Consider the following 288,358-nt stretch of genomic DNA (forward strand, 5'->3'; position numbering starts at 1 on the left):
CGTTCTCATTCCCTCACTCTCATGCCATTACTAAGACGTTTAATCTGGATTTCAGCATGCGATCAATTTATCATAACTGCTAAACACATTCCCGGATCCAAAAATCAAATTGCTGATTCACTCTCTCGTTTTATGTTTCAGAAATTCAGAGCGCTGGCTCCGGAGGCAGACCCTTCACCAACCCCAGTACCTCTATATTCGCAACTCATATTCCCATAACTCATCCCCTAAAACCTCTCCTTGATGCGTCAATTGACTCTATCCTCCAAGCAGTTTCACCCAGAACTATCCATTCATATCTAACAGCGTGGAAATGTTTCAAAGCTTTTCACCTCTCCTATAACCTGCCATTTCCCGATTTTTCTCTCCTCACAATTACTTTATTTATTTCCTACCTTAATTCCGTGAAAAACCTCCAAGTAGGGTCTATTAAAGGTTACTTAAGTAGCGTTCAATTTTTTCATAAACTAATCTACGGCTTCCCCTCCCCCAAAATAAATTCTCAAACTTCTCTTCTAATCAAAGGAATTCAGCGCTCTCGACCATCAAACCCGGATTCCATACAACCTATAACTTTAGACATCCTTACAAACTGCATCCAAAATCTCCACACAGGGTACCATTCGATCCATACCGCTCGTACCCTAGATGCCATGTTTTTATTGGCTTTTTTCGGTTTTCTAAGATGCTCAGAAATCGCAATAACCTCTAAATTCAACCCCAAACTTGGATTTGTCCATACTCGATAGCGGAACTATCGCTTACTTCATTAAACAAAGTATAACGGCCAAGAAAGGAAAGGCCACTACATTTACATTTTTAATCTCCCTTCTCCAATTCAACCTTATCAGGCTCTCTTTTCTTATGTCCAACAGGTTTTTAAGTCATGTGGTTTACTCAATTAATTATAAGCTCTCCTTCCCAATGCAGTAGTCACCGCTCCTTTGGTCTCAGTAAGGGCCTTCCAGCCGTCGTTTCAAATCTCCTTGCCTATTCAGCATCGGACAGGGCTCTCCCTTCCGGTGCAGCAGGGCCGCAGCTCCCTTCGGTCGCAGTGTGAGCCTTCCATCTGTCGGTTTGAGTTGCGCTGCATGCTTAATCAGTGTCGGACGGGGCTCCCCTTCCGGTGCAGCAGACCCGTCGGCTCCCTTCGGTTGCAGAGTTAATCCTCAGTCTGTCGTTTTCAGTTACGATGCATACTCAGTGGTGGACAGGAGATCTCCCTCCCAGTGCAGCAGAGCCGGCAGCTTCCTTCGGTCGCAGTGAGAGCCCTCCATCAGACGCGTCAAACAGTGCCTCGTACTCAGCCGCAAGAGGGGCTCTCCCTTCCAGTGCAGCAGAGCCGAAGCTCCCGTCAGACGCAGCGAGAGTTCCTCCATCAGTCGCGTCTCCTTGCTCATTCAGCATCGGACAGGGCTCTCCCTCCCGGTGCAGCAGAGCCGCCCGGGCCCGGAGCCCTCCCCCAGGACAGCACGCCAAAATATTCTTACTATTTGTTAACAGATTAGATGTAAGGGTGAACTTGTAAGCTGATAATATGTATTATCATTGCTATTTTTATGTTATTTAAAACTAAACTTTATTATTCATATTAGTAGTAAATATTAAGAATATAATATTAATAATACAGCTTTTAATTAAAAAAAAATTAAATTTATTGAAATTATTATTATTTTTAATATTAACCGTATTGAACATTTAATTTAATGTGGTTCGAAAAAAAAAAAAAAAAAAACTTTGATGTGAATTGAAACTCAACTGAATGAACTAAAATTATATCTGAGCCATCTTTTTGGACCTGAGTTAATGTGAATGGGGTTCCTTCCATTCTGTTTACTTTTTGGCCACTTAAAGGGATACTCCACCCCAAAATGAAAATTTTGTCATTAATCACTTACCCCCATGTCATTCCAAACCTGTAAAAGTTCCATTTGTCTTCAGAACACAATTTAAGATATTTTGGATGAAAACTGGGAGGCCTGTGACTGTCCCATAGACTCCCAAGTAAGTTACACTGTCAAGGTCCAGAAAAGTATGAAGTGATGAGAATACTTTTTGGAAGTGAAGAAAACAATTCCTTTGTCAACAGTCTCAACAGTGATATGGAGAGACACAGAGGAGACTGTTGACAAAGGAATTGTTGAATTAAGTTGTTCTTTTTGTTTTCTTCACTTACAAAAAGTATTGTCATTGCTTCATAACGTTACGGTTGAAGCACTGATGGCAGATGAACTATTGTAATGATGTCTTTCATACTTTTATGGACCTTGACACTGTACAGTAACTTACTTGGAAGTCTATGGGACAGTCACAGGCCTCCTGGTTTTCATCCAAATTATCTTAAATTGTGTTCCAAAGACGAACAAAGCTTTTACGGGTTTGGAATGACATGGGGGTAAGTGATTAATGACAAAATTTTCATTTTGGGATGGTGTATCCATCATGTTCAGCCTGACAGCAGCAACTTTGACAACGAGCCCCAAAAGTGGCCTAACCAGATTCTGTCTGTTCTGTTCGCTGTGGGAGCCATGCTGGGTTACGGCATCCTCACCAGGATCATTACGATCAAGCGTGAGCAGCCACAGCTGAAGAACTCAGGTCGTGATGATGGAGATGAAGACCATCTGCACCATTACGCTTTAACACTTTTAGAGAAGCTGTAAATATTACATGAATTTGTTGCAGTGAGCTGATATGCTGTCCTGCAGACTTAACATACTGTCAAGCTATATTAACGTTTCCAACGCAATGCAGAAATCACACAGAGTGAACTTGTCAGACTTTTTATCTTAAACCAACCATCTAGGAGCTCTTTGACCCAGGGGCATGTCTAGAGCAATTTAAATTGGGTGGCCAGTCTGGGGCACTGGCTCAAAAGAGGGTGGCTGGGGGTGGGGGGGTATGGTTTGCGGCACGATGTATGTTAAAATACATTGTGTATACACTCACTCGTTTAAACAAAGAGTGACAGGTTTTTTAGTGGTAATGAGCACTCTTTGCAAGCTTTCTAGTCTATGATCCATTTAAAATGTAGAACTTTGTTTTTCAGCCACACACACACGTTGCAAAAATTCGGGAATGACATCTGCATATTTATGTGGGATTCACTCTCGAAGTAGCAGTGATTGACACAATGATGACCAAAGCAATAGACAGGAGAAAATATGTGAAAATGGGCATTAAGACTAGAGCACCCTCACAAATTTTAGAAGCACCCTCAGTGATTATTTCTGGAACCTGGTTAATACGCTTTTATTGCAAAACTATATACAAAAACAACAAAATACAAAATGCACTTAATAAAACAATTGAATAAATGCATATTTATAAGTTAAGCACTTAACTAAAATGAGTAGGCTATTAATAAAATAAATAACTAGAGAAGGCTGACTATAATCAGCTTGCTTCCATTTAATGAGATAAGCCTACTCCTCATTTGAATTAGAAAAAAAGAGCGCTTCTAGTCTTCAGTGATGCAAGAACGTTTGAGCATACACGTAATCTCTGAGCAAAAGCAGAGCCAATTCATAAAAGAACAATGTATGAAAGCACACATCCAGTTTTGTGTGAGTGAAGGAAATCCACTTGCAAGGATCACTTAACATTATGCGCTCTCGATATCTGTCAAATATCACGCTATAGAAACCGCCTAAAATTAGGTATAAAGAGGAGAAGAAAGCAGCCCTAGGCAGCTACACATACCAGGATCCGCCACTGCCAGATGCAGTTAGAAATTTACTAAAAACAAGTCTATTGCAAGACATCTGGGGGGGGCCAGACAAATTTCTGGGGGGGCCGGTGCCATCCCTGGCCACCACGTAGACATGCCTCTGCTTTGACCACTCCAGCCACAGAGCTTTATAAATCAGCCAGATTTTAAAGCTCTCCTGAGAACTGCTGAGGACAACTTTCATGCCAAACATTGCAGTTACAGTACGTCAGAGTCTGTGGCCATTGTACAGCTGTGCTTCTCCATCCCAGTCACCGGAAACTACACTGGGGTTGTCCATTTTGTTTCCTTCTCAAGGAGGTTTCCACTTTTACTGTCAGTCACTAAAATCATGACATGATTCCACATTTATTGCACAAAGTTTGTTTGGTACAAATGCTGCTGTTCATCTTCTGTATTTTGTTAGTCTATAAATAATAAAAAGGAATCAACATGAGTTTACTTTGAAGCAGTATTTAACAGTTATAACGACTTCAGTTTAAAGTCCATTTTCTTTTCTTTTTTTCTGGAATCTTTCAGCATTAAGAACAGGTCATCAGTGTTTCCAGTATCATAGGATGAAGAGGGTTGTTTACACAGCTTGCGTGTATTTAACTTTATTATTGTTCTATAAGCTTCAGATATATCTTAATCAAAATTCGTTTTGGTAGACTTGTTCCAATTATGCTGCTGTGTGGTGTCAAGGTCAACATTTAGTTAAAAATTTTGAGAAGTCTGTGTTTTATATGCAACGTTAGCGTGTTTCAGATGTCAGTAGAAAGACTCAACATTGCGACCACAGTGGTGGGTCAACCAAGGTCACTCTCAGTTTGGTTGAAGCAATCAATGGCAAAGCTGTTTTACTAAACTATTTTTGTCATGATTATGAAGTTGCGTTGGATCTTAAACTAAGTGGCATGTGTTTTAAAGAAAGATTCAAATATTTCAAGTTTGTTAGGGTTCAAATTATAAAATGAGATAATGGCCTATTTACAAGTTAGTCAAAGCGTGTATTTTGGCGCCAAACAAAAGCGAGTGCTGAGGAGGTAACCATAGCAACAGTGAGCTAACAGGAACGGTTTCCCTTAGTTGATGCTAAGTTGACTGTTGAAAAAATTTTAAAATATGTTAAATTGGGTTGTTTGGGATGGTTGGAAAAAAAAGGAAAATTACCCCATGATTTACTCACCCTCAAGCCATAGGTGTATATGACTTTCTTCTTTCAGACAAATACAATCGGAGTTATATTAAAAAAAATGTCCTGGCTCTTCCAAGCTTTATAATGGCAGTGAATGGGTGTTATTTTTCAGTAGTCCAAAAGAAGTCCAATATAGCGCATCCATCCATCATAAAAAGTGCTCCACATGGCTCCGAGGGGTTAATAAAGGCCTCCTGAAGTGAATCGATGAAAACTTTCGAATCAAAAAACTTTATAAACCATAATCTCTAGTTTCAGCTATCTGTCATATGCATGTACATGAGAGAGTGGCGTTCCGGCCGCTGATGTAGGTGTAGCATAAGGTCCGGTGAGAATATGCTTGTTTAGCAAAAGCTTAGCAAAGTTTCCTTGGCTTTTGGTGAAGTCCTCTGACATTTTCCTTTACAAATCCTTGTTTTGACCGGTGTTTTGTTTTGCTCTCTCCTCTGCGATTCCGCATTCGTCACTTCTCACCGGAGCTTATGCTACACCTACGTCATCCGCTGGAACACCACTCTCTCGTGAACATGCATGTGAATAACGTGCACACGACTAGAGGAAACTAGAGATTGCTGTTTATAAAGTTTTAAATATAGATATTTTTCTTACACAAACGCATTGATTAGCTTCAGAATGCCTTTATTAACCCTCCGAAGCCATGTGGAGCATTTTTAATGATGGATGGCTGCACTTTATCGGACTTCTATTGGACTATTGAATCTCAACACCCATTCACTACCATTATAAAGCTTGGAAGAGCTAGGAGATTTTTAAATATAATTCCGACTGTATTCCTCTGAAAGAAGAAAGTCATATACACCTAGGATGATTTGAGGGTGAATAAATGTCATTTACCAATTTAAAACACAAGTAAGTAAATAAGTAAGCGAGTTAACTAAATAAGACAAAAAAATTGAGCTTCAACGGATTTTGCTCTCAAAATTATCCGAACTTTCTCATAGCTTTATTTTGTGCTCAGGGCGTCGTCTATATGTTTCATTCACAAAAACCAAACTCGGTAGATTTATTTTTAGTTTTCCTAAACAAAAACTGTCAAAGATAGCCTATTTTCATTTTCGCGGTGAATTTCGACCTGAGAGGAGCTCAGCACGGTAAGACTCAGCGGGAGAGAGCTGCAGTAAATGCTTGTAAGTTGATTGACAAGTGTCGTTATCTCTCCCCCTGCAGTCGCCCGCAGCTCAGCTTCTGTTTCTCATTGGGATCGAAAGTGTTGAGCGCCGCAGAGTCTCAGAGGAGCCGCAGACTCACCCGCTCAGGGACGTTCAGGGAAAACCGGTCAGCGGTTTATGTGATGTTTTGAAGCTCTCAGACGCTTTGAGCTGCTCGAGTCTTTGGAAAACGGGAATTTAACAGGATTATATTCTATACGGTTTATTAAACAATATCTGCTGGACTTGGTTCAAGAGGATGGAAATGCTGAAAATTGTACCAAGCCTGCTTGTCCTTTATACTGCTTTTGGCCACTTCTCCGAATCGTCGGAATTTAAAGGTGGGCTTTTTTTTTTTTTTTTTTTTTTTTGAATCACAAAAAAATGTAAAATGTAGACTTATATAAACTCTTGATTTGTATATATGTTGTTGTTGTTTAATGGTCCTTCTTTGTCATGATGGCATGTTCAGAAACAAAAGTTAATTTCTTCATTATTGCACAAAGTGTTTGCATGTAATTATTAAAATAACAATAATAATTTGCACAAATAATTGGCTGAATGATGTCAGTGTCCTTCCAAGGACAAGCGTTTACATATTTTGGTAGAATTATAAAGAAGATAAATAAAAGACGGAAGGTAAAATGTCCTTTATCTGGAGAAATAGAGCAAACTTAAGTTTAGTTTGTGGCTTGCACGGTAAAATTAACATATTTTACTGGAGTCATAAATGCTAAGAAATGTAAATTACATAAAATTACATAAAACCCCATGTTTGTTCAACAGAATCCCCTAAAGTTGTCCCAACTAGTCAAACATTTCTATGAACAAAGAATTTCAAATTGAACAATATGTTGAAAATTTAAGGGTTTGATTTCAATTGAATAACCTAAAGTTGATATATATAATATATATATATCCCCTAAATTTCTAATTTCTAATTATTATTTCCCCTAAGGTCAAGAACTCAGTAGAGCTTGGTAGAAGCCAACAATCACCATGTTATGTTATATAATAATTTATCTACATATTTAAATCTATTATAGCCTAAGTAATTTTTCAATTTTTTTCAATTTTTTTCCATTTTTTTCCTTTTTTTTTTTTTTTTTTTTTTTTTTTTTTTTTACAAATTAACATTAGGTAATGTATTTTGAACAAAAACATGAACAAACATAACACATAATCACCTCGGGTGTGCATTATTTTCTAAAAATTCAACAGCCTTTCATCAGTTATTCCTTACACATTAACTCAAAGTTTAAAATTCATAATCTTGAAAAGCTCTTTCATCTTGAAAAATAATTAACATTAATCCTGGATTTGAAAACAGTTTTCGTTTCAAAACACTCTTTGCAAGCATTTTCTCAAAGTTTCTCATTCATACAATGATACAGTCATCTTACTGCACATGTGTTATCTGTGTATTTGACGTGTCCTCTCTTTCAGTGATTAATGTATTGGAGCTCCATGATGCACGTCAGACAGCTGCAGCTATAGAGAATCTGTCTGGAGCTCTGCAGACGGTCAGAGATCTGTACATCACCTCCACCTTCATGCTGCCACCCAAACTCGGCGGCGTTTTGTTCGGTGTCTATGATAAGGAGGACAACAAGAAATACCTGGAGGTTGCTGCTGTAGGCAAGATCAACAAATGTAGGCTAAATGCTTTTTGGTCTTATTATATATTTGCAAACATTTTCCCAAATGCAATATGTGTAGGTTATAGTTTAAGTAGGTCTTTGCTTATGATTGCTGTCTTTGGAAAGTTCACTTCTCCTTTCTCTCCTCAGTACTGGTGCGATACTTGCTCTCTGATGGAAAAGTTAATGCTGTCAATTTACAAAACCCAGTCCTCGCTGAGGGAGGCACCCAATCACTTATACTCAGAATGAGTGGACTTAGAAGCAGTCAAATAAACCTAGAGCTTTATGTAAACTGCCGTTTGGTGGACTCTGCTCAGGGCCTCCCTTCATTTGTCGGACTTCCATCAAAGACAGAATCTGTGGATGTTCGCACCGGACAGAAGTCTTATGCCAGGATACAGGTGATTCATTTAGGTCAACAATTAATGAACATTGTTTGCCCAACTGTACAGCAAATTTAAAGGGACAGTTAATTGTTTCCTTCATATATGTATATGTTTAAGGGCTCAGTAGAGTCTGTTAAACTGGCTCTCGGAGGCTCTCTAGCAACAGCTGGTCTCCTCATTGACTGTCCATTCCAAGGAGATGCAGCTATCAACAATGCAGGCAAGCACATTTCTTACAGCATAAGAGGGACCTGTAATGTATTTATTCTGCATTTGTCATGTCATCATACTGACCTCTTGTGGCAATGAATAAATACCACAGATATTATTCCTACAATCAATTCATGAATTTTGAATGAATGAATGAGGGATATCTTGAAATGTAGAGAATGTCATACACACTACCATTCAAAAGTTTGGGGTCAGTAAGATTTTGCGATACTTTTATTAAGCAAGGATGCTTTAAATTGGTCAAAAGTTACAGAAAGACATTTATAATGTTGCAAAATATTTCAATTTCAAATAAATAAAGTTCTTTTGAACTTTCTATTTAATCCTGGAAAAAAAGTGCCACAGTTTTCACAAAAATATGAAGCAGCACAACAACTGTTTACAAAATTGATAATAATAAATGTTTCTTGAGCAGCAAATCAGCATATTACACTGATTTCTGAAGGATCATGTGACACTGAATGATGCTGAAAATTCGGCTTTGATCACAGCAATAAATTACATTTTACAATATATTAAAATAATAATTAAAAAACACTGAACATCTTACCAACCCCAGGCTTTTGATCAGTAGTATAAATATATAAATTTGTTTTTGAACTAGAAATATTTGATAAATTGTGACTGTTGTTTCTTTACAGTAGGCAGTGACATTAACGCCATCCTGGGTAAATATCAACAATGATTCAATCATATGTGAATGAGCTATCAGAACTGATTTATATCCATGCTTTTAATGCTGATATGGCCAGGTGATCACACCAAAGCTCTGATCGGACAGCTGATCATCTTTAACCAGATCATGGGAGCGCTGAGAGAGGATATCAGAGAACAGGTATGAGAAAGCCATAGAGGAATGAATGAATGGGGATGAATGAAGGAACCTGCTTGGATGTCTTCAGCAGCCCTTTAACTGAATATTAGATTATGTGGCTCACAGGAATAGTTTTCACAAAGCCAGTCTACAAATCACGTTGACTCTGCATATTAAGCTTGAATTGGAGGATATATTTTATTACAGACTTCTGTTTTTAATTGGGAACATGCATTTTCTAAAATTAAATTCTTTTCTACTTTTCAGACTAAAGAGATGTCTCTCATCAGAAACACCATTCTTGAATGTCAAGTGTGTGGTAAGGGATGGAGAAAGAGCTTGAACAGACAGGAGATGGCAGGTTATGGTAAACATGTCTGAAGATTGTTGTGGTATAGAGGTAATGTGTATGTGTCTCTCTCTGTTTATCAGGATTCCATGAGCCTCAGTCCCGATGTCATCCTACCCCTGCTATAATGGCGTGAGCTGCATGGAGAGCATGATGTTCCCAGGATATCAGTGTGGCCCCTGTCCAGATGGCATGACTGGAAATGGAACACACTGCCAGGACATTGACGAGGTTCCTGCAGATAGCATATTATTTTATTATTATTATTATTATTAGTGTTTGTTTGGTAAGGAAATGATTAATTTTTTTATTTGATTAGTGATGATGTTGTGATGAATTATTCTTTAGCATACTTTTAAAACTTTAGCATACTTTTAAAAAGACTACTTATTATATAGAATATACTTACATGCAAGTTGATTGTAATGTGTTTAGACACTCTGTTGCCTGTTAACTGCAATTGAATTATACTATATTATATAAAATGCAATTAGCTGAATTTTAGAGTGCATTTTTGACCCACTTAAGTAGGACTTAAATACTTCTTTATATGTAATTTCATATTTTTTTATATTTTCTTTGATATGTGGTTTAAGTGCACTGCTGTATGTACTGACAAGCATTTATGAAAAAACAAAATATACTTTAATGTATTTTATTGTAATTGTATTTCATGTATTTAAATATGTTTGTAATTACACATTTATAACAATGAAGTTGCAATTTAGTAGGTTAAAAATATAACTATAAATGTAATATTGAACATTACCATTAAAATTATAATCAGGTACTTTACGTGTGCTTTAGTTTGTTAGTCAACACAATAAAATAAGTGTATTTATTTAAATCACAACAACAGATTAGTAAACATTTAAAATGTACTTTAAAGTAAAATTTGATTTGAAATTATTATGAAGGTAACTTTTTTGATGTGTCAAGAAACAAAAGTGGAATGCTTTCTTTTCATAGGGATCGTTCAAGTGTGGCCAGTGTAAAGCAGGATTTGTGGGTCATCAGACTGCAGGCTGTTGTGTACGGAGGACGTGTGAAACTCTGGGCTATAAGCCCTGTGATGTGAATGCACACTGTGTGATGGGCCACAACAGTGACATTTCCTGTGTGGTGAGAATCTAAAAACTCTAAAAACTTCATAGTAAATCCAGACAATTTACCCACCTGAAAATATTGAATCCAAAATCATTCATTTGTATTTAAAGCACATGCAGCTCTTAACTGAGACAACAAATTCTTTAATGTTTTGGAGTACATCTTTGCTTCTTTCAAAAACTAAAAAAGAACGACCAGTAATTGTCCAAATAGCTCTCTCCATTTTATGTCTTGTAGTGTAACATCGGCTGGGCAGGTAGTGGGAACATCTGTGGTCCAGACTCAGACATTGATGGTTACCCTGATGGGCCTCTTCCATGCATTGACAACGACAAACACTGCAAAGCGGTACATACTCAGTTTTGAAGAGGGAATTCATTAAGAATGAATTGCATGTTACAGCATAAAAATGATCCAAATAGCACCTGTTAAATTGGATTGCAAGTAGGTTTTTATGCATTAAAAAAGGGTCATGACTGTTTACAGAATTTGCCCCATTTTAGCCCTTTGAATGGTTTTCTGCTTAACTTATAACCGTTTTCCGTCAGCAAAACATAAATACTTTAATTTCTGTTTTGGATTTTGGTATAATATGTATATAAAATGTATTATCCCTTGGATAAAAATAATAAATTAAATAATAATTTGAATATCCCTGTGCAGGACAACTGTGCAAATACCCCAAACTCTGGTCAAGAGGACACAGATGGAGATGGGATTGGTGATCAGTGTGACGAGGATGCAGATGGAGATGGAATTAAAAATGTTGAGGTTACTGATCAAGTGATGAAGAATTGTAAAAATACTTGAAGAACAAGCATTCGGTGCCAAATTGTTTTCAATTGGGGGGATACTTGAAAATGTCTTTTTTATTATTTAGGAATCAATTGTCCATGGGGCAGATTCTAAGCAGTTTAGCTATTTTAATTTTGCATGTATCCAGGACAACTGTCGTCTAGTACCTAATAAGGACCAGCAGAACTCTGACACAGACTCCTATGGCGATGCTTGTGATAACTGCCCAAACGTTCCCAATGGAGATCAGCTTGATACTGATGGCAATGGCAAGGGAGACATATGTGACAATGATATTGATGGAGATGGTCAGTCACATTCACTTTTAACTGTTCTGTGTTTTTACGGCATTGTATCACATTATTTGTTCTCACCACTTAATTTTTTTACAGGCATCCCTAACGTGTTGGATAACTGTCCTAACATACCCAACCCCATGCAGACAGACCGAGATGGAGATGGTGTGGGCGACGCATGTGACAGCTGTCCTGAGGTCAACGATCCATTGCAGGTTAGACAAGGAGAGCTATATAAAGCTGAAAGGAAGGGAAGAGGGGGTACTTTTAAGGATAAAGCTGAAGGTCCTTCATACAGGTTGAGATTTTTTTTTTTTTTAAAAAAGGCAATAAGAGATACAAGCTGAGATAGTGGGGTCATCATGGAATCATGTAAAAGGGGCAGTCGTGACCTTATGGTTAGAGAGTCGGATTTTAACCCAAAGGTCGCGAGTTCGAGTCTCAGTACCAGCAGGGATTGTAGGTGGGAGGAGTGAATGTATAGTGTTCTCTTCCACCCTCAATACCACGACTGGGATGGGACCCTTAAGCAAGGCACCGAACCCCCAACTGCTCCCACGGCGCTGCAGCAAAAATGGCTGCCCACTGCTCCGGGTGTGTGTTCATGGTGTGTGTTTGTTCACTACTCATTGCTGTGTATACAGTATGCACTTGGATGGGTTAAATGCAGACGTATGCAGAGCACAATACTTGGCTTCACGTCATTTTCACTTTTAAAACTGTGTATCATCTGTGTAGGAGTCATAATAGAAGTAGCTGTAATGAGCTACTTCTTTTATGAGATAGTGCCCAGTGAGGTTGTGTATATCAAGAAAAGCAGAGGTCCAACCACTGAACCTTGTGGCACCCCAATAACCTAGATGTTATCAAATTAAGTATAAGTTCCACAAAGCGTCTACTTAAGCAAACTTTGGTCATATTCCTCTAAATATGAAGCCTCAAAACAAATCATTCTTGATTGACCCATCACTAGTTCAGAAATGTTTAATTTGATAACTACAGATGCAGTAACTCATGTTTGGGTTAACTGCTGTTTTTTAGCTAACAAGAGGTGAGCACTTGAATGACATCAGTTATATGTATCAAGTACAAGATTTCTTCCATAATTATTATTAAAAGGCATATATGTAATAAAGTTGCCTGGATTTTGTGAACAATAATGGCGCTTGAGTCAGTCGAGGCTAAGAGACAGGTACTCTAGCCACACTGCTTTTCAAATATGAATTGAATGATTCATTTCCATATTTTGCTGTTTTTGCAGTCAGATATGGACAACGATTTGGTGGGAGATGTATGTGATACAAACAAGGACATGTAAGTACTTGTGTAGATGAATGCTTATTTTACACAAGAACAGGTATAGTGATTTTCACTGTTCTCTTAAAATGTTATACTTGATTTAAGTTAGTTTCCTTTTATATCAGTTCCATTATTCTTTTTGCAGTGAGATTCATTACTCAGTAAAATCTGCTTGTCATTCATTCTATAAAGCTCTAGTGAAAAAGATTCTCTGTGTGTAGGGATGGTGATGGATATCAGGACACGCGGGATAACTGCCCTGAAGTGCCCAACAGTTCTCAGCTGGACTCAGATAATGATGGCATCGGGGACGAGTGTGATAATGATGATGATAATGATGGAATTCCAGATATCCTTCCTCCCGGCCCAGATAACTGCAGACTTGTTCTCAACCCCAGTCAAAAAGATACTGATGGTGTGATTCTTAATTCTGTGTTTTGGAAAAACATACTAGCATACTACTAAAAGTAATATCACTGGCTTCTGGAGATAATAAAGTTTGAGTTTTTACACAAAAATTTATTTAAAATAAAAGGTTTATTTCTGAGATGATATCTGGACCATACATAATGTGTGCTGTTTCGCAGACTTGTTATTTAAAAAAAAAATGTATGCAGTAACCAGTATACTAGTATTATTTTCCAAAGACACATTACATGTGTTACATATAGTGTGTGCTTATTGTCTTACTGATGCAATTTAGAAACAAACATGTTTGTTTTGTACCTTTTCTCACATCAGCCAATGGAGTTGGTGACATGTGTGAGACAGACTTTGACAATGATAAGGTGACTGACTTGTTGGATGCGTGCCCTGAAAGTGCAGAGGTCACTATGACAGATTTCAGGGCGTTCCAGACAGTCATTCTCGACCCAGAAGGAGATGTTCAGATCGACCCCAATTGGGTGGTACTAAATAAGGTGATCATTAAACACAAATGATCATTTACAGTAATTATAATTTTACGCTTTTATTTTATCAGCTAGTTTCTGAGCTTTTACTATATTTTTGTGCACTCTGTAGAAAAAGTCTGAAGAATTATAAAACAGCTTTTGTGGGTTTTTTTTAGGGAACAGAGATTGTGCAGACCATGAACAGCGACCCTGGTTTGGCTGTGGGTACGTTTGTAAACACATTTTAATAGAGACTTTGCATTTGCATGTGTGATTTTTACATTTACATCTTTTCCAACAGGCTGGCAGACATCTCTGTGTCTCAACGGCTGTATTAACCTCTTTTTTCTTTATTTAGGCTACACAGCATTTAATGGTGTTGATTTTGAGGGTACAATCCATGTGAACACGGACACTGATGACGATTACGTGGGCTTCATCTTTGGCTATCAGGACTCTTCCAGCTTCTATGTGGTGATGTGGAAACAGACAGAACAGACATACTGGCAGAATTTACCTTTCAAAGCCTCAGCTCAGCCTGGACTACAGCTTAAGGTAAGAGTAACTCAAAATACAAATTAAAATGAAGGCTGTCAATTGATTAAAATATGTACCTGAATTATACACATGATATACAGGTTCATCTAAATTAAATGTGAATATTTGCTAAGAAAAGCAAAGCAAGGAAAGAACATTACTGTGACAGATGAATAAAACATTGAATAAAGGAAAAGTACAAAGTGTAGCACTTTTTAATAATGAGGAACAGGAATGTGGAGGAAAAAGAAGGGGAATTGGGATTGGGTCATAATATATTTAAAATATAATTTATTGCTGTGATCAAAGCATCATTTCTCCAGTCTTCAGTGTCACATGATCCTTCAGAAACCATTCTAAAATGCTGATTTGATCCTCAAGAAACATTTCTTATTAGTAGTTTCATTGTGCCGTCTCACTCTTCCAGGCAGTGAAGTCTCGTACAGGTCCTGGTGAGTATCTGCGTAATGCCCTTTGGCACACAGGAGACACACCAGGTGAAGTTACTTTGCTCTGGAAGGACCCAAGAAATGTGGGCTGGAAGGACAGAACATCCTATCGCTGGCACCTCACTCACCGTCCACAGGTGGGCTACATACGGTGAGAGCTAATCTGACTTTAAACTTTAAAAGATACACAAAACAAGTACTGTATATCTGTTACTACTAAATCTTGGAAAAAACATCAGACTGGATGCTCTATATCTATGGTGTAGATTAAGATTGTATGAAGGTAAAGCACTGGTGGCAGATTCAGGAGTCCTGATAGACACAACTATGAGAGGAGGGCGGCTGGGCGTCTTCTGCTTCTCTCAGGAGAACGTCATATGGTCTAATCTTGGCTATAGATGCGATGGTAAGTAGCATGATTTGAAAAGTATCTGAGGGTCAATTTGACAGTTGTTTTTGTGTGCAGCTCAAATTCAGTGTTTGGGTGTCTCAGATTGACTCACTTTTTGTATATTGTACAGATTCCATCCCAGATGACTTTATTCTGTACCAGAAGCAGATGAATGTGAGGACATAGTTTCTTGAGATGTGGAGATGCTTATGTCTACATGTATGCTTGTGTATATGTGTGTTTGGAGTGGTAGGAAGAGATGATGATTGAAATTAGTTTTTTTTTTTTTTTTATCTTGTGAAATTCTAAATCAAAATTATAAACTACAGTGCACAAGTTTGCATTGTGCACCAACATGAGTATTATGGTGTGGTATAGGAAAATTTTTACTCAACAAACCCTTAAATACAAAGCTAATGGAATAAATGTTCTAAAGATTTAAAAGCAAATAAGCGATTAATAAGGTTGTAAAATAATGCAGGCAATAAAAATGACTAAACAAGTTGACGGTGAATTTGACAGCTTGCAAACATTGTTAATAAAAATGTGTTCACAGACGTTTGTCCATGAAAAATATGCAGAGTTGTGTTTCATTGTAAACCCCCATAATGTCCTGATTCGGTGATTCAGCATGGTTTTCCCGTCCTGTTCCTTACAAAGCCTTTTTCATTCAAAGAGACTGATTGTGAAGTTTTGTTCATTTCAGTACCATGGACAGGGCTCTACATATTTGCCATGCAGTGTGCTGCAAGAGCTTACTGAAGGAAATAAATAAGGCCGTTTACAAAAATGCTTTAGCAAAGACATAAACCATTTGGTGATTAGAAATGGTGTGGGATTAGGAGCCGCAGCAATATAAGCAAATAAATTTGATTTGTGAATCAACAGATTATCTTGTTTAAATTTCATATACAACATTCTAACAAGCAACTTGTTACTTGCAAATACTTCAGCTGGACCCACAAATATTACACAAACTGTGACAGTGTATAGACCTACATTTAATTTCTATGGCCCTTTAATATGTAGCATATAAAGATGCGAACATTAAATTCTAATGTCTGAGGCACATACATGCAAAACACTTGCAGTTGCAAAGGCATTGTTCCAACACTCTCTGGTATCTTCACTGCATGCTATTCGCTACAATGTGATTTGACTGACTCTGCAGCATTGTGCAGTGCAAAGCATAAAATCAACAATAGAGAAACTTGCATAAAATGATCACAAAGGTCGAATGAGCTTAATAGGATATTGGATTATGAGGGACATTTTTCTCCATCTAGTCTACATAAACATATTACTATATTCTAACTGGGTTGCCTCTGACTGAGATCACATGGTTTCATGGTTCTAATATCACTGAGTCAGGAACCCAAAGAAAACTGACAAGGTTAGGGACATAATGTTTCTTTTTTCTGATTATGATTAAATGTATGGCTTTAATAAAATACAAAATTCAACAAAACATTGGAGAGCAAGTTTTGGCTATTTGGAGATTGTCATTTTAATGTTTCAAATAACTAAGCATCTAGGTTCTCTTATAGTTATTCAATACTAGCATTCATAAAAGTGAAGTTTTATATTATTTATGTATTTCCTATTATTATATTATTATAGGCACTACAATAGCATAGTTATCGATACACATACTATAGTGGCCTTGGTGATATAATGTAATTTTAATGTCTTTTTTTCTCCTCTCTCACTCGTTTACTCGTTCAATCATGCTTTCACTTTTGGTCAAACAGGCTTCAATTGGATAAATTCCAGTGATAGAAGCTTCTCTAAAAGAGTGTCCCAGATTTCAAAATAAACTTTAGATTATAAAATATGTTCCTTTACCCAATGAAGTGTGCGGTTTGCACTAATTCATCCTATAACTATATGCCATTAAAAACACAAATTCTCTTCTGTTGGTTTGTAAGTGGTGAAATCTTTTTCCTTTACATAATTGGCCAAGGGAAGGAAATTATCCAATAGTTTGGACAGAGAGCAAGTTTCAAAGGGCCAAAATCAGCAGATCAAACAGAGGGCAACCTGAAACTTCAGCAGGTTTTCAAAAACATAATCCGACGTTTTCTCATACAGTTTCAATAATAAGAGATGGTCATGTTATTTGATGTCAGTTGTAATTTCTCATTTTTAGAGCAGAGAAAGTAGGGTCTTCTACCAGCGGAGTTCAAATCAAAGTAGACAGCCATAGACTTTTAGACTTTCTTACATTTGACCACTAGAGGGCAGCATACAACTGAATGTAAAATACAACACCGCAGAAAACAACAAATCTTTTTCGGAGTTTGTTTGCTGCTTTGAGATTGCAAATTCAGTGGTCACAATTGTGTCACTATTTAGGTCTGCCATCGTGCAAACTAAGGTTCAGTCAGTGTTTAATACCCCTGTACTTTACATATGTGTTAGTATGTTAGCACATCAAGATAAGTGTAGACCTACTGCTTTTAATTTGACATAATAAAGTGCACTTTTCACCCTACTTTATGTCCCCCCCCCTCTCTCTCTCTCTCTCTCTCCTCATATCACACACCCTCTCTCTCTCTCATGCACACTCATCTCTCCCTTCCATCCTGTCGATCCATCACCACCAGGAGGTAAAATGGCTTGAAATTTGGTCCAAATTTGGACCAAAAAGACAACAGAAGAGAGACAGAGGTTTTATTCACAGCCCTTTCAGTGTTTAACATTGCGCAAATATTAATTTTTATGTGTTGATTCCTCGGTCATAAATCCTTATTATGCCAAAGGGAAGCAATGAGGTCAAAATGTCCACTCTGAGAAAAAACATCACCCTCATCCAAATCACTCCTTCTGTGCAACACTTTTTTGAATTTGCTAAGCTGTTTTGTAATCAAAGGCAGCACTTATTTAATAAAAAAATATATTCAAAAGATTTTTTTTTTTTCTGTTTGAACATATTTTAAAATGTAATTTATTCCTGTGATGCAAAGTTGAATTTTCAGCATCATTAATCCAGTCTTCAGTGTCACATGATCCTTCAGAAATCATTCAAGAATTTGAATTTGAAATCAGTTTTTTTTTTTTTTTTTTTTTGTGAATGGTGTGATACATTTATTTCAAGATTCGTTCACTAACAGAAAGTTATAAATAATTTAATGAATGAATTAAAGGTTTGTTTGTATGCCATTTGAGAATTTATTATAAAGTCAAATGGAAGTAAAGAATTTTAGGTGTGATTTAACCATCCAGATGCTTTTTGCGGCCGCTGTATTTCAGTTTGAATCCGGAGCATGTGCTGTGTGTGTACAGAGCTGTTGTGTGCAGGGAACAGGATGATATTAGCGATGCGTCACGTGTCGTGAGGAGGAGCTTCTGCTGAACACAGTGTGATGTGCAGCACAGAGGACCAGAATACAAACTCCTCCTGCTGTCAGCACACCGGCTGGAGCCTCTCATACTAATGCTTATGTGCTCAAGTGCGTCTTTGCATAGTCTATATAGATTTTCGAATTGTTTTCTTGTAACCAGCCCAAACATGCTCGAACTTCATCAGCTGTTTGTGCAAAGTGCATAAAGCGGACTACGAGGGATGGAACTGCATGGTCATGAAAGTTTGATATGGTGTACATCCTCCCACTCAAGTTTATTCGCGTCCAAATGAGGACACTTCACGAGCAGCATTTCTGGATAATGGACTTATTTAAACAGGAACGACATCAAGGACTTTGTTTGTAACTGGAGCAGACACAGAGAAGAGATCCTGTTGGATGCGCTCAAGTTAACTCTGTTGTCCGATTTTTCGTTAAAGGAAGGATTTAATGCGAACATTAATGCGTTCGAGCGCGCGCGTGTGTGTGATGTGCGGGACGCAGTGAAGCCGCAGGGTTGAACTGATGCGCGCCGCCGAACAGGTGAGCAGAAAACTCCCCTCATGGGACACGACCATGGTAACCTAAAGAGTACAGTCACTATTCTTAAAATAAATAAATAAAAAAAACAATAAGTTAAAATGGAATCCCAATTAAGGTACTTGCATACTTAAAACAGATTTTTGTAGTTAGTAAAGTTGTCACTGCAGTTAAACTGGTTATTTGATATTAGGCACTGTCAAGAAAGAAAAAGAAAGAAAAAGAAAAATTCTGACTAAAACTTATTGTGCAACTCTGGAGTAAATTATATATATATATATATATATATATATATATATATATATATATATATATATATATATATATATATATATTGTGCTGTTGTAGGGTTTTGATGAAATATGTTTACTAATGGTTCTGATGAGTTAAATGGGTCAGATTTTGCCCTGATATTTCAAGAAACTCAGTTGATATAATGAGTAAAATAATAAGATTACTACAACGTTGTTACAGCACTAATCTATGAAAAAAAAACAAAAAAACAAACAAACAAACAAACAAAAAAAAAACCTTCTGAGACCACGGGTGAAAATGCTTCTATTTTTACAATTTAATTCAATTTGCATTACACATTATACAATTTGAGTGAGAAGATAAACATTTCAAAGTATTTGGTTTATCACTTTCATGTTGTTCCAAACCGTCTGACTTTCTTCTGTGGAGGAATTTTAGTAATGTGCGGTTCACACTTTTTTTTAAGTGCATTTAAAATTAATGTGGACTCTCAGTATTTCAAGCTCCAAAACAGACACAAAGACAAAATAAAATGATCTAGTTGCAAACATTAGCAAATTTAGTTAATATACAACTTTTTAAAAATAGCTATTTGAACAGACTGAAATTTAAGTCACTATATAATGATGATATTCACCTCCAATGAACTCTATCTGCTATGACTGGATCAGTGTCATCAGTGAGTCAAACGGATCAGTTGGATGTGTAAACAAATTATTCAGAACAATTTTGTTACTTGTCATTGAATTCATTGATTCATTGAAAAGAACGGTCTCAAGATATTACTTCTCCATAAAATATTATAAACACACTGAGAATATCAAAGGGCAAGTATCATGAATTAAATTTCTTTAAGATTCTAAATGTTTAAATTTAAACATTTAAATCATTTTGTCACATAAAACTATTGTATGACTTTAGAAGTCTCAGAATATAATGTTGTATACATCACTTTTTGCAAACCTTTATGAAATTTTTATGCAGATTATTATTATTTTTTTTATTTTTATTTGAACAAGCCAGTATATAACTTTTTTTTTTCAGTGTTCCACAGATAAAAAGAAAGGTTTGAAACAACATGAGGCAGAATAAATGATGACAGAATTTGAATTTGCATTAACCAATGTTAACTAATGGAACTTTATAGTAAGTGATAGTAAGTGATCATTTTTGGGTGAACTATTCCAGTTAACATGGTAAATGCGACAAACTGACTTATTTAACAGAGAGAAATAGTGACACAGATAATCTTTAATATATTTGTCATTGTTTTACATGTTGATAAGTAATTACTTACAAGTAGCATATATCTTTGACAAAAAGAAGAAAAAAAAGGAATAGGTTCATATATTTTTCTCCTCAGCAAAATAGTTCAACAAATACATACATCTATGAGTGAGTGTATGAATGAATAAATAAATAAGTTTTTAGAACCATTACTGTATAATTATAAATGGACATTACCAATATAAATGTTGCAAAAAAGTTTTAATTGTTAGTTTATTTGTGTTACACAAAAAATTACATTCTCTTTATTTCTATGAATTTACATTTATTGACTATCATTTAATGTTGTCACTTATTTATTATAATGCTCTAAATACAATCTTCTCAGGAACTCCTCCATGCTCCTCATCAGCCCAGTCTTGACCTTCCAGATTTCGAACAGTGAGGCACAAGCACTTTAGTTTTGAGCCACATCAACGCACACAACTGGTCTCTTCAGCACCTCAGTGGACTCATGGGTACTGTACTGTCACTCTCTCCGGGTCCTCGAAAACCTGGTTATTATGATGACCGGCCCAGTTCTCTAAGCCATTACCCGAGCCTGAGCAGCCGCTCGCTGAACCCTCAAAAGGACCGCAACCTCAAACGCGGCCACTCCATCTTCCTCCCCGCACTCACCTGGAAACGCCTGGTGGCCTCCACCAAGAAGCGAGGGGAGTCCAAAAAAGCCTATCCTGGAGGTCAAGGGGCCGTCGGGGCTCCTCTCAACAACAATAACATCTACCAGAAGGATCCAGTCTTGCACCTCAACCGTGAAAATGTGAAGAAGTCTCTCTCCTGCGCCAATCTCACTAGCTACGATGGTCCTGCGGGTCTGGGCCTGGGCGTTGGGCTTGGTGTGGGATACGGGAAACCGCAGCAGATTTCCTCTGTTAAGAAGATCGCATCTACATGCACCTCCTCACCAAAGCGTGTGATCGTCCAGGCCTCGACTAGCGAGCTGCTCCGCTGCCTGGGTGAGTTTCTGTGTGGCCGCTGCTATCGGCTCAAGCACCTTTCCCCCGCTGATCCGGTCCTGTGGCTGCGTGCTGTGGACCGCTCACTCTTGCTCCAGGGCTGGCAGGACCAGGCCTTCGTGACGCCGGCCAACGTGGTGTTTGTGTACATGCTGTGCCGTGATGTGGTGGATGGCGACGTGGTGTCTTCAGAGCATGAGCTCCAAGCAATTCTCCTAACCTGCCTGTACCTGTCGTATTCCTACATGGGGAACGAGATCTCATACCCGCTCAAGCCCTTTCTGGTGGAGGCGGCTAAAGAGGCATTCTGGGACCGTTGCCTGGCCATTATCGACATCACTAGTGCCAAGATGCTGCGGATCAACGCAGACCCACACTTCTTCACGCAGGTCTTTGCCGATCTGAAGAGTGAAGGAGGTTGTGCTTTGCAGGACTACGCTAGAGTTCTGGATCGGTGAAAAGAAGGATAAGGCGAATCATCTTTGTAAATGTGACAGCGTCAACATCTCACACCGTCATTCCATCATTCTGGCCCCACATATGCCTTGTCACATAACATTATGAGCCTTGTTTTTGACCATTCTGCAAGAAACAGAAGCAACATATTTCTGCTGAAAAGATCAGCTTAGACCTGTGAGAATGTCCAGGCTGGTATATGTTGGTTTGGTGCTGGTCTAGCTGTTGCATTCCATTACACAACATTTTTTCTTTATAGTGAAAAAAAGGTTCTTTAGATTTTTAAATGTTCTCACACTAAGAAAAACAGCTCTTTTCAGAATTGTGCACTGAAAGGTTCTTTGGGCAACCAAAAATGGTTCGTCTTTGTCAGGGGTGTTTAATCCTGCTCCTTGAGGGCCAGTGTCCTGTAGATTTTAGCTCCAACCAGCTCTAACACACTTGTCTGGAAGTTTCTAGTGAGTCTGCTGACTTTGATTTGCTGTTTCAGACATTTGGAGCTAAATTCTGCAGGACAGTGGTCCACCAGGAATAGGTTTGGACACCCCTGTTCTGTGGCATCGCTGCAAAAACACCTTTTTTTAAAAGTGTATAGTGGAAAAAGGGTTCTTCAGGTTATGAAAATGTTATTTATATTGAGAAACAATGCTTCTTTTATAAATAGTTCACTAAAAGGTTGCTTGTGTGCACAAAGGGCGTTCCAAACTTTGCTTTTTCTTATTCAGTTCCCCTATCTTAAAAATTAAATATAGTCATAATTTAAGGATCAACATCAAAAGGAAGAGAGAGATTGTCAATCTGCATAGAAGTTTGTTAGTTATGCTGTTGTCAAACCAACCTTTTTCAAAAATAGTTACGATTCCTTTACTAAACATTTCGGTTCCTCTACGTTTATGACATCTAGTTTGTGAGAAACTGCAACAGAAACCATCCAACGAAGAGCATGTTAGTTTGAGTGTGTGTGAGTGTGTGTGTGTGTGTGTGTGTGTGTGTGTGTGTGTGTGTGTGTGTGTGTGTGTGTGTGTGTGATGGGCGAATCAAACAGTGAGCATCAACAGCTGTTGGTTATCATGTTGTCCTACCTTTATTTCATGTGCTGGAAGTTGGGGCACCAGCTGCAATGGCTTTAACAAGATTAACAGATTAGTGTCACACACACACACACATACGGTTGTCAATGTGTATAGGTTGATTGACTAACCCATGTAGGCCAAATACACTAGTGTATGTTCTGTCCTGCATGTCTTGGCGTCTGTGTAGCAATAGAGTGTCATATTTAGAAAGATTTAGATTTCAGAAAATCTGTGTCAAATTTGAAAGAGTCTATAAGAATGCATCCTTTCTCTTCAGATAATGAAGGAAACAAACAAAGAGGCCTGATTCTCTGAACACTCTCAGATCACTGTTGTTTACTTGTGAAATCATTTTCTTTGAAATATAATATTTATGATAAAATTGACCCTATTTACTTTCCTAAAACACACACCTGGTTGTATTGTGCACTGTTCATCAGTGCACATTACTCCCAAGTCTGTAGTTTGTAACTATCCATCAAAACCTGCATCGCCTCTGAAAAATGATAAAACATGTAATAGATAAAACATGCATACTGACAGTCACGCATGCACATGCAGACACAACAGATGCCCTCTTCTCTGGGTCAGGGTTTCAGGTGTCAGCGCTCAGGCAGAAGAGCAGGGACAGCAGCATGTGGCACGGCAAGCACTCGTTAATCTTATTGTGGCTTTTTAAGGCAGAGCCATGGGCGCCATACTCCAGCTCCCCCGCAAAAGCTGACTTTAAACGCATACACACACTTAGGAGCACACATGTTCGCTCAAACGACCTGGAACCACTACGCATACATTTTTAGGCTAGTAATCGCAAATGCACTGATACGCATATGCATGCACCTTCTTCCACACGCTAAAGCGATAATCTGCTTTTGATCCTTGCCAGCAATTGGGTGGAGTGCCACAATAACAAAATGCCATTCAGATCAGACGAGATTTCTCTTGCTGAAACTAACAGAAAAGGCACATCTTGTGTTATGACTGTGCACTACGCAGATGTTACATAAACACATAAAAACAGGACTGTGAAGTATTTGCTTAACAAGTACTTGCTTAATATTTTTTTTTTTTTTTTTTGGAAGGATTGAAGGAATAACCAAGTTTTCACTTATTTTAAAAGCGTTTACCTTTGTGAAAAAGAAGTGCGTTTAATTTTAATTGAATGCGCACTTGTAGTGTACTTTAAATCTTAAAAGTGTTTTTAACATATACTATTATAAAAATGGCACTTAAGTTTAGGCAACACTTTCATGACTGTTTCTTAGCACACTTAAGTATATTTTTTAAAAGGACACTATGTAATATGTCAAATTAAAAGTTTTACTTTAAAGTACATTTTAAAGAATGTTTTAATAATCTCTTGTCATGCTTTAAAGAAAGACTTAATTTGATGTGTTGACTAACATGCTAAAGCATGTGGAGTCTATTATTCTGTTATTCAATATTACATTTAAAGTTATTATATCTTAAATGCAATAAATTGCATCTTCATCATTAAAAATGTGTAAATTACAAATATATTTAAATACATGACAAATAATAAATTTCATGTTATTGTCCGTATAATTTACAATTCTAAAAATGGTTAGTGTAAATGTACTGCAAAATGTGGTGACATTTATGAAACTCATGTATTTAAACATATTTGTTATATTAAACTATAATACAGTTTCATTTAGTATGGTAAAGTGTACTTTACTCCATGAAATTCAGACGGGAAAGTCTTGACTTTCAGGCATATATATGCTAACGTTCCCCAATAAACTGCATGGCAGAATAGCTTTTAGCAGATATACAAATTTAAAATGCACAGCCTTTCCCTTCCAAGAAAACAAGAAATAAACATGGATGACTCACCTGGTCTATTTTTTTTTTTTTTCAATCTAACGCTCTCTAGAATGAGATAGTCCCAGCTAAAACCACATACTTCAGACTATAATCTAAACCAAATGCCATCTGTATTTTTAAAAAAGAACAACCCTTTGATATGTCCTGCCATCACTTACTGTTTCAACAGGATGTCAATAAAAAAAGAATATCCATGTATATCCAACTTTTTATAAGAGATTTATCTTATTTGTATGGCATAATACTACAGGAAGACACCAATATCTAAAGAACACATTTTAAAATAAGACCACGTACAATCAGAGTGGCTTTCCTCGATTTTGTAGCAGGCTTAATAGCAGACTGCTTAGTCGTACTCCAAAACTTTACTTTGCTAAACAGCAGGGAAGACAGTTGCATAAAGGAAGTACATATAAAGAGAATCGGTGTGTTTATAGATTTCAATTTCAGCCTCTAGTTGTTTCCATTTCAGCCTCAGGGGAGAATGTTATTTACAGGAACTTGTGGCCACAGACAAGCGATTGGCAACCTATACGGTGTAAATATCCCTCCTGATTCACTTGTGATTCCCCCATCCTTCTCGCCTTTCACAAACACATCACTTGTTTTCCTTGCCTCGGTTAAAGTGATTTAGTTTGGCCTTATTGTGTACAGAGAGTGCTGACAGAACACTGTTGTTGCATAGCTATCGTGCGCAGCCTTAGCAATGGGCTTGTGTGACGTGAACTAGTCTGCTGTGTTTCTATCTAGGACTGTTTGTACTAACACCCTCCTGTCTGGCTCGCCATCGTGTGCTGCCGCTGCAACTGTTTCTTCATTGGTTCTCACCCATGTGTACTAGATTTCTCTGGAATATTTGCTGCCTTCAAGTCCTTTGGGAAGTTCCTACTTCTAAGTTTATAAATTGTATTTATGACATGATGTACGTTCAAGTGATTTAGGTTGGAATGAAGTTGGGCAATTTTCTTGATTTCACTTCCTGACAATATAAAGGAAGTGTAACATGTAACTCATTAGCTTTATCTCTAATCCCCATCAGCTTATAAAAAAGGTATACACACTAAATTGTATACAGTTTCTAAATGATAAATTCATTGACACAGCCTCTACTCAGAAATAAATTATGACATTGTAGTGCATTCATCTCATAATTATGAAATGTTTTGAAGGCAGCAAGTATTCTAGTTTCCATACATGCTCTGAACTTGTGATGAATGATGATACATATTCCGATGTGAAACATTTGTGCCTTGATCTGGATAGAAACTCTTGACCGATACTGAATATTGCTTTGGTTAAAGCACACTTATAAACACAAGACAGCAACCCAAGGAAAGCCATCACTCAAAAAAGGATTGATTATAGAGACTAGAATAATCATAACTCATGAGCCATTTTCCACTCCCATCAATGCTACTGTTTTGATAATTTCTTCTGTTGCCAGTCAATCAAATGGACCTGAAACCATGTGCAAAAACCTTTCAAGGATGCGCTTGCACAAACGTCCTTGTTACACCTCAAACGCTTCATTGATTGCTGTATGTGGAGATTTTTAATGTGACAAAACAAGCACACAGAGACCTCAAATCCCTATGGATTTTCCAACAAAAAAAACTTGTGTCCTTAAACAGACATGAACTTCTGGAAGGGACAACTGGCATGTGGTTTTCAAGTTTTAGACTACTGAATTAAGACAATACAACATGTCGATGGACACTCAGGATCTGGATGTTAAGTAGTCTCTGTTGAACACTGCGAGTTGCCGTTACTCTATGAGTTACAGCTACTAAGATTTATTAGTGTTTTCAATGCTGCTAAATGTATGTAGAATACAAAAGGAATGCCGTGTAGAGTCTGGATACAGAAACATATCCAATTTGGTGTAAATATGTTGCTTGTATCAATATGAAATGGCTGAAAAAATGCATGTATATCATTCAGGAATTGCTACTGTGGTGGTGTACATGTCAATTTGACACTTTTTTTTTAAATGAATTGTTTTTTTTTCTGTTTGTATTTTATTTTAAGGTTAAAAGGAAATTCCATAATGTTTTGTTTGTGTTTTTATTTTAATTCTAATTATTATTTGTACTGAAAAAGATCCTATCAGCTCATCCCAGGTTCGGGGAATCGTATGTTAGCAGTATTAGAATGTTAATTTCAGACTTCTGTTTGCGTTGTGGTGTTTGATGTGGTTTCAGTGACAGCTTCTTCTGTGCACTTTGGCCAATTATACTGGGTACCTTTACTCTGAATATTAACTGAAAAAAAAAAAAAAATACTAAGATAAGTCATTTTGTCAGATAGATGGTGACTCTAATTCAGCACAAATGGTATTCTGGCTTTGCCAGACATCAGTTCTTTTCTACCATCTATCAGCTTTATTTGACATCTTTAAACAGATGAACAATATGCTGTGCCACAAAGACCTTTGACGGAGGCCTTTCTGAGAGCAAGCCAATCTGGATTATTTTGGACTGAGCTCATTAATTGGGCACAAAACCTCTCTCGACTGCAGTAATGTACTGTAGCTCCTGAACTCTCTTTCTGAAACCACCATCAGTCTTGGTGAAGCTTCTGAAACCTCTCCTCTTATCGGCACAATACAGTTCAGGGAGTAATGAACTTTTCCCTCTGGAAGTAAATAATACACATGCATTTATTGTAGCTATTGAAAACTTGAAATATATAAAAAAAAAAAAATAAATAAATAAAAAAAAAATGAAGTGTGACTTTTGAGGGTGGAATTTCCTTTTTTTAATTTTGATTATAATTATTTAATAAAGTATTCCAATGATATGTCTGTGCTTTGTTACTGATCTTATGAAACAAATTGTTACAAATCTCATGAAAGAAATTCTTTGATGAAATAATTTTCTATTTCATCATAAAATTGTATTTTGCATAAAGAAAATGAAGCCTATTTTTAGGACCATTTTTTTTTTAATCATGATATTATTGTCATGTCAATAAAGCTCATTTCTCAATTAAATACTATTTATAAATATTAAATAGTAAATAAACTATTATACATTATGGTAAAGTATTATGTGTAAGATATTTATTGCTTTCATTGTGGGATATTTATTAGTTTATGCTTATTTACAGTTTTTCTCAATTTCTCCAAACTCAGGTTACTTTTTAAAAACAGTTTCCACAGTGATCTGAACACGTTATAATTAACCCTAAACAGACTGTGTTTTCATTCATTTCTCACAAATTACAAATCATGCAAATAATTTTATCAAAAACTGCGAACAAAACTCTCAAATGTTTTCGTAATAGTTAAAACAACCAACAAATATTTTAAAAATCAAACACACACACACACACACACACACACACACACACACACACACACACACACACACACACACACACACACACAAAAACAAAAAAACAGTTGTAGCTCCTTTTATTGGTTTTATACAAATCACAAACATTTACAAACATATACAAGCACAACAAACAAAACTCTGTAATTTGTCGTATCATCAAATGCATACGGTAGGCTATATTGTAAGTTGGTCTCAAATTAATAACTGCTTAATAAGAAAAGGAAAGCAAATTTTCTAATTGTTTACACATTTATCCCAATTGCTTTAACTATAAAGGGGAAAATATACAAAGAACAAGAAAAAATATGCAAAAAGCGGGGGTCCGATGCACTTTACCTTTGTGCATCTACAACTGAATAGGTTTTATAATAGAGAACAAACCTATAGATTTGATGTTATTTACGTCATCCAAAATCCTTTAAAGCAATGGAAATACAATAAAAAACAAGCACATAAATAGCTGTAATGTGGTAATGAGAATCTGGGGTTTTTATGTGCTAAATCATCATGAAAATGTCACAACACTTACTAACCAACTAAATAAATAAGCATATGCCCTGTTTTCTTCATGCTAAATGTCTTGACTTTTTTAAAAATGTACTTTTAGCTTTGAGGTTGATGACATTGTTGATGTTAACAGTTTTTGCTTGAACATAAGCATTTCTCTTGTTTTGGTTGGTAGGCACATTTAGCAGTGGTGTTCATAAACAGGCTCATAAATTCTACACAGTAACAAATCTGTGCACCTGTTGGGTTTGTTTATTGTCCTTAAGTTCACTCTCCTCAGCATGTGCGAGATACACACCCCTATTGTGCTCCTGTTACATATGATATACAGAGGCCAGCCCAGCTGTCTGTGCAGTGAGTGTGTGCTGCCGTAAATCTCATCTGAGAATGAAACTGCCTCCGTTCACAGGAGCACAGCCGGCCCAGCGCTGCAGATGCTTATATGTGCAGAGAGCTGCTCTGAATCAAAGCACGTCCCTCAGCTATCAGCTGCTCGTTCACATATTCACTTCTGCGATGCTGCAGAGGCCCACTGCCTTCTGATGGGACTGAAAGTGCACTCCAACAGGACCGGGCCGCAGCACTGATGCAGTCTCACAATGATTACTGCTCATTCAGAGTTGCACATTTGAACAAACCTCTGACTCTGATTATTAAACTGCGATACAAACTTGAAGACATCCTCAAATCATGAGTTTTGCAAAATCCAGAATTCCACCCAGAACACCCTAGCAACCATTCAGAACATCCTAGCAACGACCCAGAACACCCTAGCAACCACACAGAACACCCTAACAACCACTCATAACATCTTAGCAACCAACCAGAACACTCTAACCACCACTTTTAGCTAGTTTGGGACTGGTAACATCCCTAGACCCGAACGCCATTGCAACCCTTTATTATTGTGTAAGTTCAACACTCTCTGTTTTCTACTTGGCTTTTAACTTAACATTTTCTAACTCATAAGAGTATTACATATGTGTTACTGTATGCTTGTTTTTCAGATTTTATTGAGAGTTGAAGAGAATAAAAGCATTCACACTTCAAAGTCGAGGTTATAGCACTAAAAACTTCATCTATAGCTGTCAAAAACAGACTAGGCCATGTGTTCAACTGCTTTATTTTCATCAAGAGACTAACAGACCAGAAGAAAAGGGTAAAAATGAAACCAAAATCATTACAGTATTTGTATTTTAAAAATTATTACATCACTTCTGAGAATAAGAGGTATTGAACTTGAACAAAACAGAATCCAACAAAACTCCGTATTGCTGGAGTTCACATACAAACTCCATAAACTGGATTGTTTATAATAAGTGGCCATGGCAACCTGTCAATAACGTGCTCAGTGAACAGTGAGAAGCAGCTTTCCAAACATAAATCTTAAAGTTCTTTCTACTGTGGTTTATTTAAATCACACAACATTACGAGTCTTCGGTTGCTGTTAGTGGTGTCACTAGAATCTTTTTACTGGGGCACGAGCAGATCATGAAGGCTTAAGGCCACACAGACAACACAGGATGCTGCTTCTCATTTAGAGCAGATGGAATGTGAATTGCAGTGCTGTCAAGCTGTTTATTCAACAGCGGGTCATATCCGAATGGATTTCAGGTGAAATGAACAGTGATGTTTTATAAAGTGAATAAACAACATCTAATTGGACATTTAGTTCCCCTATCTCATGTTTAGTCACAAACATCTGATAACTGGAGAAAAGGAACTGATTCTGGCTGCTCTGCTTCACTGCTCCAGTTCACCACATAAAAAGATAATACAGTTAAACATTATCTCAGTATTTTACTTTATAGGTCTTTAGATCAAAAGGTTTTTACATTCATTAGAAACATTCAGTCAAGTGTTCCCAAACTTTCCACAAAACTATAGGTGCTTCCCAAATCTCATACTTATACACTATTCAATGATGTTTTGTAGTATAAATAGTGCTAGTAGTGTGTTCACACTGAAAATTCTAAAAAGAAAAAGTGCACTTTAAATACCCTTATGATGCACTTAAATAAGTGTGGAATGATGGACACTTCATGCACTCAACTGTCGCAGCTTCAGGTATGTGGTGAAGGGGGAGGGGCTATCAGACTCTGATTATGAATGACAAAATAACCGCATATAATTCATACACTACATGCTTAAGTACACAGTGCATTAGTTCCTAGTGTATAAGTGCATAGTGTATAGTGTGTCATTTGGGGCACAGCTTATGACGAAAGTACAAAAAAGTCAATGTTGTCGACTATTAAAAAGTTTGGGGTCAGTAAGATTTTTTTATATTTTTGAAAAAAGTCTCTTCTGCTTACCAAGGCTGCATTTATTGGATCAAAAATACAGTAAAAACAGTAATATTGTTAAATATTATTGCAATTTCACATCAGTTTTCTATTGTAAAATATTTTAAAATGTAATTTATTGCTGTGATCAAGGCTGAATTTTCAGCATCATAACTCCAGTCTTCAGTGTCACATGATCCTCCAGAAGTCATTCTAATATACTAATTTGCTGACAAACAAATACGCATCTTTCTTTCTTTCTTTCTTTCTTTCTTTCTTTCTTTCTTTCTTTCTTTCTTTTCAGGATTCTAGAATGTTTAAACGAATAGCATTTATTTTAAATAAAAAAAATAATTCTCATTTAATTTAATATATATTGAAGACACTTATTGGAACCAACTTGCACGCATTAGCTGAGGTCACATTAAAAGAAATGTTCTCAAACGCTCTCGTCATGGTTTGAAAGTGCAGCAAATTGTTTCCGTGTTGCCCTGCAGCTCTTGATTAGTCGACTTTTGTCTTAATGGGTTGAACATGCATGCGACTCCCTCACACCACAGCTATCTGCTACATGTGACCTGTGCTCAATACATACTGTATGAGATCCAACAGCACACAGTCCTTATTCAGAGATTTGAAGGAGAGACTGTTGCCATATTTTACTATTTTATTATATTTGTTCTTTTTCAGTAATGTAAACACATAAGATATTTACAGTTTTCAGCGAAAAAGTGAATGGGTGCTTGGCCGTGCAAAACTCATCATCACAATTATAGGGTGATGTTGATGTTTGCCAGGGTGTCTAAACCAAAATCATTTCATTTGTTGGGTGCATTTTAATTTTTTAAAAGAACAAGGATCGTGTATAACAGAAGACTTCTTGCCATAAGCGATGTCAAGTCTCACAGCTGGGTGTAAATCTCCATGTCAGTCCACCAGGACAACAAAGAATCTTTTATAGATTAGAACGGTGCCCTGTCATTCAGCGAGCCAATGATTGGACGAGCTGTCACATAGACAAATGGCTGACTGGAGGGGTCACTGTGGAAAACGGACGATTGTTGTAAGTTTTGATCAAGTGTGAGTGATCAGAGAGTTCATCTCTGCAGCTTCATTGTGAAATGGATGAGCCTCGCTCCAATCTGCCAAGTAACATGAGCAAAAGAAATGACACGGAAAGAAGATTAGAATTCCTACCTGAGAGACAAAATAGAGAACAAATAGTTAAATTTCACAATGACAAAGAAATAGCAAGTAACACATTGAATTAAATGTGAAATTTAGTAGAAAGATTGAAATAGAATTTTCTAGTGATATTTTTTTTTGGAAGGACAGGAAGCAATAAGCTCTGTGAACAAAGCATAGAGCATTTTTCCATAAAACTCTGTTGTTTGCGTTGACATTTGTGAACCGGATACATGCACTAGGTCAAGATGTCAAACTTCAAAAACAAAACCCCACGTGCCAGATGAAACCGGTGACCCAGTCAGCTTCAAACCTGATTCATAATTACATTAGCTATCAGAGAAACTCAGTTTGCTGCCATGTGGTGGGGTTGAAGGCAGGTGTTGTTGCCGGGGGAATAGTTATTTTTGCCTGTGACTCAGTTTGCTCTAGAAACATGACTAATGAGATTGAGGAAAACAAACTTGGTCACAGATTGGCTTTGTTGCAGAGCTTACTGACCTAAAAAGCTACCAAGATGCTTCGCTTTATTTTCAGATTTTGATATTTCCTGATGGACATTGTTTCTGGGTACTTTTTAAAACTAAAATGCTTTTCTACCCTCAAATGTTCTTCAGCGGTTCTTTTGAGCACCTTAGTTTCAGCAAAGGACTATTCTTTTGCCGTAAGCGGTTCTTGATTTGGCTATATGGTTTTATGGATTCTGGATTCAAGATTCAAGATTTTTATTCGTCACATACACGATTATATAGAGAATATATAACCAGCAGTGAAATGTGAGTCAGGTCCGCTCCATGGACAGTGCGATTATTAAAGAATACAACACAGAGGAAAATATACATAAGTATAGGTATGAAAGAATGAAATAAAAGTAAACAATAAAAATATAAGAATTATATATATATATATATATATAAATGTATACTGTAGAATTAAATATAGAATAGAAAATAATGTGCATGAAAGTATGCTGTAGTCTTAAATATTAAGATACACAGGAATGTACGAGTTGCGAATGTGCAAACAGGTTGTGACACTGTCAATATGTCAATATGAGCTAGAGAATGATGATATCTTAAATCTTACTGACTTTAAGTGAATATGTGCCTTGGTGTGAAGATTCTTTTTAGAGCGTTACCAGAAAGGCTGGTTAACATATAACCATTTGAGAAAATTTAGGAGCACATGATGTCAGCCTGTGGGACATACTTAAGTTAAACTCCATTTTACGCCAAGTCTCATCAGTTTTTATACACATCAGGTACACATACGGAAGACATATTACCATGATGCAGTGTACGTGGGCTGGGCACAGAAATGTTAGTGGATCTGGAAAAGTGGTAGCAGGTAGATTATTGTGTTTACAAACTACAAATAAACTGGCATACCATGAAATGTAACAAAATAAAAGCTATCCCTCAGTCGGCAGTGCGGGAACACTGAGCAGTCTGTGGGAAGGAGGATGGCTGGAAATGTATTTAAATACAAAATTCCTGGAGGGACAAGCTCACTCCAACAATGTGTGGCTAGTCGCCACGCCCTTTTCAGAGCTTTTTGAAAATACAAAAAGGCACTCTCACAATTATATCTTCTGCCATGCTGCCAACTGCCTGCTCAACATCGGACCTTAAATATGGCAAAATCATTTACTATGGTGAGGAACTAAGCATATGGTGATTTTTCTCCTAAGTAGCTTTAAGTATTGAGTGAAATACTGTAAATACACTCCCTCAATCAGGCCTATATTTGTTACAAACTACATTTTATTTGTTTCCACACCTGCAAAATACCTGGCTTCAAATTACAGGAAATGCACACTCCAAGTAATTAAATCCTTACGCATTATTATTAAAATACATTAGATGTTATGAGGCTGGTTTTGAAATACTGCCCTAAGTCTCTGTCTGCCACCTACGGATGACCAGGACTTGAAAGTGAAAAGACCGTTACTAGGGTGGTTGGAGTCCTTGATGATTTTAACAGCTCTGCTTTTGCAGCGTTTAAGGTAGATGTCCTGCAGAGAGGGGAGAGCAGACCCTGAGATGCTCTCTGCCAAGCGCACAACTCTCTGCAGAGCTTTGCAGTCATGACTGGAGCTGTTCCCATACCACACTGATATACACTGAGTCAATACACTTTCTATGGTCCCTGAAATTTTTCAGGATTGCTAGTGAGTCCCTGAATTTTCTTAGCTGTTGCAGATGGTACAGTCTTTGCCTGGCTTTATTAACCTGTATTTGAATGTGGGTAGTCCAAGTCATGTCCTCGGAGATGTTTACACCTAGGTACTTGAATCTGTGCACCCTCTCCACAGGGGTCCCACTGATCATAAGAGGAGTATAGGGCTGCTGCTGTCAACAATCAGCTCTTTAGTTTTACTCACATTCATAGAGAGACAATTGTCCTGGCACCATGATGTAAGTTTCTCTACCTCGTCCAGGTATGCGGTCTCATTATTGTTGCAAATGAGGCCCAGAACCACAGTATCATCAGCAAATTTGATAATAGAAGTGGAGCTGTGGGAAGACACAAAGTCATGTGTGTAGAGAGAGTAGAGCAGGGGACTCAGGACACAGCCCTGTGGGGCTCCTAGGTTCAGGGTGATGGAGCTGGAGATGAATTGGCCTACTTTCACCACTTGAGGTCTGCCGGTGAGAAAGTCTTGAATCCAGTCGCAGAGTGAAGAGGTCTATGAGTTTAGAAGCAAGCTTGATGGGGATTTTAGTATTGAAAGCTGAGCTATAGTCGATAAATAGCAGCCATACATAGTTCCCATTATTGCTGTTAATGTGCGTGAGAGAAGATTGCAGGATGTGAGAGATGGCATCTTCAGTGGATCTATTGGGGTGATAGGCAAACTAAAGAGGGTCTAAAGTATCCGGATGGAGGAGCAAATGTAGTTTTTTACCAGTCCCTTATAGGTTTTTATGAGTTTTGATGTGAGGGCAACTGGACGACAGTCATTCAGGAAAGAGGGGTCATTGTTCTTAGGCACAGGGATGATGACAGATTTTTTAAAGGAGGTGGGAACAACCGGGTATTTCATTAAAGATGGATGTAAACAAACCAGCGAGTTGATCAGCGCAGGACCTCACAACACGGCCAGAAATCCCATCAGGTCCGGCTGCTTTCCCGACGTTCACTCGCTTTAGAGCCCTCCGAACCTCGTCCTCCGGCACGGTGATTACATGATTATCGCTGCACTGACTGCTGCTTCCTGACGCGCTGATCAGCAGACTCGCGCTGCTTAGATTGCTTTCAAAGCGGCCGTAGAAAGAGTTTAGCTCATCAGCCAGCGACGGATCTGCTCTCACCTCTGCAGAGGATTTATTTCTATCGCTGATGTGTCAGGAGTCATTGAGCTGAAAATGAGACTCTATTCATTCCCTGCAACAGAGTTTGGTGGCTCTTACTACGTGTAGGAGAGCATAGCACAATGCTTTGTACTCGTTCATGTTCCCCGACAAAAGACCGGTGTTGTGTGTGTTTGTTTACTGCAGCACGGATTGTTCTGTCCACCCACGGTTTCTGATTTGAGAATGTCCTTATAGTTATTGTTTCAGTTGCTTGCTCGGCTAGTGTGTTTACAAAGCTTAATGCTACATCTGTGAACTTGCTGACGTCAGATGAACTTGCCCGAAACATGTCCCAGTCTACGTCATCAAGAGCCGCCTGTAGTATGGCTTCAGAGATGTTTGTTGATGTACCCGCTGAGCACATCGTGAAGCTTAGACAAAGCCAAGCCGGTGTCTGCTTGTGGTGGGATGTAAACAGCAGTAACGATGATCGTTGAAAACTCCCGGGGCAGATTGAATGGGCGTCAAATAATGAATAGATGTTCCAGATGAGGCGAGCCAGCCCGATCTCATGGCAATTTGTACATATTTTACGAGGTTGCTAATTCGTACGAATTCGTATGACCACACTTTTTGCCAAATCGATGTATTTTACGAGTTGCACAATTCGTATGAATTTGTACGAATTACCTACACCTAACCCCGCCCCTAAACCTACCTGACACTGGGGTTTAGACAAATCGTATAAAAATCGTATAAAAGTGAGGTTGTACAAATTCGTACGAATTAGCCACCTCGTAAAATAGGTATGAATTGGTTGTGAGATAGCGTTGGGTGAGCAGGAGTGTAACAGAGTGGAGATATTCCTGGGGTCACACCATTTCTTGTTAATCATGAAATACACTCCTCCACCTTTGGATCCGTCAAAAACAGATTAGTTATTAGATGGTGTTACAGCAGAGTCTGGGACCGAGGTCGTGAGCCATGTTTCAGGCAAACAAAGGATGTTACAGTCCCTTACTGTATGTCCTGTTGGAAACGTCTATTTTATTTTCTGTTGGATGGAGTTTGTTTTGTTATAATGAGAGTTGGAGTTGGTGAGCAAAATGCACGGTAGAGGAGGACTGTTAGCTCTTTTCCTCAGTCTGTTGCGAATCCCAGCACGTTTCCCGCAGTGTTTCTTGATCCGTCGCCTCGGATGGTTATTCAAGTAACCAGTGTCTACAATTTGTAACATATTGTAGACACTGTTTATCCTGTACTTACTGCTTATTGCACTTCTGGTTAGATGCTAACTGTATTTCATTGCCTTGTACCTTACAATAAAGTTGAATCTAATCTAATCTAATCTAATCTAATCTAATCTAATCTAATTTTATCTTACAATAAAGTTGAATCTAATCTAATCTAATCTAATCAAGTGGCCATTTTTCATCTCTGGGTTCCAGAGAATCTCAGATGGCCACGTTGGGTTAGAGGATAAAGTGTCCTGAAACAGGTCAGTGAAGTGTTGTCCAATGTCCAAAAGTGTTCCATTGTTGTAAATGATCAGTGCAGATGTTATGTGTGTTAAAAGTGAGTAAAAAAGTAAATAAAAGCACAATCTAAGCAGAGCGACCCGGACGACGTCCGAACTCGTGGCGCCATCTTGGTTTAGACCAAGAACCATATACTTTACATTGGTTTTTTACATGAATGTCTTGAATATCGGGTTCTTTAAAGCACTAATTTAAAAACCTTAAAAAAGGTCTTGTTGAAGTTCCTTTTTAACATCAGGCTTTTGTTTCCAATAGGAACATGTTTTTTTTTAAATGTGACGTAAGTGACGTGTAGCCAAGTATCGTGTCTCATACTTGTGACGTTTCATGTCAAATACCCAAAAGTAAACTGACAACTCGAGTAAAAGGTGTGAAAAAAAAATAAAAAAATCTTAGATATGCAATAACCAGTGATGCTCATGACACATTGAGACAGAAACAGAGTTCAACGTCAGCAGACAGACAGGTGCGTGCAAAGAAGTGTCAAAAATAGTCAAAATCACAAAGACCAGAAAAAAAAGAAAAAAAGAAAACACAGGGGTGTCAGAATAGATGAAAGATGCTCACAGCAGGGGAGTGGAAGCAGGAAATAGAAAATAGAGTGACAGTAAGGCAACCTGTCACTACTGAGAATCTTCAGACGCACACACACACACACACACACACACACACACACACACACACACACACGGTTTAATTTAACGGGCTCTTCATAGGCATAATGATTTTTATACTCTCCTAATAATATTGTATATCCCCTAACCTTTAACATAATCCTCACAGAAACCTTTTGGCACTTCAAAAAGTATGTTTTCAAGCCGCTCATAAGGTTTATGAGGCCATTGTAGTACCAAAGTCATTATATACTACTGTGTTCTCACCACATACAACAAACAAACAATTACTGCATGTGGCATTTAATAAAACAATATCATATGATTTGATTACAGTTTAGTTGCTGTTTTCAAATACAGCATTTGACAGATATTAATAGGCATTAAAATCACTCCTCTGTTTATATATTACAACTACAATGCAGTAATAATATTGTTAGGTTTAACCTGAGGTCTTGGTTAAATACTCCTGCACTCTCAGAAAAAAAAAAAAGTACAAAAGTTTTCACTTGGGTGGTACAAAAAAGGTACAAAAGCTAAAAGGTACATCTTTGAGCCTCATTTACCCCTCCAAGGTACATATTAGCATATTAATACATATGTAAAGGTGCATATTTGCACTTTAGAAGTATATAATGTATTAGTACCCTTTGAAAGGCACTGCCCCAGTGACAGCACTAACACGTGAAAATACTCTTGGTTGCATCTCCACAGTTCAAATGTACACCCTGAGAAAAAAATACAATCATATAGAACATAAAAACAAAATCAACATATGTTATGAAAAGTGCAAAGGCCATATCGATATAACGTTCTTTCTGAAATGTTGATAAATCATAAAATAGCATTATTACATGATCACCCACAATTCAAAATACATGACACAACGCTTTAGGGCTATTTCATGTGCAAAATTAAAAATAGAGGAGGGACAGCAGAATAACAGCGGATCAGCACAATCATTAATGCTGCATATCTTCATTTCAAGCACATGATAAACACACTAGCATTAACTGGTTTAGACGTTCCTTCTGTTTAACACAGGGAGTGCTGCAGAGATGACATTCTTTATAGACCAAAACATGTAAAATACTTGTATTTTAGCTCTTCTGGTTCCATCGTACTGAAGTCAGCGGGTGTTTTGAATGGGTTTTTGGTTAAATGGCTGAAATTTGGTCTGTGGTGAACACAAGCTCAAAATATTTTCATGTTTTATTCATGTTCTTAACAAGTGTATAAAGCCTCATTCAGGCTGTCAGTACAAATCCGATTTCTGTATATCTGATTGATTTAAATTATTGACTGTCCACACTGTGCGTATCGCAACTTTTCAGATCTGATTTGTGTGTCCCGTGGCATTCTTTCATTTTACTGAATATCTGCTTTGGTTTCTATGGTAACAACATTGTATTGTTCTACAGTAAAAAAAATTTTTAGTTTGCAACTTTGCAACAACACAATCTTGCTTCTACAAAGACTTTCAGCATGTTTTCCACAAACAACGTCTGGCGTGTTTACGTTTTACGTGGCGTGAGAAAGTGACCCAGGCAAAAAAGCTGATCTGAGCGGTCAGACTGAAATGGATTTCCAGGAATGCGATTTGAATAGGATTTCAAACCACATGTGAATGTAGCTTGAAAGGCCTAATGGGACAACAGAGGTTGTCTACAGCCTCATTGTGTTTATAATCACAAACTATTCTAACTCAAACTTTCAAAGAAAATGTTTTAAAATAAAGACTATGGTGAAGATCATTTATAGCCTATATTTAATTTTTAATTTCTGGCGATTCTATAAAGGCCTCAACATCTATAAAAATTGTGTTAACTTGTGCGTAAGAATTATAAACTTCTGTTGGCCACAAAGCTTATTTTCTGCAATAATCCAAAAGCCAATGGAAAAATCGAGGAAGCCCGGGTGATACAAACTTCTAGTTTGGCCTACAAAAATACATCACTGCCACATGCTATTTAATTACAACAAAGTGCATTGCTTCAGATTGAGAAAATAATAAATTTTGTTCCACTTATGTACAAACATATCCAATCCTGTTTGAAATCTCAGGAACTTACAGTCCCGTCATGACTGATTGGCTAAATACTATTTTATGTCCTAAGTCTTGTCTTTACTGATGGGGCAGCAGTAAGGTGAATCCGGTTCGACTCTTCTTGAAGTCTGCGATGGTCTGGCCAGGTTTGTTCTCGATGGTGATACTCTTAGGTTTCCCGCTCATGTGTACCTGGACTCCTGTAGAGCACACTTTGACGGGCAGTGGAGTATTCTTCACTCTGGAATAAACACATGACATAATTACTCCAGATTCTAACCAATGCTGAATACATCCCAAAAATAGCCTGTGACAGCTCTCTCAGCTCCCTGTGGCGTATAAAAAGCAGTCAAAGCTGTACATTCAATTGTGGTTTTGCTGTTTTTAGTGGTTCATAATGAAACTCAATGAGTTTTTAATATAATATTATATCTTAACAATATAGTGGTTCATAATGAAACTCAATAATGTAACATTTTAATTCACTTTTTAAACCATGCTGGTTGATTTTTTGACTGTACAATTTGTTTTGCACAAAACTGACCAAATAATGCATGTGATACAAATAAAAAGACAGAAAAACAAGGCTAAAGTATCTGTATGGTATCCAATTATAGCTAAAATGCTGTTTTAAGCACATTCAGGAATTTTCAGTCTATTATATAAGTGGTCCAGAGACGGAAAAGTGGGGCTCAAAAAGTCCCATTTGATGGAGTCAAAAATAATGTTCTATGTAGGACAGAATAGATGAGAAGGGACACCTCTGCTGTCTGATCTTGTCCCTGTTCCCTAAATGCAAAGTCTTCTCGCTTCCTCTGAGTGTTTAACGTGATCACCAACTCTCAGAGTGAGAGCACAACCATGCCACACAAAGCCTCTTTCATTTAGTTGTCTATAAAACACAAATGCAATGCTACATAAATGCACATCTTAAAATTGTTCATTGATAAGGGGCCATATAGAATTTTTTGTTCACTTATTTTATTTATAATGTCCTGTTTCTGTACCCATGTTGAATTATTTTTTTTTTTTTTTAGAAACAGGTTGTTTCTGTAATCTTTTGTAAGTAAGTGACCTCTAAAAATCGTTGCATAATGCTCTACTTTGAAATGTTGTTCAATTTCTTGATTTTTCAAGTTATTTTATAAATCTATAAGTTAGGAGAGGCAATGATATATTGTGAATTTGGACACAGCTGATAGGTTTGATATCATACACTACCGTTCAAAAGTTTGAGGTCGGTAAGATTTTTTAAATACTTTTAAAAGAAGTCTCATGCTTACCAAGACTAAATACAATAAAATACGAAATACGATATTATGAGGAAATAAATACAGTAAAACAGCAATATAGTGAAATATTATTACAATTTAAAATATTTGTTTTCTGTTTAAATATGTTTTAAAATAGAGTTTATTCCTGTGATCAAAAAATAAATAAATAAATAAATCTATTACGCTGACTTGCTGCTCAAGAAGCATTTATTACTATTATCATCAGTGTTGAAAACAGTTGTGCTGCTTCATAATTTTGCGAAAACTGTGATACATTTAATTTTTTTTTTCAAGATTTTTTATGAACAAAAAGTTCATAAAGAACAGCAGTTATTTAAATCTGAAAACTTTTGTAACATTTTACATGTCTTTACTGTTGTTACATTTGATCACTTTTATCCATCATTCTTGATTAAAAGTATTAATAACTCAAAATTTGGAGCAGTATTGTACATTTATTTTTTATTTATTATTTTTTTTTGCAGCTTACATTTTGCAAATCAAAAAATAAATAAATAAATCAAGAAAAAAATCCTGTTTTTCCACGATAAAAATAGATTCTATTTAGTTTTTAAAATATACAGTATATCATCTCTGGGTTGCACCATCTACAATAAAACAGGATGATCTTTTTCCCTCTTTCAGGTTTTCTCTTTCCATCCCACCCCATACAATGCAGATAAGCACTCATGCTTTCCTCATAAGCCCTTCAACAGGTGGACGGCAGTCCGCCATGAAAACAGCCTTCCGTGGGTCACGCAACTCCTCAGTTCTGTTGTTCTCTTTCCACTCAGCTGTTCCCATCAGGGCTCCAAGCCACCAACACACTGACCTTCTTCTGATTCACCAACTCACCAGAAGAAGGCCAGAGGAACCTGACACTGGAGGACATTAACTACTCCTGGTCAAGATTTAAGGTTAAAAAAAAAAACAGTTAACCCTGAAAAAACAGTGTCATCATTCTATCATGAACTCTTTGCATGCAAACGGCTGCACAAAGAGTTTTACAAAAACGTGACGATGTTGAATAAATAATTGATGAACAGAATTTAAATTTTTAAGTGAACTTTGGTTACAATTACTGTAGACCAGTTGGATAAGTTGCGCAGTGGTTTTCGCAAATCCTCTAAGAACTTCGGGAGGTGTGCGATTCCTCAAAGGTGCAGGCGTGTGGTTGAATTGACCTGTTTTTTTGTTTTTTATTCAGGGACATGGCGCCCCAACCAAAGAGAACATGCTGCAGTAGAGCTACATTATTTATTGCCATGGAAACCATACGACAGAACTGGGACGCAGTAGCAACTTCGTACAGTTCTTGCGAGCCCTTAAGACTGAATCTTCTTTCATTCATTCAGCGTTTGTATGACTGCTATGAGTGTACATCTCCATGTCCATTACTGTGAATCATTGACAACTCTGTTTTGGGCCATGCCTGAAAAACACACTTCATTACACATTCTGGATCTGCTATTCCTGCAAGCCCGTTCCTGAGAGTGGAAACCAACTCAAGAAAACAAATGCAAACATGGCAGTCTGCTTCCCCGGGGCTCGGCTGTCACTGCGCATACTTTTTGTTTATCATTACACCCTGAGTTTGGGCCCCTGTGGGCTGCGTGTGTTTGTTTGCAGTCTCCTCCTAATGGCCTGTTGAGTACATCACCAGCTAAAGAGGCGAAAGCACTTCTTCTAACAGTGTCCCCATGAAGAAACAATGTTAAATTTTGCATTACCTTATTAAAAATCTTTTTGTCCTTCTGATGATGAAATTATTGAGCAAAATTAGCAATATCATATCCGAGATTCTCAGTCTCTCAGTGAAAACATGTCAAAAAAACACGAAGACACTGTGATTTTGTTTCTCATACACTATAAAAGTATTTTTTTATAGTGCATAAATAAATAAAAAATATATTATTTGAATATTATAGAATATTATACAAAAATATTATATTATAGAAATATTATAAAAAATATTATTTCAATTTCATGCTTAAATCAATGTTACTAGCCGTTTGTCTAAATATTTGTGAAATTTGTTAGCAATTTTGGAGTAAAAATAGTTTCAAGCTAAATCTTTTTTTTTTTTTTTTTTTTTTTTTTTTTTTAAGAGTATTTTTGTTTTGGTGGCTTAATGTGAGAAATATTTAATATACATGAACAAACATGGAGTTTCGGAGAAAAAAGGCATATTAGATCAAATTTTGATGCTAATTTGTCTATTATGATCAAAACTGTTAGATGTGTGAGTCATGTCAGCTTTTTATTAATAGAGTAAATATGTGCAGGCTTACAACTGACTTTGCAAATTTGTAAGCCAAATTCTTTTAGTAGTTTAATGTAGCTATTACTATCAGTTTTACAGATTATTAATAAAACTAAGTCATCTGAGGTCAGTGAAAACTCTCTTCCACTTTCCCTCTGCCACTTTCACTCAGTTTCATCTTGAACTAAACAGACTTCTGCATCTCTGCTGCTTTTAAAATAATTTCACCTCGGGCATTCATCCATAACTCCCAGACAACGTCACTTCTTTCGCCCTCTCAGAAACTGTCAGCCGTTTCCCTGAAGGCAATGTCTCTCAGGACAGGAGCTGAGAATGCACATCTGTCAACAAGCAGACAGAAGTGACAAACTCTCTCAGAGAGACAAAAGGTGAAAGCAGAGATACAGAAACATGGCAGGAGAAGATATGAGATTGATAGAGAGAGAATGCAAGGGCAGGAAATAATTACAGCTGACAGAAAGTGCAGAAATAAGAAATGAATGTTTCTTTAATAACAGTAATACATCAGATTGAAATGAAGGGAAATGTAAGAGTAGTTTGATCTCAAGTCCTTGATAAGTTCAAAATCACATTATTTTAGCGACATATACACTAATGTTCAACTGATTTGAAATGTTTTTGAAAAAAGTATCTTATGCTCACAAAGGCTGTATTTATTTGATCAAAAATACATTAAAACAGCAATATTTTGAAATATCATTAATAATCATTTTCTATTTCAATATATATTCAAATGTAATTTATTCCTGTGATCAAAGCTGAATTTTCAGCATCATTACTCCAATCAGTAATTCAGAAATAATTTAATTGGCTGTTTAACATTTTTGTGGAAACAGTGATACTTTTTTTTTCATTTGATGAATAGAAAATTCAGTCTTTACTGTCAGTTTCTATAAATTTAATGTTTTTTTTTTTTTTTATAAAAGTACTATTTTTTTTTAATAACAGTAGTATCCACTGTTAAATAGGTCATGACAGAATATTCATATATTCATTTTTATTTAACTATCCAAGTCAATTACAACCTGAACTCTACAGTACTGTGTATACAACTTATGTAATCATGAAAATACATGCGTAGTTCATGTCTACTTCAGACAGGTCTACTTGCTATGCCAAAATTGTGTGGAATAACCTACTCTGTAATCATAATTATTGTAGGGAGAGAATACCAAACAGTCACATAAACAGGCTTGTGTTTTTCTGTAATACAGCTCTTTATGGACAAACTAAATGCCTTTGGGGCCCTAAAACAAACCACAGCAGTCATAAGACACCAGGAGGGACCATTAAGAGTCCACAGATTGAAGCCCATTTAAAACACACTCAGCCCCATACGCAGAATAACTGCTAAGTTTTGTTGAACTATAGCATCTCAATCTCTCTCTCTCTCTCTCTCTCTCACACACACACACACACACACACACACACAGACACACACACACACACTCCTCCACTACTCCCCATCATCTCTCCTGCAATCCTAATTAGCACTTCCTCAGCTGCTTGGCAACTATCTTCGAGGCAACAGCAGCATCTGCGTCCCACAGAGGTGTGGAGGAACAGGCTGTTTCACTAAGTGTGAGTAGGGGGAAATCGGGATAAACTGCTGGGCCAAAACACATGCTGAACCTATATTTGATGTGACAAATTACAACTTTACCAGCTCCAAAAAATATTTAAAGGAATAGCTCATCCGGTAATGAAAATCATGTCATCATTTGACATTGTGAGTAACGGACTCAATATAAATCATAATTCAGTGATATATATATTTATATATTCATACTTGCTGCATCATCATGAGACAGTCATTTGGTGTCACTGACATCATAGCTGGTGGAAAACATCTTGAGAATTTGAAAAAGCGGAAATGAGAATGAAATTTGCGAGTTCCAGCAAAGAGGAAGGTTTTCAGCGCATAAGGACTTAAAGAGCAGGTCAGATGGGTTTTTGAAAAATCTCTCTTTTGCAGTTTATAACGTAGCTATCCTTAAATGAAAACAATTTGCAAAGTTGTTAATCAAAAAAGTGCATGATAAATAAAGATATTGTCTCTCAAAAGAGAGAGTCGGTTCTGAATCGCCGTAACGAGTCGTTATTTTATTTTCGACTCTTTTGCCTGTTACGAACGGTTGATCTGTCACTAATCTTGGGCTATTAGTTTATCATGTCGTTGGCTCAAGGGTAATCTTCTTAAGCCTTTTGGTGCTTGTAACAAGCTCTCTGAACCATGACCTGTAAGAACTAACAAGTACGATTGAGTACGATTGATACGTTAGGTGTACATTTTCAATTGAGTGCTCAAAATATAATTTTTTTGTGCCCAATATGTGATGTATACCTAGTGCAGCTTTAGGTTTCCAGGTAAAGCACAATATTACTGTCTTAATGAAGTAGTTCTAAAAATTCGCAGTGAACCTAAGAATATGTCGATTATTGTTCTAATTACTTTGTTTAATAATAAAGAATGTAGTGTAGCACAAAGACTTATAATAATTGTGAAACTGCTGTTTATTGTGCTGCACTGGCAGTTACAGGGTTAATGCGGGAGAGATGAGTGATTTCGGCTGGTGCTCCTGTGATACAAACTGTTCTGCGTTTCTGATTAAAAGTTAAGCCCAAGCGTCTTTTGTCTGTCGTTCTTAAAAACATTACAGTAGACATATTTTGGTTTACAAACTGTATTGTTTAATCAGTTAGTCACGTTAGCACTCGGCTAACGTATCCACCTAGTGTTCACAGTTTAGCAGCTAAACTTTAGCTGTGGGCACGATTCGCTTGCATAAGTTTTTTTGTATTTTATGTCATTATAAGAACGGATTGATTATATTATTGTTTTATGTAAAGGTGCTTTGTCAATGGTAGCGCTGGCTAACTGGCTCAAGGACTCATCTCTGTGCCAATCACAACAGGTTTGGCCAGCTGACCAATCAGAGCAGAGTAGGCTTGAGCAAGGGAGGGGCTTGCTCCGAACTTGCTTGAACACGAATCATTTCCTAATCATTGGCAAATGACTCTAACATTAAATGTATATTCTGAAGAAAGTTACAATGTTTTCTGACCTTAGATGCATTTAAACCTGATGTAGGGGACTCCAATACAATATTGGGACACTTTAAAATACCATCTGACCTGCTCTTTAAATTTCAGTCTGTTCCTCATATAAAACTTATCAAATGGCTTATATACAGTAATACACAAGTCACATGGTGTTCTTTTGTGGAAGGTTTTTTCCACAGAATAATAAAGGGTGGTGTTTTTTATCTCAATTTTAAATTTTTTTTTTCAATATTCCATGCTTATATATTTTAATTTTAAATTAAGATCTCACAATTCTGTTTTTCTACCACTGAATAAAAAGTAAAAAAGGCAACTGGGACTTTTTATCTCACAATCCTGAGTTTATATCTCATAATTCTGAGTTTATATCCTTATTATGAGTTTTTATCTCAATTCTGAGTTAATATCTCACAATTCTGAGTTTATATCTCGCAATTCTGAGTTTATATCTCATAATTCTGAGTTGATATCTCAATTCTGAATTTACAGTTTATCTCACAATTCTGATTTTATATCTCACAATTCTGATTGTATATTTTTTTGTTAATTTTTGTTTTTTTTTTTTATTGTTTATTTAATTTGTTTTTTAAATTCTTATTTTTTGATATCTGAATTCTGAATTTACAGTATATCTCACAATTCTGATTTTATATCTCACAATTCTGATTGTATATCTCCCAATTCTGAGTTTATATCTCATAATTCTGAGATTATATATTGCAATTCTGAATTTATATTTCTCCAATTTTGGGTTTATATCTCTATTCTGAGAGTTGAATTATATCTCACTATTCGAGTTTATATCTCATATTCTTAGTTTATATCTCTATTCTGAGTTATACTATCTCATAATTCTGAGTTTATATCTCACAATTCTGAGTTTATATTTCACAATTTTGGGTTTATATCTCTATTCTGAGTTTATATCTCTATTCTGAGCTTATATCTCAATTCTTAGTTTATATCTCTATTCTGAGTTTATATCTCACAATTCTGAGTTTATATCTCTATTCTGATCTTATATTTCAATTCTGAGTTTATATCTCTATTCTGAGTTTTTTATCTCATTTCTGAGTATATATCTCATAATTATGAGTTTATATCTCTATTCTGAGCTTATATCTCAATACTGAGTAATTCTCACAATTCTGAAGTTATCATAATTCTGAGTTTAATTTCACATATCTCTATTCTGAGCTTATATCTCAATACTGAGTTTATATCTCGCCATTCTGAATATATGTCTCACAATTCTGTTGTTTTTTTTGTTTGTTTGTTTTGTTTGCCACGGATAAAAAGTAATTGCCACTTTTTATCTCACAATTTTAAGTTAAACAAATGTCTAAATTGTGAGAAAAGTCACAATCACCCCAATTATTATTATTATTATTATTATTATTATTATTATTATTATTATTATTATTCTGTGTTGGAAATGGGCTTTCATAGACTTCTCTTATTATACTTTTTTAAAAGTTTAACAACTTCTGATCAAAGTATGCTTCATTGCAAGGGAAAAAGCAGCATTAACAATCACCAATGGAAATCATACAGAACGACAGGAGGAAGAGTTAATAATGACCACTTTCAGTTTTTTCGCCCCATCATAATGCGTTCATACTACTGCTGCACTACAGACTTTCTCATCATCATTAAGTGCAAAGCTTTGTTACTATGTGGAATTATAGTCCTACACTGATGGATTTTGAAATCTATTGAATAAACTTGCGGATGGAATTTATTCCAAACATTTTAAGATATTTAATAAATCTTGGTGGATGGTTATGTATCAGTTATATAATCATATAGTTCATCACATAGATTACTTCTAGCCTGGTTAATTCTCAGTGACACTAAATGTACAGCTTGGGAAGGTAGTATGAGATAAGCTGCTCATCAACTGAGCCTGAGAAGATAGTTCCCTTATTGATACACAAAATCACACGAGTTGAGGATTATGCAACAGGCTCTTCCTTCCTATTTGAGGACAACACACACACACACATACACACCCACACACACACACACTCAACAGGGATGATGTCACATATGGCAACAATAGTGCTGAACATAGCAAAACATCTATACTACCATTCAAAAGTTTGGGGGCAGAAAGTTTTTTTTTTTTTTTTTATTATTATTATTACTTTTCAGCAAAGATGCAAAATTTATCTAAAGTAAGAGTAAAGACATTTATAATGCTGTTCTTTTGAACTTTATATTTTTTTTTTTTTTTTTTGATTATTATTATTTATCTTGGTTTGGTTTTATTTTTTTATATAATAATAATCAAAAATGTTTCTTGAGTGGCAAATCAGCATATTACATTGATTTCTGAAGGATCATGTGACAGTAAAGATTGGAGTAATGATGCTGAAAATTCAGCTTTACATCACAAGAATAAATTACACTTTACAATATATTAAAATATAAAACACTTCAGCTTGGTGAGCAGAAGAAACTTCTGTCAAAAACATTACCCCACACTTTTGAATGGAAGGTTGCCGTTTTTTGGTGGTGTGTTTTGTTTTTTATTATGATAAAAAAAGTTTTTATGTGTTTTTGATTGTCTTGAAATCCATAATTCATAATTTGCAGTAGAATGGATTAATTAAACCTGAGATATGCTTTGAAGCCTTTATCACCTCCTGCCAATAGTTCTGTTAACTGTTATGATAGAATGAACAGATCAACAAATGCCAACTATATGCATTATAATGCTTATACATTCATGGTTATACCTTATTACAGAACAAACTCAGAAATGTGAGGGAATAACTAGGCCATTAATATAATGTAAGGCAATTATTACCAAATGACTCATGAGATTGTGCAGTTCATTTTAATGTGTATTTGAAGTAATTAGTCAGGCAGATTAATGTGATTTCCAAAATCTAAGTACAGACTTGCATTTCAGCTATTTTGTCCATTAACTTTCCTTAAACTGAATTACTGTATGTACATAACTTGCATTTCTGATTTATCTAACATTTTTGAAAATCAAGAAAAATGATCGGTAATTGGCGACACTATGACACTATTTATATCTGGACTATATTACTGAAAAATGATCGGTCAGATGAACTGGTCGACGACCAATATATTAATATTTAATATTTTTTTTTAAAATTGATCTATTCAGGTGAAATTAAATACAAAACTGGTCATTTTTTGGAGAAACAATCAAGCTCTGCTAACACACTTTAGAATTTATTCCATCATTGCCTTTTGTCAAGCCATCCCCAGCACACACACACACACACACACACACACACACACACACACACACACACACACACACACACACACACACACACACACACACACTCACAGACACACACACACAGCTGTCTCAACAGATGGCCAAAGAGGGGTTTAAACTACCCAACACACACACAAACACACGGACTGGCACTGCCTTTCCACAAACAAACACACATGACCCAGTCATAATGTCTGTGTGAGTCAGGTGAGGGTGAATGACCCATGGGAAAGGTCACAGAGTTTCAAGACAGGCATGACAGAAATGAATCACTGTTTGAATTGAGATACAGACATTTCTGATCAATAAGAGCTCTCAGCATGCATGCAAAGAGAATGTGGAATCTAAAGTCATTAAATATTTACAAAACTATATCTAAGATCATAAGAGTGGTTTGATCAGATTGGAAAAATGAGAATAATACTCTTATGTGCGTGAATAACAGCGCAAACTCACTTTTTGACCAAACAATTTGTGAAAACAAATTTATTTTAAATGACACATGAAAGAAATTATATAAGCACTAAAAATGTATGGCTAACAATTTAGTGGATGATGTTGATAGAACATGTGATTCTTTAGAGCTCTGTGAACTTGACTTCACACATCCATTTAAAATCACCCTGAGACCAGCTTCGCAAAAGCTTTGCTACAGTTCATGCATATTTTATGCACCAATTCGACTATATAACTCCTATAGGTCATAGCAATTTTAATTGATTTTTTGTTGAAAAGTTCGTGTTTATTGATATTTTTTGTTATATTCATTTTTATATTAAATATCATATAATCATTATTAAGTAGTCTGGGGGAATATCTGGAGCAGGAGTTGAATCTCATATCACCCAATGATTACATTAACATGTGAAATTTAGCTAATCATGAGATGTCTCTGTAATTACAAAAATGATGTTACTCACCGTGCATTACTACTGTTTAAAGCCTTCATGTTTATTTGTCAGTTTTTACAAATGATTTGAACGTATAACAGAATTAAGTACCTAAACCCACTACAATATTGTACATTACAGAGATGTTGGTCTGAAATTCTGATTATAAATTATAAAATTTCACATTAAAAAGAAAATGCTACAGTAAAAAAAAAAAAAAGAGTCTGTAAATTCCACAGTAAAAACCTCTTAAATGGTTCACTCTCCAAATTTTAAATGGCAATGTGCATTACATGTAAAATTACTGTAAATACCATTAATGTGTGGATTTCTGAAGTAAAAACTATAAATTATCATATAATTTATGGTGAAAGGACATTTGCCTATATACTATACCGACATATACTGTATATTTATTTAATTCATAATTTTGTTATCAGTAATGTACATTAGGGTTTTTAGTGTTACATTCTCTGTTATTTAGTGAATTTTTACAGACTATCATCATGTGGATTCCTGTTCTGGATTTCTTATATTATCATGGTGGCTATAAGTAAATTTTAAGGTGCAAAACAATAAACTGAACAGGATATTTTTACAGTTTAGACACAATGTCAATAATCTTAAGTCTTTAAAAAAGATGTACAACTTCACCACTAATTCTCTGTATAACATTCTTTTGCAATTCCAAACATATTATTATTATAGAAAATTGATTCACAGACAGAACCTGCAGAGTTTTATGCCATGTCTGCCCTAATTTTGGGGGAAATCTTGTTAGATATTGGTTAAGACTTTGTTCGTTTGGAAGAATGTTGTTTCAGGACCAACAAGACATTCTGATCCAGGAACATGCCCTACTTGGCAAAGTACAGTCACCTTCTGTTTAGGTTACTTTTACATCTGTTTAACTGAAATACCTCACATATGCTTCAAAACAGTCCCTCTTGTCTTCATATTTGTGCATAACATCCTCATCTTCATGACCTTTATGAAACAGAACAAATCAATCTAGTTTTTGCAATGAAAGTGGTGCTGGGTCTCCACTGTGTGGATCGAGTGAATTGCACGTTTGTGCTTTGTCATCAACCCCCACCCACCCCACCATGCTCACACACTATTTGCCTTCCTCCACACTTCCTCAGGCCCCTGTGACGTCTCCTTTTGATGATTTCGTAAAGGGGGCATGACCCTACACATTGACTCACAGATGGCAGCAAAATGGCTTTAAAGCAGACCTCCAGAAGAAGTGTTAGTTTCCCGAATTACCTTTCTGAAAGAGCTTCTTGGCACTCTGTAAGGCTAATGTTGCTAAAGCTACCATTGTCTGTCTGTTTTCACTGATGCTGCCTTCACGTGCTACCAGAATGAATGTAACTAAAAATGTGGGAGTTAAAATTGCATATGAAAGCAATGTGAAGTCGACCACTGGAATTAGTCGAGCTCATAATCACAAGTGGGGCTTATAAAGTTTGGATGGCACCATGATTTATTTTTATCATCTCCCGTCTGTGTAATTCATAAAGTGCATTTTTTTATGCACAGTACAATCAGATGACTGACTTTTAAACCGAGTGTGTTTTCTGTAAAGATAACAAGCTTGTAATAATAGTGGAGTGTTTATTTGCTAAGGCTAGCACCGGTATTGCCGGAGCTTGAGCTCTTGAAGCTCCGCCCTCTTCCCCGGAGCACCAGCTCATTTGCATTTAAAGGGAAAGAGGAAAACCAAGCTTTTTGGCTCATATCCTAAAACAAGCTATAAAAATATTATCTGTAAGGTATTTTAAGCTAAAACTTCACACACACACACTCTGGGGACATCAGAGACTTATTTATCATCTTGTAAAAAGGGGCATAATAGGTCCCCCTTAAATCTTGAAATTATACAATCTATTTTAAATAAAAAACAGCTATTCATGCAACGTGTGTGTAGAATCTTTGTTTGGATCCTGATTAAAATGCAGTGGTTTTCTCTAAATTCAAATGGCTACAGATACATTCAAGGCTAGTTTGTCTGTTATAGAGCAAATAAAAAATAATTTGCTTTAAAAAAAAATTGATTAAAAAAAATGTAATCTGAATCTGCCATGAAAAATCATGATTGGTGCACCACTGATTAAAATACTAAATAAAAGGCCTCAAATTGGAAGTACAATCTGGGCTGTCTTTTTCTACCAATTCTTCAAAAGGTAGATCTTGTCTTTCACAACGGCCGAGGTTAGGGATCTTGGGCTTAAAAATGTTGGTGAACACTGCCATAAAGCAACACATTTCCTGGCCTCTGACAATAACCTTTTAAACTGTTAAACTTTAAACCTTTTAAACTTATGAAAATATTTGAATTAGAAGCTAATTTATATTCCAAATGAAATGTTTCATTGTTCTCCAGGCAAAAATCTTAGGTCTGATCATTTAAATTAGCACAAATAGTGAGGGATTAACCAAATAACGTGTATGAATGTACATCTTAATCATTAGTCATATTATTATATTTACATTATATACAAATCAAAGTAAAAGCATTTTAACAAGTATGATGAATAGCTAATTAATATTAGCCATACTATTTATGAGGTTTCTTCTCAAGAGAATATGATATTATGAATCATTATGATATTAGAGATTTTACTCACCATTTCTTTTCTTTTTTTTTTGACCACAAGGTATCGGAGTAAACTCGAATCAACACTGAACTTCTTTGAACTGAATCACTGCATTGCTGCCTTTTGTAGAACTGCTTACAGCTGAAATGACCTCGTTTCAAATGGAGGAACTTCACACTGTTATTGATCTGATCTGAACTGACTTGAACTAAATAATGACACTGTTGTCTTTTAAAGCTGCTTTGCAATAGAATCTGAATTGTCCCCATAGTTGAGTTTCCATAACTGATTCTGCGACTTTCCTGTTTATCTTATATTGTATAAAGCACTATTTTTGTACCACATGCCTCCCAAAAAATATCAAAATTAATTTTAATTCTTTTTTTTTGTGTGTTCATCATAGAAGCTGTGTATACAGGTAGCTTCTGTATGAATTGTAGTGTTAATGTAATTTTGAATAAATGATCAGATCTGGACAAAAGACAAGCTTTATGTGACTGACCCTAATACTAAGGGCTACAGGCCTGTTTAAATCCCCAACATGAACAATACTAATAGTTATGCTTGCCTTAGTAGCAGAAATATTTGCACAGTCCCTGAGAAATGTGCAAGTTGGGGGTTATTAGCAGGGACTCTTACCGTGTAAAGTGGTCTGTGAGGCTGCCCACCATCTCCCCTACACGGTCCTGATTTGGGTTGAGTTGACCCCTCTGTAGGTGCACCAGAAAGTCATCCTGAGAGGCAGTATGTAGCGCCACCATCTGGTCACTGCCACTTGTTACGCTCACACCAACCACCTGTGGGATTGAAGAGAGTGTAAAACAGCAATGCAAACACATGAAAACATGTTAACACATTACATGGCATGAGTTGATGCACAATGAAGTCAAAGCATTTGCGTCCAATAAATCCATCATTCCTGAGTCCAACATATCCATTTTTCCACCAACCAATGGCATTCAGTCAACCCCTGCCTTTGCAATCTCAGAGTAGATGCTAATTGATAGTTCACAGTGCTATTGTTTTTTGGCACATGTTTGACTCGGTAATCTTGAGAATGCTGGACATAATCGTGAACGAATGACTGGATTGTTGCAGTTAGTCAAAGACTGTGACCAATCGAAGTTGTGCGTCAGTAAAATATGTGTGTGCCTGGCTGGTACGCATGACTCTGAGATTAGAAACAGTGCTGGGGATGCTGTTTGCATGAGCATGCACACCCATGTGCCTTTATCTTCTTCAATATGTGTGTATTTCGCTTTACAAAACCTTAAAATCATGGCCTAAACATTTAAAGTATGCAGTCTCTTCTAGGAAAAATATTGATGACGCATCCTGCACTGCACACATTTTTATCCAGTTCAGTGCTTTCTAAAAAATAGATGTCCTTCACTTAATATCACCAGCAGTCAACTTGTGAGTGTCGTTTTAATATTTACAGAGGCAAGAGAAAGGATGTGATCCTATAGATATTGGTTGTTTTTCTGTATTAATTGGTCATAAAATGTCATCTGATCTTCATTAAAGTCACATGTATAGACAAACAAGACAATGTGCTTGAGCTAACTGTAAACAAACAATTAAAATCTTGTCTTTATTGAACACATCCTATTAAATATTCACCGTGCTGTGGAAAAAGTAAGTGAACTTAAGTTGTTAATATATGAATGATCCACAACACAAGTTGTTCACGAGTCCCTTGCTTGTCGCTATTCTTTAGAAAAAAACATCCAGGTCCTGCACTTTCTTTGGTTTTCCAGCATATTCTGCATACTTGAACCTTTTATAACAATGACGGTATGACATTTTATTAGCAACTAATGCAAAAAACAAACCAATTCCATTGGGTTCACATACTTTTTCTCACCACTGTATATACTATTACAGTATTTATTAATCAAAATATTTTTATTTCAGTTTTAGTAATTTCCGTATTTCTACTTATTTCAGAAAAGCTGCCAAAGAAACATTTCTAACATTTTTTTTTTTTAAGTTTCATCTAACATTTCATTATTTGATTTAAGCTTTATTCAAATGACCAAAAACTATTTTTAATAGTTTTTTTTTAGTTAACAATAACAACACTGTGAACAAACCACATGTTCAGAACTAGCTTATTACTGTTTGCAATATTGCAATTTAATTGCAATAAATACAATTTATTTATTTTTTTTACCAAATACATGTAAAATGTCTTGATATTTGGCTAATCAAACAAGAAAGTCAAGAAAGAGCATTTAAAAATAACAGAACATTATTTCTTGTTGAGTCACAACATCAATTTGAGAGTACTGCATTATCGGATACAGTACTCGTTTTATGACTACATAAAATAATACTTGCATATTGTACTAAAGCCTATTGGCTATTAAAAAAAACAAGCCTTCAATATGTCCTGCCTAAACAAATATCAAGGGGTCTTTAAGGTTCATTAAAGGCCAGTGTGTTTGTGTACATGAATGTGAATGGTTATGAACAGCAGGTGCGTCACCGCTGTGCCTGAAAGAAAGAGAGTGATTAGGCAGCATTAAGCCTCTTTACTCCCACTTGGATGGATACACATTAGCACACACAGACATGCGTGCATATACACACACACACACACACACACATGCGCGCACACGTGCAGGTTAATCGTTCTGTGCCCTGCGGTACAGTACATGCTGTTGATCTTGCTGTATGAGATTTTGAGAAATGAGGGTGGACCAGGAAAATACTGCACTGTGTTCCAATCAAACAGATACACATATATCTGAGTATACTAAAGCATTTTATAAAAAGCATTTTCAAATAAATAAATAAATAACACCTAAATAGCATTTATGCAGACAATTCCAAACAGAATTTCAAACCACAACTATAAGGTTATAAGGTTATAGTAGTAAGTGTGAATGGATGTAAGGTTGCCCTTTCTGTTTCTGCTGCTCTAGAATATCAGCTGACGTGATCAGCCTCTGTGCTGCACAGAGCCGTAATGCGTCAGTCTGTGGTGAAATGAGATTAAAACCACAATGTACTGGGCTGTCATAAAACAATATCCTTGTCTGGGACTGCCGGAACCCATCCAGTGTGGTCTGGCTTGACCCGAGGTGCTTGTGAAAGTTCAAGCACCTCAGGTATATATACACATATTCTTGCTTTAAAAAATTGCAGCCTAATTTAGGTCCATTAGGTCCATTTGAAATAAAATAAATTTAAAATAAATAAAATATTTCAGCTAGCTGCCATGGGAACATTTTTTATTTTCCTTTATTTTCTAATAAATTTAAATAAAAAAAGAAATAAGTTAAAATAAATAATGTTTAAATAACTGACAAAAACTCAAAAATAAATTACTAAAACTATTTAAAAAAAAAAAAAACTGAAAATCGAAAATATAAAAATAAAAGTAAAATATAATCTAATTCAAAATATTAGACTATAATACTCATATAACTACAATAATTCTTATATTATAGTAGAATAATTTTATTATTAATTATAGTACAATCATTTTAATAGGATTTGTTGTATTACCTTTAATTTACCCTGGCCTTAAAACATAAAAAAATCAAAATCAAAACTACCACAGTTGCATCAATATACTAAATTGCATGTGGTTGTTTGATCGATACATCACATTATTTATTGAGAATAATTAGTGAGAATAATTAGAATTAAAAAATAATTTATAAAGTGAAAAGTCCAAATGCATTACATTCATATGCTTTATTGTCTTTAAAATAATGTAACAATGCAAATAATGATAATGCTCTTTAAAATATGCTTTATGCATTTCTTAGAATTTGGAAATATGATTTATATTTTTGTGAGACTGACTTGGCATACAAACTGCTATATATATATATATATATATATATATATACGATTATATATATATATATATATATATATATATATATATATATATATATTTTTTTTTTTTTTTTTTTTTTTTTTTTTTGTTCTTGAGCTATATTCAGATCTTTAAACATCATAATGACAGCTGTAGCATGAAAATTATGTACTGAAGAGTTACATATTTGGTGAGATTCAGAGCTATACTGCAGTTTGTTCTGCCCAGTCGCTTATCTCTACGTCTCTCTCTGAGACGTCTGGTCTTGCTTTCGCTAGAGACGTGTGAAACATACAGATATGGTTAAAATTGCAGGTTTAATGTGTGTGTATATGTGATTGTGAAGGGGAGCTCAGACTGCAGTGCTGCAGAGTGTGTCCAAATCCCTCTCTCACTGTATCGCATCTGAGAACATAGACAGAATGTAGGTCAGACACCTCACACACAGACTGTTCTGGTCACTGAATTCACTTCGACGCAGCCAGAAGTTTGTGAATTACCCTAATTAAACCATCTGACGTGGCTGGTCATATGGAGTATTAGTGCAGTCATCTAATAAGAGAGACCAGTTAGTAGTTGTAGACAAAAATCCATTAGCTAAAGACAAGGGACACGCGCTACGGATGGCAAATCCAAAAGAGCCAGGAGACAGCGAGACTGCAGCAGACAGATGCACTGACCCACATTGCACAGTTACATAAAACAAAAACAAACACAGACAATGACAGACACCAAGACGTGTCTGCTTTCTTTTTAAGGCTTCACACTCATAAAAATAAAGGTTCTTAATTGGCATTTATGGTTCATTCATGGAAATACTTTCCATAAAACATTTCTATTGTACAAAATGTTCTTTATAGTGGAAAAGGGTTCCTTAGATCTTTAAAGTGTTCTTCACACACACACGCACGCACACACACACACACACACACACACACACACACACACACACACACACACACACAATTGTTCTTTTAAAGGAAAAGTTCACCCATTAATAAAATATGCTAAAAATGTTCTCACCCTCAGGCCATCCAAGATGTAGATGAGTTTGTTTCTTATTGGGAACAGATTTGTATAAATGTATCATTACATTACTTGCTCACCAGTAGATCCTCTGCAGTGAATGGGTGCCGTCAGAATGAAACATCACAATAACCCACAAGTAATCCACACAACTCCAGTCCACCAATTAACATATTGTGACGTGAAAAGCTGTGTGTTTGTAAGAAATAAATCAAAATATGAGTCCATATCTATAATAACACTTACACTAGTGAAAAAGTCCAACCCTGTTGTCCTCTCACATCAAAATCCACCCACATATTAGTTTAGAACTGTTTTCACTTGCAAACAGTGCTTGCTTTTGTGCATATTTCTCTCCTGATTCAGACAAGTCACACGTGTTTTGCTAGAGAAAGCAATATTATTGATAGAGGATTTTAGCCGGAAGCAACAGTTTGAAGTTAAAGACGTCTTAATGATGGATTTGTTTCTTACAAACATGCAGCTTTTTGCTTCATGACACATTAATTGATGGACTGGAGTGGTGTGGATTACTTGTGGAAAATTATGATGTTTTTATCAGCTGTTTGAACTCTCATTCTGACGGCACCCATTCACTGCAGAGGATCCACTGGTGAGGAAGTGATGTGATGCTACATTTGTCCATATCTGTTCTATATCTAATCTATATGCTAGATGGTCTGAGGGTGAGTACATTTTCAGCATTTATTTCATTTTTAGGTGAGCTATTCTTTTAGGAACTAACCACTGAAAGGATCTTTGAGGATGAGGATCCAAAAATGGTTCTTCCATTAAATCGCTGGGTGACTGGGTGTTCATGTGCATGAAATACTTACTGAATCAAGCGGTATTCGTTTTTGCACTTTAAAGTGTTTTTTAGGTTCCAGCCTGTAGATATGCTTGTCTGTGATGAGTAGAGCTCTGTCCTTTGTGTTGTTGAACCAGTTTAGCTGGAGAAAAGAGAGATCAGGAGAGAGAGAAAGCAGAAATGAGCTAAACTAGCTTCCTCTGTCTGAGCTTGACTGCAATAATAAGTAATAAAGATATTCAGGGCTTGTTGAAATTCATGAGCAACCTTCGCATCAGCGCTGTTGGTATGTTTATGTGCTGCTTCCCTATTGTACTGCAGGTTCATGCCTTTAAAAATAGCTTGTGAAGTTGGGTTGAGTCTCGCTGGGAAGGGAAGATAAACTGGACCACTGGTAGCAGCATCAATAGCTGCAGCGGTATGATAGAGAGTGTGTTTTACAGTCTTTGCTCAAGGCAGTCAAACACTGAGCACTCGGCTGTGCTTGTGATCTCCACGTTGGCTACGGTCAGAGGTGCTCACGAGTGAGAAAATGAGAAAGTGAATGAGACTCGGTGACTTGGAGTTTGGTGAATAAGAGAGTATGTCTGTGTGTGTGTGTGTGTGTGTGTGTGTGTGTGTGTGTGTGTGGGGGGTTGTGAGTGAAAGAGAGAGAGAGAGAGAAAGAGAGAGAGAGAGAGAGAGACTATATTTTCATATTTTTACCCTATAATAAGTATGTTACTTTTTTACTTTTTTATTTTTTTTTTTTTTTTTTCTATACATTATTTAATCTTATTTTATTTAGCATTTTTTATTATTTTTCTTGTTAAAAGTACTTATTTACTTATTTGTAACATTTATCACATAGTACTTATTTGTAACACTCATACTCTTATTGTACATTAGTATTGTATGTTATATTATTAGTTAATATTGTTTGTTTACTCCATTTGCACTATTGTTATTTTGTTTTATTTGCTAATATTGTTTGATTATTTTATTTACACAATTTATTTTACTGTATTTGATAACGTTGCTTGTTTACTCCATTCACACTGCTGCAATTTTACTACATTTGTTAATATAGTTTTTTACTTCATTCACATTGTTGTTTTATTTGATTTGATAACATTGCTTGTTGACTACAGTACATTCACAATGTTGTAATTTTACTTTAATTGTTAATATAGTTTACTTCATTCAGAGTATTATTGTTTTATTTAATTTGATAATATTGCTTGTTTACACCATTCACACATTTTTTTATAATATTGCTTGTTTATTTCATACACATTGTTGTAATTTTATATTATGTGATGATATTGTTTGTTTACACCATTCATGCTATTATTTTATTTGTTAATATTGTTTGTTTTCTACATTTACACCATTGTTATTTTATTTAATTTGTTAATATTGTTTGTTTACTCCATTCTCACTATTGTAATTTTACTTTGTTAACTTGTTTAATTATTTTCTGTTTGCTTTATCACAGTTTACTCCATTTGTGCTATTGTTATTTTACAGGATTTCTTAATTTAACTATCCTCCGCAAATGCTTCGGCGATACAAATGCATAATGTTTGTCATTTATTAACAGTGAAATTGAAAAGTAAAAAGCTTACCATCCTGACAGAGCATGAAAAGAGGATCTGGCTGTACTGGTCTTTGTTCTTCAGCTCTTTAGTGATGCGCACAAAGTTGGTGCTCGTCAGAGGAGAGTCTTTTGCCTGCAGTGGAGAGACACATTACTGGATTTATGATTCTGAGAAGCTTAGTCACAAGCAACACAAACAACAAGCACACTTATGCTTCCATGGCTTCCTTGATATCAATTCAAATCAATGCATGACGGATTTAAAAACACAGTCATCACCATCATCAGCCTACTCCACTAATGCATCAAACAGACACGACACCTTATCTGCAACGACAGATTCTCAACAGCGCTTCATAAATAAGCTTTTGATTCATTAAGATGATCTGAAAACTTCAAAGGTCTTTGAAAGCTCATCTGTTATAGCCGATATAAACTGTGACGACAGGAAGGAGCATTCATCATGCATCTTGTGAGCTCTAAAAATGTGTGTTGTGAAATACAGAAGCCACAATAAGTCTCATGCTGCTGAGGAAAAATTCTACAGGATTATTAGAAAGAAAAGAAAGCTCTTCTTCGACTACTGTATTGAGCACATGGACTCGCTCTTCATTTCGCACCACTGGAGTGAGAATTATTTGGAGCCACAGGGCTCTCAACTTTAGTTCAAGAGAGATTTTGTTAAGCTTATCCTTGAAAAAGCAAAGAAAAAAAAATAGTACATACTATAATATTTCCTTTTGTGTTCTCCAGAAGAAAGAAAGCTTTGGAACAACATTAGCGTGAGTACACTTTTTTCGGTGAAATGTCTATTTAACCAGAAAGAGCCCTTTGGTTAATCACATTCACCAGACAGTAGAACAGTTTGGTTAGTGAACCAGAATCAAACCAGCATTATCAGCATAAATATGCCAGGACTAGCATCTGATCAAAGCAGTGAAATCAGGGCATGAGGATGGTCTTGAGTATGGCTGTTACCTTCTCAGATATAGCAAGAGACGTCTCTCACCCAAAAAAACACCATGTAAATTTAACACCTTCACCTGCAGCAGCCATGTGCCAACGACGCATATGAGACTGCATCAGTTGATTTACACTGATTTGTGTAATGTGTAATGAATTTAAAAGCATAAGGCTGGAAACAAACACAAAGGTGGGGTCTGTGAGGGTCAAAATACGCTAATGTTTGATTATACAGCAACAAGAATTAGATGCAATCTGTTGACCTGTTTTTGAGTCACCAATAGTCATATGCATGGTTTCAACAGCTCAGAGTGTCAATGCTGATTGTTTTTGCACAACAACAAGAGATTGGTTTGGACAAAATGATGACTAAATCATAAAGTGGGATTTAATGATAATGGGCTTAATGTTTTGATGTCAAGATGCTCATGCAAGCTTTTAGTGAAATCCCCAGGATAATTATATATATACTACAGAGACATACAGGGAAGAAATAAAAACAAGACTACATTGCCACAAACTAAGATTTATTGCCCATGACTTAATCTGTTCCCTTATTTTATGCCACATTATACTAATCTCTTCCCTCTTTGCCACGATCGCCAAATTAAAGTGACCACGATTTAATTAAAACAAGGAAACTAATTAATAAAACATGACCATGAATTACTAAATCACGGGATGGAATGTTTTTTTTGGCCATAGTTTTTATTTTTGCACATTATGTACAACTATAATAAAATTACTGCTTTCTCACAGAGAAAAGTTGGTGAATATAAAACGTAACTGTACTTCAGCAAAAACTAATTTACAAATGACATTAATTAATTTCGTTCAATGGGAGAAAACAGATTTTCTTCCCATTTGAATATACTTGAACATGAATTCCAATTTATAGCACATTTGTGGTAATTTCATAAAGTTTTTTTTTTTCATCATGATTTTCATCATTTTTGGAGTTTGTAAGCTCACATTTGTTATATGGAAAACAGCAGCGTGAACATTCTTCGAAACATCTTCTGTGTTGCGCAAAAGTCATGGTTTGACATGATGGTATAAAATAAAATAAAATAAAATAAAATAAAATAAAATAAAATAAAATAAAATAAAATAAAATAAAATAAAATACAAAGTGCATTCAAAGGGAAAGTTCTAAATGAGTAACCTAATGAAAAACTCACATTGGCCAAGTAGTCTCTCTCCCAGGCACGGCTGTAGCCCCAGTCCACTCTCTCCCCGCTCAGAGCTGACAGAGCAGCTACTTTTGCCCTCACCTCCGCCATGTCAGACGGTGGGATGTTCTTAATTAGCTGCCGGGCCCACCATCTAAGAGAGAGGCAGTGACAGCATGAGAGGAAGGCCAAACGATTAAAGAAAAAGACATGATAACATCATGAAGATGAAGTCATGGTAATACCGGCGGTAGAGGTGTTGTGTGATTCTGTGGAACTGCACCAGGGCTGCAGGCGGTGTCGGCCACTCCACACTCTTCCCATAGTCGGCCATGTTTCGAACGTTGGTGAAACGTCTCTCCACTTCCCAGAAGTGAGCTTTCACCTTATAGCATTTATAATATGCCATTATGGTATAGATTGCCCTTAATTTCCTACATCGCATACGTGCTAATGCACCTCTCCAAACCTGCAAAAAAAAACACAAATACAGGTTGAATGAATGTGAGGGAAACCCGCTGAAGACACTAAGCACTGTCCCTGTGATGTGGCTGGTGAAACATATTCTGCTGCAAAATCTAAACTGCCCAGGCATTATGGACATTAAAGTACCTTAAATAATATCTACTTTTGGCCAAATTCTAAGACAGCATTGCATGTGCATATACTAACGTTCAAAAGTTTGGGGTTGGTTACATTTGAAATGTTTTTGAAAGAAGTCTCTTGTTTTCACAAATGCTGCATTTATTTGACCAAAAATGCAGTAAAAAAAGCAATGTTGTGAAGTATTTATAAAATTATAAATTACAGTTTTATATTCTAATATATTATGAAATGTAATTTATTCCTGATGTTATTCCTGAATTTTCAGCATCATTGACTTTATTGTCAAGTTTGATTAATTTAATGTGTCTTTGCTAGATAAAAATATTAATTTATGAAAAAAACCTTCAAAAGTATGTATAATTTAAAAGAAAATTATAATTTATATCTAAATATAAAATAGGCCCATTCTATGTAATTTATTCTGAAATAGTTCCATCTAATTTAAAATACACAAATTTACTTTTTAAATAGATAATATTGTGTGAGCACAAATTTACATTTTCTCCAAAACCAAATTATCTGATAGAATGATGCAGGCAGTGGACACAGAGGCAGCTCCATATTGTTGGGGACAGTGTTATTATAATGTACTGTTTAGCATTGATAAGAAAATGCAAATTGGGTTTGGGAGTATTGAAATGTGACAAATGTACAGTTTCTCAAATGAACAACTATGAAAGATATGACAGCTGATAGAGTGAAGTTTACAAGGTTTTGGTTTTTGGTGTGGTGGGATGAGTTATTGGATAAATGTGTGAGTGAGTGATCAAATGATTCAGTGAATAAATGTGTGAGTGATTAAATGATTCAGTGAATAAGTGACTGAACCACTGATGTCACATGGACCATTTTAACGATGTCCTCACTACGTTTCTGTGCCTTGACTGTAGTAGTTCCCTTGCTGTCTATGGAGGGTCAGAGAGCTCTTGGATTTCATCAAAAATATCTTAATTTGTTTTCACGAAGATGAACGAAGATCCTTCGGGTTTGGAATGACATGAGGGTGAGTAATTAATGACGGAATTTATTTTTTGGGGGGTGAACTATCCCTTAAGTGATCAAATGATTCAGTGAATAAGTGAATGAATGATTTAATGATTTAGTGAATAAATGAGTAAATGATCGAATGACTCAGTGAACAATCGAGCGAGTGAGTGTATTATTAAAATATTCAGTGAATAAGTGAGTGAGTGACCTATTGATTTAGTGAATAAACGAGTGAGTGAATGATCAGATGATTCAATGAATCATGACTGAGTTACTGAATATTTAAGTGAGTGCCTAAGAGAAGGATCCAATGAATCAGTGAATAATTGAGTGAATGAGTGAGCAAGCCTGTGAAGGATCGAATTATTCAGTGAATAAATGAGTGAGTGATCAAATGATTCAGTGAATGAGTGAGTGAGTGAGTGTTTGGTTGATAAAATTATTTGGTTAATGAGTGAGTGAGTGAGTGAGTGAGTGAATGATTCAGTTAATGAGTGAGTGAGTGAGTGAGTGAGTGAGTGAGTGAGTGGTGTAAGAACGTGTCCATCGCAGAGAAATCAGATCAAATGATCCAGTTGATACATAAGTCAGTGAATGAATGATCAAACGATTCAGTGAATAAATGTGTGAGCGAGTCCGTGAAACGTACAGGTGGACATAAAAAAGGCATCTGCTGGGTCGTCTCATCTGCTATGCAGGACTGAGTTTTGACTAAGCTAGCCTTTAGTTTAAATCAGGCAGCATTAAGTGGGACAGAAGTGAAATCAGGGCAACTCACACTGCAGATGAATAATTGAATGCAACAACAATAATCCACCACTCATAATCATTATCACAATCACTGTTATTAATGTCACATACAGCCTACACACCAGATGAATGAGTGGGAAAACCTAGAAATAATGAGCAGAGCTATATTTACATCCATATCTTCATGTATGAGCCCACTATAATCATTCAAAGCAGATTTGAATCAACATGTACAAAACACACAAATAAATATTGGTTTATAACATTCATGAGTGCAAATAAATATTGCTTTACACATATACAGGTATATTTATATCGGCTTTGAATAGGAATGGGTTTCCCATAAACAATAAAACACGTAGATGAGGATGTAAATATAGATTTATGCTCTCTGCAAGATCAAATGTATGAGGTTATAAAGATCGACTGAAGTGGAGGTGCAGAGGGAGCTGCTGTCTACATTTTTATGATCCCAATCCACTGTCATGTCACCTCTGAACACATTAAAAAAAACTGAAGAAGTCAAGAATGATTAAGTGAGACAGCCACAGAGAGCAAGAAAACATCCAGGCATAACAATGTTGAGAGACCTAAAGCGCCTCAGGAAACAGATAGAGAGGGAAAAGTGAAAAGATGGTGTCTGTCACCTTCTGTAAGAAGAGCACTAGTATGGGGATGAGCGCGGATCTCTCTTGCTCCAGCGTGAAGAGCGTGCGAGGGGTTCTCACGAATAGCTTGGTGTGGCCGTACGCTACATCATCCTCAAAGCCGTGTTGGTTCACGATGGCCTCCACAGCCTCCTGGTCAGAGCCCATCAGGTGATTAGGCCAGGTGTATTCACAGGTCATCTTGTACCTGAGCATGAAGGTAGCAGTCAGAATTTACTCGTGGGCAGTGCATTTAGCACCTGATTTTTATTGCTGGTGCCTAGTGAATTAGATGCACTTTTTTATGAAATAGCACATGCTTTGTGGTGGCGTTGTTTAGTCAATCTTTATAGAAGTACTCATTTAATACATGATTGTAATATTTTTTTTTTTTGGTTTACTAACTATCAGCACTAAATCAACACTAAACCAATGCATCTAAACCAATGGTTCTTAATCAGGGCCCGGGACCCAGTAGGGGGCCTCAGCATAATTCCAAGGAGATGCAAAATGGCTTAAAATTATTTAAAATAAGACAAAATATGCTTTAAATAATAACAATATGCTAAAAACCTGTCATTTTATTTAAAAACCATGGTTCATACATTTTTGGAAAACCTGGATAAATGAGGAAACTTTAAAAGTGCAATTTCTAGATTTGGAGTCATGGGAACTTATTAAATATTAATAAGTGATGGAAACTTCTAGAATGAATATACATTTTTCTAGTTATGTCAAGATCTAAAATATTTTATCAGGTAGATAAATTGTAGATAAATTGTGATTTTGGCATTTTTAGTCTTTTTTAATATTGACATTATTTTATATTTTAATCTTATTTTCAACTATGATAAACCTATTATAACCCTGGTAGAAATTGTGGAGAATATTTAAATTGGGAGCAAAAAAAAATAATTATAAAAATCTTTCACAAACTACAGGAAAATTTAGTTTTTGAAACTTCTGAAATTGGGGAATTTAAGCATTTATATAAATTATTTAATTATATTATTGTAATAACACTCTATAAAATGAAAGTTTGAAACCAGTTTTGGTATTACAGCAGAAATATTATGGGGCCCTCTAAATATTGTCTTGGACAGTAAGAAATCAAAATTTTTGATTTGAACTGGTGAATTTCAATCTGTATAAAAGTTGCATGTGTGACTTCTCACCTCTGCAGAAAGCGTGCATAAGGCTGTCTGTAGGCAAATCCAGCTCGACGCACACGCACATTCTCCAGCAGTCCCAGGTACGCCACTTGGTGCTGACAGCGTCCGTCATCAAACAGCATGGAAGACTTCACTTCATTTGGCTTTATACACCGCACATAGTATGGCTCCTGTATGAAAAATGTAATCTCACATCATTTGCAGAATTTGCAAAATAAAACCATTTCCCAAAGGTCTTAAAGGTACGTTATTTAACTGCAGCTGACCAAGAAGTTAGTTTAATAGCCAATGACAAAGATTTAATAAAAGCAACATAAAATTATATGGTTATGGTTCAAAGTTGGTAGTTATACTAATAATAACACAGAAGGCCTACTATTACAATAATAGAAAGTATAGTTATAAGTAACTATATAGTTAGACTTTTTCTCCCCAACCTTTCCTGGAAGTGTAAAGCTCACTTCATCAAGATTGCACCGTGGTACACTGATTATGACAATTCCTAGAACTGTGAGTTTTCTACATGAATAGAGAGCTCACCGTTCCCCTTCTCTACTACACAACAACCTCCTTATGTCATTCTATCTATCTATCTATCTATCTATCTATCTATCTATCTATCTATCTATCTATCTATCTATCTATCTATCTATCTATCTATCTATCTGTCTATCTATCCATCCATCCATCCATCCATCCATCCATCCATCCATCGTGTCTGTCTATCTATCAATCTATCTATTTTTTTATTAGTTATTCAGAGATATTGTTATAGACTATGTGTTTCATGTGATAACATCTAAATGAACTTGTGAAATGAACTAAATCAAGCTGTCTACTACATTGCAAAAGTAATTTTGAGGTTCATATCAGGTAGAAGCTTTTTGAGGTAACGGCCGCACATATTCTTTTTTTTTAGTAATTTTGAGGTTAGAGAGCATGTGAAATGGGGTGGATGGGGTGAGCGGTCAGATGAGGTACAGGTGTCCCCACAGGACCAGAAGGAGGGCAGCCAGTCCTTTACTGTCACATAAAAAAGCAGAAGCTGCCACGGATGCAGCCCCACTTTACTACACACACACACACACACACACACACATGCAGCCCGGCAGACACAGAAACTATCATGAATGCACTGGGTCATCCCAAAATAACAGCACCAAATGTCACAGATTCTTAGAGGAGAGGAGAGGAGAGGGAGAGGACGTCTGATGGATGTCTGGAGAGGAGAGGAGAGGAGAGGAGAGGGAGAGGAGAGGAGAGGAGAGGAGAGGAGAGGAGAGCCACCCATGACTCCACACTAATGCAGGATTTAGCAGGTGTTCCTCTACTGTTAACTGCTTTATCAAATACAGACAGTATCCATTAGAGGGATTACTTTTTTCAGCACGTCTACATAAGAGATTACTTGAGCTATTCTGAGAGACACCTATTTCATCTTTTCACAGTGGACATTATTAAAGCGGTAGTTGGGTAGATTAAGGCCAGATTAAATTCATGCTTAATTCTACACATATGCTCTTGCAGACATAATGTACCACAATGGCCCCTATCTACACCAATTCGTGAGATTTTAAAATTGTGAACACAATGGGCTCAGCTGACTTAGAAATTTTGTATAAATTAACCGAAATCATAAGATAAGGATGTGCATGAAAAATAAATGACAAAATAAGATGAATGAAGGGTTTAAGTGGAATCTAAATAGTGATCCCAATTATTTTTTCAACACTTAAAGTGTACTTAAAAACCACACACATACACACACACGCGCGCACACACACACACTCATACACACACACACACACACACACACACACACACACACACACACACACACACACACACACACACACACACACACACCATTATATAACATTCATCAAGCCAAGTGGTATTTATTCAAAAGAAAGACACATTTCTGATCTCCATACATCCACTAAAAATACCCTGACACTAGTTGGTTAAAAGTTGTTGTAATAATGGCTCAAAAAGTGAAATTATTTTTGAAGAAAAGCTCCAGCAGCATTTATGTGCAGACGCCATCTGGTTTGACATTTTATTAAATGCAATGACATTTATACATATTTAAGTGTGGCTTAAGTGTCCGAATGTTTTTTGGGGTCACTGCATGACATTTGAAGTAATCATTTCTTACCTTACAGGCCAGTTTGTCCACTAGAGCAATAATAGAGTTTTTGAAGAGTGTAGCTGCAGTTAGAGGTCGTTTGGTCACCTCTGTAATACTCATTTTCCCATCAGGCCACATTTCTTTGAGGACGGGGTCAGAACTACATGAAAAGATTAGAAAAGAGGGTGATAAACAGTTGACCAAAAATATTACATTGATTATTTCAATGAAAGAAACGTTGAAGTCTCCAAACTACTACCTGTTGTACATCAGTCGCTTGAAATCCTGGAAAAGTGGGTCCTTGTTCTTATCAAGAAAACCCTCAACTGAGTACCTGAAAGGAAAATGAAAGGAGAAATCAGTACAAGGCTTGACATAAAGAAAGAAATTACATTAATTGACTGACTCAGTGGTTAAAGCACTCAGCGAACAGTCCTTCATACTTGATTCAAGTCAAACACGTACAGATGACTCGCACAGCATGCAGGTAAACCTGCACCTGGGCCATTATCCTAACAGCATGACATGAACAAAAATGTTTCAGACTGCTACTTCAGAAAGAAAGGTCTTAAAAAGATAATTAGACACATTCTGCTTTGCCCTTTTTGCCATTTTCATGGACGGGAGAGTAGACAAGGACAGGAAATGATGTGGAAAAGTACTGGAGGTACCATGATGGCATCAGATGGTAATACAATAAGTAGACAAGGACAGGAAATGATGTGGAAAAGTACTGGAGGTACCATGATGGCATCAGATGCTAATACAATGGCATACAAACTTGGATATATATATAATATTATCTCTCTAATATATCTATACAAATAATATATAAAGATAAATACCCCACCACCAGCAATTGTCCTAATACTTGAGAAACTTGGCCAGGAAACCCAGAATACCACAACCAGCAATCCTAAAACAAAACGCTGTGCCAGGAAACCAGAAACAACAAACAGCTGTTGACTTTGATTTGTTTTTTTGGTTAAGTTTGGTTTGATTTGGTTGGGGTAGATTGTTTGTTGTGGTCAGGTACAAAATCAAAGCAGCCTTGAGTTCATAGAGTTCTGTGGACCGGATTAGCAGATGAGCCAAACCAACAATCAGACCCACACACATAGACATGTGTTCATTCAGTCAAGTAGAAAAGAACACTGCATAATACATGCAGTAAGCGCACATTATTTGCTTACACATTTCCAAACACATGCACATTTATTCACACTCACAGTCAAACATGTGCACGGCCACATGGCTGTGAAAAAGCAATATCACTGGGGTAAAAGCAGTTCTGAGAGGAGAGATGCTGCCCCGTAGCCCTTCTGCAGTAGGCCGGGCGAATTCCTGAAAACAGGGTGAGAGTCGGGGTAAAACAGCAAGCCTGAGGGTTTCCGAGGGAGCAATCTGTGCATATACAAACCATGTCAAAGAGTAAGAATTATCAAAGTCACAGTGGTATAGAACTACGCTAATTTGATAACAGCTAAAAATACTAGCTTACAAATGCATCTGTTTCATTTTTGGCGCTTGTATGGTGAGGTATGATGCTGCTTATTTTGGAGAGTCAAATGGTCATATGATAAATGTGAGATGAGTTTGTGGAACAAATGATAGAAGAGAAACAGGAAGTATGTTCAGCTCACTGCAGACTAAATACTTCTGATTTACTGTTGAAATGAAAGGACACTTCACATATCTATTTTTAAATGCGTGTTATAGATCCTGCTGTGATCAATTCATCCATGTAGGCCTATATGTATCTTTTTATTTTATTTCGACCATGTAATGTTAAATCAATAAGTCATAACTAGACCTTCCAGAGAAATCAACAGACTTCTCTCTGAACATACTGTATGTTGGAATTCTCTAATCATTTAGTCTCTTTAAACTCTGCCCCAGCAAGCTTGCGTTCATCTTGAGTCCACTTTTGAGCTTAAAACCCACATCTCAAATTCCAATCAACAACCAATGCATAGAACCAAGTCCCTGCCCCAGGTTTTTTCTTTTTTGATAATCTGTTACACTCAGATGCACAATATGGAAGAAAAAAAGGTCACTTCTTCCATTTCATCGCAAAACTGCAAGTCTCAAACAGTAATACTGTATGCTACATTGTTTTTCTAGCTATCATGTTTGCATAAAATTTATAATTGTATTTTGTATAAAGTTTCTAAAATAAGCCATAATTATGATTAAGATATATATATATATTTTTTTAGAGATGACATTTAGTTTGACATTTTCTTTTTCCTGAACTTTGGCTATTTCTTAGTTTGATGTTTTTTTTGTTTTTTTCTTTTTATTGTATTTTAATTGTTTTAAAGTTTAAATACTTGATTTGTCAATTTTTGGCCTTTTCAATTCAATCATGGCCAGATTGGACTAATTAATTTGTTTCTTTTAAGTTAAATCATTGCCACATTTGACTAATTTGTTCCTTCATTTTAGTTAAATCGTGGCCATGTTGCACTAACTAGTTATAGTTTAGTCGTGGCCACGTCTGACTAATTAGTACCCTTACTTATAGTTTAATTGTGGCCATGTTGCACTAATAACTTCCTTCGATTTAGTTCAATCGTAGACACGTTGAACTGATTTGTTTACTTATTTTAGTTCAATTGTGGCCACATCGCACAAATTTGTTCTATCGTTTTAGTTAAATCGTGGCCATGTTGTACTAATTAGTTCTCTTAAAGGTACACTAAGCAGTTTTTAAAAAAACGCTTTTGACCACTGTGTCGAACCGAGTCCCAAATAACACTCGCAGCCAATCAGCAGTAAGGTGCGTGTCTAGTAATGATAGGGAAAAGAGAGCACTCAGTGAGTGCAGACAGATGCTAGCTTATCGACTATAGATAGCAAGTAAAAAAACAAAGATGGCAAATAAAAGAAGAGGAAAATTTCAGAGGAACAAAACATTAAAAAGAAGGGTTACGATCAGGCAAGAGGTAGGACTCGGAAAGAGCAGCTTCCGCGTGGAAAATATCAGAGCAGCTTCCTAAATCAGATGCAAGTTGCTTTGGGTTTCTTTTAAGTGAGCGATTTTTTTGCTTTTTCACACAAATTTTCTGTGTCGGCTTTTGCTTGAATGTGTTGTGGACAGCAGGCATAGCAGATTCCGCCATTGACGCTGCCAGGTTTGTGCACGTACGTGAGGGGCGGTGTTATCGTCCTGTTTGGGTATGGTGGGTTTTTTTTTACATTGATTTTATTTTTAGTTAAATTCACACACTTGTTTTAGTTTGGCCGCAAAGCTGTGTTATCTTTTGGTTTTCATGAAAAAAAACACAGCTGTCATAAACTGCATGGTGACACAAAAGGTGATCCAAATGCTGTGTGTTGTGCATAGACAGCAGGCAAATGGGCTTAGTCCACACATACACGGGGTATTTTTATAAAGTTTTTTTTCCTCTTCCAGAACATGCAAACACCTATTGACGCTGCCAAGCCAGGTTTGACGGATAATCTCAACCAGCCGCCAATCAGAAAGCACGAAAGATAACAGCGCTGGCCTCCTGAGGGGCGGTGTTATCACCCTGGCAGGTCGTTTTCAAAATGTTTCTGTTTCAGTGACCTGGTGTTGCAATTTGCGTGTGGGGCATAGAAAAGCTGCGGTTTTGAAAAATAACCGGGTTGTGTGGACAAGGCTGCTATAGGGTGAGGGTAGACCAGGTGTGGGGTTTGATGAGACCAGGCCGAGGCATTATCAAAATAGGGGCGAGGTCCTGTTGGGGTATGGTGGGTTTGTTTTGGTGTGAGTTGTGATTAAATCAGTGTGAGTTGTGATTTTGTTTATTGTTATTTAATATATTGTATTAATTTTTTATTTTGGCATGCGATCAGTTTTTGAGCCTAAGGGCGATCAGTTTTTAAAAGAATGACTAGTGATTGTTTGTTTGTTTTATCAAAGCAAATAAAAAAACTGTAATGCCTTTTGTGATTGCCTATTTATCTTTACATTTGCATAATCAACCTTGAATTAATCAAATTATTGTACACATGCTCTTTATTTGCTTTATGCATAAGAACTGCAGTTTCTGCATTAATAAATTCTGATTTGTTCCTCACTTTTAACATAGGAATTTAGGATAAATTTTTGGTATGCACCAAAAAAATAAAATAAATAAAATTTGTTTTTAGGATAAATTTTTGGTAATTTACAAGATGAAGACCAGGGTTATTTTAATTTGAATAATTTCCTTTTTTTTTTTTTTGAGTGGATAAAATGTACATTTTAAGGTAATTTGAATCAAATATCTCTGATAGCATTTGACTGGTCACAAGTTTTGTTTTATTCTGACATGAATGTAAAAATATTCCAAAGGATTTATCAGTTTATTTTATTCTAAAGAAAAAAAATATTCTGCATTTTTTTTAACATTTTTTTTTTCTTTCTTTCTTTTTGTGTGTTTTTTGTGTGTGTGTTATAGTTTTATATAGATGTGTATAATATAGTGTTTTTTAATTATTTACTGCTAAATATTCTGTTTGTTTTGGTCACATTTTGAAAGTTTTATTTTTTGTTTGTTGTCTTAAATGTGTCAATTTGTTTTTAAGAGTTGTCTTAAATGTGTCAATTTGTTTTTAAGAATTGAATGGCAGATCATGGTGGTACAATGACTCAGATTCAGCTACACTTGTTTCAGAAAGAATATTGGAAATTAAATTTTTATTTAGTTATTTTTTTTTTTCACTCAATGAATTTGAGGACTTTGAAACACTCACGTAACGTCTCCTGCGTAGTGTCGGATACGGAAATCTCGATTGAACTCCATGGTCTTGTCAGCGGGACAGAGCTGAGAGAAAAGGGGGAAAAAAAGGGGAAAAGCGTTTGGGTTTCAGTGCTCATGACTTCAACAGGTATCAGACTGCATGTTTTTGTTTCTGTGTGCATGTAATGTGAATGAACACTGCCCCCCTCTGACCCTACTGCTAAACTGAATTCAGCCAACTACAAGTCTGGTCAAATGAGGTTGCAGTTTTGTTCCATAATTCATGGAAGGCCTAAAAATGTCCTCTTATGTGATGTGATCGGAGGACTGCTGAGGTAAAAAGGAATGGGTGCTCTTCTGAGTGCTTACTTTCCGGGAGGTGTAGTGAGGGTGCTGGCCCAGCTTTTTGTTCATGCTGTCCAGGCAGACAGTATCTGTGACTTTCCCTGCAGTGAGACAGGCTTCATCCAGGATGGAGATGATGCCCTTATGAGGCTGCTCCACTAAATCCACTATGATCTGATTGTTAAAGTATTCGATCTAAAAGAAAGAAAAGTCCAATTTAGAGAAAGGGTGCATGGATTTTATTACAGGTTCAATATGGAATATTTGTGTGTATTATGCTCACATGTTGCCATGTGATACCCTCTCTCTGGTACTCGTCCTGCTCCTGTCGTAGGATAAGCTCAATGAAGAGCTGCTGTAGCTTCTCGTTGCAGTAGTTAATGCAAAACTGCTCAAAGCTGCAGACATGAAATGGGTACGAAAAAACCAACCACTAAAACCAGTCAAAAAAAGTCCCATGTATATGAAGAATTTTAATGCCAAACAATAACTACTCAATTCTTAAATGGCACTGACCTGTTGTTGTCAAAGATCTCAAAGCCATAGATGTCCAGCACACCTATAACAGTGTTTTTACCATGCAGGGCGGGATTGTAGTCCTTCACTTCAATCACACTATTGATACGACCCACTATCCACGCAAATAATCTCTCATATAAAGCCTAAAAATGAAAGTTGTGCCTTAATGATAACAACTAAACATGTCATATGAACATATAATACAGCAAAGACATATTTAAAGTGGTCATACCAACATTTATCATTTCAAGTTCACTTAGAAAATTTTTTTGCACCAAAAAACAGTTCCAAATTGTACATTTCCACACTCCCCCGACACCGAACTGAATTTATTGATGTAATTGTAGTTTGTGTTAATGTATTCATCCCTTTGATGTCACAAAGTTTCCTAATGAGCTGTTTCTGCAAGTATATAGTCTTTCAAATGAAGAGCGGCTTACATAGCACATTGAACTGGTATATTATATAATGATGAAAGAAAATTGGATGTTTCATATGATCCCTCTAAGAATCTTTGCGTAATTAGAAAAACTAGATGATGGATGAGCTACAAACAAGGAAAACTCTTTGCAGTTACCTTGGCAAAAGCGTCTCTTCCATAGCTAGCTTCCTGCTCGGTGTCCCTTTTCAATGACCTCACCACCTCCAGTAGCCACTGTACGGTACAGCAGTGTTTTCCTGGCATTCTCAGCCTCTGTGGACGTCAGCTCAGATATGTGCTTCACTGTATCTTCTCCGACAATTATGACATGTTCACCATCATTTGTAAACTGAAGGCTACCCTGAAACAATAACATGGCAAGGCATTTAACCCAGTGGTTCTCAACTAGGGGAACATTCAGTTATTGGATTTTTTTTTTTAATTATCTATTATTTTAATTATTTTACTATACTGGGCCCTCATATATTGCATTGGACAATCTTAAAGAAAAGAAAAAATAGAACCAGTGCTTTAAACATCAATTTAACACAGCACTGACCACAAACAGACAGAAAAACAGAAGCAAATATCAGCAAATAATCTTCCAGAGCATTCAGTGTGGGACTGACCAGGTGTAGGATGGTACTGAGGATCTTGTAGATGGAGCTGATCTCTTCAGCAGTGAAGCCGATCACTTTTAGTGCCGCCATCACAGCTTTGTGGCATAAGGAGTCATTATTGGACGCCTGTGACAATGATTTGGAATGACACAGAGAAACAGAAAAAAGAGAGAGAGACTAAAGACACATAAAAACATTGATGGTACATTTCGTATAGTAATATGTGGTTCATTCAGTCTCGAATGGTTAGTCTGTGAAAGGCTGTGTGTTCAGAAACTGTAATATACTCATAGGATAAGTACGGACAAGTGTGACGGAGGCTCCTTGACTGGTGTAGGCATATTCTGCAGGATCTCTCTGCAGATACAAAGACTTCAGCAATTCATCAGATCCTCCCCGTAACACCTGCATAAAACAGAACATATAAATGTTGAACTATGTGAATTGTTTGTTAAAAACTGAATAACAATTCTTGCAGCATTTGGTACTCCTGAAGTAATGTCGCCATAACCGATTCGGAAGATCTGACCTGATAAAATGAGTGGAAATTTCTCTCTCCCTCCTGCTGCTGGACAACTCGTGACTGTGAGTACAGAAAAATATCGGTGTTATTTGTTATTTTTTCGGTATTATACAGTTGGCCTATTGATATGACTCTCAATCCACCCTAATAAACTCTAAAAATACAATTGAAAGCCAGCCAGAAGTGAAGGTATTATGGTATCTGTGTTACACTTAACCTCCCAAAAGAGAACAATTCACATAAACACCACAAAACTAAGCAGTTTTATTTTTATAAATATTATTTTAGGAATGTTTTGACAGCTCTATGTCAGTATTTTAAGTCTTTTCACGTATTCTCAGAGTGGAAATAATACGTGTGATGGGGGGGTAAGCACCTTCTCTTTAATTTTTTTTAAATAATATTTATTAACATTTCTGCAGAGCACTGATGGCTTTTTATTGCAAATGTAATATAACAAAAATATAATTTAAGAACAAAAGCAGATTAACTATGAGTGCTTTCAGTTGTTATGTCTCATCTTGCAAAAAATGTGCTAGGGACATTTCGCCAGCATTCATTATAAACATGTTATTTCTTTATTACTTCACTTAAATTGAAAATCGAAAATAAAATATTTAATAAAATTAAAGAGTTATTCGTTCTTTGTAAAAATGTAATGTTTTTGTTTTAGTGCTAACGTTTTGAGAACATAATTAAAGGCCAGATAAAAACCATTCCTTATTCCTTATTAGCTTGGGATCATATCGGACGGTAGAAAACATCTTAGAACTGTCATTATTGAGCACTTATTACAAACTTATAAAAATAACAAGCATATCACAAAACTGTCCCCATTTAAAATAATAATAACAATATAATTGTTTGGATGCCATATTTGGATATAGCAGTTCGATTTTCATTTATATGTCATGTTTGTGATGCATTTTAATTTGTACTGATACGATCATGAAGGTCTCACCTTCTCCAGCAGGTAGTTGTTGATGTGTCCTCCTGTGGGGTCTCCGTTAAAGTTGAAGTTGATGTCCATGTATTTGCCGAAGCGGCTGGAGTTATCATTGCGGTTGGTCTTTGCATTTCCAAAGGCTTCTAACACACAGTTGGATTTCAGGAGCACATTCTTCACACTGCGTTAGGATGCAAATACAGTGAAAGTAAAAAAAAAATAATGTATAAACAGACGTGTGTTTTTTTCAGGGTACACGTATATGGAACGCAATAAGAAACTCAACATCATACTGCCATCTAACAATAGAAGATGTTCAGGTTCATCCCCAAATAAACTCCATTAAACATGAACATTTGACATTTTCTTTTCAAACATTTCATTTTCATACAAATCAGTTTTTACTATACTATTGAGAAATAAATGCAATAAATGCTTTTATATAAATAAATAAAAATTAGCTGTCAGTATCTCCAGGAAACTGACCTCTCGACCTCTGCCCTCTGGCTAGGGTTGGTGATCGCTGCAATGTACTGCATAATGTACTTGCTTGCCTCAGTCTTGCCTGCTCCACTCTCACCTGAAACACAAGGAGATTTGTGTGAACCTGCCTAATCCAGACAGTAAAGTCTTTGTTTATCAGTTTTATTCTTCCCTAATCAGAGGCGGTTCATCACAGAGTATAACGTCACCGCTGCTCCTAACAGTTTTACAGATGCGATAAAAACAGCATGGAAGTAGTATGGAGGAAATGAAAGCAAAAATAAGATTTCACATAGGCCTCGCTTTTGTATATATTCTTGGCTTGATTAAATAGGTTTTGGCTTGATTTTGATCAAAATGATGTTACACCTGTTTGTTCTTCGATTCTACTTAAAGTTTAACAGGGCATAATATTTTAAGATGAACACATACCGGACTGAAGCAGCTTACCTTTAGTTTATTACCCATACTTCATTCTTTAAAAATCATGTTAAATCATGTCTCATATATGATCCATCAGGCTTTTGAGGATCTCTCAGTCATCATTTTATTGCACTGAATTATGTTTTTGGCCTCCATAATAAAAACTAAAGAGCTTTGTTCATTTAAATCTAAGCATTTGAATCTCATATTACTAAGACACATTAAAATCTCATTGATTTACATTACAAGCTATCAGCATTTCATCTTACGTTTAGGCCATTTAAATATCATCAACTGCACCAAAATGCATTTGTCCCCCTCTTTGAATATGAGCTCCATATTCTCACTATATCACATTATATGAGCCATAAAAACCTGATGTATAAACAAATACATTTTTTAAATATTTTATCTAAAGGTTCAGTAGATTTTTCCGACTTTCATTTGATATGTCAGGCTTAAATATTAGCTATTTTCATTGTGCATTTTCTTTCTGGTTATCCAGTTTGATTATCGTGTTGTTGATCATTGTGCAACTGTTGTTTTATTCAGCAGTGACTGTGTGTTTAGCAGCTGCTGTACCTGAAATGACGATGCATGTGTCTTTGGCTCGCCTCTTCATGGCTTTATAAGCAGCGTCTGCGACAGCATACAGGTGAGGTGGATTCTCATACAGTTCTCTGCCCCTGTAGTCCTCAATGACCTCCTTCCCATAGATATCCATCTGTTTGTATGGATTGACTGACACCACTACTTCTCCAATGAATGTGTAGATACGGCCTTTCTCAAACCTGAAAACAACAAACAATACTGTGAACGATGTCAAGTTGAACAGCAGAAACTGCTTTAACAAGACTCGTTGTTTCCATCATAGTGCTGGTTTGCTTTAGTTCCTGATAAATGAACAGACACAAAGAACAAACGATGTATGTATTGAGTATTACTGTAAGGTGGGATTCAGTTAATCATAAATCATACTTGGAGGTTTAAGATGAAGTTAGGGATAGCTACATCCTGAATTTGTGTCAACATTAATATAATAAAACACCACAAACAGCATCCCTTTTTACTCCATCAAATATCATAATACAATTGGAGATGAATTTAAATTTAAACAAGGGGAAGCAAGTGTCATAATGACGTTCATTTTGGTATATGTGCCACTGTATGTTTCTCAATGTCATACGCCCGTATTAAGCAGGAAGTGATACAGGGCTGGGAAGTGAGAACAGGAAGTGCAGTGGGGCTCAAGATGACTCACTTTCTGAATTTCAATCAGCATAACATATAGTGTAATCTTAGTAAAACAAACATATCCACTAACACGCTATCTCTTCCTGCTGTACAGCTAAAATACATAGACATCTGTAACGAAGTTAAAATGCATTAGTCATTATAGCCGATAAATTCTTCACAGTCTTTCAAAACAAGAACGTTCACATTAATGTCTACACATAATTCATAATATTTAAGGATTTAATTTGTAGGGTGCTTTCCCTCAGCATATTGTGAGCTTAGTAGTGTTTTGATGTACTGTATGAATGTGCGGTACAGTCACATGAGGCCTGGTCATACCTCAGCTGATAAAATGCACAGAATGGTCAAGAAGTTATTATTTTTTTTTTTTTTCATGAGGTTTCAGAGGCGTAAGAATCTGTGGCAGACAAAACAAGCTTGCAGTGAAACTTCAAACACTTTTTAACATCACACTCATAAAGAGTCTTGTGAAAAGGTCATCTGATTCAACCCGGTTCAACTGATGACATCACAGATGTGGGACTTGGGTGCATATGCTGAATGTTAAAGGAAAGGAGAACTAGAAACCTTTAAAATCATCATCAGAACTGCTAAGGCTGGATATGATCATCCGTGGCAAGACATGATAAGATGTAAATTTTTGTCTCTTAGGCTGTTGATGTCAGCCACTTAAATTGATATTTCAGCTATGAGCGGGAAAGTCAAAAGTGAAATGACACATTGTTTCCCTTCCACTTTTTTTTTTTTCTGAAAATGTGTCATTTTCTCGTCACGGCATTTGTCTACTGAGAAGGGAGTGGTCAAAATCAAAAAAGCACCATAGACGTAAAGCGAGACTTTAAATTCTCGCTTTTGAAAGTGAAACAGATTTCACAAGCAAGTTCTACGTATAAAATAGATTTTTTTTAATCAAAGCTCTCAAACTGAGTTTAAGCTTAACTCAACATCAACACCAAGTATCCTCTTTGAAGCCCATATTCACTGCTGTCTTGTCAGGTTATTTGTAATAGTACATAATGTCCATTGAATCTTTTTACACACCACCACTTGGTGAAAACTGTTCTCTCTTACCTTAACCTCAAGTTCTCCATAAACTGCTCCATGGTCACCTCGTCTAGAAGCACAAAGTCTGACTTTCCGAACTCCAGGCCCTCCAGCTCCGCCATCCCTGCGGGAGTCTATCTGACGGATGAATGGATGGAGAGAAAAGTAGAAGGTGACGAGAAAGACACAGAAACCCAGCACTGACTGCCGTCCTCTCGAAGCCGGTAAAGGAGACGAATGTGGAGTGGGTGTGGCCTACATCTTGGTTGTTGCATGATCCGAGGCTGTGCTGAGTGAAGTCACTGATGACTGTGGTCTGCAGGCTCCAGCATGTCATCCTGTTCAAGAGAACCTCTGCATATGTATGTGCGTATTTTTGTACAAATGTAGAAGGAACTATCTTTAAATAAGAGTATTTTGCATCTTGCTGAGCTACCACAGGCCCTGAAAGCAGCCACAGCGAAACATTAATTAACCTTCTGTCGTGCTAACTAAACTTTATTTTAACTTTTTTTTTTTCAACACTTTTTCAACATTTATAGCCTTCCCCATATTTGTTGTGCCATTTGCAGAATGCAAATGAACTATAAAGCCAAAACACAGTTTGGCTTTTTAAATGTACAATATTGTTTAGTCAAACTAAAATTGCGTATTTAATAAAATAAGCTATAAGTGATCATTATCTTATAAGAGGAGAAATGGCATTTCCTAAAGCCCACCCTTTTCCTCTGGTCCTGCAGTCATGGGGGAGAGTCGATCATAGACTCCTGTCAAGATCAAGATCTTTCACATAGTCTGAGTTTATGCTGCCCACACACACTAATCTAGGATCTGTTCCATTCTTGCAAAACCTACTCACAACCATAAACAACAGGACCAAACAAGATACAGACAGACAGGAAAAGCCGCACAGCATGCCATTTATGGAGAAATAAAAGGGGTGCCGGAACAATTGTGATACCAGTCAGCAAAGATACTATCAGTTAAATACTATGGAACAGTCCAACTGAACATGTTGTTTCTGGTCAATCACAGTATTGCAAATTGCATGCTATTAAATACATGTAAAACTACAAATTCTCTTCATTTCAACTTCATTTACTGCTCTAAAGCCATAAGGTTATGTCATTATGTCTGCTGATTCAAGACTATTCCACTTTTACACGTTAAACAGGTATTGACAATAAAAAGAAAGAATGTTTTAGGTAATGACTAACACCTTATTCAGTTCCTTGTAGAGAATGTTTGTGGTATTACAATATTTTGAAGAACATGGGAAATTGGAGAATGAGCTGATATGAGTCAGTAGTCACTGTAATTTTATAACTAATGTACAACTAATACAAACTTCACAGATAACTGAATACAGATTAACATTCAATGCCATTTGATTACAATTACTACTTGTCCACATTACAGTAATACCTAAAAATAATTCACATCCCAAAAAAGAATCGTTCTGATAGCTTAAAAAAAAAAAAAAAAATGTTAGCACAACCAATGAATCATAATGACCACTGTGGAAATTCTTAAATAGCAAACCACAGCTAAATAAAAAAAAAAATTAGAGAAATTTTAGTATGACAGAAATCTGTATCTGATAGAAATACTCAAATTAATTCAATGTTAAATCAAAAACAGCGTTTCATAAATCTACAGGAAAAACAAAAGCACTCTGCACATTAGTGTATTTCTCACATTCTGTCATTTTTAACACAAAAGCCTGGGTTCGTTTCATTTTTTCTAACAGAGAGGTGCTCAGCCCCTAAATCAACCACAGGACCTGCCTCACTTCCTGTAGAATGCAGAAAAAGACACTTCCTCATCAAGTCTCCATGGTAATGAACGAGAGTCTTGACAAATCAGCAATGCAGGAAAAGACTGAACATCGACTGAAGTGCAAATACTGAAAAATATATCAGACAGGTGAACAACAGCTAAAATAAGTTATTTGGATATACTGATTTTCTTTGTCATATGAGACAAAAATTACAAAGCATTCACAGTGATTGTTGCAAAGTGTTCAAGAGTGAGTACAAATGAAATAGATGTGTTTAGGCCAGGGGTGTCCAAACCTCCAACCCTAATTAAACACCTGAACCAGCTATTCAAGGTGTTCAGACTCACTGGTTGAACCTATACTCTGTATAAAGTTTGCCCTTTAGGAGCAGAATTGGACTTCCCAGTTTAGGCAAATAGCATTGTCAGCATAGTGTCCTGTCCCTTTCTTAAAGCAGAGGTAATCACAAGGTGTCTGACCAATTTTATTTAAGTTCTGTGTTTTACAGTGGATGATAACTTGATGTGATCAGTCCGTGCCATAAGACAGAGTATTGATGTACTGGATTTAGTCATTTCTTAAAGCGTGGCTTTAATGTATTTTTAATGAATTTATCAACAGAACCAGAAAAAAGAGGAGATCTTATTTTAGGGAGTTTTTGTTTAGATGTCTGAACTTCATTAGATGGTGTCAAATACTGCTGATCAGAACTTGATGCTTCTTGGTTTACTCTGCTTTGATCTTTGTGTTGTAACCGAGAGGCGCTGTGTGCCCTGCCACGTGGTGTAGAGGATTTAGTCGGCTTGCGACCTCTTTCCTGTTGTACTTCTTGCTGCAACTGAGAGTCCTTTCGGGAATGTGAGGCAGAGGAGCTACTAACAGGAGTAGTGTCCACAGCATCAGGACTTTGTCCTAAGTCTATGTTCTCCTCTCTGGCCCTTGTTTTTGATCTTGGCAAAGACCTGCTGCGTCGCAGAATGTTCTTTGGAAAGTGTCCTGGCGGAGCATTTTCAACCTCCCGTCCAAGAAGCTTTTCCTTCGCTTCATAACTGTCTTTAGAGGACCCCACCACTTTAAAAATGTCACTTTCCTGCCTAATTAAAACACTGTAGATCTTTTGGAATGAGTAAGCGTTCTGGAAAATGTGTCTCTGCTGACTGGAGTCAAGCTTTTTCAGGTCTATTTCATGCGTACGTAGAGATGAGCTTATCTCTTGCATGAATTTAGACATTTTTTTAGCTGCTTCCTCACAGGCTCCTCCCAAGACTTTAACCTTAACAAACCCTGAATCATCTTCATGATTAATCTTAGTGTGGTAATCTGATTCTATTTTTTCAATAAACGATTCCTTAAAGTACATTACGTATTTAAACACATCTGGATCCACATGAAAGGAATCCTCAGTTTTCCGTTTGGGAGATGAGAGATTCCGCTTCTGAATGCTTGTGCTGGAATTCTCATAGCTCCTGGTGGGACTGCTGAAGGAACTTTCTGTGTTTGAACTCACATCCAGTGGAGAGGCAGCCTGCATGAGTGCCTGCTTGTCTGGGGATCTTGAGTTTATTCCAGAAGATGGGTTTCTGCCCGCAGCATACATTGAGTGGCCATTGGTGTGACTGTGCCTCGATGTGGAATGAGATCTAGATTCATAGTCACTGGAGCCAGCTCTCATGACAGACTCAGATGAGTAGCCATTAGAGTATAGCGAATGTGTTCTTCTTTGAGGGTGAATTTCTTGAGCCAGAAGATGCATGAGTTTGGGGTGGATGCGTTTTAAGTTAAGAAAGGTTCCCTGCAAATGCAGCTGTCCCAGGCTGGTCTCTGACACCTGGAAGCCATGGCCATGAAGAATGTTTCGGATCTCTCTCTGACTGGAGAACATCTTCACATTGAGGAATGCTTCAGCTGGCATGTCCAACTGAGAAGTGAGAAAACAAAAACAACTGAAATAACATTATATGAGTATAAGCATGTTATGGAAATATCTTTTTCATGCCTCACTTTTAGGCTGTTATTTATTTAGTTTGTGCAGTGCTGGTCTTTTTTAATCACTATATGATTTAAACGTTACGGTAATATCTGGATTCAACATTTGTGGAATACTTAATGCTTAATATGTATGTAATTACAGTTTCAGATTTGGACATCATGCGGTGTGTGTGGTGGGTAATGACGTGTACTGACATATTAGTCTTGACAAAACAAAGCAATGAAGTCATTAATTCAAAATTAGAAATTCTCCATGACGAAATGTAACTTTCAGTTTGTGTCAATACACATCCGTAATCAAAACGTTCTGATACGTCTTTGAAAGTAAAAGAAATTGCACACATTCCTGTTCAGCCAGGCAAGCTGTCTTGTGACCCCTATCAGTGCTTTAAAAACTTAATCTAAAATGTCAATATTTGGAGAATTATTACTGATTTATTTTCATTAGTTTGCATAAGCTATGAGTAAACTATATTTATCTTGTTTAAGTTTTCCTGTAAGTAAATCAAGCATCTGGAAAATCATCAGATGTGTGTTATAGTTTTTCTGACGGCTAGATGGAGCCAGAGCATTACTTTCAGAAATCATTTCTTAGCAGTCAACCAAAATTTGGATTCAATTTAACATAATTGTTCTTACTACCAGTTTAATGTGTTTTGTTTTTCAGCCTTCAGTCGTTTAGACTTGTTAATTGATTTTATTTTATTTCTTATAGTTTATAGTTATGTTTATATATCTTCTGTAAATTCTTGTGTAAATACTTTTATCTTTTGCGGTTTTATCTTCTGGGACCCACAGAAGATAAATATTCAAATTAAATAAGATGTTAGGAAAATGGTAATTATTAAAAATGTGCAGTGACTGGATTATGGGAGGAATGCTGCATACTAAAGTTGTAAATCACATAATTCTGTGTGATTCAGTGACGTTAACCAATGAAATGTCTTACTTTAGGCTGATGCATCTTTTTAACATCCAGTGGGTAAAACTGACTATCCAGTTCCAAAACATGATTATGTTCCAAGACCCCTGGTACTAAGATATTGAATAAAAATAAAATAAATAAATAAATAAAAAACAAATATTAGTCATGCAATATGATTTTATAGTAAGATATACTTAAAGAACAACATAGTATCATACCTTCTTCTTTTTCAAAAACAACATAAGCCTGGCCTTTGTTGGAGGTGGGATAAATCACTATTAAAACCTCTCCACCTTTGTTACTGGGCCTCAAAAAGTGCATGGTTAATTTGTCAATCATTTCATTATTGGAGTAGTTGTCTGGAAGTCCATTCACTTCAATAACCATTTCCTTCGTGTCCATCTTAACACTGAAACAATAAATAGTGGGAGGAAGTTACAAATGATAAGTTTTTACAACACAAAATGAATTTTTTTCTTTTTTTTTCTTCTTAGTCTTCCTAGAGCCAGTATGTCTGTTGACCACATTATGCCTGAAGCTTACACAGCTACCTAACGAGAAAAAAATGTTTGACTGAATGAGACTCTGTGTACACCTAGTAAAAATGTTGAAAAGTGGCTTAAATGCTATGCCTGAAAGTGAAAGACACACCTCCTCCTCATCATATCAGGTGTAAAAAACAAGGAAACCAAAAAAATTAATATAAACAGTATAATGAACAATATATATACAGTATCTGAATAAAAAACAACAACTATATATATATATATATATATATAGAGAGAGAGAGAGAGAGAGAGAGAGAGAAATACATGTAAAAAAAAATATTGCATTTGTACAGAAATTAATAAAAAAAAAATGAGTAATTTAGATAAAAAAAAAAAAAAAAAAAAACAACACAACCTCTTATTTACATAAGGTCATTCGTTCATTTAATCATCCATTTAATTAAATATATTACAGTTTTGGACTATTATATTTTTTCTAAAAATGCAAGCAAACAAACCAGAACGAACAAAACTGAAAAGAGCGAGAGACGAATCGGAGAGCAGAGTTAAGAATCGGGTTTGGTTGTTGCCCAAAATGTGCGTAAATCGGAAAATAGAGTTTCTGATGACTAAAACAGACAGTTGCTGGATATCTTTGAAACTTCCTCACTGACGCACCAAGCACAGAAAACTTGCGTTACAATTGGCGTTCCACTATGAATCAGGTACCCTATACAATGTAATTTAAACGATAAATGTACAGCGATTGTTGAAGAATTTTACGCTTAGAACTTTGCAAAAACGTACCTGTTGAGGATTATATAAATGCGTTCGCCAGGTGGAGATACTGCAGCAAACAAACACGACAGCCCTTGTTTTTTAAGTGAAAGTGAAAGTGAAACTGCGTAGTCTCTCCACGGAAACCAAGGGGGGCGTGTCAGCGTGCACTGGATAAAAAAATATTGATCTGAAAAATATTATCTCCATTAATGATCTATAATAGGCCTACTTATGCAGAACATACAGCAAATCGCGATTAAGACCCCAATTCAGTAAATACAATTAACCACCATCAATAGCACAACAAAAGATTAGCTATTTAAAATATTTCTATATCCAAAGCTATTTACAAACGAGTAACACCACAAGCATTTAATCACATCACAACCATGTTGTATGTTTCTATGAGCTGTGTTTGAAATGTTAAATGTAATGCTAAAATTCACTGTCAGTTTGTTTTGTAATCAGCTTTTTTTAGTTAAGTTCAGCCAACATTTAGTTTGTCTAACAAACTCTAAGGTGGATTTTTACAGTGTTGTAAATATTTGTGGCTGAACATTCACCAGTCACATGGGAAGATTACTGGGTAGCCACAATCTTATTGTATGTATAAATACTCCTCCCTTAAAATGGCTCAAAAGTGACACCGGGCATCATAAGGAAAGAATAATGATGACTGAAGGTATCTATTTAGAGATAAAGCAATAATAATGATTTATTGTTATAAATGCTGTGGAGAAATATGGCTGTTACCCTTTCATAGGGCATACAGACATTCCTCCATGTATTTACTTCTGATTATTACTGTTAATGCTTAAATAAATGAAACATTATTTTGAAAACTGCCTTGTCATGTCTGTAATATTCTGAGACATATCAATGTTCCAGCCAATGACAAAGTGACCATAAACATCTCTAGTCAGGTCAAAGAACAACACTGAGATCAAAGTTGATTCTAACACAACAACAAACTTTAAGAACTTTCAGCTGCACTGAAGAATCTAAGAACAGTTAATCATTAATTCCTTTTACAGCTGCATCTGAAATGTGTGTATAGTTTCCTCTGAAACAACAGCTAAAAGTAACCAAATTCAGTGATAAAAAGGCGTGTTTTTTTTTTTGCTTTTCCAAAAGATGCAATATGTTTGTACTGTAACATATTAACATTTGCCACCATGGCCACCAGAAAAAATCTCTCAGCAGAAACTGACTTGAAGACAGAGAAAAGGTGAGAGAACATTAAGAGTCGTTCCTTCTTTTTTTTTAAAGTAATAAACGGATTGATTCACCATGAAATAAATATCAGCTGCATATCATGTAATATGTAATACATTCAGCTTTGAATTATGATTCAGGTTGGGATTGTATCTGAATATTGTTTCTATATATTGTGCTTCTACCTTTGAATTGTAAAAAAATATCCCTTAAGACAAAAGAGGGAGGTTTGGGTGGAAGGAAGTGATTTAGTGAAACCGTGTTTGTGTTTAGTCTGATTCAGAGAGAATCTCCTAAATATAGACGTGTGTCTCTGAAGAGTACTGCTTCGATGTGTGACCCACCTATGTTGAGTGAGAAAGACTCTGTTGTTGATGTAAGGTGAGGACAGTTTAGAGGATTAAATAAGTTAAAACTTGATCACACACATATATACATGAAAATATAAATTGAATAAATATGCACTGAACAGCATATTTTGTACACTAATATTAAGTTAAAATGGTTATTCAGGTTAGAGTTTGATATAAATAGTGACATTATAGCCTGTTTTATCCTTTATACTGACTTGAAGAATTTGTTAAGAAGGAAAAGATTTAGTGACAAACCATGAAACCATGTTGTGTTAGTCTGACTCAGAGAGAATGTCCTGAATGGAGCTGTTTGTCTATGAAGAGTGAAGCATCAATGGGTGACCCACCTGAAATAAACGAAACAGACTCTCTGGCTGATGTAAGGTGAGTACAGTTGAGGATTACATCCTGTAATCAGATTTTATTACCTGAGCTGGAGGAGTTTGACACTGGTAGGTTCCCATCTGGTGCTAGTTGTGTCAGATTCACATGCACATTTAGCAGAAGTTTAATCCTACTAAAGTGCAAGCATAAGTGTCATGAGTAAAGTTTATCCAACATTTGAGCGCTAGTGGATTTTGAATGTAACTTCCATCCATCCATCCATCCATCCACCCTTACAAATTTACACTCACACTTACAGAAAAATTTAGTCTTTTTTTTCACCCTAACTGATGAAGTGCATAGCTTTTCATTTCTGAATCAACCATGTTGGAAGACAAGCCCATGAATATTCCAGGATGACAATGACAAGATCTTGGCCAAAAATTTATGCAACTCATGATTGAAATAAATGTTGTGATGAATAATATTGGTTAATCAATGCCACAATAAATGCACAATATAATTAAAGCTAAAAGTCCAACAAATTATTAGACTGTGTTATTTATGTATGTATGTATTTATTTATTTATTTATTTATTTAGGACATGCAGTGTAAAGTTGACTCTAGCACATCCCAAAGACATTCAATGTCTTATTTGCTCAATTAAATCCACACAATGACTTTATTTATTTATTTATTTATGCCAAGCAGTATATACATATATACATATACATATATACATATGAATTGTAAGTATACTTCAAGTAATACTGAATACCAGCATTCATGTCATATAAATGTTTATGTATTAATATAAGTTACAATGATTATTCTGGATAGATTTTTTCTTAAAAAATGTCATCATGGCCTGTTTTTTTTCCCCCTTTAACTGTGGAACTTGTAAAGAACATTTTTTAAACTGTATGTGTGTTAGTCTGATTCAGGGAAGGCCTCCTGAACCCAGCTGTTTGTCCTATGAAAGAGTAAAGCATCAATGGGTGACCCACCTGAAATAAATGAGACAGACTCTCCTGTTGATCTGAGGTGATGACAGTTTAGAGCAGGGTGGTCCAATCCTGCTCCTAGGGGTCCGCCTTCCTGTAGAAGTTAGCTTCACACCCCTAATAGCATTGCAGTAGTTCAAAGCTTTGGGCATGGTGCTAGGAACACTAGCATTAATCCCAGGGGATTCCCAGGAAATACATGAAACTAATAAAATTTATTTCTAGAATGCAGTGTAAAAACACTTTGGATAAAAGTGTCTGCCAAATGTGTATATGTAATTAAATACACCTGAACCAATTAATTAAGGACCTTACAATTTCTTGAAACATCCAGCAAGGTTGGAGTTCCCTTCCAGGAGCAGGATTGGACACCCCAAATTAGATATTTAAGTAGGTTTTTGGTTGTGTTATAACAACTAGATTATCAAATGTTTCAATTTATTTACCCTAAATATATATATATATATATATATATATATAATATATATATATATATATATATATATATATATATAATATATATATATATATATATATATATATATGGTTGCTCTTAAACTTATATTGTTGAACTTATTTCAACAACCAACAGAAATGAACAGGATGTATCACTGTCGGAATCAAACTCCACTGGACAGAAGCAGTTGGACTCGATTTTTAAGGTTGGAGTGTTTTTTTTGTGTGTCTCTCTATCCGAACATCATAGAACAGTGTTTTTTAACCCGTTCCTATAGCCCCCCCAACACTGCACATTTTGCATGTCTCCTTTGTCTGATACACCCATTTCAGGTTTTTGGAGTCTCTACTAATGAGCTGATGACTTGAAGCAGGTTTGTTTAAGGAGATGTGTCAAATGTGCAGTGTTGGGGGTCTCCAAGAACATGGTTAAGAACAAACTGACAGGGGGTAGAACACTAATCTTTTCAGGGGTGTCCAATCCTGCTCCTGGATGGCCACTGTTCTGCAGAGTTCAGTTCCAACCCAAAATTAAACTCATCTGAACCAGCTAATCAAGGTCTTACTAGGCATACTAGAAACTTCCAGGCAGGTGTGTTGAGGCAAGTTGGAGCTAAACGCTGCAGGACACCGGCCCTCCAGCACTGAGTTTGAACACCCGTGAATTTGTTTATTGTGTATTCATTGTCCTCTGTGTCCTGCTGACTTTTGTACATTTTCAATTATACTGATTTGCCCACATATAAGTCCAGGCTTAATTTAACTTTTAGGAAGGGTTTGAAGGGGTTTTTTTTTTTGAAAGTTTGAAATTGTTTAATGAACCCTGGCTTATTTGAGGCTGCTTATTTGTCAACTAAGTTATCGATTTAATATTGATACTGAGGTATTAGATTCTGGTATTGTACTGAAGCCAAAATTGTGGTATTGAGCCATCCCTACAAGGTCGTTATGTTCCATTGGGTCTTTAGAGTGGATGGAGATAAAAAAAAGTGATGTAACATGGCAAGTATGGTGTCCCATACTCAGAATCTGTGCTCTGCATTTAACCCATCCAAGTGCACACCACACAGTAGTGGACCCACACCTAGAGCAGTGGGCAGCCATGTTTGCTGCAGCACCTGGGGAGCAATCAGGGATTCAGTGCCTTGCTCAATGGCACCTCAGTTGTGGTATTGAGGCTGGAAGAGAGCACTGTTCACTCACTCCTCCAACCTACAATTCCTACCGGTACTAAGAGTTGAGCCCATAATCTTTGGGTTACAAGTCAAATTCTCTAACCATTAAACTATGACTACCCTTAAAAAACAACAACCAAAAAGCAAAGCATCTGTGTCCAGTGGACAGAGGCCCAGGTACTTAATTAAACTAGCATTGGGACACTTTGGATTGCTGGGTTCAGTAAAGATGCAAATGTAATTTTCTTTACATGGATCTTTTGGGTCTTGGTCTCCCTATTATGAGACAGAGTTTTGTTTAAACAACATCTAGTCAGTTTGTGTACAAACACCTGTGGTCGACTATGTGCCTCGAGGATGTGTAAAAGGATCGAAGCACCTTATTGATATCTTCTGGCTCATGCATGTCGTAATTGAAGATTTTTGCTGTTTGAGGCTTTACAGAAGTTTTTACAGAAATGTTCATTGTTTGAATACTTTTCTGTCAACACCAATTTCAGGAGCTTGAACACAAAATAATCTTTCTGACAAAGAAAGAGCTGAAGAGGATCAAAGGAGTTCTGAGCCCACATTATTCTGCAATCTCTGAGAGAGAGGAGGAGGAGGTGGATGAAGGTGAAAGCAGAGTCAGACAAGGGCTCCTGCAGATCACCCTGAATGTCCTGAGGAGGATGAACAAGACAAACCTTGCTAACATACTACAGACCAGTAAGAGCTCTGAGTCATATTACCATGACGTAAATGTACAAATAATTTTGAAGATTTTAGGATTTAAAGAATCGACCACTATGAATGAAATACAAAAGCTGTTTATACATAGCTGTTGATAAGAGGAGAGTCTAAAACAGTAAAATCAGCTGTTTTAATAATTTTTCTTATACAATTAGAAAGGACTTTTTAAGTATTTAAGTAAGTTTTATCAAGCTGACTAGTCTAATCCACTGACAATTTACATATTACATGGAAATTAGGATTTTCCACACTGATCCATGCATTTATTTATTGTTTGTGAATAACATTTATTTTGATTCCCATTTTCCTCTGCTCCTTAGGACTTGCCCCTTTTAATGTGAAACAGCACAAATCCAGACTAAAGGAGAAATTTCAGACAATTCATGAAGGAATGTCAAATAAAGGCAGCTCCGCATCTCTGAATGATATCTACACAGAGCTGTACATCACAGAGGGAGGTAGTGGAGAGGTCAATAATGAACATGAGGTGAGACAGATTGAGACACAATACAAGAGATCAGAGTCACAGGAAACACCAATCAAATGCAATGACATATTTAGGCCTTTACCTAGACAAAACAAATCCATCAGAACTGTGCTGACTAAAGGAGTAGCCGGAATTGGAAAAACAGTTTCAGTGCAGAAGTTTGTTCTGGACTGGGCTGAAGGAAAAGCAAATCAGGATCTCCACTTCATTTTTCCATTTCCTTTTAGGGAGCTAAATTTAATAAAGGAGAGCAATCTCAGTTTGATTAACCTGATTCATCATTTTTTCACTCATACAAATAAATTGAGATCAACAAACATTGATGACTTCACAGTCCTATTTATCTTTGATGGCCTGGATGAGTGTCGACTTCCTTTGGATTTCCAGAACAATGATATTTTGTGTGATGTGACAGAATCAGCCTCATTGGATGTGCTGCTGACAAACCTCATCAAGGGGAATCTGCTTCCTTCTGCTCTCCTCTGGATCACCTCTCGACCAGCAGCAGCCACTCAGATCCCTCCTAATGTGATGTTAATCTTAAACAGGCTAGAAGTAATATCCTGTCACTGGGAAAACTGGCTTTTCAACAGCTGGAAAAAGGGAACCTGATCTTCTACGAGCAGGACCTGAGAGAGTGTGGCATTGATGTCAGAGATGCATCATTGTATTCAGGAGTTTGTACCCAAATCTTCAGAGAGGAGTTTGGGCTATACCTAGGGAAGGTGTACAGCTTTGTACATCTGAGCATCCAGGAGTTTCTTGCTGCTTTATATGTGTTTCTTTGCTCTTTTAAACAAACAGGATTTGTTAGAATGTTCAGATCATCTTTGACCAATTTACTTAAGAGTGAAGTTGACAAGGCTTTACAGAGTGAAAATGGTCACCTTGATCTCTTCCTTAGATTCCTTTTGGGTCTCTCATTGGAGTCTAATCACACTCTCTTACAAGGTCTAGTGAAAAAGACAAGAATCAGATCTCACAGTGAACAGGAAATAGTTGAGTACATTAAGATGAAGATCAGGGAGAATTCCTCTTCAGAGAAATCCATCAATCTGTTCCACTGTCTGAATGAACTGAATGATGATTCTCTAGTGCAGGAAGTCCAAATATACCTGAGCACAACTGGTGACAGTCAACTCTCTGGGGTTAAAACTGTCTCCTTCTCAGTGGTCAGCTCTGGTGTTTGTGCTGCTGACCTCAGAAGAGAAGCTGGATGATTTTAAACTGAGTAAATATCATAAATCAGAGGAATGTCTTCTGAGTCTGCTGCCAGTAATAAAAGCATCTACAAAAGCTGAGTGAGTATTTACAGTGTTGAATATTGTACTGCAGTGATAATAATGTTTTACAAATGGTCAAGAGCAGTGATTCTTCATCCAGGTCCTGGGGGACCCCGATCTGCACATTTTGTATGTCTCCCTTATTTGACACACTCATGCTGCATCCCAATGTGCCTACTTATACTACACCCTTAAAGTATGTATTCTTTTGGTGGAGAAAAAGTACACACTTTGAGTGTGTAGTAGAAAAGAGTGTCCAAGAAATTGGGACATACTATCACATCATACAATTGCATCTTTAACGGACTGCTCTGTCGCATAGTTACCACACCCTGTCACTGTAAACTGGCCTGTCAATCATCTTGTCACAATTAACATCCTCCACATTTCATTTAACTTAACTTCCTACCATATTGGAGAGAAAAGAAGAGCACTTTGACCTGCCAGCCGTGGGTCTTTATGCAGAGAACTCTGCTCATATTTTTGTGTAATGATGCATTTAAAAGTTAACAACCAAACAGATGTTTATAAAAGTTCACTCACATTTTTGCAGATGAAATATGACACAGGTAACATTAAATATTTTTACCAGGTCAAATGTTGATTATTAGTAACTCAAACACCTTTACCTAAACCTCTCTACTTAACAGTCAATTGTGCACATCTGCCATTTTTTAACGCTTTTTATTTGTGTTTGTAGTTCTGAACCAAATCCTATGCTAACATACTATGCTTTGGGATACACTTATTCTAATCTCACATACTATTTAGGATGGATAGTATGAAGATTGGGATGCAGGGTCAGTTCAGTTCATGGAGCTCCCTCCTAATGAGCTGATGATCTCAGTCAGGTGTGTTGAACAAGGGAAACATGCAAAATGTGCAGATCAGGGGGGCCGAGACACATTTTCCAAAAAAAAATAAAAAATAAAATAAAATAAAATAAAACATTCTAAATTATGTTAAAATTAAGCCGTAACAATAAACCTGGACATCAGTTTAAACTTTGTATATGCATTTTTTTTTTTTGTTTGTACTCAAATTTTAAAATAATTTTTAGCTTATTTCTTTTTATACTGCTATGGTGCTATGTGCATTTTAATTACTTTCACAATTGTCCAATTTACCTTATATACTCCCATTTTGTGCAATCTTAGTGGGTCCAGTATAAGTAAATGGGATAAGTTGCATTAATTGATAATGGGTTTCTTTAAGATAATGTTTATTTTTTTATTTTTTTTTATTTTACAAATTGGTAAAAGTTTTTTTTCTTTCTTTTTTAAATATTAGATATCAAATCTTAATCTGCTGATTCAGATGATACCATGTCATCAGTCATACATTAATTGAATTACAAATCAAAACACAACCCTGTTTTTTTAATCAACTAAAACATTTATCACACCAATAGTGTTCATAGATAAACTATCAAGAGTGAAAGAAATCTTTAATATTTTTAAAAATGGAACATAGAATGGGGTTTAAATTCATAAGTAACTGAGTCAAACTTTTTAATATTTAAAAAATGTATATTGATAAAATTTGTTTACTGTTTTACAATTTTTATACTGTTTACATTTATATGAGTTTAAAAGGTGCTTATGTTATAATTTCCAGTCTGAGACGCTGTAATCTCATGGAGAAAAGCTGTTCAGCTCTGGCCCTCAGATCTCAGCTCAAATAGCTCCAATTTGAATGAGCTGACCCTGAGTTACAACAATTTGCTGGATTCAGGAGTGAAGCTTGCTCTCAGTTGGACTAATGAATCATCAGTGTAAACTGAAGACTTTACAGTAAGAAATAATGAAACCATTTTAAAAGAGAATACACTCAGTGTTCACTGTATTAGATATACAGGTCCTTCTCAAAAAATTAGCATATTGTGAAAAAGTTCATTATTTTCCATAATGTAATGATAAAAATTAAACTTTCATATATTTTAGATTCATTGCACACCAACTGAAATATTTCAGGTCTTTATTGTTTTAAATATAACCGATGATTTTGGCATACAGTTCATGAAAACCCAAAATTCCTATCTCAAAAAATTAGCATATTTCATCCGACCATAACAGAAAAGGTCGTTTTTAATACAAAAAAAGTCAACCTTCAAATAATTATGTTCAGTTATGCACTCAATACTTGGTCGGGAATCCTTTGCAGAAATGACGCTTCAATGCGGCGTGGCATGGAGGCAATCAGCATGTGGCACTGTCAGTTTTCCTTCCTTCTTGGATCTGTTTTCTCCAGATTGTCTGGTTACTACCTGTAAAGATATCTTGCGTCTCATCAACTTTCTCTTCACAATAGCCCACGATTCTCTATGGGGTTCCGGTCAGGAGAGTTGGCAGGCCAATTGAGCACAGTAATACCATGGTCAGTAAAAACCATTTACCAGTGGTTTTGGCACTGTGAGCAGGGCCAGGTCGTGCTGAAAAACGAAATCTTCATCTCCATAAAGCTTTTCAGCAGATGGAAGCATGAAGGGCTCCAAAATCCTCCTGATAGCTAGCTGCATTGACCCTGCCCTGATAAAACACAGTGGACCCAACACCAGCATCTGACATGGCACCCCAGACCATCACTGACTGTGGGTACTTGACACTGGACTTCAGGCATTTGGCATTTCCTTCTCCCCAGTCTTCCTCCAGACTCTGGCACCTTGATTTCCGAATGACATGCAAAATTTGCTTTCATCCGAAAAAAGTACTTCTGCCACTGTTTCTGGTTCAAAAGCACACGCCTGTGCACGGTGGCTCTGGATGTTTCCACTGCTTCCGCAGGTCCCCCAAGGTCTGGAATCGGTCATTCTCCACAATCTTCCTCAGGGTCCGGTCACCTCTTCTCGTTGTGCGGCGTTTTTTGCCACACTTTTTCCTTCCCACAGACTTCCCACTGAGGTGCCTTGATACAGCACTCTGGGAACAGCCTATTCGTTCAGAAATTTCTTTCTATGGTCTTACCCCTCTCGCTTGAGGGTGTCAATGATGGCCTTCTGGGTTAACCTCTTACCATGATTGCGGTTTTGAGTAATGAACCAGGCTTGGGAGTTTTTAAAAGCCTCAGGAATCTTTTGCAGGTGTTTAGAGTTAATTAGTTGATTCAGATGATTAGGTTAATAGCTCGTTTAGAGAACCTTTTCATGATATGCTAATTTTTTGAGATAGGAATTTTGGGTTTTCATGAGCTGTATGCCAAAATCATCAGTATTAAAACAATAAAAGACCTGAAATATTTCAGTTGGTGTGCAATGAATCTAAAATATATGAAAGTTTAATTTTTATCATTACATTATGGAAAATAATGAACTTTTTCACAATATGCTAATTTTTTGAGAAGGACCTGTACATGTACTTCTGCTTGCTAATGCATGTCACACAAGCACTGTACCAAGCAGTACATGAAGTATTAAATGAAAATTGTTTCTGTTGCTACTAGAAAAGTCTGTGTATTTGATCATCAGTTATAAAGAATGCAAAAATAATGCACACATTATTATGGGAAGCATAAAGTTTCACAGTCACTGGATCTCAGTAGTCAGATCAGGTCTTCAGATTTGATTAGTTAGGCAGCATTCCATAAGTGCTTTTATATAGTCCAGCAGAAATAGAAATTTGAAAGAAAGACTGTCAGTCTGTGCAGTAGTGGTGGGGATTTTTCAGTTGTTTTTCAGTTTGCTCAATCATTACAGATAATTCCATTTTACCAGTTGAAGATGAGGAGTTTTTCCCTCATGTCTGCAGGTTGGAATACTGCAGTATTGGAGAAAAAGGTTGTTCTGCTCTGGCTTCAGCTCTGAGATCAAACCCGTCACACCTGAAAGAACTGATCTGAAACTATAATAAACTAGGAAACTCAGGAGTGAGACCTACTTCTGATCTACTGCAGAATCCATCCACACTGTAAAACTGAAGCAAATGCTGTGAGTATTGTTATTTAGTCTATTTGTTGTTGAATTGTTTAAGTGGTTGAAATGTTAAATTCAAAATGTTCTATCCTTTGTATTCATTTATTAATACATGTTTACACAAGTTCTTTCTTCCATCACCTAACCATGTTGAATCTGGCTATTTTTTTTAAAGATAAAAAGGAAAAAAAAAAATATGTATAGTATAAAATAAAGTAATACTGAATTTTGATGGTTAAGGACTAAGCCACATCAACATGTGTCACATTGTCTGGATGCTGAGCAGGCACTGAACTGGAAAAATGTATTAACCTGTTGAAAGCATGTTTGCCAATGATGCCGACATTTTTTTGCGAAGAGGCAGAGGGCTTTTCTTCATGTTGTGTTCTTAAGCATGTCTGTTTGCACTCAGGCAGGACCTCACAGCCTCGTTTATTGTGGCAGAGATATTCTATATTCTTTCTCTCAAAATTTCATTTGTACAAAAAAAGTAATCTTACTGCCACAATTTTATTTAAACTTCAGAATTCTCATCACACAAACCCATAGATAAAATGAGTAATGAAAACCCATTAATTTTATCCTATATCTATAGTATTGATGTAGATATATCCTATATCTTTATATGTATTGATGTTAATAATTGTACTGCAAACATTATCTAACAACCGAGAATAAGTAAGGGATAATGTACATTCCAGCCGGTTGTTATCTCAGAATAAATCCCGACAGGGTGATCAGGACCCCAACGTGAAGCGGAGGGGTCTTTGTATCAACCACGAAACATGGGTTATTCAGAAGATAACAACTGGCTGGAGGGACATTATCCTGCTTATTACCTGGCTAAAAATATTTGCTTTTTACCATATATGTTGAAAATAATGCTGAAGTCTTCCCTTGTAACACCTGCTGCGTTAAGTGTATTTTTCAGTCCACAAGATGGCACCCAGACAGTCAACGATAGATGGATGACTCGTTAAGCATATAAGTAGTACTGGTCAAGATAACTCATAGTTACCGGATGAGCGGTGTGTTATTCAATTTGGTGGTTGTTATCTGGGAATACCATCCACCCTGGATGGCATGATTGACCAATCAGAATCAAAATATTCCACGAGAACTGTGTAATGACTATACCAAATATCTTAAAACTTATCAATAATATAACAACAAATGATTAAAATAATAATAACAAAACTAAAAATAAACAAATAACAACTTTAACTTGTCTGTGCTGGCAAGTGATCATGGTACAAATATGATAATTCACATCTAGGGGGGTGCATGTAAAATGGTGAATTAGTTCTTAAATAGATTATTCATTATTAGTTTTAAATACCACTGCCATTCAAAACGGTGTCACTTACAGCGATCACATCAGTGGATTCTTTAACGGCCCGATACTTTAAGTTTGGCAGGGGTTAATGCAAGCACAGACATCGGAAATTAAACATTTCCTAGGAGTGAATGTAATATCTGTTCACGTGTTCAGTGCTGGCTCCTTTTATCTTCAATAGTTAATAAACTGTCATCCTGCAACAGCTCTGATCCATTCAATCTAGTTCTGAGAGGAGGTTTAAAGTCAAATAGTAAAGTTTTAATAAAATATATAAATTAAATATATGTACATTTATAATATACATAAATATAGATGCATTATTATCTATTATGATTATTAACCACACCCACAACACAAACACACAACACACTACACACACACACACCAAGCACACAAAACATTCACACACAATAATTTATTGTACTAAAAAAGAATCAATATAATAAATATGTGGGTTTTTTCCTCCTTTTTCACTACACAGGCTGTGTAACTGTAGTTTTGGAGAGGAAGGTTGTTTGTTCTTGCTATTATTAGCTCGTGAGATCACAACCCCTCACACCTGAGAGAACTGGATTTGAATGATAACTATCCAGGGAAATCAGTGAAATGAAGCGTTCTTTCTGATCTACTAGCAGTCATCCACTCCTGTCAACTTAAGACACTGGGGTTGAGTCATATTAATTTTAAACACAAGTGAACATCTTTAGCTTCATTATGTTCTTTTGTAATTACATGTTTTTTAAGATAGGCTCAGCCTTTGCCATTGGCATAAGGCAATTGTTGATTCTTGTAATAGGAATTTTAAATGGTTGATTGACCTGTAATAGGAAATTTGTCACTTGTAAATGGGAATTTTGAGGCCAAAATGGACTAGAGCAGCAAGTTATGACCTTTCGATTTAATTTTCAACCATTTTAAAAAACATACGACTGCTAAAAACCCTCTAAATATAACTGCTAAAAAAAATTGTATGCCCATGCTAACACGACACTAGTCCTACTGGGATTCTGTTATGTCTGTTTTCTCTCCTGAGTTTTTTTGTATTTCCTCAGGATGTGTAACCTGTAGTATTGGAGAGGAAAGGTTGTGCTGCTCTGACTTTCAGCTCTGAAATCAAATCCCTCACACCCTGAGAGAACTGGATCTAAGCTATAATAACCTAGGAGACTCAGGAGTGAAGCTGCTTCTACTGATCTGTACTGCAGGATGCCTCAATGTAAACTGGAGACTTACAGTTGAGTTTATTTTAGCATATTTTTTTAAAGATATTACTTTCTCTCGTTATTCTATGTTTTGTTTATATAATAAAGATTATTTAAAATGCATTAATGTCAATTTGATGGTTAAGACTACACAGTTATCTGACCTGGAAACCCAACATAAAACCAAGTAGTAGTACTAGTGCATGCCAGGATTGGGACTGAGTTGGGAGACAACTTAAATGTCTGCAGTTTCTTTTTGTGAGGAGCTGAAGTTTACTTTAATTGAAAGAGTCCAAACTCTATATTTACTAATCCAAAATCGTAACATCTACATATATATTCTTCTGTGTGAGGTGTTTAAATTCTTCTCTCTGCAGGCTGTAATAACTGCAGTATTGGAGAGGAAGGTTGTTCTTTCTCTGGCTTCAGCTCTGAGATCAAACCCGTCACACGTGAAAGAAACTGGATCTTGGCGCTGAATAAACTACGAGGATTCAGGAGTGAAAGCTGCTAGCTGATCTAGTGGAGATTCACAGTGTAAACTGAAAAAACTACTGTGAGTGTATATCTCAATATGAAATTGATATATGTGACATAATGTTATCACAAGTTTGTTGAATGTCACAGTGCAGGGCTCCAGAAATTGGGGCATACTTTCGCACTGCACCAGTGCAGTGTCACATACAAAGTTGGCAACGTTTTGTATGGCAAACGTTTTGTTATCGCATTTGTATGGCATGCCAAAAACATTAAATGCGCAAATGCTCATAAAAAAGTGTACAAAAAAAACAAAAAAACTTCCATTAGAACCATGCAGCACATTATTTACCAGTTCAATCGTAATAGAAGAATGCAATCAGTTCTGGTTCTAGAAGTAATGAAACACTCTAAAATCTTCTTTTTTTTTTTTTTAGTTATTGTTTTTTATTGTATTACATTGGTTGCAATGCGTTAAAGCAGTTTAAGTTTTCCTTCGTTAAGTACCTTAAGACACACAAAACATTTTTGTCCATTTTTTAAAAAAATACTTTTCTTTGCTTTAAATAAAAGTTGTAATGTTGTGATTCCACCAGACAACCACTGATGTTTTTTTTTTTTTCATTTATGTATAGCAATACAGATCATGCAACGACCATTATAAAATGGTCTTTCAAGGTCCAGTCGGAGGAATTCAATTCACCCAAAAACTATGTTACAAATACATTTGTATAATGATTTAAATAGTAACTTTTGAAGTCAGATTAAACAACGCTGACAGTCACAAGAGAATGGAAAACAGTAGAAACATTGTGCCAGTAATTACAAGGCTATTCCAGTCTATCACAGCAATCACTGTGCTATTGAAATGTGGTATACATATTGACATGCTATTATATACTGATTTTTCCTCAGGACAAAAAAACTAGTAGAAAATAAATAAATAAATAAATAATAGCTGTGTTCCACAATTATTATCTTAGCATATATTATTAAATTTAAGCACAAGGGGTTATGGGTATTCTCACATTTTACAGTAATTTACATTACAAGAGAAAATGACCCACAACCTGCACTCGACTTGACATTATCATTATAATTGGCAACCAATCTTAAAAAAAAGGCACACAAAAGCTGTCACTGGAGCTGTAACCTCTGAAATTGGTAAGGTTAATATGTATTTTAGATACTAAAATGTACCATTAAGGTATCAATATGCACCCTTTAGGGGTACGTAAGGTACAGTAATATAGTGTTGCAATTATAATTATAAATGTCAAGTCAGTGCATTTTCTGAAAGTGTACATGGAACACATAGATTTACCTGACAAATTAATGTCTGAGCTTATTTCAGGATTTTTTTTTTTTCTATATCCTCTTGCGGTTGGAAAAATATCCAATATTGAAGAACAAGGTTGTGCAGCTTCTGTTTCTTCAGCTCTGAAATTAAACCCATCACAACAGACACCTGAGAGAACTGGATCTTGGCAATAATTATCTAGGAGTCTTAGGAGTGAAGTTCTCTCGTCATCTACTGGGGGATCCAAAAATGTAAACTTGAGATCAATTGCAGCGTGAGTATCATTTCTCTTCTCTCTCTCTTAACCAATGCTCGATGTTTTAACCTATGGATGTGTTTGGGTTTTAATGACTTCAAAATTTTAAGATCATTTTAAATGTTATTTAATATGAATTAAACTTGGATTCTATTAGCTTTAATAACCACTTAAAACGTATGTCTACATGCATGGTTTAAAAGCTATACGCAAACTGTACTTTGCCTGAACACACACTATTTTACAATATCAATGTCCCAAATAGGAGTCTATCTTTCCTTCTCTCTGCAGGTTGTATAACTGCCGTATTGAAGAGAAAGGTTGTGCCATCTGACCTTCACAGCTCTGAGATCAAACCCCTCACACCTGAGAGTACTGAATCTGAGCATGTAATTAAACCAAGTGGTTTCAGAAAATGAAGCTTTTAAGTAACTTTAGGACAGGATCCACGCTAAGAACCTGGAGAAACTAGAGTAAGTTTTGTACTTTTAATACTTTACAACAGTTAGTTCTTGTCCTCAAATTTTGATGAGTTTTCCAGTAGGTTCCCCATTTTAAAGAATAGTCCCCTCTCTGTTAGCATTAAAACAAGGGAAGTTTTTTTACCTTTAAATAATAATAATTATTATTATGTTGGGTAAATGAATATTTATTTTTGGGTGCACTATACCTTTACAACGTGTCATCAATCCCTCACAGGACGGGTCACAGTCACTTCTGAACAGGGAAACAAAGTAGTCATCATTGCGGAAATTAGTAATGACATGGTCGGTTGGGGGGGAGTCTGTGAATATAGTAGGAAAGCAGCAACAGAGCAGACGAAAAACACATGTGAAGACAGAGACCAACACTACATCTTTTGGATTTAAGAACAATGGTAGTAGTCGAAATTAAGTTCCTGAGATGTAACATTTCCCATTTAGAATTAAGTTTTACTGTTTAAGGATACATGTGAAAGAGACAATGATGCATCTATGTCTTTTTTGACATGATCTCCTAATATTGACCATAAATGTGTAAAGTTAAATATTGGTTCTTTAATCCACACGTTTGTTTGTACTGTATATGAGGCTCACCTCTAACAACCAACCTACAAATGGACAAACCCAATAACAAGAGCTGCTATTGGACAAACACCAGCACTTGACCAGCGTAAAGTAAACACATCTGAATGTTAGAAACTGGCCCAAAAATTGGATAGAAAACCAGAATTTTTTTTTATAGACAAACTAAAACAACCTGAATTTAATACATAAACATATATAAAAATCACCCAATAGCGGACAAGGAAAATCAAAAATCAAGCATTTAACCATATGACCGTCACATGCACATTTGAGCTTCCATTACCATATTTGATGTGCTCCTTTGTCTGTGCATTCATCAATGTTTATATGTAAATGGAATGCTAAATTAAATATGTTCATCGAAAGCAGTAAGTTTTTGAACTTGGATTAAAACACTTGATTCATATGGATTTGAAAGTTTGTGGAACAAGGCACTGGAGGACTTTCTTGTGGTGAAACAGAATAATTTGCTACATGAACAAACTATACATGAAAAATATGTAATCACCTGCATTTTGTTTCTCTGTTTTCATACCTTTGTTTGTTTGTTTTTGTAAATTAGGTAATACTTAAGTTCGAAATATTTTGGATAGTCAATGCTGGATAGTATATAAGCCTTTGAGGTAAAATTCACTTTTAGTCCATAAGGCAAACAGTGAGATAAGACATTAAAATGTGCAAACAAGGCAGAGCATATATAGATATAATTTATGCTTAAGTTCAATATGACCATTGTTGTCATAATTTCTTTTTCTTCTTCCAACCATGAGAAATGTTACCTCTACTGTCCTTCTCCTGGTTTTCCATTTTTTGCCAAAAGGAAAATGTCGAGCGAATTTTAATAACTGACAGTATAAAAGTATATTTTTTAAATAATAAATGTATATACACATGTGACCTGTTGCGTTGGCTTCACTGCCATTTCACAAATCCACCATAGGATAGTACAATACAGATTGAATGCATTTATATATACATTTTATTGCACCATTAGTAAGCTGCCCTGGTACTTTTTGCCTACCGTTTCATGAATACTGTGAACTCATATACCGAGGAAAAAAAAAAGTGCTAAAATTGTTATTCTAACTTTCAGAGACCGGAGTAATAAGAGACAAATCCAGCACGTGGTATACAGTAGTCAACATTTGAAGTGGATCAAAACCTTTCATTAAAGTTGCCCTAAAACCAAACCAATACCCATTCTTGTCTAAGGACAACTTTGATGAACTTTTTTTGATCCACTTCAAATGTTGATTACTGCATACAGTACAACCTAGGTTCACCATATGCATCATCATATGCAGTTATACACTGTTACCCTGGACACCATAGCTGTAGTGTTCATCTTGTTGTGAGGTTGATTGTCTTTTGCATTTTTTCCCCATTAGCAGCATGCTTTAAGATAATGTAAGATAAATATAAAGATAAGATAAAGACAAGTAAAATCTAAAAAAAAAAATTATTTGTTGGTGAGAAGCATGTAACACATGGGATGGACTATGTACATTATTCCTTCCTAGTTGGATCAGTTTGGCTCAACGGGATTAAAAGCCACCTTGCTAAATACTACTTTTAATTGGCAGGAGCTCGGAGTTCATTACAAGCAAGTAAAGATGAAACAAATTAATGTCCAATTACTTATGCAGTAAATAATCAGTTAATAAGCAGGATAATTATATCAGCCAGAATAGATTTGCTATACACAGCACGTTTGACAATTAGGTCTCATGATATCTACATGCTTGCAAGAAACAATAAGGGGGAAAAAAAAGACAATAGCTTCTTTAAATGATTTTCTCTCTCTTTATTTAGCTGAACATTTATTAATTATGTAATACAATTTATTAAAAAACAGCTTTCACCTCTGGGTTTTAACACTTCTCAGCATTTAGACAACAAAAATTCACCGAAAAGAACGTTATATGTCAATCTCCCCAGTATGTATATTCACTGCTGTCCTAATATCTTTGACCTTGCTCAAAATGAACACTTGGTAATCCAAAACACAACCAGCAACAGCAAGTGTTTCCTCCCTGTAAAGGACAGAAGACAAATAAGATTAACATTTTACATAAGAAAATAATGTATTCCCATAAGATTTATAGACCGCTAGTTGAAATGTTTTGAAGATTATATAACCATGCTGGAAGGTCACCACAGCAGGGCCTTCAAAACCACCTCAAAATCAATCTAGCAGACATTTTCAGGAAAGGACAGAGTCACAATGACTCAACCTTGCTGGTAGCCTGCAACAACCGGCTTTGGTTTTTAGAAAAGCTTCAATAAAATTGGTTTAATAAGTGTGTTGGGGTTGAAATATAGGTATGAATTGTTTGTTTGCCAAACTTACTTCCTTCTTGTAACAGAAAACTCATCACAACGATGGCATCAAACCTCATGACCCAATACATAACATAAAGGGTGGCCTATAAATGCTCTCTCTGAAGGCTTCAAGGAATTTCCATTTTGCTGTAACAAGAAAGACCATTTCCCTGTAAGTTTCATCACAAGGCCAAGGATTTCATTGTGCGCATTTGAGACCTTCCAGCACAGTGTTTTAAAGCATTAATTGTCTGAGGTTTCTATAACCATACTGTCAGAAGGTAACAGCAGGCCTCAACCACCTCAATGTACCATCTAGCAGACACAAACAGGAAAGGACAGAGTCCACTTCACACTCTCAGCCTCGCTGAACGGCCTGCCAGACTAACTCCATGCTTTCCTAATCATTTAATATCGCCGACCAAAATGCGACAAAAAACTAAATTAACCGGACACAATCACTTTTTGAATACAGATAAAAATTACAAAAACGTTTAATTTTTACGACCACAGCTCGTATTACACGTGGACCCTTGTGACCACGTGCGCTTTTAAAATTTGTTTTAAAACTACTCGGCTTTATTATGATAAAATTAACAACAAAAAAAGGCATTATAATACCAAATCTAAAAGTTGTTTTTTTTTTCCCCACTGTTATAAGCAGACAATAATTTAAACTTTGCCACTACATAGAAACTTAAAATCTCTCCATACTGCACTATACGCCTACTGCATAACCATTTACCATATCAACATTAAAGATGAAACATAAATAAATATAACCTTTTGTTATATTTTACGCACTGAACTGAGTTGAAGACTCACCTCCCAAAGGAGACACGAGACCAGAAGACACCGCTTGCACAGCAGTCCTCGGAGCGACAGAGAAAGATCCGGTAAATCGCGGCAGGCAGGTCCTTTTCTTCTTCTTTCTACTTTTTGATGCCAGGTAGCAATACAGGTTTTGGCGCTTTTACACTGCCACCCCTGGACAGGAGTTTGAGGCGAGCAGAAGAAATAAATATTATTCGTCAGTATTTTGAAATTATGTTATATAGAAAACTGTTAGCTCTGAGATAATGCAAAAATTTGCCACTATCATTCTAGACCGTTGTTAAAAAGTTTTCATAGTTTTTTTTCCTTACATTTTATGTTTCCAAAAGGTAAAACCGAAAACCAAGAAGGCGATCCAATTTCCTGAGTGTAGTGTGAATATATCAAAAAGCGTCCCAATAGGACGGACTGCGCGTATGCGTACATTAGTTTATTCATACGAAGGCGACTCTCTTACCTTAAGTTGCATTGCCTCTCATTGTCATAACAGCCTACCTTTATGAGTGTTCACTTCTATATTAATTTGAAATGTATGTGCCATTTGGACAGGCTACATTTAGCAGCACAAGTACACGTGGAATTCTTGTGCAGTTTCTCAGTACGTCAACTTATATGCAGAAAAGTGAGAAGTAAACATTCTCAAAAAAAAGTGCAAGAAAGAAAGAGAAACGCAATTATGTTGACTTTCATTATTATGATGATTTGATTAGGACCCTAGAAATAACAACTTTTCTTATCTATTTTGTCAATAAAATTGCTTAATTTTTTATCACTTAGACATTTCAAGAAAGCTTGAAAGGGTTTCATAAATCATTTGTGAAACTGCAATATATGATTTGACTTTCAAATACTAATAAGTTACAGACCTACCAAATTGTAACATTGGTTTACACTGCCATTTTACAGAATGATAATCTGGCTTCTCTTAGGACGCAATTAATTTCAAATTATTAAATTATGTTATAGCTTTATTTAATCTTTGGCCAGCTCTGATTTCATTAAGTTTTTTTAAAGCTTTTTTCTCACTATATTACAGGTGAGTAGCATTTTAATATATTGTATTATAAATAATAATGTTTTTGAAAACTATAGTTTTAGGCAAGGCTTTCTACAATACTGTTGAGTAGTCCTATTTACAAAATGCTGTCATTTAATGCATTTCCAGTGAAGTCCGACTTTAAATGTTTTGTCCTAAGCCTAAGCTCTTCCTGAGTCAACCTTTAACGATATAAACAAATATATATATATATAGATATATATTATATATATAATATGATATATATATATATATATATATATGTATGTATGTATGTATAAACAGTGTGATGGAAAATCCTGTCGTTTCCAATTCTTACACTAGAGGGTAGCACTAAGTACTGTTGATCATTGTGACGTCTCACAGGAAAAAAAAAAAACACAGGTAAAAAAAAAAAAAAAACCAGTTAGTAGTTACCTCTAATGTACAATTTTACCTTTCTTTCTTTCCTTTTTTTATTGTATCACATTGTTTGCATGCATTTATATTAGTTTATTCCTTCGATATTTATTATTATTATTATTATTATTATATTATTTATTTTTTTTTTTGTGACATTATGGGACAAGGGAGTGAGTAGAGACCTGAAACCAAAACCATTGGGCTAATATTCAATCTTTCATCCCCAGGATTGGCCAATATAGGAGGTGGCCAGGAGACAGGAGATATCTGTGGCCTTCTCGTCTCTGTACACACAGAACTGTCCTTGTTTGCCAACTTATTCTACAAATGGCTATGCAAATGTATCATTCAGTATAGCTTGTTTATAGTAATAACAGTCAGCAACAATGGTCTAATGTTTTTGCGATCTGAAACATGAGGACGAGTTTTTACTTTCAGGTTTACAGTGGGGCTTTAAATCAGACGACACAGAGAGCCGACATCACAATTGAGTGGATGGCCAGGCACACAGCACTGTGGGGGGGCGGCGAACAGGTCTAAAAACGGGATGAGCTAAGAAACGACATCAGTGTTTGGTGTCATGAAAAGTGAGGGGGGCTCTTGAGGCATGTTGGACCAAACAGCTTCCTCTGTGCCACTTGCAGGTGTTCACTTTTTCAGTCCCTTGTTCAAATAATTTAATGTTTTGGGAAATTTGGATCTGTCAGTTTGTTTTTTGTCACAACATTTTTTTGTTGCTGTATAGGTACCGAATATGAAGTCCGGTCTTTTGTCCTCTTCTATAAATTTCTCTCTTATATTTGAACTATAGTTCTCAACTGGTTTGCAATCAAGATCCATACATTGGGACATTAAATTGGGTGCAACAAAGCACCAAAGTAAACAAATATGACCTTTAATATCAAACGTTTATCAACAAGTTTAAGTAAAAATTTATTCTTTGCCACAATATGCAACAAAACTATACGTAACATGTGATGAGTTAAGTGTCTAATTTTATTTGCTATTTTATCCATGTTTGTTCTAATGAATGACAACTTCATATATTTTTTATGCATCAAAAATATTTATTTTCAAGTCAAAAACCTTCCATGCAAAGTAAAAAAGAAAAAAAATATTTATTATAAAGATATACCATACTAATATTTTCCCCCATCAGCCATAAGCCAAAATTACTATATATATAATGTTTAAATGTTTAAAAAAATGTATTTATTATTTATTTATTTTTTGCTTTGCTTTTTACAACATAATTTCACCATAAACAGATTCTTAATATAATATGAACCATATAAAAATAAGAATTTTTCAGCTAAGATGAAACTAAAAACTTTTTGTTAGTCCAATGTTTTAGGTTCAAATAATAAAGACAGCTTTGAAAAAATCATAATGTTTTTTGTGTGTGTGCGTGGTGGGGAGGGTTGGTTGGGAGAGGTATTGCAGTTTTATAAACATAATTTTTGATTAGATAGTTCTTGGTCCTCCCTCTCCCTCTGCCATCCATTAAGAGTAGTAATCCATCTAAAGGAATTCTGTATAAAGTGCACAGTTCAACAGTTCTGTAATGCATCACAATGACGCACATCACAAACAGTTTAGGACTTACGCCTTGAGCACTGCACTGGCCTTGAGGTCAGACCTCACTTTCCCAGAACAAACAGATGCTGCTTTAATACTTCAGGTTATATGATGCACAACATACACTCGTTTACACTGAGATTCATAATAGCATGTTTACCTCTGAGAATAAAATGCAGTTGCTTTAGCGTGGAGTTGCAACAAGCAGAGCTTTGAATGATGTTTTTGTTTGAGTGTTGCAAGCTCTCATCAGCTGAAGGTGGGGGAGGAACACAGCGCTACACAGCATGAAGGGCAAGACGACGAACATATATGGTGATTTAGGGGAAAGTGATTCATTGAAGAACTTTCACTGAAATTACAGTGCACTCTGTACAAAAAATACTGCAGTACACAGTGAAATGAAACAAGACAGTACAGAAATAGCATCATAGTGATACATATATGAACATTTGCGACCCAACTAGTCCACAACTTTGTTTGAATCGGCTAGTGCAATGTTGCAATATAACACCTGGGGATAAGTTGACCTCAATGTAAATTTTTCCACTGATACACTGAGGAGAGCACAGACTCCAGCACAGAGAGGTGTGTTCGAGTGATAGTTGTGTGCGCAGCTGCTTGTGTAACAGGAGAACACTGGGAAGATCTTGAAACACTTAGATCAACGGTTTAAGGTTTGACGTACAATCAGGGTTCATAAGATTAGAGTCAGCTGACCTTATCTGAAAATTTAAGATTAAACATAGGCAAAGACAACAACACAGGTCTCATAGCATAGTGTCATAGCAGGCCACACACACAAGAGAAACTTGAGTCAAGTTCATCCTGCACCTAGTAGGGTTTGCATTTCACACTCTTCTCTTTCCTGCTGGTTGTTACTAGCTGATAATAAATGTTTGTCTTTCACAGCTTCAGGTTTATAGTGGGTGTTGTGTTCTGTTTGCAGTGTTCACACAAAAATGAACATTCTGTCATCATTTACTCACTAAACTTTGTATGACTTAAATTTCTTAGAATACAGATAAGATATTTTGAAGAGTGTTTAAAACTGCTGTTGTCTCTATACAACAGACAAAAACATCACTGAGTTTCATTGTATAGACAAAAAACGAACATTTTTCAATATATCTTTTATATGTACGCGTACGCCGTACAGGTTTGGATCAGCGTAGTGATTTTCAGTTTTTCAATTTTGGTGAAAATGAAGTACACTTTAGCATAATTCAGCAAAAACAGACATTATTAATGGAATAATACACTTTAAAAGTATATACTTAAATGCAACTGAAGAAACCTAACTGTATGTCAGTTGAAATTAAATAAAAATGTATTTTTAAAATTGTATTCATATTAAATGCATATACTTTAGAGTTATTTTTTTTTTTTTTAGTCTTAAGTAGGACTTTTATAATTCTATTGTCGATGAAGTGTGGGCCTAATGCTGAATACATTTATGGTAGAAAATTAGAACTCACTGACATTTCTATTGAAACTGTATGCCATGTATTTTTTTAAATCAATTTGTAATTAAACATTTTGTAATACTGAAGTGGTAATTTAGCACATTTAAAATGTAAAATAAATTGAAAATATAATATTGAATAACACAATACAGCTAAAAATATAATCAAGTACTTATATGCTTTAATATGTTCAATACAACAAAGTAATATCATATTATTTCCAAGTAAAGTTTTATTATTTTTTTTTTTATTACAAGTGCAAACATTCAATACAATTAAATTGCACTTTTTTAGAGTTTCACAAATTTTTCAGTGAGAGAAAAGAGGCCCCGTAATCCCACATTTCCTTTATAGATCTAAAAAAAATGTCCCAGACTATGCTCAGATTTGACAAGATATGAAAGCCTGTAATTCATTCAACATTTTTCACATTATCTGACCTTTTTTTAAACTCCACATTCTTACCGTAAGTCAACAATTGTGTCTTTTTAGGTCTTCTGAGGAATTTTAAAAAGAAAAATCTGGGATGAAATGATATGCTGAGAACTTCATTTAGTCACCTGAACTGTGAAAGCACAACCTCTGAGAAATAAATTTTCCATCAGGCCATGCTGAGCTGCACTGTGCAGTTAATGCATGAACAATGTTTTGGTTTGCCTGTGTTAATATAATATACCAAAGGTGATCACTGGACTGCATGAATGGCGTCATGGAGGAGTTGATATTTGCAGTGTCATCCTCCCTGGCTTGTTAGTCATGCAGTAATACCCACTCCATTTCTTCTGCTAATGGGCCTGATGACTCAGGTCTCATGTACTGCCGCGGAGGCTGCTGATGTTCTGCTCAAGTGTGACAGTATCAATATCCTCCTAATCCTTCCTGCCTTCCATTTTTTCAAGCCATCTTATTTCCGCTCCTTAGAACCATCGCTTATCCCATCTTTTTCTCAGGCTTATTCTCCTCCCTCCAGCCTCCTCCCCATCTGTAGGTCAGCTGACTGGATAAATCCAGGTTATTTGTAGAGGCCCGATCCCAGTGTAATGGAATTATCACATGACACACTGTTACCGTGATACAGCATGTGTGTGCTGCCCGACTACCAGGTGAACTGACCGTCTGGGCTTCTCAGACATGACATGGAGGGTTAAATGGACAGTACAGACAGGGATAGATCATTCTTTGGTCATTCAAGAACATTATAGCCTTAATGCAGTATTATTGTATGCATGTTATGAGGGGCATTTTGTCAATGGATCCTATACTTTTTGTGTCATTTTCAAAACATTCCCCCATCTTCTATTGGTCAGAAGAAACAAGTAGTCCTGCCCCAAAGTCAATGTCTCTGCATCGAGTTGGTCGATTTACAGTTACTGAATTTCGGAAAGGAATCAACCTTCAGATAGCTTAATTAGAGCTATTTTTGTTTCTGGCTCTGACCATTTAAATAGGACAAGAGAAAATACAAAGTGAAACAAACTGTCCGGGAAATAAATTACTTCCCAATTCGTGAAATGGATTACAGAAAACAATGTTTATAATTAATAATCAGTTTCAAATATATCGTCTGGAGCCATGGGTATTAATTTTGTGTTCCTAGATATGCTTATTTGACTCTCAGAGTGACCGGTAGCCATTGACTTGCATTTTATAAATCACCAAAGACTTTGGGTTGAGCTAGAAATCTTCTTTCTGTTCTATTATAGGAAAAAAAGTAATCTACATCTTGGATGGCCTGAGAAAGAAAGAAATTAAGCTAAAATTAACAGCCAATTTTCATCCTTAAGGTGGACGTAAGTGTTGAAGTACACTACAAGTGCTTATTTACTACAATTAAGCACACTTCTTTTTCACATGGAAGTGTGGTTTCCACAGATCAGAATGTTCTGTCCATCGATGCTTTAAAGGAGGTGGTTGTTGCAATCGCTACTGGGTTAGAGAATATTAGAGTATTTCTCCGTGGGACAGAATGTTGTGAGAGTTAATGAAGTATGACTATCATGTTATCAGTGATGAACATTTGCCTCAGAACAGGAATCCTCTGCTGTGCTTTGATAAGTGAATATTATAATATTTACAATATAATATAATTATAATATAATTGCTTTTGCTCTTAAAGGGGTCATATGATGTTGTTTAAAAGAACATTATTTTTGTGTATTTGGTGTAATTAAATGTGTTTTATGCGGTTTTAGCGGTTTAAGGTTAAAAAAACAACTGTACATTATTGTTTTTTATTTTTTCTTTATTGAGTGGTTTTTTTTTTAGATTGTTTGTCTGTATGGAAAGGTGTGTTTTGTTTGGTTGGCTATCTAGTGCTTTGTTATTGGCCGAATGACTCAAGCGTGTGACGGAAATGTTATGCCCCTTAACATACTGTGATGCTGTGTCCCGGCATGATGAGACTCAGTCCAGCTGCTCTGCTCGTGCAGATCCCATCATCGGTTCTCTTTTAGCAGTTCAGTCAATGTACTGTTATGAGTAACTGAATAACACAGGATATTGGTTTATTTGGAGTCAGAGGGAGTGTCAGGCACGTTTATAAACCAAATAACTTAAGTAATTTGTGGATTAGTGGGTACTGGAGACGAGAACCGTTTCAAATAATTCAGTTTGATTTAGTGAACTGGTTCGACCGGTTCACTAAGAAGATCCGGTTAAATAGAAAGATTAGTTTGCATTCCGGACATCACTAGACGAGACAAAAACCAATAAAAAAACCCATTACAAACAAGCCGTTTGTTGCATCCAATGGGGACATAATTACTGATAATAATGACTTATACTGTCTTTTTATCATCGCATCACACCGTGTAAATATCTGCATTTGTGATCAGAGAAACAACAAGCCTATTCTACACTGCTTAAAACCTGTGTTTGAATCATCATTGGCAAATTATTTAAATATAAAAAACGTAACGTTACTTACAGGCCGTGAGTCAGAAGCGCCAGACTGTCCTTGCAAAATTTGAACTGCCCAACTTTATAGAAACAGCCATTGTGCCACAGACGTATTGTCGGCTACTGGTTCAGGAAACAGTCCTCATCCTCGATAAAATGCGCAGCACACATCTGAATATTTGGGTTGAACTGTTCTGGAACAGGGGTTCAGAGCAGGGGTGAGTGCGGACTGGAATTGAGAACCGCTGCTCTACACTGCACAAAAATCGAATGAATCATCAGTGGCAAATCCTTTACATATGTAAACATACTTACAGACTGTGAGTCAGTACAGCTCCAGCATTGTAGTCTTCTCTCCCAGGATCTGGACACAATCCTCCATAAAATTCGCTTGCTGCACACTAAATATTTTGGGTTGAAATGTTTCTGGAACAGTGTTGTAAATACAACTTAACCACTGATTTGTAGTTGTGTTCTCTTTTGGAAGGCCAAAGAAAGTATTTTCGCTTTCACACAACGAAACTGTGTCTTCCACAACATAGCGCCGGCAGCAACAGCAAGAATCAAAGTTACACCTTCTTTTTTTGCCTGAACATCTGGGTGGTGTTATGCAAATCTTCCCACATCGTGACATAGACATGTGGGGGCGTGTTAGAACGAGCCATTTTTGGGGTGTGTGGTTGACTGTTAACTTTTATAAAGAATATATCTTTGGGTTTGAGACTTTAGTCTGTGCAACTTTACAGATCTTCTTTGTGGACCAAGAGCTTGTAACACTCCAAAGAGAAAGGAAAACTTGAAATCGCATCACATGACCCCTTTAATACTCACCTCATGCTTCTTGTGATTCACTGTATAATCCAAAATCTCCTTCCAGGCAAACATAGTAGGAGGGTTTTTGCATTTAAAGTGATATGTTCCCTAGTTTAATTTAAAGCTCTTTATCAATGTGTTAAAGTCAGATTAGATAGAAAACAGGCTTACTTTCAACCACACACTTAAATAAGATGTTTTGTGTCATCTCAGCAGCTTAAAAAACATGCAATTTGCAAATTAGCACTTTTAATTTCAATTATTTTAGAAGAAAATTGTGTGAGAGATGTTTTGGTTATGCTAAAAAACCGCTGATTCTATAGTGTTCTTGGTAGATACCAGGGAGATTTTTATATTTTCATTTGATGCAGATAATTCTGTAGCTATATACTTCAGATTACATACTACTATACTTCAATTAGGGACCACTTCCATCAAGTTATATTTACAATTATATTGCATACAGTTAGTGTTGGCGTTATGGTTATGTTCTGGCCAACACTCCACATGCCTGTCCATGCAGCCATGCTTGGACAGAGCGGGGAGAGCAGCAAGACAAACCTCCCGGGCTACAGAACAGATTGCATTATATGCATACATAATTACATTTCACAATTTACATGAGCTGTAAACGAAACGTGATAGAGAATGCTTCAAATGAAGAGACTGTAAAGAAAGAAAAAAATTAGTTTGGATTTACAGGTTCAGTTGGTGGAGTTGGGGTTGGAGGAGGGAGTTTTTGCAAGCAGCAACGCGATGGAAGAGACGCTGAAGAATGGGAATTTAAATAGACCACATGTGATAGGTGTCAAAACTGGATTGGTACACGTCAGGAACAGCTGACTGTCAGCTGATGCAAGCTTGACTAACGTGGCCTGACTGAACTAACGCGATGCTGAATTTTATAAAAGATTTAGAGAGTATTAAGATGCTTGCTTATTTAGTTCATGATTTTTCTTTCTATTTAGAGGCCTGCCATGAGTTAAAGCAGCTTTAATTTCAGTCAGGTGGCTGTCTGGCTGTATCTGTTTCAGTACAACCTGTATCAAGTCCCCTGCCAGATTGTCTCCTCACATCTGCATCACAATTACTGCACAGTGGATGAAGCTATAATTCTGCGGAGCAATTGAAGCACAGCCATGAAAAAAAAAATAAAAAATAAAAATGTTTTCTACATTGCTAATAGTAAGAAATATTTCTAAAGAATTTAGTTTGAGTGACGAATGGAGCTCAAACGTAGTTCAGGCAGACCACGGCATGACTGCAGCATCAGCTGAGGCTCTGCTCAATTAAATAAGATATATATAAGTTTCATCCGTACTCATACTTGCCTTAGTCTGTTGCACAGACAAACAGTACTTTCAGTTTAAAGCGTTTTGTTTCATGTAATTTTTTTTTCATGGTTTTAATTATAGTTTAATAACCCTGCACACAACCTGTTGTCTGTTTTCTAATTCAGACACATAACTAGCCTTTAACATTGAAACCACTCCACACAGCACATTTAAGACTGCTAGACATGATCTACCAGACAAAGTCACTGTCATTGAGGGGCATGTCAGATATAAGAGTTTACCCTACAGACTAATCTATTTTGATCTCATTATGTCGGTGCTCCTACCCCTGCGTTCAGTTGCATGTTCTGAATAATCTTAGCATTTCTTTCTCAGCACTTTGATGAAAGTTCAGTGCATTCATTCCTTAAAACTGGCATTATGTAAATAGCAATTATCATACACAGACAAAAATAAAGAAACATTTCATCATAATAAATGTGGCCATCTTTATAGTGGCCTCAGCTGACTATATTAAGATTTATGAAGGACATAAAGATCACAATGCAATCAAAGTATTATAGGCATTCAGTTTCCACTGGCTTTATATTGCATAATAGTCACAACCTTTCCAATTTTTTTCACGTTACTTTAATCGATTATCCCCTTAACATTTTTATTTTTTTTTTTTGTTTTTTTAAATATTTGCTTTCATTTGCATTGGTAACATCTGATCTGTTTTGTATTTTAAAGGTGAAGTTGAGTGAAAAATTAACATTCTCAAAAATATCTTATTTTACATTCCACAGAAAGTCATATAAGTGGAACATGAAGGTGCGTAAATGATCTATTTTGAGTGAACTATCCCTTTAATTGATTTTTTTTTACATCTCAATCCATGAATGCCAATTTTTAAGAAGCCATATTAGATAAACAAAACAAAAAAAAAAAATCCTAAAACCACAAAACAAATTCTACTAGTGCATTTTAAAACCAGAAAGAAAGAATATATACCCCTTGTGAACGGCTTCTTAGTGGTCAGTTTGAATGAGTCCGGAGACACCGCTTACTTTCAACCCTCTGCGCAAGAGCACAAAGGGAGATTCAGGTTAAGTGGGTATCGAGTCACAGCCGCTAAATCCATTTTGCTGGAACCTTCCACATGAGACAGCAGGTGAGCTGCCGGTAACCATGGTAACCAGACTAGGGGACTTTCCATTTGCCTGCAAGTCCCAGTCGCTCAAGCCATTCATACACAAACAGATCTACAGCAAGTTCAGCAGGGGGTTGTTGTCTGGACCAGATGGATTATATCCAACCTGCTGTACAGATGGGACATTTATGGACAAAACAAGTCTTGTCAGTAGGGGCAACATATACAGACCTTACAGCACATAGCAGGAACATTTATCAAATGTAACTTTCAAAGGAGGAATATGCATATGAGCTTCATTCTAAGGAAGCAATCAAATATGTATCTTTAGATGTTTCTTGAAATGGAAATGGTTGGGAGGAACAATAAAAGTGATCTGATTGGTTATGCAATTTGAAGACAGAGTTTACAGATGGTTGCTACAATAAGCACTTCTGAGGAAGAACTAGTTGCTGGATTTATAATTTGTGATGTTTATTACATTAATAAGTGAAGTGACATGCACACACACACACACACACACACACACACACTCACACACACACACACACACATATATTCAGCATCGCGTTAGTTCAGTCAGGTCATGTTAGTCACGCTTGCATCAGCTGACAGTCAGCTGTTCCTGACGTGTACCAATCCAGTGTTGACACCTATCACATGCGGTCTATTTAAATTCCCATTCTTCAGAGTCTCTTCCGTCGCATCGCTGCTTGCAAATTAACTCCCTTCTCCAACCCCAACTCCACCAACTGAACCTGTAATCCAATCTAACTTTGTTCTTTCTTAACAGTCTCTTCATTGGAAGCAGTCTCTATCACATTTCGTTTACAACTCATGTACAGGTCCTTCTCAAAAAATTAGCATATTGTGAAAAAGTTCATTATTTTCCATAATGTAATGATAAAAATTAAACTTTCATATAGTTTAGATTCATTGCACACCCCAACTGAAATATTTCAGGTCTTTTATTGTTTTAATACTGATGATTTTGGCATACAGCTCATGAAAACCCAAAATTCCTATCTCAAAAAATTAGCATATCATGAAAAGGTTCTCTAAACGAGCTATTAACCTAATCATCTGAATCAAATAATTAACTCTAAACACCTGCAAAAGATTCCTGAGGCTTTTAAAAACTCCCAGCCTGGTTCATTACTCAAAACCGCAATCATGGGTAAGACTGCCGACCTGACTGCTGTCCAGAAGGCCATCATTGACACCCTCAAGCGAGAGGGTAAGAAACAGAAAGAAATTTCTGAACGAATAGGCTGTTCCCAGAGTGCTGTATCAAGGGCACCTCAGTGGGAAGTCTGTGTGGGAAGGGAAAAAGTGTGGCAAAAAACGCTGCACAACGAGAAGAGGTGACCGGACCCTGAGGAAGATTGTGGAGAAGGACCGATTCCAAACCTTGGGGGACCTGCGGAAGCAGTGGACTGAGTCTGGAGTAGAAACATCCAGAGCCACCGTGCAGGCGTGTGCTTTTGAACCAGAAACAGCGGCAGAAGAAGCCTGACCTGGGCTACAGAGAAGCAGCACTGGACTGTTGCTCAGTGGTCCAAAGTACTTTTTTCGGATGAAAGCAAATTTTGCATGTCATTCGGAAATCAAGGTGCCAGAGTCTGGAGGAAGACTGGGGAGAAGGAAATGCCAAAATGCCTGAAGTCCAGTGTCAAGTACCCACAGTCAGTGATGGTCTGGGGTGCCATGTCAGCTGCTGGTGTTGGTCCACTGTGTTTTTATCAAGGGCAGGGTCAATGCAGCTAGCTATCAGGAGATTTTGGAGCACATCATGCTTCCATCTGCTGAAAAGCTTTTATGGAGATGAAGATTTCGTTTTTCAGCACGACCTGGCACCTGCTCACAGTGCCAAAACCACTGGTAAATGGTTTACTGACCATGGTATTACTGTACTCAATTGGCCTGCCAACTCTCCTGACCTGAACCCCATAGAGAATCTGTGGGATATTGTGAAGAGAAAGTTGAGAGACGCAAGACCCAACACTCTGGATGAGCTTAAGGCCGCTATCGAAGCATCCTGGGCCTCCATAACACCTCAGCAGTGCCACAGGCTGATTGCCTCCATGCCACGCCGCATTGAAGCAGTCATTTCTGCAAAAGGATTCCCGACCCAGTATTGAGTGCATAACTGAACATAATTATTTGAAGGTTGACTTTTTTTTGTAATTAAAAACACTTTTCTTTTATTGGTCGGATGAAATATGCAAATTTTTTTGAGATAGGAATTTTGGGTTTTCATTAGCTGTATGCCAAAATCATCAGTATTAAAACAATAAAAGACCTGAAATATTTCTGTTGGTGTGCAATGAATCTAAAATATATGAAAGTTTAATTTTTATCATCACATTATGGAAAATAATGAACTTTTTCACAATATGCTAATTTTTTGAGAAGGACCTGTAATTGTGTATTGTAATTATGTATGCATATAATGGTTCTGTTCTGTACCTCAGGGGGGGTTGTCTTGCTGCTCTCCCTGCTCTGTCCATGCATGGCTGCATGGACAGGTGTGCAGAGTGTTGGCCAAAACAAAACCATACCGCCAACACCAACTGTATGCAATATAATTGTCATAAATATACTTGACAGGAAGTGGTCCTGATTGAAATAAGTATCAAGTCAAATATAACCTTGAACACACCTGTATATTATGCCAAAGTTATGTTCAAATTCATGCTTGTCATGATTGTGTCAGAATATATACATTTTAGCTAAGACTAGCTGTGTGAAACTTACATGACCACCCATGTCCAATCTGATATCTGAATGAAATGCACAAACACAAGTTAACCTTATTAATAATTCTGGCAAACTTTTGCCTGGATAAAAAGAGCATTGGAGCGTCTGTAGTGAGTTGTAGCTTGAAAAGAGGGAACGCACCACCATTTCTGTGCTCTTATTTTTTTCTTCATTAAAAACCATTGTAACTCCTGGAAGTTGCGTAACTGTCAGTGTGATTCTAGCTTGTGATTTTCAGTTTGCAAAAGTGATTTTCCTGTTGCACGTGCAATATGCATCAGACGGTCAGTGAACGGGACTGTGGGAGGCCCATTGGATTGACATGAAGCTGAGAGTCACTTCCTTCCTATCTGGGGTGTGTTTCCCAAAATCATCGTTAGCTAACTATGGTAGTTAGTTCCACTGAAATTTATTGACAACGACGGAATCAGACTTTGTAATTTAATGATAAAGTAATAAATGAATAAATTAGTAAACTTAAAGATTGAGAAGTCTGCTTTTCTAAGACTATTTGAGCTCATCCAGAATCAGTAAATGAACCAAGGTAGTGCTCATAGAGATGACAGAAGAATGTAACAGACTGTGAACATCTCTAAATCTCATTCCTCCACCTCATGACAGCACTGATTTCAGGTTTCAACAGGATTGAACAAGGGCTCTCCAGATGACGGGTTCTCACAGAAACAGCTTTGAAAACCTCAAAGGGAAAAAACTGACCTGTTGTGTCAGGAATGAATGTTGGAAATAACACATGCCATTAAAAATAAGCAGCGAGAAGCATTCACAACACCAGCTGTCTAAAGACCCCTCCACGGGTGGCAAGCTATTATTAGTATTAAATATATAAGAAAATGAAATGGATCACCAGATCGGTTCTCCTAATGCACGTCCGCAAATTGCTCCCCCACAGAGACATCTATTTTAGCAGAGTAAATACACTGAGTATCATAATAGCATATAATTTAAGGTAATAAAAACACTAATAATAAAGAGAATAGACAATAAATTGGAAATAAAAATATAGTGGGAAAAAGAAAAAATGTCAGTAAACAGAATTGTGAATGTGCATATGTGCAATCTACAGATGAAAGTTTTGATGAGTTATTTACTTAACTTACATAACTTTTATTCTCTCTGTTGCCACAGCTGCCATGTTGTGGAGACGCTGTGTGTTTCGTTGTGAAAGTGAAGCTTCTTTGTTTGGCCTTCCAAAGAGAGGACACGACTAGAAATTAGTGGTTTAAGTTGTATTTCAAACACTGTTCCAGAACAGTTCAACCCAAATATTCAGATGTGCGCTGTGCATTTTATGGAGTATGAGAACTGTTTCCTGAACCAGTAGCCTACAATATGTCTGTGGCACAACAGCTGTTTCTATAAAGTTGGGCAGTTCAAACTTTGCAAGGACAGTCTGGTGATTCTGACTCACAGCCTGTAAGTACGTTTTTTTTATATTTAAATAATTTTCCAATGATTATAGAAATACGAGTTTTTGAGCAGTAGAGTAGGCTTATTGTTTGTTGTTTATCTGATCACAAATGCAGACATGGTTTTATTTTTACGCAGCGCGATACACAACTCAAACGTGTAAAAAGACAGTATAAGTCATTATAATCAGTAATTATGTCCCCACTGGATGCAACAAATGCCTCGTTTTGTGGGTTTTTATTGGTTTTGTCTCATCTAGTGATGTCCGGATCGTGAACAAATCTTTCTATTTAACCGGATCTTCTTAGTGAACCGGTCAAACCAGTTCACCAAATCTATCTGAATTGTTTGAAATGGTTCGCGTCTCCAGTACGCACTAATACACAAATAACTTAAGTTAAACGGTTTATAAACGTGCCTTACAACACCCTCTGACTCTCTAAATAAACCAATATCACAATATTCTTTGACTGAACTGCTAAAAGAGAACCGATGATGAGATGTGCATGAGCAGGGCAGCTGGACTGAGTCTCATCCTGCTGGGAGATGGCATCACAGTATGTTAAGGGGCGTAACATTTCCGTCACACGCTTGAGGCATTCGGCCAATCACAACGCACTGATAAACGATGAACTTTGTAAAAATCTATGCGTTTCAGAAAGGCAGGGCATAGAAGAGAAACAATAATGTACATTATGTGTAAAATGTGTTTTTTTAACCTTATACCAGATAAATACATTACACCAAATACGCAAAAATAATGTTCCTTTTTAGCAAACATTGTATGACCCCTTTAAATTCAGTAAGCCTATAAAATCCACATCTATGGTTTGCCACAAAATGTCAAATATGACATGTTGAAATGTATTTCAAAAATAGGTCTTCAAGGCCTTGGAGTCTGGAGAAGCACTCTCATGTGAAATTTAAGTGTCTGGCTTAAATGAGGTGGCAGGGTGGATCTTTTGAATATTGCAAATTTAACCTCTAGTTGCTAGGCAACTATATATTCCATCCATCCTAACCTTACATAAAATGCATTAGTTAATGCTCACTCTTTCATTCAGGCAAAGTTTTCACTATAAGGATAAAATGATAGGTGTTTAAAGTGTAATAAATAATTGTTTAAAAAATAATAATACTAAATGAGAGTAAGAATCCACCATATGTTTGGACCAAAAAGATGGAACAGATTTTTACAATGGTGAAAACAGTTTTACAATGGTAAGATGTGATTAATGTACAGTAATGATATTGATACGCACATTCATGAGATCAGATTAAATCTTCTTTATAGGTCATTATGTGGCGTCCAGATGCTGGTTGTGATCTGTCCTCTAGAACATGATATTCTGTATCTCTTGAATCCCCTCAGTTGATGCAGTCTGTTCATTCAGGAATAACATGCATCATGGGATCTCCTCGTCATTCATTCATACCCTTCTGTTACTTCATTCATTCTTCTGAAGGAGCTTCAAGACATGTAAAAGTCTATTCACAGTGTGTAAATGCTCCCATAACACTAAAGGTAATGTAGCTTTGTTTAAGCCTTGTTATAGTTTCCGTTTTTTTAGATTGTAATTTCACTTTTTCTGAATGAAGATTTTATGTCACTATTAATCTGATGGGATCTCAATGAAGATGGAATAAGCCTGTGTAATCCCATTGACGGAGACTCTGTAATTCCCCCAGCCACTTTACCCATCTGTTTAGCTGTCCAGATGGAGATCTAAAAGGATATAGAGCCTATATGAGTGTACAATACACTGTAAAAAATAAGTGTAATTTTAACTGTAAAATTTTGTAAAAACGCTAAAAAACTGTTAATAGGTTACCAGTAAGTTCCCGTACTATATACGGGGAAAAACTGTAAAAGATCTAACCAGACATTTCATGTAATTTTACAGTAAAATACTGTTAATTGTACAGTTTTTAGAAGTAAAAAAGAACAAATCAATGTATAATTTACAATCAAAAACTGTAAACTGATATTCCCAGAATTCCCTGTGTGACGCCTCCACATTTGAAAGTATTTTGTTTAAATAATCATGTTTTTTAATAGTTTTTTGTTATCAGTTATGTACATTTGGGCTTCATGTTACATCTTCTGTTGTTTAATGTAAGTTTATTGAATTGTTTAAGTATCGTGTGTCACCATGATGGTGTTTTGCGTTTGCATGAATGACTCTGTGCACCTTCTATATATTAATATAAACTTACTTGTGATTGAGCTTTGATTCTTCATGTGGCTTTCTCTTTTACCACCTGCATTATTATGGTGGTTGTCAGTATGTAAAAGGTACAAAACAGATTTAATAGCAGTGTGCGTTGTTGAATTTACTGGTTTACATTAAAATTTTCTTGTTTGTAAATAACAGTTTTATATTGTAAAATGTACAGTTTTTGGCCGTAATTGTGTTTACAGTTTTTCTGTATTTTTTACAAAAGTATTCTGGCAACCACAGCTGCCAAAATTATTTTGTAAAAACTACAGACTTTTTTTTACAGTGTACTTTTAGATACTTAAAGGAACAGTTCAACCAAAAATACAAATTTGTTTACAATTTACACACCCTCATGCCATTCAAGATATAGATTAGTTTGATTCTTCATCGGAACAGATTAGATTAGAAATTTAACATTATATCAATTGCTTACCAATGCTTATAAACAATGCTTGATCTGGGCATATTTCTCTCCTGATTCAGACAAGACAACGTTTTAACTGGAGAAAGCAATATTATGTATGTTTAAAGTTAAAAACTCCTTGACGATGCACTCATTTCTTACAAACATGCAGCTTTTGCTTCACAAGATGTTAATTAATTGACTGTATTGTGTGGATTACTTGTGGATTATTATGATGTTTTTTATCAGCTGTTTGGACTCTCATTTTGATGGCACCCTTTCACTGCAGAGCATCCATTGGTGAGAAAGTGATGAAATGCTTGAAGAAGGATTTCCTTGAAGAAGCAAATTTACATCTTGTACGGTCTGAAAGTGAGAAAATATTCAGCAATTTCTCATTTCTGAGTGAACTATTCTTTTAAGCAACGCTTAAAATTATAATTTGTAATTGTTGAAATGTAATATTTTTGGTATTGTTTATTTATTTATTGAAATGTAAATTAAATCCTAACACTTTTTTTTATGTGCAGCATTTTGGGGCCTTTAAACCAGACTGTATTTCTGTGCTGTGTGTGTTTTATAAATATTAGTGTGTGTATTATTAAAATAGATTATAAATCATCTGACCATAAATGTGGTGTTTTTGTGTGAGTGTAAGAGCACTCTGAAGTCCACTGGAAAATCTCCTGCTGCTGCAGTAGAATGTAGTCACAGCCGGCTCCAAGCGCTGCATCTCACAAACACATTTACTGTAGCCTAGTAAAAATATCACACAGACACCACTGACTGACACAGCAAATGCCACAGCACAGCCTTCTGTAATGTAAACCTCTACACTGCATGTTGGTAAATGTTATTGCGTATTAAGGTTCAACAAACACTCTCAGAACAGATCAAAAACAACCTAACCATAAGATTTTAAAACTTGAATCCTTTGCAATTAACTGAATGCTCTTGATGCAGAAGTTGAATGTTTCAAGCTAATGTTATGAAGCTACGAGAATACTTTCTGTGCGAAAAAAAATTAAATAAAAATGCATATGTATTCCTCTGATTGTAAACAAGGCACAGCGCATTTCATGCATCTCTGCCCCTATAAAACTCCACTGAATCTCACTGCTCCAACTTCCTATTAGCAGATAGATGTATAAAGCATCAGCTACTAGTACTTCTAGGCCACCTCAACTATGCCATCCAGATAATCCTTCTTGTCAAACCCTCTGTCAAAAGCAGCAGCCATCCCTTCTCTCCACGTCAGAGTCACATTAGATGACGCATGCAAAATGGAAATGCACCTCTGGCAACAATTCCTCTCATCCTGGAATGGCATTTATTTTTCTATAATGACTATATCACTCATCCTGATGACATCCAACTATACACTGATACAGCACACTCAGTAGGCTTCGGCGGGTTATTATGGTGGGATGCTGGTTTACCTACAAATGGCCTCCAGGCTTCAATTTCCTCAATTCACAGTCAGGCACGTTCTCCTTCGCACTTCATGAATATACCTCATAATCATATCAGCCATCCTTTGGGGGCACGAATGGTCTAGAAAATCAATACTCATCCACTCAGACAATGCAGCAGTAGTCGAAAATATAAACAAATGGCAGATCACATTCAGCAGTTATCATGCAATTCATGCACAGGCTGACTATGATATCCACTCAACAACAATTCCTCCTCTGAGCAGCTCACATATCTGGACACCTTCATCTCAGAGCCGACTCATTGTCTCGTCTCTCTTTTCAGAAATGCACACTCTTGGCCCCAGAATCTGACATTCATCCTTCTTCTGTCCCACCATTTTCGACAACCATCACACTTTCAACATTCTTGACTGGCTGGAACTGTTTCAAAGCTTAACGCGCTTTTTCATCAACCGATGTGCTGTCCCTTGCAACTTCATATCTTATGCTCATTGCTTCCTAAAGATCCACATGTGCTCTGTCTAAATCTACTCATTAGGGATCAACTTCTTCTATAAACTAACCACTGGCAACAATTGCCCTGCTATCTCTCATTCTCACACATCCATGCTTATTAAAGACTTACGAAAACAAGAACCTGCCTTAACCACTAACCACCGACCTACTTAGCCTCTGCATCCTCTCTACACAATCAGGCTATCTAACTCCTAAGACCGATCGAACCTTAGAGTCCATGTTCTCGCTCAGATTCTTCGGCTTCCTATGATGCTGAGAATTCGCTCCAACTTCATCTACATTCAATCCTTCCATCCATCCCTGTATCTCAGGCATTACTATCTACTCCTCAGATACTCTCATCTTCACCCTTCGAAGAAGCAAAAACGATCAATTAGGAACATCGTTTCCTATTTACATCTTTCATCTAAACTCCTTTCTCAGTCCATTCAAACCTATTTCTGAATATGTCTGCTCAAGATACACAGGCCGACCATCTCCCAAAGATCCTCTCTTTCTTACAGAAACTGGAAAAGTGGCCACAAGATTCTGGTTTAACAAGAACTTCTATCAAATCCTCTGTATCTCCGGCAAATATCCAGAACTTTATTTAGTCCATTACTTTTGCATTGGAGAAGCAACCTCAGCATCCAGATGCAGAAATTTCTGACGAGACTATTAGAATCCCCATTGTTTATTACCTGACTTGTTGGTTTATAGCATGTGCAATATGAAACAGCATATGGGATCCCCATTACTGAACATTTTTGGATGGGATCCCTTCTGCTACAGTAAAAGACAATGCAAGAGTCTCCCACACTGATGAGTCTGTAGTAAATATGCATTAACTCAATAAGCTGCAGAAGAGATTACAGTTCAACTAATGAGCTTTATTCAGCTAAAACAGAGTAGATCTTACAGATGCAAACATTCATTGGCACACAAGGCCCTTCCTGTGAATATCAGGATAAGAGAGCTCATGTGACTCTTTACAGTCGGTATAGTTAATAGCACAAGGAATGCGCTGAGAAGAAGCTCACATGACCATGAGTACAGGAGTGGCAGTGCTCGTTCAATGCATATGGTAACAGGCTTTTCTCATGTAATGTATGTGTGCATGGAATGAGGTTTTTGGTGTTTGAGTATAGCAATAATGTGTTATGCATACATTTTATATAAATACCTGTAGATGTCCTTTCAAAATCAAGCTGTTTTTGATAGTGACCTTCAAGGTCATCTTATACCTTACTGAGTTGAGTGTTTCAATGCAGACTCTAAAACTGTGCATGTGAAAGGTGATAGAGTTTGCAGGATTCAGGAAGGGCGACCCATGGATATAGGACAGGATTTCACCCATCCACCAACTGGACTGCTGACTGTTCCAGAGGTGTAACAGAGAGATAACTTGAAGAGAAAGGATATACATCTACCTAATGGAGAAGAGTAAGGGTACTGTATATTGTGTGACAGACTTGGTGTTGAAAACAGCTGTGTGAGTGTTATATAATGGAAGTTGTGTGAGTGTTATATAATGGAAGAAAGGGGTTAACTGATAATTACTGTCTTCATTTACTCACCTTCATGTTGTTTCCAAACCTGTCTGACTTTCTTTCTTATGCTGAGCACACACACACACACACACACACACTTAATTTAAACAATGTTGGCAACTAAAACAGGGTCCCATTGATTTCTTTTGTATGAACAAAAATCTGTGGAAATCAATAGGAACCGAAACAGTCCGGTTACCAACATTCTTTAAAATACCTTTTTATGTTGCCTTTCTTAAAACATGCAGGCCTTATTGTGTATGATTCATCAATACATTCTGTACATATCTGCAACACTTCATAGGGCTTTAAAGCATTTGATGACACATTTCTCTCGAATGCAGCAAGTTATTTTTAACTTGTTTTTAAACTTGATTTTTAATTTAACACAAACTGAAGATGTTACTTGAGTTGCAAGTATATGTAAATGCGTTTAATCAGTAAACCAGAACACTAAATTGACTTACTCCCAATAACATGACAATCTGTAAAGCTGCAGTGATTGGGTAGGACTAGGTTATCTGTAAATATACCTCAGTATACCTCAGGGTCATCAAAGCCAGAAGAGAAAGCAAGACTCATACTGACTGCGACACTTTATAAAAGACAGTCACATATCCTTCAAAGGGTCTGAGGCTTTTCCGACAGAGGCCTGGCTGCCCTTACCAAAAAGTAGTATACTTCAAGTTTATTTTATTAAGTATACTTAAGTAAAGTTCAAGTATATTTAGACTTTTTGTAAGTATAAGTCAAGTATACTTAAATGTCATTTTAAGTATATTTCTGAGAAGTACATAAAGCCCATTTCTGAGAAGTAAACTAAAAGTAAACTAAAAGCATACTTTCCTATTTTTAGTTTAAAAGAAGTATACTAATAGCACACTTGAATAAACTTCTTTTTGTAAGGGTGGTCATATCAGCTGTGTCTGAACAGCATGCTGCTATACAAATACTTTATTCAACGTGCTTGTGAACATGGTTAAATCTCTTTTTCCTTCTATCATGTGAGACTGGAAACAGGAGGGGGTCTCTCTGCATTTTCAATGTCTGAGCTTGTTTCTGATTCGACCTGGCCTGGAGAGCAGATTAAGTTTCAACAGCACTGAGTAGGGTTTTATTGTGCTTTGCACCATAGGACTCCAAATATTGTTGTAGGCCTGGGAAAACAAGACATTGCATAGCAAGAATGCTCTGAAAACAATGTCTTGATCTTTATATGCATTTGAGTAAGTGTATCTGTCCTAACAACATTGTCTTTATGTAACACAGAGCCTTCAAGATGAGATGCTGTAGCCTGAAGAATGAAAACAAACACTCCCTTTTACAAATGTCGTCTTTTATCATCTAAAGCCCCAGTATTAATGACAGCTTGGCTGAGAGAGTGAAAGTTGTCTGTTGCGTCAGTTGAACGTCAACAGGCTATTTTTAACAAGGGTTTGAAAGATCACCACTGTAATTTGGTGAGTGGAATGTGAGCAGTAGAAATAAGTGGTATTTTAAACATCCTCACAGTATTTTATCTTTGAAAGTGGTATTGTGTGAAACTGATTTTACCCGCCTTTGAAAAGCATTAAAGCAACGTTCCCTGCTTGAGGCCTTTTTATGCACAGACATGCACAATGCCTGCGAGGAGAGAATAGTGACGCATCAGACAGCATGCTTTAAATGAATGAAGCGTCTTTTACCAACCACTTTACTTCTGTAATGTAACATATTTCCTTGTAAAACAAAAAAAAAAAAAAAGATTTTTGATTTGATTGTACGTTTTGATTTAACATTTAAATGTATTAAAGTAAAACATCATTACAAATGTAATTACAAATAAATTTAAATGCATGAAGTGCAAGTTTCAATAGCAATGTCTTTAAAGTATATTTTAGTTTTCTGTCTTTATCCTGTCTTCATAAATTTAATCTGTAATCATTTTTATTTCATTGCAATTAAAATTGGTGTCTCGGAAAACAGTGCACTCAATTCACACTTACATATATTCTTTTAAAGTATATTATTTCCATAATAAGTACTCTTATTAGAAGTATGCTGACATGTACTTTTTCACAAGGGATGTAATTTCTTTTTTGATGAAAAATAATGAAGATGGAATGACTTGCACCAATGAACTGCACATAGTAAGATCAGAAACACATTATTAAGACAATAAATGGGATCACATTTATTTAATTTTAACTTTACATGACCTACATCTCTACCTAGGTTTATGTTGAGAAATCAAAGCCAATCATCAGCTACCAATCAGTAAGAACAGACATGAGAAGCTCATTTTGCCTGAAGGAAAAAACATCCTCCTGCTCTCACATGAACAGCCAGGCTCTGGACATGCTGGATAAACTCTGTATTGTTCCTTTATCTGAGGAATCTTTGGGCGGTGGCAAAAGAGTAGCGTGTCCGAACAAAAAAAAAGAAGGCTCTGCAAATGAACATTCCAGAATGAGAGGGAAGAGAAGATAAATGAAGTTACATTGTAAACAGACAAAAAAGAACAATGATGACAGTGCAAGAAATCACAGAGCTAATACAAGCAGAACAAAAAAATAGAGGTGTCAACAACACCTGTGTCATAGTCATAATCATTAACTTTATTAACCCAGTGTTATCACCTTTTATCTACTTTAAACAAATTAAAAATCTTTAAAAACACTTTAGCACACTTTTCAAAATGCATACTTGACGTTTATTTTTTTTAAAAGAATATACTTAAGTGTGAACTGAATGTAATGTTTTCAGACAGTCAATTGCATGTTAATTGGATTTAAATAAAATGTATTACAGTTTATTGTTTATTTGGATCCCCATTGGCTTCCTGTCATGGTTGGTTTTGGGTTTTGTTTGTGTTCTTGTCTTTTATTCTGTATTCATGCCCACTGTCATGCTTCCTGTTTGTCATGTTCTTCCCTTGCTCCTCATGTACTGTCGGTGCATTCCAAATGGGATATATCGCCCCCCGAATGGCACTTTGGAGTGAAAACAATCATGACCGCCATATGGACACTTCAGGCCCCCATGATCCTTTGCACAGTGAATTTGTTTGGCGTCACAGAGTTCGACTTCACCGATAAATGTATGCATTTTTTCTATACTGTAAAATATATATACAGTATATATATATATATACTACACACAGCACCCCATATTGACAGAAAAACACAGAATTGTTGACATTTTTGCAGGGCACTGTATTTCCCTTGTAGCCTCGGATGTGATGCTCATGACACCCAAAAAACACTGGAGTGGTGTCCATAAAGACTGGAGACTCGCACGTGTCAGCCATGATGAGTCAAGACTCTGGAGTGGCAACTGTGACGTGGAGAGTCCTCTGGTTTAGCATCCATCTTGACTGAAGACTAAGGGCTCTACAGTGGTAGGGGGTCTGAGGGTCTCTGAGGGGGTCCCACTTTCAGTCCCTGTTACCGCGATGGTCATTTTGTGTGTTTGGGCTGCAAACTGCTCTCCAATCCAGAGCCCATTCAATCCTCAGATCTCAGTCCAGTTTTGGTGCCAGCCTGTGAGTTTCTTGCCTATACTGCTTTGACCACAGTGATCACACAGTCAGGGGCATGTTTACATGGTGGCCAGGGGTGGCACCGGCCCCCACAGAAATCTGGTTGGCCACCCCAGGTGCCCCCCCATCTTGCGATTGGATTGTTTCTATTTAATTTTGTACTGCATCTGGTAGTGGCGGATCCTGGCATGGGCAATATAAACATAGGACCACTTTCTTCCATTCTATATACTTACGTTTTTAGGTGGTTTTATATACTGTAAAGTTATCTTAATGACAAATGTCAGTAGCGCATCCATGTAACGCGTGAGCAAGAATCTCTTCACTCGCAACTGGATTTCCTTCACTCACACAAAACTGGATGTGTGCTTTTAAATAGACTGTGTTCTCTTATGAATCAGCTCTGCTCTCACACAGATATTGTGTGTGCACACTCAAACTTGGTTCTTGCATCATTGAAGACTAGAAGGGCTTTTTTTTTAATTCAGGTGATGACTAGGCTTATCCCACTAAATGGAAGCAAGCTGATTATAGTCAGCCTTCTCTAGTTATTTTATTATTTAATACTTATTTGAGTTAAGTGCTTATTTTAAATATGAATTTATTAGATTATTTTATTTAGTGCATTTTTATTTTGTTTTTGTATATAATTATACAATACAAGCATATCAACCAGGCCCAGTTCCAGAAATAAATCACTGAGGGTGCTTCTGAAATTAGAGAGGGTGCTTGAGTCTTAATGCACATTTTCACATATTTTTGTCCCATCCATTGCTATAGTTATCAGTATTTCAATCACTGCTATGTTGAGAGTGATCCCATCCACAATGATATTTGTCCTCCCCATTTGATTTTCAACATAATCCAGTTTGATAAGAAATCCATCAAATTCCTCCTTTGGGCCTGTTGAGGAAGTAGGAAGTGAGTCTGTGCATGAGACAAATCAAGTGACTGGTCTGGGTTCAAGTTAATCATTATTTTCTATGGTGACAGTATGATGAGCTTAACTTGTTTTACTCTTATAAAATTATGTTAAGAAATGGGACCAGAATCACACAATTCACTCACGCAAGTCTCAGATGTGTCATTACTAGTTTTGCAGCACAGTCATGAGAATGTATTTCGGTCTACCCATGGGAAGCTCTGGGTCAAGTAAACAGGAAGATGCATCTGTTATTGGTCTTCACAGGATAATGTGATTACTGATATGGCCCTCCACAAACCAAAAGATATTATGGTGAACCTAAAGTGAACTTGTCTCTATGCCGTTATTAGAACTGTGGGCAGAGTGAAATGAATGCAGACTGCTGTAGGTCCCTATAAACTGTCCAGTAAATAACTCCTACTAGATTACATTTTAGACGCTACAAAATCCTTAAAACAACCAAAAAAATAGGCCTTGATGTGCCTATATTTGAATGTACAAAATTTTCCGCGAGAGAGTAACAATTTATGTGTTTCAGTGGAAGATTATTAACGGCAGAATTAATCTGTTTTGAGTAATCAGCAGACAAAAAACACAGTACAAGTACAATCGTTATGCAAATGCCTTTATTATACACTTACAGTTCACTTAGTGTGACATTAGATAAGATCAGTTATTTCCCGCAACCTTACAGAGGGTTTTAAAAGAGCAATAAATGGGTGCATTTTTGTAAAGACGACGGATCGTCTTTTTAAAGATGCTGTTTCACCCGTGCGTTTCTGGATGCAGTCATTACCTGGGGCAGGTGATGGTCATGATCACGGCTCATGTGGCTGGGCAAATACACTAAGCATCCCCCCACTGGGCATCCCCCCTAGTTCAGCAGCATCTGCTTCATTACAGTGAAGGTAGCCGATGCTCCTGTCTTGCGTGCGAAGATCGCAGTCCTACTGGCGAAGGATGCGATAGAGTCGGTCCCTCCAGCCGATATGAGGACGGGGTTTTAAACAGCCCTTACTTCATTGTACCCAAGAAAGGTGGTGGGTTAAGGCGGTGAGTTGTCCCTGTCCCCCCGTCTCTTCACGAAAGTCGTGTTACGGCAGCTCTTGTTCCCCTCAGAGGGCAGGATGTTTCGCATCATCCTCAACTATGTCGATGATTGGCTTATACTAGCTCAGTCTTGTGATCATTTGTGCGAGCACAGGGACCTGGTGCTCCGGCACCTCAGCCTGTTGGGTCTTGGGGTCAACTGGGAAAAGTTGCAGAGGATCTCTTTCCTCAGTATGGAGTTGGACTCGGTTGAACAGACAGCAACCCGCCACACAGGGGAACAACGCTTGAATTCATTTCAAGGGCAGGACGGTGTTCCCACTGAAAGTATTTCAGAGGCTCCTGGGGCATATGGCAGCTGCAGCGGCACTTACACTGCTAGGGCTATTGCATATGAGACCGCTTCAGCACTGGCTTCATGGCCGAATCCCAGGGTGGGTGTGGAAGCGCGGCACTCACCAAGTCAAAGTTACACCAGCCTATCGCCAAACCCTCACACCGTGGTCAGATCTTATGAGCCCAGTCTCATAAAAATACGTTTCTTTACTCTGGGTACGTTTCTGCAAGACCGTTTTTACGTACCTCACTGCACGCTTCGCTACAGTTTCAAAGAGAAATGTCCACTGAGTGGCGCTAAAACACAGGTTTAAAACGTGAACCCTGGCACGTTTTGATTACGTTAATCTAGTACCTCACTGCACGCTTCGCTACAGTTTTGCTTCTGGGTACGTTATTGCGGCAGTTTAGAATTCAAATATCCGGGGACCGTCGCTAAAAGTTATGCCCTACACCCAACCCAACCCTAAACCTACCCGATAATGTTAAACCAAATGCAAAAACTGATATAAAAAACACATTTGTTGATGTCGTTTCAACTCAATTATATGCAGATTTGTACTGCTTTGTCGAACCGTGGTTACGTGGGATTCGAACCGGAGCTCCTCGCCTCCAAACTCCGGTCTCCGTGAGCTACTGAACAAACCTTCCGCATTTGAAGACCAATAGATATGAAGCTGGATATGTGCAATGTTATTGTTCAAAAGCATCATTTTTCAAATATCCCAGCATATTAATATTGTTTTGAAGTCACAACATGATATTCTTCAAATAATTCTGTGAAAATTACACTTTATTAATTGAAACTCTGTAAATTAGTTTGAAAAGGAATAAAAGGTGTCAGAGTTTTACTGCCTCTAGTGTTCATTTCTTTTGGAAACTGCAGTGATACATACTTAAATTAAAATTAAATTAAATTAAATATTATGCATTTAGCAGACGCTTTTATCCAAAGCGACTTACTTACAGTGCATTCAGGCTATCAATTTTTACCTATCAATGTGTTCCCAGGGAATCGAACTCCCCCAACCTTGTGCTTGTTAACACAATGCTCTACACCACTTGAGCTACAGGCAGCATTATTGGTATGTATTTTGCTTCTCACATAAATATGCAACCAGGTCCCATTTATGCCATGAGATAACCGGGTAGGATCTTACAGTAGGTGGCCAACCAAAATAACTAGAAATAACATACATTAGATGGCCAATAAAATGCCGTGTTAACTGCAAGTCAGTCGCATGTTAAAGTCGTTCACGAAACTACTGCCAAGTGGCGCAAAGGGAGTTTGCAAACTGACTCCAATTATATATAATTTTTTTTTGTAAACGGAGGTCAAATTACAAAATAAACCAAAAATAACTTTATAATATTATAATACTTTCTAACATCCTTAAATCATTAGAAAATGTATTTAAAATTTATCTTTAGAAAGTTATTTCAAAATGTGAGATAGTCGTACTAGGTCTGCAGCCTAATGCAAGAAAAGAATAACAAAAGTAACTTACACAAAGTCCCTTTCTTGCATGTTATGGTTATTATAAAAATCATTATGAAAGCATTAAAAAAACTACACAATTTTCTTATGTTGTATTAAGGGGCTTTCATTTCGATCTACAGGCTAATGAAAGTTGAGTGGACCTTGGCGTTGGTCCACTGTACAAGCAACATATCGATGTGTACAAGATGTGTTTATGAGACTTTATTCGCATCGCAATTTTCTCTGACTCACACCCATAAAAATTAATTAATAAATATATAATGAAAAAAAAAAACTTGAACAAAATAAAGTTGTGAGAATAATAGGCTCTAAACCTGCGACATGAAAAAACTAGAAATCGTTGTATGCAAAAAATGGGATATTAGACTTGGGAAAATATAGATTAAGGAGGCGTGGCCAATTCTGACCATAAAAAAAAGACATGTAAAAAGCACTGAAGAAGGGTTGGCTTATTGTCGCATCTCGTTATAAGAACTAGGCCTATTATAAACACATTATTTTGGCTATACTGTGACACTATAGTCACATTTAATGTCAACAATATTATGAAAGGCTTGCAGAACTTACATTTAAAATATGTTATTATTTATTTCAGCAGGTCACCACAGATTTCTCCTCTTTAAAAAATTTATTTCCACGTATCAGAAGCCATGACATGCCTGAATATGTACACGAAATAAGAAATGTATAACTTTTATCGTTCCTTTGTATTAATTAAAAACATGTTTAATAATAAAAAAAATAAAAAAATAAAAAAATCCATTTAAAAAAAAAAAATAAATAAAAAAGTTTATTTACAGAAACTGGCCTGTGGGAGATTGGGGGGGAAACCTTATATTATATAATATATATATTATATTATATATATAATAAAATAAAAAAATAAAAAAAAAATAACAAACAAACCAACCAAAAATTTTTTAAATTTTTTAAAAAAAACCCCTTTTTCACACATTCTTCCTCCCTATTGTACTGCAGGTTCATGCCTTTAAAAATAGCTTGTGAAGTTGGGTTGAGTCTCGCTGGGAAGGGAAGATAAACTGGAGACCACTGGTAGCAAGCATCATAAGCTGCATCGGTATGAGAGAGAGTGTGTTTTTACATCTTTGCCAATGCAGTCAAACACGGAGCACTCGGCTGTGCTGTGATCTCCACGTGTGGCTAGTTCATAGGTGGGTGCTCACGAGTGAAAAATGATAAAGGTGGATGATACTCGGTGACTTGGAGTTTGGTGAATAAGAGAGTATGTCTCTGGTTTGGTTTGTGTGTGTGTGTGTTTGTGTGTGTGTGGTGTGTGTGTGTGAGAGAGAAAAGAGAGAGGGATAGAGACTGAGATGAAGAGAGAGAGAGAGACTATATTTTCATATTTTTACCCTATAATAAGTATGTTACTTATTTACTTTATTATTATTTTTTCTAGGTTCCCTCTACATTATTTAATCTTATTTTATTTAGCATTTTTTATTATTTTTCTTGTTAAAAGTACTTATTTACTTATTTGTAACATTTATCACATAGTACTTATTTGTAACACTCATACTCCTTAATTGTACAGTAGTGTAGTATGTTATATTATTAGTTAAATATTGTTTGTTTACACTTCTTTGCACTATTGGTATTTTTGTTTTATTTTGCTACTGTTGTTTGATTTATTTTATTACACCCACAATTTATTTTGACTGTATTTGATAACGTTGCTTTGTTACCCCTACCTCCATTCACACTGCTTGCAAATTTTACTACATTTGTTAATATAGTTTTTTACTTCATTCACATTGATGTTTTATTTGATTTGATAACATTGCTTGTTGACTACAGTACATTCACAATGTTGTAATTTTACTACATTTGTTAATACAGTTTACTTCATTCAGAGTATTATTGTTTTATTTAATTTGATAATATTGCTTGTTTACACCATTCACACTTATAATTTTTTATTTTTTTATAATATTGCTTGTTTATTTCATACACATTGTTGTAATTTTATATTATGTGAGATATTTTTGTTTTACACCATTCCATGCTATTATTTTGAATTTGTTAATTTGTTTTGTTTTCTACTTTACACCATTTGTGTATTTTTATTTAATTTGTTAATATGTTTGTTTACCTCCCTTCTCCCTATTGTCATTTTTACCGTTGTTAACTTGTTTAAAAATTTAGTTTCTGTTTGCTTTATCACAGTTTTTCTCCATTTGTGCTATTGTATTTTACAGTATTTTCTTACTTTAACTTCCTCCGCAAATGCTTCGCGTGCGATACAAAGCATAATGTTGTCATTTATTAACAGTGAAATTGAAAAGTAAAAAGCTTACCCTCCTGACAGAAGCATGGAAAAGAGGATCTTGCCTGTACCTGGTCTTTGTTCTTCGCTCTTGAGTGAATGCCTCACAAAGTTGGTGCTCGTCATAGGAGAGGTCTTTTGCCTGCAGTGGAGAGACACATTACTGGATTATGATTCTGAGGATCTTAGTCACAAGCAACACAAACAACAGCACACTTTGCTTCCATGGCTTCCTTGATATATAATTCAAAAATCAATGCACTGATTTAAAAACACACAGTGCGCATCATCAGCGCCTACTCCCATAGTAAAAATCAAACGAACTGGGCGCGCTACATCTGCAACGACGAGAATTCTCACGGAGGCTTCAATAACTAAGCTTATTGATTCATTTAGATGATCTGAGAAGCTTCAAAAGGTCTTTGAAAAGCTCATCTGTTATGGCGGTATTATAAACTGTGGCTGACAGGAAGGAGCGTTCATCATGCCATCTTGCGAGCTCTACAAATGTGTGTTTGTGAAATACAGAAGCCCCAATAAGTCTCATGCTGCTGCGGAAAAATTTCTTACAGGATTATATCAAGAAAAGAAAAGCTCTTTGTGAGACTAACTGTATTGATTCACATGGACTCGCTCTTCCTTTCGCCCCACTGGAGGGAGAATTCTTTGGAGCCACAGGCTCTCCAACTTTAGTTCAAGAGAGATTTTGTTAAGCTTATCCTTGAAAAAGCGAAGAAAAAAAAAATAGTACATACTATGTAAATATTTCCTTTTTTTGTGTTCTCACGAAGAAGAAAGCTTTGGAACAACGATAGCGTGAGTACTTTTTTTTCGTGAATTGTCCTATTTAACTAGAAAGAGGCCTTTTAGTTAATCACCATTCCGCCGGACCGGTGAACATTTTTGGGTTGAGTAGACCATAGTCAAACCAGCATTATCAGCATAAATATGCCAGGACTAGCATCTGATCAAAGCAGTGAAATCAGGCATGCCAGGTGGTTGATATTGAGTATGGCTATTTACCTTCTCATGATATAACACGAGACGTCTCTCACTTAAACAAAAACACCATGCCAGGTTAAACAACCTGCACCTGGCAGCAGCCATGTGCCAACGACGAATATGAGACTGCGTCAGATTGATTGTACACTGGTATTGTGTAATGTGTGTGTAAGTTTAAAAGGCATAAGGCTGGAACCAAACACAAAGGTGGGGTCTGTGAGGGTTCCAAAATACGCTAATGTTTGATTCTACAGCAACAAGAATTAGAGCCATTCTGTTGACCTGTTTTGATTCACCAGCCGTCATATGCATTGTTTCAGCAGCTTCAGAGTGTCAATGCCTGATTGTTGTTTGCCACACTAACAAAGAGATTGGTTTGGACAAAAGGATGACGAAATCATAAAGTGGGATTTAATGATAATTGGCTTAATGTTTTGATGTTAAAAATCAAGATGCGCATGCAAGCTTTTAGTGAAATCCCCAGGATAATTATATATATACTACAGAGACATACAGGAGGGAAATAAAAACAAGACTACATGGCCACAAACTAAGATTTATTGCCCATGACTTAATCTGTTCCCTTATTTTATGCCACATTATCTCTTCCCTCATTGCCACAATTGGCAAATTAAAGTGGCCACAATTTAATTAAAACAAGGAAACTAATTAATAAAACATGACCATGAATTACTAATCACGGATGGATGTTTTTTTTTGGCCATAGTTTTTATTTTTGCACATTATGTACAACTATAATAAAATTACTGCTTTCTCACAGAGAAAAGTTGTGAATCATAAACGTAAACTGAGCTTCATTCAAAAACTAATTTACAAATACTTAATTAATTTCGTTCAATGGGAGAAAACAGATTTTCTTCCAATTTGATATACTTGAACATGAATTCCCAAATTTATATCGCATTTTGTGGTAATTTCATAAAGTTTTTTTTTTTTTTATGTGATTTTTCCATCATTTTTGGGTTTGTAGCTCACACATTTGTTATATGGAGAAAACAGCAGTAGACATTCTTGAAACATCTTCTGTGTTCTTGCCAAAGTCATGGTTTGACGCGATGAGAACAAAATAAAAAATAAACAAAATAAAATAAAATAAATAAAATAAAAATAAAATAAAATAAAATAAAATAAAAATAAAAAAAAATAAAATAAAAATAAAATAAAATACAAAGAGGCACTTTAAAGGGAAAGTTATAAATGAGTAACCTAATGAAAAAAACTCACATTGGCCAGAGTCACCTCTCTCCAGTTTGCATTTAGCGCTTTAGTCACTCTCCCAGCTCAGAGCTGACAGAGGCGGCTACTTGCCTCCGCCTCCGCCCATATCCCAGGCGGTGGGATGTTCTTGAGTAGCTGCCGGGCCCACCATCTAAGAGGCGGTGACAGCATGAGAGGAATTTAGCTCGATTAAAGAAAAAGACATGATAACATCATGAAGATGAAGTCATGGGTACGGCGGTAGAGGTGTTGTGTGATTCTGTGGAACTGCACCAGGGCTGCAGGCGGTGTCGGTACCTCCACTACGCGTGGCCATGTTTTGAGCGTTGGTGGAGGCGTCTCCACTTCCCAGAAGTGAGCTTTCACCTGCTTGCATTGCATAATATGCCATTATGGGTATAGGTTGCCCTTAATTTCCTACGTACGCGCGCGTGCTAATGCACCTCTCAAACCTGCAAAAAAAACACAAATACAGGTTGAATAAATGTGAGGAAACTAAGCAGAAGACGCTAAGCACTGTCCTGGCAGATGTGTACCATTGGCTTATATTCTGCTGCAAAAATCTAAACTGCCCAGGCATTATGGACATTAAAAGTACGCCAAATAATATCTACTTTTGGCCAAATTCTAAGACAGCGTTGCGTAATGCATATACTATGCGTTCAAAGTTTGGGGGTTGGTTACATTTGAAATGTTTTTTGAAAGAAGTCTCTTGTTTTCTAAATGCTGCATTTGTTGACCAAAAATGCAGTAAAAAAAAACAATGTTGTGAAGTATTTATCAAAATTGCATAGTACAGTTTTTATATTCTAATATATTATGAAATGTAATGGTATTCTGATGTTATTTCCTGAATTTTCAGCATCATTGACTTTATTGTCAAGTTTGATTAATTTAATGTGTCTTTGCTAGATAAAAATATTAATTTATGAAAAAAACCTTCAAAAGTATGTATAATTTAAAAAGAAAATTATAATTTATATCTAAATATAAAATAGGCCCATTCTATTTAATTTATTCTGAAATAGTTCGATCTAATTTAAAATACACAAATTTACTTTTTTTCTCAATAATATTGTGTGAGCAACCAAATTAGTCACAAATTATGTTCCATTTCTGATAGAATGATGCAGGCAGTGGACACAGAGGCAGCTCCATATTGTTGGGGACAGTGTTATTATAATGTACTGTTTAGCATTGATAAGAAAATGCAAATTGTTTGGGAGTATTGAAATGTGACAAATGTACAGTTTCTCAAATGAACAACTATGAAAGATATGACAGCTGATAGAGTGAAGTTTACAAGGTGTACAACGAGTGAATGGCAGAATGAGTTATTGGATAAATGTGTGAGTGAGTGATCAAATGATTCAGTGAATAAATGTGTGAGTGATTAAATGATTCAGTGAATAAGTGACTGAACCACTGATGTCACATGGACCATTTTAATGATGTCCTCACTACGTTTCTGTGCCTTGACTGTAGTAGTTCCCTTTGCTGTCTATGGAGGGTCAGAGAGCTCTTTGGATTTCATCAAAAAATATCTTAATTTGTTTTCACTGTAAGATGAACGTAAGATCCTTCGGGTTTGTAATGACATGAGGGTGAGTAATTAATGACGGAATTTATTTATTTGGGGGGGAGTGAACTATCCCTTAAGTGATCAAATGATTCAGTGAATAAGTGAATGAATGATTTAATGATTGAAGGAATAAATGAGTAAATGATCCAGATGACTCAGTGAACAATCGAGCGAAAGTGAGTGTATTATTAAAATATCTAGTGAATAAGGTAGTGAGTGATACTATTGATTTAGTGAATAAACGAAAGTGAGTGAAATGGGATCAGATGATCCAATGAATCATGACTGAGTTACTGAATATTGAAAGTGAGTGCCTAAGAGAAGGGATCCAATGAATCCAGTGAATGGTTGAGTGAATGAGTGAGCAAGCCTGTGAAGGATCGAATTATTCAGTGAATAAATGAGTGAGTGATCAAATGATTCAGTGAATGAGTGAGTGAGTGAGTGAGTGAATGATCAAATGATTCAGTGAATGAGTGAGTGAGTGAGTGAGTGAGTGAATGATTCAGTTAATGAGTGAGTGAGTGAGTGAGTGAGTGAGTGAGTGAGTGAGTGAGTGAGTGAGTGAGTGAGTGATCAAATGATCCAGTTGATACATAAGTCAGTGAATGAATGATCAAACGATTCAGTGAATAAATGTGTAGAGCGGAACCGCGGGAAACGCATATAGTGGACATAAAAAAAGGCATCTGCTGGTCGTTCCCATCTGCTATGCAGGACTGAGTTTTGACTAAGCTAGCCTTTTAGTTTAAATTTTTGTTTTTTTTTTTTTTTCAGGCAGCATTAAGTGGGACAGAAGTGAAATCAGGGCAACTCACACTGCAGATGAATAATTGAATGCAACCAACAATAATCCACCACTCATAATCATTATCACAATCACTGTTATTAATGTCACATACAGCCTACACACCAGATGAATGAGTGGGAAAACCTAACTCAAATGAGCAGAGCTATATTTAAATCCATATCTTCATGGTATGAGCCCACTATAATCATTTCAAAGTAGATTTGAATCAACATGTACCAAAACACACAAATAAATATTGGTTTATAACATTCATGAGTGCAAATAAATATTGCTTTACACATATACAGGTATATTTATATCGGCTTTGAATAGGAATGGGTTCCCATAAACAATAAAACACGTAGATGAGGATGTAAATATAGATTTATGCTCTCTGCAAGATCAAATGTATGAGGTTATAAAGATCGACTGAAGTGGAGGTGCAGAGGAGCTGCTGTCTACATTTTTATGATCCCAATCCACTGTCATGTCACCTCTGAACACATTAAAAAAACTGAAGAAGTCAAGAATGATTAAGTGAGACAGCCACAGAGAGCAAGAAAACATCCAGGGATAACAATGTTGAGAGACCTAAAGCGCCTCAGGAAACAGATAGAGAGGGAAAAGTGAAAAGATGGTGTCTGTCACCTTCTGTAAGAAGAGCACTAGTATGGGGATGAGCGCGGATCTCTCTTGCTCCAGCGTGAAGAGCGTGCGAGGGGTTCTCACGAATAGCTTGGTGTGGCCGTACGCTACATCATCCTCAAAGCCGTGTTGGTTCACGATGGCCTCCACAGCCTCCCTGGTCAGAGCCCATCAGGTGATTAGGCCAGGTGTATTCACAGGTCATCTTGTACCTGAGCATGAAGGTAGCAGTCAGAATTTACTGCGTGGCCAGTGCATTTAGCACCTGATTTTTATTGCTGGTGCCTAGTGAATTAGATGCACTTTTTTATGAAATAGCACATGCTTTGTGGTGGCGTTGTTTAGTCAATCTTTATAGAAGTACTCATTTAATACATGATTGTAATATTTTTTTTTTTTTGGTTTACTAACTATCAGCACTAAATCAACACTAAACCAATGCATCTAAACCAATGGTTCTTAATCAGGGCCCGGGACCCAGTAGGGGGCCTCAGCATAATTCCAAGGAGATGCAAAATGGGCTTAAAATTATTTAAAATAAGACAAAATATGCTTTAAATAATAACAATATGCTAAAAACCTGTCATTTTATTTAAAAACCATGGTTCACACATTTTTGGAAAACCTGGATAAATGAGGAAACTTTAAAAGTGCAATTTCTAGTGCATGGGAACTTATTAAATATTAATAAGTGATGGAAACTTCTAGAATGAATATACATTTTTCTAGTTATGTCAAGATCTAAAATATTTTATCAGGTAGATAAATTGTAGATAAATTGTGATTTTGGCATTTTTAGTCTTTTTTAATATTGACATTATTTTATATTTTTAATCTTATTTTCAACTATGATAAACCTAGTATAACCCTGGAGAAATTGTGGAGATATTTACATTGAGGAGCAAAAAAAAATAATTATAAAATCTTGTCACAACTACAGGAAATTTAGTTCTTGAAACTTCTGAAATTAGGGGGAGTTTAAGCATTGATATAAATTATTTAATTATATTATTGTAATAACACTCTATAAAATGAAAGTTTGAAACCAGTTTTGGTATTACAGCAGAAATATTATGGGGCCCTCTAAATATTGTTCGTGGACAGTAAGAAATCAAAATTTTTGATTTGAACTGGGGAATTTCAAATCTGTATAAAAGAAGTGCATGTGTGAACGTCTCACCTCTGCAGAAAGCGTGCATAAGGCGTGTCTGTAATGGCAAATCCAGCTCGCGCACACAATTCTCCAGCGTCCCAGGGACCCACTTGGTGCTGACAGCGGCCGTCATCAAACAGCATGGAAGACGTCACTTCAATTTATTTTTATGCACCGCACATAGTATGGCTCCTGTATGAAAAATTTAATCTCACATCTATATGCAGAATGTTGCAAAGTAAAACCATTTCCCAAAGGTCTTAAAGGTACGTTAGTTGAACTGCAGATGACCAAGCAGTTAGTTTAATAGCCTATGACAAAGATTGAATAAAAGCAACATAAAATTATATGGTTATGGTTCAAAGTTGTAGTTGTACTCATGAATCACACAGAAGGCCAACTATTACAATAATAGAAGTATAGTTATAAGATTATACAAGTTAGTTTAGACTTTTTCTCCCCAACCTTTTCCTGGAAGTGTAAAGCTCACTTCAACAAGATTGCACCCTCGTGGTACACGGATTATGATAATTCTAAGAACTGTGAGTTTTCCTACATGAATAGAGAGCTCACTGTTCCCCTTCTCTACTACACAACAACCTCCTTATGTCATTCGATCTATCTGATCTATATATCTATCTATCTATCTATCTATCTATCTATCTATCTATCTTCATCTAATCTATCGATCTGTCTATCTATCCATCCATCCATCCATCCATCCATCATCTGATCCATCGTGTCTGTCTATCTATCAATCTATCTATTTTTTTATTAGTTATTCAGAGATATTGTTATAGACTATGTGTTTCATGTGATAACATCTAAATGAACTTGTGAAATGAACTAAATCAAGCTGTCTACATTGCAAAAGTAATTTTGAGGTTCATATCAGGTAGAAGCTTTTTGAGGTAACGGCCACACATATTCTTTTTTTTTTTTATTGTATAGAGAGCATGTGAAGTCAGGATGGATGGGGTGAGCGGTCAGATGAGGTACAGGTGTCCCCACAGGACCAGAAGGAGGGCAGCCAGTCCTTTACTGTCACATAAAAAAGCAGAAGCTGCCTCGGATGCAGCCCCACTTTACTACACACACACACACACACACACGCAGCCCGGCAGACACAGAAACTATCATGAATGCACTGGGTCATCCCAAAATAACAGCACCAAATGTCACAGATTCTTAGAGGAGAGGAGAGGAGAGGAGGGAGAGGGAGAGGGAGAGGAGAGGAGAGGAGAGGAGAGGAGAGGAGAGGAGTGGAGGAGAGGAGGAGAGGAGAGGAGAGGAGAGCCACCCACATGACTCCACACTAATGCAGGATTTAGCAGGTGTTCCTCTACTGTTAACTGCTTTAATCAAATACAGACAGTATCCATTAGAGGGATTACTTTTTTCAGCACGTCTACATAAGAGATTACTTGAGCTATTCTGAGAGACACCTATTTCATCTTTTCACAGTGGACATTATTAAAGCGGTAGTTGGGTAGATTAAGGCCAGATTAAATTCATGCTTAATTCTACACATATGCTCTTGCAGACATAATGTACCACAATGGCCCCTATCTACACCAATTCGTGAGATTTTAAAATTGTGAACACAATGGGCTCAGCTGACTTAGAAATTTTGTATAAATTAACCGAAATCATAAGATAAGGATGTGCATGAAAAAAGAGGACAAAATAAGATGAATTGAAGGTTATTAAGTGTGAATGGCTCAAATAGTGTCCCAATTATTTTTGTCAAACACTCAAAGGTACTTCAAAAACACACCACATTAACACGCGCCCAACGACACCACACACACACACACACAACCACCACACACACCACCATTATATAACATTCATCAAGCCCAAGTGGTAGTTATTCAAACGAAAGACACATTTCTGATCTCCATACATCCAGCTAAAAATAGCCCTGCACAATGAGTTGGTTTTAAAAGTTTGTTGTAATAATTGGTTCACAAAGTGAACTTATTTTTGAAGAAAAGCTCTCAGCAGCAGCTTTATGTGCATCCTCGCCATCGGGTTTGACAATTTTAAACAAATGACAATGCAATGACCTTTATCCATATTTAGAAGTTTGGCGTTAAGTGTCCGAATGTTTTTTGTGGGTTCACTGCCATTACATTTGAAGTGGAAGAGGTGGCGAGGGTGTTTCGGATCTTCCCCACACGTAACAGGGCGCAGATTGTTGTCCACTAGAGCAATAATAGAGTTTGTTTGAATATATGTAGCCAGGCAGTTTAGGAGGGCCGTTTGGTCACGGGACCTTGTAAATACCTCATTTTCCCCCATCAGGCCACATTGCGTTGAGGACTTGGGTCCATAACTGACATGACACAGATTATATAAAGGATGGGGATAAATAGTTGAACAAACCTAGTACAGATTATTATTTCATGAAAGAAACTTGAAAGTCTCCAAACATACTACCTGTTTTACATCAGCGCTTTGAAATCTGGAAAGTGGGCCTGTTCTTATGGAACACCCACTCAAACTGAGTACCGTGAAGGAAAATGAAAGGAGAAATCATACAGCTTGACATAGGAGAAAGCAAATACATTAATTGACGCACCTCAGTGGTTAAAGCACTCTCACGCAGCGAACCAGTCCTTCATACTGGATTCAAGTCAAACAACGTACAGATGACTCCACACATGCAGTTAAACTGCACCTTGGGCCATTATCCTACAGCATGACATGAACAAAAATGTTTCAGACTGCTACTTCAGAAAGAAAGGTCTTAAAAAGATAATTAGACACATTCTGCTTTGCCCTTTTTGCCATTTCATGGACGGGAGAGTAGACAAGGACAGGAAATGATGTGGAAAAGTACTGGAGGTACCATGATGGCATCAGATGGTAATACAATATAATACAATAATATATATATATAAATTGACCCCAAAATTCTGAATTGTACTTATACTTCAACAAACTTGGACAATGAATACAAATAATAGCAAGAATACCACACCAGCAATCCTAAGTATGAGAAACTGTGCCAGGAAACCAGAAACAACAAACAGCTATTCACTGTGATTTGTTGATTACGTAAAGTTTGAAATGCTTGAGAGCGAGTATTGCGTGTGCTGGCCAGGTACAAAATCAAAGCAGCCTTGAGTTCATAGAGTTCTGTGGACCGGATTAGCAGATGAGCCAAACCAACAATCAGACCCACACACATAGACATGTGTTTCATTAATCAGATCAAGTGAGAAAACAACACTGCATTAATACATGCCAGTAAGCCACATTATTTGCTTACACCATTTCCAAACACATGCACCCTTTCTATTCACACTCACAGTCAAACATGTGCCGGCCACGAATGGCTTGTGAAAAAGCAATATCACTGGGGTAAAAGCAGTTCCTGATAGGAGAGATGCTGCCCCATAGACCCTCTGCTGTAGGGCCTGAGCGAATTCCTAAAAACAGGGGGTGAGACAGTTGGGGTAAAACAGCAAGCCTGGAGGGTTTCCGAGGGAGCAATCTGTGCCTATACAAACCAATTTCAAAGAGTAAGAAATTCCCAAAGTCACAGTGGTATAGACACTACGCTAATTTGATAACAGCTAACAATACAAGCTTACAAAATGCATCGGTTTCATTTCTTTTTTAGTGCTTCTGTGCAGGCATTATACTGCTTTATTTGTTGGAGAGTCAAATGTCTCATATGATAATTTGGGAGATGAGTTTTGTGGGAACAAATGATAGAAGAGAAACAGGAAGTATGTTCAGCTCACTGCAGACTAATACTTCTTATTTCCTTGTTTTGAAATGAAAGGACCCCCTTCACATATCTATTTTTAAAATGGCGTGTTTATAGATCCTGCGGTGACAATTCATTCCATGTAGCCTATATTTATCTTTTTTTATTTTATTATTTCGCCCATTTAATTTGAATCATACGTCAAAAACTAGACCTTTTCCAGGAAATCAACCAGACTTCGCTCTGAACATCCTGTATGTGTGGAATTCTCTACTCCATTTAGTCTCTTTGAACTCTGGCCCCGCCAGCTTGCGTTCATCTTGAGTCCACTTTTGAGCATTAAAAAAACCACGTCTCAAAATTCACAACTCATCAAAACCAATGCCTAGAGACAAAACAAATCCCAAAGGCCCTGCCCCCAGGGTTTTTTTCATTTTTTGGGATAATCTGTTACACCTGTTCAAGCGCCCACAATATGGAAGAAAAAAAAAAAATGGGGCACTTCTTCCTTTTCAATTCAATCGCAAAAAAAAAAATGCCAAGTTTCTCAACCAGTATTTTACTGTATGTGGATACATTTTTTTTTTTCTAGCTTATCATGTTTGGCATAAAAATTATAATTGTATTTTGGTATTTTAAGTTTCTAAAATAAGCCATAAATTTGGATTAAGGAGCTCTATATTATATTTTGTTTAGGAGATGTGACACTTTTAAGTGTGGGACATTTTCTGTGTTCCTGAAAAACTTGGGTATTTTCTTCAGGTGTGTGATGGTGTTCTTGTTGATTAATATCTCTCAACATGCATCGTGTACCTTGTAAAAACAGGTGTCCACCCCCCAAAAATCCGTAACTTGATTGGCCAAATTTGGGGCCTTTCAAATTCAACTCATGCCAGATGGGGGGGATAATTAATATTTGTTTTCCTTTTGACGTGAAAAAAATCATGGCCACATTTTGGGGGACTAATTTGTTCATTCATTTTTTGTTATAATCCGTGGCACATTGTTGTTGCACAAAACGAAGTTCAAGTTTAAGTCGTTGGGCACACGGGTCGTGATTTAAGTAGTTATACCGTTACTTATAGTTTAATTGTTGGGGCCATGTGTTGCAACTAATAAATTTCCTTCCAATTTAGTTTCAAATCGAGGGGGGGGGGACACGTTTGATAATGATTTGTTTACGTATTTTTTAGTTCCATTTGTTGTGGCCCACCAGCGCACCAAAATTTGTTTTCTATAGTTTTATGTTACAAAATCTGGGCCCATTTTGTACTAATTAGTTCTCTTAAAGGTACACTAAGCAGTTTTTTAAAAAAAAACGCTTTTGACCACTGTGTCGAGAAAACCGAGTCCCAAATAACACTCGAGTAGCCAATCAGCAGTAAGGTTGCGGTCTAGTAATGATAGGGAAAAGAGAGAGCACTCAGTGAGTGCAGACAGATGCTAGCTTATCGACTCATAGATAGCAAGTAAAAAAACAAAGATGGCAAAATAAAAGAAGAGGAAAATTTCAGAGGAAAAGCAAAAAACATTAAAAAAAAGAAGGGTTACTTATCAGGCAAGAGGTAGGACTCTCGCAGTAAAATATCAGAGCAGCTTCCAGGCAGTGGAAGAGAACTTTAAGGAGCGGAGAAATTTGGCCCTAGAATCAGATGCAGTAGTTTGGCTTTTGTTTCTTTTTTTGATAAGTGAGTTAACATTGATTTTTGGCTTTTGCTTTTTTCATACACAAATTTTCTGTGTCGGCTTTTGCTTGAATGTTGTTGCCGTGTGATACAGCCCGTGCAAGAAGCTTTTCCCAGATTCCGCCATGGAAACGCTTGCCAGGTTTGTGCACCGTTACGTTGAGGGGCGGTTGTTATCAACAATAGGGGCGGAGGGTCCTGTTTGGGGGTATGGTGGGTTTTGTATTTGGTGTGAGATTGTGGACATAAATCAGTGTGAGTTGTGATTAAATCAAATGTTCTCAATATATTACAATAATCTTATATTTTGAAACATTGATTATGCTGACTTAAAACATGTATAATTGTAATGAAAGCATGCGATCAGTTTTTAAAAGAATGACTAGTGATTGTTTGTTTGTTTTATCAAAGCAAATAAAAAAACTGTAATGCCTTTTGTGATTGCCTATTTATCTTTACATTTGCATAATCAACCTTGAATTAATCAAATTAGTTTCTTACACATGCTCTTTATTTGCTTTATGCATAAGAACTGCAGTTTCTGCATTAATAAATTCTGATTTGTTCCTCACTTTTAACATAGGAATTTAGGATAAATTTTTGGTATGCACCAAAAAAATAAAATAAATAAAATAAAATAAAAAATTAAGCCAGGGTTATTTTAATTTGAATAAAATGTACATTTTAAGGTAATTTGAATCAAATATCTCTGATAGCATTTGACTGGTCACAAGTTTTGTTTTATTCTGACATGAATGTAAAAATATTCCAAAGGATTTATCAGTTTATTTTATTCTAAAGAAAAAAAATATTCTGCATTTTTTTTAACATTTTTTTTTTCTTTCTATTTATGTATGCTTTGTGGGTGGATGATCCAGTTAAATCCAGATGGATAAAATCAAGTCCTTAATTATTTACTGCTAAATATTCTGTTTGTTTTGGTCACATTTTGAAAGTTTTATTTTTTGTTTGTTGTCTTAAATGTTGTCAAATTTGTTTTTACAAGAATTGGTTTTTTTTTTTTTGATACTGCAGATCCATGGTGCGTACCAATGGACTCAAAGATTCAGCTACACTTGTTTCAGAAAGAATATTGGAAATTAAATTTTTATTTAGTTATTTTTTTTTTTCACTCATCAAACGAAGGACTTTGAAACACTCACGTAACGTCTCCTGCGTAGTGTCGGATACGGAAATCTCGATTGAACTCCATGGTCTTGTCATCGGGACAAGAGCTGAGAGAAGTAAAGGGGAAAAAAAAGGGAAAAAGCTGTCGGGTTTCTCTATGCTCAAGTGACTTCCAACAGGTATTCAGACTGCATGTTTTTGTTTCTGTGATGCAGTGTAAATGTGCATGAACACTGCCCCCCTCTGACCCGACTGCTGTAAACTGGAATTCAGCCAACTACAAAGTTCAGTCTGGAAATGAGGTTGCAGTTTTGTTTCCATAATTCCTGGACAGGGCCTCGAAATGTCCTCTTGCGTGATGTGATCGGAGTGACTGCTGAGGTAAAAAAGGAATGGGTGCTCTTCTGAGTGCATTACTTTCCGGGAGGTGAGTGAGGGTGCTGGCCCAGCTTTTTGTTTCATGCTGTCCAGGGCCAGAGCGGAAAAGGGGTATCCGTGGCTTTCCCCCAAGTGATACAGCTTATCAGCCAGGATGGAGATTATGCCCTTATGAGGCTGCTCCACCAAAGCCACTATGATCTGATTTGTTAACGTATTCGGGATCTAAAAGAAAGAAAAAAGTCCAATTTAGAGAAAGGGTGCAATGGATTTTTATTACAGGTTCAGGGATGCAATATTTGTGTAGTATTATGCTCAAGCATGTTGCCATGTGATACCTCGCTCTGGTACTTCTCCGCCCTGCTCCTGTCGTAGGATACGCTCAATGAAGAGCTGCTGTGTAGCCTTCTCGTTGCAGTAGTTAATGCTAAACGCTCAAAAGCGGCCGACATGAAATGGGTACGCGAAAAAACCCAACCACATTAAAACCATCCAAAAAGTCCCATTGTATATGAGATTTTTAATGCCAAACAATAACTAAACGGGTACTCATTTCTTAAATGGCACTGACCTGTTGGTTGTCAAAGATCTCACCGCCAGAGATGTCCAAGCACAACCTAACAGATGTTTTTTACCATGAGGCGGGATGGTAGTCCTTCACCTTCAATCACACTAATATGATACGACGAGACCCACTATCCACGCAAATAATCTCTCATATAAAGCCTAAAAATGAAAGTTGTGCCTTAATGATAACAACTAAACATGTCATATGAACATATAATACAGCAAAGACATATTTAAAGTGGTCATACCAACATTTATCATTTCAAGTTCACTTAGAAATTTTTTTGCACCAAAAACAGTTCCAAATTGTACATTTCCACACTCCCCCGACACCGAACTGAATTTATTGATGTAATTGTAGTTTGTGTTAATGTATTCATCCCTTTGATGTCACAAAGTTTCCTAATGAGCTGTTTCTGCAAGTATAGTCTTTCAAATGAAGAGCGGCTTACATAGCACATTGAACTGGTATATTATATAATGATGAAAGAAAATTGGATGTTTCATATGACCCCTCTAAGAATCTTTGCGTAATTAGAAAAACTAGATGATGGATGAGCTACAAACAAGGAAAACTCTTTGCAGTTACCTTGGCAAAAGCGTCTCTTCCATAGCTAGCTTCCTTCTCGTTGTGTCCCTTTTCAATGACCTCACCACCTCCAGTAGCCACTGTACGGTACAGCAGTGTTTTCCTGGCATTCTCAGCCTCTGTGGACGTCAGCTCAGATATGTGCTTCACTGTATCTTCTCCGACAATTATGACATGTTCACCATCATTTGTAAACTGAAGGCTACCCTGAAACAATAACATGGCAAGGCATTTAACCCAGTGGTTCTCAACTAGGGGAACATTCAGTTATTGGATTTTTTTTTTTAATTATCTATTATTTTAATTATTTTACTATACTGGGCCCTCATATAATATATTGCATTGGACTAAAGAAAAGAAAGAAAAAATAGAACCAGTGCTTTAAACATCAATTTAACACAGCACTGACCACAAACAGACAGAAAAAACAGAAGCAAATATCCAGAAAAACAGTTCCAGAGCATTCAGTGTGGGACTGACCAGGTGTAGGATGGTACTGAGGATCTTGTAGATGGAGCTGATCTCTTCAGCAGTGAAGCCGATCACTTTTAGTGCCGCCATCACAGCTTTGTGGCATAAGGAGTCATTATTGGACGCCTGTGACGATGATTTGGAATGACAGAGAAACAGAAAAAGAGAGAGACTAAGACACATAAAAACATTGATGGTACATTTCGTATAGTAATATGTGGTTCATTCAGTCTCGAATGGTTAGTCTGTGAAAGGCTGTGTGTTCAGAAACTGTAATATACTCATAGGATAAGTAACGTACAAGTGTGACGGAGGCTCCTTGACTGGTGTAGGCATATTCTGCAGGATCTCTCTGCAGATACAAAGACTTCAGCAATTCATCAGATCCTCCCCGTAACACCTGCATAAACAGAACATATAAATGTTGAACTATGTGAATTGTTTGTTAAAAACTGAATAACAATTCTTGCAGCATTTGGTACTCCTGTATATCCTGTTAGGAGGTTCTGAAGTTATGAAATGATTGGATGTTTGTATATTTCTCTTTCTGCTGGACAACTCGTGACTGTGAGTACAGAAAAATATCGGTGTTATTTGTTATTTTTCCGGTATTATACAGTTGGCCTATTGATATGACTCTCAATCCACCCTAATAAACTCTAAAAATACAATTGAAAGCCAGCCAGAAGTGAAGGTATTATGGTATCTGTGTTACACTTAACCTCCCAAAAGAGAACAATTCACATAAACACCACAAAACTAAGCAGTTTTATTTTTATAAATATTATTTTAGGAATGTTTTGACAGCTCTATGTCAGTATTTTAAGTCTTTTCACGTATTCTCAGAGTGGAAATAATACGTGTGATGGGGTAAGCACCTTCTCTTTAATTTTTTTTAAATAATATTTATTAACATTTCTGCAGAGCACTGATGGCTTTTTATTGCAAATGTAATATAACAAAAATATAATTTAAGAACAAAAGCAGATTACCTATGAGTCTTTCAGTTTTTGTCTCATCTTGCAAAAAATGTGCTAGGTACATTTCGCCAGCATTCCATATAAACATGTGATTTACTTTCGTTATTCCTACTTCACTTAAAACGAAGAAAAAAAAAACATCCGCAACAACTTAAAAAAAAATAATTCAGAAAGCACAAAGCATTCTTCCCGATTTAACAATAATGTTTTAGTGCTACGTTTTGAGCCATACATCCTTCACGGCCAATAAAAACTTCCTTATTCCTTAGTGCTTTGGGATCATATCAGGAACGGTAAAAACATCCTTAAACTCTGTCATTAATTGAGCACTTTATTACAAATTTTTGTTTTTTTTTTTTTTACTTATAAAAATAACAAGCATATCACAAACCTGTCCCATTTACAATAATATCACATATAATTGTTTGGATGCCATATTGGATATAGCAGTGGTCGATTTTCATTTATATGTCATGTTTGTGATGCATTTTAATTTGTACTCGCATACGATCCATGCAAGTCTCCACCTTCTCCAGCAGGTAAGTTAGTGTGATCCGTTGTCCTCACTGTGGGTCTCCGTTAAAGTTGAAGTTGAATGTCCAATGTAGTTTGCCTGAAGCGCTGGAGTTTATCATTGCGGTTAAGTGTCTTTGCATTTCCCAAAGGCTTCTAAACACACAGTTTGATTTCGTGAGCATCATTCTTCAACACTGCGTTAGGGATGTCAAATACAGTGAAAGTAAAAAAAAAATAATGGTATAAACAGACTTGCTGGTTTTTTTTCCAGGTTATCACTGTATTGTAAAACGCAATAAGCAAACTCAACATCAGACCCTTGCCATCTAACAATAGAAGGATGTTCCGGTTCATCCCCAAATAAACCTCCCATTAAACCATGACATTTGACCATTTTCTTTTCAAACATTTCATTTTCAATACAAATCAGTGTTGTACTATACCTATTGAGCAATAAATAGCTCCATAAATGCTTTTAAACTATAAATAAATAAAAATTAGCTTGTCCAGTATCTCCAGGAAACTGACCGTCTCGAGCCTCTGCCCTCTGGCTAGGGTTGGTTATCCGCTGCAATGGTACTGCATAATGTCCTTGCTTGCCTCAGTCCTTTTGCCTGCTCCACTCTCACCTGAAACACAAAGGAGATTTGGTGTGAACCGCCTAATCCAGACAGTAAAGTCTTTGAGTTTATATCAGTTTTTAATTCTTCCCTAATCAGAGGCGGTTTCATCACAGAGAATAACGTCACCCACCCGCTGCTCCTAACAGTTTTTTTTACAGATGCGAGGAGAAAACACGCATGGCAAGTAGTATGGAGGAAATGAAAGCAAAATAAGATTTCACATAGGCACTTCGCTTTTTGTAATATTATTCCTTGGCTTGATTAAATAGGTTTTGGCTTGATTTTGATCAAAATGATGTTACACCTGTTTTGTTCTTCTTCGATTCTACTTAAAAGTTTAACAGGGCATAATTTTTTAAGATTGAACACAGAATACCGGACTGAAGCAGCTTACCTTTAGTTTATTACCCATACACTCATTCTTTAAAAATCATGGTTAAATCATGTCCCTCATATAGGATCCATCAGGCTTTTGAGGATCTCTCAGTTCATCAGTGTTTATTGCACTGAATTATGTTTTTTTGGGTGGCCTTCCATAATAAAAAACGTAAGAGCGTTTCCGTTCATTTAAATCTAAGCATTTTGAATCTCATATTTCTAAGACACATTAAAATCTCATTGAATTTTACATTACAAGCTATCGCATTTCATCTTAACGTTTAGGCCAGTTAAATATGGCATCAACTGACAAAATATGAAGCGTGGTGCACGAGGGGGCCCAAAATGGCATTTTTTCCCCCTCTTTGAATATGCGCTCCATATTCTCACGATATCCTTTGATTTATCCATAACAACCCTGATGTAATAGACAAATACATTTTTTAATATATTAATCTAAATGTTCAGTAGAGGTTTTTTCCGACGTTCATTTGAATATGTCAGGTCTTAAATAGGTTGACGGGCGGTGTTAGGTGTTCCATTGGTGTGCAGGTTTGTCTTTCTGGTTAGGTCCGTTTTGATTATCGTGTTGTTGATCATTAGTGCGCAACTGTGTGTGTTTTATATCAGCATGACTGTGTGTTTTAGCAAGCTGCTGTACCTGCAATGACATGCCTGTGTCTTTTTTGGCTCGCCTCGCTTCAGGGGGGGCTTGCTTTATACGCATCGTCGTGCGACAGCATACATAGTGAGTGTTGGATTCTCAATACAGTTCTCTTCTCTGGCCCCTGTAATCCTCAATGACCCTCCTTCCCATAGATATCCATCTGTGTTGTAATGGATTGACTGACACCACTACTTCTCCAAATGAATGTGTAGATACGCCTTCTCAAACCTGAAAACAACAACACAATACTGTGAACGATGGTCAAGTGTGACAGGCAAGAAACTAGCATTTAAAAAAACAAGACTCGTTGTTTCCATCATAGTGCTTGTTTGCTTTCAAGTTCCCTGATAAAATGAACAGAACAACCAAAGAACAAACGATGTATGTATTGAGTATTACTGTTAAGGTTGGATTTCCGTTAATCATAAATCAATACTTTGGAGGGTTTAGATGAAGTTATGGATAAAGCTACATCCTGAATTTGTGGTCAACATTAATATATAACAACACCCAAACAGCTCCTTTTTTTACCTCCATCAGAATATCATAATACAGATTGGAGAGGAATTTAAATGTTAACAAGGGGAAGCAAGTGTCATAATGAACGTTCATTTTGGTATATGTTCCACTGGTATGTTTCTCAATGTCTACCGCCCTATTAAGGCAGGGAAGTGATACAGTGCTGGGAAGTTGAGAACATGAAGTGCCATGGGGCTCAAGATGACTCACCTTTCTGAATTTCAATTCAGCATAACATATAGTGTACTCTTAGTAAAACAAACATATCCACTAAACCACCTATCTCCTTCCTGCTTACAGCTAAAATACATAGACATCTGTAACGAAGTTACAATGCATTAGTCATTATAGCCGATAAAAAAATTTATTCCCCTTCACAAGTCTTTCAAAAACGAGAACGTTCACATTACTGTCTAACACATAAATTCAAATATTTAAGGATTTAATTTGTAGGGTGCTTTCCCCTCAGCATAGTTGTGAGCTTAGTAGATGTTTTGATGTACTGTATGAATGTGCGGTAACAGTCCACATGAGGCCTGGTCATACCTCAGCTGATAAAATGCACAGAATGGTCAAGAAGTTATTATTTTTTTTTTTTTCATGAGGTTTCAGAGGCGTAAGAATCTGTGGCAGACAAAACAAGCTTGCAGTGAAATGCTCAAACACTTTTTAACATCTCACACTCATAAGAGTCTTGTGAAAAGGTCATCTGATTCAACCCGAGTTCAACTGATGACATCACAGATTGTGGGACTATGGTTGCATATGCTGAATGTTAAAGGAAAGGAGAACTAGAAACCTTTAAAAATCATCATCAGAACTGCTAAGGCTGATTATGATCATCCGTGGCAAGACATGATCAGATAAAAAAAACTTTTTTTTTTTGTCTCTTAGGCTGTTGATTCAGCCCCAACTTAAATTGATATTTCACTATGAGCGGAAAGTCAAAACGTGAAATGACACATTTGTTCCCTTCCACTTTTTTTTTTTTCTGAAAATGGTCCATTTTTCTCGTCACGGCATTTGTCTACTGAGAAGGGAGTGGCAAAATCAAAAAAGCCCATAGGACGTAAAGCGAGACTTTAAATTCTCGGCTTTGGAAGTGGAAAACAGATTGCACAAGCAAAGTTCTACGTATAAAATAGATTTTTTTTAATCCAACGCTATCAAAATGAGGTTTTTAAGCTTTAACTCAACAGCAACTACCAAGTATCCGTCTTTGAAAGCCCATATTCACGGCCTGTCTTGTCAGGTTATTTGTAATAAGGTACATAATGTCCATTGAATCTTTTTTACACACCAACCACCTGGTGACAACCTGTCTCTCTTACTTAAAATCAAGTTCTCCATAAACTGCGCCATGGTCACCTCGTCTAGAAGCACAAAGTCTGACTTTCCGAACTTCCAGGCCCTCCAGCTGCCGCCATCCCTGCGGGAGTTCCTATCCGACGGATGAATGGATGGAGGAGAAAATTAGAAGGTGACGAGAAAGACACAGAAACCCAGCACCTGACTGCCGCCTCACTCTCGAAGCCGGTAACGGATACGAATGTGGGTGGGGGTGGCCTACATCTTTGGTGTTGAATGATCCCGAGCTGTGCTGAGTAGCAGTCACTGATGACTGTGGTCCTGCAGGCTCCAGCAGGTCATCCTGTTCAAGAGAACCTCTGCATATGTATGTGGCGTATTTTTTGTACACAATGTAGAAGGAACTATCTTTAAATAAGAGTATTTTGCATCTTGCTGAGCTACCACAGGCCCTGAAAGCAGCCACAGCGAAACATTAATTAACCTTCTGTCGTGCTAACTAAACTTTATTTTAACTTTTTCAACATTTATAGCCTTCCCCATATTTGTTGTGCCATTTGCAGAATGCAAATGAACTATAAAGCCAAAACACAGTTTGGCTTTTTAAATGTACAATATTGTTTAGTCAAACTAAAATTGCGTATTTAATAAAATAAGCTATAAGTGATCATTTATCTTATAAGAGGAGAAATGGCATTTCCTAAAGCCCACCCTTTTCCTCTGGTCCTGCAGTCATGGGGGAGAGTCGATCATAGACTCCTGTCAGCAGATAAGATCTTTCACACTAGTCTGAGTTTGTGCTGCCCACACACACTAATCTAGGATCTGTTCCATTCTTGCAAAACCTACTCACAACATAAAACAACAGGACCAAAAACAGATACAGACAGACAGGAAAAAGCCGCACAGGCATGCCATTTTATGGAGAAATAAAAGGGGTGCCGGAACAATTGTGATACCAGTCAGCAAAGATACTATCAGTTAAATACTATGGAACAGTCCAACTGAACATGTTGTTTCTGGTCAATCTACAGTATTGCAAATTGCATGCTATTAAATACATGTAAACTACTAAAATTCTCATTTCATTTCAACTTCATTTAACTGCTCTAAAGCCATAAGGTTATGGTTATGCGTCATGATGGTCTGCTGATTCAAGACTATTCCACTTTTACACGTTAAACAGGTATTGACATAAAAAGAAAGAATGTTTTTAGGTAATGACTAACACCTTATTCAGTTCCCGTGTAGAGAATGTTTTGTGGTATTACAATATTTTTGAAGAACATGGGAAATTGGGAGAAGAGCTGATGATGAGTCAGTAGTCATGTAATTTATAACTAATGTACAACTAATACAAACTTCACAGATAAATGAATACAGATTAACATTCAATGGCCATTTGATTACAATTACGACATTGTCCACATTACAGTAATACCCTAAAATAAATTCACATCCCAAAAAGAATCGTTTTTTTAGGTTGATATATAAAAAAAAAAGGTTAGCACAACCCAATGAATCATAATGACCACTGTGGAAATTCTCTTAAATAGCAAGACCACAGCTAAATAAAAAAAAAAATCTAGAAGAAATTTTAGTATGACAGAAATCTGTATCTGATAGAAATACTCAAATTATTTCAATGTTAAATCAAAAACAGCGTTTCAGGAAATCTACAGCAAAAAAACAAAAGCACTCTGCACATTAGTGTATTTCTCACATTCTGTCATTTTTTAACACAAAAGCCTGCATTTTGTGGTCTGGGTTCGTTTCATTTTTTCTAACAGAGAGGTGCTCAGCCCCTAAATCAACGACATGACTTGCTTCATGTAGAATGCAGAAAAAGACACTTCCTCATCAAGTCTCCATGGTAATGAACGAGAGTCTTTGACAAATCAGCAATGCAGGAAAAGACTGAACATCGACTGAAGTGCAAATACTGAAAAATATTATCATGGACAGGTGAACAACAGCTAAAATAAGTTATTTGGATATACTGATTTTCTTTGTCATATCGAGACAAAAATTACAAAGCATTCACAGTGATTGTTGCAAAGTGTTCAAGAGTGAGTACAAATGAAATAGATGTGTTTAGGCCAGGGGTGTCCAAACCTCCAACCCTAATTAAACACCTGAACCAGTATTCAAGGTGTTCAGACTCACTGGGTTGAACCATATATACTCTGTATAAAGTTTGCACCTTTAGGGAGCAGAATTGGACTTCTCCCAGCTTTTAGGCAAATAGCATTGTCAGCATAGTGGCCTTGTCCCTTTCTTAAAGGCAGAGGTAATCACAAGGTGTTCGGACCAATTTTATTTAAGTTCTGTGCTTTTACAGTGGATGATAACGTTGATTGTGATCAGTCCGTGCCATAAGACCGAGTATTTGATGGTACTAGGGATTTTAGTCATTTCTAAAGCGGTGGCTTTAATGTATTTTTTAATGAATTTTTTATCAAACGGAACCAGAAAAAAGAGGAGATCTTATTTTAGGGAGTTTTTGTTTAGATGTCCTGAACTTCATTAGATGGTGTCAAATACTGTGATCAAGAACTTGAGGCGTGATGCTCTTGGTTTACTCTGCTTTGATCTTTGGGTGTCACGTTGTAACCGAGTGAGGCGCTGTGTGCCCTGCCACGTGTGTGTAGAGGATTTAGTCGGCTTGCCGGACCTACTTTCCTGTTGTAGCTTCTTGCTGCAACTGAGAGTTCCTTTCGGGAATGTGAGGCAGAGGAGCTACTAACAGGAGTAGTGTCCACAGCATCAGGACTTTGTCCTAAGTCTAGAGTTCTCCTCTCTGGCCCTTGTTTTTGATCTTGGCAAAGACCTGCTGCGTCGCAGAATGTTCTTTGGAAAGTGTCCTGGCGGAGAGCATTTTCAACCTCCCCGTCCAAGAAGCTTTTCCTTCGCTTCAGAACTGTCTTTAGAGGACCCACACCCACCACTTTAAAAATGTCACTTTCCTGCCTTAATTAAAACACTGTATATCTTTTGGATGAGGAGTAAGCGTTCTGGAAACATGTGTCTCTGCTGACTGGAGTCAAGCTTTTTCAGGTCTATTTCATGCGTACGTAGAGATGCGCTTATCTCTTGCATGAATTTAGGACATTTTTTTAGCTGCGTTCCTCACAGGCTCCTCCCAAGACTTTATAACCTTAACAAACCCTGAATCATCTTCATGATTAATCTTAGTGTGGTAATCTGATTCTATTTTTTCAATAAACGATTCCTTAAGTACATTACGTATTTAACACACATCTGGATCCACATGAAAGGAATCCTCAGTTTTCCGTTTGGGAGATGAGAGATTCCGCTTCTGAATGCTTGTGCTGGAATTCTCATAGCTCCTGGTGGGACTTGCTGGAAGGAACTTTCTGTGTTTGAACTCACATCCAGTGGAGAGGCAGCCTGCATGAGTGCCTGATTGTCTGGGGATCTTGAGTTTATTCCAGAAGATTGGGTTTCTGCCGCAAAGCATAAATTGCAAGTGGCCTTTGGTGTGACTGTGCCTCGATGTGGAATGAGATCTAGATTCATAGTCACTGGAGCCAGCTTCATGACAGGGACTCAGATGAGTAGCCATTAGAGTATAGCGAATGTGTTCTTCTTTGAGGGTGGAATTTCTTGAGCCAGAAGATGCATGAGTTTTGGGGTCCCCCCCCCCCCACGTGGATGCGTTTGTAAGTTAAGAAAGGTTCCCTGCAAATGCAGCTGTCCCAGGCTGGTCTCTGACACCTGGAAGCCATGGCCATGAAGAATGTTTCGGATCTCTCTCTGACTGGAGAACATCTTCACATTGAGGAATGCTTCAGCTGGCATGTCCAACTGAGAAAAAAAAAATAACATTATATGAGTATAAGCATGTTATGGAAATATCTTTTTCATGCCTCACTTTTAGGCTGTTATTTATTTAGTTTGTGCAGTGCTGGTCTTTTTTAATCACAGAATATGATTTAAAACGTTACGGTAATATCTGGATTCAACATTTGTGGAATACTTAATGCTTTAATATGTATGGTAATTTATACAGTTTCAGATTTGGACATCATGCGTGTGTGTGTGGTGGGGTAATGACGTTTACTGACATATTAGTCTTGACAAAACAAAGCAATGAAGTCATTAATTCAAAAATTAGAAAAATCTCCATGACGAAATGTAAAAACTTTCAGTTTTGGTGTCAATACACATCCGTAATCAAAACGTTCTGATACGTCTTTGAAAGTAAAAGAAATTGCACACTCCTGTTCAGCCAGGCAAAGCTGTCAGGAGTGTGACCCCTATCAGTGCTTTAAAAACTTAATCTAAAATGTCAATATTTGGAGAATTATTACTGATTATTTCATTAGTTTGCATAAGCTATTGAGTAAACTGATATTTATCTTGTTTAAGTTTTCCTGTAAGTAAATCAAGCATCTGGAAAATCATCAGATGTGTGTTATAGTTTTTCTGACGGCTAGATGGAGCCAGAGCATTACTTTCAGAAATCATTTCTTAGCAGTCAACCAAAATTTGGATTCAATTTAACATAATTGTTCTTACTACCAGTTTAATGTGTTTGTTTTTCAGCCTTCAGTCGGTTTAGCGACTTGTTAATTGATTTTATTTTATTCTTATAGTTTTATAGTTATGTTTATATATCTCTTCTGTAAATTCTTGTGTAAATACTTTTATCTTTGCGGTTTTATCTTCTGGGACCCACAGAAGATAAATATTCAAATTAAATAAGATGTTAGGAAAAATGGTAATTATTAAAAATGTGCAGTGACTGGATTATGGGAGGAATGCTGCATACTAAAGTTGTAAATCACATAATTCTGTGTGATTCAGTGACGTTAACCAATGAAATGTCTTACTTTAGGCTGATGCATCTTTTTAACATCCAGTGGTTCAAAACTGACTATCCAGTTCCAAAACATGATTATGATTCACACCGACCCCTGGTACTAAGATATTGAATAATAATAAATTAAATAAATTAATTAATAAAAAAATATTATTAGTGATGTATTATTTTTTTGTAGGATATACTTAAAGACAACAAATAGTATCATACCTTCTTCTTTTTCAAAAACAAATAAGCCTGGCCTTTGTTGGAGGTGGGATAAATCACTATTAAAAATGTGTGTGCTCTCCACCTTTGTTACTGGGACTCAAAAAGTGCATTGGTTAATTTGTCAATCATTGTCATTATTGGAGTAGTTGTCTGGAAAGTCCAGCTTCCACTTCAATAACCATTTCCTTCGTGTCCATCCTTAACACTGAAACAATAAATAGTGGGAGGAAGTTACAAATGATAAGTTTTTACAACACAAAATGAATTTTTTTCTTTTTTTTTCTTCTTAGTCTTCCTAGAGCCAGTATGTCTGTTGACCACATTATGCCTGAAGCTTACACAGCTACCTATCGAGGAGAAAATGTTTTTCTGAATGAATGAGACTCTGTGTACACCTAGTAAAAATGTTGAAAAGTGGCTTAAATGCTATGCCTGAAAGTGAAAGACACACCTCCTCCTCATCATATCAGGTGAAAAAACAAGGAAACCAAAAAATTAATAAACAGTATAATGAACAATATATATACAGTATGAATAAAAACAACAACTATATATATATATATATATAGAGAGAGAGAGAGAGAGAGAGAGAGAGAGAGAAATAGATGGATAAAAAAAATATTGCATATTTGTACAGAAATTAATAAAAAACAACTGAGTAATTTAGATAAAAAAAAAAAAAAAAAACAACAACAACCTCTTATTACATAAGGTCATTCGTTCATTTAATCATCCATTTAATTAAATATATTACAGTTTTGGACCTATATATTTTTTCTAAAATGCAAGCAAACAAACCAGAACGAACAAAACTGAAAGAGCGAGAGACGAAATCGGAGAGCAGAGTTAAGAATCGGGTTTGGTTGTTGCCCAAAATGTGCGTAAATCGGAAAATAGAGTTTCTGATGACTAAAACAGACAGTTGCTGGATATCTTTGAAACTTCCTCACTGACGCACCAAGCACAGAAAACTTGCGTTACAATTGGCGTTCCACTATGAATCAGGTACCCTATACAATGTAATTTAACGATAAATGTACAGCGATTGTTGAAGAATTTTACGCTTAGAACTTTGCAAAAACGTACCTGTTGAGGATTATATAAATGCGTTCGCCAGGGTGAGATACTGCAGCAAACAAACACGACAGCCCTTCGTTTTTAAGTGAAAGTGAAAGTGAAACTGCGTAGTCCTCCACGGAAACAAGGGGGCGTGTCAGCGTGCACTGGATAAAAAAATATTGATCTGAAAAATATTATCTCCATTAAATGATCTATAATAGGCCTACTTATGCAGAACATACAGCAAATCGCGATAAGACCCCAATTCAGTAAATACAATTAACCACCATCAATAGCACAACAAAAGATTAGCTATTTAAAATATTTCTATATCCAAAGCTATTTACAAACGAGTAACACCACAAGCATTTAATCACATCACAACCATGTTGTATGTTTCTATGAGCTGTGTTTGAAATGTTAAATGTAATGCTAAAATTCACTGTCAGTTTGTTTTGTAATCAGCTTTTTTAGTTAAGTTCAGCCAACATTTAGTTTGTCTAACAAACTCTAAGGTGGATTTTTACAGTGTTGTAAATATTTGTGGCTGAACATTCACCAGTCACATGGGAAGATTACTGGGGTAGCCACAATCTTATTGTATGTATAAATACTCCTCCCTTAAAATCGCTCAAAAGTGACACCGGGCATCATAAGGAAAGAATAATGATGACTGAAGGTATCTATTTAGAGATAAAGCAATAATAATGATTTATTGTTATAAATGCTGTGGAGAAATATGGCTGTTACCCTTTCATAGGGCATACAGACATTCCTCCATGTATTTACTTCTGATTATTACTGTTAATGCTTAAATAAATGAAACATTATTTTGAAAACCTGCCTTGTCATGTCTGTAATATTCTGAGACATATCAATGTTCCAGCCAATGGACAAAGTGACCATAAACATCTCTAGTCAGGTCAAAAGAACAACACTGAGATCAAAGTTGATTCTAACACAACAACAACACTTTAAGAACTTTCAGCTGCACTGAAGAATCTAAGAACAGTTAATCATTAATTCCTTTTACAGTTGCATCTGAAATGTGTGTTATAGTTTCCTCTGAAAACAACAGCTAAAAAAGTAACCAAATTCAGTGATAAAAACAGGCGTGGTTTTTTTTTTTTGCTTTTCCAAAAGATGCAATATGTTTGTACTGTAACATATTAACATTTGCCACCATGGCCACCAGAAAAAAATCTCTCAGCAGAAACTGACTTGAAGACAGAGAAAAGGTGAGAGAACATTAAGAGTCGTTCCTTCTTTTTTTTTAAAGTAATAAACGGATTGATTCACCATGAAATAAATATCAGCTGCATATCATGTAATATGTAATACATTCAGCTTGGAATTATGATTCAGGTTGGGATTGTATCTGAATATTGTTTCTATATATTGTGCTTCTTTACCTTTGAATTGTAAAAAAATATCCCTTAAGACAAAAGAGGGAGGTTTGGGTGGAAGGAAGTGATTTAGTGAAACCGTGTTTGTGTTTAGTCTGATTCAGAGAGAATCTCCTAAATATAGACGTGTGTCTCTGAAGAGTACTGCTTCGATGTGTGACCCACCTATGTTGAGTGAGAAAGACTCTGTGTTGTTGATGTAAGGTGAGGACAGTTTAGAGGATTAAATAAGTTAAAACTTGATCACACACATATATACATGAAAAATATAAATTGAATAAATATGCACTGAACAGCATATTTTGTACACTAATATTAAGTAAAATGGTTTTCAGGTTAGAGTTTGATATCAAATAGTGACATTATAGCCTGTTTTATCCTTTATACTGACTTGAAGAATTTGTTAAGAAGGAAAAGATTTAGTGACAAACCATGAAACCATGTTGTGTTAGTCTGACTCAGAGAGAATGTCCTGAATGGAGCTGTTTGTCTATGAAGAGTGAAGCATCAATGGGTGACCCACCTGAAATAAACGAAAAACAGGACTCTCTGGCTGATGTAAGGTGAGTACAGTTGAGGATTACACTCCTGTAATCAGATTTTATTACCTGAGCTGGAGGAGTTTGACACTGGTAGGTTCCCATCTGGTGCTAGTTGTGTCAGATTCACATGCACATTTAGCAGAAGTTTAATCCTACTAAAGTGCAAGCATAAGTGTCATGAGTAAAGTTTATCCAACATTTGAGGCTAGTGGATTTTGAATGTAACTTCCATCCATCCATCCATCCACCCTTACACATTTACACTCACACTTACAGAAAAATTTAGTCTTTTTTTCACCCTAACTGATGAAGTGCATAGCTTTTCATTTCTGAATCAACCATGTTGGAAGACAAGCCCATGAATATTCCAGGATGACAATGACAAGATCTTGGCCAAAAATTTATGCAACTCATGATTGAAATAAATGTTGTGATGAATAATATTGGTTAATCAATGCCACAATAAATGCACAATATAATTAAAGCTAAAAGTCCAACAAATTATTAGACTGTGTTATTTATGTATGTATGTATTTATTTATTTATTTATTTATTTAGGACATGCAGTGTAAAGTTGACTCTAGCACATCCCAAAGACATTCAATGTCTTATTTTGCTCAATTAAATCCACACAATGACTTTATTTATTTATTTATTATGCCAAGCAGTATATACATATATACATATACATATATACATATGAATTGTAAGTATACTTCAAGTAATACTGAATACCAGCATTCATGTCATATAAATGTTTATGTATTAATATAAGTTACAATGATTATTCTGGATAGATTTTTTCTTAAAAATGTCATCATGGCCTGTTTTTTTCCCCCTTTAACTGTGGAACTTGTAAAGAACATTTTTAAACTGATGTGTGTTAGTCTGATTCAGGGAAGGCCTCCTGAACCCAGCTGTTTGTCTATGAAGAGTAAAGCATCAATGGGTGACCCACCTGAAATAAATGAGACAGACTCTCCTGTTGATCTGAGGTGATGACAGTTTAGAGCAGGGTGGTCCAATCCTGCTCCTAGGGGTCCGCCTTCCTGTAGAAGTTAGCTTCACCCCTAATAGCATTGCAGTAGTTCAAAGCTTTGGGCATGGTGCTAGGAACACTAGCATTAATCCCAGGGGATTCCCAGGAAATACATGAACTAATAAAATTTATTTCTAGAATGCAGTGTAAAACACTTTGGATAAAAGTGTCTGCCAAATGTGTATATGTAATTAAATACACCTGAACCAATTAATTAAGGACCTTACAATTTCTTGAAACATCCAGCAAGGTTGGAGTTCCCTTCCAGGAGCAGGATTGGACACCCCAAATTAGATATTTTAAGTAGGTTTTTTGGTTGTGTTTATAACAACTAGATTATCAAATGTTTCAATTTATTTACCCTAAATATATATATATATATATATATATATATATATATATATATATATATATATATATATATATATATATATATATATAGTATATATATATATATATGGTTGCTCTTAAACTTATATTGTTGAACTTATTTCAACAACCAACAGAAATGAACAGGATGTATCACTGTCGGAATCAAACTCCACTGGACAGAAGCAGTTGGACTCGATTTTTAAGGTTGGAGTGTTTTTGTGTGTCTCTCTATCCGAACATCATAGAACAGTGTTTTTTAACCCCGTTCCTATAGCCCCCCAACACTGCACATTTTGCATGTCTCCTTTGTCTGATACACCCATTTCAGGTTTTGGAGTCTCTACTAATGAGCTGATGACTTGAAGCAGGTTTGTTTAAGGAGATGTGTCAAATGTGCAGTGTTGGGGGTCTCCAAGAACATGGTTAAGAACAACTGACCTAGAACACTAATCTTTTCAGGGGTGTCCAATCCTGCTCCTGGATGGCCACTGTTCTGCAGAGTTCAGTTCCAACCCAAATTAAACTCATCTGAACCAGCTAATCAAGGTCTTACTAGGCATACTAGAAACTTCCAGGCAGGTGTGTTGAGGCAAGTTGGAGCTAAACGCTGCAGGACACCGGCCCTCCAGCACTGAGTTTGAACATCAACGTGAATTTGTTTATTGTGTATTCATTGTCCTCTGTGTCCTGCTGACTTTTGTACATTTTCAATTATACTGATTTGCCCACATATAAGTCCAGGCTTAAAGCAACTTTTAGGAAGGGGTTTTTTTTTTTTTTTTTGAAAGTTTGAAATTGTTTAATGAACCCTGGCTTATTTGAGGCTGCTTATTTGTCAACTAAGTTATCGATTTAATATTGATACTGAGGTATTAGATTCTGGTATTGTACTGAAGCCAAAATTGTGGTATCGAGCCATCCCTACAAGGTCGTTATGTTCCATTGGGTCTTTAGAGTGGATGGAGATAAAAAAAAGTGATGTAACATGGCAAGTATGGTGTCCCATACTCAGAATCTGTGCTCTGCATTTAACCCATCCAAGTGCACACACACAGTAGTGAACCCACACCTAGAGCAGTGGGCAGCCATGTTTGCTGCAGCACCTGGGGAGCAATCAGGGATTCAGTGCCTTGCTCAATGGCACCTCAGTTGTGGTATTGAGGCTGGAAGAGAGCACTGTTCACTCACTCCTCCAACCTACAATTCCTACCGGTACTAAGAGTTGAGCCCATAATCTTTGGGTTACAAGTCAAATTCTCTAACCATTAAACTATGACTACCCTTAAAAAACAACAACCAAAAAGCAAAGCATCTGTGTCCAGTGGACAGAGGCCCAGGTACTTAATTAAACTAGCATTGGGACACTTTGGATTGCTGGGTTCAGTAAAGATGCAAATGTAATTTTCTTTACATGGATCTTTTGGGTCTTGGTCTCCCTATTATGAGACAGAGTTTTGTTTAAACAACATCTAGTCAGTTTGTGTACAACACCTGTGGTCGACTATGTGCCTCGAGGATGTGTAAAAGGATCGAAGCACCTTATTGATATCTTCTGGCTCATGCATGTCGTAATTGAAGATTTTGCTGTTTGAGGCTTTACAGAAGTTTTTACAGAAATGTTCATTGTTTGAATACTTTCTGTCAACACCAATTTCAGGAGCTTGAACACAAAATAATCTTTCTGACAAAGAAAGAGCTGAAGAGGATCAAAGGAGTTCTGAGCCCACATTATTCTGCAATCTCTGAGAGAGAGGAGGAGGAGGTGGATGAAGGTGAAAGCAGAGTCAGACAAGGGCTCCTGCAGATCACCCTGAATGTCCTGAGGAGGATGAACAAGACAAACCTTGCTAACATACTACAGACCAGTAAGAGCTCTGAGTCATATTACCATGACGTAAATGTACAAATAATTTTGAAGATTTTAGGATTTTAAAGAATCGACCACTATGAATGAAATACAAAAGCTGTTTATACATAGCTGTTGATAAGAGGAGAGTCTAAAACAGTAAAATCAGCTGTTTTAATAATTTTTCTTATACAATTAGAAAGGACTTTTTAAGTATTTAAGTAAGTTTTATCAAGCTGACTAGTCTAATCCACTGACAATTTACATATTACATGGAAATTAGGATTTTTCCACACTGATCCATGCATTTATTTATTGTTTGTGAATAACATTTATTTTGATTCCCATTTTCCTCTGCTCCTTAGGACTTGCCCCTTTTTAATGTGAAACAGCCACAAATCCAGACTAAAGGAGAAATTTCAGACAATTCATGAAGGAATGTCAAATAAAGGCAGCTCCGCATCTCTGAATGATATCTACACAGAGCTGTACATCACAGAGGGAGGTAGTGGAGAGGTCAATAATGAACATGAGGTGAGACAGATTGAGACACAATACAAGAGATCAGAGTCACAGGAAACACCAATCAAATGCAATGACATATTTAGGCCTTTACCTAGACAAAACAAATCCATCAGAACTGTGCTGACTAAAGGAGTAGCCGGAATTGGAAAAACAGTTTCAGTGCAGAAGTTTGTTCTGGACTGGGCTGAAGGAAAGCAAATCAGGATCTCCACTTCATTTTTTCCATTTCCTTTAGGGAGCTAAATTTAATAAGGAGAGCAATCTCAGTTTGATTAACCTGATTCATCATTTTTTCACTCATACAAATAAATTGAGATCAACAAACATTGATGACTTCACAGTCCTATTTATCTTTGATGGCCTGGATGAGTGTCGACTTCCTTTGGATTTCCAGAACAATGATATTTTGTGTGATGTGACAGAATCAGCCTCATTGGATGTGCTGCTGACTCCTGGATCACCTCATCAGCAGCCACTCAGGGAATCTGCGAGGGTTCCTTCTGCTCTCCTCTGGATAATCACCTCAGTAAAATCGCACACATCAGCAGCAGCCATCTCAGATCCCCCCTCCTAATGTGATGTCTGGAGAGAAATCTTAAAGCAGAGAGGCTAGAACTCTCACTAATATTCCCTTGTCAAACTAAAATCCACTGAAGGAATGAACTGTTGGCTAATTTAAACACAGGCTAGAAGTAATATCCTGTCACTGGCAAAACTGGCTTTTCAACAGCTGGAAAAAGGGAACCTGATCTTCTACGAGCAGGACCTGAGAGAGTGTGGCATTGATGTCAGAGATGCATCATTGTATTCAGGAGTTTGTACCCAAATCTTCAGAGAGGAGTTTGGGCTATACCTAGGGAAGGTGTACAGCTTTGTACATCTGAGCATCCAGGAGTTTCTTGCTGCTTTATATGTGTTTCTTTGCTCTTTTAAACAAACAGGATTTGTTAGAATGTTCAGATCATCTTTGACCAATTTACTTAAGAGTGAAGTTGACAAGGCTTTACAGAGTGAAAATGGTCACCTTGATCTCTTCCTTAGATTCCTTTTGGGTCTCTCATTGGAGTCTAATCACACTCTCCTTACAAGGTCTAGTGAAAAGACAAGAATCAGATCTCACAGTGAACAGGAAATAGTTGAGTACATTAAGATGAAGATCAGGGAGAATTCCTCTTCAGAGAAATCCATCAATCTGTTCCACTGTCTGAATGAACTGAATGATGATTCTCTAGTGCAGGAAGTCCAAATATACCTGAGCACAACTGGTGACAGTCAACTCTCTGGGGTTAAACTGTCTCCTTCTCAGTGGTCAGCTCTGGTGTTTGTGCTGCTGACCTCAGAAGAGAAGCTGGATGATTTTAAACTGAGTAAATATCATAAATCAGAGGAATGTCTTCTGAGTCTGCTGCCAGTAATAAAAGCATCTACAAAAGCTGAGTGAGTATTTTACAGTGTTGAATATTGTACTGCAGTGATAATAATGTTTTACAAATGGTCAAGAGCAGTGATTCTTCATCCAGGTCCTGGGGACCCCCGATCTGCACATTTTGTATGTCTCCCTTATTTGACACACTCATGCTGCATCCCAATGTGCCTACTTATACTACACCCTTAAAGTATGTATTCTTTTGGTGGAGAAAAAGTACACACTTTTGAGTGTGTAGTAGAAGAGTGTGCAAGAAATTGGGACATACTATCACATCATACAATTGCATCTTTAACGGACTGCTCTGTCGCATAGTTACCACACCCTGTCACTGTAAACTGGCCTGTCAATCATCTTGTCACAATTAACATCCTCCACATTTCATTTAACTTAACTCCTACCATATTGGAGAGAAAAGAAGAGCACTTTGACCTGCCAGCCGTGGGTCTTTATGCAGAGAACTCTGCTCATAGTTTTTTGTGTAATGATGCATTTAAAAGTTAACAACCAAACAGATGTTTATAAAAGTTCACTCACATTTTTGCAGATGAAATATGACACAGGTAACATTAAATATTTTTACCAGGTCAAATGTTGATTATTAGTAACTCAAACACCTTTACCTAAACCTCTCTACTTAACAGTCAATTGTGCACATCTGCCATTTTTTTAACGCTTTTTATTTGTGTTTGTAGTTCTGAACCAAATCCTATGCTAACATACTATGCTTTGGGATACACTTATTCTAATCTCACATACTATTTAGGATGGATAGTATGAAGATTGGGATGCAGGGTCAGTTCAGTTCATGGAGCTCCCTCCTAATGAGCTGATGATCTCAATCAGGTGTGTTGAACAAGGGGAAACATGCAAAATGTGCAGATCAGGGGGGCCGAGACACATTTTCCAAAAAAAAATAAAAAATAAAATAAAATAAAATAAAACATTCTAAATTATGTTAAAATTAAGCCGTAACAATAAAACATGGACATCAGTTTAAACTTTGTATATGCATTTTTTTTTTTTTTTGTTACTCAAATTTTAAAATAATTTTTAGCTTATTTCTTTTTATACTGCTATGGTGCTATGTGCATTTTAATTACTTTCACAATTGTCCAATTTACCTTATATACTCCCATTTTGTGCAATCTTAGTGGGTCCAGTATAAGTAAATGGGATAAGTTGCATTAATTGATAATGGGTTTCTTTAAGATTTTGTTTTTTTTTTTTTTTTTTTTTTTTATTTTACAAATTGGTAAAAGTTTTTTTTCTTTCTTTTTTAAATATTAGATATCAAATCTTAATCTGCTGATTCAGATGATACCATGTCATCAGTCATACATTAATTGAATTACAAATCAAAACACAACCCTGTTTTTTTAATCAACTAAAACATTTATCACACCAATAGTGTTCATAGATAAACTATCAAGAGTGAAAGAAATCTTTAATATTTTTAAAAATGGAACATAGAATGGGTTTAAATTCATAAGTAACTGAGTCAAACTTTTAATATTTAAAAAATGTATATTGATAAAATTTGTTTACTGTTTACAATTTTTATACTGTTTACATTTATATGAGTTTAAAAGGTGCTTATGTTATAATTTCCAGTCTGAGACGCTGTAATCTCATGGAGAAAAGCTGTTCAGCTCTGGCCTCAGATCTCAGCTCAAATAGCTCCAATTTGAATGAGCTGACCCTGAGTTACAACAATTTGCTGGATTCAGGAGTGAAGCTGCTCTCAGTTGGACTAATGAATCATCAGTGTAAACTGAAGACTTTACAGTAAGAAATAATGAAACCATTTTAAAAGAGAATACACTCAGTGTTCACTGTATTAGATAGACAGGTCCTTCTCAAAAAATTAGCAATATTGTGAAAAGTTCATTATTTTCCATAATGTAATGATAAAAATTAAACTTTCATATATTTTAGATTCATTGCACACCAACTGAAATATTTCAGGTCTTTTATTGTTTTAATACCGAAGAATGTTGGCATACAGCTCATGAAAACCCAAAATTCCTATCTCAAAAAATTAGAATATTTCATCCGACCAATAACAGAAAAGTGTTTTTAATACAAAAAAAGTCAACCTTCAAATAATTATGTTCCGTTATGCACTCAATACTTGTCGGGAATCCTTTTGCAGAAATGACTGCTTCAATGCGGCGTGGCATGGAGGCAATCAGCATGTGGCACTGCTGAGGTGTTATGGAGGCCCAGGATGCTTCGATAGCGGCCTTAAGCTCATCCAGAGTGTTGGGTCTTGCGTCTCTCAACTTTCTCTTCACAATATCCCACAGATTCTCTATGGGGTTCCGGTCAGGAGAGTTGGCATGGCCAATTGAGCACAGTTAAGAACCCTGTCAGTAAACCATTTACCAGTGGTTTTGGCACTGTGAGCAGGTGCCAGGTCGTGCTGAAAACGAAATCTTCATCTCCATAAAGCTTTTCAGCAGATGGAAGCATGAAGTGCTCCAAAATCTCCTGATAGCTAGCTGCATTGACCCTGCCCTTGATAAAACACAGTGGACCAACACCAGCAGCTGACATGGCAACCCCAGACCATCACTGACTGTGGGTACTTGACACTGGACTTCAGGCATTTTGGCATTTCCTTCTCCCCAGTCTTCCTCCAGACTCTGGCACCTTGATTTCCGAATGGACATGCAAAATTTGCTTTCCGAAAAAAGTACTTCTGCCACTGTTTCTGGTTCAAAAGCACACGCCTGTGCACGGTGGCTCTGGATGTTTCCACTGCTTCCGCAGGTCCCCCAAGGTCTGGTATTTGTCAACAATCTTCCTCAGGGTCCGGTCACCTCTTCTCGTTGTGCGGCGTTTTTGCCACAATCCCACAGACTTCCCACTGAGGTGCCTTGATACAGCACTCTGTAACAGCCTATTCGTTCAGAAATTTTCTTTCTATGATCTTACCCTCTCGCTTGAGGGTGTCAATGATGGCCTTCTGGGTTTAACCTCTTACCCAGGATTGCGGTGTTTGAGTAATGAACCAGGCTGGGAGTTTTTAAAAAAAGCCTCACAATCTTTTGCAGGTGTTTAGAGTTAATTAGTTGATTCATGATTAGGTTAATAGCTCGTTTAGAGAACCTTTTCATGATATGCTAATTTTTTGAGATAGGATTTTGGGTTTTCATGAGCTGTATGCCACAATCATCAGTATTAAATACATAAAAGACTATCTGAAATATGCAATGAATCTAAATATATATGAAAGTTTAATTTTTAATCATTACATTATGGAAAATAATTGAACGTTTTTCACAATATGCTAATTTTTTGAGAAGGACCTGTACATGTAGTTCTGCTTGCTAATGCATGTCACACAAGCACTGTACCAAGCATACATGAAGTATTAAATGAAATTGTTTCTGTTGCTACTCGAGAAAAGTCTGTGTCTTTTGATCACATCATTATAAAGAATGTGCAAAAATCAGCACACATTATTATGGGAAGCATAAAGTTTCACAGTCACTGGATCTCAGTAGTCAGGATCAGGTTCTTCAGATTTGATTAGTTAGGCAGCATTCCATAAGTGCTTTTATATAGTGCAGCAGAAATAGAAATTTGAAAGAAAGACTGTCAGTCTGTGCAGTAGTGTGTAGTGGTGGGGATTTTTCAGTTGTTTTTCAGTTTGCTCAATCATTACAGATAATTCCATTTTACCAGTTGAGTTTTTCCCTCATGTCTGCAGGTTGGAATACTGCAGTATTGGAGAAAAAGGTTGTTCTGCTCTGGCTTCAGCTCTGAGATCAAACCCGTCACACCTGAAAGAACTGAATCTGAACTATAATAAACTAGGAAACTCAGGAGTGAGACTACTTTCTGATCTACTGCAGAATCCACACTGTAAACTGAAGCAAATGCTGTGAGTATTGTTATTTTAGTCTATTTTGTTGTTGAATTGTTTAAGTGGTTGAAATGTTAAATTCAAAATGTTCTATCCTTTGTATTCATTTATTAATTACATGTTTACACAAGTTCTTTCTTCATCACCTAACCAGTGAATCTGGCTATTTTTTAAAGATAAAAAGGAAAAAAAAAATATGTATAGTATAAAATAAAGTAATACTGAATTTTGATGGTTAAGACTAAGCACATCAACATTGTGTCACATTGCTGGATTGCTGAGCAGGCACTGAACGGAAAAATGTATTTAACCTGTGAAAGCATGTTTGCCAATGATGCCGACATTTTTGCCGAAGAGGCAGATGGCTTTTCTTCATGTTGTTTTATAAAGCATGTCTGTGTGCACTCAGGCAGGACCTCACAGCCTCGTTTATTGTGGCAGAGATATTATATATTCTTTCTCTCAAAATTTCATTTGTACAAATAAAAGTAATCTTACTGCACAATTTTATTTAACTTCAGAATTCTCATCACACAACCCATAGATAAAATGAGTAATGAAAACCATTAATTTTATCCTATATCTATATATTGATGTAGATATATCCTATATCTATATATTGATGTATAATAATTGTACTGCAAACATTATCTAACAACCGAGAATAAGTAAGGGATAATGTACATCCAGCCGGTTGTTATCTCAGAATAAATCCCGACAGGGTGATCAGGACCCCAACGTGAAGCGGAGGGGTCTTTGTATCAACCTGAACATGTTTATTCAGAGATAACAACTGGCTGGAGGGACATTATCCTGCTTATTACATGGCTAAAAATATTTGCTTTTACCATATATGTTGAAATTAATGCTGAAGTCTTCCATTGTAACACGCTGCGGTTAAGTGTTTTCAGTCACAAGATGGCACCAGACAGTCAACGATAGTGGAATGACTCGTTAAGCATATAAGTAGTACTGGTCAAGATAACTCATAGTACCCGGATGAGCGGTGTGTTATTCAATTTGGTGGTTGTTATCTGGGAATAACATACCACTGGATGGCATGATTGACCAATCAGAATCAAATATTCCACAGAACTGTGTAATAATAACAAATATCTTAAACTTATCAATAATAATAACAACAAATGATAAAATAATAATAACAAACTAAAAATAAACAAATAACAACTTTAACTTGTCTGTGCTGGCAAGTGATCATGGTACAAATATGATAATTCACATCTAGGGGTGCATTAAAATGTGAATTATATAGATTATCATTATTAGTTTTAAATACCACTGCCATTCAAAACGGTGTCACTTACAGCGATCATCAGTGGGATTCTTTAACGGCCCGATACTTTAAGTTTGGCAGGGGTTAATGCAAGCACAGACATCGGAAATTAAACATTTCCTAGGAGTGAATGTAATATCTGTTCACGTGTTCAGTGCTGGCTCCTTTTATCTTCAATAGTTAATAAAATGTCATCCTGCAACAGCTCTGATCCATTCAATCTAGTTCTGAGAGGAGGTTTAAAGTCACATAGTAAAGTTTTAATAAAATATATAAATTAAATATATGTACATTTATAATATACATAAATATAGATTATATTATATTATATTATTATTAAACACACACACACACACACACACACACACACACACACAAGCACACAAAACATCACACAATATTTATTGTACTAAAAAAAATCAATATAATAAATATGTGGGTTTTCTCCTTTTCACTACAGGCTGTGTAACTGTAGTTTTGGAGAGGAAGGTTGTTCTGTTCTGGCTTTAGCTCTGAGATCAAACCCCTCACACCTGAGAGAACTGGATTTGAATGATAACTATCCAGGGAAATCAGGAATGAAGCTTCTTTCTGATCTACTGCAGTATCCACTCTGTCAACTAAAGAAACTAGGGTGAGTCATATTAATTTTAACACAAGTGAACATCTTTAGCTTCATTATGTTCTTTTGTAATACATTTTTTTAAGAAGGCTCAGCCTTTGCCTATTGGCATAAGGCAATTGTTGATTCTTGTAATAGGAATTTTAAATGGTTGATTCCTGTAATAGGAAATTGTCAGCTTGTAATGGGAATTTTGAGCCAAATGGACTAAGAGCAAGTTATGACCTTTCGATAATTTTCAACCATTTTAAAAACATAGACTCTAAAACTCTAAATATAACTCTAAAAAATGTATGCCCATGCTAACACGACACTAGTCTACTGGATTCTGTATGTCTGTTTTCTCCTGAGTTTTTTTGTATTTCCTCAGGATGTGTAACTGTAGTATTGGAGAGGAAGGTTGTGCTGCTCTGACTTCAGCTCTGAAATCAAATCCCTCACACCTGAGAGAACTGGATCTAAGCTATAATAAACTAGGAGACTCAGGAGTGAAGCTGCTCTCTGATCTACTGCAGGATCCTCAATGTAAACTGGAGACATTACAGTGAGTTATTTTAGCATATTTTTTAAAGATATTTACTTTCTCTCGTTATTCTAGTTTTGTTTATATAATAAAGATTATTTAAAATGCATTAATGTAATTTGATGGTTAAGACTACACAGTATCTGACCTGGAACCCAACATAAAACCAAGAGTAGTACTAGTGCATGCCAGGATTGGGACTGAGTTGGGAGACAACTTAAATGTCTGCAGTTCTTTTGTGAGCTGAAGTACTTAATTGAAAGAGTCAAACTCTTATTTACTAATCCAAAATCTAACATCTACATATATTCTTCTGTGTGAGGAGTTTTAATTCTTCTCTCTGCAGGCTGTATAACTGCAGTATTGGAGAGGAAGGTTGTTCTTCTCTGGCTTCAGCTCTGAGATCAAACCCGTCACACGTGAAAGAACTGGATCTTGGCTGTAATAAACTAAGAGATTCAGGAGTGAAGCTGCTAGCTGATCTAGTGGAGGATTCACAGTGTAAACTGAAAAAACTACTGTGAGTGTTATCTCAATATGAAATTGATATATTGTGACATAATGTTATCAAATTTGTTGAATGTCAGTGCAGGGCTCCAGAAATTGGGGCAACGCACTGCAGTGTCACTACAAAGTTGGCAAACGTTTTGTATGGCAAACGTTTTGTATGGCATTTGTATGGCATGCCAAAAACATTAAATGGCAAATGCTCTAAAAGTGTATAAAAAAAAAAAAAACTTCCATTAGAACCATGCAGCACATTTACCAGTTCAACGTAATAGAATGCAACAGTCTGGTTCTAGAAGTAATGAACAACTTAAAATCTTTTTTTTTTTTTTTTAGTTATTGTTTTTTATTGTATTACATTGTTTGCAATGCTTTATAGCAGTTTATTCCTTCGTTAAGTACCTTAAGTACACAAACATTTTTGTCCATTTTTTAAAAATACTTTCTTTGCTTTAAATAAAAGTTTGTAATGTTGTGATTCACCAGACAACCAATGATGTTTTTTTTTTCATTATGTATAGCAAACAGATCATGCAACACCATTATTAAATGGTCTTTCAAGGTCCAGTCGGAGGAATTCCAATTCACCCCAAAACTATGTTACAAATACATTTGTATAATGATTTAAATTAATTTGAAGTCAGATTAAACAACGCTGACAGTCACAAGAGAATGGAAAACAGTAGAAACATTGTGCCAGTAATGAACAAGGCTTTCCAGTCCACAAATCACTGTGGTATTGAAATGTGGTATACATATTGAATGCTATTATATTACTGATTTTTCATCAGGACAAAAAAAAAATAAATAAATAAATAAATACAATAGTAATACTGTGTTCCCAATTATTATCTTAGCATATATTATTAAATTTAAGCACAAGGGGTTATGGGTATTCTCCCATTTTACAGTAATTTACATTACAAGAGAAAATGACCAAACCTGCACTGACTTGACATTTATCATTATAATTGCAACAATCTTAAAAAAAAGGCACAAAAGCTGTCACTGGAGCTGTAACCTCTGAAATTGGTAAGGTTAATATGTATTTTAGATACTAAAATGTACCATTAAGGTATCAATATGCACCCTTTAGGGGTACGTAAGGTGTCACTGGAGCTGTAACCTCTGAAATTGGTAAGGTTAATAAGGTACAGTAATATAGTGTTGCAATTATAATTATAAATGTCAAGTCAGTGCATTTTCTGAAAGTGTACATGGAACACATAGATTTACCTGACAAATTAATGTCTGAGCTTATTTCAGGATTTTTTTTTTTCTATTCCTCTCTGCAGGTTGGAAAATATCAATATTGAAGAACAAGGTTGTGCAGCTCTGTCTTCAGCTCTGAAATTAAACCCATCACACCTGAGAGAACTGGATCTTGGCAATAATTATCTAGGAGTCTTAGGAGTGAAGGTTCTCTCTCATCTACTGGGGGATCCAAAATGTAAACTTGAGATATTGCAGTGAGTATCATTTCTCTCTCTCTCTCTTAACCAATTCGATGTTTTAACCTATGGAATGTGTTTGGGTTTTAATGACTTCAAATTTTTAAGATCATTTTAAATTTAATATGAATTAAACTTGGATTCTATTAGCTTTAATAACCACTTAAAACGTATGTCTACATGCATGGTAAAGCTATACGCAAACTGTACTTTGCCCTGAACACACACTATTTTACAATATCAATGTCCCAAATAGGAGCTATTTTCCTTCTCTCTGCAGGTTGTATAACTGCCGTATTGAAGAGAAAGGTTGTGCCCATCTGACTTCAGCTCTGAGATCAAACCCCTCACACCTGAGAGTACTGAATCTGAGCTGTAATAAACCAAGTGTTTCAGAAATGAAGCTTTTAAGTAACTTAGTACAGGATCCACGCTATAAACTGGAGAAACTAGAGTAAGTTTTTACTTTTAAGCTTTACAACAGTTAGTTCTGGTCCTCAAATTTGATGAGTTTCCAGTAGTTTCCAATTTACAGAATAGTCTCTCTGTTTAGCATTAAACAAGGGATAGTTTTACCTTTAAATAATAATAATTATTATTAGGGTGGGTAAATGAATATTTATTTTTGGGTGCACTATACCTTTAAACGTGTCATCATCCACTCACAGGTCACTTCTGACAGGGAAACAAAGTAGTCATCATTGATGAAATTAGTAATACATGGTCAGGAGTCTGTGAATATAGTAGGAAAGCAGCAACAGAGCAGACGAAAACACATGTAGACAGAGACAACACTACATCTTTTGGATTTAAGAAAATGGTAGTAGTCGAAATTAAGTCCTGAGATGTAACATTTCATTTAGAATTATTTTTACTGTTTAAGGATCATGTGAAGAGACAATGATGCATCTATGTCTTTTTGACATGATCTCTAATATTGACCATAATGTGTAAATTAATATTTGTTCTTTCTCCACAGTTTGTTTGTACTGTATTGAGGCTCACCTCTAACAACCACCTACAAATGACAAACCAAATAACAAGAGCTGCTATTGGACAAACACCAGCACTGACCAGCGTAAATAAACACATCTGAATGTATAGAAAATGGCCAAAAACTGGATATAAAACCAGATTTTTTTTATAGCACAAATAAACAAACCTGAATGTATACATAAAATATATAAAATCACCAAATAGCGGACAGGAAAATCAAAATTCAGCATTTTAACATATGACGTCACATGCACATTTGAGCTGCCATTTACCATATTTGATGTGCTCCTTTGTATGTGCATTCATCAATGTTTATATGTAAATTGAAGGCTAAATTAAATCTGTTCATAGAAAGCAGTAATGTTTTTGAACTTGGATTAAAACACTTGATTCATATGGATTTGAAAGTTGGTGGAACGAGGCTGGAGGAATGTCTTGTGTGAAACAGAATAATTTGCTACATGAAAAATATGTAATCACCTGCATTTTGTTTCTCTGTTTTCATACCTTTGTTTGAATATATTTGTACCTTAGATAAACACAAATACGCAATACTTCAGATAAACAATGCTGGATAGTATATACACACCCTCACTTGTAGCCTTGAGGTAAAATTCACTTTTAGTCCATAAGGCAAACAGTGAGATAAGACATTAAAATGTGCAAACAAGGCAGAGCAATATATATATAATTTATGCTTAAGTTCAATATGACCATTGTTGTCATATTTCTTTTTCTTCTTCCAACCATTGAGAAATGTTACCTCTACTGTCTTCTCCTGGTTTTCCATTTTTGCCAAAAGGAAAATGTCGAGCTAATTTTAATAACTGACAGTATAAAAGTATATTTTTAAATAAATAAATGTATATACACATGTGACCTGTTGCGTTGCTTCACTGCCATTCACAAATCCACCATAGGATAGTACAATACAGATTGAATGCATTTATATATACATTTTATTGCACCATTAGTAAGCTGCCCTGGTACTTTTTGCCTACCGTTTCATGAATACTGTGAACTCATATACCGAGGAAAAAAAAAAGTGCTAAATTGTTATTCTAACTTTCAGAGACCAGAGTAATAAGAGACAAATCCAGCACTGGTATACAGTAGTCAACATTTGAAGTGGATCAAAACCTTTCATTAAAGTTGCCCTAAAACCAAACCAATACCCATTCTTGTCTAAGGACAACTTTGATGAACTTTTTTTGATCCACTTCAAATGTTGATTACTGCATACAGTACAACCTAGGTTCACCATATGCATGATAACCATATGCATCATCATATGCAGTTATACACTGTTACCCTGGACACCATAGTTTTAGTGTTGTTGTTGTGTTGATTGTCTTTTGCATTTTTTCCCCATTAGCAGCATGCTTTAAGATAATGTAAGATAAATATAAAGATAAGATAAAGACAAGTAAAATCTAAAAAAATTATTTGTTGGTGAGAAGCATGTAACACATGGGATGACTGTACATTATTCCTTCCTAGTTTGATCAGTTTGCTCAACGTGGATAAAAGCCACTTGCTAAATACTACTTTAATTGGCAGGAGCTCGGAGTTCATTACAAGCAAGTAAAGATGAACAAATTAATGTCCAATTACTTATGAGTCAAATAATCATGTAATAAGCAGGATAATATACAGCCAGATAGTTGCTATACACAGCACGTTTGACAATTAGTCTCATGATATCTACATGCTTGCAAGAAACAATAAGGGGGAAAAAAAAGACAATAGCTTCTTTAAATGATTTTCTCTCTCTTTATTTAGCTGAACATTTATTAATTATGTAATACAATTTATTAAAAAACAGCTTTCACCTCTGGGTTTTAACACTTCTCAGCATTTAGACAACAAATTCACCGAAAATAACGTTATATGTCAATCTCACAGTATGTAATATTCACTGCTGTCCTAATATCTTGCCTTGCTCAAAATGAACACTTGGTAATCCAACACAACAGCAAAGCAAGTGTTTCTCCCTGTAAAGGACAGAAGAAAATAAGATTACATTTTACATGAAGAAAAATAATGTATTCCCATAAGATTATAGACCGCTAGTTGAAATGTTTGAAGATTATATAACCATGCTGGAAGGGCACCACAGCAGGCCTCAAACCACCTCAAAATCAATCTAGCAGACATTTCAGGAAAGGACAGAGTCACAATGACTCAACCTTGCTGGTAGCCTGCAACAACGGCTTTGGTTTTAGAAAGCTTCAATAAAATTGTTTAATAATGTGTTGGGTTGAAAATAGGTATGAATTGTTTGTTTGCCAAACTTACTTCCTTCTTGTAACAGAAACTCATCACAACGATGGCATCAAACTCATGACCAATACATAACATAAAGGTGGCCTGATAAATGCTCTCTGAAGGCTTCAAGGAATTTCCATTTTGCTGTAAAAGAAAGACCATTTCTGTAAGTTTCACAAGCCAAGGATTTCATTGTGCAGCATTTGAGACCTTCCAGCACATGTTTTAAAGCATTAATTGTCTGAGGTTTCTATAACCATACTGCAGAAGGTAAACAGCAGGCCTCAAACCACCTCATGTCCATCTAGCAGACACAACAGGAAAGGACAGAGTCACTTCACACTCAGCCTCGCTGAACGGCCTGCCAGACTACTACATGCTTCATAATCATTTAATCGCCGACCAAAATGGACAAAAACTAAATTAAACCTACACAATCACTTTTGAATACAGATAAAATTACAAAAAGTTTAATTTTACGACCACAGCTCGTATTACACGTGGACCCTTGTGACCACGTGCGCTTTTAAAATTTGTTTAAAACTACTCGGCTTTATTATGATAAAATTTAAAACAAAAAAAAGGCATTATAATACAAATCTAAAAGTTGTTTTTTTTCCCCACTTATAAGCAGACAATAATTTAACTTTGCACTACATAGAAACTTAAAATCTCTCCTTACTGCACTATACGCCTACTGCATAACATTTACCATATCACATTAAGATGAACAATAAATAACCTTTTGTTATATTTACGCACTGAACTTTGAAGCTCACCTCAAAGGAGACACGAGAAAGAAGACACCGCTTGCACAGCAGTCCTCGAGCGAAAGAAAGATCCGGAAATCGCGGCAGGCAGGTCTTTTCTTCTTCTTCTACGTTTTTGATGCCAGGTAGCAATACAGGTTTTGGCGCTTTACTGCCACCAACTGGACAGGAGTTTGAGGCGCAGAAGAATAAAATATTAGTCACGTATTTTGAAATTATGTTATATAAAACTGTTACTCTGAGATAATGCAAAAATTTGCCACATATCATTCTAGACCGTTTTTAAAAAGTTTATCATAGTTTTTTTTTTTTTTACCTTAAGTTCATTGCTCTCATTTTCATACAGCCTACCTGTTATGAGTGTTAACTTCTATATTAATTTGAAATGTATTGCCATTTGGACAGGTACATTACAGCACAAGTACACTGGAATTCTTGTGCGTTTCTCAGAGTCAACTTTTGCAGAAAAGTGAGAAGTAAACATTCTCAAAAAAAAGTGCAAGAAAGAAAGAGAAAAGCAATTATGTTGATTTCATTATTATGATGATTTGATTAGGAACTAGACAACTTTTCTATTTTGTAATAAAATTGCTTAATTTTTTATCACTTAGACATTTCAAGAAAGCTTGAAAGGGTTTCATAAATCATTTGTGAAACTGCCATATATTGATTTGACTTTCAAATACTAATAATTAACAGACCTACCAAATTGTAACATTGGTTTACACTGCCATTTTACAGAATGATAATCTGGCTTCTCTTAGGACGCAATTAATTTCAAATTATTAAATTATGTTATAGCTTTATTTAATCTTTGGCCAGCTCTGATTTCATTAAGTTTTTTTAAAGCTTTTTTCTCACTATATTACAGGTGAGTAGCATTAATATATTGTATTATAAATAATAATGTTTTTGAAACTATAGTTTAGGCAAGGCTTTCTACAATACTGTGCAGTAGTCTATTTACAAAATGCTGTCATTTAATGCAGTTTCCAGTGAAGTCGACTTTAAATGTTTTGGTCCTAAGCCTAAGCTCTTCCTGAGTCAACCCAGTGAAGTCGACTTTAAAATACAAATATATATATATATATATATTATTTTTATATAAACATGTATGTATGATGATGGAAAATCCTGTCGTTTCCAATTCTTACACTAGTGGGTAGCATAATACTGTTGATCATGTTGACGTCTCACAGCACAGTAAACGAGTTAGTAGTTACCTCTAATGTACAATTTACCTTTCTTTCTTTCTTTTTTTATTGTATCACATTGTTTGCAATGCTTTATATTAGTTTATTCCTTCGATATTTATTATTATTATTATTATTATTATATTATTTATTTTTTTTTTTTGTGACATTATGGGACAAGGGAGTGAGTAGAGACCTGAAACCAAAACCATTGGGCTAATATTCAATCTGGTCAGCCCCAGGATTGCCAATATAGGAGGTGGCCAGGAGACAGGAGATATCTGTGCCTTCTGTCTCTGTACACACAGACTGTCACTGTTTGTCCACTTATTCTACAAATGGCTATGCAAATGTATCATTCAGTATAGCTTGTAGTAATAACAGCAGCACAATGGTCTAATGTTTTTGGATCTGAAACATGAGGAAGAGTTTCAGTTTACATGGGGCTTTAATCAGACGACACAGAGAGCCACACAGCAATATGAGAGCACACAGCACTGTGCCAGAACAGCTAAAACGGGATGAGCTAAGAAACAGACATCAGTGTTGTGTCATGAAATGAGGCTCTTGAGCATGGGGACCAAACAGCTCCTCTGTGCCACTTGCAGGTGTTCACTTTTTTCAGTCCTTGTTCAAATAATTTAATGTTTTGGGAAATTTGATCTGTCAGTTGTTTTTTTGTCACAACATTTTTGTTGCTGTATAGGTCCAATATGAAGTCCGGTCTTTGTCCTCTTCTATAAATTTCTCTTATATATTTGAACATAGTTCTCAACTGGTTTGCATCAAGATCCATACATTGGACATTAAATTGCAACCAAAGCACCAAAGTAAACAAATATGCCTTTAATATCAAACGTTTATCAAAAGTTTAAGTAAAAATTTATTTTTGCACACAATATGCAAACTATACGTAACATGTGATGAGTTAAGTGTCTATTTATTTTGCTATTTTATCCATGTTTGTTCTAATGAATACAAATTCATATATTTATCAAAAATATTTATTTTCCCAAAGTCAAAAACCTTCATGCAAAGTAAAAAGAAAAAAATATTTATTATAAAGATATACCATACTAATATTTTCATCAGCCATAAGCCAAAATTACTATATATATAATGTTTAAATGTTTAAAAAAATGTATTTATTATTTATTTATTTTTTGCTTTGCTTTTTACAACATAATTTCACCATAAACAGATGCTTAATATAATATGAAAATATAAAAATAAGAATTTTCAGCTAAGATGAAACTAAAAACTTTTTGTTAGTCAATGTTTAGGTCAAATAAATAAAGACAGCTTTGAAAAATCATAATGTTTGTGTGTGTGCGTGGGGGGGGGGGTTGGTTGGGAGAGGTATTGGCAGGTTTTAATAAACATAATTTTTGATTAGAATTGTTTTTTTTTTTTCTTTTTTTCAGTGTAGTTGCATTTACATTCTTATCCCCTGCTATACTTGACATTACATGACCCTGTCAAAACAGACCTGGGATGCATTTTTATGTCACGACCCATCAGTTTAGAAGAACTGCCCTAATAGACCTCCAGCCAGCGGTAGACAAAAAAAGATGAAGCACTAAAATAGTTCTTGGTCCTCCCTCTCCCTCTGCCATCCATTAAGAGTAGTAATCCATCTAAAGGAATTCTGTATAAAGTGCACAGTTCAACAGTTCTGTAATGCATCACAATGACGCACATCACAAACAGTAGGACTTACGCCTCTGAGCACTGCACTGGCCTTGAGGTCAGACCTCACTTTCCAAGAACCAAACAGATGCTGCTTTAATACTTCAGGTTATATGATGCACAACGTACACTCGTTTACACTGAGATTCATAATAGCATGTTTACCTCTGAGAATAAATGCAGTTGCTTTAGCGTGGAGTTGCACAAGCAGAGCTTTGAATGATGTTTTTGTTTGAGTGTTGCAAGCTCTCATCAGCTGAAGGTGGGGGAGGAACACAGCGCTACACAGCATGAAGGGCAAGACGACACATATATGGTGATTTAGGGGAAAGTGATTCATTGAAGAACTTTCACTGAATTACAGTGCACTCTGTACAAAAATACTGCAGTACACAGTGAAATGAAACAAGACAGTACAGAAATAGCATCATAGTGATACATCTATGAACATTTGCGACCCAGCTAGTCCACAACTTTGTTTGAATCGGCTAGTGCAATGTTGCAATATAACACCTGGGATAAGTTGACCTCAATGTAATTTTTCCACTGAATACACTGAGAGAGCACAGACTCCAGCACAGAGAGGTGTTCGAGTGATAGTTGTGTGCGCAGCTGCCTGTGTAACAGGAGAACACTGGGAAGATCTTGAAACACTTAGATCAACGGTTTAAGGTTTGACGTACAATCAGGGTTCATAAGATTAGAGTCAGCTGACCTTATCTGAAAATTAGATTAAAATAGGCAAAGACAACAACACAGGTCTCATAGCATAGTGTCATAGCAGGCCACACACACAAGAGAAACTTGAGTCAAGTTCATCCCTGCCCTAGTAGGTTTCATTTCACACTCTTTCTCTTTCCTGCTGGTTGTTACTAGCTGATAATAACTGTTGTCTTTCACAGCTTCAGGTTTATAGTGGTGTTGTGTTCTGTTTGCAGTGTTCACACAAAAATGAACATTCTGTCATCATTTACTCACTAAACTTGTATGACTTAAATTTCTTAGAATACAGATAAGATATTTTGAAGAGTGTTTAAACTGCTGTTGTCTATACAACAGACAAAAACATCACTGAGTTTCATTGTATAGACAAAAAACGAACATTTTTCAATATATCTTTTATATGTACGCGTACGCCGTACAGGTTTGGATCAGCGTAGTGATTTTCAGTTTTTCACTTTTGTGAAAATGAAGTACACTTTAGCATAATTCAGCAAAAACAGACATTATTAATGGAATAATACACTTTAAAAGTATATACTTAAATGCAAACTGAAGAAACCTAACTGTATGTCAGTTGAAATTAAATAAAAATGTATTTTAAAATTGTATTCATATTAAATGCATATACTTTAGAGTTTTTTTTTTTTACCCACTTAAGTAGGACTTTTATAATTCTATTGTCGATGAAGTGTGGGCCTAATGCTGAATACATTTATGGTAGAAATTATAACTCACTGACATTTCTATTGAAACATGTATGCCATGTATTTAAATCAATTTGTAATTAAACATTTGTAATACTGAAGTGGTAATTTAGCACATTTAAATGTAAAATAAATTGAAAATATAATATTGAATAACACAATACAGCTAAAAATATAATCAAGTACTTATATGCTTTAATATGTTCAATACAACAAAGTAATATCATATTATTTCCAAGTAAAGTTTTTATTTATTTTTTTTATTACAAGTGCACATTCAATACAATTAAATTGCACTTTTTAGAGTTTCACAAATTTTTCAGTGAGAAAAGAGGCCCCGTAATCCCACATTTCCTTTATAGATCTAAAAAAAATGTCCCAGACTATGCTCAGATTTGACAAGATATGAAAGCCTGTAATTCATTCAACATTTTTCACATTATCTGACCTTTTTTTAAACTCCACATTCTTACCGTAAGTCAACAATTGTGTCTTTTTAGGTCTTCTGAGGAATTTTAAAAGAAAAATCTGGGATGAAATTGATATGCTGAGAACTTAATTTAGTCACCTGAACTGTGAAAGCACAACCTCTGAGAAATAAATTTTCCATCAGGCCATGCTGCGCTGCACTGTGCAGTTAATGCATGAACAATGTTTGGTTTGGCTGTGTTAATATAATATACCAAAGGTGATCACTGGACTGCATGAATGGCGTCATGGAGGAGTTGTATTTGCAGTGTCATCTCCCTGGCTTGTTAGTCATGCAGTAATACCCACTCCATTTCTTCTGCTAATGGCCTGATGACTCAGGTCTCATGTACTGCCGCCGGCTGCTGGATGTTCTGCTCAAGTGTGACAGTATCAATATCCTCCTAATCCTTCCTGCCTTCCATTTTTTCAAGCCATCTTATTTCCGCTCCTTAGAACCATCGCTTATCCATCTTTTTCTCAGGCTTATTCTCCTCCCTCCAGCCTCCTCCCCATCTGTAGGTCAGCTGACTGGATAAATCCAGGTTATTTGTAGAGGCCCGATCCCAGTGTAATGGAATTATCACATGACACACTGTACCGTGACACAGCATGTGTGTGCTGCCCGACTACCAGGTGAACTGACCGTCTGGGCTTCTCAGACATGACATGGAGGTTAAATGGACAGTACAGACAGGATAGATCATTCTTTGGTCATTCAAGAACATTATAGCCTTAATGCAGTATTAGTTATGCATGTTATGAGGGGCATTTTGTCAATGGATCCTATACTTTTTGTGTCATTTTCAAAACATTCCCCCATCTTCTATTGGTCAGAAGAAACAAGTAGTCCTGCCCCAAAGTCAATGTCTCTGCATCGAGTTGGTCAGATTTACAGTTACTAATTTCGGAAAGGAATCAACCTTCAGATAGCTTAATTAGAGCTATTTTTGTTTCTGGCTCTGCCCATTTAACTAGGACAAGAGAAAATACAAAGTGAAACAAACTGTCCGGGAAATAAATTACTTCCCAATTCGTGAAATGGATTACAGAAAATAATGTTATAATTAATAATCAGTTTCTTGCACAGACTTATTGTTTCACTTCATGAGACCTCAATATATCGTCTGGAGCCATGGGTATTAATTTTGTGTTCCTAGATATGCTTATTTGACTCTCAGAGTGACGGTAGCCATTGACTTGCATTTTATAAATCACCAAAGACTTTGGGTTGAGCTAGAAATCTTCTTTACTGTTCTATTATAGGAAAAAGTAATCTACATCTTGGATGGCCTGAAAATAAGCTAAATTAACAGCCAATTTTCATCCTTAAGGTGGACGTAAGTGTTGAAGTACACTACAAGTGCTTATTTACTACAATTAAGCACACTTCTTTTTCACATGGAAGTGTGTGTGTTTCCACAGATCAGAATGTTCTGTCCATCGATGCTTTAAAGGAGGTGGTTGTTGCAATCGCTACTGATTAGAGAATATTAGAGTATTTCTTCGTGGGACAGAATGTTGTGAGAGTTAATGAAGTATGACTATCATGTTATCAGTGATGAACATTTGCTCAGAACAGGAATCCTCTGCTGTGCTTTGATAAGTGAATATTATAATATTATAATATAATATAATTATAATATAATTGCTTTTGCTCTTAAAGGGGTCATATGATGTTGTTAAAAGAACATTATTTTGTGTATTTGGTGTAATTAAATGTGTTTATGCGGTTTAAGGTTAAAAAAACAACTGTACATTATTGTTTCTCCTATATTCTTTCTGAAATGCGTCGTTTTTTACAAAGCTTATCGGTCTGAAAAGCAAGGTGTGCTCTGATTGGCCAGCTATCTAGTGCGTTGTGATTGGCCGAATGCCTCAAGCGTGTGACGGAAATGTCATGCCCCTTAACAAACTGTGATGCCATCTCCCAGCAGGATGAGACTCAGTCCAGCTGCTCTTTTACCAGTTCAGTCAATGTACTGTTAGGAGTAACTGAATAACTCAGGATATTGGTTCACATCTGAATATTTCAGTTGAACTGTTCTGGAACAGGGGTTCAGAGCAGGGGTGAGTGCGGACTGGAATTGAGAACCGCTGCTCTACACTGCACAAAAATCGAATGAATCATCAGTGGCAAATCCTTTACATATGTAAACATACTTACAGACTGTGAGTCAGTACAGCCAGCATTGTAGTATTCTCTCCCAGGATCCGGAAACAATCCTCCATAAAATGTGCTGCACACTAAATATTTGGGTTGAAATGTTCTGGAACAGTGTTGTAAATGCAACTTAACCACTGATTTGTAGTTGTGTTCTCTTTTGGAAGGCCAAAGAAAGTATTTTCGCTTTCACAACGAAACTGTGTCTCCACAACATAGCGCCGGCAGCAACAGCAAGAATCAAAGTTACACCTTCTTTTTTTGCCTGAACATCTGGGTGGTGTTATGCAAATCTTCCCACATCCTGACGTAGACATGTGGGGGCGTGTTAGAACGAGCCGTTTTAGGGGTGTGTGGTTGACTCTTAACTTTTATAAAGAATATCTCTTTGGGTTTGAGACTTTAGTCTTTGCAACTTTACAGATCTTCTTTATGCACCAAGAGCTTGTAACACTCCAAAGAGAAAGGAAAACTTGAAATCGCATCATATGACCCCTTAAATACTCACCTCATTCTTCTTGTGATTCACTGTATAATCCAAAATCTCTTTCTAGGCAAACATAGTAGGAGGTTTTGCATTTAAAGTGATATGTTCCCTAGTTTAATTTAAAGCCCTTTATCAATGTGTTAAAGTCAGATTAGATAGAAAACAGGCTTACTTTCAACCACACACTTAAATAAGATGTTTTGTGTCATCTCAGCATCTTAAAAAACATGCAATTTGCAAATTAGCACTTTCAATTTCAATTATTTTAGAAGAAAATTGTGTGAGAGATGTTTGGTTATGCTAAACCACTGATTCTATAGTGTTCTTGGTAGATACCAGGGAGATTTTTATATTTTCATTTGATGCAGATAATTCTGTAGCTATATACTTCAGATTACATACTACTATACTTCAATTAGGACCACTTCCATCAAGTATATTTATTACAATTATATTGCATACAGTTAGTGTTGGCGGTATGGTTATGTTCTGGGCAACACTCCACACGCCTGTCCATGCAGCCATGCTTGGACAGAGCGGGGAGAGCAGCAAGACAAACCCCCCTGGGCTACAGAACAGAACCATTATATGCATACATAATTACATTTCACAATTACATGAGTTGTAAATGAAAGTGATAGAGAATGCTTCCAATGAAGTGACTAGAAAAAGAAACAAAAGTTAGATTGGATTACAGGTTCAGTAGGTGGAGTTGGGGTTGGAGGAGGGAGTTATTTGCAAGCAGCAAAGCGATGGAAGAGACGCTGAAGAATGGGAATTTAAATAGACCGCATGTGATAGGTGTCAACAGTGGATTGGTACACCTCAGGAACAGCTGACTGTTGGCTGATGCAAGCTTGACTAACGTGGCCTGACTGAACTAACGCGATGCTGAATTTATAAAAGATTTAGAGAGTATTAAGATGCTTGCTTATTTAGTTCATGATTTTCTTTCTATTTAGAGCCCTGCCATGAGTTAAAGCAGCTTTAATTTCAGTCAGGTGGCTGTCTGGCTGTATCTGTTCAGTACAACCTGTATCAAGTCCCTTGCCAGATTGTCTCCTCACATCTGCATCACAATTACTGCACAGTGGATGAAGTTGTAATTCTGCAGAGCGATTGAAGCACAGCCATGAAAAAAAAAAAATGTTTTCAACATTGCTAATAGTAAGAAATATTTCTAAAGAATGTAGTCTGAGTGATGAATGGAGCTCAAGCGTAGTTCAGGCAGACCACGGCATGACAGCCAGCATCAGCTGAGGCTCGGTTGATTGTGACTCCTCCCACTACAATTAAATAAGATATATAAGTTTATCCATACTCATACTTGCCTTAGTCTGTTGCACAGACAAACAGTACTTTCAGTTAAAGTTTTTGTTTCATGTAATTTTTTTTTTTTTCATGGTTTTAATTATAGTTTAATAACCCTGCATACAACCTGTTGTCTGTTTTCTAATTCAGACACATAACTAGCATTTAACATTGAAACCACTTCACACAGCACATTTAAGACTGCTAGACATGATCTACCAGACAAAGTCACTGTCATTGAGGGGCATGTCAGATATAAGAGTTACCCTACAGACTAATCTGTTTTGATCTCATTATGTCGGTGCTCCTACCCCTGCGTTCAGTTGCATGTTCTGAATAATCTTAGCATTTCTTTCTCAGCACTTTGACGAAAGTTCAGTGCATTCATTCCTTAAACTGGCATTATGTAAATAGCAATTATCATACACAGACAAAAACAAAGATACATTTCATCATAATAAATTTGGCCATCTTTATAGTGGCCTCAGCTGACTATATTAAGATTTATGAAGGACATAAAGATCACAATGCAATCAAAGTATTATAGGCATTCAGTTTCCACTGGCTTTATATTGCATAATAGTCACAACCTTTCCAATTTTTTTCAGGTTACTTTAATCGATTATCCCCTTAACATTTTTTTTTTTTTTTTTTTTTTTTTGCTTTTAAATATTTGCTTTCATTTGCATTGGTAACATCTGATCTGTTTTGTATTTTAAAGGTGAAGTTGAGTGAAAAATTAACATTCTCAAAATATCTTATTTTACATTCCACAGAAAGTCATATAAGTGGAACATGAAGGTGAGTAAATGATCTATTTTGAGTGAACTATCCCTTTAATTGATTTTTTTACATCTCAATCCATGAATGGCAATTTTTAAGAAGCCATATAAGATAAACAAAAAAAAAAAAAAAAATCCTAAAACCACAAAACAAAATTCTACAAGTGCATTTTAAACCAGAAAGAAAGAATATATACCCCTTGTGAACGGCTTCTTAGTGGTCAGTTTGAATGAGTCTGGAGACACCGCTTACTTTCAACCCTCTGCGCAAGAGCACAAAGGAGATTCAGGTTAAGTGGGTATCGAGTCACAGCCGCTAAATCCATTTGCTGGAACCTTCCACATGAGACAGCAGGTGAGCCACCGGTAACCATGGTAACCAGACTAGGGGACTTTCCATTTGCCTGCAAGTCCCAGTCGCTCAAGCCATTCATACACAAACAGATCTACAGCAAGTTCAGCAGGGGTTGTTGTCTGGACCAGACGGATTATATCCAACCTGCTGTACAGATGGACATTTATGGACAAAACAAGTCTTGTCAGTAGGGGCAACATATACAGACCTTACAGCACATAGCAGGAACATTTTTCAAATGTAACTTTCAAAGGAGGAATATGCATATGAGCTTCATTCTAAGGAAGCAATCAAATATGTATCTTTAGATGTTTCTTGAAATGGAAATGGTTGGGAGGAACAATAAAAGTGATCTGATTGGTTATGCAATTTGAAGACAGAGTTTACAGATGGTTGCTACAATAAGCACTTCTGAGGAAGAACTTGTTTGGCTGGATTTATAATTTGTGATGTTTATAACATTAAACATATGTCACACACACACACACACATATATTCAGCATCGCGTTAGTTCAGTCAGGTCATGTTAGTCACGCTTGCATCAGCTGACAGTCAGCTGTTCCTGACGTGTACCCAATCCAGTGTTGACACCTATCACATGCGGTCTATTTAAATTCCCATTCTTCAGAGTCTCTTCCGTCGCATCGCTGCTTGCAATTAACTCCCTCCTCCAACCCCAACTCCACCAACTGAACCTGTAATCCAATCTAACTTTGTTCTTTCTTTACAGTCTCTTCATTGGAAGCAGTCTCTATCACATTTCGTTTACAACTCATATACAGGTCCTTCTCAAAAAATTAGCATATTGTGAAAAAGTTCATTATTTTCCATAATGTAATGATAAAAAATAAACTTTCATATAGTTTAGATTCATTGCACACCAACTGAAATATCTCAGGTCTTTTATTGTTTTAATACTGATGATTTTTGGCATACAGCTCATGAAAACCCAAAATTCCTATCTCAAAAAATTAGCATATCATGAAAAGGTTCTCTAAACGAGCTATTAACCTAATCATCTGAATCAAATAATTAACTCTAAACACCTGCAAAAGATTACTGAGGCTTTTAAAAAACTCCCAGCCTGGTTCATTACTCAAAAACCGCAATCATGGGTAAGACTGCCGACCTGACTGCTGTCCAGAAGGCCATCATTGACACCCTCAAGCGAGAGGGTAAGACACAGAAAGAAATTTCTGAACGAATAGGCTGTTCCCAGAGTGCTGTATCAAGGCACCTCAGTGGGAAGTCTGTGGGAAGGAAAAAGTGTGGCAAAAAACGCTGTACAACGAGGAAGAGGTGACCGGACCCTGAGGAAGATTGTGGAGAAGGACCGATTCCAGACCTTGGGGGACCTGCGGAAGCAGTGGACTGAGTCTGGAGTAGAAAACATCCAGAGCCACCGTGCACAGGCGTGTGCTTTTGAACCAGAAACAGCGGCAGAAGCGCCTGACCTGGGCTACAGAGAAGCAGCACTGGACTGTTGCTCAGTGGTCCAAAGTACTTTTTTTCGGATGAAAGCAAATTTTGCATGTCATTCGGAAATCAAGGTGCCAGAGTCTGGAGGAAGACTGGGGAGAAGGAAATGCCAAAATGCCTGAAGTCCAGTGTCAGTTACCCACAGTCAGTGATGGTCTGGGGTGCCATGTCAGCTGCTGGTGTTGGTCCACTGTGTTTTATCAAGGGCAGGGTCAATGCAGCTAGCTATCAGGAGATTTTGGGAGCACTTCATGCTTCCATCTGCTGAAAAGCTTTATGGAGATGAAGATTTCGTTTTTCAGCACGACCTGGCACCTGCTCACAGTGCCAAAACCACTGGTAAATGGTTTACTGACCATGGTATTACTGTGCTCAATTGGCCTGCCAACTCTCCTGACCTGAACCCCATAGAGAATCTGTGGGATATTGTGAAGAGAAAGTTGAGAGACGCAAGACCCAACACTCTGGATGAGCTTTAAGGCCGCTATCGAAGCATCCTGGGCCTCCATAACACCTCAGCAGTGCCACAGGCTGATTGCTTCCATGCCACGCCGCATTGAAGCAGTCATTTTCTGCAAAAGGATTCCCGACCAAGTATTGAGTGCATAACTGAACATAATTATTTGAAGGTTGACTTTTTTTTTGTATTAAAAACACCTTTCCTTTTATTGGTCGGATGAAATATGCAAATTTTTTGAGATAGGAATTTTGGGTTTTCATGAGCTGTATGCCAAAATCATCAGTATTAAAACAATAAAAGACCTGAAATATTTCAGTTGGTGTGCAATGAATCTAAAATATATGAAAGTTTAATTTTTATCATTACATTATGGAAAATAATGAACTTTTTCACAATATGCTAATTTTTTTGAGAAGGACCTGTAATTGTGAATTGTAATTATGTATGAATATAATGGTTCTGTTCTGTACCCCAGGGGGGTTTGTCTTGCTGCTCTCCCTGCTCTGTCCAAGCATGGCTGCATGGACAGGCGTGTGGAGTGTTGCCCAGAACATAACCATACCGCCAACACTAACTGTATGCAATATAATTGTCATAAATATACTTGACAGAAGTGGTCCTGATTGAAATAAGTATCAAGTCAAATATAACCTTAAACACACCTGTATATTATGCCAAAGTTATGTTCAAATTCATGCTTGTCATGATTGTGTCAGAATATATACATTTTAGCTAAGACTAGCTGTGTGAAACTTACATGACCACCCATGTCCAATCTGATATCTGAATGAAATGCACAAACACAAGTTAACCTTATTAATAATTCTGGCAAACTTTTGCCTGGATAAAAAGAGCATTGGAGCATCTGTAGTGAGTTGTAGCTTGAAAAGAGGGAACGCACCACCATTTCTGTGCTCTTATTTTTTCTTCATTAAAAACCATTGTAACTCCTGGAAGTTGCGTAGCTGTCAGTGGGATTCTAGCTTGTGATTTTCAGTTTGCAAAAGTGATTTCCTGTTGCACGTGCAATATGCATCAGACGGTCAGTGAACGGACTGTGGGAGGCCCATTGGATTGTCACTTCCTTCCTGTCTGGGGTGTGTTTCCCAAAAGCATCGTTAGCTAACTATGGTAGTTAGTTCCATTGAAATCTATTGGCAACGACGGAACCAGACTTTGTAATTTAATGATAAAGTAATAAATGAATAAATTAGTAAGCTTAAAGAGTGAGAAGTCTGGCTTTTGTAAGACTATTTGAGCTCATCCAGAAACAGTGAATGAACCAAAGGTAGTGCTCATAGAGATGACAGAAGAATGTAACAGACTGTGAACATCTCTAAATCTCATTCCTCCACCTCATGACAGCACTGATTTCAGGTTTCAACAGGATTGAACAAGGGCTCTCCAACTGACGGGTTCTCACAGAAACAGCTTTGAAACCTCAAGGGAAAAAACTGACCTGTTGTGTCAGGAATGAATGTTGGATATAACACATGCCATTAAAAATAAGCAGTGAGAAGCATTCACAACACCAGCTGTCTAAAGACCCCTCCACGGGTGGCAAAGCTATTATTAGTATTAAATATATAAGAAAATGAAATGGATCAACAGATCAGTTCTCCTAATGCACGTCCGCAAAATGCTCCCCCACAGAGACATCTATTTTAGCAGAGTAAATACACTGAGTGTCATAATAGCATATAATTTAAGGTAATAAAAACACTAATAATAAAGAGAATAGACAATAAATTGTAAATAAAAATATAGTGGAAAAAGAAAAAATGTCAGTAGACAGAATTGTGAATGTGCATATGTACTATTTACAGATGAAAGTTTTGATGAGTTATTTACTTAACTTACATAACTTTTATTCTCTCTGTTGCCACAGCTGCCATGTTGTGGAGACGCTGTGTGTTTCGCTGTGAAAGCCAAACTACTTTGTTTGGCCTTCCAAAAGAGGACACGACTAGAAATTAGTGGTTAAGTTGTATTTCAACACTGTTCCAGAACAGTTCAACCCAAATATTCAGATGTGTGCTGTGCATTTTATGGAGTATGAGAACTGTTTCCTGAACCAGTAGCCTACAATATGTCTGTGGCACAACAGCTGTTTCTATAAAGTTGGGCAGTTCAAACTTTGCAAGGACAGTCTGGTGATTCTGACTCACAGCCTGTAAGTACGTTTTTTTATATTTAAATAATTTGCCAATGATTATAGAAATACGAGTTTTGAGCAGTAGAGTAGGCTTGTTGTTTGTTGTTTATCTGATCACAAATGCAGACATGGTTTTATTTTTACGCAGCGCGATACACAACTCAACGTGTAAAAAGACAGTATAAGTCATTATAATCAGTAATTATGTCCCCACTGGATGCAACAAATGCCTCGTTTGTGGGTTTTATTGGTTTTGTCTTGTCTAGTTATGTCCGGATCGCGAACAAATCTTTCTATTTAACCGGATCTTCTTAGTGAACCAGTCAAACCAGTTCACCAAATCTATCTGAATCGTTTGAAACGGTTCGGGTCTCCAGTACGCACTAATCCACAAATTACTTAATTTATTCGGTTTATAAACGTGCCTTACACACCCTCTGACTCTAAATAAACCAATATCCCAATATTCTTTGACTGAACTGCTAAAAGAGAACCGATGATGAGATGTGCATGAGCAGGGCAGCTGGACTGAGTCTCATCCTTTTGGGGGCACGATACGCAATACAGCGGGAGGAGTGACGTTTATGTTTGACTATTTAGGCATTGGTTGAATCATTGGTTTTTTGTAAACGATGAACTTTGTAAAAATTGATGCGTTTCAGAAAGGCGGGGCATAGAGGAGAAACAATAATGTACATTATATGGAAAATAATATGTTTTTTGAACCTTAAACCGCATAAACACATTGCATTACACCAAATACACAAAATAATGTTCTTTTTAGCAAACATTGTATGACCCCTTTAAATTCAGTAAGCCTATAAAATCCACATCTATGGTTTGCCACAAAATGTCAAATATGACATGTTGAAATGTATTTCAAAATAGGTCTTCAAGGCCTTAGAGTCTGGAGAAGCACTCTCATGTGAAATTTAAGTGTCTGGCTTAAATGAGGTGGCAGGGTGGATCTTTTGAATATTGCAAATTTAACCTCTAGTTGCTAGGCAACCATATATTCCATCCATCCTAACCTTACATAAAATGCATTAGTTAATGCTCACTCTTCATTCAGGCAAAGTTTTCACTATAAGGATAAAATGATAGGTGTTTAAAGTGTTATAAATAATTGTTTAAAAAATAATAATACTAAATGAGAGTAAGAATCCAGCATATGTTGGACTTGTAAACTGGTTCCAAAAAGATGGAACCAGTTTACAATGGTGAAAACAGTTTTACAATGGTAAGATGTGATTAATGTACAGTACTGATATTGATACGCACATTCATGAGATCAAATTAAATCTTCTTTATAGGTTATTATGTGGCGTCCAGATGCTGGTTGTGATCTGTCCTCTAGAACATGATATTCCGTATCTCTTGAATCCCCTCAATTGATGCAGTCTGTTCATTCAGGAATAACATCCATCATGGGATCTCCTCGTCATTCATTCATACCCTTCTGTTACTTCATTCATTCTTCTGAAGGAGCTTCAAGACATGTAAAAGTCTATTCACAGTGTGTAAATGCTCCCATAACACTAAAGGTAATGTAGCTTTGTTTAAGCCTTGTTATAGTTTCCGTTTTTTTAGATTGTAATTTCACTTTTTCTGAATGAAGATTTTATGTCACTATTAATCTGATGGGATCTCAATGAAGATGGAATGAGCCTGTGTAATCCCATTGACGGAGACTCTGTAATTCCACAGCCACTTTACCCATCTGTTTAGCTGTCCAGATGGAGATCTAAAAGGATATAGAGCCTATATGAGTGTACAATACTTTTAGATACTTAAAGGAACAGTTCAACCAAAAATACAAATTTGTTTACAATTTACACACCCTCATGCCATTCAAGATATAGATGAGTTTGATTCTTCATCGGAACAGATTAGATTAGAAATTTAACATTATATCAATTGCTTACCAATGGAACCTCTGCAGTGAATGGGTGCCATCAAAATGAAAACATCTCATATTTGTATATTACTGTTTTTGACTGTTTTAGCTTATAAACAATGCTTGATCTGGGCATATTTCTCTCCTGATTCAGACAAGACAACGTTTTAACTGGAGAAAGCAATATTATGTATGTTTAAAGTTAAAAAATACTTGACGATGCACTCATTTCTTACAAACATGCAGCTTTTGCTTCACAAGATGTTAATTAATTGACTGTATTGTGTGGATTACTTGTGGATTATTATGATGTTTTTATCAGCTGTTTGGACTCTCATTTTGATGGCACCCTTTCACTGCAGAGCATCCATTGGTGAGAAAGTGATGAAATGCTACATTTAAAAATAAAAATAAAAATGCTTATGTATTCCTCTGATTGTAAACAAGGCACAGCGCATTTCATGCATCTCTGCCCCTATAAAACTCCACTGAATCTCACTGCTCCAACTTCCTATTAGCAGATAGATGTATAAAGCATCAGCTACTAGTACTTCTAGGCCACCTCAACTATGCCATCCAGATAATCCTTCTTGTCAAACCCTCTGTCAAAAGCAGCAGCCATCCCTTCTCTCCACGACAGAGTCACATTAGATGATGCATGCAAAATGGAAATGCACCTCTGGCAACAATTCCTCTCATCCTGGAATGGCATTTATTTTTCTATAATGACTATATCACTCATCCTGATGACATCCAACTATACACTGATACAGCACACTCAGTAGGCTTCGGCGGTTATTATGGTGGATGCTGGTTTACCTACAAATGGCCTCCAGGCTTCAGTTTCCTCAATTCACAGTCAGGCACGTTCTCCTTCGCACTTCATGAATATACCTCATAATCATATCAGCCATCCTTTGGGGGCACGAATGGTCTAGAAAATCAATACTCATCCACTCAGACAATGCAGCAGTAGTCGAAAATATAAACAAATGGCAGATCACATTCAGCAGTTTTCATGCAATTCATGCACAGGCTGACTATGATATCCACTCACACAACAATTCCTCCTCTGAGCAGCTCACATATCTGGACACCTTCATCTCAGAGCCGACTCATTGTCTCGTCTCTCTTTTCAGAAATGCACACTCTTGGCCCCAGAATCTGACATTCATCCTTCTTCTGTCCCACCATTTTCGACAACCATCACACTTTCAACATTCTTGACTGGCTGGAACTGTTTCAAAGCTTAACGCTTTTTCATCAACCGATGTGCTGTCCCTTTGCAACTTCATATCTTATGCTCATTGCTTCCTAAAGATCCACATGTGCTCTGTCTAAATCTACTCATTAGGGATCAACTTCTTCTATAAACTAACCACTGGCAACAATTGCCCTGCTATCTCTCATTCTCACACATCCATGCTTATTAAAGACTTACGAAAACAAGAACCTGCCTTAACCACTAACCACCGACCTACTTAGCCTCTGCATCCTCTCTACACAATCAGGCTATCTAAATCCCAAGACTGATCGAGTCCATGTTCTCGCTCAGATTCTTAGCCTTCCTACAATGCTGAGAATTCACTCCAACTTCATCTACATTCAGTCCTTCCATCCATCCCTGTATCTCAGGCATTACTATCCACTCCTCAGATACTCTCATCCTCACCCTTCGAAGAAGCAAAACTGAACAATTAGGAACATCGTTTCCTATTTACATCTTTGTCTAAACTCCTTTCTCAGTCCATTCGAACCTATTTCTGAATATGTCTGCTCAAGATACACAAGCCGACCATCTCCCAAAGATCCTCTCTTTCTTACAGAAACTGGAAAAGTGGCCACAAGATTCTGTTTTAACAAGAACTTCTATCAAATCCTCTGTATCTCTGGCCAATATCCAGAACTTTATTCAATCCATTACTTTTGCATTGGAGAAGCAACCTCAGCAGCCAGATGCAGAATTAATGGTTATTACAAGCAAACCGCACCTACATCCAAAACAATCTCAAAGACCTCCATCAAGCTCAAGCTTACCTCAGTTCTTCTCAACTTTAGGGGGTCCTAATCATCTGGCCTAAATATACAAACAAGAAGATACCCCCACCCTGAGTCTCTCTGGGCCACCAGTTCCAGACACCCAGATCAACTTGACCATCATGCTATTTCCCCTACCACTTTATCCCCTTACTCATCCCTAACATTCTGTGCAATAAAACTATTTCTTAGCATTTTTGGTTGTGGAGTGGTGAAAAGTAAATGAAAAAATATAAATATTTTCACTATAGTCTTACATTTTTGGACTCCACTGGATAAAGATATACATATGGAAAAACACCCCCCCACACACACACTTTTTACACAAAACAAACCATTTGTGCAACCTATAATCACATTTATTTATATTTATTCACATTTATTCAAATATTCATATTTGTGCAAACAATATTCATTTGACTGGGTTGTTATCATTGGATATTGAATTTTGTGATATGAGTTATTTATTTTCTGTTTTGTTATTATTGTTATTATATTTTGGTATTTTTTAGATTAATTGCATATTGTGTTAAATGTTTATTGTTTTTTATTGTTTTAATACTGATGATTTTGGCATACAGCTCATGAAAACCCAAAATTCCTATCTCAAAAAATTAGCATATTTCATCCGACCAATAAAAGAAAAGTGTTTTTAATACAAAAAAAGTCAGCCTTCAAATAATTATGTTCAGTTATGCACTCAATACTTGGTTGGGAATCCTTTTGCAGAAATGACTGCTTCAATGCGGCGTGGCATGGAGTCAATCAGCCTGTGGCACTGCTGAGATGTTATGGAGGCCCAGGATGCTTCGATAGCGGCCTTAAGCTCATCCAGAGTGTTGGGTCTTGCGTCTCTCAACTTTCTCTTCACAATATCCCACAGATTCTCTATGGGGTTCAGGTCAGGAGAGTTGGCAGGCCAATTGAGCACAGTAATACCATGGTCAGTAAACCATTTACCCAGTGGTTTTGGCACAGTGAGCAGGTGCCAGGTCGTGCTGAAAAACGAAATCTTCATCTCCATAAAGCTTTTCAGCAGATGGAAGCATGAAGTGCTCCAAAATCTCCTGATAGCTAGCTGCATTGACCCCTGCCCTTGATAAAACACACTGTGGACCAACACCAGCAGCTGACATGGCACCCCAGACCATCACTGACTGTGGGTACTTGACACTGGACTTCAGGCATTTTGGCATTTCCTTCTCCCCAGTCTTCCTCCAGACTCTGGCACCTTGATTTCCGGATGACATGCAAAATTTGCTTTCATCCGAAAAAAAAAGTACTTTGGACCACTGAGCAACAGTCCAGTGTTGCTTCTCTGTAGCCCAGGTCAGGCGCTTCTGCCGCTGTTTCTGGTTCAAAAGCACACGCCTGTGCACGGTGGCTCTGGATGTTTCTACTCCAGACTCAGTCCACTGCTTCCGCAGGTCCCCCCAAGGTCTGGAATCGGTCCTTCTCCACAATCTTCCTCCACTTTTTTCCTTCCCACAGACCTCCCACTGAGGTGCCTTGATACAGCACTCTGGGAACAGCCTATTCGTTCAGAAATTTCTTTCTGTGTCTTACCCTCTCGCTTGAGGGTGTCAATGATGGCCTTCTGGACAGCAGTCAGGTCGGCAGTCTTACCCATGATTGCGGTTTTGAGTAATGAACCAGGCTGGGAGTTTTTAATTTAGCCTCAGGAATCTTTTGAAGGTGTTTAGAGTTAATTAGTTGATTCAGATGATTAGGTTAATAGCTCGTTTAGAGAACCTTTTCATGATATGCTAATTTTTTGAGATAGGGAATTTTGGGGTTTTCATGAGCTGTATGCCAAAAATCATCAGTATTAAAACAATAAAAGACCTGAAATATTTCAGTTGGTGTGCAATGAATCTAAAATAAATGAAAGTTTAATTTTTATCATTGCATTATGGAAAATAATGAACTTTTATCACAATATGCTAATTTTTTGAGAAGGACCTGTATATGAAAGAACCATGCATTGTGCCCTCAATAGATAAATTCATCATCCACCTTGTTGAGTTATAGCATGTGCAATATGAAACAGCATATGGGATCCCCATTACTGAACGTGTTTGGCTGGGATCACTGCTACTATAGTAAACGAAAATGCAAGAGTTTCCCACATTGATTAGTCTGTAGTAAATATACAATATAATCGATGAGCTGCATAAGAGATTACAGTTCAACTAATGAGCTTTATTCAGCTAAAACAGAGTAGATCTTACAGATGCAAACATTCCTGTGGCACATTAAAGTACAGAGGCTTTATGCAAGGCCCTTCCTGTGAATATCAGGATAAGAGAGCTCATGTGACTCTTTACAGTCGGTATAGTTAATAGCACAAGGAATGCGCTGAGAAGAAGCTCACATGACCATGAGTACAGGAGTGGCAGTGCTCGTTCAATGCATATGGTAACAGGCTTTTCTCATGTAATGTATGTGTGCATGGAATAAGGTTTTTGGTGTTTGAGTATAGCAGTAATGTGTTGTGCATACATTTTATATAAAATCTGTAGATGTCATTTCAAAATCAAGCTGTTTTTGACAGTGACCTGCAAGGTCATCTTATACCTTACTGAGTTGAGTGTTTCAGTACAGACTCTAAAACTGTGCATGTGAAAGGTGATAGAGTTTGCAGGATTCAGGAAGGGCGATCCATGGATATAGGACAGGATTTCACCCATCCACCAACTGGAATGCTGACTGTTCCAGAGGTGTAACAGAGATAACTTGGAGAGAAAGGATATACATCTACCTAATGGAGAAGAGTAAGGATACTGTATATTGAGTGACAGACTTGGTGTTGAAAACAGCTGTGTGAGTGTTATATAATGGAAAAAAAGGGGTTAACTGATAATTACTGTCTTCATTTACTCACCTTCATGTTGTTTCCAAACCTGTCTGACTTTCTTTCTTATGCTGAGCACACACACACACACACACACACACAAAACAATGCTGGCAACTAAACAGGGTCCCATTGATTTCTTTTGTATGAACAAAAATCTGTGGAAATCAATAGGAACCGAAACAGTCCGGTTACCAACATTCTTTAAAATACCTTTTTATGTTGCCTTTCTTAAAACATGCAGGCCTTATTGTGTATGATTCATCAATACATTCTGTACATATCTGCAACACTTCATAGGCTTTAAAGCATTTGATGACACATTTCTCTCGAATGCAGCAAGTTATTTTTAACTTGTTTTAAACTTGATTTTTAATTTAACACAAACTGAAGATGTTACTTGAGTTGCAAGTATATGTAAATGCATTTAATCAGTAAACCAGAACACTAAATTGACTTACTCCCAATAACATGACAATCTTGTAAAGCTGCAGTGATTGGGTAGGACTAGGTTATCTGTAAATATACCTCAGTATACCTCAGGGTCATCAAAGCCAGAAGAGAAAGCAAGACTCATACTGACTGCGACACTTTATAAAAGACAGTCACATATCCTTCAAAGGGTCTGAGGCTTTCCAACAGAGGCCTGGCTGCCCTTACCAAAAAGTAGTATACTTCAAGTTTATTTTATTAAGTATACTTAAGTAAAGTTCAAGTATATTTAGACTTTTTGTAAGTATAAGTCAAGTATACTTAAATGTCATTTTAAGTATATTTCTGAGAAGTACATAAAGCCCATTTCTGAGGAAGTAAACTAAAAGTAAACTAAAAGCATACTTTCCTATTTTTAGTTTAAAAAGAAGTATACTAATAGCACACTTGAATAAACTTCTTTTTGTAAGGGTGGTCATATCAGCTGTGTCTGAACAGCATGCTGCTATACAAATACTTTATTCAACATGCTTGTGAACATGGTTAAATCTCTTTTTCCTTCTATCATGTGAGACTGGAAACAGGAGGGGGTCACTCTGCATTTTCAATGTCTGAGCTTGTTTCTGATTCGACCTGGCCTGGAGAGCAGATTAAGTTTCAACAGCACTGAGTAGGGTTTTATTGTGCTTTGCACCATAGGACTCCACATATTGTTGTAGGCCTGGGAAAACGAGACATTGCATAGCAAGAATGCTCTGAAACAATGTCTTGATCTTTATATGCATTTGAGTAAGTGTATCTGTCCTAACAACATTGTCTTTATGTAACACAGAGCCTTCAAGATGAGATGCTGTAGCCTGAAGAATGAAAAACAAACACTCCCTTTTACAAATGTCGTCTTTTATCATCTAAAGCCCCAGTATTAATGACAGCTTGGCTGAGAGAGTGAAAGTTGTCTGTTGCGTCAGTTTGAACGTCAACAGGCTATTTTTAACAAGGGTTTGAAAGATCACCACTGTAATTTGGTGAGTGGAATGTGAGCAGTAGAAATAAGTGGTATTTTAAACATCCTCACAGTATTTTATCTTTGAAAGTGGTATTGTGTGAAACTGATTTTACCCGCCTTTGAAAAGCATTAAAGCAACGTTCCCTGCTTGAGGCCTTTTTATGCACAGACATGCACAATGCCTGCGAGGAGAGAATAGTGACGCATCAGACAGCATGCTTTAAATGAATGAAGCGTCTTTTACCAACCACTTTACTTCTGTAATGTAACATATTTCCTTGTAAAACAGAAAAAAAAAAAAGATTTTTGATTTGATTGTACGTTTGATTTAACATTTAAATGTATTAAAGTAAAACATCATTACAAATGTAATTACAAATAAATTTAAATGCATGAAGTGCAAGTTTCAATAGCAATGTCTTTAAAGTATATTTTAGTTTTCTGTCTTTATCCTGTCTTCATAAATTTAATCTGTAATCATTTTTATTTCATTGCAATTAAAATTGGTGTCTCGGGAAAACAGTGCACTCAATTCACACTTACATATATTCTTTTAAAGTATATTATTTCCATAATAAGTACTCTTATTAGAAGTATGCTGACATGTACTTTTTCACAAGGGATGTAATTTCTTTTTGATGAAAAATAATGAAGATGGAATGACTTGCACCAATGAACTGCACATAGTAAGATCAGAAACACATTATTAAGACAATAAATGGGATCACATTTATTTAATTTTAACTTTACATGACCTACATCTCTACCTAGGTTTATGTTGAGAAATCAAAGCAATCATCAGCTACCAATCAGTAAGAACAGACATGAGAAGCTCATTTTGCCTGAAGGAAAAAACATCCTCCTGCTCTCACATGAACAGCCAGGCTCTGGACATGCTGGATAAACTCTGTATTGTTCCTTTATCTGAGGAATCTTTGGGCGGTGGCAAAAGAGTAGGTGTCCGAACAAAAAAAAAAGAAGCTCTGCAAATGAACATTCCAGAATGAGAGGGAAGAGAAGATAAATGAAGTTACATTGTAAACAGACAAAAAAGAACAATGATGACAGTGCAAGAAATCACAGAGCTAATACAAGCAGAACAAAAAAATAGAGGTGTCAACAACACCTGTGTCATAGTCATAATCATTAACTTTATTAACCCAGTGTTATCACTTTTATCTACTTTAAACAAATTAAAAATCTTTAAAAACACTTTAGCACACTTTTCAAAATGCATACTTGACGTTTATTTTTTTTAAAAGAATATACTTAAGTGTGAACTGAATGTAATGTTTTCAGACAGTCAATTGCATGTTAATTGGATTTAAATAAAAATGTATTACAGTTTATTGTTTATTTGGATCCCCATTGGCTTCCTGTCATGGTTGGTTTTGGGTTTTGTTTGTGTTCTTGTCTTTTATTCTGTATTCATGCCCACTGTCATGCTTCCTGTTTGTCATGTTCTTCCCTTGCTCCTCATGTACTGTCGGTGCATTCCAAATGGGATATATCGCCCCCCGAATGGCACTTTGGAGTGAAAACAATCATGACCGCCATATGGACACTTCAGGCCCCCATGATCCTTTGCACAGTGAATTTGTTTGGCGTCACAGAGTTCGACTTCACCGATAAATGTATGCATTTTTTCTATACTGTAAAATATATATACAGTATATATATATATACTACACACAGCACCCCATATTGACAGAAAAACACAGAATTGTTGACATTTTTGCAGGGCACTGTATTTCCCTTGTAGCCTCGGATGTGATGCTCATGACACCCAAAAAACACTGGAGTGGTGTCCATAAAGACTGGAGACTCGCACGTGTCAGCCATGATGAGTCAAGACTCTGGAGTGGCAACTGTGACGTGGAGAGTCTCTGGTTTAGCATCCGTCTTGACTGAAGACTAAGGGCTCTACAGTGGTAGGAGGTCTGAGGGTCTCTGAGGGGGTCCCACTTTCAGTCCCTGTTACCGCGATGGCCATTTTGTGTGTTTGGGCTGCAAACTGCTCTCCAATCCAGAGCCCATTCAATCCTCAGATCTCAGTCCAGTTTTGGTGCCAGCCTGTGAGTTTCTTGCCTATACTGCTTTGACCACAGTGATCACACAGTCAGGGGCATGTTTACATGGTGGCCAGGGGTGGCACCGGCCCCCACAGAAATTTGGTTGGCCACCCCAGGTGCCCCCCCATCATGCAATTGGATTGTTTCTATTTAATTTCTTACTGCATCTGGTAGTGGCGGATCCTGGCATGGGCAATATAAACCTAGGACCACTTTCTTCCATTCTATATACTTAATTTTAGGTGGTTTATATACTGTAAAGTTATCCCAATGACAAATGTCAATAGCGCATCCATGTAACGCGTGAGTAAGAATCTCTCCACTCGCAAATGGATTTCCTTCACTCACACAAAACTGGATGTGTGCTTTTAAATAGACTGTGTTCTCTTATGAATCAGCTCTGCTCTCACACAGATATTGTGTGTGCACACTCAAACTTGGTTCTTGCATCATTGAAGACTAGAAGGGCTTTTTTTTAATTCAGGTGATGACTAGGCTTATCCCACTAAATGGAAGTGTAGCGTGAACCAGACAAATTAAAGATTCGATCGGGAGCCTGGTTGAAACATGAGCCGAATTCCACAGAAAGGCAGGATGTTGTAAATCAACTCCCAGCACCACAGTCTGATAACCAACCAACTCTTTCAGAGAACAGCTTTCAACATTAACACCATTAGAACAATTATTGACAATTTCAATTCGAAGAAGAGATTGTCTAATTTGGGGCAAGTAATCGAAGAAATGGACAGTTTGACCCTCACATGTAAAGCCATGAGAGTAAACAAGATCGTTGGATTGACTTCCCCCAACCTAGCAAAACCAGACTGAAATTCCTAAGGAGACCTGTTAACCCCTCTGGTCTTCACAGGAGATATCCTTTCTCCCCAGAATGGCACAGAGAATGCCTTCCAATGCATATATGCACCAAAATGAACTCAAAAAAGACTTCTAAATGGATATCAGTCCATTGCTCAACTCCATATCATACATGAACCCACACATTTGATTATAATGTTTCTAATCACTTATTGTGTATGTCTTTTTAAATAACTCTTGAATAGCTTAAGGGATCATATTCATGTTTAGTATGTGTGTGTTCGAATCTTCTTGCTTGAAACGTTTCTGACCATCAGTTATTTATCAAATGTATCATATTCTTGTTATAGGAATCATGTCCAAATTATACCCTGCAAGAGCGGGAAAATTCGGACGTTGTGCTTGATAAGATAACATATGATTTTATGAATGGGTGGGACAAACAATGCAACACACCGAGAAAAGACAGTATCTAATTGGTCAAGACAACATTTGAGGTGTGGCCAAAAGGCCAGTTTTAAAATACTCAGGACACCATCAAATTTTGCTTTTTAGCTTTGAGCTTTTGTTTAGCTTTTGCTATCAGTCATGCCTGCTTTTAGCCTGCTTTTAGTCATGCTTTGTCATCACTTTTAGCGTTCTTTGAGCGCGGTTCCAGCGTGCTTCGGCCTGCAAGCCTGCTGCTACTTAGCCACGATGAGAAGGAACACAACATAGTCTCGACAAACTTCACTTCTTTTCTTTTCCGTTTGAGAGTTTCGTGTTCTGAGTTAAGTTTTGTAATGCTGTTTCTTAGAGTCTGTGATAGGGTGCACGTTATACTTCAGCCAGCCCACAACTCCGCATCTTCAGCCAACGCCCAACCACGGGCTTCCCCAAGATGTCACTTCAATGACTACTGAACTTCCAGCCAATCGGCAACTTCGGGAAACCCCCTTTTCAGCGACAACAAAGGGAACCCCAATAAACAGGCAACGCAAGTAACCTCCAGACTCACATCTGTACTGGTGTTATCTAATATAATTTTAACCTCATTGAGGAACTCAGTGCGAGGGTTTAATTACGTGATTAATGGTTGTTCATCACGTCTATGCAATTTCACGTATTGCTGTAAACTTGGGATTTCACATTTTCATTCTCTTAAACTCATTCTTTCCTAACTTTCTATCTTCCTGCAACTTGTGTGAATGTGTGAGTGCGTGTGCTTATGTGTTAGATTAGTTTATATGTCTTAGATTTATCTAATAAAGCCTTATTTATATTGAAAAGAGAAGTATCTTGTGTTTTGTGCTCACAAGTTAATGTCTTAAACTGACGATCTTGTTACTGTGCTAATTAATAGTGTTTTCACTATACTTTGGATATTAATATCCAGCGCAGATTTGATGTTAAACGGCTCGTTCAGTGAATCGCTGGCCGTTTCAGTGATCAGCCGTGAAACAGTGATTCTGTTCAAATTCCCTTTAAAATCTTAAATGATTCCCTTTGAGCTAAATTGACCTGTTTCCCTTACAGAAGCAAGCTGATTATAGTCAGCCTTCTCTAGTTATTTTATTATTTAATACTTATTTGAGTTAAGTGCTTATTTTAAATATGAATTTATTAGATTATTTTATTTAGTGCATTTTTATTTTGTTTTGTATATAATTATACAATACAAGCATATCAACCAGGCCCAGTTCCAGAAATAAATCACTGAGGGTGCTTCTGAAATTAGAGAGGGTGCTTGAGTCTTAATGCACATTTTCACATATTTTGTCCCATCCATTGCTATAGTTATCAGTATTTCAATCACTGCTATGTTGAGAGTGATCCCATCCACAATGATATTTGTCCTCCCCATTTGATTTTCAACATAATCCAGTTTGATAAGAAATCCATCAAATTCCTCCTTTGGGCCTGTTGAGGAAGTAGGAAGTGAGTCTGTGCATGAGACAAATCAAGTGACTGGTCTGGGTTCAAGTTAATCATTATTTTCTATGGTGACAGTATGATGAGCTTAACTTGTTTTACTCTTATAACATTACGTTAAGAAATGGGACCAGAATCACACAATTCACTCACGCAAGTCTCAGATGTGTCATTACTAGTTTTGCAGCACAGTCAGGATAATGTATTTCGGTCTACCCATGGGAAGCTCTGGGTCAAGTAAACAGGAAGATGCATCTGTTATTGGTCTTCACAGGATAATGTGATTACTGATATGGCCCTCCACAAACCAAAAGATATTATGGTGAACCTAAAGTGAACTTGTCTCTATGCCGTTATTAGAACTGTGGGCAGAGTGAAATGAATGCAGACTGCTGTAGGTCCCTATAAACTGTCCAGTAAATAACTCCTACTAGATTACATTTTAGACGCTACAAAATCCTTAAAACAACCAAAAAAATAGGCCTTGATGTGCCTATATTTGAATGTACAAAATTTTTCAGCGAGTAACAATTTATGTGTTTCAGTGGAAGATAATTAACGGCAGAATTAATCTGTTTTGAGTAATCAGCAGACAAAAAACACAGTACAAGTACAATCGTTATGCAAATGCCTTATTTATAAACTTACAGTTCACTTAGTGTGACATTAGATAAGATCAGTTATTTCCCGCAACCTTACAGAGGGTTTTAAAAGAGCTATAAATGGGTGCATTTTTGTAAAGACGACGGATCGTCTTTTTAAAGATGCTGTTTCACCCGTGCGTTTCTGGATGCAGTCATTACCTGGGGCAGGGTGATGGTCATGATCACTGCCTCATGTGGCTGGGCAAATACACTAAGCATCCCCCCACTGGGCATCCCCCCTAGTTCAGCAGCATCTGCTTCATTACAGTGAAGGTAGCCGATGCTCCTGTCTTGCGTGCGAAGATCGCAGTCCTACTGGCGAAGGATGCGATAGAGTCGGTCCCTCCAGCCGATATGAGGACGGGGTTTAACAGCCCTTACTTCATTGTACCCAAGAAAGGTGGTGGGTTAAGGCGGTGAGTTGTCCCTGTCCCCCCGTCTCTTCACGAAAGTCGTGGAGGCGGCTCTTGTTCCCCCCAGAGGGCAGGATGTTCGCATCCTCAACTATGTCGATGATTGGCTTATACTAGCTCAGTCTTGTGATCATTTGTGCGAGCACAGGGACCTGGTGCTCCGGCACCTCAGCCTGTTGGGTCTTGGGGTCAACTGGGAAAAGTTGCAGAGGATCTCTTTCCTCAGTATGGAGTTGGACTCGGTTGAACAGACAGCACGCCACACAGGGGAACGCTTGAATTCATTCAAGGGCAGGACGGTGTTTCCACTTAAACTATTTCAGAGGCTCCTGGGGCATATGGCAGCTGCAGCGGCACTTACACCGCTAGGGCTATTGCATATGAGCCCACTTCAGCACTGGCTTCATGGCCGAATCCCAGGGTGGGTGTGGAAGCGCGGCACTCACCAAGTCAAAGTTACACCAGCCTATCGCCAAACCTTCACACCGTGGTCAGATCTTACGAGCCCAGTCTCATAAAAATAAGTTTCTTACCTCTGTGTACATTTCTGCAAGACCGTTTTTACGTACCTCACTGCACATTTCGCAACAGTTTCAAAGAGAAATGTCCACTGAGTGGCGCTAAAACACAGGTTTAATACGTGAACCCTGGCACTATTTGATTACGTTAATCTAGTTACATATTGCTGTGTTTTTTTTATGTTGCTTCTGGTACGTATTGCGGCAGTTTAGAATTCAAATATCCGGGGACCGTCGCTAAAAGTTATGCCCTGCACCCAACCCAACCCTAAACCTACCCGATAATGTTAACAAATGCAAAACTGATATAAAAACACATTTGTTGATGTCGTTTCAACTAACTTATATGCAGATTTGTACTGCTTTGTCGAACCGTGGTTACGTGGGATTCGAACCGGAGCTCCTCGCCTCCAAACTCCGTCTCCGTGAGCTACTGAACAAACCTTCCGCATTTGAAGACCAATAGATATGAAGCTGGATATGTGCAATGTTATTGTTCAAAAGCATCATTTTTCAAATATCCCAGATTTTTTTACGTGTTTTGTTGTCGTAACATGATATTCTTCAAGTAATTCTGCAAAAATTACACTTTATTAATTGAAACTCTGTAAATTAGTTTGAAAAGAAATAAAAGGTGTTGGAGTTTTACTGCCTCTAGTGTTCATTTCTTTTGGAAACTGCAGTGATACATACTTAAATTAAAATTAAATTAAATTAAATTTATGCATTTAGCAGACGCTTTTATCCAAAGCGACTTACAGTGCATTCAGGCTATCAATTTTTACCTATCATGTGTTCCCAGGGAATCGAACCCCCAACCTTGTGCTTGTTAACGCAATGCTCTACCACTTGAGCTACAGGAGCACTTATTGGTATGTATTTTGCGTCTCACATAAATATGCAACCAGGTACATTTATGCCATGAGACCGGGTAGGATCTTACAGTAGGTGGCCAACCAAAATGCCTAATACCGCAGCGTGTACCGCCGCCACAGGGCCACGGTGTTAACTGCAAGTCAGTCGCGTGTTAAAGTCGTTCACGAAACTACCGCCAGGTGGCGCAAAGGGACAGTTTGCAAACTGACTCCAATTATATTTTTTTTTTGTAAACGGAGGTCAAATTACAAAATAAAACAAAAATAACTTTATAATATAATATTCTAACATCCTTAAATCATTATAAAATGTATTTAAAATTTATCTTTAGAAAGTTAATTTCAAAATGTGAGATAGTCGTATAGGCTGCAGCCTAATGCATAAAAGAATAACAAAAGTAACTTACACAAAGTCCCTTTCTGCATGTTATGGTTATAAAACATTCATTATGAAAGCATTAAAAAACTACACAATTTCCTTATGTTGTATTAAGGGGCTTTCATTTCGATCTACAGGCTAATGAAAGTTTTTGGACCTTGGCCGTTGGTCCACTGTACAAGCATACATATCGATGTGTACAAGATGTGTTTATGAGACTTTATTCGCATCGCAATTTTCTCTGACTCACACCATAAAAATTAATTAATAAATAATAATTAAAAAAAAACTTGAACAAAATAAGTTGTGAGAATAATAGGCTAAACCTGCGACATGAAAAACTAGAAATCGTACAAAAAATGGGATATTAACTTGGAAAATATAGATTAAGGATGTGTGCATTATGCCATAAAAAAAATAAAACGACTGAAAGGGTGGCTTATTGTTGCATGTTATAGACTAGGCCTATTTCTAACACATATTTTGGCTATACTGTGACACTATAGTCACATTAATGTCACATATTATGAAAGGCTTGAAACTTACATTTAATAATATGCTTATTTATTTCAGCAGGTCACACATATTTATCCTTTTTTAAAACATTTTATTTCCATATACAGAGCCCATGACATGCCGAAAATTATGTCCACGAATTAAGAAATGTATAACTTTTTATCGTTCCTTTGTATTAATTAAAACATGTTTAAATAATAAGTTATCCATTTAAAATAAATAAATAAATAATACAGTTTATTATACAGAATCTGGCCATGTGGGAGATTGGGGGAATCCATTATATATATATATTATATATATATATATATATATATATATATATATAGATATATATATATATATATATATATATATATATATATATATATATATATATATATATATATATATATATATAAATAAATAAAGAAATAAATAAATAAGACAACACAATACAACTCAAGAATTTTTTAATTTAATTAGAAAACAACCCCTAATTCACAACATTCATTTCCAAACACAGAAATCTGGTAGAGCCCTGTACGGGCCTCGAGCCTAAGCCCTATAGCGGCCCTTGGCCAACAGCTTACCAGTGTCTTCGGCCCAAGTCCGACTGGAGCCTGTGTTTCTTTTCTCTCTCGCCATTAAAATAGTTCCATTTTGTTTTTAATTTAAAAGTTATATTTCTTATTGTTTCATTATTAATTCATTTAGAAAAATGTTTGGAACTTTTAATTTTTTATTTTTTTTTTTATTCTGAGTTGATCACGTTTGATCAATTTAGCCTTCTCAAATCATCACAACTTGCTTAAAATAAAATCTGTAGATATAGAACACTTAAAGCATATTACAATGTTAGTTTAAACATTTAAAAGTGCACTGTTAGGTGTATATCTAAGCATTTGTGCAGAGAGTGTGGAAGTTAATGCGTGGAGGCACCAGTGCGATCCCTTTATTCTGTTCTTCATAACAGTGGAAACAACTTGAAGTAGCCTACGCCGTCACTTTTGCTCATACAGATAAGACTAATATTTCATTCAGAACTGTAAATGGTGTTCCCTTATTTTTGTGTACACTCACATGAATATCAAAAAAATGTTTTTGAGAAAATAAACCAGATGGGCTTTCTGCCGTCTCTGTCTGCGTGAACATGTTGAGCTCGGGCTGAAATGCAAAGCTCTAAAAGTAGGTGCAGTTTAGCTTTCCCGTGTCAGAAACTGATGGTTTATATTCACAGTAAGCTACATATGATACATATAAGACTGAATCCATGAAGGGCTAATAATGACAGTAAAACGTTAATATTATCATGCTTTGAACAGGCTGAAACCAGGCTGATTACATCAGATATTCCAGAGAGAACAGAGAGAAATACTTAATTATTATTACTGCAAAAATGTGTTTTTGTGCCATTAATAAATTTTATGTGAGGTTAAAAAATAAACGGTGTTATTACCATCGGTGCTGTAAGTCAGTTTTATTGGCTTATTCGTCAAACGGAGCGAGCAGAGGATTGGGAAATGAGCGCACCTGCTCCACTCACCGGTCTCGAGTCAGCGAAAAGGACCAGGCCAGCTGTGTTTGCTTTTTGTTTACGCGGGCAGGGGCTGTCGCGCTGTTTTTGTTATTTTGTCATTAAAGATTTATTTATCCTTATCCCCATTATGTTTGGCGCCAGACTTGCTACGCCTACCGAAGCTGTGAGGGATCTTCAGCAGCGCGTCCCTCCTTCCTGCTGAACGGGAAGAAGGATACCGGCCAACAGTCAAATAAAACTTTAATAACCAAATAAACATAAAATTCACGGGCGACTGCCGCGCACCCAAACCACAAAATAAAGCCCTGATCGTCCTTCACTATCGTCGCTCCTCTTTTTTTCCCGATCTTAGAACGAGAGTGGTGGAGCAGGTTTCAATTCCACTTTGTGTAAAACAACTTTTCCCCCTCTGATACCATTATTATAATAGGGTGTATTATACAGTACTGGTGATGGACATTCTGTTTCTGACATGCACTGTACGCAGTAGACCAATCACAACAGACTGGGTCATCTGACCAATCAGAGCAGAGTAACATTATGCAAAGGATGGGTAAAATTAAATATGCATATTATAAGAAAGTGTTTCTTGACTTTGCATGCATGTAAACCTGTTGTTGGGGACTCCCAACAACCTTTCAAATAGTATAATAGGGGCACTTTAATAGGCTAAATGACTGTCCTAACCAACCCCATTATGTAATTTCTCTGGGACCTCAATGGTACTCGATAGGCAGGACTGTACTGTAAGAGTGAGTCAAAGGCTTTGTTTTGGGTGATCTATCCCTTCAAGTAGACATTCTAGCTATTTTTACCCTTACAAGTTTTGTTAGTGTAACCTGATGTAGTCAAGATGGTTCAGTCTACAATGATTCATATACTGAACAATGTTTCTGATCTGAGAGTAAAAAAAAAACAGCACATATTTGAAGTTCTCTGACAAACATTATGTAGAGTGTAATTCAATGTTAAAGAGATGAGCATGACTCTTCACACAGCAGTGAATGTTCTAGCAGCTCTTAGAGAGCATCCAGGCCATAGGGTGTGGAGGAGTGATGTGACAGATGATTCAGGGAGAGGTGTGAAGAACAGATGAGGTGGATGAGTGGAGGGGGAGATGGAGAGGAGGACGGGGTCTGTGTTGTGGAGGTGGAACAGTTGTCTTTAGTGTCGGCCTCTTCAGAACATCACCAGCAGCCTACACTGAAACTGAGCCACAGCATTCATTCCCCCACCTCCTGTCTAGTGCTCTCTCTGTCTCATATTTATCTTCTAAACTTCAAAACCGACTCTATTTTTTATGTCATTTTTATGTGATCAAGGACAGTGTTGGGAAAGTTACTTTTTAAAGTAAAACATTACAGTATAGTGTTACTTCCTAAAAAGTAACTAATTGTGTTTTTATACTTTTTATAGAAAGTAATGCATTACATTACTTTTGCATTACTTTTCTCATCTGGGCTGGGCTTTCTTGTTTGTTAGTAATATAAAAATGTATATTTTTGGCAAATGTAAAAACCCTTTCATGCCAAAAGAGAAATAAATAAGCCTCAGGCTGAAGGAAATGTAAATTCACAAATGTTTTGTTTATCTAAAGTAATTTTTGCCTATTCTCTTTTTATTGAACCTTAGCAGCAAAGACATCGGTTAATAAAATGGGATTAAATACATAAAGGATAGGCTTTTTGGGGAAGTCGTGGCCTAATGGTTAGAGAGTTTGACTTCTTACCCTACGGTTGTGGGTTTGAGTCAATACCACGACCGAGGTGCCCTTTAGCAAGGCACCGAACCTCCAACTGCTCCCCAGGCACCGCAGCATAAATGGCTGCCCACTGCTCCGGGTGTGTGTTCACAGTGTGTGTGTTCACTGCTGTGTCTGTGCACTTTGGATGGGTTAAATGCAGAGCACGAATTCTGAGTATGGGTCACCATACTTGGCTGTATGTCACGTCACTTTCACTATCACTTAATGTTATTTAACATTTAATTATTGCTGTTTTTATGTAAATTAAAAAGTGGTGTGTTATTTTACTAGTTACTTGAAAAAAGTAAACAGATTACGTAACTTGCATTACTTTTGATGCATTACCACCAAAACTGAAGGGTTTCCATAGCTATGGAACAGTGTGATTTGTGATAATGGCTTTGCAATTAACAAGATGCTTTATAATAATTTATAAAGTGTCTATTTATATGTAATAACTATGAAAGATTCATGCATTTGACTTATGAGTGGTCTAAATGGACTTTCAAGTACTCTCTCTAACTTACAAAAAAAATAAAAAATACTTTATATAACAATGCTTTTGTGAAACATAGAGTGGAGATTAAATACAATTTACATGCTACTAACATTCTGTGTAATGCTTTGGGTAACTCGTTCAGAGATAGTAAAGAAAAGAAAGTACACTTTAGCATACTTTTAAAAAGAGTACTTGTTACAGAAAAAAATTACTCTAAAAGAATGCACTTCAGGGTGAACTGAATGCAATGTTTTCAACACTTACATGTTGGATGTTAAATGCAATTTTAATGAAAACGTATTAGAGTTTTAACTAATATAAAATGTGATTAGTTTTTTAGCCACACAAGCAGTATTTAAGAACATATTTTTATGTAATTTCCTAATTGTTTTTGAAATATGGTTAAAGCATGTTGCCAAATGAAAATCATTTATGGTAAACTTAAATATACTTTAATGCTATTTATATTGAAACTTGTATGTCGTGTTTTAAAATATATTTGTAATTACAGATTTATTACATTTAAAATATATTAACTTTAACAGTAAAAATTATATTATTACATATTCTTTAGTATGTTAGACAACAAATCAAAATAGATGTATTGCTTTAAAGCACAACAAAAGATTAATAAAACATAATGGTTTAAAATTTAGACTTTTAAATTGACATTTTTACAATGTATGCTTTTAAAACAAAAGTCATGAAAGGTCATTTAAGTGGCCTTTTATTTCATTAATATTATATTATTATATTATTATTATTATTTTAAATATACTTTTAAGATTCAGTGCATGTTCAATACAGTTAAGCGCACTTGCTTTTTAAAAAGGTTATGGACGTCTGTCTCAAAAAAAAAGAGAAAAGGTTATTTTAAAGTAAAAAAATTAAAATATGAAATAAAGTCACATTGTGAGATATATTTTATGGTAGTATGTTTAAAATATGAAGTGAATTTTTTTTTTTTTTTTTGTGTGTTAAGCCCCTGTCCTTGTTCCTGGTTTTCCTTATATAGTCTTTTCCTGTCCTCATTTAGTTTAATTAGTAATCCAGTATAACTGTGTCTTCCCAATTATCCTGTGTATTTAGCCCCAGTCTGTGCAGTCTGTGTTTGTTGGTTGGTTGTGCTACGTGTTTCTTCCTGTGGATTATTAATGTCAATTCTGTGTGAAATCCCTCCTCTAACAGTAAGTATGTGTGACAGAAGAACCGACCACAAACAGTTTATTGCATGTTTCCCCCTCCTTTTTCTTTCTATTTTCCGGTCAGTGTTTTGTTGCATGTTTCCCCCTCCTTTTTCTTTCTATTTTCCGGTCAGTGTTTTGTTGCTGGAGCAGGGGGAAAAATCACTCGAGGGTCATACTAGATTTTCGTTTCCCTTATGGAGTCCACTCTTTGCCAGCCTTGATGCATACATGCCCGAGCCCTCGCTGCAGAGAGGAGTCTGCACGACTGACAAGCCATCGCCGCATCACTCGAGGGTCATACCATGACTGTCAAGGTTTCTGGCAAAAATGCCTGCATACGAGGGAAGAAATCCACCACCTGACACCGGACAACACTGCTCTGCGCGAAAGTCTGAAGAAGAGTTGCCAGCCTCCAGTGCCCCCCTGCAAAGTGCCCTACAGAGAAAATGCCCTCCATCCTGCTCCTAAAATGCACCTTCCTCGAGCGATATGTCAGGATTCTTTTTGTTGTGTTAAAGCCCCTGTCCTGTCTGGTTTTGTTTATGGGGTAGGTGTGGAGGTATTTTTTTTTTTGTGTTATGTTTTTGTTGTTTTGTGTGGTTTTGCTTGTGTGTGTTTTTGCTTATTTTTTTTTTTTTTCTCCTTTAGACTATTATTTCCCGTGTTCGTCCTGTCTTGGGCTCTTGATCCAGAGTTTACCCCTGAATGCCAGGAGGATCACGAATGCCGCTCTCCCACCCGCTCCTTCCTCCTCCTCTGCTGTTGTCTGGCAGCCCCCCTGCTTGTCCTCAGCCTACTATCAATGCAGTGCGAGCTCCCTTGTTTCTCAGGTTCCACCTTGGTCTGGTGTCAACCATCCTGCTCCTCGGGACTCCACTCCTCTGGCTTTGCCTCGTTCCTTCATCCCTCTGGTTCCATCAGGCTCCTTGTGTTTCCTCCACATAGTCATTGTGCTATGTGTTTCCTCCTGTGGATTATTAAAGTCAGTTCTGTGTGAAATCCCTCCTCTAACAGTAGGCAAGTGTGACAGAAGAACCGACCACAAACAGTTTATTGCATGTTTTCCCCTAAATTTTGGGGAAATCCCTCATTTCCTCATTCCTCACTCTTTACAGTAGGCAAGTGTGACATACTTGGTTGGTCTATCTATCTATCTATCAAAACAGGCATCCATAGCAATATGATTTCAACCAGAACTTGCACTTAGTCCTAAGCTGCTGTTCCATAACTGCATTTATTTCATTTTGGTAGATCTTTAATCCACAGTGATTGACATTGCATTGAAGGTATACATTTTATGTATGATTTTTACCTAAAAATTAAATACGACTTTGCTGCTGCTAGCACCATGCTTTACCAGTTGAGCTACAGGAATCCCAAATGGTTTCTGTAACCTGTAACTTAACAGTGGATTTCCATCCATCCACCCATCCACTGACATTTTGTACAAACATATGTCTTTTGATTCTGTAATCATTCGGGACAGAGTTTTAACAGATACTCATGAGGGTGATGTACTGTACTGCTAAGCAATCATACAGCGTTTAGAACAGCAACAGCACGTAGAACATAATGCCAGCGTCTTTTTAGCACAACACATTTATCTCAAGGTCTCGTGGGGAGTTTAAACACACCTGCACATGCTGGCCAAGCCTGATGGGAAAAAGATCATGTCCAAGCAAAGGGGTCAGAACCGCGGAGTCTGCAAATCCTGCACCCTGCTTGCTTTCACAGAGGAGACATTTCACACATGCCTGTAATGTTCCCACTGGCTGGAGGCAGAGTTCACTGCTCATCTGAAAACTTGTTTGTGCTTCTAAAACGGGGGCGTGTGGGTAAGGGGCGTTATAATGCCGCTCTACTGTAGTTACTGTAGGGATTGTGCAAACTTTAATTCCACCTTATTCCAGTCTGGACTCACAAACACATGGCTTAGATGCAGGTTTAGTCTCAAGTAGGGCTCACCCAGGAACTGAGGAGTTTCTCTGATTATATTTCCTCTCTATCGCCATTGAGCACAAAAATATATTAAAATTCTGCTTTACAAACAAACAAACAAAATTAAATAAACAAATAATTGCTGGGGAACACAAAAGGAAAACATCAGCAGGATGTTGATGCTGCTTTTTTCTATACAGTAAAGGATGATGCAAATACATTTAAGCAAAAATAAGCATAAAAATAAGTAACAATGTAAGTACACTTAAGTGGCCTTTTATTACATTAATTATATGAAATAAAATATCTGCAAGTCTTTTTTTTTATTTTTTTTTATGTGCTTTTAAGATTTGAAGTACTCTACAAGTGCACACTACTTTTTAACAAGGGACATAAGAGTTACAGCAATATTTTCATTGAATAACAACCTAACTTTTCAGACAAGGCTTGGAATAAAGTGCACAATTTGCAAGGATTACTTTTCTGGTGCTTTTTGTCCATTTTGGAGCTTGATGGCGTTTGGTAACTGTATGTTAGCATGTATGGAAAATAACTACTTGATTATAATTTAAAATTTCTCTTTTTGTGTCCCACAGAGGAAGGAAAGTTATCTTGGTTGTAATGACATGAGGGTGAGTAGTGATGAAAGATAACCTAGAGCTTTAATTTTAAAAAAAAAAAATAATAATAATAATAATTAATATACAACACTTGGCTATGGATAAAGTGCACTCAATAACTCATTTCGTGAGAGTGATGCCAGGATACTTGACAGCATGTGCTATAAATCTGTGTATCACTGTAATATGAAACTGTGTTTATGCTGATAGTGGTCTGATGGTCTGGCATGAAACCCAAATGAACTGGACAGAGTTGGGACAAACTGTTCTAGCCGTAGTGTCTGTCTCTCCACGTACAGCTAAGCTCTCATGAAGGGCTTATGAGACAGACTGTTTAACATACATAAAACATGCTCAAATTCTCTCTCTCACACACATATACAAGTGAGTGGAATGTGATCACTTCCATAAAAGCATGAAAGACTTGAAAAAAAAAAAAACTTGCAAGCATGATGTTTATTTATTTCTTTTGAAGAAAATGTGAATGATGCATGATTGCATGAAAATTGTGGTCATGCATTTGCATTGATGATAAAATTAACAACTTAACATGACGTAACTTCTTTTAAAGAAACAGTATGTTTCATAATGCTGCAATGCTGCAAAGTGAAGGCCAATGCTTTGACTCCAGAAAAGATTCAAATGAAAAATTATTGTGGATTTTTATGATTTATGATTTACTGATATATTGATTTACTCATTTAGAAATACATAGGGTTCATTCCAAACATAGTGAAAGCATTTAGTTAATATACTGTACAGTCTACAGCTGGAAGCAGCTTCCTGATGAAGTCAGATGTGCATGTGCCAGTGGTAGGAACATTCAGGTCCAGACTGAAAACACATCTGTTTACCTGTGCATTCTCCCTCTTAAGCAAGACTGCACTTTGCTGAAAACACTGCACTATTTTATTCCTCCTTTTATACATACTTCGTTTTCTTCAATTATTTTACATGTTTATTTTTATGTTCTTACAATATTTTTGATGGACTTTTAAATTTCTCTCTCTCTCTCTCTTTCTCTTTATTATTCAAATATAAAGCATTTCAGAATGCCATTTATTATTAAATGTACTCATCATTCAGGCATTTTAACTTTAAACTTTCGCTTCTGGCTAAAATACGAGTCCATGATCCATTATACCACTTCATAATCTCTCATATCAAAATCCAATGACATATTTGTTTAGAAGTGTTTTGGACTGTTTGCACTTGCAAATGGGGCTTGATCTGTGCATATTTCACTTCTGATTCAGATAAGATTACATCTCAATAGAGAAAGCAACATTCTGAAAATAGGACTCGTATTTTAGCGTAAGTAACAGTTTAAAGTTAAACATGTCTTGATGGATTTGCTTCAGACAAACACACAGCTTTTCACTTCACGGGACATTAATTGATGGACTGGAGTGGTGTGGATTACTTGTGGATTATTGTGATGTTTTTATCTGCTGTTTGGACTCTCTCTGACGGCACCCATTCACTGCAGAGGCTCCACTAGTGAGCAAGTGATGTAATGCTACATTTCTCCAAATCTGTTCAGCTAAAGAAACAAACTCCTTTGTTTGTGCATGCTATGACAACATGAATTATATGGAAGACAAATTAATATTACACTAATCTGCCTTTTTCATTTTAAAGGAAAATTTTCTAGGATAAATGGCACAGGGGGAAAAATCTTTCCATTTGCTGAACAAGAGTCTTTGGTGATATAACATATGTAATCTCAGAGACTGAGAGGAGAAGTCACTCATTTAAGCTCCTGTTTGAAGAGATTTACTGTGGCCTCTTTGTGGGCTTGAAGGCTTTGTGTGGAGTTTGGGCACTGGAGTGAAAAATCATGGGATCTCTTTTCCTAATGCTAATATAATTACTACAAACACACAACTGCTGTGTCATAACTGGTGCTTGGTCAGCCAAAAATCACCATACATTTACTCACTCAGGAGACTAAACAAACCTTAATCAAACCATTTGTTATACAGATATGAATTATATCAAATTGTACCCTCTTTTCATGTGGGCAAGTGAGCAACTGCACTACCATTCAAAACTATGGGGAATTTACACTACCGTTTAAAAGTTGGGGTCATAAGTATTTTTCAATGTTTTTGAAACTCTCAAAGTTCAAAAATACAGTAAATATTATTAAATTTTACAATAACTGTTTTCTATTGAAATATATTTTAAAATACAATTTCTTTCTGTGATGAAAAGCTGAATTTTCAGTCACATGAATTGTCACATGATCCTTCAGAAATCATTTTAATATGATAATTTGGTGTTCCAGAAACATTTATTATTATCAGTGTTGTAATGCTTAATGTTTTTGTAGAAACCTTGATCATTTTTCAAAGTTCAAAAGAAAATAAATGTAATTATTTATTTAATTAATTAAACAGAATTTTGACGGCCTGTACTGTCACTTTATTTCATCAAAGTATATCCTTGCTGAGTTTAAATGTTTAATGTTTAAATTTTAAATGTTTAAAAAAAAAAAAAACACACACATATCTAGATAACGTTGTTGCTGTTGAATCATCACTTTTCACTGTAATGAAATAAAGCCGAGTGGTGCAGCAGGAACATTGTCTGCACTGGCATCATTTATAATATTCAGCCCCAGCTGAGCTCCCTCATAAACCCAGCTGTGCCTTTTACCTTTTGGGTGTTCTCTATTCCTCTGTTTAGGCCCTGTCTCTCTCTTGGTCTTCGTATCACTCTCTCAGTGGGATTCTGGGTAATTCAGCTGTAGTTTTCAATGATTCAAGGTCATGTGCTTCTTCTCCATGACAATGAGATCAGATGGTTCATATCCACAACCGTGTGGCGGGGCTGCTGGAGCACTGTGATGCCATCTCCATAGTCACACCACTGCCCCAATCTGGGGGCCTATAAATAAAAGCTCTATTCATGGTGAATGAGTGTGTGTGTGGTTGGACGGCACATTTGCATACAATTCCCCATTGATTGCTGCTGCATGTGAACATCATATCAAGTGGGAAGCCTGACTGAGTGCCTAACAGCAATCAATACACAGCTACTAATTTGCCATGACGAAAATCATCAAATGTTCACATCAGCAACCCTGTTCATAAAAGCTGAACTGTAAGTGCATCATTCCTATTTACAGAGAGGCATGAGGTTAAAGTCGCCCTCTGAGTGAGGAGGAATTTATATTCTGGCTCACTGATATAATCAATCAGAAATCTTTCATTGCAAAAAATCAAAATGGAAAGTTCCAACTTGCTCTCGCTTTCTTCCTGAAGGCATATCGTGCTCTATATAGTTCCAGAAGAAAATAGTGACATGTTAGTTATTAGATAACATCCACCAAAAGATGAAGTGACCTCATGAGTCCTACAATAAACTTTGTGTGTTACACAAAGAGTCCTCTTATATCACAAGCTCTTCAAGTTACCATCTCACTTGAATACTCAAAGTGATTCAATAAGTTAATGTTCAAAAATAGGTCAAATTCCCTTTGGAATTCCTTCTGCCTATAAAAAGAAATGCAGGACAAGGCTCATTTTGAAATGGAAACAATATTTGACTAGCAAAAGCAAATATTTGCATTGTTGCAAAACAAAAAGATATGCAGCAATTAGGAAATATGAGTGAAAAATTCAGTGTGTGTCAATGTGTGAAATCCCCCCCCCCCAACTATCCATTAATCTCTAATCTAATATAACCAGTTCAGATTATCGCATTACTTACAAAATTCTTTGATGAATCATCACCAGGAGTCCATTATAAATTAAGTGAAAATGAAGTTAAATTAAACTTAAATAATAATTAAAATATATGTTTGCATTTTTTTTACGTCAAGCAAAACTCAGCAATAAATGAATATATTAATAGTTTTTTTTTTTTTTAAATATATCTATAAATCACCTTAAAGACACATCTAAAAGACACACGATTTTACACAAAAATAATGTCTGATTTTTAAGAACAAGATGGCTTTTATGCTGTAATGCATCAGAGATGTTTTATTGATAATTGATTTCACAATCAGCTCAGCTGGACCTGATGTTCTAATGTCTGCATCATGCAGGAAAAAAAAAAAAGGCCCAGGGCAAACTGACAGAAATGTCTCTCACATCCTGCTTACGCAACCACTGGATTTAACTTAACTTAACCTGAGGCCCCAGAGAGTGGATATAGTTATAGACAGTAGCATATGGAGAAAGCGGGAATGAAAAAGAAGAAGTAGAGAACAACAGCGTGAACTGTGCTGGTGAGACCTCAAGGCAACATAGCTGATTTTGAGGCAAAAAGCAATGGTCAAAATGTCTTACTGTCCCAGGCCACACATTTATATAAGAGGAAAAACTGACGTCATTGGTATCAGGAGATAAGAAGTTTTCACAGAAAATTACAAGGTAATGTAATCAAGAGACTTAGTTGACAAATTAAAACAGATTGGAAACTGGATTATACAATAAACAGCCATAGAAAACTGTGTAGTAATAAATGGGGACATTGAGTTACATAACAACTTCTGAGACCCCATTTCTGTTGCGCCAGTGACCGATAAAACTTTACCTAGACTAGGTCACCCAAAGATATCCCTTTCACATTTAACTGTCCACTGACGGCTCATAATCACAGCACTCACACCACATTAATTCATGCAGAGTGCAAAGACAGATTTTTGCTGATTGCCGAATGACACTTCCTGTTCATATTCTAATCTGCATGGCTGTAATCCCTCTCATATGATGACATCATGCCATAACGTAATGAAACACAGTTCGGAAAATGTGCTTTCCTCCCAGCTAAAGCAGCAGGCTAGACAATCTGTTCAAATGAAAACTCAGTCTTACTGGAAGGGATAATCGGGCCTAAGAATTTACATAAGCTTTTATTTAGAGCTGTGCTACTGTCAGTGAGCGAATGATATGATGGGTCCGAGACCAAGAGTGAAACAGTAAGCCTTAGTCACACTCTAACACAACTGGACAGATGTGGGAATGAAATGATGAGGTGTGAAAGGTAACCAGGTGAAGAGACGAAAATACGAAATTAAATTAAATGGAAAAGTCTGAAGGACAGTTTTCCCCTAAATCCATTCTGAAGGACAACATGGCGTTCCATGGAAGAATAATACAACACACAACTATAATACAACACTAACTAATAATAGTTTTTCAATAATAAACATTTTGTTGGATGGATGAATTATAATACAACACTAATACAATAATACAACACTAAACAAGAAGGTCTAAGCAACCATCTCAAAACCCTTGGCAACCACATAGCAGTACCTTGGCAACAAACAAGAACACTTTAGCAACTGCTACAACCACCCAGAGCACTTATCAGTATTCTAGTGTTCCTGTGGCTCAGTGGTAGAGCACTGCGTGAGCAGCGCAAAAGGTTGTGGGTCCAATTCCCAGGGAACACACATACTGGTTAAATAGAAAAGTCGCTGAGCAGCGCAAAAGGTTGTGGGTCCAATTCCCAGGGAACACACATACTGGTTAAATAGAAAAGTCGCTTTGAATAAAAGCCTCAGCAAGTTACACCATATCAACTTAGAAATTTGTAACTGCTATGCAATTGCAACATGCTCTAGAAAAGTTACATAGTCAACTGTATATCAGTACCCTAGCAACCATTTATCAATATCCTAATGGTCACTACTAGTAAGCATTTGTAATTATCTTGATGCATATCAATGGTAATGTTAACTAAGAAATACTTAGTAGCCATCTTAGAAATCATAGATAAGGTAAAAAAACCTTAGCAACCATGTTTTTGCAACCTAGAAAGCCCTAGCAACCTTAGCAACTGCCTTAGCACCCATCAGAGCAGTTTATTTGCATGCCCTACACCTTAGCAACTTTAGCACCACTCAGATAATGCAACTTTTAATGCCCTATTACTTTAGCACCCGCATAGCAACACCCTAGAAACAACCTAGCAACCTTAGGCTTAGCAACCATATTTGAATATTATAGCAAAGTACTCTGATGTTTCAGTGGAGTGTTTTTCTTTTGAGATCATGATGGTATTTGTCAGCAGTGTGTTGAATATTAGAGAGAAGAGACATAAAACAGTGTTACGTCACAGAGCAGATTTTCTAACTCTTTGTTCATGCAACGCTGCAGCATGATTTATCAGCATACTGGGTCTCAGGTCTTCATATTCTTCACACTGTTCAATAACATTGTTATCATTTTCTGTGCCAGCCAAGATTGTGAGGGGGAGTGAGAAATGTGACTATGTGTGCAGGCATCTCTAGTAAAATCGGCTGTTTTGATGCTCTACTTTAGGTATTTAAAATGTTGAATGATCATATGCCAGTGTGCTTATAGCCATGTACACACTGTAAAGTTTCAGGAGTGACTATCACATTTAAATACAGTTGAGCTGTATTTAAATCACTTTATGAGCTCAAAAGCCCAAAGACACTTAATAAGCATCGCTTATAATAAGTGAACATGGCAACCCTTCAAGAATGCTCTGCGAAGAAATTTTCCAAATATAAATAAGTGAACATGGCAACCCTTCAAGAATGCTCTGCGAAGAAATTTTCCAAATATAAACAAACTGTAATTTAGGAGATAATTATTTAAATGTGGTTGGGACTCCTAAAACTTTACAGTGTGTATTTGATAATTATTTAAATGCGGTTGGGAGTACCTAGTGTGTTTGACCTTAGAACAGTTTGTTGCAACTTTACTTTATTTATTTATTTATTTATTTATTATTCCTAAAACTTTCAACACATAGTATGCACTATGCAAAACTTTGGACAGGATCTCAATGCAAGCATAGAAACAAGTCTCTTAAAGCCCTGAATGTCCCAAAGGCAGTCTTTCCATTCATTGACGTATTCAGGCAGAACATAAAAACAAGAAAGTGTAAGCACATGAGTTAAAAGCCACTGTGTGATGAAGTGAATGCACACTGTTTGGCTCTGCTAATTCATCTACTGCACCTCAAGCGTTGTGACGTCAAGTTCTGCCGTTTAAATGAAAGACGTTTTCATGAATGCCTGGAAGGCCCATTTCAGATGGCGCACTTGTGACGATCCATCTGTACTTTCAAACCCCCAGGGCTGTTGCCATGTGATGTTTATATATGAGTGTATGTGACGTCAGTTTGTGACGTGTACATTCTTCCTCTGCTGGGACACTCCAGCTGCATATTTCACATGAACGTGAAACATGGCCTCACTACGACAGCAATTATTTGTGAGAAGACAAGAGGAGGCCGAGGGAGGTACAGAAACAGTGATACCCCTGGAGATATCACTCTACCAGCTCAGGTATCACAATACAGTGTTTCCTTTGTGAATAATGAAGAGGTGCTCTCCACTTTTGTTTTTGTCAGAAAGTTCCAGAACAGCCCCTGTCTTTTTACCTCCCTTTCCTTTTTGTGAACAATGTTCAGTATTTGTTTAACGTTTTATTCAGGAGAATAAAACATTATTTTAAATCTTCTGTGGATCTCAAAAGAAGATATTTTTAAGACTGCTTCAACAATTTTTTTGTGAGGTATGAAAATGATGGCAGAATTTTCATTTTTGGGTAAAAAATTCCCAAAAAGAAGTAATACACTTTAGCATAGTTACTTATTATGGAATTAAAATATTTTAAGTGAATAAGTGTGAACTGAATGTGATGTTTTCAAACACTTAATTGCATGTTAACTGAAATTAAATGAAAATGTATTACAGTTTAAATTTATATCAATTGCAACTAGCTGAACTTTAGAGTGCTTCTTCAATGCTAGTGTTGAAGATATTCTGAAGAATGTTGGTAAATAAACAGTTGACGGTAGCCATTGACTTCTATAGTATGGAAAAAAATAATACGGAAGTCAGTAGTTACCATCAACAGTTTGGTTACAATCATTCTTCATTCTTTCTTTTGTGTTCAAGAGAAGAAAGAAACTCATACAGGTTTGAAATGACTTAAGGGTGAGTAAATGATCAGAGAGTTTTCATTTTTGGGTGAACTGTCAATTTAACATAATTTCTACTGAAACTTGAATGTCATGTATTTTTTTATTTATTTGTAATTACACATTTGTAATGATGGAGCATTTAAATTGTATTAATTTTTAATGTAATATTGAATAATAACAGTTAGAATTGTAATCAAGTACTTTACATCGCTTTAGTGTGTTAATCAACACATTAAAATAAGCATACTTCATTAAAACACGACAAAAGCTTTATTAAAAAAAGGTAATGATTTAAAATGTACTTTAAAAGTGTACTTAAGTTTGGTAAGAAGCAGTCATGAAAGTGAACGCTGATCAAGTACATTTAAGTGGCCTTTTATCTCATTAATATATAATCTGCAAGTACAGTTGTTTTAAAATACACTTCAACGGAATTAAAGTAAATGCACTTCTTTTTCACAAGTGACTGCTTTAAACTGAAACGAGCCAATCATTTTAAGTCTAATTTCTTAGTCTTATTACCAATATCATCACAGTGTTTTTATATTCAGTCTTGGGACTGTGGTAACAGCATGCTTTGTTTGCACATGAGCTCGGTTGGGTTGGAACCAGACCCCAGCCCGTCAAAACTGGATCCCCTTAACTAGTCGAGTGAGCACACCGGATTATGTACGTTCTCCCTCTCTCTGTCAGATTCCACATGTTCATGATTGTTTTGAGGGGTGGAGTGTATGAAGGGTCTCCAAAATAGAGCCTTCCCTGTCCACACAGCACCTGCAGAGGTCACAACCTTGTTCTTTCTTTAGTTCATCATTGATGGGAACTTCTGCAAGAGTGAAGTGTAAAGGCAAAACAAACTGTGCATGTGTGCCATGTGTTCTCAATGTAATTCACTGACCTGCCGCTTGCCAAGTAAGAGAGATGTCTCAATTCCCTAGAGTGCATTGAGGCAGACCGTAGAGCCACAGACTGTAATTGGAATCATTAAACATCTCCTCCCTCACTGATACGCTTGATTTATTAAGTCCTCCTGCTTCTGCTCAATGGAGCATGTGTGTTGTTGCCAAAGAAAGCAAGCTGGTGAAGGTGACAACAATGTGAAAAAATGATCAACAGAAAGGCAGATTTAATCAATATGTACTACAACACATCACATCAAAATATTGCATAATATTGCAAAACTAATCATATCCATTCTAATTTTAAGGATATCATCTTTTAAAAATAAATGCATGTAATAATATCTCATGTTTCATCATTTTAGATTATTTTTGAATATAATTTTGGTAACACTTTAGATTAGGAAACACTATTCACTATTAAATTACTAGCACATTACTAGCATATCGGTTGTTTATTAGTACTTATTAATGCATAACTATATTTTGGATCCCTTAACCCAACCCTATACCTAAATGTAACTACTACGATAAGCAGCAAATTAGGGGATTATTGAGGGAAAATGCTTAGTTAATAGTGAATATAATAAAAATAATACTAAATACTAAAATACTAAAAAACTAATTTGTTCTCCAAAACTGATATAGTTTAAAATCACAAACTTAGTTGAACTAATTGCACACTGACTCGAGGATGTCCTTCACTCTGTGATATAACACCAAGTGACCTGTTTGCAATCTGACCTATTGCCAACACACCTGTTTCAGTGCCTGCATGCAAATCTAATGAGGAGCGGCTGAGTTCTGGTGCACCACACCACATCTGATATTAGCATCAGTATGACACAGCTCTCTCAATCACTAATCCAACTTAAACCCATAATCCCATTCACTACATAAGCACATAGCTGAAGGACTGTTGTATAACCTCAAGACCATTACACTGCATAATGCTTTACGTTAGACCCTCCCTATCCATCCAGAGCCTATTCAGAATGGGATGATAACATCTGGCAGATCATATTTAACCTATGCCAAGATGATTACCAATACTAAGAAGATATTTGGGATTTTTCATGGGGGATAAAGCAGCAGCCCCTCTACAGACCATCTGAACACCATGATGTAATGATAAAGTTATGCTTTATTAATCAGACCAGTCTGAGAATTTATTTGATCTGTTCTGAGAACTGCTGATGCATGAGTAATATGAGGGCATGGGCTATTTTAATGTCAGGTCATCCTTTGCATTGTGTCCAGCGCTAAACCCAGTGCCCTTCTTCCGTACACAGTAAATGAAAGCATTAATCTGAATGGCATAGTGCCAAGCTGTCATCTCAGAGTCATGCTCATCTCTAAAAGGTAGTTTCCATCGTGTCAGGACCACAAAGTACATCAGCAGGATTTTTAAAGGTCAAACTTTAAAAGGCACCCAGAAAAGGAAGTATATTTGTAGGACTTTTAAAGGTAGGCATTTAAAATTCTTTCATATATGTCTGTCTGATAAAAACATTTTATTTTTGCAACTAATTGTTGGCAAAGTTATTATAAAGTTTTCATAATTTTGTTATGTTTTGACATTTTTATTTGTCGTTTTAATGTCAGTTTTTTTAGTTTTAGTTTTAACATTGAGAAAATTGCCTACAGATGAGTTGATTATAGTATATTTTGCTAGTTTTATTGGTTATATATTGGTAGCAGAAAATTTTACATTTTTTATTGATTCAGTTAAACTTTGTTATTTCAAGCAATATTTTTTTTATGGTTTTAAGCATTAATCAAATCTGTCTGCCAAATAAAAACATTTTATTTTTGTAACTAATTGTTGGCAAAGTTATTGTGCATAATATTGCCTTTTATATGTGATTACACTCACAATAAAGCACTGCTTTTTGTTTAAATGATGCATTATATTTATGGACAAGTATTGTACACAACAAAACCACTAAAATTTTAACAAAAAATTACAATGAAAATGGAAAACATAAAATAAAAAAAACAAATTCAAACTATTAATAAAAACTTATTATAACAATACTATCTTAATAGTACTAAAATAACTAATTGTTGTTACATTTAATGTATAAAATTTAATATATATAATGTATAAAATGCATTATATAAAGAGGTTTAAAATAAAGTGTTTCCAAAAATATAATTCTGACAAAATAGAAGTTGAATTGAGAGAGAGAAAGAGAGAGAGTAGGCTACAAGAGAGAATGATATAGCCGTAACCTCTCTGAAGTCTAGCACATGCTTCTCACATGGATTTACAATAAGCCTTCATTCCTAATCTGGAATGAATGGTGAGTCTTTCTTAGAACTCAACAATGTCCAGAGTGGGAAAATTCATGAGAGCTGAAGCACGTGCAGACAGTTGTCAAATGCAAATGCATTTATACCAAATAGTCTTAAAAATAAAGCTTCTTTATTAGCATTGATGGTTCCATGAAGAAGCTTTAACAACCTTTCAGGTTATTTAAAGTGGAAAAAGTTATTTTTATTACTAAAGTGTTCTCCACACTAAGAAAAACAAATGGATCTTTTAAAACTTGTCCACTGAAAGTCTTTTTTTTTTTTTTTTTTTTTTTTTTTTGAAGAACCAAAAACGTTTCTTTACTGCATTTCTACAAAAACCCCCTCTGGAAAGTTTTATTTTTAAGAGTGAAGGGTGTGACATGGCTACTGGCCTATAAATAGCCCCTAAAGATTTTTCAGTGGTTCTGCAGTAATCTGAATTGCAGTGGCAACTGATTTAATAATAATATTAAAAAGAAGTTAAATAAAAAATGCTATATTTTTCACCCTATGCACACTTCATGAAGTATGAGCAATGCAACAGCTTTTCAGAATATGTTTTCAGATGCTACTGCTGCCTTTCATTAAGTATGCATATGCAATCTAAAAGGCCTTTGATGATTAAATTGAATAAATACCATTGGCTCCTTTTTGTCTTACCCAATATTATGTATAGTATTAAAGCATCAAAGTTGGATTTTATTACTTTTGGGAAACTATATACTTCATATACGTTACAATACTGTAACAAGGACACCTTAAAAAAGTGCAACCAAATATGCTTTCGAGATCTGAAGTACACTAAATTAAACTTTTTTTGGGATCCTTTTTCATTTACCCTAATATTATCAAATCAGCACACATTTTAGACCTTCTATTACTTTAAGGCAAGTATATACCTTATGTACAATGTATACACCATAATCATAACAATCTCAGCCCATATTGCATTGTTTCATGTCAAGCAGCTGTAGATGTTTAATTAACATCTGTCTTTGGCTCAGTGCCTCTAAAGACTTCACATAATGGATCTCTGACTATGTGTTAACTTGGATTTTTCTCAAAGGGGTCAGCTTATCTAAGTGACAGGAAAAAGTGTGAGGCTATTTCTGGCACATGACTGTTCTGCAACTCTAGATCGGGTGAGATGTGGGTTAGGACAGAGCTAGAGCTGCACATGTCAATTGTAGTTTGCTAATTCAGTTTCATAAAACACTAAACTGAAATGGAACTGACAATTTAAAAGTGAATGCATTGTTGGCGTTAGCTGCTCTCTGCTGCTAAATGTGCTAAGAAGGGAAGCCTGATTCAAGTGCTTGTCCATAAGTCCAATCAATCCTGTCCATAAGTCTCATCAGTACAAATTCAGAGACGGTCAAAGGCTATTTTAAGAGCGTCCTAGACAGTGCGCAGACTCAAAATATCATCCCTGACCCTCTCTTTCTCCTCTGCTTCCCACACTTCATCATGAAAAAGCATGAGTGAGCAATCCTCAAACAGCTCCATATAGCGCTGAATGATTTGAAACTGACTGTCACACTGAATGATAAGATGCTGTTTGCTGAAGTGCAGCACTCAGAGCATTGACTTTATATTCATGAGTTCACAGTTCAAGTAATGTTAAAAGACAACTGGATTTTCTGAGAAAGATCGCTCCACGATCCACGATGCTAATCATGAGTTGTGGGTGTTGTTTCTGAATATGCAGTTGCTAGGTTGATCTGTGTGGTTGCTAGGTGCAGTCTATTGTGGGATAGGTGGTTGCTAGGTACTTACTCGGCCTATATATAAGTCTCTACATATTTGGGTCATTCATGTCCTCGCAAAAAAAAAAAAAAAAAAAAAAGTATACTTAGTATAATTATAAAAAGAGTATTTTTTTTAAATAATATGCTTTAAAAGAATACACTTATGTGTGAAATGTTTTGGTGCACTTAACTGCATGTTAATTGCAATTAAATGCAATGGAATTAAAAATATATTACATTTACATTTGCATTTAGTCATTTAGCAGACACTTTTATCAAATTATAGTTTTAAAACTAAAATATATTTTAATGTCATTTCTAATGAAACTTGGATATTGTGTATTTAAATATATTTGTAATTGCACATTTGTAATGATGAAGTTGCTGTTTAATGCATTTAAAATATATTCACTTTAAATGTAAAATCAAATAACAAACTACAGTTAAAAATATAACCAAGTACTTTCCATGTGTTTGTTAGTCAACACATCAAAATAATGTGTACGCTCTTCTGTGTCAGCCGCTGATTTGACAAAATGGCGCTTCGCTGATTTGGGGAGACACAGAGGAGAGGAATTGTTGAATAAAGTCGTTATTTTTGTTTTCTTCGTGTACAAAAAGTATTCTTGTTGCTTCATAACGTTATGGTTGAATCACTGATGGCAGATGGAGTATTCTGATGATGCTTTTCATACTTTCCTGGACCTTGACACTGTTATTTATTTGGCAGTCTATGGGACAGTCACAAGCCTCCCGGTTTTCATCCAAAATTTCTTAAATTGTGTTCTGAAGATGAACAGAGCTTTTACGGGTTTGGAACGGCATGGGGGTAAGTGATTAATGACAAAATTTTCATTTTGCGGTGGAGTAACCCTTTAAAGTAAATCTTTTAATTTGACTTTATTATAAAGTGCACTTAAGTGTGACAAGAAACAGTCATGAAAGTGAGCTCTCTTTAATTGCACTTAATTGACATTTAACAATCTGCAAGTACAGTTTTTGAAAATATACTTTTAAGATTTGAAGTACACTAAATGTGCGCATTCAATACAATTAAGTGCACTTTTTTGCAAGGGTGTCAGTAACAATAGTATGAGATGAGTTTATAGTACTTGAGATGTTAAATGTGTCAGAAGGACATTGTGCAAATACGCTGTTTTGTTATTTGATAGTCTTTTCATCATGTTCACATGTTTCCTAGTACATTTCAATAGATCTCAATACAGTATTTATGATACAGAAAGAACTGGAAGTAGTTGCCCTTGTTTGAACTTTGATTTAAAAAAAAAAAAAAAAAAACACAGAAGTGACTCTCTTTGGCTTACAATAAACTCCAGCTGGCCTGTCATCAGCCTCAGTCACGGTTTATCATGAATGTTTCTCATTCCAAAGAACAACATTCCCCTGTTTGTTTCATTTCCTTTCACATGATCATTGCAGAGTCTGAAAACATGAATAACATTGCAATTAATTACAAACAACTAAATTGCAGCCAAAGGCTTCTGTTTTGATTTATATCTTGAACTTTGTGATACCATGATGTAACAACATTTCCACTGTAGGTGTTTCACAGTCCCAGGACATGCTGACCTCTTAATTTTCAGTACTCAGGGATTTTCAGCCAAGGATTGAAGACACCTCAGTGACGGTGTAGCTTAATGAAGAGGTGTGTTATCTAAGACTTATCTAAGACTTATCTCGACAAAAAATATCATGGAGACCTGGGAGTAAGACTTGTTTGATTTAGGTCAGTAACTAACAGCATAGTAACCCCCTCAAAACACCCTAGCAATGGTATTACCCACAAAACCCCAGCGTTGTGGTGGGGAGTTATGTGGAAATTCATCCTGTCTTGTTAATCTTCACATTGTCTTGTTAAAAAAAATCCATTTAGTATAAATCTCATACACTGTAAAGAGTGGTAACTTGTGATTTTTTGCTTCGGGAGCAATTTCAACCTGATCTAACTCATACATTTAGCTATTTTATGTGTGTAACCTAATGTATCTAGATTCAGTAATACAGAATATAAAAAAATTGATACAATAAGGTTTCATTTGTTAGTTAGCAGTTTGTTTGTTCATGAACTCTTATTAACAAATACCACAAAATCTACTAGTTAATATATTATATAAGAAGTAATAATGACACTATTGTATTTTTAGAGTTGTGTTACAGCAGAATTTGGATTTGTCTCATATGTGTCTCATAATGATGTTTATACTGTGACGCTGCTTTGAAATCTGTAACACTGTATAAATAAAGATGACTTGACTTCAAATAAAATGTTAAAATTAACACTGACCAAGATGAATAAATGCTGTAGAAGTGTTGTTGATTGTTTGTTCATGTTAATGTAGTAAAGTAATGTTAACATGTGAAACCATATCGTAAAGTGTTACATTTTAGGTTAACATTTTTATTCAGAGTATTATTATTATTACACTTTTATTAATATATATTTATTTACTTACTTGTTTTTAGAGACCTTGGAAAGTGACCCCCCCCCCCCCCAAAAAAAAAAAAAAAAAAAATTAATAAATAAAAATTTCTGCATTGAATTGATACATAGAGCTACATTTTGTTAAACAGGAAGTAGGAACTTAGTAAATGACTGCCATTGCTTGATAAAAAAGTACCAACACTTTCAGTTCCCCTGCTAAAAGTGTCATGGGACAATGCGCTAATTATGTACAGTGTGGCTGAAAAACACACTGTGACCTTAAGATGTGAAAACATCAATAAAAAGTGGAAAATCCACTCAGTTTGACAACGAAATCAGAAATTTGCACATCCGTTCACAGTTTACAAGTAAGAATATAAAAGGTCATGGCATTTTTAAAATAGATACAGTTATAATAACCACGAGGAAGTCAATAAATACAGTTGACCCTGAGGAACTGGATGCCCCTGTTGCTCACAATCTCTTTGTCTAAGTTGAATTACGACATTATGAACAATGAACAAAATCCTGATTTATAGTTACGTGTGGAGACACTTGCAGCCATTTGATAAGAAAGCTCTGCAGTCATACGGCTGAAATTGCCTTTGTGTCCTTCCTTTGAATCCAGGCTAACTGAATTGGCCTGCAGAACATATGAAGACATAAATATTGAGGTGTCCTATGGAAAGGGGTAGGCAATAATAAGGATATAATGGTTTTATTACATTTCCTGTGTCGTTCAGAAAGCACAGCCTAGCAGATGCTGAGGTGGTCTCTATTACCCAAAAGGCCATTAACAGAAACCCATTCTAGAGGAGAAATTAATGTGCACTGGGCAGGAAATAAGTAACACAAATTTTGATTGTCTCTTTAAAAATGTTAGTTATCTGTGAACGGTCGTTATGATTTATTGAGAAAACCTTTAGTGCAAAAGGAAATGTGTTTTTTTTTTTCCATCGAAGCACTTCAGTGGTTAGCTTTCTTGAATTTGCATGTGTTGATTTGAATAAGGCTGAATGAAACTGTAACCATTTAAGGTCATGTGAGGTCTTTGGTGCATTTAATATATGCAAGTAGATATTTAAACATTTTCTGTTCATGTGAGGTCTTTGGTGCATTTAATATAGCCATCACATTGGTGCATTTAATATATGCAAGTAGATCTTTAAACATTTTTTTTGTTGAATTCACAGCTAACAAGAATGTTTCACTAATGTTCCAATGGTAACACTTCAGATTAGGTAACACGTGTTTACTATTAACTATTTTATTTCAATAAACTCCTAATTTGCTGGTTTTGATAGTAAGTAGGTAGTTGTCAAGTTTAGGTATGGGGTAGGGTTAAGATATCTGGACTGAATAAGACATTTGTATGTGCTTTGTGTGAAGTATATATTTTATTTGAATTTTTTATATTATGTGTCTAGTTAATAGTGAATAGTGTTACCTAATCTAAAGTGTTTCCGTTCTAATAAAGCTATAAAAATTTTACTTCTGCACTCTTAAAAAAAGGTGCCAGACAGAACCAAAAAGAGGGTTTCATGGCGATGCCATAGAAGAACCATTTTTTTGAAAGGTTCTTTTAAGAAGCATTTTTTTTTTCTTGGTGCCATCAAGAACCTTTTCTGATACAACAAAGAACCCTTTTTAAAAGTTCTAAGAATCACTGATGAAAAGGTTCTTAAAGACTAAACCATTTCTATGAATTAAATATCAACAGAAGCGTATCAATTACAAGAGAATTTTCTTATACTTAACTTTGCTTTTTTTATAACTAGTAATTCAGTCAGTGAAGTCTTCTGTAAGTTAGCTGTCATAATTGTACTAGTAAGTTACATAAGTGACACTTCTATGAAATTTATATTTTACAAATCCTGCAAAACAGCATTAAAATAGATATAATAGATGTTAGTTCTGAAACGTGTATAAATAATGTTTTTGTGCTAACGTTTTGAGAACATTACTAAAGACAGAGTAACTCTAACTAAAAGATCGTTTGTTCATAACTTTGATCGAACCTTGTCAGAATGTTCTGAAAATGTTCCTTGTTAGCTGGTTTGGTGGTGCAATATCATTTGTACATTTTCATATAATCTGCTTACGATCCAGTGACGGTTATGTTTAGAAGAGAACCTTCATGCTTTTGTTCTAAAAAAAATCCTATGTTTTCATACAATTCCCATTGAATTCATACAAAATCGCCACCTCATTTTCTGGTAATTCTGTAGCTCCTATTGTGGCCTATTTGTACAAATCATGCTGGCCAGGTGTAGCTGCACATTTGGCTGAATATGCAATTCCTGACATCAGGAATGTAGAAAAACTTGCCAAGTCATTGTTTTTAATCAGTTTTATTTATGTAAGATGCTTCCAGAGCATAGCAAGGGACTTGGGAAGTCATTAGAAGCTTATGGCACAATTAAATGAGCGTTAAAGTCAGTGCAGGTATTTCCCTAGTGACTGCTGTAACCTGGAAACTGGTTTAGGGCGGGACCAGGACACTCGTGAGACCAGCTGCTATCTGACACTTGTCGCTTTGTTTTGTTTGCAAAACTCAGGAACAAGGGAGCTGGGAGGGCAGTAGATGCGTCACTAGTCTTCGGTTTCAGATATCATTGAACTATGAGGTAGACAAGGAAAGAGCAAAAAGAGAGGGAAGGGATACAGAGCGAAGAGTGATGAGGCCAGTAATTTGCTGATCTTTGAAACTGAGGCGATGAAACTGTCTCTAACAATACTGCAGCAGGACAGAGATAGGCTCATTTACACATATACACCTACACACTCCCACATACATACCGTACATGTTCACACGCAAAATGATGCAAAATGATCAACTGCTGAGGATTCGGCATTAAAGTCAGCTTTTAAGAGGATTTTTGTCATAGCACAATTGAGAAGAAGGATCCACTCTGGACTGTGGGATATACGCTGTTAAATGAACATGAAGACTGGGAAGAAATCATTCATAGGTAAGAACTTTTTCTAGTTAAAAACTAACTAGTATCATCCTAGATATAACAAAGTTTGTCAGTTTTACTGGAACACTTTACTATAAGGTTTTGATTTGTTAACATTAGGTCAGTTAATACAAACTAACAATGAAAAATACTTACAGAGCATGTATTCATTTTGGTTTATGCTCATTTCAACATTTACAACATTATTAAAATCTTTAGGATATCTGTTAATAATATAATTTAATGGACCTGAGCTTACGTGAACTAACAATGAACAGTTCTAATTTAATAACTAACATAAACAAAAACGACATAAATACTGTACCAAATGTAATGCTCATTGTTAGTTAATACGTTGATGTTAAGTAATGGGGCCTTATTGTAAAGTGTTACCATGGTATACCTTTATGTGTACAGAGTACTACTCCATCTTGTTTAACTCTGTGAAATGTAACTTTCAAATCTCCCATTTTGTGAGATTCATCAATATTGATTCTTTAATTAAAAGAGCTTCATGTACTCTGAAAACACTGAGTAAATTTCTGAACTGAAAATGTCCTTTTTGGTTAAAGAGATTACTTACTGAAACTGGGCAGCAGAAACATCTTCTGAACTGCATCTTTGTGACGTCAAACATGAATACTTCAACCATCATCAACCTGTTTTAGTAGACACACAGTTTATTTACAAGGGTTTTTGAAATTGTGAAAGAAAAACATGTACTGGTTGTTGTTGAAAGTGAAGGATTGTGATGTTGTTGTAGATATTGTTTTGTTGTTTTTGCATGAATGTTATTGTTTTGCTGGTTTTAATAAAGTTTAAAGAAATCATGTTTAACATGAAACAAATATCAATATTACATGGACAATATTTATAATGTTAATAAATATACTATATGGGTAACAGGGTGACAGTAACAGGGTTGTACAATGTGCCTAAATTAAGCTGTCACTCAATAGTTACTATAGGACCAAACCTGTTTATATTTATTTAGAATGTAAGAACAATATTTACAATCGCTTGTGTAACAGGGTTGAATATCTTGACAAATTCAGCAAGCACCTCATTAGATGTCACAATTTTAAAGTTACTATTTTGAGTAAAAATGAACATCATGTGGTAAAAAGTCAAATTTATGACAGAATATTGTGGCTTTGTAAATTAACATACGTTAATAATCAGCAGATAATGCATCATGATGCTGTATGATTTTAATTGTTGGATCCAAGTGAAAAGATAAAACCTCTGAGGTAAGATACAAAAACAAATTCTCATGTAAAAATCTGCGTGAACCACACAAGTTGCGATTGATTTCAGTATTATGACGTATTTCTGAGGGAAACTGAATATTTAATAGAGGGTGGGGCTTGATTTTGGGGCTCCTGCTCACCTTTATACAGAAGAAATGGTATACCAGAGGAGAATCTTTTAACTAAAAGTTATGAAGTCAAACAAACATTTTCTGTTTATGTACTTGCACAGCTTAACTGTTCGTCACAAGATTAGTCATTTGCACTAACAACTAAATCTCTCACATTAAATCTCTTCATATCGCCTACAGGAGGTCCATTCATTCATTCATCCATCATAACTGACATAATGCACTTTAGTCTGATCCAGTTGTCTAGGCTTTGATCTCTCTGACTCTCTGTTTGTTTTATCTGTCACCTGAGTGAGCAGGACACTCTCTTTCACTTTTACATTCAACCTACTACTTAAGCCATTCATACTAAATACACACATATTGTCTAATTGTGCATGATTCAATGGTGGACATTATTCCACGAAAAAAAAAAAAAAAAAAAATATATATATATATATATATATATATATATATATATATATATATAATATATATATATATTATATATATATATATATCTATATATATATATATATATATATATATATATATATATATATATATATATTATATATATATATATATATCAGAGGTGGGTGGAGCACCCAAAAACTGTGCTTAAGTAAAAGTAAAAGTACTTTTAGAAATATTTACTCAAGTAAAAGTAAAAGTACTAGTCTGAATAATTACTTGAGTAAGAGTAAAAAAGTATCAGATCAAAAAAACTACTCAAGTAGTTAGTTAAGAGTTACTTTGAATCATATAATGTATATCTATAGTCTATTTTTATTTAAATATATAGATAAAATTTATGTAATGTGTGTGTGTGTGGTGTGTGTGTTGTTTTTTTCATCAGCCTTTGTGTGGTGCCAGTCTTCAGTGTCACATAATCCTTCAGAAATCATTCCAATATGTTGAATTACTATCAATGATGTTCTTTTTAGCTTTCTAAAAGCTAAAAGCTTTTTACTCATCAAAGAATTCGATACAAAATGTCACAGGTTCCAAAAAATATTAAGCAGCAAAACTGTTTCCAGCGCTGGTAATTAATCAATATATTAGAATGATTTCTGAAGGATCATATGACTCTGAAAACTGGAGTAACAGCTGATGAAAATTCTGATTTGCATCACTGAATTAAATTATATTTTAAAGTATATTATGTATTATATATGTAGGCCTATATACATCTGACATGGAGAAGAGTGAAAACTGCTCACACGACAGCTAAGTTACCGAACATCTGAACATAACAAACCAAATGCACATTGACCGAACTTCTTCCGCCTGTTCTGCAAAATGTAATCAAATGTATATTTCTGCAAGCATAAATATTGTGGAAATATCAATATTAATTGTGTCTAGGCGAAGGCATTCCTCCTGGAACAGAGCTAACGCGGGTTTGGAGGGTATTCATTTCATAGTCTGTGACAGCTTATTTAATGTAAAAATTATACATTGTAATTAATGTATAATTTACACATACAACAAACTAATGTCATAGTGGTATCATGTACTGTAATCGAATGTAGCCTAAGTTAGGCCTATACCTGTTGAAACGTAAACAGCACAAGCGGTGTTCATCTAATAAAGATCTTTATCGCTAGCAAACAAAAGCCTTTGCAGATTTGCTGTCAACAGACTGTAGATCCAAAGCCACGTCTTCAACGCTCTTGATGTTCTTAAACTTTCTGTTAACCGCTTCAGAGGGCTCATCGCACGCGGCAGAGAACTGAACAAATCATTCAAACTGATTCGTGAACCAATTCACTGGTTTGATTAAGCCTTTAAACAGAATTGGTTCTTATTCTTTATGTTAACCGCTTAATGGGCATCGCTCATTGCCCAGAGAAAAGTAGATGGCACATTTGGAATAAACTGAAGCATTTATAAATTGTATTGCATTAAGATAAAGTAACGAGAGGAGCGTCGCCCACAGTAACGAAGTAAAAGTACAGTTTTTTCACTAAAAATGTAATTAAGTAAGAGTAACAGTACCTATCTTTAAATATGCTCAGAAAGTATTAGTTACCCAAAAAATTTACTCAAGTAAATGTAATGAAGTAAATGTAACTCGTTACTACCACCTCTGATATATATATCTATATATATATATATATCTATATATATATATATATATATATATATATATATATATATATATATATATATAAACAGAATTGTATTATATATATATATACCTGTATATATATTGTTTGTTTACTTCCAGATAAATCCCATCTTACTTTTCCTTGTTGAATATCTTGATTCATTTAGAAACAGGTTTATATATCACATTAGAAAGTAAAATGGGCTGTGGATGCTGTTTCATACTAACTTCAAATCATCAGTAAAGTTTCGGCCATCATTCGGACGGTACACACACTACAAACAACAATTAGATGAAGTATATGAAGGATGAGAAGAGAGAGAGAAAACCGAAGTATACAGTGGGAGGAAGTCACGAATAAATCAGTCAAGAAAACACAGAATTGAGATACCAAATATCTAGACCAACAGTCTCTGACAGTGCTAACTGCAACTAGAGAGAAATCGGTTTGATTTACATAAGTGTGTGGGCATGAGGTTGTCGCGTAGTTCATGATGGCGAGCCGGCCCGGAGGTAAAGTGCCTTATGGGTCCAATCGGCCCTGAGCAGTGAGAGGAGGTGCAGAAGTCAAGAATAAACTCCCCCTTCTCCTCAGATGATTCACTTCCTGCCCAGCAGAGTGTGGCAGACAGTATCTGACCGAATGACACTCGGCCTGTTATGCAAATGCTCTCTCGCACTCTCAGTCACACAGCAGGGACCTGTGTCTCCACGGTAACGGGGCAAGTATAGTAACATGAAATAAATAGTAATAATTGGAACTGTGACAACTATGACAGAATGACTAATTCAGAGGAGCTTCAGTGAGCAGCGGAAAGACTTTGCCACCTGTCCGCTTGGCATATGAGATACTGTTACAGTAACACGGTCATGTGGAAACATGGGCAGGTTAGTGGGGGAAGGAAGAGACAAGACAAGATAGAGAGAAGGTCATAAAGCTGAACCAGTCGCTAGTCATCTGATCTAGGTAAAGGAATGGCAATATTTTTGTTTCTCTCAGTTAGTCTCAGAATGAATGAATGAATGAATGAATGGCAATTTTACAAACAACATATTCAAATGGACATTTCTCTTTTAGTAAATTCTTTCCTTTCTAAAGTTTTTAAAATTTAATTAGGTTATTTGAAAAAAAGTCAACAGTGATCAGTATTTTTGGTCTATTTTCATAGAAAATTTTTTATTTTAAATGTATAAAAACATAATAAAATGTGTATAAAATTTAATTTAGTCAACTTGGTTTAGTCAGGATTGACAGGAATATATATGAATGGCCTCGATCTAGCAGATATGGACTAAAGCCACAACATTTATTTACATTATTCATACTTAGTTTATATTTTAAACAGCAAATGTATTTGTTCTGAAACATAATATATATTTTACTCTTTTTTTTTGGGGGGGGGTCTTATGTCAGTCTAATATTCATCAGGCTCTAAATTCTGAGTTATGAGTGGAAGAAACCTGATTCCTCTGTGATCTTTCACCAAAGATCTTCCCCATCGTTTTTGTTATTTGAAACCTATAGCTCCAGCTGAATTAATTTTTTGTTTCATTTATTTTATTGGTAGGATGTTTTGTTTGTTTAAAGCACATAACTCTTAAGTTGCTGGATATCATGCCACCCGATCCTGCTCGTGTAAACAGACTTTGGCAAGGCTCCAACAACCCACCAACAGAGTTAAATTGCTCCAGTGGAAGGGCCATATTAAAGCTTTCAGAGAGTACTCAAGCTGTTTGTGTAAAATGAAAGGTTACAAGGGGCATTATGCATATTATGTAGACCAGATTTACAGAAAGAACAGGTTATGCATTCCAGAAGTCGTCCAAAATAGTACTGTGGAAGTGGAAATGCAAATCAAACGTGCCAGGGCTATTATTAAAACTAAAACCAAAACCAATTATAAAAAAAAAAAGAAAAAAAGAAAATAATAATAATAATAATAAAATAAACATAAAAAAAAATTGGTAACACTTTACAATATAAGATTCATTTAGTCAACATTACAAACCTGATTCCAAAAAAGTTGGGACACTGTACAAATTGTGAGTAAAAAAAGGAATGGAATAATTTACAAATCTCATAAACATATTTTATTCACAATAGAATATAGATAACATATCAAATGTTGAAAGTAAGACATTTTGAAATGTATAGCCAAATATTGGCTCATTTTGGATTTCATGAGAGCTACAAATTCCAATAAAGTTGGGACAGGTAGCAATAAAAGGCTGGAAAAGTTAAATGTACATATAAGGAACAGCTGGAGGACCAATTTGCATCTTATTAGGTCAATTGGCAACATGATTGGGTATAAAAAGAGCCTCTCAGATTGGCAGTGTCTCTCAGAAGTCAAGATGGGCAGAGGATCACCAATTCCCCCAGTGCTGCAGCGAAAAATAGTGGAGCAATATCAGAAAAGAGTTTCTCAGAGAAAAATTGCAAAGAGTTTGAAGTTATCATCATCTACAGTGCATAATATCATCCAAAGATTCAGAGAAACTAACAATCTCTGTGCGTAAGGGTCAAGGCTGGAAAACCATACTGGATGCCCATGATCTTTGGGCCCTTAGAAGGCACTGCATCACATACAGGAATGCTACTGTAATGGAAATCACAACATGGGCTCAGGAATACTTGCAGAAAACATTGTCGGTGAACACAATCCACCGTGACATTCACCGTTGCTGGCTAAAACTGTATAGGTAAAAAAAGAAGCCATATCTAAACATGATCCAGAAGCGCAGCCGTTTTCTCTGGGCCAAGGCTTATTTAAAATGGACTGTAGCAAAGTGGAAAACTGTTCTGTGGTCAGACGAATCAAAATTTGAAGTTCTTTTTGGAAAAACTGGGACGCCATGTCATCCGGACTAAAGAGGTCAAGGACAACCCAAGTTGTTATCAGCGCTCAGTTCAGAATCCTGCATCTCTGATGGTATGGGGTTGCATGAGTGCGTGTGGCATGGGCAGCTTACACATCTGGAAAGGCACCATCAATGCTGAAAGATACATCCAAGTTCTAGAACAACATATGCTCCCATCCAAACGTCGTCTCTTTCAGGGAAGACCTTGCATTTTCCAACATGACAATGCCAGACCACATACTGCATCAACTACAACATCATGGCTGCGTAGAAGAAGGATCCTAGAAGAAGGTACTGAAATGGCCAGCCTGCAGACCAGATCTTTCACCCATAGAAAACATTTGGCGCAACATAAAGAGGAAGATGCGACGAAGACCTAAGACAGTTGAGCAACTAGAAGCCTGTATTAGACAAGAATGGGGAAACAACATTCCTATTCCTAAACTTGAGCAACTTGTCTCCTCAGTCCCAGACGTTTTGCAGACTGTTTATAAAAAGAAGAGGGGGGATGCCACACAGTGGTAAACATGGCCTTGTCCCAACTTTTTTTGAGATGCGTTGATGCCATGAAATTTAAAATCAACTAATTTTTCCCTTAAAATGATAAATTTTCTCAGTTTACACATTTGATATGTCATCTGTGTTGTATTCTGAATAAAATATTGAAATGTGAAACTTCCATCATTGCATTCTGTTTTTATTCACAATTTGTACAGTGTCCCAACTTTTTTGGAATCGGGTTTGTAGTTTACTATTTTAGTTAACATGAACTAAGCATGAACAATATTTCTCCCGCATTTATTAATCTTAGTTAATGTTAATTTCAGCATTTACTAATGCATTATTAAAATCTAAAGGTGTGCTTGTTAACATTAGTTAATGCACTGTGAATTAACATGAACTAATAATGAACTGTATTTTCATTAAATAACATTAATAAAGATGAATAAATACTGTAATAAATGTATTTTAAAAAAAAATTAATGTTAGTTACTACATTAACTAACATTAACTAATGGAACCTTATTGAAAGTGTTACATAAAAATGAATAAAAATGGTTATAATATGCAATAATATGCAACAATAATTTCTTAATCTTTAACTACTACATTAACTAACATTAACTAATGGAACCTTATTGAAAGTGTTAATATATATATATATATATATATATATATATATATATATATATATATATATATATTATATATATATATGCTATATATATATATATATATGGGTTATACCTTAGTATAAGTATACCTTAGTATAAGTTATACCTTAGTTGGGCCCCCCTTTTTACAGTTGCCCCCTTGATGTGATGATGTCCAAGACAGGATGGCAAGGACGACATCGTATTATGGCACACTTATATAACTTACAGGGTCAGTGGACCACATTCGGAGGATGAAAAATAAATGATGTGGCTCAGAGTATTGGTTTACGTAAGCCGTGATGCCGCAGCCTCACACGCTTGACCTGGTCCGATGGCTTGAACACTGTGGCTTGCTCACAGATGAGAATCTGGTAAAGCACATGTGCGCCATTATCGGAAAATGCTAGACTCTAAGTAACAGGGTGAATATTTTAGCACATCTGTTCAGCACAGGAATTTCTTCCTTTAACAGGGACCTTAATTTCAGGTACATGATCCTACAGCCCTGTTTTCACTGCATGCTTATCATTTCTCATTTTTCACTGCTCCACGTTCTTCTTCATCATTACTGGCAAGGATTAGAGGTTAATCTGTTACACTACAACGAGATTACCAGCCAGCTGTGTGGTAATTTTCCAGCGATAGAAAAAGTCCCAGTGTTTAATCAGGCTCGCATGAACGGAAGCGCCTCCGTTTGCCCTCGCATCGCCCCCTACCGCCGGAACGGAGATTCGAGGGGTCCCGTGACGTAACTCGACGCAAGTCTCCTCGGTTACTCGGAGTGATGTATGAACCTCGCCTCCACAACCACGTGTCCCGTATAAAAATACCAGTGCAGGGCTGGCGGGGGAAGACAGTAGCGTTCACCACCCGACAGCCCGGCATCAGAACCCAATAGCGCGCTTGCTGCTGGGAGATCGGCGCTTTGCAATAAAAGAAAGGCTTCACCGAAGGAATACTACATTCCTCCTGTGGATTTCTCCTGATAATAATAGTGATGGCAGTTACTCAGACTGGATGTGACTTGACATACTGCAAGATGCGGGGGATCGTGTCCGTTCTTACCGGTACGTCTCAACACACTTGAGTTGTTCTGGTGTCTATAATAGATTTTGCTATTTTCATATGCTTTTGGGGGAAAAGATGCAATATATCAAATATGAAAAAAATAATAATAATAATGTAATGAGAGATAGATGTCTTTAGACATCGTTTTTGTGTTTGTACAGTCAATTTTAAGTATGTTTTATTATTATTATTATTATTTTGCTAATAGCATTTTTATATCCTTCATACAAAATTCACGATTAAAAATATGGGGTTAAACACCTTTGCATTGTTTTATTAAATTACGTGGTTCTAGTTGTAGAAATGATGCATTATCGTTCTTGATAAATAGCAGATATATGTACAGCTATAGTGAGCAATGCGTATGTTGTGTAACACTGACAATTCTCGACATTAAACCATTCCACACGGACCCTCTGAATCACAGCATCTATAAAACACGTTTTCTGACATAGACTTGACGTGCAAATGATCATTTTACCGAGAGAGAAACAAGAAGGGTTCCCCATCACAAATGGTCACATACTGGGTGTTAGTGACGTCAGCTGTGGATTTCCTTCTGACGTAAATGCTTGTTTTTTATTTCAGCTTTTATTAAAGAAAGGAAGATGGGCTTAAACGACTTCATCCAGAAGCTTGTTTCCAACCCTCCCATTTGTCAACAGTAAGTATCCTAATACTTAATAATATGAGCATGGAAATAAACAATTACAAGTAGATGTGTGAACCGAAAAAGGCATAATCAACAAATAAGAGCAGAGATGATTTCTGTTTCAAAATCAGCAAGAAAGTGGTTCAGGAAAATTCCGGCATTCTTTCATAAAGGCAACTCTGTGACCTGTAGTGTATTTATAATACACCTTCATTGAGGTGACTGTACTAGAGGATGTAATCCCATCATCTGAGTTTAGCTGTGCATTCTGCTAATTGTGCAGGTTAATCTGTACTGGCAAGATAAAACCAAGCACCAGAATAGTGCTCCAAGAAAATCAGCTGTTCAGGCCGCCGCTTGGCCACTGTAAGAAAATCCCTAATGTCCCCATGATGAGGATAAGGGCCTAATTCAGTAAAGCACGGCCCATTTGGTCTTAGAGTCATTCAGGTCAGAGCAGCGGAAAATTTCTCACCGCGTCATCTCTACCCTCCAAATGCTCCCTACAATATTCATTCAAAGAGGATGTTAAGGTTGTGTAAAAGGTCTAAAATAGTCTAAAAGTCATCATTTTGGGCAGGGAGGGAGTTTTAATAAAGGTATCAATAAAATATTATTTGATCTATATTTTAAGTAGATGCATCAAAATCTAATCATCTTGCACTAATAACAGCTGTCTTGTCAGGTAAAAAAAAAATGTTAAATTTCTAACACACCTGAAACGGCCCCTCATAAACTTCACAAACACTGCCATCTATCGGCCTGCTAAGGCATTACAAGAAATAATTAATTTAAAGGAATGTTCTGGGCTGTTTCTCAAGAGCTGAGTTGATCGTAGAGACCATTGGTGGCATTGGATCTACTTAGGCTTACGATGCTTTTGGGAAACGCAGCTCTGGATTAAAAACACACTGTACATTTTGACTCACTTTGCTCACTGTACATTTTGACTCATTGCACTTTTTGGAAGTTCTTGAACAAAGTTAACTCTCTGAAATAAAATCAATAACATTTTTAATCTCTTTTCCTTAGTGCCGAGGTTGGTTCGGTCTTAAAAGTCGATGAGAACCAGAATGAGGAGCTGGAGGAGACTCACCTGTGTTTGAGCAATCCTAGGAGCTCTTTGGCTGAGGAGACACAGTATGTACTAGTTACTCTTCATTTTTTTTTTTTTTTTTTTTTTTTTTTTTTTTCTTTGGTTAACTGGATTTCAGTCAGTCAGGCTGCTTGTTGTTTGCATTTCTAATGTTGTTTAATTTCCCTAACAGGATCAAACCTTCCGATTTTGACTACTTAAAGATCATTGGGAAGGGGAGCTTTGGAAAGGTGGGCACAAACGAATTTCATACAGTCAAGATGTCAACATATTCATAAACATATTCTAAACTGAGAATGCTAACAGCCTCTTATTTCACAGGTTCTGCTTGCAAGATACAAGGAAAACGAACAATACTATGCTGTGAAGGTGCTTCAGAAGAAAATCATACTGAAAAAGAAAGAGGTAAGACCTAATGCGATGTTCATACAGATGTGAAAGCACTTTGCTACAGCTGCAGAATATTAACAATCGCACTGAATATGTTTCCTCAGCAAAACCATATCATGGCGGAAAGGAGTGTATTAATGAAAAATATCAAACATCCATTCCTGGTGGGGCTCCACTACTCTTTCCAAACCACAGACAAACTGTATTTCGTCCTAGACTATGTCAATGGAGGCGAGGTTAGTAAACAGTGCATTAATGCTGTACTCTCATATAGCTCAAAATAGCAAACTAACTTTATGAACTGCTGGTCTGTTTTTTGTCCTGCAGCTGTTCTACCACCTCCAGCGTGAACGGGTGTTTCTGGAGCCCAGGGCGAGGTTTTATGCTGCTGAAATCGCTAGTGCACTCGGTTACCTCCACTCACTGCACATAGTTTACAGGTATGTGACTGGCTGCAGGGCCCCCTAGTGGAGAAGTTCTTGAACTGTGTGCTAGATTCTGTGCATTATAATGGGGTCTTACCATTTTCTGTCAATTTTTACAGAGACTTAAAGCCAGAGAACATCCTCCTGGACTCTCAGGGCCACATTGTGTTGACAGATTTTGGGCTATGCAAAGAGGGACTGGAACCCAACGACACAACCACAACGTTCTGTGGAACTCCTGAGGTAAGGTATTCAAAAAAGATTAAGTGGATCAATAAAGCACTCTAAAGTTCAGCTAACTGCATTTAATATACACGTATACTATAGTACGTTTTAACTGAATTGCAATTAAGTGTCCTAAAAACATTACATTCCGTTCACATTTAAGTATATTCTTTTAAAGTACATTATTTTTAATAAAAAGTACAGTTTTTAAAAGTATGCTAACACAAGATGTGTTTCAATCAGTGATCTGATATATTATTTTTGTTTTCTTTTTCAACAGTACTTGGCTCCCGAGGTGCTTCAGAAACAGGCATATGATCGTACAGTGGACTGGTGGTGCCTGGGGTCAGTGCTGTTTGAGATGCTGTATGGACTGGTGAGAAGACCTATCAAGTCTTTTTTCTGAAAGATAACTAGATCAGCTGCAGCAAAGGATATATTTTGCGAACAATGTCAATTAATTTCTATGTCTCTGTTTTTCTAGCCTCCATTCTACAGTCGCAACACAGCCGAGATGTACAACAACATCCTGCACAAGCCTCTAGTCCTGAAGCCTAATGTGTCCAACGCTGGCCGTGACCTGCTGGAGGGTCTGCTGCACAAGGACCGTACCAAGAGACTGGGGTCCAAAGATGATTTTGTAAGTGGACACCACACACCAGTGCCACATGCATAAAGTTTATTTTCCTGAGATTACCCATACTTATACAAGCTTTTGTTTATTTGTAGCTGGAAATGAAGTTCCACAGCTTCTTCTCTCACATCAACTGGGACGACCTCATGGCCAAAAAGTGTGTGCCTCCTTTCATTCCTACAGTGGTAAGTTAACTTTTTACCTGCACAGTCAAAGGTTAATGTCAAATTAGAAGTACATTTTAAATGAAGAAGAATTTTTGTCATGCTTTAAAGGACACATATTTTGATCTGTCGACTAAGCAAATGTAAAGTACTTGATTATAATTTTAACTGTTATTCAATACTACATTTAAAGTTAACATTTTAAATAAACTAAATTTCAACTTCATTAAATGCATGACATACAAGTTTCAACAGAAATTACATGAAAGCATATCTTAGTTTACCATAAATCATTCTCAATACAAGGTGGTAGCATTAAGATTAATATTTCTAATTGTGAAATTAATAAATTCTCTCTCTATTGAATCTACAGTCTGGTCCCACTGACCTCCGGCACTTTGACCCAGAGTTCACCCACTTACCCGTGTCGACCTCCCTATGCAACTCCGACAACCTGCACCTGACCAGCAGCGTACGGGAGGCAGCCGGAGCGTTCCCAGGCTTTTCTTACGGTCCCCCGGCTGGCCTTGCCTTCCAGTAATGGCTTCCATGACCCTCCAAAACGTCCATTCCAGCGTCACTAGATGCATCGAGAAGAAGGACCACAGTGTGGGACACTTAGCTCTTCTGGTTTATTTACATGCACGACCTGGCAGCACAAGGGACACTTGTGCATGACCAAGAGGAATGTGGGACATGGTAGGACACAAACTACAGTAACAACAACTTCCAGAAAAGATGCAGTGTGTGCCAATGGATGCAGAGAGGACCTGAGCTCAGAGAGGGAGAGAGCTTAGAAGTGCCTGAGAGTTGAACTGATGATCTGTGAAAAAAAGGGCAAATTTATACAACAAACTATGGCTTGCCAGAGATGATGGCACCAGCTACTAGGCGGAATGCCTTTTGTGATCTTTTACATTTGATCAAAATGTCTTTGGATGATGTTTTATTTAATTGTATTTTTCATGCATCATTGCACAGTGGAGGTAAAGGATCAAGAATAGTACAAAATACATGGATGGTCCGAAAAAGGGGTTATTATATCAACCTCTATCATTACAAGAGGATACACAGACTGTCCGACTCAAATATCAATACATTTTTAATGAATACATTTATTATCTTCTTCCTATTGACAAACGTTAATTTAATAACTGCATTATTGATCATACTGCATTATATTAGTGTGGTTTAGCTTAGCTCTTCAGTCCTGCTCAAAACTTAGGTTTATATTAGAAGGAAAATTAGTCCTGCAAGCTTTTAGCTGAATGAGTAGAAGACATCCTGTGTTCCTCCTAAAATGAATATGTTGTCTTACAAGTACTTTCTTTCCTTTTGTTTCTCCAATGCCAGCACTTTTACACAAAATGCTAGACACTGTGTTTCCTGGGAAGGCAGTTTTAGAAGTCGCACATCACATTCTATTATCATACATTTAGTGAGATGGATGAAGGTTTTATATGTCTGTTTATCATCGTTATCTGAAGTGATTGCTGTCCATTGCAAGCACAGCATGTCAGTTAGATTGTATTGAAACTTTTGCATCATGCACAGAAGATTTGTAGTAGCCCAGAAGGAACGGTGTCTTTTCTGTTTAAATTGTGCCTGTACAGCTCATTTATGTACATTGTGTGTCTATCACTCCTGTCTGTATCACTCTGGGTTGGACAGGGACATGGAAAGCTGTTCAATAGAAACGGTGACTTGATAGAGATGTGAACAATTTGTCATGGGACGACTGAGGGGTTTGGATGCCCTCATGATATGCATCCATGGTTTAATTGTAATATATTTCATATCATTGGACCAATAATGCAATATATGTTGTTATTTAGATAACTGCAAACATGGCAATATGGATAAAGTTTATTTTCTTCCATTTTTGGAAGTTATTCATATATTGTTTTCTATTTTTCCATGTATATTTATTTACATGTCGCATATTTTACATCTAATGATCAGAGTATTAAATTCTTAGAATAATGAAATGTTGAGAGTGATCTATATGAATGAAAAATAAATATGTAAAAATGAATCTATACGTCTTAGTATACTTATTCCTCACATTTGCTGTGATGTTTAATTTGTTTACATTGATTTTGTTTAATTGTTCACACTGGGATCGGAGTCAGCATCTCTTCAACCCGACACAGGACAAGTAGTTTGGAAAATGGATGGATGAGTGGAATCTTTTATACTACATATACATAAAACATCTATCTAGACAGAGATGTGGCAGAGGGTAGTGGGTTGCTGCTCATGGAGACCCAAATTTGAGTCTTATTTTTGTTCTGATAAGGCATAAAGGCAGTATAAATACAATCAATCAGGTTTTAGATCAAAACAGCACATAAACTGATATCCTCAGAATAATTAATGATTTGTTGATGTTGGTAGATTAAGGAAACTGTGCTATTTTAGTGCTTCTTGATCTCAGTGTTGCTTTTGACATAGTTGATCATATGATTCTTCTCGCCCAATTACGTCAGTGGGAGCCGACTTACATACTAAACACTTTATATTTTACACAAATTCTATGTGATAATTAAATTAACTTACACTGCAAAGTTTTCCTTGGCATCTTGTGATTTCGGGGCACATGAGTTTGTGAACATGATGAATGATGGGATATGCTTAGCCTCAAATATAACTCCAAAACAGTTTTAGAGATAGTGTGGATTTAGTGTGTGTTAAGGACAATGAGTTTTGCCTTTTTTTTCAGACCTGGGACAGTCTTGTGCACTTGTAACTGTCAGTGTGTGGGGACAAGAAACAATATTAATAACACCGTTTTCTTGATATACAGTATTAGGCATATTATTAATAATGTTTGTGCACATATAGTGAACTTAATTACCTAGCTTTAAAAAAATGATTTATAAAACATAAGTATCACTTAACAATGTGGTTATTTTCTTCACTGACAAAGATGAAAATAAAAATACTATCAATCAAAGCAGAAAGCAGGTGTTGGCAAATAATATACTTCCCCACTGACTTTTAATTGCTACTGTATCCAATTATTTGGGCTTCAAATATCTTAAAATGCATACGTTAGGGCTGTAAAAAATGGCTGAAAAATGAAATGTGTATACTTAAATATTATTAATATTTTAATTAAATTCACATTTAAAAGGCATCATTTAAATTGGGGTAAAAGCTGTTGGCTTGTCTCCTGAGGCCACAAGAGGGCGCAGTGAATTTGAATGTGGATTTTTATTTAAAAAAAAATTATATATATTTAAAATTCTTATTTTAATTTAACAGCAAATAGCACACATGCAGATCAGTGAAATCAAAATTTTCTGGTGGAGGGGTTGAGGGGAGTGGAGGCGGGATTTGGGACACCGGTAATTATAAAATCCTGGCTAACTCCATCAAACAATAATCACTTAATTAATCGCTTAACTATCTAATTAACTTGAATACTGCAGGCCTGGGACACACCAGACAATTTTTAAATCTTAAATAATTTATAAACCATGGGAGACCACAGATATGAGGACCATTTTGAACTCCTTAAAACAAAATAATGTTGACAAAATAATATAAAAAATAGATACATTTCCCAGGAAAAATGGACCAAATCAGGGCAAATACATTAAAGAGATTTACCAAATATGACACCATGACAGTCAAAACTGTATCATTCATTGATACATAGGCTACTGTACGATAATAAAAACATAAAAAAAAAAATTGACAGAATTAGAGAAAGTAATTTGTGAAGCACACATTGTAGAACATAATACAGAACTTTACACAGTCAAAACTAATCAAGTTCAGCAGCTTTCGATGATATACCAGTCTGGACCATTTAAAACATGCCCTGGAGCAGGACAGGATAGTATAGTCCCAGATGTTCAGTTTCAATTTTAATTAATTTATTTAACTGGGCTCTGATTTCAGAGTTACAGTGATATTAGAGCCTTTGTGTCATCTCCCTCCACAGGTGTAAATCACGTTTTGAGATTTGAGTTACTCTCCCACTCTTTACAGTGTAACTTATATTTAGGCCACTCTGGCCTCTATATTAGTATCACTTGAATATACAGCTATACAAGCAAAATCTGATCCATTATCGCGCTAAATACCCGTCACTCATGAATTGTTGGTTTTGGTCATGTGTTTTATTCTGTAATTTGTTGTAGCCATGTTTCTTCCTTGCCCTCATGTGTTCCTTTAGTCAATGTGTCGTGTTCTCATTGGTTCATTGTCCTGTCATGTGGATAGGTCGCCGTGATTTTGCAAAGTAAGACATGTTCCTGGATCAACAACTTTTGTTGATTCTGGATCAACATTACTGTCCAAAAATATGGACTAAACCCAATCCCTACCCCTAAACCTAACCCTACCCATAATTTATTCCTAAAATCAGTGTGAAATGATAGCTGATTAACAAGGGTGTAGAAACACCTAACTCTGGTTGTAAGCCTAAAACAGATATTTCCTGAAAAGTTATCCCTCAATTCTGATTGGTTGATTGGAATGTTGTTTCAGGATGAACAAGGATGTTGATCCAGGAACATGTTGTACTTGGTGAAATCACGGTCACCCATGTGGATATCAGTTCTGTGTATTCATTGTTCCTGTTCATTAGTTCTGTTTACTAATTGGTTGGTTTTGTCATGTGTCCCCCTCATGTTTGCCGTGTTATCTTGTTGTGTATTATGTTTGTGTCAACCTGCCTAGAGAAGAAAAACACACGTAGGACAATCAATGTTGTCAGCTGGCTCACGTTCAGTGAATCACAAAATAGAAAAAAAAGAATATGGGTGATGTTCTTTCTCAGTACTCTACTGTTGTGACATGTTTGTGGCTGCCAAATTTCACCTATAGAAGCATGCACGCATCCATTAGGTGACGCTTGCTCACTCTCATTGGCTATCACTGGTATCACATCAGAGGCAGCTCAATCAAGAGTCATAAATAGGTGTGTGCGACTTGTAGTGGCACTGCGCCGACCAATCATGTATGACATCAAAGTACCACGAGAGTGATTCGAAAACATGCTCTCTAATGCTCTCGCAGTACTTTGATGTCATACACCGATCTGTCCCTTCCATCTCGTTTGGGAGCAGTTAAATAATTGTAATTACACCACACAGTATATTTTATGGACCAAAAAATCATTTGCTACAAGCCTCGAATCGGCAGTGTAAATCGGGTTTAAATTCAGCCTTAAAATCTTCAAGTGTGTGGCCAGCTTTAGTGTTACTTTAACACTCTGCTGGTGGTTCCCATATGAACACAGAGCAGTGTTAATTTAACACCAGGGATTTTGCTGTGTTTCCGCATTCTAAACATGCATGAGAATGTTTAGAGAATCATACTATGTTACCATCCATTTTCTACGATTAGAAGAACCATTGAGGTTTGCTTTTTTTTTTTTTTTTTGTGATTAACAGGTCAAATGACACACTCAATATCTTGTGATTTCCTGCAGGGGAAAGACAGCCATTCCGAGAGTTAAAGTAAATGAAGAGACAGATAATGGAATTTGAGGAAGAGATGACAGAAATGCAGGAACAGATAAAGGAAACAAAGAGAAAGACAAATGAACTGGACCCAGAGAGCGAGAAGGAAGAGGAGGAATTGGAGGGAATGATGAAGGAACTGAAGAGAGTAAAGGAGGAATTGGAAAGAAAGTTAGACAAAGTGGAGGAAGATGTGAAAAATCTGAAGGAAACTGAGAAAAATCTGAAGGAATTGGAGAGAAAGAAGGAAGACATGGCAAAAAAGACGAAGGAAGCAGAGAATAAGATGAAGGAATCGCAGAGAGAGAAGGAGGAAGCAGAAAGACATTTGGAGGAAGTGAGGAGAAAGATAGAGGAAGAAGAGAGAAATTTGGAGGAAATGGTCCTTGATTTTAATAGGCGGAGTGCAGAGAGACAGAAACAGATGGAGGAAGAAGAACTGAAGAGACAGATGGAGAAACTGGAATTTGAGAGACTGGAGGAGGAATGGCAGAGAGAGATGGAGGAAATAGATAGAACAATGGAGGAAACAAATATAAGGATGGAGAAATTCAAGACATCAACGTTGGACCATGTCGAGGACCAGATCGATGACCAGAAATTTGAATCGATGTTAAAGGAACTTGAGTCCCTACTCTAATTGCTACTCTGTAAAAGTTTGCTGTTAAAAATGGCAAAATTCTGACAGTAACATACTGTTGTCCATTAAAACAGTAATATACTGCAGAAAATAATGCATTCTGGGTATTATTTGCCATTTTAAAGGAAGTAGGCTACTGCAACATATAATAAATTATATAAAAATAACATATAATAACACTGCTCAAAGTCGACACTTATACCCTCATTCACTATTTCCTACATTCTTTTACTAATATAGCCCACCTGACAGAGTGAATCCAGACACTGATGAACACCTGCTGTTAACAAGTAGAATCACTGAAGGAAAGAGAAACAAGAATAACAGAAAAAAAAGAGAAAGACAAAAACTATAACTTACTTCAGCCACAGCCTTAGATCAAATCAGCTGAACATGAAAGACATTAAATCTCTCAAGATCTCAACAGAGGATCCACAAGCAACTCCACAAATAGCATTACCAGCTTCACACATTAATAACCAGACTGAATTTTGTCAGAAGTATTGAGAATAGCAGAGGTTTAGATGTTGATGTTTTATTGAAAATAGTGGTTTAGTCTGAAATCTGTGGTGATCAGTGTTTGTTTTAGTTGGGCTCTTGACCATTTACTTTAATGTTAATTCTGGAAAACACTACATGACTTTTAAAATCTAAACACTGGTCATCATACACTTACCGACTATGTAATAGTCACAGAGGAAAAACTGGCCATCATACGCTAAACGACTGAAGAAAACACACTACCAGACTTTTAAGTTGTTCAGATCACAACAAACTTACACAGAAAAGTCTGCCTTGTGAGACACGTGACAAATGAAAGTGACGTGTTCTACAATCAGCTCAAAATATTAAACGTGTCTAATATCCTCAGACTGGGTGGAATCAAAGTCTGAAGTTAAAAAATCGATACAGATATCCAAACTGTAAATTGGAGGAAAAATCAGAGCAAAAATCGTATAGTGCATTTACTTTATCTTTGGTTGCTTGTGTGTTTTTAAAGCACATTTGCAAAACGATTAAGAATGCGCATTGGCTAATTTTCAGCTACATAGAAAAAAAATTAAAAATGTCAATTAAAAGATTAATCATACCTTTATGTTCCTTTTGGAGCTCAAAGGTTTGGTCCCCAATCGTCTTCCATTGTATGGGCAAACAGACATAATTTCTCTATGACAATATCTTTATTAGTCCTCCAAGAGAAAGTCCTACAAGTTTGAAAGAGCATAAGGTTGAGTAAATCATGAGATAACAACCATTTTTGGGTAAATTATTACTAAACGTGTTTATTGTATGGACAAACAACAGGCAAACTTACATTTTCTTTGCTCCTCTACAAAGTAAAAATAAATAAATAAAAAAACAACAACAGTAAAACAACAAAAAACAGTAACTTACTGTTATTATGTGAAAACTGCATTTTACTGTAAAATTTCCATGTAAATTTACAGGATTTTTTTTTTTTTTACAGTGTATATTTATATGTGTATTCACTGCATTTTTAATATAGGTTACATACTACATTCTGAATTTACATGTTGTACTACATTTCATTATGCATAACAGAATCTCTGCTACTGTCCTAATGCTGTTATCACATCAAAGATTTTAGAGAATTTTCTAAAAGGTTTTTCCAAAACTAAATAAATTAAATATATGCATGTCAGATGTCTGTCTTGTAGGGGATGTAGACAATCACACAAGGAGAAGAAAAAAAAAGTGCTGTTAAAAGTGCTGTCACTCAACAAAGAAGTTCTGAAGAGTGTGCCAGAACACAACAAAGTGTTTGATTCTTCAGCTTTCCTTTCTCCAATACACTAATGTTTTTTTTTATATCGTAACTTATGTTAGAGAAAGAAGGAAGAAGTGTTAAAATCATCCCCCATTTTTAATATTTTTTATATCTTCTATATCTTGTCTAATTCTTATACTGTATATGCAGTTTCTATCTTGTATCACCTGAGAAAGCATGTTTATTTATATTTGTTCAGATCTTTGACTGACTGATGAAACTGTGCATAAACAGGTTGTGGAATCAACACAATGTCAAATTCATGCAGTCATTAAAAACTTCAGCATGATAATTCATGAGAAACATGATCAGTGAACAAGATTCTTTAAAAGAGAAAGATTTTTATTTTTTAAAATGACACCTCACTATAACTATTTTAAGAGAATAATCAGTTAACAATAATGTCTGCATATTGATTGTTATTCATGTAAACAAATGGGGATGCAGATGGAGATATTATTGAAGTTATGCCCTGCATGCTTAGAGAACAAAATTAGGTCAGATTCCTTCTGACAACAGACTACAGTCAAATAGTTAATCAGAACCACCATCAACATATAAGGTTTAAAATTTAAGTAGTAAAGAGAGAAAATTAGCACACATGTATGAAAGTTATTTACATAATAATGTATATTATTTATTTGCACCATTAGCAAACTGAAACTAAAAAGCACACTGTTTTGCAAGACCAGCCTCCATGTTCATTGCAATGTTAAACCCGGTCAGTGCTAGGGTAAAGGTGTCTCTTTATTACCTTTCAATCTGATTTGCATGTCATTTTAAGACAACACTTTAAAGAGATTACAGTAACTTACTAGCAAAATTACAGTATTTTGTACTGTACTATAATTTCATTTAGAGTATTTTTAACAGTACTGTACAGTACATTCATTTACAGTATTATAATGTTGTCATTTACCGTTTATTTTCATTTAAATCATTTTGTTTTTTTCTCCAAAAAATCCAATACATCCAATTGCGGTATAGCGCTGTAAACCATATGATTCTCTGGGTTGATTTTCGGAATGAACCTGCAAGCATAAGTAAAAAATATATTGGCTGTGTCCGAAAGCTCTAATATGCTGCCTTCGGACGATGCATTCCAAGGTAGGAAGGCATTAAGGCACTTCCGAATCCAAAGTTAGCTTCACTTCCTGTCGCATGAGATACCTTCATCTGATCGATTTTTTAAGGCAGTATAGATGTATCCTTCACTGCCTTTGATATCCCACAATCCTGTGGGTTCCATTTTTGGATGGCTGAGCTAAAAAAATAAAGATGGCATCTGAAAGTTGCATTTGGTGGTCAGTTTGTGTGTAAATGTATATTTTCTGACTAACTTTTTGCACTAGTGAGAAATCAGTATTATAATTAAATATTTGTTTAGTTATCACCTAAACTTATTCTGTTTTGTTGAAGATCATTTAAGCTTTACGCTGCCTCAGAAGCCTGTCTGAAATCAGTTTGCCTTCATGCAAAAACGCTGCCTGCAAATTTATTGCCTGATAGGGCAGCGAGTCAGCTGCCTAGGTTTTCGGATGCAGCTATTATTTTTCAGACCAGTGTCTGCAGAATTTGTCGTCACTCTCAAACTTTGGGCTGTATGCACTTTGATGTTATAAAAGCACTAAATACATTCTGAATGGACCTACAGGGATGGCACATAAACAAATTACTCAGGTTTTAAGGTCACGGTTTCTGCACAGTTCAAATTACAAGCAACTGCACAAATAAATAAAATGCAATGACAAAATAATCTTTCAGGTTTTTCAGGTATCTAACAGTAGTTGTTAGGGACAGAATTTGACTGAAGTAATCAAATATAAAATAACATTGCATATAATTTTCAGTGTATAAATTAAAGATTAATCATTAATCTTTTTTTTTTTCATTTGTTGTTAGATTAACAATAAAATCACAGACAGCAGGTTTATTAAACTGCTTGCACATTAATGCACAATCCAGTACACTGATACTGTTACTCATGCTTTGTTCTCTCGAATGTTTTTGTTCACTTAAGACATAACCTACTATGTTTGCTATAGGATACTCACTGAGAAAGGCATGTTGATGATTTTTGTGTGAATTTGTCTGTTCAAGCGTTAAGACTTGAAAGAGAGCACGGTATTTTAGCGCTGTCGGAGACGCAGCTTACCGTGTACGCTCTTCAGATTTATTTTTTTGATGATGATGATGATCACTGTTGTAATGTATTGGAAAGCCAGTATGCATATCCATCGACTGAAATATACATTAGCCGATCTCTGTCTGTCCGTTTTACACATTGTCATTTCCAAATAACCATATTAGAAATGCATCGTCAATATTTTATAACTTTGCTGTATTAATAATGGCATAGTCTTCCTCCTCCTCCTCCTCCTCAAAGTATCAATCTGTTCTTTGTGTTAGTGGAGAGCAGCAGTTCAGAGGGAATGGCAGCTGCAAATGCAAAATAAAGAACACCGGCACATTCTCAAATGTTAAGTCAATTTAAAAGATTTTCAGATGAGTGTATTTTTAATCATTACAAATGATTTAGCCTGATTTATTTTGTATTAAAGTACTGGAGACAAATGAACAATGGTCATGCTGATGATACCAGAGACAAAAATAAGAGATCTTTAGGATGCACCAGGCCCAATATTACATTTATTTACTTGTACTCGTGCTCATGAAAATGCTCCGATACCAAAAACCGATACCAAGCAGTGTGTACAGCAAGGCTTTAATGATGTTTTGAAATTTCAGGGAAGGACCTTTCTTTCTTTTTTCTTTTTTTTTCTCAAATAATGCATTAAGAAACAAAATAGTAAAGGAAATTCTAGGTCTACTTCTATAAGTAATTATTTTGAACTATTTGCAAATAATATTTTAAACACATGCACTTTTATTTGTATAATATGTCAAAAACGCAAAACGTTTCTTTTGTTTCATTCAGTTAGGAATTAAATGAATCATGTAAATAATCCTATATTTTCAATTCAAAACGGCCATATTTGAGGAAAAAGGTTGAGTCAAATGTCAAATGTTTCACTATTTCCATCTTACCTCATACTCTTTCAATGCTTCTTGCTGGATTTGCCCCCCTCATCGTCTATGATGATTACGGCCCTGGTTGGAACTAGTCTTCTGTCAACAATGAATAGGAGTTTAATAGATGGTACAGTCCTGTTATATTTTAAATACACTGATTTTACAATTACAGATCACAGAATTACCATTTTGAGCTAAAATGATGGAGAAGGTTTGTTTATAATCAGCTTTCAAATTTTTAAACGATAATAAGATTTCTGACGAATTTCAATCAGGTCTTAGATCAAAACATAGCACCGAAACTCTTCTCTAAGTGATAATGATTTGTTGATTTTGGTAGATTAAGGGAACTGTGTTATTTAATCTCTTTTTATTTAAAGGAGAGAAGATTTGCTATTGAATTGGGGAGTTTTATCTTCTCTGTCCTCGTCTCTTTCGGGGTTCCTCACAGTTCTATTCTTGGCCCTGTTTTGTTTTCTTCATATATGCTTCCGTTGGGATTGTCAATGTTGCATATTATTATTATGTGGAAGACAGCTGTATCTACCTTTAAAGTGTAAAAATAACTCCAAACTAACTTCTCTGCTATATTGTTTCAATGATATAGTCCTAATTTAGCCAAACAATCTTGGTCTTCTATCCACTAATTTAAATATTCAGATAAGGAATCTTGGAAGGTTTTTTCAGCTAAAGGCCATTGCTACAAATACTATTGTTATTATCGCTACAATTGGAGCTGTCAAACTATTTGGTTTCTTGTTTACAGTTAGTGCAAAATGCAGCGTCACTTTTTATGAACTTTATCGTTCTTGCTGAAAATGCGCTATGGTAGTTTATAACCATGAATATTAAACAATATAGTGATCAGCAGCAGTCACCACTAATATATGCAGTAACTACAGTGCTTTGGCGGAAATAAATAACGTTATTTATTAACTTTAGCGTTTTGTGATTCAGAGCGATTGTCCTTTCTGCGCATGCGCGTTGCGAACTGTAGCGACTTCCTGCCAAATAGTTGTCCCTAACAACATACGGCGCCCCACCGAGGGAATTTCAGTTCAAGGAAACATAAAGTTTCCTCGAAAGTAGCACTTGGTGACATGGTAAGAGTTTGTTTCCATTTTGTGCGCCGTACATTGTGCATTAGCGCGCTTTAATGAGCGGTTTAGTGTGAAATGGTAAGGTCAGTGAGCCGCGAGCTAAATAACGCACGGTGGCTAACTGGTCAAACTGTGCTAAACGCTACACTAACAAAGCGACCACTTGAAAACAGCTCATGTTGTGTCCTCTTATATTATGTGCGTCATCAGTGAATTGCGTGTTTCCAAAAGATGAACAAGTTTAATGTGTGTAGTATCTTGGACATCTTCGGTGAACTAGCCACAGTTTTGAAGAGAAACGCTGGCTGTGTCTCAAACCCTACTGAGCGTGCTACCTAGGCTGCGCCTTTCGGTGTAATAGAAGCAAGACGGTGTTTTTGTAACGAAATACTAGAAAAATAGAGCATGGAATCAGCTGTGGGATCCTCTCCTTCATTGGTCACCCGTTTTTAAGTAATCAGCCTCTGCCATTAAGAGCCTCGTACTGTTGTGTTTTGTTTGATCTGTTAATGCTGTATACTGTCTGTACACTTTTATACGAACACATCCACCAACTTCTAGCTGAGGTGACCTATATATGTATATATATTTATATCTGACATAGATGTTTATAAATCTTTAATGTATGTATGAGTAAATGTATACTAAAACTGTTTTGTCACAGAATTATAAATGCAGAAAATGTGTGTGCAGAAGGATGCATTACATTGATTACAAATAACAGTGAAGACATTTGCAAAAAAAAAGAGAAAAGTTCTGTTTGAAGACATTTGCAAAAAAAAAGAGAAAAGTTCTGTTTAAAATATTGTTCTTTTGAACTTTGTATTCAAATAATCCTGTAAAATGTATCAGGGTAAAAAAAATAACCTATTAAAAAAAACAATTAAAGAGCCAACTTTTTTCAACATGTAATGATGTAAATGTAATGATTTTTTTAATTATGTTTTTTTGTGGATTTTATGTTGTTGAAATTTTTGATTTTTTTTGTTTTCAAATAAATGCAGCCTTTCAAAAACATAAGAAAAAAAGTACCTCCACTCATTTGAACGTTTTTTTCTTTCTACTTCAATCATACACTTCAATACAATCTTAGATGTTTGTAGTGATTGAACTGGTGTTATATGAATTGGTTACATTTCATTTATATGCATACATACACGCATACATTATGGTTTATCTGAGTACTGACTTTGCTTGCAGGTGTTTGTATGAAAATTAGGAGCCTGAAGCCAGCAATAAATGTCCATGTTAACGCAGTCCCATTTTTAATGAAGCAGTTATTATTTTTTAAGTAGAACTTTATAGCTTAAAATTAAAATTCAAAAGAAAATATACAGCTGACTTTGTAAAACATCATAGATCTAAGACATTTTCATATTGTTTTTAGATGTGAGTTATTCTGACCTTAGACAAGATGCTCTTAAAACCTAAACATGCACCAGCTGTACAACTTAAAGGTACCACGGGGGGAGTATGTTTGCTGTCTAGCTTAAGCCAAGTTCATCTGGGGTCTAACCTGGTTCATCAGAGTTCAGACACAGTTAGCGTGGGTTCACGGGAAGGCTGATGTAAAGTGACATTGCCAACTACTGACCTGGCAAAGTGTTTTAAGTCGTTTTTGCAGATCTTTGTGAACAGGGATAGTTTTGACGAGGTTGTTTTCTGTACGTGAAAAACACACGTTTTTGTTTTTAGCATGTCGTTGTTGTGTAAACCTTAGTGAAGTATGTTATTAAGACTTTCATGAAATTAACAATTTCTTCCATTTGCACTTTTGCAAAAATTTATAATGAAAGAAAAATAAAATTATATAAACCTATTAATTGAAATTCATAGTTTGAACCTTGAACCCAAATTTTTTAAACTTATAAACTCAGTTTTTGCTACCAAAGTGTAATTTAGAGATGCTCTAATAGTCGCTAGTCATGAGACAAGGAGAAATCATGTAAATATTCAAGCTCTGATCTTAAATTAACTGCATTCCAAACCTGTATTTGTTTCCTCTGTTGATGTTGAAGATAAAATATTTTGTTTTGTGTATTTTTTATTGGTCTCCAATGTTCTTTTGGACATTGATTTTCATTGTAAGATTAAAAAAAATAATAATAATATTTAAGGCATGAGCGGGTTTAGAGTGACAAGACGGTAAATAAACAATGACAGAATTTTCATCTTTGGTTCAACTAAGCTTTTAAAGATGGACTATGCACATTGACCGAAACTAATTGTTTTAATCTTCGGTTCACTTGTTTTTTCCACACATTAAAGTTGTTTTTCATATTCAGATCACGTTCCTGAGACATTGAGCTAGATGTTGCATAAGCATCGCTCAGGGCTACACGTGATTTACTAAACAATGTAGTCTCACGTTTACGTGAATGAAGCTTTAGCAAGCGTCTGCAAAATTGTAAAAGTGTAAGTGAGCGTCTGACCCACTTTCTCTCTTTCCTGCTTGATACTCCAATTATATAAATGCAGTTTAAAGAAGGCACGGGGTGAATAAAATTAGGTTAGATCTTATCCTCGCCCACCCTTTGGATGTGACAGCTTGCGCAGAAACACCTAATGCCTTTGATATAATCAGGAAAGAATACAAGCTTCCTAGTTTTCACCAAATGTAGGTTAGTATACATGTAAGGAGACACGGCTGTATAATCCAGGCATGTGTGCTGGAAAGTGGGAGGGTTTGGAGGAAACATCTGGTGCTTTTGTGGGAGCCTCACGTGCCTTACCTGCCGGGCTGAGCTCACCTGCCACCAGGGTGACTGTGGGATTAGGGCCCGCAAGACCCAGTTTTCCCCTTGACTTTCCCATAATGCTCTGCTCCTCAATGGCACACGCACACACCTGACAAGGATCAGCCCCAGTGAGATGGAGAGGCAGGGGCTGGAGGAGCATATATAAAGATGTCTCACGGTGTTGACTTGTGTCTTTCACGCAGGGCCTTGGCCAAAGCAGAAGCAGCGGAAACTGCAGAGACTGACGGGTGGACAGCGAAGACATCCTCTCCCACAGCGATGGACGAATCGCAAGAGGTGCCCGAGCGACCTGTGAGTACAGTGCACTTACTGGCCAGTCAGGAATGAAGACACATAATTTGAATCACTTTATAATCACCCTTATTACTTTTATAGCATGCCACTCTGAAGGACGCTGCAGTAACTGCTTGAAATGTTACACATTATTGTGTTAAATGCTTACTGTTAATCATTCAACACCGTGAGAGACATAACCCTTTCTTTCTGTTGTTTTGATTGAATAGACAAAGAAAGCTCGGCATGATCCAGAATTGAGTCAGGAGGGTGATTCTCGGTAGGTCCATGTGCATTTTCATTACAGGGAGTGTTGCATTTCATATTTTCATATGTAGCTTGCATATAGGATACAGCTTGCTAGTTGAGGTTTTGGCTGCTAGGATAAAGGGTGAAGATGCCGTTCTAAGCAGTACAGATCAAGGAACTGGATATAAGATTGTAATCTTGCTTTATTACCACTGTGCCCTTGAGCAAGTTGAAAAATGAGGGTAAAGAGAAAGAACAAAGAGTTTCTTGTCAGAGTGAAGTATGATTTCCTTTTGGATAACTGCCAAACTTCAGTCACACTTTATTATCTTTTATCAGAATGTCACGACATTTAAAAAAAAAAATAGCATCAGATGGGCTGCAGTCACTGTGTCTTTCAGCCACTAATGCACAAGATTAAAGAAATTTTGAAGATGACAGTTTTCAAACCTTATCTTAAAGGCTTATCTTGAGGGCTGGACTGAAAATTGATTTCCACATTTTAACCAATCTTCATTTTAACAAGCCAATGTAAATTCTTAAGTCTCAAGTTCAGTCTTTTAGTCTGTTTATTTTTTTTTTAAGTGCATTAATAAAAACAATAATAATATTAGTTAATGCGCCTCCCATCCAAAAAATCACAATAGTCTATGTGCGTTCTTGCTATTACAAGTTTGTACAAAATCTGCCTTATGAGCAATTTAAATTTACAATGTATCCACCATTAGTTGAGAATTTTTTTTTACATGTACTAGAATCATTACTGAATTGAGATTTGAATCAAATCAAGAGCTTGTGAGTCAGAATCATATGTGTTTCATGTTGTGCAGATGTGTTGGCCATTGTTGTGTTATTAGGACATGCTTCTAAAAGTTGTTATTTTGCAGAAGTGTGGCTGCTAATGACAGCAGTGACTCCCCTAACAGGATCAAATCAACAGCTCAGTCAGAGGTCAATTCATATCCACCGTCTTCTGTCGCTCACTTGCACACAAGTAAGTAGCTTTTAAATTTCATCTGAAATGTATTGTAAAATTATAATTAGGGCTGGGCGATATGGGGGGAAAAAAATCCCTGATTTGCACCAGTATTCAGATGACAAAGAAATTGTTTCAACTTTATTTTGTTTTGATTTTACCTTCTGGGATTTGATCTGGATTTCCCCCTTGTGGTTAAAGTGCAATCAGAAACAACAAGCCAAAAAGACAAGATGACAGGCCCTGCCATTGTAAACCGTGAAAACGTTACATAACATAAAATCTAACATAACATTCTTATCATCATACTGGATACAGTTTGTAAATGTTTGTAAGACTGTCAGAGGTCTTCACTATTTTTTTTTCTTCATGGGAGCCGCACTGATAGGGCAAAGTCAATCAGAGAGCCACTTTTACCGCAAAGTGTAAAAAGTTACATCTAGTCACAAATAGCATGTCTTTTTATCAGTCTGTCATCCCTGATATGCAATGCAATGCAATACAAAAGGGGATATCATTCTTTATCATTTACCAGTCAAATATATAACTGAGACAAGATGATTTAAAAAAAAAAAGAGCATTATTACCTTAATCCTGGAAAGACCTTAAGTTTTATATATATATATATATATATATATATATATATATATATGTGTACACTAGCCCATCATGCATCTAACCATCCAAGTGCACACTCGGCGTTAAGAGCTGTTAAGACATAAATATGACAGTGGACAAATGCATAAAGCGCAGCATAATTTGAAATCTAAAGTTTAAAGCATTCAATTCACACGGATTGGCCGTCATGCAGAGAACACGCGATAATGCTGGATAAAAATGCACACTTCACAAGAACCTCACAGGTGGATTCGACTAAGTTTGCAAGGTTTGTGAAATTAAATGTTCATTAGTCATTCAAAGAGTTGTTTAAATGATATAAATGCGTATTTGCTTAATGCTGATGACAAAAGTATTATAATGTTTGCCTTTCTATTACTAATAATATAAAAGCAATCGTTATAATACTTTTATATACATTAATTCCTTTGTTTAACCGTTCTATCTGGTTATTAGACAGTCTACTATTCGTATTAGACAGAGCTGTTAACAAGACTGCGAACAAGAAGAAGTCATATAGAAGTCCTGCCTCGAACACATCGACCAAGCAGAAAAACTTATCGGCCGATGCCGATATTTGAAAAATGCCAAATATCGGCCTTGGCGATATATCGTTCGACCACTAATGCAACCTGTCAATCCCTCATTCATTCATTCAATGTCTCCAGCAGTGCCTGGAGGTCTAGACCAGTCAAATCAAGAGACAATATCAAGATCCCAGGGCTGTGTCACAGAAAATGCATATGCTCACAATGGTAAGGCTCATTGCTGTCATGCTCAGACTTTTATTTAAAGCATTATACATTTGTAACAAAACATCCTAATTTTTTAACAGCAGTGACGTGCAAAGACCTCACCACAACCACAGCCACTGAATATACCTCACAGATCTACCAAGGAAGCAAGTAAGTACTAGAAGTTGTTTACTGTTAACAGGTTAGTGTCTTTTAAAATGCAGTCGATGATGGGTTTATTAATCATAAAACCTGCACTGAATGTAGTCTAGCAGTAGTCTAGTCTGCCCTGTTTGCTTGGTTAATACACATTCCTGGTCTTATTGTGTATTCACTTAATACATTATTAAATGTTGTTTCAATACATGATATGGTTCGGATTTGAACTTTATTTTATATGATTATTATATATAATAATTATATTCATAGTTTTACTGTGTGTGTGTATATATATGTATGTATGTGTGTGTGTATATATATATATATATATATATATATATATATATATATATGTGTATATATATATGTATATATATATATATATATGTATATATATATATATGTGTGTGTGTGTGTGTGTGTATATATATATATATATATATATATATATATATATATATATACATATACATATATATATAAAAAACGAAATATTGAAAGCAAATTTTATTTTAAAACTATAAAAATTAGCTGAGTTATATCAATTAGACTATGACGCCAAACATTTTATTTCCTTTCAAATAACATACTCAAATAAATTGTCCCTAAGACCAGAAACGCATATTACAGAGTATCAGTTTTGAATTCAACTTTAAAATCATACTAATTATCAAAGATTAATACTGAAATGTCAAAGATCATACTAATTAAATGGACTGCACCTTCATTTGTTTAAATCAGTGTATATATGGCATCTACCCAGACTGAAGTCTATAGCAGCCTCCCTAAGTTCAGTGGTGTTCTTGATGTTCAGCTAGTAACTCTCCTCCATTGTTCTTCAGCACCGCTGTCACTGCATATGCCAGTCAAGTGGCTTTCCCCTCCCTGGGCCAGTCGACCGTATACAGCGGCTTTCCTCAGTCCGGCCAGACGTACGGACTGCCACCATTTGGTCTGTGCTTCACCCAGTTGCCGTCTGTGCTTTAGTTCATCTGAACACTTCACCCAAACTCATTCCACTTACCCCTCACCCTGCATTCACACTGTACGCTGGCAGTCAGATCAGTTCATGTCTCAGTGTTACATCCAGTTCTTAACCTCCCTCTAATCACCCCTTTCGTCTCTGCATCCCTTCTCTCCTCCACCCTTTGCCCTCTCCTGCTCCATCTATCCACGCACGGCCTCAGGCGCCATGTGGCCGGGCTTAAAGACAGAGTCGCAGCTGCCCGAGGCGCCCTCTGTTGGTCAGACGGGGTTTCTCAGCTTCAGCTCAGCTTATACCTCAACCCAACCCAACCAGATCCACTACTCCTACCCCAGCCAAGGCAAGCCTGCTACCGCTCTCTCTCTCTCTCTCTCTCTCTCTCTTGCTCTCTGTGTATTTCTACACGCTCTCTGCACCTCACAGCCTTATTAGTATGGGACCACTGAGGAGAAAGACCCGCCCAGTTCCATCAGCCAAATCCACTTCCATTAACAACATTTCATTCAGTAATTCTTATCATGGTCATACGCTTTGGTTGTTTGACATCCTTTATAATTTTTCTTCATCTCCAATCAGGTTCCTGTTTCACTACATCCAGTGTGTACACTAACATCCCTCCAGCAACTGCTGTGACCACAACTGCTGGCACACATCAGGTGAGTCCATCTCCAGTGAAAAGAGAAAAAAAGTCAGTATTTGAAAGGACAGCATTAATAATATGAGGACGCTGTTCTCTGCTTTTGAATTAGATGAAAAGAAATAGCTTTTACATTATCTACAGACTTTGAACTCCGATATGAGCAAAAATACAAAAACATGTTCTTGACAGTGATATATGTTGCAATATACTATTTTCGTATGGAAAACTGATTCAAAAACATAAAATATTTCAACCAGTTGTTTTTTATCTCGACGTAGTAGGTTGTATGGCAAGTAGAAAGGACAGCCAGATTGCTTTGTTGAACAAACATGAACATGATTTAAACTTCTTAATCATAATTTGTTTTACTCCAGGAGTTTTCAGGTTACAACTCTCTTGGTCAGAGTCAGTTCTCGCAGTACTACGTTCCCCCTCCCAGTTACCTGTCTGCTGGGTTGCCCAGCAGTGATAGAGATGGAGCTGGTGTAGTGGCACCTGGATATCCAGCCATTAAAACTGAAGGCAGTGCCTCAGCAAACCTGCCTGACACAACAGGTATGTTATAATTTTCCCTCTGTAACTTCACAGTAAACCTAACTTATAAAGAACTGTGTAAATACTAGTTGTAGCAATTTTCCCAATCTTCTGTAAATAGCTAAAAATTTTATTTTTCACAACTAAAATTAGAATTTAATAAATAATATTACATGTATAAAGCCCCACACACTTCCATTCAAAGGTTTGGGGTCAGTAACCATTTTATTTTTCAAGGACACATTAAAGTGACCAAAAAGACAGTAAAGGCATTCATAATGTTACAAATTCTATGTAAAATAAATGCTGTTTTAAAACCTATTCATCAAAGAATCCTTAAAAAATGCTTCGACTAAAATATTAAGCAGCACAGCTGTTTTCAACTGTTGTATTTATATTCCCCCTAAGGGGTCTGCATGGGTTACAAAATAAATTTACTACAATTTACTTGTACATACAAGTCAAGCACAACACCCCACTTCCTTTCCAGTATTCTGTAGCAAGCTTTTGTTGCTAATCAGAAGATATATACATTTTGGTTGCATATGCAGCAGCTTTTCATTGCAAAGCGAGAGATACATGACCTTTGATCTTATTCTACTGTAGATTATATACTTTGCTACACATGTATAACACATTAAGCTGGAGCAAATGACAACTGCTGTCCTCTCGTCTCAATTCTATGAAACTAACAAGATATCAGTTCCTTCTATATTCTGTTTTTATATATGGGCTTCTTGCTCTTCTTCTTTGTCCTGCTTCTTTTGTAAACCTTGCACACTCATGTCAATTTTTAGGTCACCTGGTTCCTTTTCCAGGATTGATTAGGAGAGTGCATCTCATTTATTTGATCTATGGGATTTGACACAACACAACATAAGAAATAATAAATTAAATAATAAGAAATGTTTCTCGAGCGGTAAATCAGCATATTAGTATGATTCCTAAAGATTGAAAGTAATGGCTACTGAAAATTCAGCTTTGCATCACAGGAATAAACTACAAAATTATATATAATTTTTTTTAAATTTTAAAGTAATATTGACCCCAAACTTCAGAACAATTATAGCTTATGTGTAATGTATGTATATATTATACAAAAAAAAGTATAAAATTACTATAAAAATATTTTGGTTAATTTATGACTTAATGCAGATGTAATTAGAGTATTAAAAGTACTTCAATAGTAGTAATTTTAATAATAAATGGGAGCAAAACTGTTGCCCTGTACAGTCCTGGACTAGATACTCATTGTGGATGCCCTCATTCTTCTGGCTCTCACTGCAGCTCATGTTTTTTTCTCATTCTGTCAGATGCATCCCCAGGTGGGACACTCCCAACAGGTGTGGCTCTGCCTGCTGGGATGGCCCTCCCCGCAGGAGAAAGGGACCAAGATGAGACAAACCGCAAAAACCCTCCTGGCAAAGCTAAAGGCAAAGCCAAGAAATCTGATGGTTCCCAATCCACAGACAATGACCTTGAGGTAATGAAGCAACCTGCATAGTTTTAACAACACATTCTGAAGTCCGAAGAAAATGAAAATGTTAACACAAAGGAAAAATGCATTAAAATGAGCTTGCACAGCTAAACAGAGGGTCAGCTTTACAATTTATCATGTATTTCTTTATTTTTTGCTAAATGTACTAAAATGGAGAGCAAAGCGATGAATCATTAGATGAGCATAATGGATTGGGCAACAGCCGGTTGCAGCAAACATGATAACAAACTCTTTCTTTTCTCAGCGCGTCTTCTTGTGGGATCTGGATGAAACCATCATCATTTTCCACTCTCTTCTTACCGGCTCATTTGCACAGAAGTTTGGCAAGGTACAGAATTGCTTTGCAGAATTACAAACTGGCAGAAGTAATGCCTGTTTTTTTTTCCCTTCTCACATTCTTGCTGTTTCCTGGGATGCTTTTATTTATTCAGGACCCAGCAACAGTTCTCAATCTGGGTCTTCAGATGGAGGAGCTGATCTTTGAGCTCGCAGACACACATCTCTTCTTCAATGATCTGGAGGTAAACAGAGTGAAACAAGGGTCAGTTTGCTTTATGTTCATGTAAATAACATTACCCCTTCCTGTCAACACAGGAATGTGATCAGGTCCATGTTGATGATGTTGCCTCAGATGACAACGGACAGGACTTGAGGTAATGAAACCTTCATGACGAGTTTTCCAGCAATGTTACAACTCCTTACACTAGCAAATGGCTTTTCAAAACAAACACATTTTGCCGTTACATTTATGACAAAGGCTGTGTGTAAAAGCTCTTGGTAATTGTTTTTTTAGTTTAGTCTGTAATAGCACATCTAATAGTGATCATTCTGGTTTAGCAACTACAGCTTCTCCAGCGATGGCTTCAGCGGGCCCAGTGCGGGCGGTGGTCCAGGGTCCACCTCCACGGTACAGGGAGGAGTGGAGTGGATGCGTAAGCTGGCCTTCAGATATCGCCAGCTTAAAGAGATCTACAACGGATTCAAAGGGAATGTGGGAGGTGAGAGTGTGTCTCATAACTCTGCTCCAAACCACACTGCATGTTCCCACACGGTGGCGCTGTTACCCTACCATTATTAGTCAAGTAGTAGTTCCCTGCCTTGCCTTCTAGCATACTTTCCTCTCATATTTAGTAGATATCTAATCAGGAACACTGGAATGAAGTTTGTGACAGCCTCATGTGAGCTGTCTGATTGAACTGACACGGGTTGTGTGGAAGAGCTGGTTTATTGTTCCAGTAAACTATAACCTGTACACAACACAAGCCAACACATACATACATGACTTCTGTGTCATTACCTCAAATCCTGTCCTGTGCATCCTTCTGTAGCAGTGTTACACCACAGTGAGAATGAAGTCACACCAAGCACGATAAATATATATAACGATAAAGATACAGTTTTTAAAACTGTTCTAAATTTAAAAGAATAGCAGAATCCGCACCACAACTATTAACAAAAACAGCACAGAGGAGTCATATTGTTGGAATCACTTTCAGTTTTATTTAATTTATTTAATAAGTTTTATTTATTTTTTTCAGCTGATAAATAAGAACATTGACAGCCAATCAGAATCCATCATGCCTTAATAGAGCTTGAGCCTTTAATGCGACAGATGGCATACAGTGCATGCTTATAAAAATTAAGATAGTATTAAACAACAGTAAGGAATGAAGCATAGAATCTACATTGGGATTTTGTTATTGCTGAAAATTGAACATTACATTGTTATTTGTGTTGCATGGATTAACTAGCTATACAGATCAGGTCCAGCAGTATTTTTAAGTTGCTGCTTATCAGTAAGCCTTATATGTATGTATGTATTTTATTGTCAATATCTTCTGCTGATCTTGCAGGTCTGCTGAGCCCAATGAAGAGAGACCTACTGCTCAGGCTGCGCTCAGAGATTGAGACAATTACAGATGCCTGGCTCGGCACTGCCCTAAAATCTCTCTTGCTCATTCAGTCAAGGTGAGGCCTGTGTCTGTTCTCAGAAAATGCATGATTTATCGGAAATCCTCCGATACACCTCTAGGCATTAAACATTGTGTGTGATGTGCTAGAGCAACACGCTAAACAGGTTTCTCAGTGTAGATCCTTCAGCTTTAATTTAGTGTACATGTTAACAATGGGCTAATTGTTTTGGTGTTTGTTCACAGGGGCAGATGTATGAATGTTCTGGTCACCACCACTCAGCTGGTTCCTGCTTTAGCTAAAGTGCTTCTCTATGGCCTGGGTGACGTCTTTCCCATCGAGAACATCTACAGCGCCACTAAAATAGGTAATAGGTTTGGTTTACCATGAATTTTAATTCAGACATTAACCAGGATTCATAAAGTCATGAAAAGCCTGGAAAAGTCATGGAAAAAATAAATAAACCCAGAAAGTTTTGGAAAAGTCATGGAAATTTATTTAATAAATTTTGTATAATATAATATGTGTTTAATCAGGTCCTGAATTTCAGTGTGGGATCGTGCATAAATTCCATAGTTATACTAATTCCCCCAGGTTTCGCATTTATAATGAGGGAAATTCCCGCAAGCATTTATTCAATATAGCATGCAGGTTAGATGTAAATAAATGTCTTCTCTCTTTCACTCTCAAAAATGGCTTCACATCACATAGAATTTTCACTTGCCAAATCGGGTCACTGTTGCATCATCATGAAAATTTAATTTGCACATCTTTTTTTGTAGTTTTTTTAATATTTTGTGTTCTAGTGTTGTTTTTTTGTGTGCTCTTATTGTCTTTTAAAGAGCGCGCACACATAAAACCGCCTTGCAAACACCTCGCGAGTACCAAATTGAGTTATTTTTTGCAACTTATTGCACTTAAGCGGTCAAATACACACAAAATTATGTCAAAATGACTGTCCTGGCGAGTATCTTCATAGACGGTTTTGTCTGAAGTGAATGTAAGCAGTTGCTGAGAAAGCAAGCCGTTGTGGGACAGCAGCCTAATTAAACTGTGCCGTCTGTCATTAATGTTAATCATAAAACAAAAGACAGAGAAAATCACTCATTGCTCTTAACTGAATAACTTTTGTAACTTTAATTTTTAGAAATAATCAGTTTTTAACTTACAAATTAGTCCTTACTTTTTTTTTTTTTTTTGTATATTTCTGTACCTGAATGCTACTGTTAGACCTAAACAGTTTACAAAACAAAATTCAGATCCTGAGTTGAATTGATAATATTTGTACAATATTCAGTGATGTGATGATTTGTTCTCTGTGTGGAGTAACGCTTGGCACAGTCGCAGCTTGTACTTATTATTAAAACAAATAGAAAGCAAGTACCATTAATAGTCATTCATTTTAGTTAACATGTGTTATGATAAATTTGAACAGATTTTTATTCTTATTTTACATGTATATTTGCTATAATGCTACTTGCTAAAGCAGTCTTTTGCATAAAGTGTTTTATATATAAATGTGAGACGTGACTTTACTGGAGTGCCGATTGCAGAGCTTGTGCAAACATCCACATCTCTATGATCACATGCTTTTTTAACTTAAATAATTTTGGAGCTTTCATCCACTTTCATTATATTGCAGAGTCGTCAGGATATTCTTTGAAAATTCACCTGTTCCACTGTATATAAAATGTATGGTTTTGAATAAATGATGACAGTATTTTCATTTTTGGGTGAACTCTTGCTTTAAAATCATTGGTATCAATCTAATGCTCAAGGCAATCTGAGCACAGGGATAAATGTACGTTATGTGTAACACATTATCTGTAACTTCTGTTAACAGGAAAAGAGAGCTGCTTTGAACGCATCATCTCTCGCTTTGGGAAGAAAGTGACCTATGTTGTTATAGGGGACGGTCGTGATGAAGAGTTTGCTGCAAAGCAGGTACAAGCAGGTTTTCTCTATTGTAACAGGGGTCCAGACTGACTGAAACGGTCGCCTTTGCGACCAGAAATATTAATTTGCAAGTTTTTGCTGAGGTCGCAACTGGCAACTATATATATTTATATGTTATGACTTAAAAATTTGCATGTAATGCCTTTTTTCCTGATTGTTTTGCGATCGCATCATCTGCTGTGTTCACATATTAAACTTAGACGATGCGCATCAAAGTTTTAGTGGAAAAAAGAGTTTCAAACCGTACTCATCTCTGCAGCACAGCAGCGCTGACACACCTGATAAACGCAGCTCAGTTGTGCAGCACGAGAGAGATCAAAATGACGGAGACGTACAACTGAAAGTGCACAAAAGTCTTATTTCATGCACAACTTGAACAAACTACAGCAGGTAAAGCTGTCAGCTGTGTGGATATTGGATATATCGTTAACAATTCTCATTTATAATCATTACTAATATGGCTTCTTCTTATCAAGATTTTAGTCTATATGCTGTGTTCTGTTAATGCGTGAACTTCCTATTATTTGAAGCACACTTGCCATCCATTAATCACAAGAAGCTTTGTTACTTTTTAATAAAACTATCAGCTTTAAAATTATGCCAAATTCATAACAAAATTCAAACAAATATGGTTTTGGCGCTCATTAATTCGGCAAGCGTGATCGCTTAAGTGCCTCATTTCAAGCGGCAAGTGAATCCATTTTATCTTTCTCTTTACTACTATAGTAGCCTACATAATGAACATGAATTAACATCAAAACATAGCCTATTTTATAAGATAGCCTACAGTACAACCTACTGATCTTTCTCATTTTCAAACTGCAAAAAATGTGTAAAGCTTGTAAAATTTGTAAAGTTTTTTAAATTTGCATCGTAATATACATTTAGTTTAGATAAGCTATTCAGTGTGATTAAGATATTAATATAAAGAAGAGCATTTTGCTATATTTATGCGATATTGGATGTTAATATTTTTACTTCACCTGTTGTCTACATAGTTCAACTCATCATACAAAATTGCATTTTACTAATGAAGAAAAACTGAATGCATGAAAGAGATACGACAACATTTATAGGATGCATTGAGGAGGAGCCCAAGCTACACTCAGTGGCCAAGTGATGCTTGTGGTCCATGATATTTTTACAGATTCTGTGTCAGGAACAATTCTTTGTGACTATATATTTCAAGTTGGAATAGAAAGAGTTAGTTCACCCAAAAATGAAAATTCTGTCATTAATTACTCAGCCTCATATCGTTCCAACCCTGTAAGACCTTCGTTCATCTTCGGAACACAAATTAAGATATTTTTGTTGGAATCTGACAGCTCTCTGACCCTCCCATAGACAGCAAGGTTTTTTTGTTGGTATACGTCCAGAAACGTAGCAGGGAGATTGGTAAAATGATCCATGTTACATCAGGGGTTCAACCGTTGTAATTTTACGAAGCTATGAGAATACTTTATTGTGCGCAAAAGAAAAAAAAAACAATGACTTTATTCAACAGTTCATCTCCTCTGCGTCACCCTAGCACCATTTTGGAGAGTATCCACGGAACGCAAATAGTGTATGTTGTTCTGTGTCAGTCGCACCACACGGATATGTTTTCTCCATTGTTTATTCTTTGATTTGAATGAAAACAACATATCAGTGTGGTGCGGCTGACACAGAACAACATACACTGTTTGTGTTCAGTGGATACTCTCCAGAATAGAGCTAGGGAGATGAATGGTTGAATAAAGTTGTTTTTTTTTTTCTCTTTTTTCTTTTGTGCACAAAAAATATTCTCATAGCTTCGTAAATTTACAGTTGAACCCCTGATGTCACATGGATTATATTACCAATGTCCGTACTACGTTTCTTGCTGTCTATGGAAGGGTCAGAGAGCTGTCAGATTCCAACAAAAATATCTTAATTTGTGTTTCGTAGATGAACGGAGGTCTTACGGGTTTGTAAGGACATGATTGTGAGTAATTAATGACAGAATTTTCATTTTTGGGTGAACTATCGCTTTAACTATCCCAGGTCATCTACAAGATCGATTAAAATGCTGATAAATTCCAGAAAAGATGAGACATAAAGACATGAAAGTATAGATGAAATGTTAAAATTAAAAAAATAAAACGCATTTGTGTCACCTAAAAAAAGATTTGGCACCTAAAATTTTGTTTTATATGAGCCAATGGCTCCTTACTTTATTTTTTTTGTTTGGAGCCCTGTGTAATATATTTTTTAAATGTAATTTCTTCATGTGATCAAAGCTGAATTTTCAGCATCATTACTCAGTGTCACATGATCCTTCAGAAATCATATATGCTGATTTGCTGCTTATAGTAGTAATATACTTTATTGTCCTCGAAAGGAATATTATGGACGACATATTGCTGCAATGACATACAGTAAACAAATAATAATAACAGTAAGCAATGATAAAGATCTATCAAGATAAACACTTGTTAAACAAACTTTGAGATACAAGTACAAAAGAGTTCTTATACAGATTTCATTTACACAATGGGACTCTATATCTTCTATAAGAGAGAAGCAGTTCATACTGCGAATGCAGGAAATGAGTCTGATCACCAAGAATCCTGTCTACCTGATTGAGAATGCATTCCTCATATAAATCTTGAAGGTTAAGATGTTCATCATGCCCATCAATTTTGACCGCTGTCAATACCAGGTGCATCAACTTAGATTTAAGCTGTACTGACAGGTTACCAAACCATACCACAATACTTCCTAAAACAGCTGCATACGATTCTTGTCCACTTCATAAAGATGTAACCTGCTTAAGAAATACAATCTCTGTTGTAGACGAGTGCAAAGCCATTCAATATGTGTTTTCCATGTAAGTGAGCTTCCACATTATTATTCTTTTTTTTCAAGATTCTTTGATGAATAGGAAGTTCAAATGAAACGAGTAATTTCATGCCTCCTTGCTGAATAATAATAATAAAAATTTAAAAGCTAGCGCATTTAGTAATGTTCTGACTGTCCTAGCTGAACAGGCCTGACGTAAAGGTTCACAGATGTTGCTTTATTCTATTAATGTACATTTTCATTGAAAGTTCTCTTTATTGATGTGTGTGTATGTTTGATCTAATCCGTGTGCCCCGTCACTCTTTAGCACAACATGCCGTTTTGGCGAATCTCTTCTCACGGAGACCTGATTTCCCTTCACCAAGCTCTGGAACTGGACTTCTTATAGATGGAGCTGGACGTAAGACATGGATCTCTCTGGCTGCACCCATCAGCAATCCCATCCACACTAGCCTTGTCCAGCGCAGCCGTGGAGCAGCTGACAGACTCTGGGACATTATAGCCGTCATAGACAAGAACTCAAGATGATCTGTGACACGATCTCACAAGCCCTCCATTCCCTCAATGGCAGCTATCCTCCAGGTTGAATCTTGCACTGGGACGCCACACAACCATACATGAGGAAAAGAGGAAAAAAAACCAAGTCTCCCATTCTCACCGCATCTTGCTCTTGGAAAAAGGATGTACTTTAACATCTTCAACTTAACTGGATTCACCAAAGGAACAACCCATGACCAAAGGTCTGCACTGGTACAGAAACTTAGGAGTGAACTTAGTATAAGCCTTTTTTTTTTTTTGCATTCTTTTTAAAGGGCTGAAAAGTACGTTGGAGTCTTTGATTTGCAGTCATTCCAAAGGTCAGGATAATGGTTCTTATGAGATGTCAGGTCACATGCTTTAGAAGCCTCCAAGAAATGATGCAATTATTTCAGTCCTAAAACGGATCGCAGATGTGGCCTGTTTAATATCTGTCTACAGATGGTACCTACAGGGTTTAGCATAGATCCCATTTCATTTTTACAGTATCTATATACAAGTTTTCCTAAATGTTCCTCAGATCCAGGGATCTACTTTGATTTACCATTCAAACACACGTCATCGTTTCTGCTTTAAATTAGGCAGTGTGAATTATAGAGTGCCTAATGGAAACAATTTCTCTTTGTACATTTTGTCCATCTTTTTTGAAAGAATAAATCACCCAAAAATGAGAATTGGCATCATTTACGTTACTTTTGTTCCAAATCCGTATGACTGACTGACTTACGTGAAACATGAAAGGAGATGTTTAGAAGAATGTTAACGCTGCACTTTTGCATTCAGTGAAATTTGAATGGGAAAAGGTGCTTCAAACTGCAAAAATCACCATAATATAAGTCAAATACATTTAGCATGTTATATGATAGAAGTCATATAATGAGGAACAGACCTGAATTTAAATTATTCACAAACAATCTTCCCCCTCGCTGTAGCTCTAAAGTCTAATTCAGTTATGAGACCTAATCAACAGCTGAAACAGGTGTGACAAGTTCATGCTGAATTTAAATGCAGAAGCAGAGATTTCAGAGCTGTGATGGGAAGATTTTCACAGTGAACGTCTGAAATTTTTGGGAAAGCCATTTCTTTAAAATCCATGTTAAGGTGAACATAGTCTCCTGGAATGATACTATCCCATTAGAAATATATCTTGTTATATGTTTATAATGCAATTATGAGCCACATGAACTAACTGGATTCTTGTCTCCTGAGAAAAATCATGTGGCTTAGTGGGATTTTGCTAAATTACCTCTTGCATATAGCCAAAATTACCCATGGATTCGAAGCTACAGGGCCAAAGCCTGTGACCGTTTTCTTTCAGTTGTACATGTTTGGGAGAAAAACTGTGTGATAGTGTGCAATACATTTCTGGTCAGTGATAAATGATTTTCAATTTTGGTTGAAGTTGGTTTTACGAGCAGGTTTGGGTGTAAGATTCCTAACCGCTGCAAGATTTTGACTGAACATTACTGAGCCTGAAGAAAAAGCATTTTTATTCAAGCAGCTCTGACAATTAAGAATGTGTACTCTTCGTTGTTTGCATAGATGTGTGTGTCTGTTTCGTTTCCTGTATATATTTATATTGTGCCTTTTAACTATAATCACCATTCAGTAAATGTATTATCTTAAAGGGAATTACTGAAATTTGACAAACATATGCAGTATGACAAACATATGTTTGTATTTGTTTTTCTGGTGAAGTGTTACCTTTGACTCGTAGGCCAATGCTGTTACCTGGCATTTTCTTTCAGTTTGGTATTTTTGAAGTGCGCTGAATTCATCTCTGCAGAAATCATTTTTCTCCATAGCTCAGCTAATCAGATGCTGTTGTTCTTAAACTTGAATCATAAAAACTGCTCTTCTGGTGCATTTTGTTTTTCAGTGTCCTTTGTTTCCTGCATTTTTCAGGAAAAAAAAAAATTGTATACTGTCCCTGTATACTGTCTGTTATCTACACAAACTGAAGATACATGACTGTATCATCATGAGATGTTGGGATTTGTTACTAATGCATAGACAATCAAGGGATGTAATGGCTCTCTTAGCCAGAGAATAAATGCTTGATCTAGCCCTGGGATTAAGCTTGAGCTTTTAGATCAGTAGGAGAACCTCTGGCATATTCAGACTGAAACTGGCTGAAGAAGCAAATATCTATCTGTACCTACACTGTTTATGGTGTTGTGTAAGTGATGTTCATTAAATACTTTGAGGCTGGCCTACCTGCTTGGCTTGTTCATCTCTGTCTCATAATTGTGTGAATCTCATGAAAACACCTCCAGAACACATTTCAGCCCAAAATATGTTTTTTTTTTTTTTTTTCTTTTTTTTTCTCTTCTCGCTTTTGTACTATTTTCACAAGTAAGGTGTATATTTCTAAAAATCCAAACTGATCACACTTGTAACCTCAACTTGTCATTCTCTCAAAACTGATCTCATTACAATTATACATATTTTCATCCACACAATCATTGTTTCAAAACATAAGGTTATTGTATTATACTGTTTATTGAGAACATTTGATTTAATCACCAGAACAACAGTATGATTTTCTTTCAGTTTAGTACTTTTAACAGTCAGTTCTTTCAAGAGCAAACAATGCAAGATACATGTATCAAATCACCTTTTTTGCTGAAATAATTGCAGTAATACAGGTAATAATTGTCATGTTAGAAAATACACATACTGTACGTTACCAAACTTGCATAACTAAAAAAAAAAAAATAAATATTTCACAGTGTGTTATCAAAAGGTGTGATGAAGGTATGACGTGGCCATAAGGTTTTGTGCTAGAACAGTTTACTGTCAATGCAGTAATTGTCCTCACTGTGCCGTATGACTCAAACTATACTGTAACTGGACTTTTCAGATGGAAGGTGAGTTATATGTGCAGACTTTGGTATATTCCTCTGCATACAGTATCACATGTATTGTAAAATAAAGCAATAAGTTTTATTTTCGCGGCGTGCCTAACAACGCCCCTTAGCTGTTATAAATTCACTGTAAACCACGGCTTCACAGGGCTTATTGCTTTTATAAAACGGTTATTCCATATACATAGTAAGGTTTCACAGAATAAAACAGAGTAAATAAAGTGTAATGATACAAATAAAAACAGTATTCTTCCACCAAGGAATGTAGTTCCTCAGAAACAGTTGTGGTTTCAACAAAAGTGGTTGCGGAGCAACACATAGAAGTAAACAAAGATGTATGTTTGTAGTGTAATTTACAACATCTTTGAACACGGCTCAACCAATCAGAATCAAGAACCGGAACTATCCGTTTAATAATGCTGTATTCGATGCGATCTGTCTCGCTTCTTCTGTTACATCTTTGATCAGTTCCTCTCCCTTGTATTCTGCTGTATGTTCACAAATCGCAAAACACAGTTTTACAAATGAGGACGTAATTAAACAGAGGTTTTGGGTGATTTTGTCTGGTTTTACTCACTTCTGGAATACAATTTGTCCCCAAAATATGTATGCATGCACGCACGCACACACACATGCAAAGAGGTATTCCTATCTATATTTGTGATTGTGTGTATTGTACTAAGACAAGTGAAAATATGCTGAAATGTTTGAAAAAAGTGTACTTTTGATGATCTGTTGTGATATTAGTACTAAGTTTTAAAAATGCACACCTTACTTGTGAAAATAGTATCAAATCGATAATATATATATATATCTATATATATATATATATATATATATATATAGATATAGTAAAGAGTTGGAATGAACATCTACTGTATACAAGCGAATATGTTTCTCAAGTATTTTGTCCTCATTTGTTTTTCTGTGCTTTTCTAAAGGCACCAAAACAGACCTGTGAAATTTGTGTGAATGTAATATGACAACAAATCGTCATAAAACACTATCAGATATATGAAAATATTATGGCTGTACGTTGGACAAAAAGTTACTTTTTGGGACTCTCCGAAAGTCATCCAGGATCAGTTCAGTTTACCCATCTTGCACTCTGTGTATGATTTGTTCATGATTTGTTCCCGTATGAGGTTTTTATTTCTGTCATGTTCACATCATGTAAAATGCTTTTTGTGCAAAAATAAAAATTTACATCCAAAAGTTCAATTGGTTTTTATAATTTTGAGTTAGCAGGTGTGGTGCTGCTCATGTTGATGCAGCTATATCTTCCAGGGATGAGACTGAGTCTGTGTCGCATGTTGCAGCTCTTCTGAACTTCCCTTTTTCAGTGGGTTCAGTGATTTTCTCTTTATCACTGTTGGGATGAAGCCATCTGTAGTATATCATTTTCACTAGTATTCCAATGGCGTACAAACCTAGTAGTGTCGGGATCACAATGTGAGGATTTAAGGAGCTCCAGCAGCCTGCATACTCAAACACCTTCCACCACCAGAAGCCCAGCAGCAACATTGTGTCTAAAGCCATGAAACTATAATAGAAAATCGACTTCAATTTTATGCTTCCTGTTGATACATTAAGCCAGCTGAAGTACCAAATGAGTCCAATGGCAGCTCTGTAGAGCCATTCCCAACCAGAATGTTCCATGTAATTTGTTTTCTGGCTCCAGGCCGCTAAAACCAGCAGCATCCACAGGGACAGGAAGTGAGCTATGATGTAGGATGGCAATACACTGCAGAAGAGTGCCAGAGCAGTTACACGGGGAATGATCAGCAACAAGTTCCACAGGAAGTAAATCACAGTGGAGATCCAACTCATCTTGCATTTTTCAGGAAGATAGATACGCATGCTGCGGTGGTACAAGGCAATACTACTGGAAATTGCAGCAGCTGATGTGAGGATTTTTAAAGCTGAAACGGAAAACCATTGCATGAAATTTAACATCACTTGAATATGTGATATATATGCATATAATCACAGCCATGCTGGAACTGAGCTTCAGAATGTATTGGTGTTTGAAAGGAATTGGTCGAGTGAATGAACCAATGACTCATTCATAAAAACAATGACTGCATCTGAAATCACATACTTTCTGAGTGTTTTCTCTCTTGTTAAATCGTAAATGGTGACGCTTCAATCCACTTTCATTAGCTGCTTGGTATTAGCATTAGCTTCTTTTGTGTTCCACAGAAAAAGAAAATGAAATGAGGTTGGGTAAATGATGACAGATTTTTGGCTTTTTCGGGTTAATTCATAGTTAGGTGTATGAAATGTCCAACACTCCACATTTTCTCCCTGTCCCAAATGCCACACTTCATGTGCACTTGCGGTCTCGTAGACTTACAATGGCCGCTTTGTGTGTGTGTGTGTGTGTGTGTGTGTGTGTGTGTGTGTGTGTGTGTGTGTGTGTGTGTGTGCGTGTGTGTGTATGTTTAGTCCACAAAACCATAGGGTGTCCAGTTTGTCAAAACTGCAGACTGCTTGTAGCCAGGCTCATTTACAGGCCTCGGTCGCATGGACAGAGTTTAATACAGAGTTTACAATCCCAACTATTTAGTAACTTTATATTTTTATATATAAAGTTCCTAAATAGTTGCAAAATATAACAGAAAAAGAATAGAACATTAAAAGAGGGCCCTCCCTTCATCTCATATCTGGAGCTGGGCCTGATTACAAAACATGCAGTTTTAAGAAATACAAGAATTAAGATCTGAAAGTAAAAAAGTGCTCTGGATTTGAGACAGACCTGTAATACGCTCCACCTCTCCTCTCTGTAGGATTCTAGTCATCATAAGTGTGAGTTGTGGGGCACTTTCAGAAAATGTCTCAAATAGACGAAGCATCTGAAGATCATGGTTCAGGCACATGGCCACACCCTCTCTGAAATTATTAGTGTAATGATGAAAATCCATTGTGGAGGTCTCTACCACCCCCGCATACCTGTGAACACAAGGTACTTGCTGTAACTCAAGCAACACTTAATACAACAAAACTTGGCAACAATGAGCCCACAGTTTGGATTTTCTACATTATGATGTTCTTGTTTTATTTAGATTTGTAAACAGATTGACTTTCAGGTTTCATTTAAAATATCTTCATCTTTGTCATTTTTAAGACTAACAAAAGTCTAATGAGTTTGGAAATACATGATGACTGAATGATGATGAAGTACTCGTATTTCTGTAATTAGGACACTTTCTAAAAGTATGCTAAAGAATACTGAAAATTGAGAAGCAAACCTGAGGTAGACTCCGAGCTGCAGGAAGTGGAATGGTTTGATCAATGAATGCCGGTCTGTAAATTTCTCCACCTTACTCTCAATCTTGTTCAGTGAATCAGAGTACCAGAGCCAGCTGAACACCTGTAACAACACTGAAGAGCCCAGCAGCAGAAAGATCATCACTGCCATATACACATAGGCCCCATCCTGATAGAATGACACAACAGTCCAAATGTCCAGCGCTATATCCAGCAGGAACAATATCAATCCTACCAAAGTAAACAGGTATTCCAATAAACAACCAAAAGGAAAAGAATCCTGAGTCTCCACCATGATTCAGTCCAGTGTGAGAAACCTTACACCATGACCATGTAATGTTTTTCTGTAGAGAGAGAGATAGATATGTGCTGTTAAAAAGATCTGAAACAGAAAGTAAACTTAACATCCACTAATAACTTCTCCCATGACACATCTTTAAATGATTATGTGTCAGAATGTGTGTCCAGGGCTGCGCATCGGTGTATAACGACAAAGTGATGCGAGTAGAGATCAGAGGGCTCTGTATGCTTTTTGGTCATCCACCGATCGGTCTGTGCAAACACACCAGACCACGCCTCGAATCAGGGCTGTGCACAGATATTTTGAGGGGCAGTGGCCCAAACCAAAAAAGGGGCACTAAGGGACTAATGCTTGTTAATACAAATGATCCAGTTGTTACAAATAATTAAAAGAGAAGACAGCACACTCTGGTAATAATTTCAGTCTTTATTGTAGATGTTTAGATAAGAGTGGGCTCTCCCTCACTCTCTGAGCCTGCTTCTGCCTCATCTTCAATGGATGTAAGGGTCGGGGAGAGTGGGGTAAGATGAGCCCTTGACAACTGTACACTTTTACTGTCATGTGACCAAGTATTTTGGAACCACCCATCATTTCTGCCAGACTTTGAAAAGAAGAAACAGACTGGGGGAATGGAAGGCACAGTTTTTGGCTTGTCAAAGTAAAATTTTAGCATAACAGATGTATGTTTGTTACATCAAAGCAAATTAATCTCGGTCTAAAAATATTTATGATGCATATAGGTGATTTAGCAACATACAAAACCATGCAAACCATTTGGCTAAATATTATAAATATTATAGCTGAGTTATAAACTGGTATTTTAATGTGATATTACTGGTTTAGTTTATCATATATACTGTACATATTATTTGTGGTTTATTTGATAGGGACAGTGTACAAGTGCACCAAATCCTTCTCTGATGAGAACCATATAATCACATTATAGTCAGATATACACTCACCTAAAGGATTATTAGGAACACCATACTAATACTGTGTTTGGCCCCCTTTCGCCTTCAGAACTGCCTTAATTCTACGTGTCATTGATTCAACAAGGTGCTGAAAGCATTCTTTAGAAATGTTGGCCCATATTGATAGGGATAGCATCTTGCAGTTGATGGAGATTTGTGGGATGCACATCCAGGGCACGAAGCTCCGTTCCACCACATCCCAAAGATGCTATATTGGGTTGAGATCTGGTGACTGTGGGGGCCATTTTAGTACTGTGAACTCATTGTCATGTTCAAGAAACCAATTTGAAATGATTTGAGCTTTGTGACATGGTGCATTATGATGGGTACATGGTGGTCATAAAGGGATGGACATGGTCTGAAACAATGCTCAGGTAGGCCGTGGCATTTAAACAATGCCCAAAAAGGGGCCTAAAGTGTGCCAAGAAAACATCCCCCACACCATTACACCACCACCACCACCACCAGCCTGCACAGTGGTAACAAGGCATGATGGATCCGTGTTCTCATTCTGTTTACGCCAAATTCTGACTCCACCATCTGAATGTCTCAACAGAAATCGAAACTCATCAGACCAGGCAACATTTTTCCAGTCTTCAACTGTCCAATTTTGGTGAGCTCGTGCAAATTGTAGCCTCTTTTTCCTATTTGTAGTGGAGATGAGAGGTAACCCGGTGGGGCTTCTGCTGTTGTAGCCCATCCGCCTCAAGGTTGTGCGTGTTGTGGCTTCACAAATGCTTTGCTGCATACCTCGGTTGTAACGAGTGGTTATTTCAGTCAAAGTTGCTCTTCTATCAGCTTGAATCAGTAGGCCCATTCTCCTCTGACCTCTAGCATCAACAAGGAATTTTCGCCCACAGGACTGCCGCATACTGGATGTTTTTCCCTTTTCACACCATTCTTTGTAAACCCTAGAAATGGTTGTGTGTGAAAATCCCAGTAACTGAGCAAATTGTGAAATAGTCAGACCGGGCCGTCTGGCACCAACAACCATGCCACGCTCAAAATTGCTTAAATCACCTTTCTTTCCCATTCTGACATTCAGTTTGGAGCTCAGGAGATTGTCTTGACCAGGACCACACCCCTAAATGCATTGAAGCAACTGCCATGTGATTGGTTGATTAGATAATTGCATTAATGAGAAATTGAACAGGTGTTCCAAATAATCCTTTAGGTGAGTGTATCTTTCCGTAGTCGCTAATGGCCAACAAATGCTCTGTTTAGTCTGTTTTTAGGTAGGTTACAACTTTGGTGTTCAACATATTGTTTCAGAAATGCAAAAACTTAAATATTGAAATTTACACTTCGTTTGGTTGGTGTTATGTTGTAAAAGTTAACTTTAAGAAAAGAAATATGGCTGTAAAAGGAAATTATTAAATTAGTTTTTAAATTATGATTTATTTTACATGGGTTTGAATCTTAAACTCTAACAATAGTTGGAAAATGCCCTTCCCAGCTGTGCTTCCCATCAGACTTGGTGAACAAAATCAGCTGTCAAGTAACATATAGTACATGGCTGTAGTTACTCAGAAACAACAGAGTAAATAAACCGTCAGGGCACATTAAGGACACTGAAAATAATCTGGCCACATCCACAAAACATTCAGTGGAGACCTGTCAGAAAAGTCCTTCATTACTGAACAGACATAACATAAGACATGTGTTTGAAAGAGCTAACCAATATTTAACTCTCCAGACTCGTGACGCCAGACATTTCTATACCTATGAAATCAAAATGAAAGAAGTACTTGTCTGTACTTGTAAAAGAATGCTAGGCTGTTATGCAAAACAAATCAAATACATTTTAATTTCACTTTTAAATGACATGATTATTGTATATTACTTGTAATAGGCTTCTATTTAACTGTATTTTCCACATGCATTTCAACATTGTGTCATTTATAGTGCATCATAGATCATTTTTCCAAAGATATGCTTAAAATCAGGGGCGATTCAAGTATTTTCATTTCAGCGGGGTTCAGCCCCAAAGAGGGTTTAAAATAAAATAAAATAAAATAAAATAAAATAAAATAAAATAAAATAAAATACAACTCTGTATAGCTATCTTTAT

The 288,358-nt window shown here is 36.4% G+C and overlaps 9 protein-coding genes, 2 non-coding genes and 2 pseudogenes across 15 annotated transcripts; 6 read left to right on the forward strand and 7 right to left on the reverse strand.

The window, feature by feature from the left end:
- The first annotated feature begins 6,047 nt into the window (after nucleotides 1–6,047).
- On the forward strand, nucleotides 6,048–16,128 carry LOC109068626 (thrombospondin-3b-like). Its single transcript, XM_042777174.1, is given in 22 exon segments — nucleotides 6,048–6,417; nucleotides 7,523–7,729; nucleotides 7,867–8,120; nucleotides 8,223–8,325; nucleotides 8,978–9,004; nucleotides 9,089–9,171; nucleotides 9,418–9,469; nucleotides 9,583–9,612; nucleotides 9,615–9,730; nucleotides 10,469–10,621; nucleotides 10,844–10,954; nucleotides 11,270–11,377; nucleotides 11,550–11,709; nucleotides 11,794–11,912; nucleotides 12,959–13,011; nucleotides 13,218–13,411; nucleotides 13,738–13,916; nucleotides 14,066–14,114; nucleotides 14,248–14,444; nucleotides 14,854–15,026; nucleotides 15,142–15,281; nucleotides 15,397–16,128. Coding segments are annotated over 22 exon segments (2,646 nt in total). The 5' UTR covers nucleotides 6,048–6,335; the 3' UTR covers nucleotides 15,453–16,128.
- A 2,238-nt stretch (nucleotides 16,129–18,366) lies between these two features.
- LOC109068630 (cyclin-dependent kinase 5 activator 1-like) lies at nucleotides 18,367–24,708 on the forward strand. Its single transcript, XM_019085395.2, has 2 exons — nucleotides 18,367–19,153; nucleotides 21,021–24,708. The coding sequence occupies exon 2, from the start codon at nucleotides 21,147–21,149 to the stop codon at nucleotides 22,104–22,106; it is 960 nt and encodes a 319-aa protein (XP_018940940.1). The 5' UTR covers nucleotides 18,367–19,153; nucleotides 21,021–21,146; the 3' UTR covers nucleotides 22,107–24,708.
- A 13,367-nt stretch (nucleotides 24,709–38,075) lies between these two features.
- Nucleotides 38,076–80,452, reverse strand: LOC109098870 (unconventional myosin-Ig-like). The gene is given in 23 exon segments (XM_042776704.1): nucleotides 38,076–40,076; nucleotides 53,851–54,008; nucleotides 58,909–59,022; nucleotides 60,488–60,592; nucleotides 62,604–62,748; nucleotides 62,840–63,063; nucleotides 65,585–65,792; nucleotides 66,760–66,926; nucleotides 68,915–69,047; nucleotides 69,147–69,221; nucleotides 73,613–73,683; nucleotides 73,969–74,139; nucleotides 74,228–74,342; nucleotides 74,461–74,606; nucleotides 75,041–75,080; nucleotides 75,082–75,245; nucleotides 75,514–75,630; nucleotides 75,811–75,909; nucleotides 76,034–76,087; nucleotides 76,989–77,154; nucleotides 77,460–77,553; nucleotides 78,462–78,670; nucleotides 80,208–80,452. Coding segments are annotated over 23 exon segments (3,033 nt in total). The 5' UTR covers nucleotides 80,303–80,452; the 3' UTR covers nucleotides 38,076–39,913.
- A 631-nt stretch (nucleotides 80,453–81,083) lies between these two features.
- Nucleotides 81,084–162,626, reverse strand: si:dkey-154b15.1. Of its 2 annotated transcripts, none has more exons than XM_042776707.1 (4): nucleotides 162,493–162,626; nucleotides 85,093–85,283; nucleotides 84,899–84,984; nucleotides 81,084–83,878 (listed from the first exon to the last, which is right to left on the reverse strand). In XM_042776707.1, the coding sequence occupies exons 2-4, from the start codon at nucleotides 85,274–85,276 to the stop codon at nucleotides 82,532–82,534; spliced, it is 1,617 nt and encodes a 538-aa protein (XP_042632641.1). In that variant the 5' UTR covers nucleotides 85,277–85,283; nucleotides 162,493–162,626; the 3' UTR covers nucleotides 81,084–82,531. The 2 variants fall into 2 exon arrangements, with proteins under 2 accessions (XP_042632641.1, XP_042632640.1); XM_042776706.1 differs by lacking the exon at nucleotides 162,493–162,626 and adding an exon at nucleotides 86,170–86,226.
- LOC122134568 (protein NLRC3-like) lies at nucleotides 87,126–93,045 on the forward strand. 2 transcript variants are annotated; one of them, XM_042776708.1, is made up of 7 exons: nucleotides 87,126–87,370; nucleotides 87,631–87,738; nucleotides 87,987–88,094; nucleotides 88,970–89,079; nucleotides 89,632–89,701; nucleotides 91,171–91,378; nucleotides 91,723–93,045. In XM_042776708.1, exons 4-7 carry the CDS (start codon nucleotides 89,030–89,032, stop codon nucleotides 92,499–92,501), a joined length of 1,107 nt encoding a protein of 368 aa, XP_042632642.1. In that variant the 5' UTR covers nucleotides 87,126–87,370; nucleotides 87,631–87,738; nucleotides 87,987–88,094; nucleotides 88,970–89,029; the 3' UTR covers nucleotides 92,502–93,045. The 2 variants fall into 2 exon arrangements, with proteins under 2 accessions (XP_042632642.1, XP_042632643.1); XM_042776709.1 differs by lacking the exon at nucleotides 87,126–87,370 and having other exon boundaries at nucleotides 87,412–87,738.
- Nucleotides 136,437–154,583, reverse strand: LOC122148850 (annotated as a pseudogene).
- On the reverse strand, nucleotides 159,601–161,868 carry LOC122134648 (annotated as a pseudogene).
- A 5,431-nt stretch (nucleotides 162,627–168,057) lies between the features above and the next one.
- LOC109098737 (NACHT, LRR and PYD domains-containing protein 12-like) lies at nucleotides 168,058–179,310 on the forward strand (the record flags this gene model as incomplete). Its single annotated transcript, XM_042777175.1, is given in 12 exon segments — nucleotides 168,058–168,388; nucleotides 168,391–168,441; nucleotides 168,444–168,721; nucleotides 168,881–169,632; nucleotides 171,236–171,409; nucleotides 173,340–173,513; nucleotides 175,250–175,423; nucleotides 175,782–175,955; nucleotides 176,281–176,454; nucleotides 177,737–177,910; nucleotides 178,173–178,346; nucleotides 178,872–179,310. Coding segments are annotated over 12 exon segments (2,649 nt in total), but the record flags the coding sequence as incomplete, so codon positions are not given.
- A 1,654-nt stretch (nucleotides 179,311–180,964) lies between these two features.
- LOC122148889 lies at nucleotides 180,965–181,095 on the reverse strand. The gene has a single exon (XR_006162698.1). It is a non-coding gene; the product is annotated as a small nucleolar RNA SNORA9 (small nucleolar RNA).
- Nucleotides 181,096–181,391: 296 nt separating this feature from the next.
- On the reverse strand, nucleotides 181,392–181,523 carry LOC122148888. Its single transcript, XR_006162697.1, has one exon. It is a non-coding gene; the product is annotated as a small nucleolar RNA SNORA9 (small nucleolar RNA).
- A 64,280-nt stretch (nucleotides 181,524–245,803) lies between these two features.
- On the forward strand, nucleotides 245,804–252,225 carry LOC109055590 (serine/threonine-protein kinase Sgk1-like). The gene is made up of 12 exons (XM_019072782.2): nucleotides 245,804–246,603; nucleotides 247,193–247,268; nucleotides 248,289–248,396; nucleotides 248,525–248,582; nucleotides 248,674–248,757; nucleotides 248,847–248,978; nucleotides 249,070–249,182; nucleotides 249,287–249,410; nucleotides 249,673–249,768; nucleotides 249,877–250,032; nucleotides 250,122–250,211; nucleotides 250,564–252,225. Exons 1-12 carry the CDS (start codon nucleotides 246,534–246,536, stop codon nucleotides 250,729–250,731), a joined length of 1,275 nt encoding a protein of 424 aa, XP_018928327.1. The 5' UTR covers nucleotides 245,804–246,533; the 3' UTR covers nucleotides 250,732–252,225.
- Nucleotides 252,226–262,099: 9,874 nt separating this feature from the next.
- On the forward strand, nucleotides 262,100–281,109 carry LOC109062061 (eyes absent homolog 3-like). Of its 3 annotated transcripts, none has more exons than XM_042776710.1 (19): nucleotides 262,100–262,232; nucleotides 265,171–265,279; nucleotides 265,492–265,541; nucleotides 266,398–266,504; nucleotides 267,773–267,859; nucleotides 267,940–268,009; nucleotides 268,840–268,949; nucleotides 269,185–269,322; nucleotides 269,559–269,638; nucleotides 269,997–270,177; nucleotides 271,470–271,639; nucleotides 271,899–271,982; nucleotides 272,086–272,175; nucleotides 272,249–272,307; nucleotides 272,492–272,652; nucleotides 273,508–273,622; nucleotides 273,811–273,932; nucleotides 275,409–275,509; nucleotides 278,649–281,109. In XM_042776710.1, exons 2-19 carry the CDS (start codon nucleotides 265,247–265,249, stop codon nucleotides 278,727–278,729), a joined length of 1,839 nt encoding a protein of 612 aa, XP_042632644.1. In that variant the 5' UTR covers nucleotides 262,100–262,232; nucleotides 265,171–265,246; the 3' UTR covers nucleotides 278,730–281,109. The 3 variants fall into 3 exon arrangements, with proteins under 3 accessions (XP_042632644.1, XP_042632645.1, XP_042632646.1); XM_042776711.1 differs by having other exon boundaries at nucleotides 267,776–267,859; XM_042776712.1 differs by lacking the exon at nucleotides 269,185–269,322.
- Nucleotides 281,110–283,005: 1,896 nt separating this feature from the next.
- Nucleotides 283,006–285,688, reverse strand: LOC109050411 (XK-related protein 8-like). The gene is made up of 3 exons (XM_042777176.1): nucleotides 284,997–285,688; nucleotides 284,504–284,697; nucleotides 283,006–283,667 (listed from the first exon to the last, which is right to left on the reverse strand). Exons 1-3 carry the CDS (start codon nucleotides 285,308–285,310, stop codon nucleotides 283,006–283,008), a joined length of 1,170 nt encoding a protein of 389 aa, XP_042633110.1. The 5' UTR covers nucleotides 285,311–285,688.
- Between the last annotated feature and the right edge of the window lie 2,670 nt (nucleotides 285,689–288,358).

This window comes from Cyprinus carpio, chromosome A19 (assembly GCF_018340385.1).
Source record: "Cyprinus carpio isolate SPL01 chromosome A19, ASM1834038v1, whole genome shotgun sequence".
Taxonomy (NCBI): domain Eukaryota; kingdom Metazoa; phylum Chordata; class Actinopteri; order Cypriniformes; family Cyprinidae; genus Cyprinus; species Cyprinus carpio.

Bases quoted from the DNA above. Each gene is read 5' to 3' on its own strand.
- LOC109068630 (XM_019085395.2), top strand. From the start codon at position 21,147: ATGGGTACTGTACTGTCACTCTCTCCGGGTCCTCGAAAACCTGGTTAT.
- si:dkey-154b15.1 (XM_042776707.1), bottom strand. From the start codon at position 85,276: ATGGACACGAAGGAAATGGTTATTGAAGTGAATGGACTTCCAGACAAC. The intron at 84,985-85,092 runs GTATGATACTAT...TCAATATCTTAG, and splicing joins TGTTTTTGAAAAAGAAGAAG to TACCAGGGGTCTTGGAACAT. The intron at 83,879-84,898 runs GTAAGACATTTC...CTCACTTCTCAG, and splicing joins AAAAGATGCATCAGCCTAAA to TTGGACATGCCAGCTGAAGC.
- LOC122134568 (XM_042776708.1), top strand. From the start codon at position 89,030: ATGGGTGACCCACCTGAAATAAATGAGACAGACTCTCCTGTTGATCTG. The intron at 89,080-89,631 runs GTGATGACAGTT...AACAACCAACAG, and splicing joins GACTCTCCTGTTGATCTGAG to AAATGAACAGGATGTATCAC. The intron at 91,379-91,722 runs GTAAGAGCTCTG...TCTGCTCCTTAG, and splicing joins TGCTAACATACTACAGACCA to GACTTGCCCCTTTTAATGTG.
- LOC109055590 (XM_019072782.2), top strand. From the start codon at position 246,534: ATGGCAGTTACTCAGACTGGATGTGACTTGACATACTGCAAGATGCGG. The intron at 248,758-248,846 runs GTAAGACCTAAT...ATGTTTCCTCAG, and splicing joins TCATACTGAAAAAGAAAGAG to CAAAACCATATCATGGCGGA. The intron at 249,183-249,286 runs GTATGTGACTGG...CAATTTTTACAG, and splicing joins TCACTGCACATAGTTTACAG to AGACTTAAAGCCAGAGAACA.
- LOC109062061 (XM_042776710.1), top strand. From the start codon at position 265,247: ATGGACGAATCGCAAGAGGTGCCCGAGCGACCT. The intron at 272,176-272,248 runs GTAAACAGAGTG...CTGTCAACACAG, and splicing joins TCTTCTTCAATGATCTGGAG to GAATGTGATCAGGTCCATGT. The intron at 272,653-273,507 runs GTGAGAGTGTGT...CTGATCTTGCAG, and splicing joins ATTCAAAGGGAATGTGGGAG to GTCTGCTGAGCCCAATGAAG.
- LOC109050411 (XM_042777176.1), bottom strand. From the start codon at position 285,310: ATGGTGGAGACTCAGGATTCTTTTCCTTTTGGTTGTTTATTGGAATAC. The intron at 284,698-284,996 runs GTTTGCTTCTCA...TTGTGTTCACAG, and splicing joins CAGCTCGGAGTCTACCTCAG to GTATGCGGGGGTGGTAGAGA. The intron at 283,668-284,503 runs GTCTGTCTCAAA...TTTCCGTTTCAG, and splicing joins AGAGGTGGAGCGTATTACAG to CTTTAAAAATCCTCACATCA.